General features: G+C 42.3%; 5 protein-coding genes and 1 long non-coding RNA gene across 12 annotated transcripts in view; 2 read left to right on the forward strand and 4 right to left on the reverse strand.

Annotated features, from left to right (window-relative positions):
• The window catches only part of SYF2 (SYF2 pre-mRNA splicing factor), a 6,338-nt gene extending 5,965 nt beyond the window's left edge, over nt 1-373 (reverse strand). Inside the window, exons 1-2 of the mRNA XM_049878298.1 lie at nt 277-373; nt 1-99 (exon numbers count right to left, since the gene is read on the reverse strand). The exon at nt 1-99 is cut by the window's left edge and continues 12 nt beyond it. Of these exons, the coding sequence (XP_049734255.1) occupies nt 1-99; nt 277-303 (126 nt within the window). The 5' untranslated portion in view covers nt 304-373. The remainder of the gene's footprint in view (nt 100-276) is intronic.
• Nucleotides 374-32,611: 32,238 nt separating this feature from the next.
• RSRP1 (arginine and serine rich protein 1) lies at nt 32,612-38,370 on the reverse strand. 3 transcript variants are annotated; one of them, XM_049878299.1, is made up of 5 exons: nt 38,165-38,370; nt 37,263-37,847; nt 35,316-35,452; nt 33,646-33,732; nt 32,612-33,073 (listed from the first exon to the last, which is right to left on the reverse strand). In XM_049878299.1, exons 2-5 carry the CDS (start codon nt 37,783-37,785, stop codon nt 32,954-32,956), a joined length of 867 nt encoding a protein of 288 aa, XP_049734256.1. In that variant the 5' UTR covers nt 37,786-37,847; nt 38,165-38,370; the 3' UTR covers nt 32,612-32,953. The 3 variants fall into 3 exon arrangements, with proteins under 3 accessions (XP_049734256.1, XP_049734257.1, XP_049734258.1); XM_049878300.1 differs by lacking the exon at nt 33,646-33,732 and having other exon boundaries at nt 38,165-38,368; XM_049878301.1 differs by having other exon boundaries at nt 32,979-34,715; nt 38,165-38,368.
• A 29,907-nt stretch (nt 38,371-68,277) lies between these two features.
• Nucleotides 68,278-88,028, forward strand: TMEM50A (transmembrane protein 50A). Of its 2 annotated transcripts, XM_049878304.1 has the most exons (8): nt 68,279-68,368; nt 69,741-69,878; nt 71,740-71,844; nt 74,678-74,790; nt 76,333-76,400; nt 78,215-78,307; nt 80,930-80,990; nt 86,912-88,028. In XM_049878304.1, the coding sequence occupies exons 3-8, from the start codon at nt 71,752-71,754 to the stop codon at nt 86,955-86,957; spliced, it is 474 nt and encodes a 157-aa protein (XP_049734261.1). In that variant the 5' UTR covers nt 68,279-68,368; nt 69,741-69,878; nt 71,740-71,751; the 3' UTR covers nt 86,958-88,028. The 2 variants fall into 2 exon arrangements, with proteins under 2 accessions (XP_049734262.1, XP_049734261.1); XM_049878305.1 differs by lacking the exon at nt 69,741-69,878 and having other exon boundaries at nt 68,278-68,368.
• Nucleotides 88,029-88,710: 682 nt separating this feature from the next.
• RHCE (Rh blood group CcEe antigens) lies at nt 88,711-137,651 on the reverse strand. 2 transcript variants are annotated; one of them, XM_049878303.1, is made up of 10 exons: nt 137,507-137,651; nt 128,248-128,434; nt 123,795-123,945; nt 120,021-120,168; nt 116,337-116,503; nt 114,520-114,657; nt 113,192-113,307; nt 98,889-98,968; nt 93,569-93,642; nt 88,711-88,965 (listed from the first exon to the last, which is right to left on the reverse strand). In XM_049878303.1, the coding sequence occupies exons 1-10, from the start codon at nt 137,649-137,651 to the stop codon at nt 88,939-88,941; spliced, it is 1,233 nt and encodes a 410-aa protein (XP_049734260.1). In that variant the 3' UTR covers nt 88,711-88,938. The 2 variants fall into 2 exon arrangements, 1 of the variants encoding a protein (XP_049734260.1); XR_007516565.1 differs by lacking the exons at nt 88,711-88,965; nt 113,192-113,307.
• A 21,440-nt stretch (nt 137,652-159,091) lies between these two features.
• Nucleotides 159,092-224,248, forward strand: MACO1 (macoilin 1). Of its 3 annotated transcripts, XM_049878306.1 has the most exons (11): nt 159,092-159,223; nt 176,052-176,193; nt 177,686-177,812; nt 182,510-182,633; nt 184,223-184,401; nt 185,602-186,100; nt 211,543-211,701; nt 213,348-213,530; nt 215,751-215,871; nt 218,308-218,482; nt 223,234-224,248. In XM_049878306.1, the coding sequence occupies exons 1-11, from the start codon at nt 159,144-159,146 to the stop codon at nt 223,434-223,436; spliced, it is 1,992 nt and encodes a 663-aa protein (XP_049734263.1). In that variant the 5' UTR covers nt 159,092-159,143; the 3' UTR covers nt 223,437-224,248. The 3 variants fall into 3 exon arrangements, with proteins under 3 accessions (XP_049734263.1, XP_049734265.1, XP_049734264.1); XM_049878307.1 differs by lacking the exons at nt 159,092-159,223; nt 176,052-176,193; nt 177,686-177,812 and adding an exon at nt 177,963-178,663; XM_049878308.1 differs by lacking the exons at nt 176,052-176,193; nt 177,686-177,812; nt 182,510-182,633; nt 184,223-184,401; nt 185,602-186,100.
• On the reverse strand, nt 207,408-209,686 carry LOC126072735 (uncharacterized). The gene is made up of 3 exons (XR_007516566.1): nt 209,429-209,686; nt 208,595-209,015; nt 207,408-208,339 (listed from the first exon to the last, which is right to left on the reverse strand). It is a non-coding gene; the product is annotated as an uncharacterized LOC126072735 (long non-coding RNA).
• Nucleotides 224,249-243,793: the final 19,545 nt, after the last annotated feature.

Below are 243,793 nucleotides of genomic sequence, written 5' to 3' on the forward strand. Positions count from 1 at the left end.
CAACTCCCGGAATTTGCGCAGTCGCTGTTCGCGCTTCTGGGCCGCCAGCTCCTCCGTAGCCGTGAGGGGCTGCTCCTCCTCCGCGAGGTCCACCGGCACCTGCGGCGAGAAGGACAGGCTTCAGGCGGGGCAGACTCCACTAATTCCGGTTCGGCCCAGACCGATTCCCGGTCGCTCCCGACAAGCCGCGGAAGACCCTGTAACTCCGATCCCCCGCCCCTGCCTCCCTGTATTCCTCCTCCACAAACACCTCCGGGCAGAGCTGATAGCACCCACCGCCTCAAATTGAGTCGCAGCCGCCATCACAACCTTCCACTTCGCACTTCCGCAACACCAAACAGCATTTCCGTCAGCCTTCCGAACGCACCGCCTATAAACGTTATTAAGCTGCGATGAAGCCCCGCCTCTTCCGGGCGACCTCAATAATTAGGACCAATCGCTGCCCCTTTTAACAATGAGCGGGTTTTGATTGGCCTGGGTGCTGCGCCGCCGCAGAAAGCCTCAGGGGCAGGGCAAGGCAGGGAGGGGCGAGTGGCTGAGGGAAGTGTCAGAAACGGCTCGGAGAATGGCAGCTTCAAAGGACTTTCCAAAAGGAGCCGTGGTAGAAAGTAACCGAATCTACTTGTTCATTATAAGTGGAAAGTACCTTCCATTCGCGTTCAGCTTTATGTCACATCCCAAGAGGCAGGTCTCCTCTGACTACCTTGTGTCACGTAGGCCTTTGTTGCGGTTGTTAGGTGCCTTCCAGTCGATTACACCTCATAGCGACGCCCTGTACAACAGAACGAACCACTGCCTGACCCTCAGCCACCCGCATAATCTTTGATATGTTTGAGCCCAGTTTTGCAGCCACTGTGTCAAACCACCTCATTAAGGGTCTTCCTCTTTTTTCGCTGACCCGCTACCAGGATGTCCTTCTCCAGGGCCTGGTGCCCAAAATACAAAGTCTCATCATCTCGCTTCTAAGGAAAAATCTGGCTGTACTTCTTCCAGAACAGATTTGTTCGTTCTTCTGGCAGTCCATGGTATATTCCATATTCTGCGCCAACACCAAAATTCAAAGGCTTCAATGCTTCTGCCTTCCTTATTCATTGTGCAACTTTCATATGCATATGAGGCAGCTGAAAATATCATAGTTTGGGTCAGGCTCATCTTAGTCCTCAAGGTGACATCTTTGCTTTTCAAAACTTTAAAGAGGTCTTTTGCAGCAGACTTTGCCCAGTGGAATACATCCTTTGATTTCTCAACTCCTGCTTCTATGGGTGTTGATTGTGGATCCAAGTAAAATGAAACCCTTGACAACTTCAATCTTTTCTGTTTATCATGATGCTTCTTATAGGTCCAAATGTGAGGATTTTTTTTTTCCTTTATGTTGAGATGTAATCCATACTGAAGGCTGTGGTCTTTGATCATCATCAGTAAGTGCTTTAAGTCCTTTTGGGAACAAGCAAGGTTGTGTCATCTGCATATGCAAGAGCCTTCCTCCAGTCCTGATACCAGGTTTTTTTTTCATATTGTCCAGCTTCTTGGATTATTTGCTCAGCATACAGGTTGAATAAGTATGATGAAAGGATACAACTCTGATGCACACCTTTCCTGATTTTAAACCACGCAGTATCCTCTTATTCTCTTCAAACAACTGCCTCTTAGCCTATGTACAGGTTCCTCATAAGCACAATTAAGTGTTATAGAATTCCCATTCTTCACAATATTACCCATAATTTGTTATGATCCACACAGTCAAATGCCTTTGCATAGTCAATTAAACACAGATAAACATCTTTCTGGTATTCTCTGCTTTCAGCCAGGATCCATCTGACATCACCAATGATATCTCTCATTCTATGTCCTCTTCTGAAACCAGCTTGAAATTCTGGCAGTTCCCTGTCAATGTACTGCAACCATTTTTAATCATCTTCAGCAAAATATTACTTGCATGTGATATTAATAATATTGCCCAATAATTTCCACATTTTGTTAGATCACCTTTCTGTGGAATAGGCACAGATATGGATCTCTTCCAGTCAGTTGACCAAGTGGCTGTTTTCCAAATTTCTTGGCACCTCCATCACTGCATTTGTTTATTGAAACATCTCAGTTGGTATACTGTCAACTCCTGGAGCCTTGTTTTTCTCCAATGCCTTCAGTGTAGCTTGGATTTCTTCCTTTGGTACCATTTGTCATAGATTGAATTGTGTCCCCAAAAAATATGTGTATCAATTTGGCTAGGCCATGTTCACAATTGTGTCATCTGAAGTGATTCTCTTATGTGTTGTAAATCCTATCTCTATGATGTTAATGAGATGGATCGGCAGCAGTTATGTTGATGAGATCTGTAAGATTAGATTGTGTCTGGAGCCAATCTCTTTTGATATAGAAAGAGAAGCCTCAGAGAGACACGGGGACCTCATACCACCAAGAAAGCAGCTCCAGGAGCAGAGCATGTCCTTTGGACCTGTGGTTCCTGCATGGAGAAGCTCCTAGTCCAAGGGAAGACTGATGACAAGGACCTTCCTCCAGATCTGACAGAGAAAGCCTTCTCCTGGGCCCGACTCCCTGAATTTGAGCTTCTAGCCTACCAGAGTGTGAGAAAATAAACTTCTGTTTGTTAAAGCCACCCACTTGTGGTATTTCTGTTATAGCAGCACTAGATGACTAAGATGCCATTCATTCTTGATCATATGCTACCTCCTGAGATGGTTGAATGTTGACCAATTGTTTTTGATACAGTGACTGTGCATATTCCTTCCAGCTTCTGATGCTTCATGCATTGTTCAATATTTTGCCCATAGAATCTTTCAATATTATAACTTGAGGCTTGAATTTTTCTCCAGTTCTTTAATCTTGAGAAATGCTGAGCGTGTTCTTCCCTTTTGATTTTCTAATTCCAGGTCTTTGCACATTTCATTATAATGCTTTACTTTGTCTTCTCAAGCAGCCCTTTGAAATCCTTGGTTCAACTCTTTTACTTCATCCTTTCTTCCATTTGCTTTAGCTACTGCTACTCCATGTTCAAAAGCAAGTTTCAGAGTCTCTTCTGACATCCATTTTGGTATTTTCTTTCTTTCCTGTCTTTTTAATGACCATTTGCTTTCTTCATGTATGATTTCCTTGATGTCATCCCACAATTCATCTGGTCTTCAGTCATTAGTATTCGATGTGTCAAATCCATTCTCAAGATGGTCTCTAAACTCAAGTGGGATATGCACAAGGTCATACTTTGGCTCTCATGGACTTTTTAAATTTTTTCTTCAGCTTTAACTCGAACTTGCATATGAGTAATTGATGGTCTGCTCGGCAGTTGGTCCCCGGCCTTGTTCTGACTGATAATATTGAGTTTCTCCATCATCTTTTTCCACAGGTGTAGTCGATTTGATTCCTGTGTATTCCATCTGGCAAGGTGTATGTGTATAGTTGCCATCTGTGTTGTTGAAGAAAGATATTTCTGACACCAACCATCCCTCCCATGGCACTCTCTACTTCTCTGCTAGGTTTGATAATTCATTGCAATGGCCACACAGAACCCACAGACAATACTCATGATTATGGGGTTTATTAGGGAAATAACAGGTTACAAGTCAGGTTCAGGAATACTCAGGATACAGTACTTTAATCAGGACAGCCTCTTCTCAGCCATGCCTACAGGCTCACCTTTCTCTAGCCCCTTGGCCTCTGCCCTACTTGGGCAAGTGTTAAACAAAACTCTTTTAAATCTACCAGGAAGTGCTCTGAGGCACCCCACTCTGCCAGTAAGCCTCAGCCTGAAGGCCCAGCTCTAAGTCCAGGGGTTGGTAAACCTAGCTCCACCAAGTGCCCTGAGGCACCCCATTCCGTCAGCAAGCCTCCTGTCCAAATGTGCTCAGCTTTCTCACTCCATGGGCCAGGAACCCACTGCGCTGTCTCTTGCTTCTGCTGCCGCCATTTCTCTTCATCTTCAGTGGTACAGCTCGCTCTCTGTCTCCTGGATCTAAGAGATTCTGAGAAGAGGGATCTTGGGTCCCAAGGATGCACTCCTCTCCTGGCTCTTCTTTCTTGGTGGTGGTGAGATCCTTCCTTCCCGATTCTGAGACAGTTCATTTAAGCCTAGCAGGATGGGGAAACAGACTAATGCCCTCGTTAGGGTTCCATATACCTTATTTGCATAGTCCCACTCAATTACTGTGTGTGAGTTACAAAGACTATGGCTAGAAGGGCCATATTAAGTAATTCATCACCCCGAAGGCTACAAGATTTAATATTATAAAAACTTAGCATCACAAAACTCTATCTCAAGTTAGTCTATAAATGTAATGTCAGTGCCATATGAATTTATTGGTTACTGTTTTTTGAAATTGCGATTTTTTTAATTTTTATTGTGCTTTAAGTGAAAGTTTACGAATCAAGTCAGTCTCTCACACAAAAATATATATGCGCCTTGGTATGTACTCCTAGTTGCTCTCCCCCTAATGAAACAGCACACTCCTTCTCTCCACCCTCTATTTTTGTGTCCGTTCAGCTGATCCCCTCTGCCCTCTCATCTCCCATCCAGACAGGAGCTGCCCACATAGTCTCATATGTCTACTTGATCCAAGAAGCTCACTCACCTGTAATATTTTCTTTCCCATAGTCCAGTCCAATCCCTGTCTGAAGAGTTGGCTTTGGGAATGGTTCCAGTTTTGGGCTAACAGAAAGTCTGGGGACCGTGACCTCCAGGGTCCCTCTAGTCTCAGTCAGATCATTAAGTCCGGTCTTTTTATGAGAATTTGGGGTCTGCATCCCACTGTTCTCCTGCTCCTTCAGGGGTACTCTCTATTGTGTTCCCTGTCAGGCCAGTCATTGGTTATAGCCGGGCACCATCTAGTTCTTCTGGTCTCAGGCTGATGTAGTCTCTGGTTTATGTGGCCCTTTCTGTCTCTTGGGCTCATAATTACCTTGTGTCTTTGGTATTCTTCATTCTCCTTTGCTCCAGGTGGGTTGAGACCAATTGATACATGTTAGATGGCTGCTAGCTAGCATTTAAGACCCCAGGCGCCACTCTCCAAAGTGGGATGCAGAATGTTTTCTTAAAAGATTTTATTATGCCAATTGAACTAGGTGTCCCCTGAAACCATGGCCCACAAAGCCCCACTGCTGCTATGCTGGCCTTCGAAGAGTTCATTCAGGAAACTGCTTTTGGTTTAGTCCAGTTGTGCTGACCTCTCCTGTATTGTGTGTTGTCTTTCCCTTCACCTAAAATAGTTCTTGTCCACTGTCTAATTAGGATATACTCCTCTCCCTTCCTCCCTCCCCATTCTCATAACCATCAAAGAATATTTCCTTCTCTGTTTAAACTATTTCTCAAGGTCTTATAATAGTGGTCTCATACAATATTTGTCCTTTTTGAAATTGCCAAAATAATTTTAAAGTTCATATGCCACTGTAAGACAGGGAAAAATCCAAAAATATAACAACACACTGTGTTGGTGAGATTGTGAAGAAACACAAATTTATATATTGCCAGAGGGACTGCAAATTAGTACAACCCCTAGAAAGGGCAATTAGCAATATCTGTAAAAATTACAAATGCGTTTACTTTCATCCAGCTGTCCCACTTCTGGGAATCTACCCTACAGGTGCACTTGCTAAATATGAAATGAGTTATCTACAAGGTTGTTCATTTCAGCTTTTGTGTATGTGCATGTGTGTGTGTAAGAGCAAAAAATTGGAAACAACCCAAATGGGTGTCAATAGAAAACTGCTTAAATAAAGTATAGTTCATTCATGGGAACACTATGAAGCTATAAAAAGGAATGGTGCAGCTTTCTGTGTACTGATTTGGAAAGACCTCCAAAACATACTAATGCAAGGTGCAGAACTGTGTACATAAACCAAAAAAAAAAAAAAAAACAAGCCTCCTTCCCTTCAAGTTGATTCTAACTGATTGTGATCCCATGTATTACAGGGAAGATCTGCTCCATGGGGTTTTCTTGGTTGTAATCTCTACAGGAGCACATCACCAGGCATTTTCTTCCAAAACATGGTGGGGTGGGTTTGAACCACCAACCTTTAGGCTAGCGACCTATTGCAAACAACTTGCATCACCCAGGGACCTTGGTTTTGTGTATATAGTATGCTACATTTAAAGAAGGTGACGGAGGAGGGGAAGTGTTACCAAGAATATAATTTTGTTTTGCATAAAGAATCCTGGAGGGACAGACAAGAAGCTAAATTAAGTGGGAACTCTCTAAGGGGTGTTTACTCTTTGCGTGTGTGTGCATGTGTGCGTGTGCACTGCAATGGGTTACTCTTTATATACAGCCTTTCTGGCCTTGGGTTTATAATTCTGCCAAAAATGATTGGTTGGGCTACAGCCTGTCCTGTGATTGGTCTATTTTACACACCTTGCAGGGATTGTTCAATTCACTATGCAGATAGGGTACATGAGACTACCCAGTGGGATGAGTGACCTGCAGGGATTCATTGGTCTATGGTCCTGTTGGGAGAGCCATGCCTTGAAATTGATAAGGAGATTGCTTTTAAAAGCAGTCAACTCATCCTCAGAGAGAGGCAATGGGAGAAAGAAGGAACCTCCTAAAAGAGTGGTAATACGGGTCAAGAGCTGTAACACTGAATACTGCATGAGACTGCACCAGCCAGCAGCAGCACTATGAGTAGCAGGAACCATGGGACTGACTTGTAGGCCCATTGACAGAAAGAGAGAGAAAGCTGAGTGCACTTGGGTAGGAGGCTTGCTGGCACAGCAGGGTGCCTCTAGCCACTTGTAGGTGGAGCCAAAAGGACTGTACACTTGCTCAAGTGGCACAGAGGTCCGGCAAAGCCCAGAGGGACCCACTGGCAGAGCCAACAGCAACAGCAGAAAGCTACTACTTAGGAGGGCAGCAACCAAGCGGGCTGCTACACTGGCCATGAGTTGGGCAAGTTAGCAGCAGAGAGGCTGGCAGCAGGGAGAGAAGGGCATGTGCACAGCCAAGAGAAGAGTCTGCCTGTGGTGATGGCCAAAAAGAAGCTGAGAGACATCCTGATTGGAAGCCATCCTGATTAACAAATTTGATCCTATCTCCTGAGTTGTACCCTCTTACTTCCAAGATGATCCTGATCCGAGTTGTAGCCTGTGATTTCCATAATAAACCACAAAACTGTGAGCGTGATCTGTGAGTTCTGTGTGGCCATTGCAAGGAATTATCAAACCCAACAGAGAAGTAGAGAGTTCATGGGGGGCAGGGGGGCAACTAGTGTCAGAAATGGTGAAAAAGTTGGAGGTATGTCTGACTTCCACCTCATAGGAGCCAGCTTTGTGTTGATCCTGATTCTTACCTCTCAGGAGTTTAGGTGAATACCAACACTAGATTACAGTGTGTGTGTAGTATTTAGTCTCAGATAAAAAAGTGACATAGAACAATAAAATCTATTAAGAAAACATTCTACATCCCACTTTGGTGAGTGGCATCTAGGATCTTAAATGCTAGCAAGCAGCCATCTAAGATGCATCAATTGGTCTCAACCCACCTGGAGCAAAGGAGAATGAAGAACACCAAAGACACAAGGTAATTATGAGCCCAAGAGACAGAAAGGCCACATAAACCACAGACTACATCAGCCTGAGACCAGAAGAGCTAGATGGTGCTGGCTACAACTGATAACTACCCTGAGAGGGAACACAACAGAGTATCCCTGATGGAGCAGAGATCAGTGGGATGCAGGCCTCAAATTCTCATAAAAAGACCAGACTTAATGGTTTGACTGAGACTAGAAGGACCCCAGAAGTCATGGTCCCCAGACTTTCTGTTAGCCCAAGACTGGAACCATTCCCAAAGCCAACTCTTCAGACAGGGATGGACTGGACTATGGGATAGAAAATGATACTGGTGAGGAGTAAGCTTCTTGGCTCAAGTAGACATGTGAGACTATGTGGGCAGCTCCTGTCTGAAGGGGAGATGGGAAGGCAGAGGGGGTCAGAAGTTGGCTGAATGGACATGGGAATACAGGGTGGAGAGAAGGTGTGTGCTGTCTCATTAGGGGAAGAGCAACTAGGAGTATATAGCAAGGTGTATATAAATTTTTGTATGAGAGACTGACTTGATTTGTAAACTTTCACTTAAAGCTCAATAAAAACCGAAAAAAGAAAAAAAAAGTGGCATAGAAAGGAAAGGTAACATTTTCTGTGGTAAAAATTGCTTAACAAACCTGATTTTATAAGATAATGTATTAAGAACATTTAGAGGAATATCCATCTTGTTTTCCTGGCAGTATGGAGATTTGTGTGATTCCTCAAAGCTATTTCAAACTGTATAATTTATTGTAGCATAATAAGTCACTCCAAAACTTGGTAGCCTAACACAACAACGATCATTTTATTATAATTTCTCACAGTTTTTGGGATTGACTGTGCTCAACAAGGCAATTCTCACTTGGAGTCTCATGCAGTTACAGTCAGATGGTGGTTGGGACTGGAGTCATTGAAAGACTTCCTCACTCAAATGTCTGGTAGTTGATGTTGCTTGTCATCCAAAACACTTACATGTGGCCCCTCCATTTGGCCTTCCTCAAGGCATGATGTCTGGATTTCAAGAACAAGCATCACAAATGTGGTGTAGTGAATGACTTTGTGTGGCCCTTCTAGTCACGATCTTGTGGCTCCCACAAGAGGATTATGTGGAACTATGCAAATAAGGTGCTTGTGGCCCACCAAGGGGATTGGAACACCTGCTAATAATGCAAATAAGGTGCACGGAACCCTTGCAAGTGGGTGGGACTTTGCAAATAAGGTGCTTGGAACCCTGGTAGGGGATTGGTCAGTTATGCCATTCTGCTAGGCTTAAAGGGAGCCTATTCCAGATGCAGAGGGGGACCTCACTACCATCAAGAAGAGTTGGGAGTGAAGCATGTCATTTGGATCCAGGTTCCCTGTGCTGAGAACCTCCTAGACCCAAGAGACAGCATGAGACATTGGGAAGTGAAGGCAGAGTCCAGTGGCAGAGAAACGCCAGCAGCAGAATCAGGAGACTGGCGTGAGATGGCTCGGTTGGCTTCCTGGTCCACTGAGCAAGGTGGCCACGGTGGGTGTGCTGACCCACAGAGCAAGAGAACTGCGGGCCTTTGGGCAGAAGGCTTCCTGACAGAGTGCAGAGCCTCCAGATACTTATCAAAAGAGCTAAAGAGCTTTGTAGCACTTGCCCAAGCAGAGCAGAGGCCAGGCTGAGAGCCGAGGCCCAAGAAAGGAGGCCTGTCATGAGGGAGCCAAAATGATCCCGTCCTTAGGGGGCCAAGAGGAGACCTGCATGGCTGAGAAGGGCCTGTTTGCTTGCACAGCCTAGAGGAGCTGAGAGAGCTGTCCTGCAATGAAGAAGGGAGACTTTGTCTACATGCTTCCTGATCCTGATCCCGAGTTGTAGCCTGTTGATTCTGATCGTGAGTTGTACCATAAACCACTTAACTATAAGTATGGTCTGTGAGTTCTGTGTGGTCATTAGAACAAATTACCCAATCCACCAGAGAAGTAGAGAGTGCTGTGGGAGGGACGGCTGCTGCCAGAATTGGTAAAAAGGTTGGAGAGTGGGGGTGTGTCTGACCTTCACCTTATGGGAATCGTCCTTGGGCTGATGCTGCTGATCTTGACTCTCCTTCCCTCTCCTGGAGTTAGATGAGGAGGTCTGACGCCACGCCATTTTTATACCAAGACAACCAGGTGAAATTTGTATCACCTTTTACACCTCAGAAGTCACTATGTCCTCCATAGTCAGAGATTCAAGTCAATGATGTTTCAAGTCGATGAGAGAAGTGTCAACGTCACATGGGGGTTTAAGAACACCTTGGAAAATTCAATTGGCCATACAATTTTTTCTGTTTTCTATATTAATAAATATAATGTGAACAAAGAGCTCTTTTAAGACTTCGTAAATTTTAAAAGTTCTTGCCTAGTCCTGCAAAAAGAATTGTGCTAGGTGTTTTCTGTTTGCTCTTGTAGAACAACTCTCCACCAGTCTCTACCCTATTCTGTGCCCTCAAGGACTGGCGTGTATGGATGTGTCAAGAAGCTCACTTGCCCTCTCCCTAGCTTCTCACTGGGTTCTGCCAGTGGGTGGCACCTACAGATCTGAAGTCCAAAAGAGATGAGGTCAGGATATTTATTACCTGGCTGGATAACAGGCTGGCTGCTTTTCTTTAGTCACAGTTTCTGTCTGAAAGCCTTCTCCTATCAATACACTCTGGGTTCCCACAGCTGCTCCCTCCCCTTGCCTCTTTAAATCTAGGGGTGGCAGTGGTTTCCCACTCGTGCTTCACTATCTTTTGTTGGTTTCTCTTAACCCAGTCCACACCTTAAATAGATCCTTTATTAAAATCTCCCTAAGTATATAGGACCCAGATTGATACAAGAATCTTTAAAACCTATAATTTTGATCAGTGGTCTCCCTGAAAGTAATTTTGTAATGGAAATTTTTGTATTCCTGAAGAATACACTTGTAGGATTTCTCTATCAATCATATTACAGAAAAAAAATAAATCCCTATGGCTCTGCTAGATTTGCTACAAAGAAATTTGTCCCATTTAAAATAACTATATTAAATAAGCAATTCCACACGTAATTACATTTTTGTAAGTGTTGCAAAGGAGGAAAATAACTATGAAGAGCTATCTTCCTTCTTTCCAAGGATGGGGAAATTGATTTTTTGGGGGGTGGTGGAAAGTAGGGCTTCCCTGAAAAGGGACATTTAAGAAGATCTGAAGCTGTAGGGGGATAAATCTGACTCCAACTGGGAAAAGCCAACAATTACTCAGCATTTCCTATGGGCCAGGCACTTGTCACAAATACTGTTGTTGTTAGGTGCCAGCAAGTCAGTTTCGACTCATAGCAACCCTACGTACAACAGAACGAACAACTGCCCAGTCCTGCGCCATCCTCAAAACCGTTGCTATGTTTGAGCACATTGTTGCAGCCATTGTGTCAATCCATCTCCTTAAGGGTCTTCCTCTTTTTCTCTGACCCTCTACTTTACCGAGCATGATGCCCTTCTCCAGGGACTGATCCCTCCTGATAACATGTCCAAAGTATGTAAGACGAGAAGTCTCATTATCCTTGCTTCTAAGGAGCATTCTGGCTGTACTTCTTCCAAGACAGATTTGTCCATTCTTCTGGCAGTCCATGATGTATTCAATATTCTTTGCCAACACAATAATTCAAAGTCATCAATTCTTTGGTCTCCCTTATTCATTGTACGGCTTTCGAATGCATATGACACAATTGAAAACACCATGGCTTGGGTCAGGCGTACCTTAGTCTTCAAGGTGACATCTTCACTTTTTAACACTTTAAAGAGGTCTTTTGTAGCAGATTTGCCCAGTGCAATGCTGTTTGATTTGACTGCTGCTTCCATAGGTGTTGATTGCAGATCCAAGTGAAATGAAACCTTTTACAACTTCAATCTTTTCTCCATTTATCATGAGGTTGCTAATTGGTCCTGTTTTGAGGATTTCTGTTTTATGTTGAGGGGTAATCCATACTGAAGGCTGTGGTCTTTGATCTCATCAGTAAGTGCTTCAAGTCCTCTTCACTTTCAGCAGGCAAGGTTATATCATCTCCATAACTAAGGTTATTAATGACTCTTCCACCAATCCTGATGCCCCATTCTTTTTCATATAATCTAGTTTATACTTTACATATATTAATATGTCACAAATACTTTACATATACTAATTTGTCCTCAAATCATCATATGACATAGGCATTACTTTATTATTCCTTTTTCATGAGTGATGAGCCAAAGAATAAACCAAAACCAAACCCCTTGCTGTTGAGTCCATTCCGATTTACAGTGACCTGATGTGTTATAGATTAGAACTGCTCCATAGGGTTTTCTTGGCTATAAACCACAGTGGCGTTGAGTGGGTTCCAACCTCTAACCCTTAGGCTAGTAGTCAAGCACAAAGTGCAAACTGTTTGTGCTACTCAAGGGCCTAGGAGCCAGAGGATAGATGGATTATATAACCTGAGAATGACTATACAAATCATTGTTCAATAAACAAACGAATAAATGGACAATGATGTTTCATGAATTGTGAAAAGCCAAAGCCTCAAATTAATCCAAGACATCTTTGTGTATCATGTAAATGCTTGAGATCCCTGATGCCCCAAGTCAATCTGTTTCTTCATTCACTCACTCAACAGCATGAAATTAATTCATACTCTGCATCTGGTATGGTTCCCGGCCCTGAGAATCAATTACAAGTTAAGATACAAACAGACTCTGTTCTTAGGGCGTTTACATTGTGCCAAGCAGTGGGGAGAGAGGCTTGGGGGAAGAGTCAATCGACTACTACGCAGAGAATTAAAATAGGATGATGTGGTGTCAACTGTGGGCCTAATTTGGATCGGGTAATGAGGAATCTGAATTACAAGATTGGTTACTTGATGTGCTTTGTGATGCTTTCACACACATTTGGTGGTTTCCTCCCTTATCACTCTTCCTCGTATTTCCCTCTAAGATCCCAATCCCCTAGCTTTTCTATTGTGTTAACCACCACCCCCCCAGGCCCCCCCATCCCCCCGGGTCCCCCTACCCCCCCAGGCCCTCCACCCCCCCACCCCCCATTTGGCCACTCTGTGCAGCTGTGCCTAGGCCTGTAGCCAATCGGATACAGCCTAGGGCTGCGCCGGGCAGGGGTTGGTGCCTCAGCTCTTGTGGGCTCTAGAAAGGGTCAGGGTTTCCCTCAACCTGTGGCTACCTGGCAAGCAGAACTGAGCCAGAGAGTCGGAAAAGTTACTTGTTGCCATAAGCCTGGAAAATAAAGCTCTACTGTGTGATTGCTGCTGAGACGGTAGGTCACAGGGCCTTGCCCAAGGGTAGGAGTTGTTGTTGTTAGATGCCCTCATGTTGGGTTCTGACTCATAGCGACCTTATGTACAACAGAACTAAACACTGCCCAGTCCTGTGCCAACCTCACAATCATTGCTACGTTTGAGCCCTTTGTTGCAGCCACTGTCCGTCCATCTCGTTGAGGGTCTTCCTCTTTTTCGGTAACCCTCTACTTTACCAAGCATGATGTCCTTCTCCAGGGACTGGTCCCTGATAACATGTCCAAAGCATGTGAGACGAAGTTTCGCCATCCTTGCCTCTGAGGAACAAATCTGTCTCGGAAAAAAGTACAGCTAGAGGGGCGGAGCCAAGATGGCGGACTAGGCAGACACTACCTCGGATCCCTCTTACAACAAAGACACGGAAAAACAAGTGAATCGATCACATACATAACAATCTACGAACCCTGAACAACAAACACAGATTTAGAGACAGAGAACGAACTAATACGGGGAAGCAGCGATTGTTTCCAGAGCCTGGAGCCAGCGTACCAGTCAGGTACGGCACAAGCACAGAGAGCTGCTCCACCCCCCTGAACTAACCCCGGGAGGGGGACCAGCCGGTTCCACGGGCGGTGTGGGACGCAGCCGGCTGGAGAAGTCCCCGGGAGGCAGTGACTGGTCTTGGAGCAGAAAGAGCAGCGTCCAAGGCAGGGAACCGTCCCGCAGGGATTTGGACTGGACGCAGGTATGGCATAAACACGGAGAGTTGCTCCACCCCCCTGAACTAACCCCGGGAAGGGGACCAGCCGGGTCGCGCGGGTGGCGTGGGACGCAGCCGGTAGGAGAAGTCCCCGGGAGGCAGCGACTGGTATTGGAGCGGGGAGAACAGCGTCCCAGCCGGGACACTCGGTCACGGCACAAGCACGGGGAGCTGCTCCACCCATCTGAACTAACCCCGGGAGGAGGCCCAACCGGTTCTCGGAGGCGGCACGGCCACGCGACTGGAGGGACGAGAAGTCCCCGGGAGGCAGCGACTGATTTTGGAGTCGAGAGTGCATCATCCCAGTAGGGGAGCCTTGACGCTGGGCGTGGGGCTGGAAGCTGAGGATCTGACCGTGACTCCAGCGGGCCAGACCCCCCGGGGGCAACCTCCACACAGCCAGCACACATAGGCGACGCGCCCCGCGGAAATCTCAGATATAATAGTCATTCCAAGCAAGACAAGCAACTCTGGCTATATTCTGAGGTGCTACTCTCCTATCTCTCTGTTCCCTCCCCCACCCTCCCCAGGCGGCTTCATTAACATCTGAATAGCCTGAGCCAGAGGGAGAACTCTGATAGGGATCTGACTGCATTTTTTTTTAGCGGATTTTCTGGAAAAACTAGTTTCCCAGTGATGGCTCGGAGACAGCAGTCCATATCAAACCACATAAAGAAGCAGACCATGACAGCTTCTACAACCCCCCAAACAAAAGAATCAAAATCTTTCCCAAATGAAGATACAATCCTGGAATTATCAGATACAGAATATAAAAAACTAATTTACAGAATGCTTAATGATATCACAAATGAAATTAGGATAACTGCAGAAAAAGCCAAGGAACACACCGATAAAACTGTTGAAGAACTCAAAAAGATTATTCAAGAACATAGTGGAAAAATTAATAAGTTGCAAGAATCCATAGAGAGACAGCATGTAGAAATCCAAAAGATTAACAATAAAATAACAGAATTAGACAACGCACTAGGAAGTCAGAGGAGCAGACTCGAGCAATTAGAATGCAGACTGGGACATCTGGAGGACCAGGGAATCAACACCAACATAGCTGAAAAAAAATCAGAGAAAAGAATTAAAAAAAATGAAGAAACCCTAAGAATTATGTGGGACTCTATAAAGAAGGATAACCTGCGGGTGATTGGAGTCCCAGAACAGGGAGGGGGGACAGAAAACACAGAGAAAATAGTTGAAGAACTCCTGACAGAAAACTTCCCTGACATCATGAAAGACGAAAGGATATCTATCCAAGATGCTCATCGAACCCCATTTAAGATTGATCCAAAAAGAAAAACACCAAGACATATTATCATCAAACTCACCAAAACCAAAGATAAACAGAAAATTTTAAAAGCAGCCACGGAGAAAAGAAAGGTTTCCTTCAAGGGAGAATCAATAAGAATAAGTTCAGACTACTCAGCAGAAACCATGCAGGCAAGAAGGGAATGAGATGACATATACAGAACACTGAAGGAGAAAAACTGCCAGCCAAGGATCATATATCCAGCAAAACTCTCTCTGAAATATGAAGGCGAAATTAAGATATTTACAGACAAACACAAGTTTAGAGAATTTGCAAAAACCAAACCAAAGCTACAAGAAATACTAAAGGATATTGTTTGGTCAGAGAACCAATAATATCAGATATCAGCACAACACAAGGTCACAAAACAGAACGTCCTGATATCAACTCAAATAGGGAAATCACAAAAACAAACAAATTAAGATTAATTAAAAAAAAAAAATACACATAACAGGGAATCATGGAAGTCAATAGGTAAAAGATCACAATACTCAAAAAGAGGGACTAAATACAGGAGGCATTGAACTGCCATATGGAGAGTGATACAAGGCGATATAGAACAATACAAGTTAGGTTTTTACTTAGAAAAATAGGGGTAAATAATAAGGTAACCACAAAAAGGTATAACAACTCTATAACTCAAGATAAAAACCAAGAAAAATGTAACGACTCAACTAACATAAAGTCAAACACTATGAAAATGAGGATCTCACAATTTACTAAGAAAAACGCCTCAGCACAAAAAAGTATGTGGAAAAATGAAATTGTCAACAACACACATAAAAAGGCATCAAAATGACAGCACTAAAAACTTATTTATCTATAATTACCCTGAATGTAAACGGACAAAATGCACCAATAAAGAGACAGAGAGTCACAGACTGGATAAAGAAACACGATCCATCTATATGCTGCCTACAAGAGACACACCTTAGACTTCGAGACACAAACAAACTAAAACTCAAAGGATGGAAAAAAGTATATCAAGCAAACAATAAGCAAAAAAGAAGAGGAGTAGCAATATTAATTTCTGACAAAATAGACTTCAGACTTAAATCCACCACAAAGGATAAAGAAGGACACTATATAATGATAAAAGGGACAATTGATCAGGAAGACATAACCATATTAAATATTTATGCACCCAATGACAGGGCTGCAAGATACATAAATCAAATTTTAACAGAATTGAAAAGCGAGATAGATACCTCCACAATTATAGTAGGAGACTTCAACACACCACTTTCGGAGAAGGACAGAACATCCAGTAAGAAGCTCAATAGAGACACGGAAGACCTACTTACAACAATCAACCAACTTGACCTCACTGACTTATACAGAACTCTCCACCCAACTGCTGCAAAGTATACTTTTTTTTCTAGCGCACATGGAACATTCTCGAGAATAGACCACATATTAGGTCATAAAACAAACCTTTGCAGAGTCCAAAACATCGAAATATTGCAAAGCATCTTCTCAGACCACAAGGCAATAAAACTAGAGATCAATAACAGAAAAACTAGGGAAAAGAAATCAAATACTTGGAAACTGAACAATACCCTCCTGAAAAAAGACTGGGTTATAGAAGACATCAAGGAGGGAATAAGGAAATTCATAGAATGCGACGAGAATGAAAATACTTCCTATCAAAACCTCTGGGACACAGCAAAAGCAGTGCTCAGAGGCCAATTTATATCGATAAATGCACACATACAAAAAGAAGAAAGAGCCAAAATCAGAGAACTGTCCCTACAACTTGAACAAATAGAAAGTGAGCAACAAAAGAATCCATCAGGCACCAGAAGAAAACAAATAATAAAAATTAGAGCTGAACTAAATGAATTAGAGAACAGAAAAACAATTGAAAGAATTAACAAAGCCAAAAGCTGGTTCTTTGAAAAAATGAACAAAATTGATAAACCATTGGCTAGACTGACTAAAGAAATACAGGAAAGGAAACAAATAACCCGAATAAGAAACGAGAAGGACCACATCACAACAGAACCAAATCAAATTAAAAGAATCATTTCAGATTACTACAAAAAATTGTACTCTAACAAATTTGAAAACCTAGAAGAAATGGATGAATTCCTGGAAAAACACTACCTACCTAAACTAACACATTCAGAAGTAGAACAACTAAATAGACGCATAACAAAAAAAGAGATTGAAACGGTAATCAAAAAACTCCCAACAAAAAAAAGTCCTGGCCCGGACGGCTTCACTGCAGAGTTCTATCAAACTTTCAGAGAAGAGTTAACACCACTACTACTAAAGGTATTCCAAAGCATAGAAAAGGACGGAATACTACCCAACTCATTCTATGAAGCCACCATCTCCCTGATACCAAAACCAGGTAAAGACATTACAAAAAAAGAAAATTATAGACCTATATCCCTCATGAACATTGATGCAAAAATCCTCAACAAAATTCTAGCCAATAGAATCCAACAACACATCAAAAAAATAATTCACCCTGATCAAGTGGGATTTATACCAGGTATGCAAGCCTGGTTTAATATCAGAAAAACCATTAATGTAATCCACCATATAAATAAAACAAAAGACAAAAACCACATGATCTTATCAATTGATGCAGAAAAGGCATTTGACAAAGTCCAACACCCATTCATGATAAAAACTCTTACCAAAATAGGAATTGAAGGAAAATTCCTCAACATAATAAAGGGCATCTATGCAAAGCCAACAGCCAATATCACTCTAAATGGAGAGAACCTGAAAGCATTTCCCTTGAGAACGGGAACCAGACAAGGATGCCCTTTATCACCGCTCTTATTCAACATCGTGTTGGAAGTCTTAGCCAGGGCAATTAGGCTAGACAAAGAAATAAAAGGTATCCGGATTGGCAAGGAAGAAGTAAAGTTATCACTATTTGCAGATGACATGATTATATACACAGAAAACCCTAAGGAATCCTCCAGAAAACTACTGAAACTAATAGAAGAGTTTGGCAGAGTCTCAGGTTATAAAATAAACATACAAAAATCACTTGGATTCCTCTACATCAACAAAAAGAACACCGAAGAGGAAATAACCAAATCAATACCATTCACAGTAGCCCCCAAGAAGATAAGATACTTAGGAATAAATCTTACCAAGGATGTAAAAGACCTATACAAAGAAAACTACAAAGCTCTACTACAAGAAATTCAAAAGGACATACTTAAGTGGAAAAACATACCCTGCTCATGGATAGGAAGACTTAACATAGTAAAAATGTCTATTCTACCAAAAGCCATCTATACATTTAACGCACTTCCGATCCAAATTCCAATGTCATATTTTAAGGGGATAGAGAAACAAATCACCAATTTCATATGGAAGGGAAAGAAGCCCCGGATAAGCAAAGCACTACTGAAAAAGAAGAAGAAAGTGGGAGGCCTCACCTTACCTGACTTCAGAACCTATTATACAGCCACAGTAGTCAAAACAGCCTGGTATTGGTACAACAACAGACACATAGACCAATGGAACAGAATTGAGAACCCAGACATAGATCCATCCACGTATGAGCAGCTGATATTTGACAAAGGACGAGTGTCAATTAACTGGGGAAAAGATAGCCTTTTTAACAAATGGTGCTGGCATAAGTGGATATCCATTTGCAAAAGAATGAAACAGGACCCATACCTCACACCATGCACAAAAACTAACTCCAAGTGGATCAAAGACCTAAACATAAAGACTAAAACGATAAAGATCATGGAAGAAAAAATTGGGACAACCCTAGGAGCCCTAATACAAGGCATAAACAGAATACAAAACATTACCAAAAATGATGAAGAGAAACCCGATAACTGGGAGCTCCTAAAAATCAAACACCTATGCTCATCTAAAGACTTCTCCAAAAGAGTAAAAAGACCACCTACAGATTGGGAAAGAATTTTCAGCTATGACATCTCCGACTAGCGCCTGATCTCTAAAATGTACATGATTCTGTCAAAACTCAACCACAAAAAGACAAACAACCCAATCAAGAAGTGGGCAAAGGATATGAACACACATTTCACTAAAGAAGATATTCAGGCAGCCAACAGATACATGAGAAAATGCTCTCGATCATTAGCCATTAGAGAAATGCAAATTAAAACTACCATGAGATTCCATCTCACACCAGCAAGGCTGGCATTAATCCAAAAAACACAAAATAATAAATGTTGGAGAGGCTGCGGAGAGATTGGAACTCTTTTACACTGCTGGTGGGATTGTAAAATGGTACAACCACTTTGGAAATCTATCTGGCGTTATCTTAAACAGTTAGAAATAGAACTACCATACAACCCAGAAATCCCACTCCTCGGAATATACCCTAGAGATACAAGAGCCTTCATACAAACAGATATATGCACACCCATGTTTATTGCAGCTCTGTTTACAATAGCAAAAAGTTGGAAGCAACCAAGGTGTCCATCAACGGATGAATGGGTAAATAAATTGTGGTATATTCACACAATGGAATACTACGCATCGATAAAGAACAGTGACGAATCTCTGAAACATTTCATAACATGGAGGAACCTGGAAGGCATTATGCTGAGCGAAATTAGTCAGAGGCAAAAGGACAAATATTGTATAAGACCACTATTATAAGATCTTGAGAAATAGTAAACCTGAGAAGAACACATACTTTTGTGGTTACGAGGGGGGGAGGGAGGGAGGGTGGGCAAGGGTTTTTTATTGATTACTCAGCAGATAAGAACTGCTTTAGGTGAAGGGAAAGACAACACTCAATATATGGAAGGTCAGCTCAATTGGACTGGACCAAAAGCAGTTTCCGGGATAAAATGAATGCTTCAAAGGTCAGCGGAGCAAGCGCGGGGGTCTGGGGAACATGGTTTGCGGGGACTTCTAAGTCAATTGGCAAAATAATTCTATTATGAAATCATTCTGCATCCCACTTTGAAATGTGGCGTCTGGGGTCTTAAATGCTAACAAGCGGCCATCTAAGATGCATCAATTGGTCTCAACCCACCTGGAGCAAAGGAAAATGAAGAACACCAAGGCCACACGACAACTAAGAGCCCAAGAGACAGAAAGGGCCACATGAACCAGAGACCTACATCATCCTGAGACCAGAAGAACTAGTTGGTGCCCGGCCACAATCGATGACTGCCCTGACAGGGAGCACAGCAGAGGACCCCTGAGGGTGCAGGAGATCAGTGGGATACAGACCCCAAAGTCTCATAAAAAGACCATACTTAATGGTCTGACTGAGACTGGAGGAATCCCGGCGGCCATGCTCCCCAGACCTTCTGTTGACACAGGACAGGAACCATCCCCGAAGGCAACTCATCAGAAATGAAACAGACTGGTCAGCGGGTGGGAGAGAGACGCTGATGAAGAGTGAGCTAATTATATCAGGTGGACACTTGAGATTGTGTTGGCAACTCTTGTCTGGAGGGGGGATGGGAGGATAGAGAGAGAGGGAAGCCGGCAAAATTGTCACGAAAGGAGAGACTGAAAGGGCTGACTCAAGAGGGGGAGAGCAAGTGGGAGTAGGGAGTGAGATGTATGTAAACTTATATGTGACAGACTGATTGGATTTGTAAACGTTCACTTGAAGCTTAATAAAAGTTATTAAAAAAAAAAAAAAAAAGAACAAGGGGTCTGGAATCAGACAGGCAAGATCCTGGCCTCAGAAATGACTAGCTGGGGAAAGTTACCTTTTTGGAACTTAGTTTCCTAACCTATAAAATAGAGGATAAAGCACCTAATTTGAGGGATATTGTGAGTATTGGGATTTTCACTTGTAGTACAATGGTGAAAGCTCAATAGGGTCTGCTGCTGTAATTTAGGTTGTTGATTTCAGTATTATCATATTGTACAGAAGAGGCAGCTTAATGAGGACACGTTTCAAGGCCTCTGTTCTCAGTCAACCCCGACTCCTATCTCTAGAACCTCAGTGTGGCTCCTGCACACAGCTCACTAGCTATGTGTTCTTGGACAGGGTATATAACTTCTCTAGTCCTCGGTTTCCTTACCTGTCAAGTGGGAATAAATATAGTTCCTATTCATAGGGTTGTTGTGAGGATTAAATGGGTAAATATATGAAAAGCACTTAGAGGAGGGCCTAGCACATAAGTGCTGTATTCAAGCATTTAACTTAAAAAGCAGGCACTGCTTCCCCAGAGGCCGGCCATAGTGAAATGCTTCAATACATTTCTACCCGTACCTGCCACGCATGCCTTTGGTGTGCAGATCATAGAAGGATGGCTGTAACTGGCCAAAGTTAAAGGGTTTTGTCCACTAATAATTGATACATGCTCCTTTTTTTGTTCATAACCAGCAACAAGCACCACCTTCGTTTTACAATTATGTTTTGCCCAAACAGGAAGGTGATGTCAACCCTGCATCTTCCTGGTGCTATTCTGCATGATGACATCCCAAGTTGTCTAACAGTACAAGGAGATGTGAGGATATTTAAGGGGTGGGGTAATTTGTCATCAGACCATTCTTTCCCCATCTGAACTTACTATAAGTACAGTATTATGGTCCAGGATCCAAGGATATATTTAGAGTCTGGGATCTGTGTTGGGGTTATTCCATTTGGTTTATAAATAGCTTTTATATAATGGCATGTTGATTTAACACTTAAATAATAACTGTCGCTCTTCTTAACTATTTTCTTAATAAGATGAAACAGACGGTGATAGTGTGTGGGTCATGTCTTGTTTCATTTTGTAACCCATAGCAGTGCCTAGCATATGATGGATGCTCAATGAATGTTTGTTGAGTGAATAATCATCTTGAAAACTGAATAAAATCTTATCCATTGCAATAAAAAAAAAAAAAAAGTGCAGCTAGAATGCTCCTTAAAGGCAAGGGTAGAGGTAGGGGACATTTACAGATAAGTCACGCCAAGATGTAGGGGTAATGCCTGGATGCTGGGGCAGGGAGGCGCAGACACTGTGGGGTCAGAGGTGGAGGACCCAGGCTCAGCATGTAGCTGAACCGGCACCATCTGAAGTCTGCTCCCATCACCACAGGTGCCTGTGAACAGCATGGAGAAAGAGCAGCCCTTCACTGCATCCGAGGAGCTGGCTGCCCGGAAATGCAAATGGACTGCACAAATCCCAGGAGCTGCACCTGACTCGAGTGAGTAGTCCCAGAGGCCAACTCAGACCTGCTACCTGGCTGGGCCTGTGTGTGTTCATAGACAAGGCAGCTACACCAGCCAACCTTCCAGACCGTAGGACTGGATTATCCTCTGAAAGATCTAGCCCGGTGATAACCTTGTAATCATTTTGAAAACTTCTTCAGAAATACACATGGTCAGGCCTCACTCCTATAGTGTTTGATGTGATCTGTTTCTGGACCCAGACATGTCGTCGTTGTTAGGTGCTGTCAAGTTGTTCCGACTCATAGCGACCGTATGCACAGCAGAAGGAAATGCTGCCAGGTCCTATGCCATCCTCACAATTGTTTCTATGCTTGAGCCCACTGTTGCAGCCACTGTGTCAATCCATCTCGTTGAGGTTCTTCCTCTTTTTTGGTGACCCTCTACTTTACCAAGCACGATGTCCTTTTCCAGGGGCTGATCCCTCCTGATAACATGTCCAAAGTATGTGAGACACGGACTCGCTACCCTTGCTTCTAAGGAGCATTCTGGTTGTACCGAGACATAGTTACTTTTAAAGCAACTCCTACACCCTCCACAGCCAAGCCCAAATATTTCTATCAAATCTTTCTTTTTGTGGAGTAGACTACAAATCAGAGATGAAAAGGAAATTTGTCTAAAAACTCAGTGAGCTGGTCACTCATTCATTCATCCCAAAACAGCCCGATAGCTTCTCATGTGCCACAACCAACTAAATAGTGTAGATACAGTGGTAAATAGGTAAAGGTTCTGTTTTGAGTACAGAAGGCAGGTCCACAGCCAATGATTACTCCATGATTTGGCAAATGCCACGTTGGAGGGAGCAACAAAGTGCCTCCAAAGTGCAGAGAAGAAAAAGACCGTCTTTAGTGGAGACCAGGAATGCTTCGTGTATGAGATGACAATTAAGTCACTTGACAGATGAGTAGGGTATTATCAGACAAATAAGGCAGTTGGGGGAAACAGAGGGAACAAGCGCAAAGGATGAATCCTCACTAGGATAAGAGTCCATCCAGGAAGCAGCTGGGTGCAACTGGAGACAGGAATATGTTAGGGGCAAGTGCTTTAGAGTTCTATTTGCCAAGAAAAAAATCAGTCAAAAATTGAACACTAATTCACTTGAGATACTGCACAAAGAATGCATATGTGAAAAAAGCAATGATAGAGCATCACCCTTTTGCAGTCTCTAACGAATCACTGATTTAGGTAGTAATTACCAATGGCTGCTAATATCACAAAGAGAGACAGGAGATTTTGTGTCTCCTGAGTACACCAACACCAGCTTCATGTGAAGTAATCTTGCTAAAAAAAAAAAAATTAAACCTGAATTGGATAACGCCACTAGATCTAACAACTTATTTATAGGAAATAGAGTGGTCAAAGGAACATGTTAAAGGACATCATAGGGATATAATTAGCAAAATCCACTTTGGGAAACTATAGGACAATCAACTCAGCGTTTTTCAGTCCCCAAACCCAAAAACCCATTGCCATCAAGTCAATTCCAACTTATAGCAGCACTATTTTTTTTATAGGACAGAGCAGAACTGCCCCATAGGGTTTTCAAGGAGCGCCTGGTGGATTTGAACTGCTGACTTTTTGGTTAGCAGCTGTAGCTCTTAACCACTATACAACCAGGGCTTCCCTTTTCAGTCCCCACATCCCCCTAAAAAGGCAAGGGGAAAAAATAGATGAAGAGACGACCTAGAGATTAAATAAGCCTTAAGAGATGAACTAACTGCAGTGTATGGAACTTGTTTGGATCTCAGGTCAAACTATAAAAATAATAAACACTTAGGGGACCATCAGAGCCCTGCTGGTGCAGCGGTTAAGAGCTACAGCTGCTAACCAAAAGGTTCACAATTTGAATCCACCAGCCCCTCCTCATAAACCCTAAGGGGCAGTTCTACTCTTCCTATAGGGTCTCTGAGTTGGGATTGACTCGATGGCAACAGGTTTGGATTTTTTGGTATGGGACCATTAAGAAAATGTGAACACTGACAGTGTATTTAACATTAAGGAGTTAATTGTTTTGGGGATGTGATGATGGTACTGTGGTTATGTTTAAAAAGATTTCAAAATATTTATAGGTAGAAAAAAAACTGGAAATCAGGGGATTTGTGTTCTTGGCTGAACTCTGCCATCATCCCTACGACCTCAAACTTTTCTGAACCTTTCATAGACAGTGGGGGAATCGCGTTGGAGTTCTTCTCATGCCCCCTTCATGATATATACGGTAAGTGCACACCACCCATCTACTTGCTCAGTGTTTTTCCTTATATCAGTATTTAAATTTATTTAATATTATCACAGATGGGAACTGTTAAATTTTATCTTTTTTTTTTTTAAATCTGTAGGTTCTCCTTCCCCTTGATCTTTTCGTTTTGCAATGTTTTTTAGTTGTATGTGTGTGTTCGTTGGGGGAGAAAAACAAAAAACAGGTTGTTCTATAGTTTCCCAAAGTCTGGATTTTGCTGACTGCATTCTGGTAGTGTTTTTAAGCCCTCCTCACATTTTTGTTTTTAAAGGGAATCTAAAGAGGTATTAAAATAGATATTTTAAAAATTACTGTTAAAACCCATTAGTCCCTGAGATCTTTCCTCAACCTAATCAAGATTAAAAGGGAAATGAAAATGCCATCACTGCCTCACTGTGTGTGACTCACTGTCATTCAGTGCCATCTGAAATCATCTCAAGAACCTCTGTATAGCTAAACTCACACTTTTTGAAATCCTGTTTAATTCAATCTTAAGACACTTGCTTAAAATTGTACAGCTATATAATAGTCAAGTCAGTACTGCTCCTCAGCTCACTTCTCCCAATCGGTGCTCTCTCCACCCCCCACCCCTCCCTAGCATAGGATCCTCCAGTGGCTCCCCCTCCTGTCAGGATAAAATCAAAACCTCTCTTTTGAATGACCTCCCAGACACCAAAACAGGTAATTATTTGGATATTTTTCCATGCCTACACTGACAAACTTATGTGTCCTGGTGGTAGAATGAAGCTTGGAAATTAAATCACCAGGAAGCAGTGGAGAAGGTCAAAAGATTTAAATTACCTGCAAACTGGGAAGCTCAAAAGCTAGTCTGCAATACGAATTGCAGGAAGAAGAAAAGAAAAAGTAAGTGTAATTCTGCCATCTTCACAAGCCGTGGACTCAAATATTATATTGTCTTTTGAGGCAGGCTGCCTGGCTTTGCCCACCTGTCATCTTAGCCAAATAAACTTCTGGCGTCTCTTTCCTCATCTACACCTAAGAGTTGTAAGAATAAAATATGTAAAACATTTAGAACAGTTAGACATTGTTATTGCTACATAAGCAATGGCTAGATACATAGGTGAAAGGCTAAGCTACAGTAACAAAAACTCCAACAATAAAACCCATTAATCTCTCAGTTTCCAGGTGAGCAGCCCAAGTCAGAGGGGCAGCTCTGCTCCACACAGGTATTCATCCCATTGTTGTGCTGCCTTTTCCCTGGGCCTTGTTCTTGTCCGCATGGGCAAAGGTGGGTAGTTTTAAGTTCCAGCAGCAGGAAGGACAATGGGTGTAGTAGAGGCACAGCCTGAGTCTTAAGGTCTGGGCCTGGAAGCAGCACTCAGCACTTCTATTTTGTTAAGAACTTAAGTCACCTGGCCTGACTCAAATGCAAAGGAAGTTGGGGAAATTGGTGGCCACGAGCCCAGCAAGGAAGGGAGAATGGCATTAAAAAAAATTTTTTTTATTATGCTCTAAGTGAAAATTTAAAGTCAGCCTCTCATACAAAAATTTATATACACCTTGCTATATACTTTTTTTTTTTTTTTTAAATATACTCCTAGGAAACCCTGGTGGCATAGTGGTTAAGTGCCATGGCTGCTAACCAAGAGGTCGGCAGTTTGAATCCGCCAGGTGCTCCTTGGAAAGTCTATGGGGCGGTTCTACTCTGTCCTATAGGGTCACTATTAGTCGGAATCAACTCGACGGTAGTGGATTATATACTCCTAGTTGTTCTCCCCCTAATGAGACAGCACGCTTATTCTCTCCACTCTTTTCGTGTTCGTTGGGCTAGCCTCTGACCCCCTCTGCCCTCTCATCTCCCACCTAGACAGGAGATGCCAACATAGTCTCATGTGTCTACTTGGGCCAAGGAGCCTACTCCTCACCAGTATCATTTTCTATCCCATAGTCCACAGTCCAATCCCTGTCTGAAGAGTTGGCTTTGGGAATGGTTCCTGTCTTGGGCTAACAGAAGGTCTGGGGACCATGACCTCCAAGGTCCTTCTAGTGGGAGGAAGGATTTTGATGAACACCTAATATATCTACCACAGCTATTTGTATTACTTCTTATAGATCACAGCCAATTCCACAATTTGCTTTGAAAGTCGATCAACCTTCATCATGTGTAATAAGCAGTAATAGCACTGATTGCCATCTCTAAGTCTTTCTTGATTTAAAAGGAACCAAGGAATTATGAGGTAACAGAGCTAATGTTTTCCCCCTTTTTAGGAAATGTGCAGCAAAAGCGGAAGACTCTGAGAGAATAAAATTGCTGGAGATCAGTGCAGAAGATTCAGAAAAATGGGAGAGGAAAAAGGGAAGGAAAAACCCTGACCTGGGATTTTCAGGTAAAACTGGCGTTTATTGAATGGGCCTACCAGTATTGCCTTCAGTGTTTCTTGTTTTAAGAAATGATATGCCCTTTGTACTTCCTTCATGGAATATTCTCTAAGAATCTAAATCCAGGAAATAAACGAGTACAAAAGTAATAACGCTGCTTTCAATCAGCTGGTAAATTAAAGCCTGGATTATCACCTCTTCAAGCCATGACTCTTATTAGCTTAGTGTCTTGTGCATCATTACTTAATACTAGGTCTAAAAACGCCTCAACATCTAAACAGTTTGTGGTACTGATTTTTAGATTATGCTGCCCAGTTATGCCAGCATCATTGGTTAACCAGGCAGCTCAAACCTGACATGGAAACGTATGAGAAACTGAGATAAAAACAGTTAAGTCAATGTGATTTATCATCATACTCCTTGTATGTTGAGAAGGGCTTTAGGAGTGCTTATTCTGCAGCTTTACTTCCTGGCCCCATCACTTACAAGCTGTGTCACAAAATTTCTTTGCCTCAGTTTTCTCATTTGTATACAGGGAATAATAGTATTTAAATACCGTATACGGCTACTTTAAGAACTAAATGAATTAATTCACACAATGCACTTAAACAGTGCTTGGCACACAGTAGCACTATATATATGTTAGCTGCTGTTATTACTGTTACTACTGTGTCCCTTAGCAATGGAGGATTTATACTTTCATCATGTATAATGAGCAATGCCAAACTGCAGTTTCTCTAATTATCTAAGACAATTTACGATAATATCTAAGATAGTATGCATAAAATAATGGTTTATAGATAATAAGAGTGGAAAGAGCTATAAATCATGTAGACTAGAGAGTGGTTCTCATTCAGGCTCTGCCACCGTATGAACTTGGTGGGTAAATTAACTGTCTATGAGCTAATTTAACTGCAGGGCATTGGACTAGATGATTTCTTAAGTGTCTTCCAAATCTGAATTCTATTAATTTGAAATCAAACTGTAATCCCAAGCGTTTCCATTTTTACTAAACACTGTCCAGGTCTAAAGGCATAGGATCTTTATAATGTTACTCACCAACTTACCCTTTCTAAGCCAAGAAGAGTTCTACCTAAAATCCAAGTCGTCTTCATGGAACACATGTGCCTTCCACAGAGGAAATTAACAGGATGGTCACAGACCACAAAAGCAGCCTGAAGTTTCAGCACTGATTTCATGCCTAATGACAAAGTTCATTTTTATCGACTCTTAAAGTGTAACATACAGATAGAAATTAAGAACACCTGAAGTACTGATTTGAAGCCCTGGTGGTGCAGCAGTTAAAATGCTCAGCTAATCAAAAGGTCAGTGGCTTAAACCCTCCAGCCGCTCAGAGAGAAAGATGTGGCAGTCTGCTACCATGAAGACTTACGGCCTCGGAAACTCTATGGGGCAGTTACGCTCTGTCCTGTAGGGTTGCTAAGAATCAAATGAGAGTAGTTTGAAGAATGGTCCCATTCACCATTTTTTTTTTATTTAGGCAGAGATAACATAAATGAAAATTCTGTCTCAAAGTAGTGTAATATATTAAATTTACTGCCATTGAGTCGACTCATAGCAACCCTATAGGACAAAGTAGAACTGCCACCAAGAGTTTTCCAAGGCTGTAATCTTTATACAGTTTATGGAAGCAGACTGCCACATCCTTCTCCTGCAGAACAGCTGGTGGCCTCAAACCCCCACCCACTCAGCAACTGAGTGCTTAACCACTGTGCTGCAAGTAATGTATTTACTGCCCTCATATTTCAATATGAATCTGGGTTATTTCCCAATCTTCAGTCCAGATCATCTGACAATACTAACTTATAAATTAAAATGAAAGTCAACAAGGCTCATTAAACATGTTTCTTTACAGAATGTTTTTCTATTGTTTTCAATCTTTACTAAAACCAAAAATGAAGGCAGCTTTCATTTCTGTATTTCTCTCCGTAACAGGATTGAAAAATGAGACAAATCTAGCCATAGATGACAATGCAGATATCGACTACGTTAATGAAAGGCATGCCACATCCCGCAGGCGACGGACAGATCCTATGGGAAAGAGTAACAGCTGTCTAATCTCCTGCAGGAACTGTTCTGACGTGCAGGGAGAATTTGGGTAGTGAAGTGCCAGTGACAAATTATAACAATAAACCTGGACTCTCTATGTCTTTCTAATATGTACAAACAAACCCACTGACATCGAGTTGATTCTGACTCATAGTGACCTTATAGGACAGAGCAGAACTGCCTCATTTTGTTTCCAAGGAGCACCTGGTGGATTCTAACTGCCAGCCTCTTGGTTAGCAGCTGTAGCACTTAACCACTACGGCACCAGGGTTTCCTCTAATATGAAGTGTTCTAAGTTTCTAAAAATGTCTATTTTCATGTTCATATATTTTTTTGCACTTGTTTTAAATAAATCTGCCTTGAATTTGTTTAAAGCATGTGTGTATTTAATGTATGAAGCCTGCTAAGCTTAAATACTAGCTAGACATATGTTGACTCATCACTGTCCTGAAATTTGTCATGTATTTCACCTGACCTGTTGAACTTGGGAGCTAAATTAATAATTTTTCTTACAAGCTATGTAGTGAATAGAAGGTGGCAGTAGCTACCTCTCCCCAGAAGTCATAATTACAGATGCTTGCTTGTCCCATACCCCAAGTACATTTACCTGCTGACTAGTAAGGCAAGAATGTGAGGTAGGACACTGACGCTCTTAGGGCATTTTATGAAAATGTCAAATTTCAAAAAGCAAATACCCCTTGGAAGAAAGTCGCATTAATTTGGTCAAAGTATTACTAAAATATATACAAAATTTCGAAATTAAAAAGGCTTAACTGGTTCAAAAGACTTATGGACCAAAACTACCACAGCCTCCACCAGACTGAGCCCAGCACAACTAGATGGTGCCCAGCTACCACCACTGACTGCTCTGACAGGGATCATGATATAGGGTTCCGGACAGACCTGAAGAAAAATGTAGAATGAGATTCTAACTCACAAAAAGATCAGACTTACTGGCTTGAAAGAGGCTGGAGAAACCCTGAGAGTATGGCCCTCAGACACCCTTTTAACTCAGTACTAAAGTCACTCCTGAGGTTCACCCTTCAGCCAAAGATTAAGACAGGCCCATAAAACGAGATTAAAGGGCACACCAGACCGGGGCACGGACGAGGAGGTAGGAGGGGACAAGAATGCCGGTTATGGGGAACCCAAGCTAGAAAAGTGGAGAGTGTTGACATGTTGTGGGGTTGGCAGCCAATGCCAAAAAACAAAGTATATTTAGTTTAATGAGAAACCAATTCACTCTGTAAATGTTCAACTAAAGAATTAAAAAAAAAAAAAAAAAAAAAGCGTAACTGGAATTCAAACCTTATTTCAGCCAACAGGTATTACCCAAATCCATTGCCATGGAGTTAATTTCAACTCATAGTGACCCTATAGGACAGAGTACAACCACCCCATGGTTTCCAAGTTAAAACCTGGTGGCAAACTGCAGATCTTCTGGTTAGCAGCCGTAGCTTTTAATCGCTGCACCACCAGGGTTTCCAAAAGGTGTTTAAAAAAAAAAAAGGTGTTAGGAACCTTTTATTTCAACTGTTTAAAAAATTGGAGCATATGGTTTGAATACTAATTACGGAAAACACAGGACAGAAAACCTGAAGTCAGGACCATCATACAAAAGTGAAAGAGATTATTTATACAGGGGCACTATCCGTGTGACTAAGACTGGGAACAAGTTGGGTACGTTTGTATAATACTCTGTATATACCCACCCGGAAGGGAAACCCTGGTGACGTAGTGGTTAAGTGGTATGGGTGCTAACAAAAAGGTCCAAGTTCGAATCCACCTGGCGCTTCCTGGAAACCCTGTGGGGCAGTTCTACTCTGTCCTATAGGGTCACTGTGAGTCAGAATTGACTCGACAGCAATGGGTTTTTTAATACAAGGAAGCTCTAATTTAGTTTTTTTTTTTTAGTAACTAGAGATGGTAATTTCAGTTCTACTAACAGAGACACTGATCCCTAGGTAACAGGTCTGAGGTCACGTACTAACCCAAAGGTTGGAAGATGGGCCTGCTGATCTGCTTCCCAGAGGTCACGACCATGAAACCCTATGGAGTGCAGATCTACTGACACACGTGGGGGTTGCTCTAAGCTGGATTCAAAGTGACAGCAACTAGTTCTGGTTTTTAGGGTGAAATTTTCCTTCAGAGCAGCTGTCTGAAAGAACTTCCTGTAATGTTAAGTAATAACTTCCATTTCAGAAGTAATAACTTCCATTTCAGATTAACTTTTTAAATATACAAACTTCTATCGAAGAACTTAGGGCTTCTCCTTGTGGACAGCCTGTTATCTATTCATTCTATTCTTTGGGTATTTGTCTTTTTCTGAGTATTTTTTGTTGACCCTCTAATATTCTGCCTATCATATTAACTTCTCATCCGTTGACTGGAAATGTCATCATTTCTCAATTTGCTAAAATGGTGGCACAGGGGGAAGTAAAACTGGTAATTAAAAAGGTACTTAACACTTAGAATGTTTTCCTGATTATGCAAAGGCATTTAAATGTGTGGATCATAACAAATTATGGATAACATTGTAAAAAATGGGAATTCCAGGCCACTTTAATTATGCTCCTGCAGAAGCTACACATAGACCAACAGGCAGTTATTCAAACAGAGCAAGTGACTACTACTGCATGGTTTAAAGTCAAAGAAGGTGTGGGTCAGGGTTGTGTATTTTCACCATACTTATTCAGTCTGTATACTGAGCAAATAATCCAAGAAGCCAGACTCTACGAAGAACGGGACATCAGAACTCACTAACAGCCTGCAACATGCAGATGACACAATTTTGCTTGCTGAAAGCGAAGACTTGAAGCACTTACTGACAAAGATCAAAGAGCACAGCACAGCCTTCAGTATGAGTTATGTCTCAACATAAAAGAAAAAAATCCTCACAACTGAACCAATAATCAACATCATGATAAACAGAATATATTGACATTGCCAAGGATTCTGTTTTACTTGGATCCACAATTAACTCCCATAGAAGCAGGAAGTCAAGAACTCAAATCTGCCACAAAATACCTCTTTTAAGTGTTAAAAAAGTGAAGATGTCACTTGGAGGACTAAGGTATACCTGACTCAAGCCACTGTACTTTCGACAGCTTCATATACATGCAAAAGTCAGACAATGAATAAGAAGACCAAAGGAGAATTGATGCCTCTGAATTATGGTGTTGGAGAATACTGAATATACCATGGACTGCCAGAAGTCTTGGAAAAAGTACAGTCAAAACTCTCCTTAGAATCAAGAATGGTGACTTTATCTCACGTACTTTGGACATGTTGTCAGGAGGAACCAGTCCTTGGAGAAGGACATCATGCTTGGTAAAGCAGAGGGTTGGTGAAAAAGAGAAAGCGCCTCAACGAGATGGACTGACACAGTGGCTGCAACAATAGGCTCAAACACAGCAACAATTGTGAGGACGGCACAGGACGGGGCAGTGTTTCATTCTGTCGTACATACGGTGGCTGTGTACCTAACACAACAGCACCTAACAACCACAAACAACATACTTAAAAAAAAAGGAAAATCCCAAAATGGCAAACTGAATCTCATGCGTATTTTTATCCTAACAGCATTTTTTAACCTAAAATTTCAATTTGATAACTAAGAGCTTTTAAAAAGCAAAGCATTAAGAATAAAGAAATACAATTAAATCTCGGATTCTATAGCTTATTTAGGTATTTCCATTTCAACTTCTGTCTGTCTTAGTTTGCTGCCCTGAAGTTCTTATTAGCGCTTCAGGTAACACTACTCCAGTTGTCCGTAAATTTTAGCTCAAGCTTTTCAAATTTTAATAAGTATACAACTGAGAACTTTTTAAAAATTCAGATTCTGACTCAGGTCTGGAGTGGGGACTTGAGTTTCGGCATTTCCAACAAGCTTCCACTTACAGCCAGCAAAGCCCCTACCGGTCCATGGACCGCACTTGGGACTCAAGTAATATGCACATAATAAAGTGACACTAAAATAATTTAAAAATGGCATTTATTAACAAATATACATAACACAAACACAGTTCAATTGCCATGTTTGTCTTACAAATTTCAATTCTACTTAATCAATTATACAAAATATGTACTAGTATATACAAGACTCCCACCTGTTTGTAACCTCTGGTCCATTTGTGCTATCTCACATCTGCAAGACAAACCTAAATTGTTAATATTTAAAAATTTAAAGTACTTAAATCTTACCATGTTGGGTTTTTTATTTGCAACAGTTAGCATCAAATGGCTCAAAGAGATGGGTTAATGCTTGAAACTTTCAATAAAGTGCAGTTTCAGACACCTTCAGCCATTAGTTTTCTTCTTTAGATAGGCAACCACAGTTCATACGGACTTTTTTTCTTATCTACTTTTGGAGATCCTGAAGAAGTCTCTTCACCAGTGGCTTTAGCTGTTTTCTCAAGTGCTGACTTTGCTACAGAATTCTGTAAGAGAACAAGTTCTTAAATCAAATTCCCAAACACATATGATTTCACAAACTTAGTAATTCCACCTACAGTTAAGACTTATCAACCAAATGCAAAGTGTGGAACTCATTCACGACCTGATTCAAACAATCCACAATATCCTAAGAAAACTATTAGGGAAAACTGGACATGCAAAACGTATCTCATGAGAGGCGTCATTAACAGTTCTGACGTTTTGTTTTTTAAACCCTTATCTGATTCTGAGATATTCTGATTTAGGGATATTCTCAGTTCTGCTTTTAAAATATTTCAATTAAAAAAAGTATACAGGGAATAGATAAAAGAATGGCAAAATACTGAAAACAATGTGGATGTGTTAAGATATGGGACCCCATTATACTGGTCACCTGTGGAAGTAGCACAAAAATATAAATCTATCAACTCTATTTAGAGAGGCTTAAAAGACCCCCAACAAAGACAAAACAATAAGCCTTCCAACAGAAGAGCCTACATTGTACTAGTTATGTTCTAAATCTGAATTCTGAATGTCCAAAGCTTAGATTGTTGTTGTTGTTGTTGATAGTACTTACTAAATTAGAGCTAAAAGCTATGCTTCTTTGCTGGAAAGATTTTTCACTGGGACTTTTAGTTCCATCTTTGGTTAGCTTTTCCGATAGCTAGACAGGTAAGAGAGTATATTTTTTAAAAGCATGCCCTTGGTTTGAGTGCTGTGTAACAAGTAGTATACAAATTCAGGTGCTTACACAAGTCAAGCTGGCTTTAACCATATAATTATCAGCCTAAACAACAGACTACTGTTGAGGTTTTCCCTCAAAATTTCTTTAATGAAAACCTTGATTAAGGCATCATTTGCCATAATACAGATAATTTTATCCCCCTACTCCAAATTCAAATAACTTTTAAGAGTAAAGTCATACCAGAAAACACCTAGTTTCTAATTTATTTCTTCAATTAACTATGACACTTGTCTGTTTAGGCACCTAACCACCTGAATAAGCAATTCAACTAAGACCCTATTTGTCTACTAATAACAAACCCACATCGCGGTCCCAACTGTAGACTCATCTAGATAGCACATCTAGAACACATCACCTGTGTTCAACGTTAACTGATTCTTCCACGTTTTTTTATTCAGACACTTGAGAGTTAAAGGATGTATTCAATACAAAAAAAAACTAATCAGTCCCTAAGTTCAACATAAATCAGCAACAAATATGAACATCAACTGATAACTCCCTTAAACCTCTGAGATTATGAATTTTATGCTTTAGATTTCACATAAAGAAAGTGTCATTTGCCAGTGCATATCCTGCCCATTTCTGGAGAATTACAACAAACTTATCTGCAAGTGAAGCGGGTCTCTTCTTCAGTAATCTTTCAAAACATCTGGAATATATTGCATATATTATGAAAGGGACATCTATAACACAGATGCGCCATCGTTACAAAGTGTACTGTCCATTAGTTTTAAAGCTTTTAGTGCCTGACCCAAATTCTAGCATGCACATCATCTAACTAACCAAAAGCTAAGCTTTCATGTGTGAACATATTTAAAGTTATTTAAACCTGATGCTTTAGCCCATGTACCAATTACCAACAGATTTTCTTCATCAATGTCTGGAGACCACATTCAAGATTTCTATAAGACAGAAATAAAGCAGGTAAACTATACTGTATGTCGAGTACAGAACTGTGGGAACATAACGCTGCAAATGAAAGCTACAGATAAATTATATGTAAAGCCTAGAGTTTAGGAAAATCTGGTAACTATATAGCTATCATCTATGAACCAGTTACAACACATAAGCAGTGTATGATAATGACTAGTATTGTGTCAAGCCAAAATAAAGTTCATTATTTTTCGATTTCCATGGGTGAAAACCTATCTAGTACATTCAGGTCTATTGTTTTTGACACATTTAGGTAGCTTGTCCACAACGCACTGCTGAAAACCAGGACTTTTTGCACCTAATAGGGGTTTCCTACAACACACACTTTCCAGGACAGTCCTAGGCAATCTGGGATGGTTGGTCACCAAAATATAAAGTTCATAATTTCCATTTTGACAGATAACAGCATTTCTAGTATTTTCAGATCTGCTATTTTGAAATTAGCAAATTACATTTGTTAATCTTTCTGAGAAATATACTGTAAAGTAAATCAAATAAAAATGGGTCATCACATCTTCTTGTTAGTAATTCTTCCGAATATTTCCTCTGGATAAAGATGGAACACTTACCTCGAACTTCACAGCTGTTCCACGGTTTGCCTCTTTAGCTACAGGCACAGTTCTCAGACTAGGTGGCAAGTCAAGGTTGGCTGTTCCTAAAGCTTTCGCTGCATTGGCTTTTGCGATTTCTAACAGCTCCACTCGATCTACAAAAATAAAAACAAGATTCACTAGTACCCAAAATGACTGAGAATCACAAACTAAGCATAAGTTTTATGTAGAATATAAACACTCTCTGTCACTTTTTATTTTTTACATAAAGAGTAACTATTCATGAAAAAAGAGCCCTGGTGGCACAGTTGCTAACCAAAAGATTGGCAGCTCAAATTCACCAGCCACTCCTTCAAAACCCTATACAGCAGTTCTACTCTGTCCTATAGGGTCACTATGAGTCTGAATTGGCTTGACGGCAATGGGTTTTGATTTTTGAAAACAAACGCCTGCCCCTTTTGCTGAGAAAAATATAACAAACACCCTTAAATAACGTCAACAATTAGTTTTCCTTACCAAAGAACTAAACTTCATACTGTTTTTGCCTTCGCTTCGTATTTATATTTCTCAGTTTCAGTTTCGTGGTAATACTTATTTCAGAACAGTTCTAGATTTACAGAAAAGTTGTAAATTTAGAGTTCTCATATCCAATTTGGGAAACCGTGGGGACATACTGGTTAAGTGCTATGGCTGCTAACCAAGGGTCAGCAGTTCAAATCCGCCAGGCGCTCCTTGGAAACTCTATGGGGCAGTTCTACTCTGTCCTGTAGGGTCGCTATGAGTCAGAATCCACTTGAAGGCACTGGGTTTGGTTTTATATCCAATTTGACCTCAGGCTGCTAACCAGAAGTTCGCCAGTTCAAATTCACCAGCTGCTCCATGGAAACCCTACAGGGCAGTTCTCTGGCCTACAGGGTGGCTGAGTCAGGAATCAACCTCAATGGCAACAGGTTTGGTTCGATTTTTTTAATACCTACTGTACATTAACATATTACATTAGTATTACGGTTCTAATTAATAAGCCGATAATGATAAATTAACTAAAGCCCATACTTCCTTCAGATTTCCTTTGTTTTTCAACGTCTTTTTTCTGTTCCAGACTCCCATCCAGAATACCACTAATTATCTGATTTTCAATTACAGTATAATCCAGCTTTTATTTACTGATATAGTAGTAACTTACAAATTTTCTTTTTACCCTCCGGATTTTGGCCAGTATCAGTAACAAAATGTATACGAAAAAACACAGGAAAAAGATAAAATTGAGTTCAAAGCGGTGATAATGTTCTTACCACTCAGAACAATCTATACCATACTACCTTCAAAGCGCCAGATGTAGTTTGACCTGAAAAGCTAAGGAGGATCACGCCTGGATAGTACTTGGATGGTAGACTGCCTCGGAATACCGGGTGCTGTAGGATTGGTTAAAGAGCTGGACTGCCAACTGAGGTTGGCGGTTCAACATCACCAGCATCTCCAAAGGAGGAAAACTTGGTAATCTGCTTTCCTAGAGATGTAAAGCCTTAAAAACCCTATGAGATCACTATGAGACCAATAGACTTGATAGCAGTGGGTATTAATAGAAACTGCTTAGTCAGGCCAGGTCATTAATTAACATTAACAAGGCTCCCAAGTAAACGGGTTTTCCTACACCGAGAGCCATTTATTTAACACCCATCATGACCGCGATGAGTCACAACTGACTGGACAGCAGTGGGTTTTTTTTTTTTTAAACACACCTTTAATTCAGATGAAAAACATCACCATCCATTTAAAAATAGATTAATAGTATTTTAGTGCTGATCAGCTCAACAGCCACCCCGGCCAAAAATACACGGATTTCCTGCTAAGCTAATACACTGAACTTACAAAGCAACTTCAGTTCTGTCCTACACATACACCGTCACGACGCGAAAAAACGTGAAAAAGGAAAACCGTGCGCCCCTCTTAACGATAAATACCCACCTTTCTCAGTTAAGCGAAAGGGGGTTCTGCTCCGCGACCTCGTCCTGGATCTCTCCCTCCAACTTCTGTGTTCTCCCGGGTACACGGTGCGGCCAAAGCCATAGTACCGTCGGCCCCGCGCGAGGTCACCGGTCTTTCTATAGTAGGACCTCCCCCGAGAGCGGGACCTGCTGCGGGATCGGTGGCGCGAAGGAGGGCGGTAATGCCTCCTAGAAGACACGTAGCGCCGTTCTCGGTACCGGCGGCTGCGGGACCGCGAACGGCTCCGCGAATACGACCGCGAGTAGCGCCTGCAATTCCGCTGGTGGCGCCTCCGGGAGCGAGACCGTGACCTGCCCCTTCTCCGGAGCAGGCTTCGACTGCGAGACGACGACCGACTCGAGACGCTAACGCCGGACCGAGCACTTCTCGAAGAGGAGCGACTACTGGACCGCGAGGACGACCGGCGGCTGGAAGGGCCCGTGGGGGGGGACTCCTTGTCCTGCGGCGAGCCCGGCCACATGTCGTTCACATAGTTAGACATCTCTGCCTGCGGCTTTAACCACTTCTCCGAGAAGGAACACTTCCCGAAAACTCAAGTTGTTGCTTAAACAGAAACAAACAAACAAAAAAAGGTGAAGTCCGGCGGCGGATCCCCGCGCCGCGTTAGGGCTCCCTCCCGGAAGCGACCCGCCCGCGCCCTCGGGCCGCCCAGCTACGGCGCAGGCGCGGCCAGGCCCTGCGCAAACAAGCGAGCCTTCCTTCACACCCCGATGAGGGTGTGACTCCGCCAAACTGCCCCCAGGTTCTTGCCTTCCCGCCCGCCACCCGTTCCACTTTTTGCGCCACGCAGGGCCCAGGACCTTTCCTGCCGCCCACACCTGGGATAACTCCGGGGCCGACCTCACCACCTGAAAACTTACCACAGGCCGTCGATGCCCCACTCAAGACGGATAGATGGTCACAACGAACGCTTCCCTGTCGAAGTTTAGGACGAAAAGAGGCTTCTCCAACCTACTCTAGAAGCTCAAACTCAGAAGCTCCACTTCCGACGTCCTGTCGCGAACGCAGAAGACACCACACAGGCGCGGTCGAAAGTACTAGAAACTAGCGCTCGGCGCATGCGCAGAGACGTTTAGGCGGCGGGCGTGGCTCTCTTCTGGTCCAACCACTGCCCTTCCTCCTCTCTCCCCGCGCCCTTCCTTCCTCGCGTAGTGCTACCAGGCTGCGCATGCGCGGCTGAGCCCCCAGGGGAGAGTGGTGCGATACTGCTACACTTGATTGTTCCGTACTTTGTGGCTGTTTCGTTTTCTTGATTGAAACTAGGAGGAAGTGACGTGGCCCTGCGCTGCGCGACCCCGGGCTCCTAACCTACGGCACGGGCGGGGTCGGGCGGAAGGGCCAGCCGTGGAGTGGGGGAAGGGAGAGGAAGAGTCGCAGTCTAGGGCGCGGACCCGGGACTGTGTGACTCTCAGATAGTTGCCTCCATCCCCCGGGACATTACAGACAGACACTGTGTTTCAGTGGACCCTTCCTGGACGCTTTTGTCCTGCGTCCGTGCCCGGCCCGCAGCCGGTGAAGGCGACTGCACCGCTCCCCCAAGTTCACAGGATTTCTGAAAATGCAATACTAAGTTTTAAATTGCTTCCATGTTTTGACCAATAATGGTAACGAAGGGTGGAGACAATGCAAAACAGATAGGAAAGTGAGCAAATGGGTGACACCGTTCTTCCTCGTTAACTTAGTAAGAATCTTCAAGTGAACGTTTAATGCTGCTTTTTGTTATCACCTTTGGTTGTGGAGCAGACTATCGTAATCCTTAAGGTTTTTCATTGGAATTGGGTCGCATGGCGTTTCTTCCAGGGTGCCACTGAGTGGACTCAAACCTCCAACCTTTGGTTAGTAGCCAATTACTTTAACCGTTTGCACCACCCAAACCAAAAGCGAACACATTGCTGTGGAGGGGCTTCCGACTCATAGCGGCGCTATAAAACCAAACAACCGGTTGTCATTGAATCCATTCCAACTCACAGCGAACCTATAGGAACTCCTAGTAACTGCTTTGTTCACTACTACCACCATCCGTTGCCATCAAGTCGACTCCCAATTGATGGCAACGCCATGTGTGTCAGAGTAGAGTTGTTAGTTATAAATTAACATTAAATACTCTCCACTAGAACTGCCATCTTCAATGAGATGGATTGGTAACAATGGACTCAGACATACCAACAATAATGAAGATGGCACATGATTGGGCAACATTTCATTCGGTTATGCATAAAGTCACCATGACTCAGAACCACCTTGACAGCAATTAATGAGAAGAAATGCCAGCCACTGTTAAAAAGGGTTTCCCCAACCTGAGCCTTTAACACCCATAAAACCAGTTGCCACTGAGTCAGTTCTGACTCATGGCAACCCCGGTGTGTCAGAGTAGTTTTCATGGCTGTCACCTTTTGGAAGTAGATCAACAGGCCTTTCTTCCAAGGCACCTCTGGGTGGTCTTGAACCGCCAACCTTGCAGCAAGTGGTCTAGCACTTAACAGTTTACGGACTCTTTAACACCCATAGTTAATCTCTGATTAGTCAGAATGATGTCTGAGATATCTGTTCCTAGGAAAGAGAGTGCTTTTTTGTGGTTATTAGGTACCATGGAGTCAGTTCTGATTCATAGCAACAGAATCCTATGGACAGTAGAATGAAACATTGCCCAGTCCAGTGCCATTCTAACAATCATTATGCTTGAGCCCATTGTCGGGGCCACTGTGTCAGTCCATCTCATTTAGGGTCTCCCTTTTTTTCGTTGACCCTCTACCAAGCATGATGTCTTTCTCCAAGGACTGGTCCCTCCTGATGACATGTCCAATGTACATAAGATGAAGTCTCACCATCCTTTCTTCTAAGGAGCATTCTGGCTGTACTTCTTCCAGGACAGATTTGTTTGTTCTTCTGGTAGTCCATGGTATATTCAATATTCTCCAACACCACAGTTCAAAGACATCAATTCTTCTGTCTTCTTCATTCACTGTCTACCTTTCACATGTATATGACATGATTGAAAATACCATGGCTTGAGTCAAGTACACCTTAGTCCTTAAAGTGGTATCTTTGCTTTTTAACATTTTAAAGAGATCTTTGCAGCAAATTTGCCCAAGCAATGTGTTGATTCCTTGACTCCTGCTTCCATGGACATTGATTGTGGATCCAAGTGAAATGGAACCCTTGACAACTTCGATCTTTTCTCCATTTATCCTGAGGTTGCTAACTGGTCCAGTGGTGAGAATTTTGTTTTCTTTATGTTGAGGGGTAACCCATACCAAAGGCTGTGGTCTTTCAGCTTCATCAGTAAATGGTTCAAGTTCTCTTCACTTTCAGCAAGCAAGGTTGTGTCATCTGCATATAAAAAAAAATATATATAGCAGGTTGTTAATGAGTCTTCCTCCAATCCTGATGCCCCGTTCTTCTTCATATAGTCCAGCTTCTCGGATTATTTGCTCAGCATACAGATTGAATAGGTATGGTGAAAGAATATAACCCTGGCACACACCCTCCTGACTTTAAATCACACAGTATCCCCTTGTTTGAACAACTGCCTCTTGATCTATGTACAGGTTCCTCATGAGCACAATTAAGTGTTCTAGAATTCCCGTTCTTCGTAATCGTATCCATAATTTGTTATGATCCACACAGCACACAGTCAAATGTCTTTGCATAGTCATTAAAACACAGATAAATATCTTCCTGGCATTCTCTGCTTTCAGCCATAATCCATTTGACATCGCTTGTTCCTTGTTGCCTTCTGAATCCAGCTTGAATTCCTAGGAGTTCCCTGTCAATGTACTGTTGCAACCACTTTTGAATGATCTTCAGCAAAATTTTACTTGTATGTGATATTAATGATATTGTTCGATAATATGCACATTCTGTTGGATCACCTTTCTTTGGAATGTGCGCTTCCAGCGCTGCATCTGTGTGTTGAAACATCTCAATTGGTATTCCATCAATTCCTGGAGCCTCGTTTTTCACCAGTGCCTTCAATACAGCCTGGATTTCTTCCTTCAGTACCGTGGGTTCTTGATCATATGCTTCCTCCTGAAATGGGTGAATGACAACCATTTTTTTTGGTACAATGACTGTGTAGTCCTATTTTCTTTTGATGCTTCCTGTGTCGTTCGATATTTCGACCATAGAATCCTTCAATATTGCAACTCAATGCTTGAATTTTTCATCAGTTCTTTCAGCTTGAGAAATGCTGAGCATATTCTTCCCTTTTGGTTTTCTATCTCCAGGTCTTTGCACATTTCATTATAATACTTAGTCTTCTTTTTTTTTTTTTTCTTTAATTGTACTTTAGATGAAGGTTTACAGAACTAGTGTTCTCATCAAACTGTTAGTACACACATTGTTCTGTGACATTAGTTAATAACCCCATGACATGCCAATGCTCTCCCTTCTCAACCCTGGGTTCCCTATTATCAGCTTTCCTGTTCCCTCCTGCCTTCCAGTCCCTTCCCAGGGCTGGTGCACTCCTTTAGTCCTGTTTTGTTCCACGGGCCTATTCAATCTTTGGCTGAAGGGTGAACCTCAGGAGTGACCTCATTACTGAGCTGAAAGGGTGTCCAGGGGACATACTCTCAGGGTGTCTGCAGTCTCTGTCAGGCCAGCAAGTCTGGTCTTTCTTTTTGAGTTACAATTTTGTTCTACGTTTTTCTCCAGCTCATCTGGGACCGTCTATTGTGATCCCTGTTAGAACAGTCAGTGGTGGTAGCCAGGCACCACCTAGTTGTGCTGGACTCAGTCTGGTGAAGGTTGTGGTAGTTGTGGTCCATTAGTCCTTTGGACTAATCTTTCCCTTGTTTCTTTAGTTTTCTTCACTCTTCCTTGCTCCTGAAGGAGTGAGACCGGTGAAGTATCCTAGATGGCTGCTCACAGGCTTTTAAGACCCCAGACGCTATTCACCAAAGTAGAATGTAGAACATAAAAAAAAACTGTGTTATGCCAATTGAGCTAGATGTTCCCCAAGATCATGGTCCCCACAGCCAAAAATTCGGTCCCTCAGGGAGTTTGGATGTGTCTACAGAGCTACCATGACCTTGCCTTGTACAGGTTGTGCTGGCTTCCCCAGTATTGTGTACTGTCTTATCCTTCACCAAAGTTACCACTTACCTATAGTCTATTAAGTGTTTTTCCCTCCCCACCATTCCCCTCCCTTGTAACCATCAAAGATTGTTTCTTTTTGTATGTAAACCTTTTCATGGGTTTTTATAGTAGTGGTCTCATACGATATTTGTCCTTTTGTCATCGACTGATTTCATTCAGCATAACGTCCTCCAGATTCATCCATGTTACGAGATGCTTCACAGTATTCATCGTTGTTCTTTATCTTTGTGTAATACTCCATTGTATGTATGTACCACAGTTGGTTTATCCATTCATCTATTGAAGGGCATCTAGGTTGTTTCCATCATTTTGCTATTGTGATCAATGCTGCAGTGAACATGGGTGTGCATATGTCTATTTGTGTGATGGCTCTTTTTTCTCTAGGATATATTCCTAGGAGTCAGATTGCTAGATCATTTGGTATTTCTATTTCTAGCTTTCTAAGAAAGTGCCATATCATCTTCCAAAATGGTTGGATCATTTTGCATTCCCATCAGCAGTGCATGAGAGTTTCTATCTCCCCATAGCTTCTCCAACATTTGTTATTTCCTGTTTTATTGATTTGTGCCAGTAATGCCGGGGTGAGATGGTATCTCATTGTGGTTTTGATTTGTATTTCTCTAATGGCTAGAGATGGTGAGCACTTCTCATGTGTCTGTTGCCTGCTTGAATGTCTTCTTTGGTGAAGTATCTATTCATTTCCTTTGCCGATTTTTTAATTGGATTATTTGTCTTTTTGTTGTAGAGGGTTTGGGTTTTCCTGTAGATTTTAGAGATCAGACCTTTATCTGATTTGTAATAGCCAAATTTTTTTTCCCAGTCTGTAGGTTCTCTTTTTACTCTTTTGGTCAAGTCTTTTGATGAGCATAATAAGTGTTTAATTTTTAAAATATCTCAGTTATCTAGTTTATCCTCTGGAGCTTGTGTGTTGTTGCTTGTGGTTTGTAGTACTTTGTTCTTGAGGGACCCTTTAAAATCTTATCTTCAACTCTTTTACTTCATAGTTTCTTCCTTTCTCTTTAGCTACTCAGCATTTAAGAACAAGTTTCAGAGTCTTTTCTGACATCCATTTTGGTCTTTTCTTTCTTTCCTGTCTTTTTAATGACCCCTTGCCTTCTTCATGTATGAAGCCCTTGATGTCATTACACAACTCATCTCATCTTCGGTCATTAATATTCAGTGTGTCAAATCTATTCTTAAGATGGTCTCTAAATTCAGGTGGGATATACTCAAGGTCGTACTTTGGCTCTCCTGGACTTGTTTTAATTTTCTTCAGCTTCAACTTAAACTTGGATGTGAGCAACTAATGGTCCACAGTTGGCCCCTGGCCTTGTTCTGACTGATATTGAGATTTTCCATCGTCTCTTTCCACACGAATACTATGTAGTACTTGAGTTACAGTCTGTAAGACTAGGGTGCAAGGAATGTTGAATTCCTTTATTTCTCTAACAAAATAAAATCTCTAAAACAACAAAAAGATGAACAACCCAGTTAAAAAAAATGGGCAAATGACTTGGACAGTTCACCTCAAAGAGGATACTCACATGGCCTGTAAGTACACGAAAAGATCAACATCATTATCCATTTAAAAAAAAAAAAAAGGTGCAAATCAAAATCACAGTAAGACATCATCCCTATTAGAAAGTCAATGATCAAAAAAAGGAAAAAAAGTATTGGCAAGGTTCTGGAGAAACTGGAACCCTCATACATTGCTGGTAAGAATGTAAAGTGGCACAGCCACTGTGGAAAACAGCATGGTGTTTCCTCAGAAACTTGAACACAGAATTATCATATGACCTAGCAATCCCAATACTAGGTATATACCCAGAATAAGTGAAGGCAGGAACACAAACAGAAACCTGTATGCCAATGTTCATTGTAGCACTTTTCACAATAGCCCAAAGATGGAAACAACCAAAATGTCGATCAAGAGATGAATGGATAAACAAAATGTGGTATGCAGTCATCCCTCAGTATCCATGGGGGATTGGTACTATGACCCCGCTATGCATACCACAATCTGTGCATGCTTGAGTCCCGTATATAAAATGGTGTAGTATTTGCATATAACCTACGCAATCCTCCTGTACACTTTAAATTATCTCTAGATTACTTATAATACCTAATACAATGTAAATTCTTTGTAAATAGTTGTATTATTTAGGGAATAATGACAAGATGCAAGGCAAACAATGAGTGCTGGAGAGAGGCTGGGATCTGTGAAATGGTGGGAGGCTACAGCTGGGTATGCCTACACATCATTTCATTTCTGTGGATTCTGCATAGTACTCAGCACATGGGAAATTCGAGTTTTGCTTTTTGGAAAATTTTTTTTCACCAAATATTTTAGATCTGTGGTTGGTTGAATCCGTGGATGCAGAACCCATGGATACAGTGGGCCAGGTGTCCTATACATGTGTGATAGTTAAAGCTCTGTGTCAACTTGGCTAGGCCATGATTCTTAGTGACGTTACATAATCATCCTCTATTTTGTGATCTGATGTGAGCAGCTAATCAGTTGAAAGGAGGATTTCTTTGGTGGTGTAGCCTGCCTGCATCCAATATATATGGATGTTCTAGCAAAGAATTCTCTTGATTCTGCATTCATCTCATCATCCTCTGACCTCCAGTTCCTGGGACAAGAGATGCCTTCAGTTTGCTGCCTGACTGGTAGATTTTGGGTTCGCCAGCTCCTGCAACCCCATGAGCCAGTAACCTGCCTTCTGATCTGCAGATTTTGAATTTACCCATTCCCACAACCGGTGAGCCAGCCGCCTGTTCCTGACTCCCAGATTTGGGACTTGCCAGCCTTCACAATTTCATGAGCCATTTCCTTGAAATAAATCTCTCTCCCTATATATTTATATATACACTTCACTGGCTTTGCACCTGTAGAGAGCCCAGCCTAGGACAACATGCAATGTAATATTATGCAGTCATAAAGAGAAATGAAGTTCCGATACATGCCAAAACATGGATGAATCTTAAAAACATCATGCTGAGTGAAATAAAGTAGTAGTAAAAGGACAGATATTGCAGCTCTCACATTTGAAATAAGCAAATATATAGAAACCAAAGATTATTAATGGTTACCAGGGGTGGGAGGGGGGAAGAAAAGGGGAATTTTTCTGGGTGGGAGGGAGCACTGAGTTCCCATTAATGGTTGTGGAATGCTTTCGATGAAGATAGCAATAATGGTGGTACAACATGAAAAATATAATTAATGTAATCGAGTTTTAAGTGTGGGAGTTGAGTTGGAGGATGTTTTGATGTGCATGTTTTTACCACAATAAAAAAAAGATATGTATGTATGTGTGTATGTGTGTGTGTGTATATACACACATGTATAAAATCTCTGAGCATCTATTCACCCACCTGATGGGAAATCCAATTTCAGTCATCATCAGAGCATCTTGCACTGAATTGATATGTAGGAATGACATTTTTACAATAGGACATCTTCCCATCCAAGCATATTATACTTTTCTCTGTTTACCTAGGGATTTTTTCTTTATGTCCACTGCTGTGGTTGGCAGACTAATAGTTCCCTGAAGATATCCATGCCCTAATCCCCGAAATTTGTGAATACATTTCATGGGAAAAGGAATTTTACAGACGTGATTAAGGCTAAGGACCTTGAGATGAGATTATTATGGTTTACCCAGTTGCTGCTGCTTAAATTTCAGGGGTTATGTGCAAGGACCAGAGACAGAGGCCTCTAGTAGGTAAGCCTGGCAGTCAGAAAGGAAATGGAGACCTCAGTCCTACAACCTCATTTTAATTTAACAAATTACACCTGCATAGACCGTACTCCCAAGTAAGGTCACATTCTGATGTTCTGGATGGACAAGAATTTCTTTTGGGGTGGGGGGACACTATTCAACCCAGTACACAAGCATGTACAGCTTTTCATGAATATGAGCCCATTCTAAACAAATGGATATGAAGCTTGCTTTTATAATCAACATCCTTTAAGATAAATCATACAGGCATAACATTTCTATTTAATAAATTATAGCTGTATGATAATCCACAGTCTAGATGTATCAGAATTTAATATTTTATTTAATCTTTTATTATTTGTTCATGGGCATTTATGTGGTTTCCAGTTTTTTCATCACTAAAAATTATGCCTCAAATGCATAGAGACCAATGTTTACTGGTGGTTACTAATGGTAGGAGGGACAAAGAATAGGGAAGTCGTTTAGGAATCAGTGAGTTTTTGTTTATGGTGATGTGAAATTTGTCAGTGATTATGGGTGATGCTTACATGACATGATTAATGTAATTGATATTACTAAATCATACACCTGAAAAATGTTGAATGGGCAAATATTGTGTTGTATACATATTTTCACAATAAAAAAACTGCCTCAATAAACATCCTTGTACATATATCCTTATGCACTGGTACTTTTATAGCTATACAATGATGCTAGTGAACCTCTAAAACTGAGGCACTTGGCATAATAAAATGGCTGACATGGGGTCTGAATCAAAACTCCATTTTGTTACAAGCTCCTGCTTCTGTATTCCTGAGAATGTAACTTTGGCTTCTTCCCATTCATATGCATATGACCTTGGGCCTCTCACTGGGTGGGCCCAGAAGACCCTGATCCCCTATCAATCCTCTTGTTTAACCAGCCTGGCTCTTGTCCCAAGTCACTCTTAGGAAAATAAGGGTAGGGGCCAGGAATGCAGTTTAGCATCTCTTAGTAAGTAAGAACATTTCAAGATCTACTGTCCATGTTAGGATAATATCCATACGCCAACAAGAAGACCAGTTAATACAATTACTATTCAAATTTACACACCAACCATTAATCTCAAAAAGAAGAATTGAAGATTTTTACCAACTTCTGCAGTCTGAAATTGATCGAACACGCACTCGAGATGCATTGATAATTACTGGTGATTGGAATTCAAAAGTTGGAAACAGAGCAATCAGGAGATGGAAAAAATGGCCTTAGGGACAGAAACTGATGATGCAGATCACATGATGGAATTTTGAAAGACCAATGACTTTTTCATTGCAAATACCTATCTTCAACAACATAAATGATGACTACACACATGGACTGGGCTGGATGGAATACACAGGAATCAAACGCCTACATTTGTGCAAAGAGAAGATGGAAAAGCTCAATACTATCAGTTAGAACAAGGTCAGGGGCCAACTGTGGAACAGACCATCAATTGCTCATATGCAAGTTCAAGTTGAAGCTGAAGGAAATTAAAATAAGCCCATGAGAGCCAAAGTATGAACTTGAATATATCCCACCTGAATTTAGAGACCCTCTCAAGAATAGATTTGATGACTGAACATTAATGACCAAAGATCAGATGAGTTGTGGAATGACATCAAGGACATCATAAATGAAGAAAGCAAGAAGTCATTAAAAAGACAGAAAAGAAAACACCAAAATGGATGTCAGAAGAGACTCTGAAACTTGCTCTTGAACATGAAGTGACTTAAACAGATGAAAGTAACGATGAAGTAAAACAGCTGAACAAAAGATTTCAAAAGGCCACTCAAGAAGACAAAGTATTATAATGAAATGTGCAAAGATCTGGAGTTAGGAAACTAAATGGGAAGAACACACTCAGCTTTTCTCAAACTGAGGAAAAAATTCAAGCCTCGAGTGGCAATTTTTAAGGATTCTAGGGTCAAAATATTGAATGATGCAGAAAGCATCAAAAGAAGATGGAAGGAATACACAGTCACTGTACCAAAAAGAATTGGTCGACATTCAACTATTTCAGGAGGTAGCGTATGATCAAGAACCAATGATACTGAAGAAGTCCAAGCTGCACTAGTGGAAGGCACTGCCGAAAAACAAGACTCCAGGAATTGATGGAATACCAACTGAGATGTTTCAACAAACAGATGCAGCACTGGAAGTGCTCACTTGTCTATGCCAAGATATTTGGAAGACAGTTACCTGGCCAGCTGACTGAAGGAGATCCATGTTTGTGCCCATTCCAAAGAAAGGTGATTCAACAGAATGCGCATATTATCGAACAATGTCATTAATAATACATACAAGTAAAATTTTGCTGAAGATCATTCACAAGTGGTTGCAGAACTGCCAGGAATTCAAGCTGGATTCAGAAGAGGAGGGTGAACAAGGAATATCGTTGCTAATGTCAGATGGATCTTGGCTGAAAGCAGAGAACACCAGGAAGATGTTTACCTGTGTTTTATTGACTATGCAAAGTCATTTGACTGTGTGGATCGTAACAAATTATGGATAACATTGCAAAGAATGGGAATTCCAGAACACTTAATTATGTTCATGAGGAACCTGTACACAGACCAAGAAGCAGTCATTTCAACAGAACAAGGGGATACCATGTGGTTTAAAGTCAGGAAATGTGAGCGTCAGGGTTGTATCCTTTCACCATACTTATTCAATCTCTATGGTGAACGAACAATTTGAGAAGCAGGACTATATGAAGAATGTGACATCAGGATTGGAGGAAGACTCATTAACAACCTGCGATATGCAGATGACACAACCTTGCTTGTTGAAGGTGAAGAGAACTTGAAGCACTGATGACGATCAAAGACCATAGCCTTCAGTTATGGACTACATCTCAACATAAAGGAAACAAAAATCCTCACAGCTGAATCTATAAGAAACATCATGAGAAAAGATTGAAGTTGTCAAGGATTTCATTTTACTTGGATGCACAATCAACGCCCATGGAAGCAGCAGTCAAGAAATCAAACAATGGATCACATTCAGCAATCTGCTTCAAAAGACCTCTTCAAAGTATTGAAAAGCATTATGGTATTTTTGATCGCTTCATTCATGTGAAAAATGGACAACAGTAAGGAAGACTGGAGAAGAATTGATGTCTTTTAATTATGGTGTTGGTGAAGAATATTGAATATACCATGGACCAGCAGAAATAAGTCTGTTTTGGAAGTACAGCCAGAGTGCTCCTTGGAAGTGAGTATTGCGAGACTTCATCTCACATACTTTGGACATGCTATCAGGAGGAACCAGTCCTCGGAGAAGGACATCATGCTTGGGAAGGTAGAGAAAGGGTGAGCGAAAAAGTGGAAGAACCTCAACGAGATGGGATTGACACAGCTGGTTGCAAAAATGGGCTCAAACATAGCTCTACCCTAAAAGTTATATATTCTAAAATGTCTTCCAATAATTTTAATTTTTAGGCTTTACATTTAGATCTTTACTTCACCAGGAATATGAGCTTCCCCCCCACTTGTGTCAGTATCAATTATTTTTTCCATTATATTGAAACACCTTGTCTGTCATAGGTTAAAGTTCCATATGTACTTGTCTGTTTTGTGCCATTTATCGAGTCTTGTGCCATCAGTGCTTTCTTTACAATCACTTTGTGGTAATGTAAGTAATTTATAAAGGAGTTTGCACTAGAAATATGGGGTGTAAACATGAAACAACTTTAATTTTTCCTGGAGCTACTCTCAACATCCTCTATGTTGAATTTGTTTTTTTCTAAAGAGTGGGTCCTTTAATCACATCTTAACCATTTGCTACAACTTTCTAGTCACCCTTGGTTATAAGAATAGACTCACTTTGGTTTTTAAAACTCCATCTTATTTTAAACTTCAATCTCAAACCCAATTCAGAGCTCATTCTTCCTCAATGCAAACTAGACCGGTCTATGGCTCCGGGGACTTATGGTAGAGTGGATTATGGTGTTCATTCTTTATATACAGACCCCTTCAGTCTCTCTTTGAAAGTCTACCCACTCCTCCCTTCAGATTCTATATTCTCCTGGAGCTACCCCTTGCTCGTATGACTGGCTTCTTGGTGGTAGGATGGTTGATGGGCTTCACTGTAATTAATCCTCATTATCTGGTATGGTGATCTTTGCTGATGGTCTGCCCTAGACAGTGTACGGTGTTCTTTGTTATGTTAATGAGGCAATATCAGTGTAGGGTGTGTGTTAAGCCAATCCCCCCTTTTTTTTTAATAGTTTTTATTGTGCTTTAAGTGAAAGTTTACAAATCAAGTCAGTCTCTCACACAAAAACCCATATACACCTTGCTACACACTCCCAATTACTCTCCCCCTAATGAGACAGCCTGCTCTCTCCCTCCACTCTCTCTTTTCGTGTCCATTTCGCCAGCTTCTAACCCCCTCCGCCCTCTCATCTCTCCTCCAGGCAGGAGATGCCAACATAGTCTCAAGTGTTCACCTGATCCAAGAAGCTCACTCCTCACCAGCATCCCTCTCCAACCCATTGTCCAGTCCAATCCATGTCTGAAGAGTTGGCTTCAGGAATGGTTCCCGTCCTGGGGCAACAGAAGGTCTGGAGGCCATGACCACCGGGGTCCTTCTAGTCTCAGTCAGACCATTAAGTCTGGTCTTATGAGAATTTGGGGTCTGCATCCCACTGCTCTCCTGCTCCCTCAGGGGTTCTCTGTTGTGTTCCCTGTCAGGGCTGTCATCAGTTGTAGCCGGGCACCATCTAGTTCTTCTGGTCTCAAGGCCAATCACTTTTGAGGTACAAAAGGAATAGATTAGGCACTGAGAAGGAAGCAAGGACAAACTAGAAAGGTAATGCCATGTGAAGCTCACCAAGGAACAGATGCTGAAAGAGACTAAGATCTTCCCCCAGAGCCTACAGAGGGAGAGCCTTCCCCTACAGCCCATGTCCTGAAATAGGCCTTCTAGCCTCCTAATATATGAGAAAATAAATTTCTGTTCGTTAAAGCCACCCACTTGGCAGTATTTCTGTTATAGCAGCACTAACAAAGTAAGACAACCTCCCTCGACCCCATTCTAGCCCCTCATTCATCTTTCAAACTCAGTTAACAAGCACTTTCTCAATAGAGCTTTCCTTATCCCTCAGACCAGGTCCTTTCCCATATTATATGTTATCCTAGTTTCCTGTGCCTCATATTTTTAGCACCACAAATATTTAATGTTTTATTTTGTATTGTGTTTTTTTCCACCAGAATATAAATTACATGAGGACAGGAGCTTGTTCTTCTTAGATTCCCCAGTGTCTTAGTCATCTAGTGCTTCTATAACAGAAATACCACAAGTGGATGGCTTTAACAAAGAGAAGTTCATTTTCTCACAGTCCAGTAAGCCAGAAGTCTGAATACAGGGCGCCAGCTCCAGGGGAAGGTTTTCTCTCTCTCGGCTCTGGGGGAAGGTCCTTCTTGTTAGTTGTCCCTTGGTCTGGGAGCATCTCAGCACAGGAACCTCAGGTCCAAAGGACGAGCTCTGCTCCAGGTGCTGCTTTCTTGAAGGTATGAGGTCCCCAACTCTCTGCTTACTTCCCTTTCCTTTTATCTCTTGAGAGAGAAAAGGTGGTAGAGGCCACACCCTAGGGAAACTCCCATTATATTGGATCAGGGATGTGACCTGGTAAGGGTGTTATAATCCCACCATAATCCTCTTTAATATAAAATTACAATCACAAAATGGAGGATAGCCACCGAATACTGGGAATCATGGCCTACCCAAGTTAAACACTTTTGGGAGACATAATTCAATCCATTATACCCAGCATTCCAGACAGCACTGCATATAGTAGGTACTCAGTTGGTTTTACTGAATGAACAAATCAAACAATCTGAACTAGGTCTTAAAGGACAGATAAAAGGAAAAAGGAAGAGAAAATTTTAGAGAGGAAGAAAGGTCTTGGCAACACCTTGGAAATAGAAATGCCCATTTTATAATATTGATAAATACCAAGGAACATGATTGCTGGATATATGAACTTACAGTTTTTAACTGAAAATTCTTTAAACTTGATTTTATCAAAATAAGAACTTCAGTACATCCTAGTATAGTCTTTCTGATCAAGTAATCAGAATCAACAAAGATTTTATTTTAGTGCCTTTATTTCTGTTGATGATGATATTATTGAAAACAGAAAGGATGCAAAACTGACAACAAACTTTGAATCTGTTCATATACACATTTGCAGAAAAGGAAAACCAGAAGTAAATGGTAGCTTCTTTAATTAAGGATCTGGTATCTATTCATTTATTCATTCAACAAGCATTTTCTCAATATCTCCTATTTTACCAGCTACAGGAAAGACTAAACATGATTCTTCTCCGAAGTACAGCACAGGCATCTGGATGTTACACTGTTTTACACGCGTTCAACTGCAGGACACAGTGTAGGGCACTGTTTACATACTCTTCTGAATGCTAATGCCACAGCCCTGTGCACTGATTACAAACACAGGCCAGGATTCTATTTTTCTTGCTACATGTCACACTTTGCCAAAGAGAATATGGAACATAAACAAGCAGTTTTCTGATGCAGTTCTAACTACTACATAAGTTGTCAAAATGAACTCCACTGCTTAAGAAAGGCACAACCACAGTTATAATCACTGCGTATAACTGTATATAGGTTGTTACTGTGGGGAATAATAGTTTGTCCAAAGTATTTCCTTTGAAAATTTTGACAGACCAAGGTTCTTTGTTTACATAATAAAAAAAATAACCAACAGCTATCAGATTACCCTGGTCTCACTTATATAAATGTCTTTAGTGTTGTCTTGTGCTGTTGAGTCAGATATAGTTGCACATATATAATTTATGAATTTATTTTTCCTGGGCTCTTAAATTATGAGCACTATTTGAATGAAAGAGAAGCAATCTATGATTCTTTAAAACTTTCACAGACCTCTAGAAAAAATTTTAAACACAGAAGAAAATATTTTTTGATGGTTCTGAGGGTGGGGAGGGAGAGAGAAGGGTATTCACCGATTAGATAGTGGACTGTAACTATTTTAGGTGAAAGGAAAGACAACACACAATACAGGAGAGGCCAGCACAACTGGACAAAACCAAAAGCAAACAAGTTTCCTGAATACAACCAAATGCTTCCAAGGCTAGAGTAGCAGGGATAGGGGTTTGGGGACCATGGTTTCAAAGGACATCTAGGTCAACTGGCATAACAAAATGTATTAAGAAAACCTTCTGCATCCCACTTTGGTAAGAGGCATCTGGGGTCTTAAATGCTAGCAAGTGGCCATCTAGGATGCATCAATTGGTCTCAACCCACCTGGAGCAAACGAGAATGAAGAACACAGAAGACATGTGGTAAAGATGAGCCCAAGAGACAGAAAGGGCCACATAAACCAGGGACCCCAACAGCCTGAGACCAGAACTAGATGGTCCCTGGCTACCACTGGTCACTGCCGCAACAGGGAAAACAACAAAAAATTCCTGATGGAGCAGGAGAACAGTGGGGTGCAGATCTTAAATCCTCGTAAAAAGACCAGGCTTAACGGTCTGATGGAGACTAGAGGGATCCTGGAGGTCATGGTCCCTGGGCCCTTTGTTAGCCCAAGGTTGGAACTATTCCTGAAGCCAACTCTCCAGACAGGAATTGGACTAGACTATAAATAGATGATACTGGTAAGGAATGAGCTTCTTGGCTCAAGTAGACACATGAGACTATGCAGGCAACTCCTGTCTGGAGGCGAGATGAGAAGAGGGGGACAGGAGCTGGCTGAATGAACACAGGGATTACAGGGAGGAGAGGAGGAACGTGCTGTCTCATTGAGGGAGAGCAGCTAGGAGCAAATAGCAAGGTGTGTGTAACTTTTTGTATGAGAGACTGACTTGGTTTGTAAACTTTCACTTAAAGCACAATAAATAAAAAAAAAACTTTCACAGAATTTTTTTTTCATATAATGTACAACAAAATAAATTGACGCAACTCCCAAACATGTGTGTACGCATGTGTGTATACCCTCCTCGGTGCCCTTCAAATTCTAAGGTGATGCCACTCATAGTGACTGAAATCTTTCTTAGTCATTAACAGACAACAGGTATGTAAAGATACTTTTAAATTGTGATTATGGTCCTTATGCATAAATTCACTCAGTGTTGTTCTGCTTTTCAGGTTTGCTGCTATCTTAAAGACTGCTTTGAAAGAATGTGATTCTTTATGGCCCACATTACCAATTCTGTGTTAATTAATTCTAATACCTCTATTGATGCTTAGTGTATTCCAGGAATTGCCCTAGATTCTGAGGATACATATGTGAGCAAACCATAGGCCCCGTTCTGAAGGAGCGCACAGTCTGACTGAAAAAAAAAACAAACCAAACCCAGTGCCGTGGAGTCAATTCCGACTCATAGCGACCCTATAGGACAAAGTAGAACTGCCCCATAGTTTCCAAGGAGCACCTGGTGGATTCAAACTGCCGACCCTTTGGTTAGCAGCCGTAGCACTCAACCACTATGCCACCAGGGTTTCCTATAGTCTGACTAGAACATTAGAAATTTAGAAAACTGCTACCTTCAAAGATCTCTTGGAGTTCATGAATCCCAGACTGTGAATTGTATTACCTAATAATCCAACTTGCTCATTTAAAAAAATTTATTCATTAATTCACTTATTTAACCAACATTTATTGAGTGCTCACTTTGAGCCTGGGATGCAGAAATAAATTGTATGAAGTCCCTGCCCTCCTGAAGCTTGTATTCCAACAGAGAAGACAGGTAATACAGAATGTAATGTCAGGTAGTAATAAGTACTTTGAGTTAAAATAAAGGTAAGGGGAAAGAATGTCAACTTGTAAAGGAGGCTGGTATGCAAGTTAGGGTGTGAGAGAAGGACTCTCTGAAGAGGTAACATCTGAAGAGCCTTGAATGAAGTTAAGTGACAGAGTGAGCCATAAGGCTATGCTGGGGATGAATGTTTCAGGTAGAGGGAACAAATGCAAAGGCCCCAGTGCAAAGGCCTTAGAGTCAGCAAGGGAGCCACTATGACAGAGTAAGCCAGGGGAAGTGGTTTATGGATGAGGTGGCCCAGAGCTAGAACGTGAAGGATTTTATTCTACAAGAGGAGAAGCCACCGAAGCCTTTGAGAATGGAAATAACATAACCCATGTTTTAAAAGGCTCCTGGCTGTTATGTGGAGAAAAGGTGGAGGAAGGGGGGCCAAGACTGAAGCAGGGAGACAACTGCTGCTGTTAAAGTGAGAAATAATGCTGGCTTGCACTAAAGTGCTAGTGTGGAGGTGTTGAGATGTGCATGTGGGTGGTTTTTTTAAAAAAGTGAGGCCCAGCAGGTGTCCAGATGGATTGGATATTCCATGTGAAACAAAGAAGTGTCAACGGTGACTCTATAACTGTGCTAATACTTTCCCAAGCAATGTGATTTCTCACAACAGCCTTATCAGAGAGGCACTACTATTAACCCCAGCTTACATAAGGCACTGAGGTTTAAAGAGGTTAAAGCAACATCAACACCAGTCAATATTGTACCTGGTACTAGGTTTTTTTTACTAGGTACCAGGGAAACATTGGTGGCATAGTGGTTAAGTGCTATGGCTGCTCACCAAGAGGTTGCCAGTCCAAATCCACCAGGCGCTCCTTGGAAACTCTATGGGGCAGCTCTACTCTGTCCTGTAGTGGTGGGGCAGCTCTACTCTGTCCTATAGTGTTGGGGCAGCTCTACTCTGTCCTATAGTGTTGCTTTGACTTGGAGTTAACTCGAAGGCAATGGGTTTGGGTTTTTTTGTTTGTGCCAGAGCCAGGCCTCAAACTCAGGTCCATCTGATCTCAAGTCCGTGCTTGATGTCCTCTATACCACTCTCCAATCTTTTTCTTTCACTGAGATGGAGCAACAACCAACTTCAGATTTGGGGATAATCTTTGACTCCTTTTTTTTTTTTTTTTTTTGCTTTCCTTTTTATATCTTAAGTAGTCACTCAGCCATCCATCTTATTTCTTTGTAGATTTCTCATTCCTTCAGATTTATGTCAACACCATTTCCACTTTAACCTTTCCCAGGGTCCAAGCTCTATTACCTTAGACTTGGATTACTGAAAGTTTCTCACCATGTTCTTCCTATTCGTTCTCTTCATTTCTATCTTCTGAATCTAAAAGCCTCATTTGTGTTTTCTTCCCTCCCCGCTCCCCACCTAAAACTTTAGCTATAGCAATTCTTTAAAGGGCCCTGCTTACACAGTGGTTAAGCGCTTGGCTGCTAACCAAAAGGTTCACGACTCGAACCCACCAGCCACTCCTCAGGAGAAAAATGTCGAAGTCTGCTTCCGTAAAGATCTGCAGCCTTGGAAGCCCAATGGGGGCAGTTCTACTCTGTCCTATAGGGTCACCACGAGTTGGAATCAACTCAAAGGCAATTGGCTTGGGCTTGGTGGTGCAAACAGTTAAGCACTCGGCTGCTAAGTGAAAGATTGGTGGTTTGAACATATCCAGTTACTTCATGTGAGAAAGACCTGGTGATCTGCTCCCACAAAAATTACAGCCAAAAAAACCCCCTATGGGGTAGTTCTACTCTGTCACATGGGGTCACAGAGTTGGAATCTACTCGATGGCATCCAACAACAGCAATGCATCGCATCTATTATGTCATTGATGAGTGCTCCCTAGCATTTAAAGCCCTCCATAATAGGATCTGGAGGCCTGGTGGTGTGGTGGTTAAGAGCTCAGGCTGCTTAACCAAAAGGTCAGCAGTTTGAATCCACCAGCTGCTCCTTGGAAACCCTATGGGGCAGCTCTACTGTGTCCTACAGGGTCACTATGAATTGGAATCGACTCGACAGCAACAGGTAACAGGCGTAATAGGATCCAACTCTCCACTTACACAACTTCATTTCTTACCACTACCTAGACTGCCCTCTTCAGTTTAGCCAAGCCAGTTTCATCTCTGCCTCCTTCATTGTCCTCCTCCCACCCCACATAACTCATATTATGCTCACTTCCCCCATCTTTGCCTTTACTTCTACCTCCTTTTAGGATGAAACAATAATAATCATAGTAATACATGGCAGCAACTACCACTTCCTGAGCACTATGTAGAAAAACACTGTGGTATGATATTTACATTACTTAAACCTCACATAAACCTCATATTAAAAAGGTATTATTATGCCACCTGATTAGTAGTTTTTAATCATGAATGCCATATGATTAGTAATTTTTAATCATGAAATGTTGTTACATACATACAAAAAACACCTACAATGTACTTAACCAGCTCCTCAAAACTGCCCAGGTCGTCAAAACAAGGAAAGTCTGAGAAACTGTCACAGCCAAGCGGAGCCTAAGGAGACATAACAACTAACGTGGTATCCTATATGGAATCCTGGAACAGAAAAAGGACAATTGGAAAAAACTAAGAAAATTTGAATAGATTTTAGCTAATAAGAATGTATCAGTATTAGCATGTTAATTTTAACAAATGGATCACACTAATGCAAAGATGTTAATAGGGAAAACTATGTGTGTAGAGGGGAGGGGTTTCTCAATTTTTCTGTAAATCTAAGAGAAAAAAAGAAAAGAAAAACCAACAATGTACCCATCTTCCACATTAAATGTAAAGACTTTTGCCATTTTTGCTTCAGTTTTTTTCTGTCTCCTAGGTTTGGAATTAGGTGACTTGCTCAACTTACACTACAAGTTGATATTTGAACCCAGGTTTGACTGGCTCCAAAGCCCATGTTCTTAACCTCTACGCTTAAATTGGTTTCCGTTAGTGTCCTTGGAACCCCTTTCTCTTTACATAGACGTCAAGGTTTCACCTCCTCCAGAAGGCCCTTCCTTGTATGATTCTATCCTGCTTTTGATCCTAATAATACTAGCTCATGTTCATTCATTCAACAAATATTGCACATTTCCTAGATGGCACAGTGGTTAGGAGTTTGGCTATTAACCGAAAAGTTGGCAGTTCGAATTCACCAGCTGCCCCTTGGAAACCCTACATGGCAGTTCTACTCTGTCCTGTGGGGTCGCTATGAATCACGATAGACTCGACAGCAGATGGATGTTTTATTTCATAGGTTCCAGGAACTGTGCTTGTAACTATGCCTCATGTAATTCTCACCATAATCCTGTGAGGCAGGTACTGCTATTAACCCGAGGAAACTGCGGCTTATTAAAAAATACAAAAACAAATTCACTGCCATCGAGTGGATTCTGGCTCACTGTGACCCTATAGGACAGTAGAACTGCACCAAGGGGTTTCCAAGGCTGTAATCTTCACAAAAGCAGACTGCCTCAGCTTTCTCCCACAGAGCAACGGGGCAGGTGGGTTCAAAGGGCTGACCTTTCAGTTAGCAGCTGAGTACTTTAACCACTGCACCACCAGGACTCAGAGAGGATAAAGCACTTTTTCAATGTTATACACCTATTAGGTGCCTGAGCCAGGCACCCAACTCAGGTGTGGCTGGCTCTAAAGTCACTGCTTTTAATAACCTCCTTTGTTTACTGGAGAGAGAGTATTAAATTTCTTGACTTGTGTTTAACATGAGATGACTGCTGGGGGCTAAGGGCAGGTTAATGTCCCATAACCTCAGGATCTTTTGTCGCACTGTCCCATCCTCTAATTGTCTATACCTCTATTTTGTATTTCCCAGGCCACTGATTATTTCTTCTGCTTCTTTTCTCTCTCCCAGAAGACTGGAGCTCCTTATATGCACAGAACGCTTTACATCTGTACCCTGACACCTAAACAGCTGGAAGGAAGCTGCATGTTCTCTTCCAAAGTTTCATCCTTCTCATTTTAGTGCCTCCTTTCTGAAGCTCTTCTTTCCCTGGTTACTTCAGCACTGAACTCTCTTAGTTCTCTTTCTGTGATCACACATCTTATTTTCGTTATTCCTCCTTCCACTTCCTGAAATGTAGGCAGTTCTCAAGACTCTGTCTGGAACCCTCTTCTTTTTCCTTATTTTCTCATCTCCTTCAACGCCTTCTGTGCAAACATCTCAAATCTTTTATCTTTAGCCCTGATCTCTTCTCTGAGATCTAGGCCTAGGGCTCTGGCCGTCAGACAAATTCAACTTGTGCAAAGCTAACTTCAACATCTACTCTCACCAAACCTGTTCCTCCCTGTATGTTCAGTGCAATGTCATCCCATTCTCTCAGTCAGGTTATCATGGCTATCATGGATTGAATTGTGTCCCTCAAAAATATGTGTCAACTTGGGTAGGCCATGATTCCCAATATTTTGTGGTTATCCTCCATTTTGTGATCTGATGTAATTATCCTCCATTTTGTGATGTGTTGTAAATACTAGCATCTACGCTTGTAGTTACATTAATGAAGCAGTGTCATGGATTGAATTATGTCCCCCCAAAAATGTGTGTATTAACTTGGTTAGGCCATGATTCCCAATACTATGTGGTTGTCCTCCATTTTGTGATTGTAATTTTATATTGAGAAGTTTAGGGTGGGATTGTAACTCCACCCTTACTTAGGTCACCTCCCCGATCCAAGGTAGTTTCCCTGAAGTGTGGCCTGTACCACCTTTTATCTCTCAAGAGAAGGAAGGGAAGGGAAGCAAGTAGAGAGTTGGGGACCTCATACCACCAAGAATGCAGCACCAGGAACAGAGTGTGTCCTTTGGACACAGGGTTCCTGTGCCTGAGAAGCTCCTCAACCAGGGGAAGACTAAGGACAAGGACCTTCCTCTAGAGTCAACAGAGAGAGAAAGCCTTTCCAGGGAGCCGACACCCTGAATATGGACTTGTAACCTACTAGACCGTGAGAAAATAAATTTCTCTTTGTTAAAGCCATCCAGTTGTGGTATTTCTGTTATAGCAGCACTAGATAACTAAGGCAGGATTAAAAAAGGTCATGTTAATTAATATTAGGTTATGTTTGTTAAGTCACCACCCTTCACACCCTTGCTTGAGTCACACCTTTTATCTTAACCCACTAAAACCCACTGCCGTCAAGTCGATTCCGACTCATAGCGACCCTATAGGACAGAGTAGAACTGCCCCATAGAGTTTCCAAGGAGCGCCTGACAGATTTGAACTGCTGACCTTTTGGTTAGTAACCATAGCACTTAACCACTACACCACCAGGGTTTCCCCTTTTATCTTACAAGAGATAAAAAGAAAGAGAAGAGAGCAGAGAGAGAGACTCGATACTACCAAGAAAGAAGAGCCAGGAGCAAAGCATGTCCTTTGGACCTGGGGTTCCTGCACTGAGAAGCTCCTAGATCCAGGGGAAGACTGAAGCCAAGACACACAGAGATCTCCAAGGGGTTCAGGGCCCACAGATGTTGAAAGGAGACAATGACCTTCCCCAAGAGCCAACAGAAAAAGAAAGCCTTCCCTAGAGCTGGTACCTGTATTCAGACTTCTAGTCTCAACTGTGAGAGAATAAATTTGTTTGTTAAAGCCACCCACTTGTGGTATCTCTGTAATAGCAGCACTAAATGACTATGACATCACTTCATTCCTGTACCTTTACCAAAGTCCCTTGGCGGGGGGCGGGGAGGGGGTCTTCCTATTGCTAGTCAAATCCTACTTCCACCATAACTAATGCCAAAGTAATCTTAAAGGCAGCTCAGATCAGTTCACTCTCCTGTGCAAATAAGACTTTAATGGGATTCCCACTGTCTATCACCTCAAACTGGACATTCAAAATGCCCTTTTTGAGCTGCTCTCAACTGACCTTTCAGGTCAAATTAATCTGTTTCATTTTCTCTTATCTACACATCCCCAATTCTGTATCTTTTTCTAATGCTGTTTTTCTCTAGAAAGCCTTTCCTCATTTCTGACTATTAAGACCAACTCAGCCTACGAGGCTCTTCCTTGTGCCCTCAGCCAAAAGTAATAATTCAGTGGTTCTTTTTAACCAAGAATATCTGGTACTGGAGGGAAAAAAGCCCAAAGAAAGAGAATTCACTTACAACAGGGGCCAAATTTTCATAGTTAAAAAGGATAAAAGGAATGAATGTAGGGAGAGCCAACCCTGGAGAAAGCCACCCCTCCCCCAAACACCATAATACACAGTAATCATATATATGTGTTATTACTTTAACATGAAAATCAAGGATATTTGAAATTTATACAGTTGTATTATTTACATTTCGGTTATATAATAGCTATTACTTAAACAAAACGACAGGACTAGTTTACATAACCATTAGTAATAATAGGATGTATTAAACAAATACATATGAAAGATATCCCATTGCCCTTGAGTCAATAGGGACTGAGAGAGACCCTACAGGACACAGCAAAACTGCCCCACAGAGTTTCCAAGGAGTGGCTGGTAGATTCCAACTGCCGACCTTTTGGTTAGCAGCTGAGCTCTTAACCACTGCACCACCAGGGCTCCATGAAAGATAAGCAATATTTCATGTCTTTATGTCCTCTCATATACCAATTAATTTTAACTTTTTAAAACTTTATTGCATAGTGCAAAAATGGTGTGGAGGGCGTCAGACCTCCTTGTCTAACTTCACAAGGTAGAGGAGAGAGAATCAAGATCAACTTCAGCCCAAGGCTGATTCCTATGAGGTGGAGGTCAGACATACTTCCTCTCTTCAAACTTTTTAACCAGTTCTAACACCAGCTGTCCCTCCCACAGCACTCTCTACTTCTCTTCTGTGTTTGATAATTCATTGCAACGGCCACACAGAACTTACAGACTATACTTCAGGGTTTCTTAGATTATAATTCAGGACCAGGAAGGGCTCAGAATACAGTTCTTTGGTCAGGACAGTTTCTTCTCAGCCATGTTTGCAAGCAGGCTTCTCTTTGGCCCTTGGCCCGGCCTCTGCCCTGCTCGCACAAGTGTTACAAAGCTCTTCAGCTCCACCAGTATATACCTGGAGGCACCCCACTCCGCCAGGAAGCCTCCTGTTCAAAGGCACTCAACTCTCTCGCTCCACTCCGTGGGTCTGCATGCCCACTGCAGCCACCTCACTCCATGGGCTGGGAAAACTGACTTATCCCCTCGTTAGGGTTCCATATACCTTATTTGCATGGTTCCACCTCTCCCATAAGGGTTCCATGCACTTTATTTGCATTGTCAGCAAGCTGTCCAATCCCCTTGGTGGGCCACAAGCACCTTATAGGTGTAGTCCCACCCAATCATTTTGTGGGAGTCACAAAGGCCATATTAAGTAAGCCACTGCACTAAATATTTAAATTGTGTAGGCTATATTACTGTATATTCTTAAGGCACAAAAATATAAGACTTTTTAAAAAGAAAATGTAAATACGATAGGACTAATTAAACAATTATCTATATTTAATAAAAAATAACAATGGTATGTTTCTTTCTGTTCCATGATATAATAGGACGCTTTATTTCTTCTGTTTCCTTTTCCAATAATACTGCCTGCAACCTTTCGGACATCCTTCTTTTCTTTTATGCAGTAGTAAAACTGAATACAGTCAAAAGGAAAAGTGTCTTTGATTTGTAGCTGTGCTCTTATCAAGCCCACATTATACTGATTCCTGGTGTCAGTCCAATGTGATGACATCAAGCTAAATATCCTCTCAACAAAAACACTTGAACATGGAATACTTAGGATTTTGCTTACTAGCAACAGCAGGTTTTAGACTTGTAGGAATTAAGCTTCTGGCTCTCCAAAAATGTCCATCCATTTTTTAACCGACAGGCTTGTTTTGGTAGACCAGCTGTTTGTCAAGAAGGTCCTTTGCACCTATAAATTCATCATACAGGCTATCCATGTCTAAAATGTCTATCATTTTTAAACAGTCTAAAGCGCACTGGATGTCATTATAAGTTAAACCTTTCTTTCTCAAGAAAAATGGTTTTACAGCACAGAGGTTATCTGAACTCGTGAAATCAAAATTGGATTCCAAAAAAGTTATGGCTCTAGTGAAGAAATTAAGAAAGTCCTGTTTAACTTGACTGCCCTTTTCTGGTGACATTTTTTGAGTTCGAAAGCAGTCTTCTTTCCAACAAATGAGTCTTTTTTTTGCTGCATGAGTTTTTGTTGCAACCTACACATAATCTCAAACAACTCAGGTACAGTCAGTTTATCCTTTTTCTAGGCTTCTTATGGCCTCTTCAAACATCGTCAAGCAGCTTTGGAGAAAGAACATATAAATTTCTGTTATACTGTGATTCTTTTCTCCATTCTCATCCTCAATGTATTTCCAAATGAGAGAAAGGCATTTTTTTTTTCCCACACTTTGAAAATACGACTTCATGGTAAGGCCAACATTTTAACATTTTTCTACGGCTGGCAACAATGATAGCCATCTTGTAGGAACATGTCTAAGGAGTCTATCACCTTCCATCTCTAAAAAAAATTAAAAATCTCATTGAGTGCTTCTGCTTCTTTTGAGGAAACTGAAAAGTAACCAAAAACTTTCATTATGAAAGCTTCAATATCACAGGAAAGAAAATCCCACTGGTTTTCAGCAGCCTCTTGTAGACGGTGTGCAAGACATTTGGCAGGTAAGATCTTGTCATTTTCTTTGGTCAGAAGGCTACAGACTGAATGGAATTAGCCAAAATTCACATTTTCCCTATCTGTTGAATATGAATAAAGACGAGCAAGGTCTAGTTTGTATTTGGACAGGGTATCAGCAATCTTTTTGTTTTGTTTTCCGGGGTTTCTTTAAAAGCTTCATAGAAATCAAGAAGACGATCTGAAACTCCTCCATCTTTTAAATCAAGGCACGTTAAGAGCTGGGGCAACACTTTCTTGTTGCTGTGATTCAACGCATCACTTGATTCACTATAGAAAACATGGTCATTGGTAAGACCTGACAGAATCAGCTCTACACTGTAAGGAGCCAACATATCTGTTATCAAATCTCCCCCTTTGTTTGCCCACAGGACATTTCAGTTGCAATCTCTGAATCAGGAAATGTAACTTGAGTTTCACAGAGCAGTCAAGGCAGCGGTATGATAATGCATGCTCATTTGTGCAGTATGCCCAAGCTAATTCAGCTGCTATTATTTTCGACTGAATATTGATGTCTTTTGGGGAGACAACCACACTTTGAATTGATTTAAAAGTACTTGCTTGTCTCATCCCAGACCTGTGAGATTCAGTCTCCATATGTGCTTTTACATCGCGTTCTCACCGTGTCCAACCCCAAACTCTTTTCTGCATATTGGGCATTATGCTCTGTTTGGGTTATTTACCTCCCTAATCTAGTTGTGTATGCGTCCTTCCATCAGTCATTAAAGTAACATGGCCATTTAGCCTTCTTTTTCGATATTGCCTGGATCTGCTGGTGTTGATTTTGTTTTCATCCTCATTTTCATTATTTCAGTTCTTAGTAAACATGGTCATGATCTTCACAAAGTTAAAATTTAAACTAACATTGTCTCCAGACAAAGTGCAACAGTTAATCAGACTAACACAATTACAGCACTTCGGCATTTAAATTAGTCTGAGAGAATGCAACAATGGATAATCCATTACTGTGAACCACAAACCAGGGCTGCCAACACTAGGTGTCAAGAGAAGCCGGTGATTATAACCATTTGACACTAAAAATTGTTGTCGTGGCTTCTATTTTTCAGGCCATCATATAATATAGTTTTATATTTTTCCCCCAACTTTCCACACTCATTGCTGAAAATCAGGACTTTCTGCACCCAGGATGGTTTGCTGGGATGTAGGACTTTCTGGGACAGTCCCAGGCAATCGGGGATGGCTGGTTTAACAAAAAATAAATGTTCATAACTCTTCCATTTTCATAGATGACAGTCTATCTAGTATTTTCGGATCTGCTATTTTTGGCATTAACAGATTATATTAGATCGTCTTTCTGAGACATATAGTCTATCAAAAACCAAACCCACTGCTGTCAAGTTGATTCTGACTCACAGCAACCCTATAGGACACCGCAGAACTGCCCCATAGGGTTTCCAAAGCTGTAAATCTTTTAAGGACAGACTGCCACATCTTTCTCCTGCAGAGAGGCTGGTGGCTTTGAATCATCGATCACTGAGTCAGCAAGGGAGCACTTAACCACTTTGCTACCAGGGCTCCTGCAGTATAGTCTAAGGTAAGTCAAAGAAAAACAGCTAATCAGATCTTTCCAGCAGTAGCTTTTCTGAAGATTTCCTTTGGATAAACCTGAACACTTACCTCAAACTTCATAGCATTATTTGGTACAGCAGTTCCAGTTTGTTTCTTTAGCTATAGGCACAGTTCTGAGACTAGCTGGCAAGTCAAGGTTGGCTGTTCCTAAAGATTTAGTTGCCCTGCCTTTTGCTATTTTTAACAGCTCCACTCTATCTACAAAGAACAAAAACAAATACTTGTTAATTCAATAGCATACCCCCAAAAGACTAAGAATGACAAATTAAGCATTTGCTTTATTATAACAGCAATCTAAAAATGTTTTAACCCAACTATGTAATGGCCAGTAAAAGTAAAAAGGGTGGAGGGCACAGAATGCAAAGAGAAAGGAAGTGATAAAAGGGTAATACTGTTTCTCCCACACTAGTTAGTTAACCTGTTAGAAGCCTAAAAACGAGGTTCCTTAAATGCTATTCAGAGTTGGAAAACTAATGTTAGTCACAAATTAACATTAAAAAGACTCCATTGGGAGCCGCCTGCTCCAGATTCCCCCACCCCGAGCCAGTTAACGGTCACAAAAACCCCCAAAACCCATTGCCATCAAGTCGATTCCAACTCACAGTGACCTTATAAGACAGAGTAGAACTGCCCCATAGGTTTCCAAGGAGTGCCGCCCGCCGCAAAGCCAATACTGAGACAGGAAGAGGTAAGCAGTAAAAAGCAGTAAGAGGGCTTTATTGAATACTGGTATTCAAGAGACAGAGGGGGTTAAATTTCTCCCAAATTCTGTCTAATTCTAAAGAGCTAGTGGGAGAATTTCATAGGGGAAAGGTCAGGGTTACCTAATGTTTTGATCACGCAGTCCACAGATGGTCTTATACGTCACAAAACAACTACAAGAAACTCTTTATTAAACTAAAGGTATGCCTGTCAGAAATCTGGGCTCTAATCAGTATATTTGTAACAGGCTGAAAAAACTCACATAAGAATCTCTCGGCTAGTGGAACTGTTCTGCCAAGTCCATTCTGGGTGAGATAGGGAGCAAGAAAGAAAGGTGTAGATTAAAAATGTCAGGCATCTTTTCTAGCTGTTGTCTTATGGGCTGAAGGCCATTTCTCAAGAGAACAAAAAAGAGAAGAGAGACCAAGGCCACAGGAGCTGAGAGAGCTCCGCACTCCTTTGGAAGAGACGGGTGCGGCTGATGCAATAAAAAAATGTTTTTAGAGATTACTTAGAGGATCATTATGGCGTTAGTTATGTCAAGTTCTCAATCGCCCATTGTGAATAGGAGAAAACATGTTGTAAGGTATTAGGGTGTTTGTCAAGAGTGGAACAGAACGGGCTGCTCAGTCATATCTTGAACAGAACCTGTGCCATTTTCTAAAGGCTAAAAATTAAAAAAAGATTAATCACAGCTTATACAGTTATACTAAAACAAATAAGGAAATATATTCTTTTTAATATTAAAACACTGGAGAAAAACTATTTTCTCTACCTCAACCTGGTGGATTCGAACTACCTATCTTCGTTAGCAGCCGAAAAACCTTAACCACTATGCCACCAGGGTTCCAAACTTTAACCCTGAGGGGTAAAAATGATGTCCGTTTAAAAATAAACTGTAGGCTGTATTGTATAGTTTTATCTAATAATCAGCTAATGTCCCCCCCAAAACACTCCATAGATTTCATGCACCAAAGAGAAATAAAAAAAAAACTACACAAACTTTTGCTCTAAAGCCTAGTCATATATTGTCCCCATACATGTGAAAGAAGGGAAAAGAGAGAAGTTAACTGTGCGCCACTCTTAAAAGTAAGTGACCCACTATGGGTTCTGCTCCGCCACCTCGTCCTGGATCTCTCCCTCCAACTTTTGTGTTCTTTCAGGTACACCGTGCGGCCAAAGCGAAGGATCGTTGCCCCCTCGTAGGCCCTTCTACAGTGGGACTTCCCCCAAGAACCGGACCTGCTGCAGGATTGGTATCGGACCCGCAGTGCCGCTCTCGGTACCGGCGGCTTCAGGATCGCGACCCACTTGGCGAACAGGACCGCAAGCAGCGCCTGTGCTTCCGCTGCTGGCGCCTCCTGGAAGACGCTGACCTGCTCCTTCTCTGGGGCGGCTCCGACTGCGGGACGACGACTGCCTAAGTCACTCTGGAACAGGACGCAGAGCTGCTGGGAGAGGGGGTGAGCCTGGCCGCGCCGTTCACGTAGCTAAGACGTCGTTGCTTCCTGTCTTTACCTTCCTTCTCTTTTAAAAGGGTCACTTCCCGAAAACCCAGGCCATCCCCTAACAGTGATTCTCAACTGGGGACGATTTTGCCCCCGAGGGGATATTCGCCAATGTCTGGAGACATCTGTGGTGCTCACAACTTGGGTGGGTGCTACCGACGGAGGCCAGCCTGGGGCGCTACTGAACACTCTATAGTATACAGGACACCTCCAGCAACACAGTTATCCGGCCGAAAATGTCAACAGCGCGGAAACGGAGAAAAGCTGCCTTAAAACAAACGAAAAACCGGTCAAGTCCCAGAAGTGGGCCACCATGCCGGGACTAGGTCCCCACGATCCCCCCAAACCGAGGCGCGAATTCCCCGCCTCCCTAAAGTGACCCCGCCCTTCCCTGGGAGGCGGGGCTACGGCGCGGGCGGGGCCAGGCAGTGAGACAATAAACAAAACTTGAAAACCCACCCGAGGCCGCAATCCCGCCCCCGCCTTTGGAGCCACTCAGGGCCCGGCACTTCTCCTGTCACCGCACCTGAGATAACTGCGGGACCTACCCCGCCACCAAGAAACTTCCCACAGGCTGTCGACGCTTCACTCAAGACGTATAGAAAAGCCGCAGGCCTTTCGAAGCTTAGAACAAACTACAACTTCTCAAACCCCCTCTTGGAAGAGTGTACTCAAAACCACCACTTCAGCCACCTGGAAGCGGTGGGAAGTACCTGAAGCTAGCGCCCGGAGCATGCGCACCACGGTGGCGCGGTGGGCGTGGCTCATTTCTTCCTTCCCGCCTCCATGACGTCACCTCACGCAGAGCCACGAGGATGCGCATGAGCGACTGAGCCCCGGAGGCGGTGCTGCCACATCCGGGTGTTCGGCGGCCTGTGGTTGTTTTGTTTTCTTGGCTGAAATCAGAAGAAAGCGAGGCGGCCCGGTGTGGCGCAACGGCAGGCTGCGGACTTACTTCACAGGCGAGGTCGCGCGTAAGTGCCAGGCTGGGAGTGAGGGAATGAGGAGGAACAGCCTCCGTCTAGTGCTCAGATCCGGGGCTGTGAGTGGCAGATGCAGGCAGGGTCCTTGCCTCCACCCTCTGGGACGCTGCAGATTAGGGTTTTGCCTGTCGGATCGCTATGAGTCGAAATCGACTCGACGGCAACGGGTTTTGATTTCAGTGAGCCCTTCCTGGACACTCCTTTCGTCCTGTGTCTGTGTCCGGCCCGCAGTCGGAGGGGGCGACAGCGCCCAGACCCCGCCTGCCCGCCGGACTGGTGGGGGAGATGGAGATGGGAGATCACAGCATCCCTGAAAATCGTTTCACCCTCCTGCTCTAGAGATGGGAAACCGGGGCCCCGGAAAGGGAGTGTAACCTGGCTGGTCCACACAGCGGGGAAAGTGGCCGAGCTGGAACTAGTTCCCAGACCTTGCAAGTCTCAGTCCACTCTCTAGACCTAAAATTCCCATAGTCTTGGAAGGCGGAGTTTGGGCAAGAGTTGTGTCAGTAATCATGCAAAGCTAAGTAGACTCGGGACGGCGTCACTGGGGAGAACCGAAAGTAAAACATACTGGACTGCTGTTTCTCCCAGGGCAGGAAACAACGAATGACTTTTCAAAATTGAGCCTGTCTTACAATTGTCCCAAAGATTAGCTCTGGTTATAATCACAGTTGTTGTTGTTGTTTTAAATAATATGATACTGTGTTTTGAGTGAAGGTTTACACAGCAGTTAGGTTCCCATTCAGCAGTTTCTACACACATCGTTCACTGACATTGGTCACATTTTTCACAATGCATGAACATTCTCATTATTTCTGTTCTGATTGTTTCATTTCTATTAATCTAGTTTCCCTGCCTCCTTACATTCTCATTTTTGTTTTAAAAGTAATTGTAGACTCTTTGGTCTCATATAGATGATTTGTTTTGGCAAAGTGAAAGTCATTATCATTTATGGAAAGAAAACGATAAACAACAAGAGATTCTCAAAAGGAGAACTTCTTATCCTTCCTCAAATGACCCGTGTCCATTTTTATGTCACTGGGGAGGCATGCCGTGGCTCAGGTCAGTTGTCAGATGCTGTCTTCATGTCACCACTGCCTCTGGCTACCACCACACTGCTCATGCTCTGCTACTGAAGCTCACTGGGCCTTGCCTTGCTGGCAGAGAGACCCTACATAGGATCTCCCAAGCCTCTGCCACCAGCTCCCCCAGTGCTAACTTAGGGCTTTGGGGCTGTCTTGCCACCACACTACCTGGGCCCGCGTTGTCCAGGCGGGGAGGCATACAGTCCCTGCACAAGGCACACTGAGGCTTCCTTGCCCTGCACAAGCAAATGTTACAGCTCCTTTGGTTCTGCTCTCAGGCTTGCTGCCCAGAGGCATCCGGCTCCTTGCTGCAGTAGAAAGACTCCTACGCAGGATCCTCTGAGGCAACACCTGCGTGGGGCAAACTCAGACCTCTGCCTGCACAAACAAGTGTTGCAGCTTATTTAGCTCTGCCGGTAAGCCCCTGCCCAAAGGTGTTCAGCTCTTGCTCCACATCCCAGCAAGTCTACTGCAGCTGCCTTGCTTCTTGGTCTGGCAAGCCCACCATCACTATCTTGCACTGTATTTAGTGTTACAGCTCTCTCTTCTGGATATAGGACGTTCTCAGTGCAGGGACCCCAGGTCGTTGGTCCAAAGAACACACTCCTCTCCAGACTCTTTTTGATGGTAGTGAGGTCCCCCTGCAACTGTGGGGTTGGCAGTTATCTAAAGAAACCCTTGTCAGTTTCAAGGTATGACCCTCACACCAGAACCCTGAATTGAGCAATCCCCTCAGTGGACTTCAAGTCATTCAATTTGCAAAGTATACTGACCAATCCCTTGCAAGATTGTGGCCCGGCCAAATAAAAGCAATTCACTGCAGTAGAAAGGCTATATATATATAAGCAATTCGCTGCACTGCACACTGTCTTGGTTTTCATTCTTCAGCCAGAATGTTGAATTTTAATAATGTATAATCACAGTTTTTAATATTTACTGTAAAAAAGGGAGGTTATCATTGGATTCGTTTACTTTTTGTAGGATTTAGTGTTTCTGTTGTTATTAAGTGCCATGGAGTTGGTTTCGACTCAGGACCCTACGTACAGCAGAACGAAACACTGCCTGGTCCTGGCGCCATCCTCACAATCGTTATGTTTCTGGACAACCGTAATAGCTTCATGGATGGATTCAGCCTTTTTCTAGGAGTTTGGGTGTTAACTTGATTATTAGCCAGTTATATGCACTCCGTGCTTTTTCGTACTCTGAAATAGAGATAAAGTCGATGTGCCTTAGGAATGTTTTATGTAATTCATTAAGACAGTTTAGTCGGCAGCTCGAATCCACCAGCTACTCTTTGGAAACCCTATGGGGCAGTTCTCCTCTGTCCTTTAGTGTCGCTATGAGTCGAAATTGACTCTACAGCGATGGTTTTTTTTTTTGTTTTTTTGATAAGGTTAATAACCTCATGCTGTGCTTTCTTTTGATTTGGAAGCCATCTGTTAGCATTGTAGTCAGAGAAGTTAAAATGGGTGTTCTTTATATAGAGGAGCCCCGGTGGTGCAGTGGTTAAGCGCTCGGCTGCTAACCGAAGGTCGGCTGTTCGAACCCACCAGCCGCTGTGCCGAAGAAAGATGTGTTGTATAAGATGACTCTAGAAAGACAGGCTTGGAAGAGAAAAAAATGGTGGGATGAAAGGAAGTGATGTGGGCAGAGGTAAAACCTGCAGTGCAGTGTTTAATTTCTTAATCTGAGTGTGAATAAATGTGTATTGTAATAAGATGTGTGCATCGTTAAGAGAAAAAAACTTTCATCTGGATCCGTGCTTTAACTCAGAGCCAAAGTTTAACACTTGTCTCTGCACTATCTTAGTGCCCCTGAACTGTAATATCAAAATTATATAACTTAATTTGGAGTCAGAAGGATACAAAAGAACTCTTGCGGCTTAGTGAGGATTTATGCTAGGTTGTTAAAAGACTTACTTAAACTAATTTAATAACCTACTTGGAAATAATACGTGACATCTAGCAGGAGGAGGTCAACCAGTAGTTAAAAAAAATTTAGTATTTGGGTCCCCCACCTTTGTTCATTTTACTTGAATATACAAAACCATCTTTTATATTTAAAAAAAAAAAGAAAGGATTCCAAGTTTTGTTTTCCGAAGTTATAATGTAGAAATTTATCAAAAGCTAAATCAAATATTCAGAAGATGTAGAGCCAAAATACAGCATTTCTAATTGTGTAATAACTTCTATTAAGTTATTCCAGAACTATGCTAATTATTTTCTAGGAACATAGTTTTGAAGCAACTAAATAAAAATACTTTATTTTTTATTTAAGTGACCTGAGAAAATGTCTGGATTTCTAGAAGGCCTGCGATGCTCAGAATGCATCGACTGGGGGGAAAAGCGCAATACTATTGCTTCCATTGCTGCTGGCGTCCTAGTAAGTGTCATGGGTAATTGGGGCTTTTGTTATTTTGGTGTGTTTATGTGTTTTGAATTCTGCGTGTTGTTTTTATACTTGCATTTTTTTTTTATTAACTTTTATTGAGCTTCAAGTGAACGTTTACAAATCCAATCAGTCTGTCACATATAAGTTTACATACATCTTACTCCGTACTCCCACTTGCTCTCCCCCTAATGAGTCAGCCCTTCCAGTCTCTCCTTTCGTGACAATTTTGCCAGCTTCCCTCTCTCTCTATCCTCCCATCCTCCCTCCAGACAAGAGATGCCAACACAATCTCAAGTGTCCACCTGATATAATTAGCTCACTCTTCATCAGCATCTCTCTCCTGCCCACCGACCAGTCCCTTTCATGTCTGATGAGTTGTCTTCGGGGATGGTTCCTGTCCTGTGCCAACAGAAGGTCTGGGGACCATGGCTGCCGGGATTCCTCTAGTCTCAGTCAGACCATTAAGTATGGTCTTTTTATGAGAATATGGGGTCTGCATCCCTCCTGCTCCCTCAGGGGTTCTCTGTTGTGCTCCCTGTCAGGGCAGTCATCGATTGTGGCCGGGCACCAACTAGTTCTTCTGGTCTCAGGATGATGTAGGTCTCTGGTTCATGTGGCCCTTTCTGTCTCTTGGGCTCTTAGTTGTCGTGTGACCTTGGTGTTCTTCATTTTCCTTTGCTGCAGATGGGTTGAGACCAATTGATGCATCTTAGATGGCCACTTGTTAGCATTTAAGACCCCAGTCTGCGTGTTGTTTTTAAATATGTACTGTTTATCTTTGGCCAATGAATTTCTTTTATAAATGTTGATATTGTTTTGTTTGTTTATGAGGGAGTTGATTTATTCCATTTTGAAAGCTAAAATTAGGTTTTGAAATTTGAGTAATTGGTTGATTTTTTTTAGCTGCATGATAAAAGTGGAATAATAAGACATTATATTTTATGTATTTATTCATTATAGGGATTATAAGTCCTCCTATTTTTTTTTTTTTTAATGAGTTTAGTAATTTGCCAGGAAATGTTTAAGAAACAATCAGGTTCAAATCAGTCAAGAAATATGATTGCATTTCTCAATAATCCAGGGTTAACTTTCTCCTCAATCTTATAAAAAAGTAGCAGGAAATGCACTAAAATATATTGCTTCGAAGTAACTTACAGTCTAAAATTCTTATTTATACTGCATATTTCTTAAGGTATCTAATAATTGTGTTTTATAGTTTTATGGTGTCATGTGCTCAAAAGAGTAAATTTGAAATAAAAGAATGACTAAAAATCTAAGTTTAAATATCTCCTCTTCACCTAATCCCTAACATTTATGAAAGTAGTTATCCTATACTCTTTCTAAAATGATGGCAAAATTTAAGACTACTGTAGAAAGTCTGATCTCCCAAATATCAAATAAAGCTTAAAATTTTAGCACATAAAGAAAATACATTGAATACATTGAGCTGAGGGTAAAAAAAAAAGATAAAGCAGTACTTAAGCTAGCCAGTAAAAATGTTGTAGTAGAGTATGGATCTATCTATAACCTGATAAAAATAATTTGATCAGGATGAAATAGTTATTTTTAAGTAATTGCCAGGAGATGGTGAAGCCCCAGAGCTGAGTCAGGGTTGAGAGTGAGGGAAAGGTCTACTTTCAAAACCTCCTAAGCCCACTTGTCAGAGTTTGGTTAATACCCTTTTATTATAGCTTCTGCTCAGATGATAAAAGATTCTGTGCAGTTTTAATTGTATTTTTCATTGTGTATTTGCCCTTCATAATATCCAGAACTAAATTCAATTCATATAAATTATAATTTGACACTTAAATTAGGGGGCCATGGTGGCTCAGTGGTTAAGAACTTGCTGCTAACCAAAAGGTGGACAGTTCAAGCCCACCAGCTGCTCCTCAGGAGAGAGATGTGGCAGTCTGCTTCAGATTACAGCCTTCGAAACTCCGTAGGGCAGTTCTATTCTGTTTTGTTCTGTAGGGTCCCTATGAATCGGAATCGACTCCATGGTAATGGGTTTTTTTTTAACTTAAACTTAGCATTAAGAAAAAGTCTGTTGCCATCAAGTTGATTCCAACTCACAGCGACTCTCTAGGACAGAGTGGAACTGCCCAATAGAGTTTCCAAGGAGTTCCTGGTGGATTCAAACTGCCAGCTTTTTGGTTGGTAGCTGTAGCACTTAACCACTATGCCACCAGAATTTCTAAAAATTTAGCATTACACCTGACCTATCTGTAGGCTGCACTGCGATTCTTAGAGCTAAAAAGAGCTAGGGACACCCAAATGAAAAGCATACCTGCAGAGCTGCTACTTATTTCACAGCACAAAGAGAATAGCTAAAATTCTTGACGCCTCCATCAGATGCAACATATGTATCGACAATATTTGTACCCAATATTAAGTATTTTTTTCTTCATTTTTGATAACATTTTCCTGGAGGCTTATATCAGCAATAGACCATGCCTCTGTCAGTTGGAACCTGAGTCATTTTTATTCCTTTCTCTTCTTGCCAAAAGATACTGTAACTTGTTTCTGGTTCAAAAATTAGATCATGGACTATTATGATAATATAAAAGAATGATTGAAATGGATTTTGAAAATAAGCACGTGTTAGTAGGTATTAATCATTATCAGATTTAAGGGTATCTAGTATGCAACTGCAACCAAATATTAAGCTCTGTGCAAATTATGTACAAGATATTATGCTAGGATCCCCAGAAAATTTGAAATTAATCAGAAGGGACTGCTATACTTAGACATTGCTCTCTTTAACCAGTAAGATCTGAAATGATTGTAATTTCTCATTGGTTTTACCACTTGCGGTTTTTTTTAGTTTTTTACAGGCTGGTGGATTATCATAGATGCAGCTGTTATTTATCCCTCTATGGAAGAGTTCAACCACTCATACCATGCCTGTGGTGTGATAGCAACCATAGCCTTCCTAATGTAAGTGTCATTGTTACGGCCACTGCTACATAGATTGTCACAAAACTCTAATGTTTTACGTACACAGTAAAACCTGTGAAAACCAGAACCTGTGTAAGGGAAAAATCTGTCAGAGAAGGGAAATTCAATATTTTCCACTAATGGAGAGTGATAGAAAATTGGTAAGACTGCACCCTAGCAAAGGCAGAACACTTGAGAGACTCAGAAAACCAAGGCAGTCCTATAGAGTTCTGGCTCTCACAGGTTTCACTGTAGTTGAATAGACTTAAATTTTAAAAATGTTATTAAGATAGCATATTGGCCATGCTTAGAGTCAGAGAGTAGAGAAGGGCTTGTAAAGAAATGCCACAGTCCCGTTTTCACTTCCTCTCCTCTCCCACTTCTGCCTCCCACCTGCTCTCAACTCTCCTTCTGTCTCTGTGCTGCCAGTGTTGATTACATTTAGGTCAGAAACTATGTACTTTGTCTAAAGGTTTACTTATTTATCCAATAATTATTTATTAAGCTTTTATATTCCAGGCACTTTTCTAGGTATAGAAGATACAGTAATGAATAAAACAGGGGAAAAATCCAGGCCTTCATGGATTTAATGAATGAGATTAGATCCTTTCATGGATCTAATAAATGAGACAGACAGCAACTAAAGAGAAATAAATTAAACTATAGTGTGTTAGATAATAAGAGATACAGAGAAAAAAGTAAAGCAGAGAAGGGAGATAGATATCAGCAGGGGGGTATGGAAATGTCAAGGAAGGCCTCACTAAGAAGTCTTAAAAAAATTAAGCTGGCCATGAGGATATATAAGGGAAGGTCATTCCGGGCAGACAGGACAGCAAGTGCGAAGTCTCGATGGCAAGGAGGCCAGTATGGCTGGAGTGGGGTGGTCAAGGGAAAAAGTAGTTGATAAGGTCAGAGAGTGAGCGGAGAGGCGGGTATGGAGTAGTCTTGTAAAGCATTGTCAGGACTTTGCTTTCATTGTGAGTGAAATAGGAGCTGTTGGAGAGTTTTGAGCAGAGGAGTGACATGATCTGCCTTACGTTTTATTTTAGCAGGATCACTTCTGGTGAACAAAAGTAAAAAAGGAAAGAAAACTCACTGCAAAGCCAAATAACCTGTTACGATACCAGTTTCCATGCCGTGACCCACACTACTCAAAGGAAAATTTTCAAATGTAGTTTTGCTCCTTGCGCTCTTGACAGCTTCTCAAATCCATACTACATTTTAGTTTGCTTCACATTTGACATTTTTCTTACTGAGTACTGTTTGTTTTTCCTGGAGTTTCCCTTTAGTACTTATAGATAATTTTCTAACAAGTTCCCAGGCGATGCTGATTCTGCTGCTCTGGGGACCACAGCCACTGCTTGAGAGAATATTTGGTTGAAGGGACTTGTTTAAGGTCATATGAACCCATAACTCAAGACCCATGAGGCATAACTTTAAATTTGAGGAATTCTAGCTTATCGTATCTGGTAATTTCATGTCGTGGATAGTTTCTACTTGGAGTCAGAGACCCTGATTCTTGGTTTTATTTTATTCATACAGGATTAATGCAGTATCAAATGGACAAGTCCGAGGTGATAGTTACAGTGAAGGTTGTCTGGGTCAAACAGGTAAATAGGTGCAAACAACATTTTGTGATACATATCTACATCCTTAAATTGAGAATTATACATGGAAGGGCCACTTGTCTAACTCCTTCAGATCAGGGATAGGATGGAGTTGTATCTAGAGCAGAGGTTATAGTTTCCAGGGCGTAGGAGAAAAATCGCCTCTGGTCAAAGTAGCCTGTATAGTATAGAATTCATAGTCTGGAGTATATAACCCTATGTAATAATATATAGATATAAATGTATAAAGTATGTAGTAGAGAATAGTATATAATAGAGAGGAAATGTGCAAAATAGAATTTTTAATACTTTATACCATATAAATTATTTTCTTCGCTTTTGTTGCCAACCATATTTGGTTAATTAGCATATCATAAATTCACAGATAATGAGATTTCCCTGTATTTCGGAGGATTTTTATAATTGTCATTGCTCAGGAATCTGTAGAAGACATTTGCTGAGTATCAGAAAATTTGCTTATCTTTGAAATAGTTTAGAATCGTAGAATTTTAGTGCTTGGGGTTCTTCTAGACCCTTTCTTCTCTACTTGGGAACTCTTATCTTCTGGAATCCATAGCTGTGTACCTGAGATACGCAAAACACAGGGTACATGTGGCACAGCTTTCTAAAGAGCTGAGCTTAAGGATTTGAGGGGGCATCTATACAAAAATGAATATACAAAAATAAACCTGGATGTAGACAAATTTCAACTCTTTTTTTTTTTTTTTTTTAATGAAAGAGGAAAAACGGCTATAGGCAGCTTTGATCTATGCCCTCAGACTCTCCTCTGGTTCACTCTCCCGTCAGAGAAACTTAAGTAGAAGAGATACAGAAACGCTGATCTACCATGACCTTGTAAACTCTGAAAGAATAGATAAAAGTTAGCAGTTAGCGTTAATAACAGTAAGCCAGTAATAGCTAGAGCCAGGACTGAATAGAGAGTTTTTACATCTTGAAATAAAATTTTTGTTAGCTAATCAGGCACAGTTTTGGAGACTCAGAGCTAATTGTATTTGTTTTAATATCACATCTTATGAGCAATGGCGTATTATTTCTGAATTAGTGTTTTATGTTTGGGACATGAAATAAAATTAACATATAATATATAATTTCTGATTTCATATTCGCTGTGCTTTATGGAGCTAGACAGCATTTTTACTGAAACGTATTTGGGCTAATTAAATAAAGAAGCTCACTTATCTCAGAATTTATTTTAGCAAGTGTAATGACTCCATTTATTTGATAGCAAATCTTCATAAATATCATTGAAATGTGATTTAAAAATTGATTGTTCTCCTTTGTTCACATAACTTTAATGCAACTTTCCTAAGTGCTAGCTACAGTCAGTGTGAATTTACTTTGCTGTCTGATTTCCCTGAAACTGAAATATGGTACCTTTTAGATTTATCACTGAATATGATTTTTTTAAGTGTATTTATTTAATTGTTTGAAAGTATTTCTGGAGAACTTTAAAATTTAAAACACAGATTCTAAAAATATATGGAGAACGAGCTTCTAAATATGGTAAAACATATTTTGTGAGATGTTTTATAGGAAGGTTGAATAAAGCTTTTTTAATATAGGTAATTGGAGAAAGTAAATACGTACTTAGAATATACAGACCAACCAATCAACAGGTTAAAAAGGTCAATGAAAGGCTGATGAAAGAGACTCAGCGTATCTTCTTTCACCTCCTTTAATGACAACTGTATGTTCTTTTTTTTTCCTGTTTGGGTTTTTGTTTTCTTTTTGAAAAGTTTGATTGTATGCACTGGCCATATGAGAAACAACTCTGGTAAAATGGTATTTCTTTCAAGGTGCTCGCATTTGGCTATTTATTGGTTTCATGTTGGCCTTTGGATCTCTGATTGCATCTATGTGGATTCTCTTTGGAGGTTATGTTGTTAAAGGTAAGGGAAAACAAAAGTTTACATTTTACCTCAATGGAATACTGAAATTTTGCATTAAAATTGGTTATTTTAGAATAAAGCTTTTTTCATATAAATGGGCTATCTACTAACAATGCATTTTTAGTTTCCCTTTTCTTCTGTATTTTTTGTTCTAACCTAGAGTGGGGAAGTGATGGGACACAGCTCCAAACCTTGTTCCTCTTTGATGTCCAAACACCTCAAGCAGAATATATATATATTTTTAAGTACATTTGTTTGTTTGAAAGCACTCTTGGAGAGCTTTAAACTTTGAAACACAATTTCTAAAAATATATGAGGAACGAGCATCTAAATATGGTAAAACATATTTTGTGAGATGTGTTATAGGAAGGTTGAGTAAAGGTTTTTTCAGTATAGGTAGGTGGGGAAGTAAATATGCACTTAGGGTATACAGACCAACCAACCAACAGGAAAAAGGCCAGCATCTGCTCCGAGGAAGGATAGTATATCCTCTAGCTATTGGGCAGATTTTGACTTACTGAATGATGTCCTTGCAAAGTTAATGTCCTAAAATTGAAATTTACTCACTTAAGCCTCCCTGGCTATATGTTATGATCTCTTTATAGATGGAAATGTAAATCAGTACTTAATGTCCATCTGATATATAAGGTCACTTTGAGGCCGGCTCAAGAGAGGGCTTACTCTTAGATCCCTGGCTGAAATTTCACCTCGAGGAACCTCAGAAAAATATCAGACCCATTTAATGTTCATGGCAAAAACTGACTATGCCTATCCTAATAAAAATATAATATTAATAATTTACAAAAACTAGATCAGCATAAACCTAGCTCATGTTTTAACACCACTTCTTAGAATAAAATGCAGTTCTCTGGATTAAAATCATGGGTTTCCTGATTTTTTATTAAAATCCTTTAAATTTTATGAACAGGAATGACGGGCATTTTTAATTTTTGTATTTTTTTCTTTTGTTGATACAATTTATTAAAACCATGTTACCAAAAACTTTAATTTAAAAAAAAAAAAAAAACAGGAAAAAGAAACTGTAATAACCTCACCACTCTTAAATGTTTGGTGTGTTTCCTTTTGGTCTCTTTTTTTATGATTGTTAAATCACAGGATCATTAGGTATCATAGAGAAAATACAATTTGGAACCCTGTGTTTTGCGTTTAACGTGGCATCGTAGTAGTTTCCTTGCCACTGCAGGGTCTTTATCACATTTTAAAACAGGAAATTCTTTTGTGTGTGATCATATAAATTGCATAATACTCCTTCGTTGTAGAAAACAATACAAAAGAGCTCCAAGAAGAAAATAAAACTGCTGATGATTCTTCTTTCTCAGATATACCACCATTAATACAGACATTTTGTAGGACTGTCTTCGTCTCGTAGAATTTTAGGTTATTTTCTTAAAGGCTTCTGAAGCCAACTAGCACGAGGCTATGCTCCAAATATCATTAGCAGCAGATCTGTAACTTTGCCAGGTTTGCCTGTCCTTCTAGTGGCAGTAGTCATTTTATGGGAAATAGTAGTGAAGGCCTATCCAAACCAGATGAATTTAGGATTAACCTGTCCTGAGAAAAGGTTGACAGTTTATCTATTCATCAGGCCTCAGTTTGTCACTTAGTAAGTAATCATTGACAGCTCCGATAGTAGAAATTTATGAGAATCTCTATCCGGGATAAAATGTTCCTCCAGCAGTCTTCCTCCATCTTACTTACTGGCTACTCCATCCTTCCAGGTGCTCAGGCCAAAAACCTTGGGTGGTTAAGGTCTGTCAAAGATGACGTCTCTCTTTTTCTCACGTCCAGTCAATCAGCAAATCATATTGACTCAGCTGTCAAAGTACATCCTGAATCCATTTTTGCCATCTGCATTGCTACCACCGTGGTTCAATCCATCACTATCTCTTTCCTGATTTCCTGAAATAGCCTCCTAACTGGTTTCTCTCCTTGCCCCCTTTAGTGTCCTCACCCTCAGTATAGCAACTAGAGTGATCCTGTTAAAATATGTCAGCTTATGTCACTTTTCTGCTCAAAACCCTCCAGTGGCTTCTTACATCACTCAGGGTGAAAATCAGAGTTCTTTCGGTGACCTACCAGGTTCTGTAGGATCTCCCCCCACAACCCACCCCCCACTTTCTGCTTTTCTCTCCTTTGCCCACGTGGCTATTCCTCTGCTACACCAGGCACGCTCCCACTGCATGGCTTTTGTACTCGCTGTTCCCGCTGCTTGAAAGTCCCTCTCCCCAGATAGCTGCACGGCTCCTGCCCTCACTTCCTTCACATCCTTCCTCTTGTTACCTTCTCAGGAGGTCTTCCTGGCCACCTGGGTAAATGTCATCATCCAATACCTTCCCTGCTTTATTTTTTCTCCTTATTTGTTTATTCTGTTTATGGTCTAGCTCTGTGAGGACAAAAAAAAAAAATTGTCTGATTTGTTTACTCCTGTGTCCTTAGCACCATAAACAGTGTCTGGCACGTAGTGTACACTCAGTAAATGTTTGTTAAATGAATGAAGGGAGTTGTCCTTTATTAATGGAGGAGGCAACTGATTTGCAGTACACCTTGAAACTTAAGTGACTCACAATCATAAACCTCTGAATATTACAATTATTTTTACAGAAAAACCCACAGTTTACCCTGGAATTGCCGTATTTTTCCAGAATGCCTTCATCTTTTTTGGGTAAGTTTGTTTTGAATTCTTCATCCTGTCTTTGTGTTTTCATCTTAGTTTTTTAATAGATAATTTCTTATATGTCATTTACTGTATTTGATTGCTTAATTTACTTCTGTCTAATGCCCCTCGTCCATGTTATTGTTAGAAAATATGAAGAATGAGGATGACAGGATATTTTTAAAATGTCATTTGTTACCAGCCTTGGGAACATACGTTAATTTTTAAAATTGCCACCACTCCGCATTTAATGAAGAGCTGTGATTCATGTAGATTTAGTTATATAACACTGATAATGTTCATTTTAAACCTAGGTCACTAATAGTTGCTTTTGATGAAAGCCTGCTTAAAGCCATTTCTTCTTAAAAATGTAGTTTCTGGGTACATTTCATAGTTCTTTCTATTCTTAGTGTCATTAGAATTTGTAGGTGAGATTTGAGGTATGGAGAAAAAAGCCCTAAATTCTTTGATCCTTACAGTTACAAATTAAAAGATTGTTACCATGAACATCTGCCTCCTTTGTCATGAGACCAGAACTGAATGGTGCCCAGCTACTGTTACTGAACATTTTGATCAAAGATTATGTAGAATCCTAATCAAAAGGGGGAAAATGTAGAACAGAATTTCACATTCTTATGGATTCCACAGAGTCCATGGAGGCTGAATGAACGCCTGAATGAACCATTACCCCAAGATAATCTTTAAGTCCTAAACCAAAAATATCCCCTAAAGTCTTCTGGAAACCAAACAGTAGCTTAGGTTAACTAGCCAAGAACGTCTGCCTTGACAATTATGTTCTTTTAAGATCTATCCACATGGGATCAAACTGACAACAGAAACTCGAAAGATAAGATAGGAACCTTAGGCAGCAGTGAGTTTATATTATTGGGGAAGGAATAACTCAGAAAAGGAGTGTGAGGATGGTTGCACAACTCAAAAGATTGTAATCAGTGTCACTGAACTGTACATGTAGAAATTGTTGAATTGGTATACATTCTGCTGTGTATATTCTCAACAGTAACAACAAAGACAAAATAGATTATGCAAAAAAGAAAAAAAAGATTCTGAAAACCTCAATACTTTCATCAGTAATCTTTTCTAACGTTCATTCTTTCCTGGAAACTTATCCTGCTCTTTCCCCTACACTTAGCCCCAACCCACACCAAAACTTCTCTTTACCCTCTGCATCAAGATTTCTTTTTAAAAAAATAATATTTTATTATGTTTTCAGTGAAAAACATCAGGAGTTCTTAACCTGGATTCCATAAGTAGGATTCTGAAGATAGGGAACCAGTAGACATTTCCATATGCCAAACATTGGTGTTTCTGATTGTTTGCGGGAAGAGAAGTCTGTGGCTTTCATCAGATTTTCAAAGAAATCCTGAATCCTAAAAAGCTTTGTTAGTTGCCATTAAGTCAGTTCCGACTCATGGTGACCCCATGTGTGAAGTGGAACTGCTCCATAGGGTTTTCGAGATAGTGATCTTTCGGACATAGGTCACCAAGCTCAACTTATGAGGCGTCTCTGGGTGGATTGGAAGCACTTAATCTTTCATGCCACCCAGGGACTCCTCAAAAGAGATTATCTGCTGTGTACTGTAGATGTCTCCTCCCTCATCACTCCTCATCACCTCTAAGAAGGAAAAAAAAACCATCCGGATATGAACCACTCTTTGAAATGCTAACTGTGCTATTCAGTACCAGTCAGCAGTGGGTATGCACACCTATTCAATTCCACCACTAGGCATTTTTGCAATTTTATAAAATCAGTGTGGAAATAAGAAAAATGTGAACTTGGATGTGGCAAGATCATAACCACTTTGGGTCATAGTCTGTGTCCGGAAACTGGTGTGAAACTCCAAAGAGTTTAAAAATATATGTGTGTGTGTGTGTGTGTGTATGTATGTAAACCCCAAAACCAAACTCATTGCTGTCTAGTCGATTCTGACTCATAGCGACCCTATAGGACAGAGTAGAACTGCCTCACAGGGTTTCCAAGGAGCGGCTGGTGGGTTCCAAATGCTAACCTTTTGGTTAGCAGCCAAACATTTAACCATTGTGCCGCCAGGGCTCCATATATATATATATATATGTGTCTGTGTGTATATACATATTTTTAAGCCATTGTGTTTTATGCAATTGAGCAATTCCTATGTGCTAGGTACCATTCTTAGTGCTTTACATGTACAGTCTCATGTTATCCCCGTAATAACTCTCTGAAAGTGGTTCTATTATCCCCGTTTTATAGATGAGAAAACAAGCGCAGAGAAGTTAGATAGCTTGCTTGAGATCATGTGGCTAAAATTCAGACTGAGGCTGTCTGACTGTAAAATTCAGCCTCTAACTACTATTGTGATGAAATTTGAAAGTTTGGATGAATTCAATTGACATTTGTTCTTTTTGCTAAGGCTTCGACCAGTTGATTAGTATTAGTTCTGGTTCCCTCCTCACTTTTTTAAAGAATGTAAATTGTAGTTAAAAATACAAAATGAGTAAACTCCACCCCCAAGTTAATGAAATAAAATTTTACCATTGTAAAGGAAAGTTGGAGAAACATAAGCTATCTCCCAAAGTCCCTTTAAAAATCATTTTCTACCCAGAAAGTCCTTGTTTCCATTTTTAAGAAGTAAAAAGATTGTATTTCATTTTTACAGAAAAAAAAAAAGTTATCTTTTAGGGATCAGTAATGTTTTTTTGTTTTTTTACCATTTCATAACATTCTAAAATGTATTGCTCCAGCTGTTTAAAGCTTGAGTAAGCTTGACATTCTGTAGGGTATATAGCATGTGTTTTATGAGAGAGAGAGAGCAAAATGCTTGAGCAACATTGATACTTGGGGTTTCTTTTCCTTTCAAGTTGCAGTGCTGAGACTTAAGCATCTTTTAAGAAGGACCAAGCATCCTCAGCTGACCGCTCCAGTCTGCACAGGGTTGGAGACGCGCTGCGGAATCAGTCACCATAGCGTCAGCCAAAGGAAGATAGGGTCCAAGGCTCAGAGGCAGGGGTGAGAGAAGCTTCAACGGTAGGCAGGGCATTTACTGAGAACAAACTTGGCCCTCATCCAGTGAGGGGCAAAGGGCAGCCTTCTTTATTTTAATCTTTGTCTACCCCAGCAAGGATGAAGAATAAAGTAAGCTCCACCTTGAAATGCTGCTTTTGGCAAAGAAGTCATATAGCAGACCAGAACAGAGGATTGGGAAAGGAAAACTGATGTAAAAACTTTCTTCCAATGGAGGAGAAACACTTAAATTCATACAGTAGTTATCCCATTTCATAAAACATTGGAAACTGATCACTGACTTGTCATTGTCTCAAAATAGTGACAACAAATACTTTTATACACATCAAGTTTGCTTTATTTCTTATTTACTGCTGTACCTATGAAGTCTAAAAACCAGCTCAGTTTTGTGAATATTCTACAAGCAAATTGAAATTCAATTCAGATAATTGACATTTTTATCGAAATAGTTGCAGCAGATTGCCTGCCATTCTGATTTATAACAGAACAGTCCTCAGCAGCGGCTTAGAAATTACAATTTCAGAAATTAGAAACAGATGTCAGTTCCAAAGGTAACCATTTGACAACGTAGGAGGGATGGGCTCTTACCCGAGAAACTCTTCAGATTACAGTTCACATCTCTTGGCTAGTATTCTGAAATTACCCTGTCTCTTTTAAGCTGTCTGGAGAGGAGAGACCCTAATAACCCATTTTGGTTTTTCTTTTTATGGCAGTGGGTCTGATATTAACCATAAGAGCAGAAATTGAATCACCTTTTGGAGGTTTATTAAATTTTTTATAAAGAGAAATTAATATACTTTCAAAAGGCATAGATGACGTCCTGGTTGCTTTTTTTTTTTTTCCCCCATTGAAAATCACTTAAGTATTTACCGTTATAAAGGCCTTATGAAACAGTGCAAAACTGATTAACAGCTTTGGATTTGACCTTGAGTATACACTTTGTTTATACACTGGTAATTGGAAAACAGAAAAGAAGACAAAATTAGTACCAGCCTATGCAATTGAAATGTCTAATCTGTCATCAATTTATCCCTCATACTCACCTGCCTCCCCCCACCCAATTCCTGCTGAATCTGCCTCTGAATTGTCTTAAACCTGCTCTCTTTTGTCCGTTCCGTTGTGTTTTGGTTGTCATCACCGGTTGTCTAGACAGTTCACATTCCTCGCTGGTTCCTCCCTGTGCCTCTGGTCTCATCCTCCCTCTGATTCATTTTTCCTGCTGCCAGTTTTCCTCCTAAAACATACTCTTATCCTGTCATTTCCCTCTGAAAATTTTTCAGAACTCTGGACTGACTACAGGAGAGATCAAAACTGGCAGCTGTCAGGCTAAATTCTGCCCACACTTATTTTTTATTCAGCCTATATGGTGTTGTTTGTTTGTTTTATTGAGCCCACATTTAAAAATCAGGAGATTCGACATAAAAATCTGTATTTTTAGCTTTTCTTGACAAACGGGAAGATCCGACAGTCCTGGGTGCCCTGTGTGGCAACAGTCAGCCGGCTCTGAGTAGTCATTCCTTTCAGGTGGGGGATGCACCTTCCCTGGTGCCGCTGTGCTCACTGCCTGGGACGAGTACCAGCTGCCCTCTTCACAGAGCATACAGGCTGGCACCTGCCCTCGTGACTCTTTGAAGGCACCCCTGGTCAATTGGCTTCCCAAGTCTTGGCCACCTCCATTCTCTATTTTCTTCGTCTCTTTTAAACACTATAATCTAGCCGTGTTGGATTCTTCCTGGTACTTTTTATGCTTGTAACTGCCCTCTTTTCCCTCTTAGATGAAGCCTTGATGACAGCTGCTGACCATCCCCACCTAACTCCTAGATTGCGGCAAGCTCTGTGAGAACATATTCCTGACGTGCCAATCTCCTGGTTTCTCCTGAGGCCCCCGAGTCTTTTATGCCTTTTTGCCTTTTGATACACTATCACCTCTCCCTGAAACTTCTTCCTTCATCACCCCATTAGCTCTTGTTCCTACCAACCTCCCATTCAGACTCCTGCTTATCCATCAAAGCCCATCTCAAACATCACTACCTTTTTAGATCCTTTTCTAACACATCCAGGCAGAATTAATTCTAAGTTTCTATGCTTTTTTATGGGAGAAAGGTGTGGCAGTCTGCTTCCATAAAAACTTGCAGCCTTGGAAGCCCTATGGGGCAGTTCTACGCTGTCTTGTAGGATTGCAATCATTTGGAATCCACCTGAAGGCAATGCTCTTTTAACATTTGGTATAAATACCTTGTTCTTTCCCCCTAATATTTACCACATTGTATCATCAAGAATGTGAGGAACTGGAGGACAGGGACTACATCTTACTTACTTTTATAGCCCTAGCATCTAGCACTTAGCACATCAGGATGTGCAAAAATGGGCTCTTGAGTGAATTTGATCAAATCAGACATATCATACCAAACCCACTGCCACCGAGTCAATTCCAACTCATAGCGACCCTATAGGACAGAGTAGGACTGCCCCATAGAGTTTCCAAGGCTGTAAATCTTTATGAAAGTAGACTGCCACATCTTTCTCTGGCGGAACAGCTGGTGGGTTCGAACCTCAACCTTTCAGTTAGCAGCTGAGCGCTTTATGCACTGTGCCATCAGGGTTCCTTAGACATATAATAAGAAAATAGTTATGCATAAATACTGGTTAACTTTTGGAAAGTGACATGTGTCTCCAGTACTCAGACATTAATAGCTGTTGTGGGGCAGCTGATGGTCAATGTCACGGTTGAGCCTAACAGAAGCATTGATTACCTTTGTATGATCCGTTTCTGTTTTGATATACACTCCATGATTTTTTTTCCTACAGCACGTCAATTATTCGTTGTTGCTAGTTTCCCACCTTTCTCTGAATCTCATAACTCTTTTCCTAAACTCAGGTAATGATATGCTATTTCTTGTTTTATTCACAGAGGACTGGTTTTTAAGTTCGGCCGCACTGAAGACTTATGGCAGTGAAAACCTGTCCTACAGCACAGCAGCCCTGCCTGGGTTTTTTACGCTCACTCCCCGTCTTTTGTAATGGCATTTTCTAAACTTATTTCTGAGTGTAGTCTTGGTTTAAAGTTGTGTAATACAAAAATCATGAGAACTTCCAATTTGAACAACAGAATAATCTATTGTGATTTGTACTTGATTAACTTATAAAATGTTAAAGGAAAATACTTCACAGGGGAAATTTTTTATCAGATTTCATCATGGTATAATTTGTAAAAATAAAATCATGGCTATATCATTACGAGTATTTGTCACACCTGAGGTCCAAAACTGAAGTTAAAATTATCTAAAGATTTAATGTACTTATTTAAATGTGGCATCTTCAGTGTTAACGTTAAATGAAATGTAAACATTTTCTTGTTCTTAAAAACTGTTCATTGGCCAGAATTGTTTTTCACTATACTTTGTTTGGCTTACACAGTTTTACCAAGAATTCTATAAACATTTCAGTGTAAATAGCTGTTGAGGGCTTCCTAAGCAGTGAAATGAACATGTCAGAAGAGAGAAGCCCCACGATCCTGCCGCCAGACTCGTCATGTCCCTTCCGTGGGGATCTCCTCCACTGTGCCGCTCATTCTAGGGGATAAGGGGTATAAGTCAGCCTGGACACTTGGTCCTGGTGGAACGCTGACAGTCGTTTCACATCCACCGTTGAAGGAAGAAAAAAAGGGTAAGGACTTGATGCTCCAGTCCCTTACCCAGGTGAATTTTTTGTTGTTGTTGACGGTGGTGGTCTGATAATGGAATTGGCTGCCATGTTGTTTCATTTTATCTGTTTAGGAGACTGAACCACTAAGCTCATGCTACACCTGCCAGGTCAATTATAGTTACAAACAGTATTGGTAATTCTCATACTTTTTCCTTAAGAAGAGCTTTGTTATCGTCCCAGGCGTCCCACCTTAGCAAAACGGAATTTATTTTTTAATAAGCTAGCTAACTGTCAGATAAATGTTCTTCAGAACTACAGCTTGAATGTTTTCTCTCATAAAACTTGTTACAATTAGCTCTTCATTAAACATAAAATATCTCTTACGTGATTTAAATGTGTGATATTCTTTTCCACGTCAGCCATAACTAACTGCCAATATATATGTTTTGAATAATGCCTGGTCCTCAAAGCCCTACTCAAAAAAAAAAAAAAAAAAAAACTATATTGCTGTCATCTCACAGCAAATCAGTCATGGTGAATTTTTAAATCTGTGAGTGTGAGAATTGGAGGGGATATTAGAGGTTGAAGTCTACCCTCTCTTTTTACAGATGAGAGAATCCAGACCTTGGAAATCTAAATAATTTCCTCAAGGTCATACTAGTTTTTCAATGCTGAGGCAGTCTGTCTCCTACGAGGGACCACATCTTTCTCGCAGTGCAATTGAGAATGCGCTCAGAGAATGCAGACTACCTTGTAGAACTCCCGGAGTAAAAGTGTAATGTCTGCAAGGACTATATGTAAGTAGCTTCTTAATTTTTTTTTTTTTTATTAACTTTTATTAAGCTTCAAGTGAACGTTTACAAATCCAATCAGTCTGTCACATATAAGTTTACATACATCTTACTCCATAGGCTTCTTAATTTTTATCTATTTTGTATTATCTGTTCTGCTGATGTAGGCAAGAGTTAACTGCATAGCACTCTATTAAGCATGAGAAAGGATCTAAAGAATTATAAATAAAATTTAACAGAAACCTTAATTCTGTGTCTGTATCCAAGAAAATATTTATAGCATCATCTTTAAGGAAACTTATCATATTTGAAACTATTATTAAATGACCGGTTAAACAAGTTTTTAGTCTTTTACTTTTAATATCAAATTTATCTCTGACCTTATTTCATTGAATATAATGCGATCTTGCTGTAATGAGTGTTGTGCACAAAAGTGGAGAACAGCCAAAGAGAGTTGTCTTATTTTTTTTGCACAGGACTTGTTTTCCTTGGGTGCTTTGGCTTAAAATCCAGCAGCCAAGTGGGGAAACTGTAAAAGCAAAGCAAACATTTTTATTACAGATGAACCTTCATACTCTTAAATTTTGTATACATATTGATTCTGACTTGATCTTCTCAAACTTACGGTGACCTAAATGTCATCTTGTCACACAGACCTTAGAAGTTTGTTCATAAAATCCTAGTTGGAAGAGACCTACAATAGTTCATTTCATACAGTCCTTTGCATGGATCATTGCTAAATAGTCATCTAGCTTCTGTTTGAAGCCTCCAGCGATGGGGAACTTAACTACCATATGAAGTGGCTCATTCCATTTTACAGATAGTTCAAACTGTTAGAGATGTATACTGCGCTGCCGTTGGGCCTCATTAAATTCTTTGGAGAAACAGAAAAACATTCTTCCTCTTCTACGTGACAGTCTTTCAGGTGTTTGAAGAGAGTTCTTAGGTGTCCGTTCAGTCTATCTTTTCAGACTGAACCACATCATAGCCTGCTGCACAACATCACTGCATGGTTGAATAACCTGGGACCATAAAATTCTAGGACTGGAAATCAGGGCAGCTAACACTTATAGTGTATTTTCTGTGGACCAGTCAGTGTGCTAGCATTTCACACACATTACCTCCTTTAAATCCTGACAATAACCCAGTGAGTGAGTTACTATTATTATCCCCATTTCAGAAATGGGGAGACTGAGGCTCTGTGAGGTCACAGAGCTAGAAGTGGTAGAATTCAGATCTGATTCCAGAATACACTCTCTTAGAACATGGGATTTGATCTCATTTTACAGATGAAGAAACTGAATCCCAGAAAAATAGAGTGACCTGCCTGGGGTTTCAACTCAGATCTGCCTCCCACAGCAATGCTCTTTTCACTGGGCCTCCCTGAGACTGGAGGAGGCATCTGGCAGGTTCCAATCTGTTTTCCTACTTTGCTGTAAAAGCTGCCACTCATTTTGGTTGAACAAGCACTTGGGCATTTACTGTGTGTCTAGAATATACATTTTAGTTCAGAAGCAGGGGTGATACCAGGGTGACAAGGCCAGTTTTTAAGAACGTTGTCTACATGACACAGCAAGAGGAACCCTTAACACATTTTGTTGTGGTTTTGTGCCAAAACAGTGGTGGTGTTTATGTTTTTTGGAAAAAAAAAAACTGCAAATTCTTGTTCAGAAGCTAACAAATGATCTTTAGCATATTGCAGTCGTTTCAGAATGCATCCTACACGCTTAATCCCATCCTTCTACTAAAAACACTCTATTGCATCATTCCCCCACCGCAGCCTTTGGGAGCTTCCAATGGCCTGTAGGAGGAAATTCGAGTGGCTCCAGCCTGGTTTTCAGCCTTCTCTTCACAAAGTCTGCTAAGCCAAGCTGCTTTATGCTTCTGTTCTTGCTCACAGCCTCCCTCTTGCTTGGGATGCTTTTCACTTAGTTGAATCCAACATACCTTTAAGTTCCATTTTCCCAGCCCTATGCACGATCTCTCCGTCCTCTGGACTCTTCTAGCAGCTACTGCCAGCATATGTCATTCAACCCCTAGTTTCTTCGTCTGCACTGTACACAATGCCTAGCTCAGGGGCTTGCCCACAGGAGACTAGCAATAAAAACTCTTCACTTGGTTTCACAAAGGCTAATTGTAGGATTAATTTTCAAAAAAGTAGATGCCAGTGGGTCCTTGTGCTTTGGAAAACATAAAATAAATCTGTGGCTTATTAAATTGAAATAAAGAAGGAAGCAATTTAATTATTCTTTTAGTGAAAGCTCATGACACATGAAAAAAATTGTGTTGTAAACTGAATTTTTGTAAATCAGTATCTGGGGTTAGGATCATTGTAAACTACAGAGAGATAGGGGATCAGTATACTCAGTGCCTTGAGACCTAGAATTCAGTTTTATTTAGATTTGTCTTTCTAGCACTTAGCACAGTGCCTGACACATATTAGGCAACACATTTAGTGGAATGAATTAGTGAGTGAATGAGTGAATTTTAATAGAACCATCCAAGGATGAGATGAGTGCCCTTGCAGAGTGGTGAAGGCTCCATCCCAGGAAGTGCCAGGCATAGTCTGAGCAACCAAGGAAGGAATGGTTGAGCCCGCCTCCATGTCTTTTCCAACCCTTGCAGTCTGAGTCTATGATATGCAATCGGGATTCAATAAAGTTTAAAAGGTATTTTTGAATAGTTTACATTAAAAAAAAAATCACCCCTGTATTTAATCAGCTTTGCAAGTTTGAATTCTTGCCTCTTTAATGGATTTTTGGCCTTTCAAATGCAAGCTGTAAGTGCTATACTGCTGAGTAAATGGTTCTACTCAGCTGCAAGAAAATAAATTAGAAGATTGGGGGGTGGGGGGAACAACTATTCTCCAGTAGCTGCCACAACACATACACACACACTTGCTGTGTCTTTGGAGCCAAGGTGACATCAACCCCAATTCCCCCTGTCCCATTTGACTAGCTCTGTAATTTTGGACAATTTACTTAATCTCTATAGGCCTCAGTTTCCTCATCTATAAGATGGGGAGACTTATTCTCGTGCAGGGTTTTTGTGACAATAAAATCAGATAATGTTGAAATGCGTCAAGCACAAAACCAGAAACAGCAGGTCTGCAATAAACGATAGCTATTACGCTCACCCATACTCCTTTGTGGCTGGCTAAGCCGCTAGGAATAAACTTCTACATGGATGTAGTACTTTGCATTTTACAGAGTGTTGTTATAGACATTATTACTTCATTTGATCTTCAAAGCAACCCAGTAAAGTAGAATAAAGATTACTATTATTTTACCAATGAGAAAAGTCAGTGGACTTGCCTAAATGGTACATGGCAGAAAGGTAACTAGAATCCATGTCTTCTCATCCCAGGTGCACACTTATCACCTGTTGCTGCAGTGTTAGGCAGGGCTCTTCAGATTTCCTTCATGTGTTCAGCAAAGATTTATTGCACCTCAAATTTTTGAGCTGTGTGTCTGTCCTGTTTGTGGGATCCCTGGTTGATTAACATGATGCCTGATAGTAATTGCTGAATAAATACTTGTGGAATGAATGAATCTGGTTTTCAAGAGTCCTTTCAGTAGATCACCCTGCTTCAGCTTAAGGAGCAACAACACTTGCTGTTGTAGGGGACTGGGAGGGACTGGCTGTTGGGAGAAGCCAAGAGCTAATAACGGCTTTAGAGAGAAGCTGGTGCAAGATGGGGCAGGTTACATGCAACAACATGGATGAATCTCAGAATAATTATGCCAAGTTAAAGGAGCCAGACCAAAAAAAGTACATACAGTAGGGTTCCATTTACATATAGATTCTAGAAAATGCAAACTCATCTATAGTGACAGAAAGTAGTTTTGTGTTTGCCTGGGGGTGGGATGGGTGGGGAGGAGGCAGGGAGGGGTTCCAAAGGGGCCTGAGGAAACACTTGATGGTGATGAATATGCTCATTATCTTGATTGTGCTGTTGTTTTCACAGGCGTGTACATAAATCAAAACATCAAATTGTACACTTCAAATACGTGCAATTTATTGTATGTCAATTCTACCCCAAGCTGAAAGAAGAGAAAGAGAATGAGGACGAAGAGAATAAAAAAGAGAAGAGTAGAAGTGGAAGAAGAAGAAATGAGAAGTAGGAGGAAGAGGAGGAGGAAGAGATGACAACAGTGGCAGCAATGGCAGCAGTGGCACTCTGCTTTGTCACTAGATATGCCCAGGCCCATAGCAAGACTGGTTCTCTGTACTTTAGTAATCAGTCTCTTGGCATGGTGGGTGGAGAAAGGGTTGGCCTGGGACTCAGAAGACCTGGTTTCTGGTCTTGACTCGGCCACTGACAGCGGTGTAATGCTGGGCCTGAGCCTAACCTCTCTTGTCCCCACCTTCCCATTCATAACTTGGCAATATCCATCCCTGCTTGCCCAGCCTATCTGATTACCTAAGGTCACATACATCACAGGGTTTGTAAACTGTCAATGTAGGTCAAAGGGGGAGGTCAGTGGGCTGGCAGAGAACAATCGCTGACCTTTCTAGTCCCATCATGATGACAAACATTACAGTGTAATACAGAGTCCCTCAGCAGCAGCTAGGTTGTTGGAGCTCATTTTCCCTTTGCTAAATAACCCAAGACTCCTATACCACAAGTTTTCTCGTGTCCATTAGTCACAACTCATCAAGATCAGTGTTTGAGATTCAGCTGTGAGACGGACTCACTGTGAGATGTTGCACAAGTCATTCTCCACTCTGAGCATCTGTCAAATGAATGGTTGGACTTGATGGCCCCTGTGGTTCCTTCTGACTCCTACATTGCCTTTGTTTCTAACCATTTGCCCACTTCAGTGACTCCATATGGGGAACGGGAAGTGTGGTCAGTGACACTTTTCTCATTTCTGACTGCAATAACCTCAAGGTATCAGGGAAATATGGTCATCTTTAACCACCTCCCTATCATCTGGCCAACACACAGACACAGACACAGACACAGACACACACACAGCTTCATGAATTTGCTCCTTCCCCAATGCTCTTCGTTTTTGTTTTAATCTCATAAACACCAAGTTCACATAGATAACCAGATACCTTTTGAAGTTCATGTACTCCAAATCTATGATGTTAATAGGTTAAAAAAAAAAAAAAAAAAAACTTACCTTCCAGAAAGTTTGGTCATGATAATATTTATTCCTGTCAGGTGCTTTCCATATTTTGAGCCTCAGAAGACTACCTGTTTAAATTTATAATTAAATGTTAAACATTTGGAGTACATTTGTTTTCTCAGGATTAATCAAAATATCATATGTCAACTATGGTATCTCAGTAGAAATTCTTTATCTTCCACGACCAGGAGACAAATTGAAGCCCTGTCTTTCCTTGACTAGCTTAATTCTATAGACACCTTCTAAAAGGAACTAGCAAGAGCAATGATCCCTAAAGGATTTAGATGACACGGAGCAGTGTAGGATAGCCATGTATCTGACATCTGTCCCAGTAGGGAGTAGAAGAGCTCTGTAGGGACTGCCGCATTTAAAAGCAAGAGCTACCATGGAGAGCGACTTAAAATAGCTGCCCCCAAACCCTGATGGCATAGTGGTTAAGAGCTAGGGCTGCTAAACAAAAGATCCAGCAGTTCAAATCCACCAGGCGCTCCTTGGAAACCCTATGGGGCAGTTCTACTCTGTCCTTTAGGGTTGCTATGACTCAGAATTGAATCTTGGCAACGGGTTTAAGGGCGCAATGGTTAAGAGCTTGGCTACTAGCCAAAAGACGGGCAGTTCAAATCCACCAGCTGCTCCTTGGAAACCTTATGAGGCAGTTCTACTCTGTCCTATAGGATCTCTATGAGTCGGAATCAACTCTTTGGCAGTGATTTTTGGTTTTAAGCACAAGTGGGGAGCCCTGGTGGCGAAGTGGTTAAGGGTTCAGCTGTTAACTAAAAAGTCATGCTTCAAATCCACCCAGTGGCTCTGAGGGAAAAAAGACCTGGTAATCTGCTCTCATAAAGATTACAGCCTAGGAAATCCTATGCAGAAGTTCTACTCTATCGTATAGGGTCACTATGAGCAAACGGTTAAGTGCTCAACTACTAGCCAAAGGTTGCAGTTTGAACCCACTCATAGGAGCCTGGGAAGACAAGCCTGGTGATCTGCTTCCGAAAGGTCAGAGCCTTGAAAACCCTATGGAGCAGTTCTACTGTGCACGCATGGGGTCTCCATGAGTCAGAATCAACTTGACAGCAACTAACAACAACGACAAGGTCAGATAGAGGTCCCTGGGTGGCACAAACAGTTTGTGCTCGACTACTAACCAAAAGGTTGTCTGCAGGAATCCACCCAGTGGCTTGGTGAAAGAAAAGGCCTGGCGATCTGCTTCGGTAAAATTTGTTGTTGTTGTTCGCTGCCATGAGCCTAGGCCTATGTGTTACAGAGTAGAGCTGCTCTGTAGGATTTTTTTGGCTGTAATCTTTATGGAAGTGGTTCACCAGGCCCTTCTTCCACAGAGCCACCAGGTGGGTTCAAACTGCCAACCTTTAGGTTAGCAGTTGGCTGAAAACTGCGCCACTCAGGCTTCTTCTATAAGATTACAGACATTGAAAACCCTGTGGAGCAACACATGGGGCCACCATGAGTCAGAATGGACTCAAAGGCAATAGGTTTTTTTTTCGGTTCATAGGTCAAATAAATATACCACACTGTCCCCACTGGTTCCAATAAACTCCCAGCAACTTCAGCTCAAGATTCCACTTGTATGACTAGGAAAGTAGTTTGTAACAGCTTGCTTTTCTACCTGTCCTTCTTTTTACCCATCCAGCCTCTGCCTAGGTAGTTTCACCCTATGGATCCCTCTATTTTTCTCAAAGTCAGCTGAATTTCCCGATACATTCTGTAAGAGTGTACTTTTCACATGAAGCGGCGAATTGCTCTTGTTGGATTTTTCTGTGTGTTTTTAATGATGATAAGTTCCAATGTATTAAATAGTACATTAACAAGAGTAGGAGCGTGCTTAGTGAAATTCTTATTTTCCTGTTGCAGCGAACACCTTTAACTGATAGTAGCATGTAGGGTGCAGCCAGCACTCCTCATTTAGCTAAAATTACTCAGAAATGATCACTATCTCCCATGTGTATTTTCTAGATAGCTGAGGCTTACTCATCACTGACGAAAATCTAAAATGCGTTGCTTTCTTGTCTTATGAGACAACACTGAACATATTTAGACTCTTTTTTTTTTCAAACATGCAGAACTGTTGCTAGGAGCATCCTTTTACGAAATGTGCTGTATAACGTGGAGAAGGTACATGGTTGAGGGAGTTGGGTTATTCACTGAACAGTCCGAGCTTTTCGCGTTCTTGTGTCTGGTTTTACGAATTTCTTTTCTGCTGGTAGGCCCTCCTCTAATCTGTTATTTCTAATCTGCCTGAACTGGTAAACTCAATAACCATGCTTGCTAGGATTATTTCTTAAATAAGTATAGACAGGCTCCAAACAAGGGGGTTTCTTACAAGCAAAATGCTCAGCTTTAGGGGGTCAATTGGATGCTGTTGCGGGAAAGCTCATTTGTCTTAACTGGTAAAGGAATAATATGAGTTTCTGTTCCTCTTCCTCCTCCTCTTCTTCTTCTCTCCAGTGAAGCCTAAAAAAAGCCCCCTCAGTGCCTTACAAGGAAGAGTTGGAGTCCGTATCACCTTATAAATACCTGTGCTAATGGTGAGTGGGTGAGTGGGAAACCCTGGTGGCATAGTGGTTAAGTGCTACTGCTACTAACCAAAAGGTCGGCAGTTCAAATCCACCAGGCGCTCCTTGGAAACTCTACCAGGCAGTTCTACTCTGTCCTATAGGGTCACTATGAGTTGGAATTGACTCGACGGCAGTGGCTGGGCAATGGTGAGTGGTATGAGCCCCAGGAGTACAGTTGCCAGATAAAATACAGGATGCCCAGGTAACTGTAATTTTAAAAAAAAGGTGTATTTTCAATTGCTAAATCTGGCAACCCTACCTAGGTGGGTGGGTACTGCCGCTGTGAACAGACTGTAAATTTATGGAGGGAGGTGTTTTTCAGATCTGTATTTAATTAATTACCTCAGACTGTCAGAAAACTGAAACCAACTAGTACATTAAAGCAATTCTAGCCAACTTCACTCTAAAATTACCAAGGTAACTCCAAAAAGTAGCTTTATACATTTTTTAGAACTGGAAGGAAGGCAAAAGATTTGTTTCCAAAATCCTTTCATTTTACAGAGAAACCAGTGGAGCCCCAGAGAGAGGCAGGTGACATGCCCAATGTCACACAGCTCATTAATGTCTACTATGCTATTTTGTTTCTTATTTGATGTCCACCCCCTGCTGAGGGACACACTATGTGGATGTCTAACCAATAAAAGATGGTTGTAGAATAAAAGTGAACAGTTCTGGACAGAATGCATATTTTTGCCTGGCATATAAATGTCAAAAAAAAAGAATACAAACCAAGCCCATTGCCGTTGAGTGAATTCTGATCCATAGTGACCCTATACGACAGAGTACAACTGCCCCATAGCGTTTCCGAGGAGCAGCTGGTGGATTCAAACTGCCCCATAGCGTTTCCGAGGAGCAGCTGGTGGATTCAAACTGCTGACCTTTTGGTTAGCAGCTGTAGCTAGCCATAGCTGTTAACCACTGCACCACCGGGACTCTGGCATATAGGCTGGCAAATTAGTAACCCCCAGAGATTCTTTGCTGTTCTGTCACATTGCAGGCACAAAAACATACTTCACTTCTTTGTTAAAGATTCCCAGGGGCTTCCCATCTGTCACAGTGATCTGGCTCCCTTTTACCACTCTGCCCTCATCCCCTGTCACTCTCCCCCTCACTCTATCCACATCATCCATGCTGACCTTACTGTTCCCCAAACATGCAACGCATGCTCCTGCTGTAGGGCCTTTGCAATTGCTGTTCCCTTTCCATGGAACCTCTTCCCCCCAAATAAATACATGACATGCCTCCCTCCTCTTCATTCAGGGCTTTGCTTAAAGGTCTACTTATCGGCTAGGCCTTCCCTGAAGACCCATCTAAAAGAGTACCCCCCCATACACACACAGAGACTATGTTCCCCTACCTTGCTTTATATTTCTTCCTAGCACCTATTGCTGTCTGACCTAATATACATTTATTTGCTGATTTTTTGTTAATACCCCTCACTAGAATGTCAGCTCCATGAGGTCAGGGAATTTGCTTTGTTCACTGCTGTATCCCCAGTGCCCAGAACAGTGCCTGGCTCATAGTAGATACTGAATAAATATTTGTTGAATAAAATAATATTATGGATGTCCTCAGGAGTCCCTGAGTGATACAAACGGTTAACACACTTGGCTGCTAACCAAAAGTTTGGAGGTTCATGTCTACCCAGAAGCTCCTTGGAAGAAAGGCCTAGCAATCTACTTCTGAAAATCAACCATTGAAAATAGCTATGGAGCACAGTTCTACTCTGACACACATGGGGTCACCATGAGTCAGAACTGACTCAATAGCAGCTGGTTTCTGGTTTTATGGGTGTCCTCAGGAAATAAAAGGTAGGCTTTTTTGGCATAAGGGTTTCCTTGATTTTCTATACAAAATTGAGTAAAATCACCAGCCTTGGGCTCAAGAGGCTGCAATGTCACCACTTGTCTCCTCATCCCTACTTATAACCTCAAGAAAGTTCCTTACGAACACAACAGAGAGTCCCTGATGGAACAGGAAAAAGGTTGGGTGCAGAACTCAAATTCTAGTAAAAAGGCCAGACTTAATGGTCTGACTGAGACTGCAGGAACCCCAGAAGACATGGCCCTCTGTTAACCCAGAACTAAAACCATTCCCAAAGCCAAGTCTTCAGACAAAGAATAGACTGACTAAAACCAAAACCAAACCAAACCCACTGCCGTCGAGTCGATTCCGACTCATAGACTATAGGACATAAAATGATACTCGTGAAGAGTGTGCGTCTTAGTTCAAATAGATAAAAAAAACACAAGACTAAATGGGCAGCTCCTGCCCGGAGGCAAGATGAGAAGACAGAAAGGGACAGGAGCTGGGTGAATGGACATGGGAAATCTGGGGTGGAAGGAGGAGTGTGCTGTCACATTATAGGGAGAGCAACTAGGATCACATAACAATGTGTGTATGAATTTTTGGATGCGAAACTAATTTGAGCCGTAAACTTTCACCCAAAGCACAATAAAAAAAAAAAAGAAAGTCCCTTCCCTTCCCTGGACTTCGGAGTCCATATCTGAAGCAGATGACCTCTGAGGGCCTTTCCAATTCTGAACTTACGTGAGTCTATAATTTTTTTTTTTTTTTCAGTCAGAGGCTTGAGCCCTTGGCCTCATTTGGTTGCACCTGAGGGCGTCTGTTCTCAGGGCAGGGGATGGGCATGCACGCTTCCAGCCACAGGGCAGGTGCACTCTGGGCCAGGACCTGTGCCCTGGCCCACAGTGCAAGAAGGGGTGACTCACACTGACCTGTCAGGAAACCAGTTGCCAGACTCATAACCATGACGAAGCTGAGCACTCCTATGTCAAACAGAATCTTGTAGCACATCCTAGAAATGACAAAGCAGAGGTGGTCACACTCGAGCGCCAGGCTGCAGAGGCCATCTCGGACACAAAGGACTGTTTGGATAATCGTTGGTAGTGACACCGTCAGGAAGGGCTTTCAGGAGAACACGTATACCTTCCCCAGCTAGCTCACGCCCCTGTCATTTGCCCAAAAAACCACGCAGACCTGTAGGACAGAAAGGGGATTCCAGGATCTTCTTTGGCTTATTTTAATCTTCAAGCCCTATGGAAAATGAACTAGACCAGGAGTCAGAAAACTCAAGTTCATATCCCAGCTCAGTCACTTCCTAACTGTGTAAACCTGGACAAGTCACTTACCCTCTCAGAGCCCACAGTTTCCTCATTAGGGAGTTAAGGCTGATGGCCAGGGAAAAGCCTGGCTACCTGACCCATCTCCCCCGTCTTCACCCACATGCCCCTTAAACATTCTTCCCCTTTCACTCTCCTTCAAGCCAATGACAGGGCTTTGTTTTAAACATAAGACTATTAGGAGGGCCCTGGGGTGTTGAGTATGGTTTTCTTAGGGCCCAGCATACACCTGCCCCTTCATTCTAGCCCCACGAATAGCTGTATAGAATGAGCTAGTTTTTAAGAATTCCCAAGCCCTGAGCTCTACCATCTCGTGTCACACAATCCTTACAACAGCCCTGTGAGCTATTAGTGTTCCTATTGCATAGACGGGAAAGCCAAGGTTGGAGAGGTGAACCAAGTATTCCAAGGTCACGTAGCTTGGAGTGGGTAGAGCTTGGGATTCAAATTAGGCCTGTCTGACTACGAAGTACAGCTGGATGTTTCCTAAATTTCAGCATTTGAAGTCCATAATGGCATTCCAGGAATACTATTTTTCTACTTAATATTTTCCTTTAGATTTTTTTAAATATAAGTAAATGGATCTACAAGGGAATTTTGTGTCACTAGTATAAATAGAAGAGAAGTGGAAAGCAACTGTAAAAAGAGATATAATGAAAACAAAACTTTACTAAATTCTTCCCCAATGTGGCAGCCCAAAGGTCTCCTCTGCTACTGTCAAAAGGGATACCAGCAGGAGTCAGAAAGGGGCAGGTAGTCCCTGGCTGGTGCAAAGAGTTAACAGGTTTGGCTGCTAACTGGAAGGTTGGAAGTTCAAGTCCACCCAGGTGTTGTGTTGTTCGGCACCTGTCGAATCAGTTCTGACTCATAATGACCATGTATGTACAACAGAATGAAACACAGCATGGTCCTGTGCCTTCCTCCTGATAGTTGTTATGCTTGAGCCCATTGTTGCGGTTACTGTGTCAATCTATCTCATTGAGGGCCTTCCTCTTTTTCACTGACCCTCTACTTTACCAAGCATGATGTCCAAAGTATTTGAGTTGAAGTCTCACCATCCTTGCTTCTAAGGAGCATTCTGACTGTACTTCGTCCAAGAAAGATTCTTTCTTTTGGCAGTCCATGGTATATTCAATATTCTTCGCCAATACCATAATTCAAAGACATCAATTCTTCTTCCTTATTCATTGTCCAGCTTTCGCACGCATATGAGGCATTGAAAAAACCATGGCTTGGGTCAGGCACACCTTAGTCCTTAAAGTGACTTCTTTGCTTTTTAACACTTTAAAGAGATCTTTTGTAATAGATTTGCCCATTGCAATGCATCTTTTGATTTCCTGACTGCTGCTTCCGTGGGTGTTGATTGTACATCCAAGTAAAATGAAGTCTTTGACAACTTCAGTCTTTTTTCTGTTTATTATGATGTCGCTTATTGGCCCAGTTGTGAGGATTTTTATTTTCTTTATACTGAGGTGTAATCCATACTGAAGGCTGTGGTCTTAGATCATCATCAGTAAGTGCTTCAAGTCCCCTTCACTTTCGGCAAGCAAGGTTGTGTTATCTGCATGATGCAGATTGTTAATGAGTCTTCCTCCAACCCTATGCCACATTCTTCTTCATATAGTCCAGATGCTTGGATTATTTGCTCAGCATACAGATTGAATAAGTATGGTGAAAGGATATAACCCTGATGCACACCTCTCCTGACTTTAAACCATGAAGTATCCGCTTGTTCTGTTCAAACCACTGCCTCTTGACCTAGGTACAGGTTCCTCATGAGCACGATTAAGTGCTCTGGGAGTCTTATTCTTAGCAGTATTATTCATAATTTGTTATGATCCACACAGTCGAATGCCTTTGCGTAGTCAATAAAACACAGATAAATACCTTTCTGGGTTCTCTGTTTTCAGCCAGGATCCATCTGACATGAGCAATGATACCCCTGGTTCTACATCCTCTTCTGAATCCAGCTTGAATTTCTGGCAGTTCCCTGTTGATGTACTTGCAACAACTTTTTTTTTTTTAATTAACTTTTATTGAGTTTCAAGTGAACATTTACAATTCAAGTCAGTCTGTCACATATAAGTTTACATACATCTTACTCCGTACTCCCACTTGCTCTCCCCCTAATGAGTCAGCCCTTCCAGTCTCTCCTTTCGTGACAATTTTGCCAGCTTCCCACTCTCTCTATCCTCCCATCCCCTCTCCAGACAGGAGATGCCAACACAATCTCAAGTGTCCACCTGATATAATTAGCTCACTCTTCATCAGCATCTCTCTCCCACCCACTGTCCAGTCCCTTTCATGTCTGATGAGTTGTCTTCGGGGATGGTTCCCGTCCTGTGCCAACAGAAGGTCTGGGGACCATGGTCCCCAGGATTCCTCTAGTCTCAGTCAGACCATTAAGTATGGTCTTTTTATGACAATTTAGGGTCTGCATCCCACTGATCTCCTGCACCCTCAGGGGTTCTCTGTTGTGCTCCCTGTCAGGGCAGTCATCGATTGTGGCCGGGCACCAACTAGTTCTTCTGGTCTCAGGATGATGTAGGTCTCTGGTTCATGTGGCCCTTTCTGTCTCTTGGGCTCTTAGTTCTCGTGTGACCTTGGTGTTCTTCATTCTCCTTTGATCCAGGTGGGTTGAGACCAATTGATGCATCTTAGATGGCTGCTTGTTAGCATTTAAGACCCCAGACGCCACATTTCAAAGTGGGATGCAGAATGTTTTCATGATAGAATTATTTTGCCAATTGACTTAGAAGTCCCCTTAAACCATGGTCCCCAAACCCCCGCCCTTGCTCCGCCAACCTTTGAAGCATTCATTTTATCCCGAAACTTCTTTGCTTTTGGTCCAGTCCAACTGAGCTGACCTTCCATGTATTGAGTGTTGTCCTTGCCTTCACCTAAAGCAGTTCTTATCTACTAATTAATCAATAAAAAACCCTCTCCCTCCCTCCTTCCCTCCCCCCATCGTAACCACAAAAGTATGTGTTCTTCTCAGTTTATACTGTTTCTCAAGATCTTATAATACTGGTCTTATACAATATTTGTCCTTTTGCCTCTGACTAATTTCGCTCAGCATAATGCCTTCCAGGTTCCTCCATGTTATGAAATGTTTGACAGATTCGTCACTGTTCTTTATCGATGCGTAGTATTCCATTGTGTGAATATACCACAATTTATTTACCCATTCATCTGTTGATGGATACCTTGGTTGCTTCCAGCTTTTTGCTATTGTAAACAGAGCTGCAATAAACATGGGTGTGCATATATCTGTTTGTGTGAAGGCTCTTGTTTCTCTAGGGTATATTCCGAGGAGTGGGATTTCTGGTTGTATGTATGTTCTATTTCTAACTGTTTAAGATAACGCCAGATAGATTTCCAAAGTGGTTGTACCATTTTACATTCCCACCAGCAGTGTATAAGAGTTCCAATCTCTCTACAGCCTCTCCAACATTTATTATTTTGTGTTTTTTTGGATTAATGCCAGCCTTGTTGGCGTGAGATGGAATCTCATCATAGTTTTAATTTGCATTTCTCTAATGGCTAATGATTGAGAGCATTTTCTCATGTATCTGTTAGCTGCCTGAATATCTTCTTTAGTGAAGTGTGTGTTCATATCCTTTGCCCACTTCTTGATTGGGTTCTTTGTCTTTTTGTGGTTGAGTTTTGACAGAATCATGTAGATTTTAGAGATCAGGCACTGGTCGGAGATGCCATAGCTGAAAATTCTTTCCCAGTCTGTAGGTGGTCTTTTTACTCTTTTGGTGAAGTCTTTAGATGAGCATAGGTGTTTGATTTTTAGGAGCTCCCAGTTATCGGGTTTCTCTTCGTCATTTTTGGTAATGTTTTGTATTCTGTTTATGCCTTGTATTAGGGCTCCTAGGGTTGTCCCTATTTTTTCTTCCATGATCTTTATCGTTTTAGTCTTTATGTTTAGGTCTTTGATCCACTTGGAGTTAGTTTTTGTGCATGGTGTGAGGTATGGGTCCTGTTTCATTTTTTTGCAAATGGATATCCAGTTATGCCAGCACCATTTGTTAAAAAGACTATCTTCTCCCCAATTAACTGACACTGGTCCTTTGTCAAATATCAGCTGCTCATACGTGGATGGATTTATATCTGGGTTCTCAATTCTGTTCCATTGGTCTATGTGTCTGTTGTTGTACCAGTACCAGGCTGTTTTGACTACTGTGGCTGTATAATAGCTTCTGAAATCAGGTAGAGTGAGGCCTCCCACTTTCTTCTTCTTTTTCAGTAATGCTTTGCTTATCCGGGGGTTCTTTCCCTTCCATATGAAATTGGTGATTTGTTTCTCTATCACCTTAAAAAATGACATTGGAATTTGGATTGGAAGTGCGTTATATGTATAGATGGCTTTTGGTAGAATAGACATTTTTACTATGTTAAGTCTTCCTATCCATGAGCAAGGTATGTTTTTCCACTTAAGTATGTCCTTTTGAATTTCTTGTAGTAGAGCTTTGTAGTTTTCTTTGTATAGGTCTTTTACATCCTTGGTAAGATTTATTCCTAAGTATTTTATCTTCTTGGGGGCTACTGTGAATGGTATTGATTTGGTTATTTCCTCTTCGATGTTCTTTTTGTTGATGTAGAGGAATCCAAGTGATTTTTGTATGTTTATTTTATAACCTGAGACTCTGCCAAACTCTTCTATTAGTTTCAGTAGTTTTCTGCAGGATTCCTTGGGGTTTTCTGTGTATAAGATCATGTCATCTGCAAATAGAGATAATTTTAATTCTTCCTTGCCAATCCGGATGCCTTTTATTTCTTTGTCTAGCCTAATTGCCCTGGCTAGGACTTCTAGCACGATGTTGAATAAGAGCGGTGATAAAGGGCATCCTTGTCTGGTTCCTGTTCTCAAGGGAAATGCTTTCAGGTTCTCTCCATTTAGAGTGATATTGGCTGTTGGCTTTGCATAGATGCCCTTTATTATGTTGAGGAATTTTCCTTCAATTCCTATTTTGGTGAGAGTTTTTATCATAAATGGGTGTTGGACTTTGTCAAATGCCTTTTCTGCATCAATTGATAAGATCATGTGGTTTTTGTCTTTTGTTTTATTTATGTGGTGGATTACATTAATGGTTTTTCTGATATTAAACCAGTTTTGCATACCTGGTATAAATCCCACTTGATCGTGGTGAATTATTTTTTTGATATGTTGTTGAATTCTATTGGCTAGAATTTTGTTGAGGATTTTTGCATCTATGTTCATGAGGGATATAGGTCTGTAATTTTCTTTTTTTGTGATGTCTTTACCTGGTTTTGGTATCAGGGAGATGGTGGCTTCATAGAATGAGTTGGGTAGTATTCCGTCCTTTTCTATGCTTTGAAATACCTTCAGTAGTAGTGGTGTTAACTCTTCTCTGAAAGTTTGATAGAACTCTGCAGTGAAGCCATTTGGGCCAGGGCTGTTTTTTGTTGGGAGTTTTTTGATTACCTTTTCAATCTCTTTTTTGGTTATGGGTCTATTTAGTTGTTCTTCTTCTGAATGTGTTAGTTTAGGGAAGTAGTGTTTTTCCAGGAATTCATCCATTTCTTCTAGGTTTGCAAATTTGTTAGAGTACAATTTTTCATAATAATCTGATATGATTCTTTTAATTTCAGTTGGTTCTGTTGTGATGTGGTCCTTCTCGTTTCTTATGCGGGTTATTTGTTTCCTTTCCTGTATTTCTTTAGTCAGTCTGGGCAATGGTTTATCAATTTTGTTAATTTTTTCAAAGAGCCAGCTTTTGGCTTTGTTAATTCTTTCAATTGTTTTTCTGTTCTCTAATTCATTTAGTTCAGCTCTAATTTTTATTATTTGTTTTCTTCTGGTGCCTGATGGGTTCTTTTGTTGCTCACTTTCTATTTATTCAAGTTGTAGGGACAGTTCTCTGCTTTTGGCTCTTTCTTCTTTTTGTATGTGTGCATTTATTGATATAAATTGGCCTCTGAGCACTGCTTTTGCTGTGTCCCAGAGGTTTTGATAGGAAGTATTTTCATTCTCGTTGCATTCTATGAATTTCCTTATTCCCTCCTTGATGTCTTCTATAACCCAGTCTTTTTTCAGGAGGGTATTGTTCAGTTTCCAAGTATTTGATTTCTTTTCCCTAGTTTTTCTGTTATTGATTTCTAGTTTTATTGCCTTGTGGTCTGAGAAGATGCTTTGTAATATTTCGATGTTTTGGACTCTGCAAAGGTTTGTTTTATGACCTAATATGTGGTCTATTCTAGAGAATGTTCCATGTGCGCTAGAAAAAAAAGTATACTTTGCAGCAGTTGGGTGGAGAGTTCTGTATAAGTCAATGAGGTCAAGTTGGTTGATTGTTGTAATTAGGTCTTCCATGTCTCTGTTGAGCTTCTTACTGGATGTCCTGTCCTTCTCCGAAAGTGGTGTGTTGAAGTCTCCTACTATAATTGTGGAGGTGTCTATCTCACTTTTCAGTTCTGTTAAAATTTGATTTATGTATCTTGCAGCCCTGTCATTGGGTGCATAAATATTTAATATGGTTATGTCTTCCTGATCAATTGTCCCTTTTATCATTATGTAGTGTCCTTCTTTATCCTTTGTGGTGGATTTAAGTCTAAAGTCTATTCTGTCAGAAATTAATATTGCTACTCCTCTTCTTTTTTGCTTATTGTTTGCTTGATATATTTTTTTCCATCCTTTGAGTTTTAGTTTGTTTGTGTCTCAAAGTCTAAGGTGTGTCTCTTGTAGGCAGCATATAGACGGATCGTGTTTCTTTATCCAGTCCGAGACTCTCTGTCTCTTTATTGGTGCATTTAGTCCATTTACATTCAGCGTAATTATAGATAAATAAGGGTTTAGTGTTGTCATTTTGATGCCTTTTTATGTGTGTTGTTGACATTTTCATTTTTCCACTTACTTTTTTGTGCTGAGACGTTTTTCTTAGTAAATTGTGAGATCCTCATTTTCGTAGTGTTTGACTTTATGTTTGTTGAGTCGTTACGTTTTTCTTGGCTTTTATCTTGAGTTATGGAGTTGTTACATCTCTTTGTGGTTACCTTATTATTTACCCCTATTTTTCTAAGTAAAAACCTAACTTGTATTGTTCTATATTGCCTTGTATCACTCTCCATCTGGCAGTTCTATGCCTCCTGTGTTTAGTCCCTCTTTTTGATTATTGTGATCTTTTACATATTGACTTCCGTGATTCCCTGTTATGAGTATTTTTTTTTTAATTAATCTTAATTTGTTTTTGTGATTTCCCTATTTGAGTTCATATCAGGATGTTCTGTTTTGTGACCTTGTGTTGTGCTGGTATCTGATGTTATTGGTTTTCTGACCAAACAATATCCTTTAGTATTTCTTGTAGCTTTGGTTTGGTTTTTGCAAATTCTCTAAACTTGTGTTTATCTGTAAATATCTTAATTTCGCCTTCATATTTCAGAGAGAGTTTTGCTGGATATATGATCCTTGGCTGGCAGTTTTTCTCCTTCAGTGCTCTGTATATGTCATCCCATTCCCTTCTTGCCTCCATGGTTTCTGCTGAGTAGTCTGAACTTATTCTTATTGATTCTCCCTTGAAGGAAACCTTTCTTTTCTCCCTGGCTGCTTTTAAAATTTTCTGTTTATCTTTGGTTTTGGCGAGTTTGATGATAATATGTCTTGGTGTTTTTCTTTTTGGACCAATCTTAAATGGGGTTCGATGAGCATCTTGGGTAGATATCCTTTCGTCTTTCATGATGTCAGGGAAGTTTTGTGTCAGGAGTTCTTCAACTATTTTCTCTGTGTTTTCTGTCCTCCCTCCCTGTTCTGGGACTCCAATCACACGCAAGTTATTCTTCTTGATAGAGTCCCACATGATTCTTAGGGTTTCTTCATTTTTTTAATTCTTTTCTCTGATTTTTTTTCAGCTATGTTGGTGTTAATTCCCTGGTCCTCCAGATGTCCCAGTCTGCATTCTAATTGCTCGAGTCTGCTCCTCTGACTTCCTATTGCGTTGTCTAATTCTGTAATTTTATTGTTAATCTTTTGGATTTCTACATGCTGTCTCTCTATGGATTCTTGCAACTTATTAATTTTTCCACTATGTTCTTGAATAATCTTTTTGAGTTCTTCTACTGTTTTATCAGTGTGTTCCTTGGCTTTTTCTGCAGTTTGCCTTATTTTGTTTGTGATGTCTTGAAGCATTCTGTAAATTAGTTTTTTATATTCTGTATCTGATAATTCCAGGATTGTATCTTCATTTGGGAAAGATTTTGATTCTTTTGTTTGGGGGGTTGTAGAAGCTGTCATGGTCTGCTTCTTTATGTGGTTTGATATGGACTGCTGTCTCCGAGCCATCACTGGGAAACTAGTTTTTCCAGAAAATCCGCTGACTGGGACGCTGGCTCCGGGCTCTGAAAACAATTGCTGCTTCCCCGTATTTGTTCGTTTTCCATCTCTAAATCTGTGTTTGTTGTTCAGGGTTCGTAGATTGTTATGTATGTGATCGATTCACTTGTTTTTCTGAGTCTTTGTTGCAAGAGGGATCCGAGGTAGCGTCTACCTAGTCCGCCATCTTGGCCCCACCTCCTTGCAACAACTTTTGAATGATCTTCAGCAAAATTTTACTTGTGTGTGATGTTAACGATATTTTTCGATAACTTCCTCATTCTGTTGGATCACCTTTCTTTGGAATGGGCATAAACATGAATCTCTTCCAGTCACTTGGAAACCCTGGTGGCACAGTGGTTAACAGCTACGGCTGCTAACCAAAAGTTCAGCAGTTCAAACCTATCAGGTGCTCTTTGGAAACCCTGTGGGGCAGTTCTACTCTGTCCTGTAGGGTTGCTATGGGTCAGAATTGACTTGAGCGCAATGGGTTTAGTTTTTCTTTTTTTTTTTTTTCTTCCGCTCAGTTGGCCAGGTTGCTGTCTTCCAAATTTCTTGGCACAGATGAGTGAGCACTTCCAGCACTGCATCCATTTGTTGAAACATCTCAATTGTTATTTTGTCAATTCCTGGAGCTTTGTTTTTCACCATGCCTTCAGTGTAGCTTGGACCTCTTCCTTCAGTACCATCAGTTCCTGATCATATGCTACCTCCTGAAATGGTTGAACATAAACCAATTCTTTTTGGTACAATGACTCTGCGTATTCCTTCCATCTTTTTTTGATGTTTCTGGTGTCGTTTAATATTTTTCCTGTAGAATCTTTCGATATTACAATTTGAAGCTTGAGTTGTTTTCTTCAGTTCTTTTAGCTTGGGAAATGATGAGCATGTTCTTCTCTTTTGGTTTTCCACCTCCAGGTCTTTGCACATTTCATTATAAAACTTTACTTTGTCTTCTTAAGCTGCCCTTTGAAATCTTCTCTTCAGTTCTGTTGCTTTATTAACTTCTTCCTTTCGCTTTAGCTACTCTACTTTCAAGAGCAAGTTTCAGAGTGTCTTCTGACATCCACTTTGGTCTTTTCTTTCTTTGCTGTCTTTTTAATGGCCTCTTGCTTTCTTCATGTATGATGTCCTTGATGTCATTCCACAACTAGTCTGGTCTTCGGTCATTAGTGTTCAATGTGTTAAATCTATTCCTGAGATGGTCTCTAAATTCAGGTGGGATATACTCTAGGTTGTTCTTTGGCTCTCTTGGACTTGTTCTAATTTTCTTCAGTTTCAACTTGAACTTGCATATGAGCAATTGATGGTCTGTTCCACAGTTGGCCCCTGGCCTTGTTCTGACTGATGATAGGGAGCTTTTCCATTATCTCTTTCCACAGATGTAGTTGATTTGATTCCTGTGTATTCCATCCGGTTGGTCCATGTGTGTAGTCATTTATATTGTTAAATAAAAGGTATTTGCAATGTAGAAAAAGTTGGTTTTGCAAATTTCTGTCATGCAATTTCCAGCATTGTTTCTATCGCCAAAGCTATATTTTCCAACTACCAATCCTTCTTCTCCGTTTCCAACTTCTGCATTCCAATCACCAGTAATTATCAATGTATTTTGATTGCATGTTTCATCAATTTTAGACTACAGGAGCTGATAAAAATCTTCAATTTCTTCATCTTTGGCCCTAGTGGTTGGTAGGTAAATTTGGATAATAGTCATATTAACTGGTCTTCATTGTAGATTTATGGATATTTTCCTATCACTGACAGCATTATACTTCTGGAATATGAAATGTTCTTTTTGACGATGACTGCAACACTGTTCCTCTTCCATTTGTCATTCCCTGCATTGTAGGCCATATGAATGTCTGATTCAAAATGGCCAGTATCAATCCATTTCAGCTCACTAATGCCTAGGATATAGTTGCTTATACATTCCAGTTCATTTTTGACCATTTTCAATTTTCCTAGATTCATACTTGGTGCATTCCACATTCCAATTATTAATGGATGATCGTAGCTGTTTCTTCCCATTTTGAGTCATGCCACATCATCAAATGAAGGTCCCGAAAGCTTGATTCCATCCATGTCATTAAGGTCAACTCTACTCTGAGGAGGCAGCTCTTCCCCAGTCATATTTTGAGTGCCTTCCAACCTGAGGGGCTCATCTTCTGGCATTATATCAGACAGTGTTCCACTGCTATTCATAAGGTTTTCAGTGGCTAACTTTTTTCAGAAGTAAATCACCAGGTCCTAGTCTGTCTTAGTCTGGTAGCTCAGCTGAAACCTGTCCACCACAGGTGACCCTGCTGGCGTTTGAAAACCGGTGGCATAGCTTCCAGCATCACAGCAACACACAAGCCCCCACAGTATGACAAACTGACAGAGATGCTTCCAAAGAAAGGTCTGGTAATCTACTTCTGAAAAATCAGTCATTGAAAACCCTTTGGAACACAGTTCTACTCTGACACAGATGGGGTCCATTTGAGTCGAGGTCAACTCGCCAAGGACTGGTTAGAAAGGTACAGAGACTCCATACCAAGTAGAAACTTTCTCCCTGATGTAATAAAGGATTCAGAATTGGAAAAGAAGTAACACCTGCTGTATTTGTGAAACAGTCTTAGGTACACTCATCTAAATAGGAAACGAGCATATATTGTTTGTGGAATGAATGAAAATTTCACTGACCTGCCCTAATATTAAGTGTTCTGACTGCAAGGTTAGTCCTCTCTCCATTCTTTCCAGTATGTCCAGATGCTTCTTGTATGAAAGCATAAGCATCAACATAAAGAAAGGGGTCATGTATTGGGCTTAATGTCCTGAGGCCTTTATATCACTAAGTCCTCACAGCAGCCCTGGACATAGATCTTATTCTCCCATTTTACACATAGAAAACCAAAGACTTAAAAAGAGAGTTTGAGTAACATGCGTAAGTGTTATCTCGATCTGTCTGTCCCTGAAACCTGTGCCCTCTCCTTCCACCAGACCAAAGGACAAGAGAGGCCACCGCTATCACTCTGCCAGGGGTGGATTCACCAGTAAGCACGGTATGCACTGGCTTGTGTTGAGCAAGGTATGCACGGGCTTAATTGTATTCACTTGCTAATATGTGATGAGCAATTTCGTATGGGTTTCACCACATCTTTGATGTGGTGGGGGACAGGTGAAATTGTGCACTGCAGGTTGATGGGAAGGCCCAATTGGGCCCGTGCAGACCTCGCTTATTGGGGAATCAGGCCCTGCTGACTCTGCCTTTGTCTTTGCCAGGTCCTTGCCGAGGAGAGAGGACAACTACTTCTTGGCCCTCAGCTAATTCATCCTGATGAGAGATGACTTGCAGAGGTGTGCTGGAGCCAGCTCACACAACAACTCTGCGTTTAGTGATGTTATGTTGGTAGCTTGAAATTGGCCACAGTGGGGGTATTTTTACCATGGACATGGGCAAATACTACAGATCAGGACTTTGTTTTTCTGGAGAGCTGTTTGTTCATCATTTACCAACAAACCACCGGCTGACAGCCTTTTTTTTTTTTTTTTCTGCTATAAGTCCCAAACCTACTGCTGTCGAGTCAATTCCTACTTATAGTGACACTATAGGACAGAGTAGAACTGCCCCATAAGGTTTCCAAGGCTGTAAATCTTTATGGAAGCAGACTGCCACATCTTTCTCCCAGTGCTATAGGTCAGTGATTCTCAAAGTTGAGATAGCATGAGAATCACCTGGAGGGCTTGTTAAAACACAGACTGCTGGACCCTAGACCTAGATTTCTGATTGAGTAGGTCTCAAGTGGGGTCCAGGGACTTGCATTTCTAACAAACTCCCAAGTGATGTCGACGCTGTTGAGAATCACTGCTCTAGGAGAACCACAGAATTTGGGATCTAGTCAGGTAGCTGGTTCAGAGGTTACATGCTGGCAGCCCACAAGCAGAATTTGTTCCATACAGTATTTCTAAAAAAAGTTTGAATTTTTTGGCAATGCTTAGAGATTAGGAGAGAACATGCATGACTTTAGATTTCTGGATTCTCTTGAAACATCATTAGACCTGGCCACCCTGAGCCTGGGTCCCAGCACTGCAATGGCAGCCTGGAGCTGAGGAGCAACTGCCCGTGCTTTCCCAGCCTCTTCTCACTGGCCTCATTTTTTTACCTTTCCTACCTGGCCCCTGCAAGCATCTGAGTTGGGAACCCTTGCTAGATCAAGCCCTTGTTTCAGAGGTGTGGACTCAAAGCCCAGGGAAAGGAAAGGATTTGCCCAGAGTCGGCCAGCTCTTACAACAGTGGCCGATACATCACTAGGGCCCAATACTGAGGGGCCTTGCCGCCCCACCCCCAAACAGGTTTCTCTTTGCCCACCTCAAGCAGTCAAGAAGGGATGTTTCACCCACCCAGACATGATTCCTACAACTTGGTCATCTCTAATGTTGGAGCTGGAAGGGACTCAAGAGTCAAAAAAAGGACCCCAGCTGTCCATGATTTCTCTGAGATGCCTCCAAACACTGTGAGCTCCTCATCACCCACTTCAGGTGCTCCCAACCTTTACAGACAGGTTCCAGCCAAGTGATCTTGGGCAGGTGATTCCCCTAAGTATCATCTCTTAGGGAATGACAATGATATTTACCTTACATGATGGTTGTGAGGATTACATGAGCTGATATGTGTAATGTTCTCAGCACATGCCTTGCACTTAGCAGTCAATGAAAGCTAGTGACCCAGTAACATTATTGTAACTATGTCAGTTCATCTAGAGAAATCTCTCCCTGTATTGTGCCCAAGTCACACTTTCATCTTATTTGGGCTACAACCAGAAGGTACTCACACAGCCTTCAGGAAATAATGGCCAGGATCCTGGTATGGCAAGCTGATCGTTGCCATCCATTGTCTGAGGGTCACAGGACCTAGCTCTGGTCTAGAAGCCCACATTCTCATCCTCTCTCTGCCACTGCTTCACGGTGAGACCTCAGTCAAGCCCTTTCTCTCCCTGGGTCTTGGTGTAAAATGATAGGATTGGTCTGTGCTTAACATTTTCCTGATGCTAAGAGCATCTTCCTCATAACCACATGGTGCCTGCCATCAATTAGAGGCTCAATAAAACATTAATGAATGACTCCTCCCATAGAAGGGGTACTATCGCTAACTTCACTTACAAACGGGAAACAGAGGCTCAGACAGGTTAATTAGCTTGCCCCGCTAGTAAGTGGAGAACCAGGTTTCAAGACCAGTCCGACACTCCACAGCACACTCTTAACCATGACTCAAACCTCCATCAGTTGAAAAATTGACTCAACTATCTCAGGCCTGATTGACCCCCTCTGTCTGCATTTTGGGGGCCTCAGGACTGCCTGTCTTTGCCCTCACCTAAGCTTGCCCCTTTGGAAGGAAGTGGCCTGAGGAGGTGATGACTCTATACATGGTAGGAACTGGCAAGAATTTCTGAATTAATAGGCCAATAATTATTTGTTGAGGGCCTACTGGGTGTGTGGCCCTGAATGCATGCACCCCAGGTAAGGGCTCTGGCACATTTCTTCCTGAGTTGGATGGGGTATTAAGGGGGTGAGTCAAGTGACTCACAGAGAATTCGTGGTCGAGGAGAGCTGATACACCTTCACAATAATGTAGGCGAATTCTCCAAGAAGACCCGGCAGGCCGAAGGTGTAGTGAACCATCAGCATACGGTGAAAACGCATCTGGGGACAAACAGCATCATAAGTAGGTCTGCAGATGAGCTGATAATCCTTACCCACCATTTTTACAGATCCTTGGCATCCAGGGCCACCAAAGGGGGATGGGCACTAAGGCTCACCTAAAGAAGCACTTCTCAGTCTTAAATGTGCACTCACATCACCTGAGATCTTGTTAAAAGGCAGAGTTGGATTTAGTGGGTCTTGGGTGTGGTCTGAGAATCTGCATTCCTAACAAGGTCCCAGGTTAGGCCAATATTGCTAGTTCACAGATCATACTTTGAGTAGCAAGGGTCTAGCCCAGACAGTTTTAACATTTTGGACTGATAATCCTTTGTTGTAATGTCCTGTGCATTGTAGGATGTTCAGCAGCATCCCTGGACTCTACCTGTAAATGCCACTAGCATATTCCCTGCCTCCCACCCCCAAGATGTGTCAAGCCAAAATATCTCCAGACATTGCCAAACTACCCCTGGCTGAGACCCACTGGTCTAGCCCATCCTTAAGTGCCATCCCAAAGGCAACATGACTGGTTGGAATAAAAGTCAGAAGAATCTGACCACAATTCCAGACTCCCAGTTCAGTGTTCCTTCCGCCTTACCACTTAGCCTCCAGATGGCTGTAGGCCAACAGGTGTCAATACAAACACAAATTTGATCCTGCTGGTTCCCTCTTAGAAACCTCATTGTCTTCAGAATAAAAATCCAGACCTGTCAGCTGGCCCAAGAGATATAATCCAACCATCCCGTCTCTTGAGGCTCTGGCTCTGCCATGCTACCCCAGAACCCTATGCGTAAGCCATAAGAACTTCTTTCTGTTTCCCATGGGGCCCCATGCCCTTCTCGCTGATGAGTCTTTGTCCATGCTGTTCCTTCCCCCTGGAGTATATTTTCCCACTTCTTTACCTGGCTAATACTACTTACTTGCCAACACTCAGCCAAGACATCCTCTGCTGTGGGGGGCATTTCCTGCTCCAAGCTAGTTTAGATGTGCTCCTGTAGCAGTTACCCCACTGTGTTGTGTTTATTTCCCTCACTAAACCATAGCTTAGAAAGCAGAATAAGTGTTAAAACACATGTGATGGATGGGATGGAGGGATGGAGAAGGTGCCAATGCCCGCCCGATGTAGCCCATAGCACCACATGACAGCCCATCATGGTCCCAGGGGTCTTGCTGGTCTAAACCAAAGCAGAGGATGTGAGTTGCCCAGTTCCTTACCGGCAGGCACTTGGCTCCCCCGATGGAGATCAGCCCAGCCAGAAGGCCCAGCACCATGGCAGGCCAAGGAGAAGAGATCAGATGACACGAGGCACCCATAGCCACGCCTCCCGCCAGCACAGCATTGTGGATATGAGCCTGCAAAGAAATAGCTTGTGGGTGAAGGAAGTGAGGCATAGAGTGGATAACATCTTGCCCAAAGTACACAGCAAGCTGATAGCAAGGCAGAGCTGTAATGTCCTCCTTGCTTCACTGATCCTGAGACCATCCTCTCCTCTTGGTTGGGACTTGTGACCTTCATCAATGGGCTTATCTCACACCCCCGTCCCTCAGGTTCGGGGAGAATTTACCGGACTGGGAAGCATTAGGAATCAGCTTGAAAGTGCAGGTGACTCAGCATCCTTGCACCCCTCACACCTATTAGTGATGTGTCCTTGGGCGCTTAAACTCTCAATGCCTCAATTTTCCCACCAGAAAAATGACGTTGTGATTGTACCTACTCGATAGGGCTATTGTAAGGATTAAATGAATTACCACATGTATGGCTCCTAGCACAGCGCCTGGCACTGAGGATCAAAAAATGCCCAGTAATCATAAACCATTATTCTTTTTCATTATTATTATTGGCTGCTGGGTGCCTACACCACTCCATATGACTGGACCCAGTTCCAATAGCTTCACCTTGTTCCTGGATCACATCTCTGTCATGTTCTTCATTCTCCTAGAACTGGGCCTTGCCTTGCTTTTATCCTGCCCCCACCCCCAATTCTAACCATGTGTTACAACTTTGGGCTCTGGGACCAGCTGTAGGGAAGAGGGGGACCCTCAGTGAGATGGACTGACACAATTGCTGCAACAATGGTTGCTCAAACATAGCAACAGTTGTGAGAATGGTGCAGGACTGGACATTTTGTTCTTTGTAAGGCCACCATGAATTAGAGCCAGCTTGACAGCAGCAAACAACAACAACCAGCTGCTGAACTTCCCTGGTCTGATGCCTTCACCTGCCTCCCTGGATGTCCCCACCTTGCCTGCTCTTAGGTTCACTGTTACCAAGGAGGTCACCTGTGGGGATGCCAACCTCCCCTCAGGGCTAGGCGTATGCTGTTAACCTGTCATCTGCGGCCACATTCTGTCCACGCCAGGCCCCCTGTCGGTCTAGACTTTTCCCTGCCACCTCTGGCCGGCTGACCCCATTCCCAAATTACCATGGGAACTTGTTTTGCCTTCAGCTCTCACTTTTCACTCTTCTCTTCCCACCCATCTCACACACAGTCCCCCAGCTATCTTAATAACAGCAGCTAATGTTTGCCTAGCACTCACTTTAAATTGAGCACTTGGCATGCATTTTCTCTTAATTCCCACTTTACAGATGAGGCAGTTGAGGCTCAAAAAGTTTAAGCTGCTTGACTCAGGTCATGTGGCTAGTGTAACAGATTACTTCTGACTGAATCTGATAATTCTATTGTTGAAATTTCTTGGGTGAATGGAGGAGACGAATTCTATTCTTGTTTTTTAGTAACTGGAAACCACAGGGTTCGGACTTGGATCTGTTTGCTCTCAAAGCTCATAACTTAATCACTCCCCAGAGAGCCTTTGATCACGTCAGAGTCTCCCAAGTTCCAGTGCCCATTTTGATAGCCCAAAGCTCTTGACCTGATGCTCCATGATACTGTGGGCACTGCAGATGCTGGGCAAGCACTTTCCCAACCCATGGGGCTCTCATTGAGGACAGGCGGGGGTCGGGGGGGTGTAGAGGATGAGTATCCGTGTCAGGCCTGGAGGGCCCAAGACTGCCTTCCCTCCCCTTTCCTCACCATGTTGATCTTCCCTTGGGGGTGAGCTGACGCCGACACCGAGATGGCTGTGACAGTACTGACTGCAAGAGCATAGTAGGTGTTGAACACAGCGTTCTTCCTTTCATCTGGACTGTACAGCAGAGTGGAGTTGAACCTTGGCCAGAAAATCCATAGGAAGAGAGTGCCTGGGGGTCAGAGAGGGTCACTGAGGGTCACTGGCCAGAATCAACACTCCTGCTCTGAAGTTCTGAGTCTCTGGGGGCTTCAGACGCTGAGCCTCTGGGGCAGGCTAACTCATCACTTTCTAGCTATGTGACTTTGGGCAAGTTGCATCTCCTCTCTGAATTCTCCAGGTGGTAGGAAGTAGCTGGCATTTTTTACAGGCAAGGAAATTAAGTCTCAGGGAGCTGAAATCAGCAAATCTTAGGCCTCCTGACATTGGTCTGTGATGGCCAAATGCTTATTTAAAATAATCAATGGACTGCTTTAATTTGGCCTTGTGGCCTGATATTCACTCACCTGCTATCAAGCTCACTGCTTGATTTTCTCTAAGCCTCTCCTAGGCATTAGTGAGCTGAAATGGACTGGTATTGGCCATTTTGAATCGGACAATCATATAGTCTACTATGCTGGGAATGACAACTCAAAGAGGAATGGTGTTGCATTCATCGTCAAAAAGAACGTTTAAAGATCTATCCTGAAGTACAACGCTGTCTGTGATAGGATAATATCCATATGACTACAAGGAAGACCAGTTAATATGACTATTATTCAAATTTATGCACCAACCACCAGGGCCAAAGATGAAGAAATAGAAGATTTTTATCAGCTGCTGCAGACTGAAATTGATCGAACATGTAGTCAAGATGCATTGATAATTACTGGCGATTGGAATGTGAAAGTTGGAAACAAAGAAGAAGGATCAGAACTTGGAAAATATGGCCTTGGTGATAGAAACAATGCCAGAGATCGAATGATAGAATTTTGCAAGACCAACGACTTCTTCATTGCAAATACCTTCTTTCACCAACATAAACGGCAACTGTATACACGGACCTCGCCAGATGGAACACACAGAAATCAAATTGACTACATCTGTGGAAAGAGACGATGGAAAAGCTCAATATCATCAGTCAGAACAAGGCCAGGGACCGACTGTGGAATAGACCATCAATTGCTCATATGCAAGTTCAAGCTGAAACTGAAGAAAATCAGAGCAAGTCCACGAGAGCCAAAATATGACCTTGAATATATCCCACCTGAATTTAGAGACCATCTGAAGAATAGATTTGATGCATTGAACACTAGTGACCGAAGACCAGACGAGTTGTGGAATGACATCAAGGACATCATCCATGAAGAAAGCAAGAGGTCACTGAAAAGACAGGAAAGAAAGAAAAGACCAAGGTGGATGTCAGAGGAGACTCTGAAATTTGCTCTTGAGCGTCGAGAAGCTAAAGCAAAGGGAAGAATTGATGAAGTAAAAGAACTGAACAGAAGATTTCAAAGGGCCTCTCAAGAAGACAAAGTATTATAATGACATGTGCAAAGAGCTAGAGATGGAAAACCAAAAGGGAAGAACACGCTCGCTGTTTCTCAAGCTGAAAGAACTGAAGAAAAAATTGAAGCCTCAAGTTGCAATAGTGAAGGATTCCATGGGGAAAATATTAAATGATGCAGGAAGCATCAAAAGAAGATGGAAGGAATACAGAGTCATTATACCAAAAAGAATTAGTCGATATTCAAGCATTTCAAGAGGTGGCATATGATCAGGCACCGATGGTCCTGAAGGAAGAAGTCCAAGCTGCTCTGAAGGCATTGGTGAAAAACAAGGCTCCAGGAATTGATGGAATATCAATTGAGATGTTTCAACAAACAGATGCGGCGCCAGAGGTGCCGACTCGTCTATGCCAAGAAATATGCAAGACGGCTTCCTGGCCAACTGACTGGAAGAGATCCATATTTATGCCTATTCCCAAGAAAGGTGATCCAACCCAATGTGGAAATTATAGAACAATATCATTAATATCACATGCAAGCAAAATTCTGCTGAAGATCATTCAGAAACAGCTGCAGCAGTGTATCGACAGGGAACTGCCAGAAATTCAGGCCAGTTTCAGAAGAGGATGTGGAACCAGGGATATCACTGCTGATGTCAGATGGACCATGGCTGAAAGCAGAGAATACCAGAAGGATGTTTACCTGTGTTTTATTGACTATGCAAAGGCATTCAACTGTGTGGATCATAACAAACTATGGATAACACTGTGAAGAATGGGAATTCCAGAACACTTAATTGTGCTCGTGAGGAACCGTTACATAGATCAAGAGGCAGTTATTTGGACAGAACAAGGGGACACTGATTGGTTTAAAGTCAGGAAAGGTGTGCGGCAGGGTTGTATTCTTTCACCATACCTATTTAATCTGTATGCTGAACAAATAATACAAGAAGCTGGACTATATGAAGAACAGGGCAACAGGATTGGAGGAAGACTCATTAACAACCTGCGTTACACAGATGACACAACCTTGCTTGCTGAAAGTGAAGAGGACTTGAAGTACTTACTAATAAAGATCAAAGACCACAGCCTTCAGTATGGATTACACCTCAACATAAAGAAAACAAAAATCCTCACAACTGGACCAATGAACATCATCATGATAAATGAGAAAAGATTGAAGTTGTCAAGGATTTCATTTTACCTGGATCTACAAACAACAGCCATGGAAGCAGCAGTCAAGAAATCAAAAGACACATTGCATTGGGCAAATCTGCTGCAAAGGACCTCTTCAAAGTGTTGAAGAGCAAAGATGGTCACCCTGAAGACTAAGGAGCGCCTGATCCAAGCCATGGTATTTTCAGTCACATCATATGCATGTGAAAGCTGGACAATGAATAAGGAAGACTGAAGAAGAGTTGACGCTTTTAAATTGTGGTGTTGGCGAAGAATATTGAATATACATACCATGGACTGCCAAAAGAACGAACAAATCTGTATTGGAAGAAGTGCGGCCAGAATGCTCCTTAGAGGCAAAGATGGCGAGACTGCGTCTTACATACTTTGGACATGTTGTCAAGAGGGATCAGTCCCTGGAGAATGACATCATGCTTGGCAGAGTACAGGGTCAGCAGAAAAGAGGAAGACAGACCCTCAACGAGGTGGATTGACACGGTGGCTGCAACAATGAGCTCAAGCATAACGATTGTAAGGATGGCGCAGGACCGGGCAGCATTTCGTTCTGTTGTGCATGGGGTCGCTATGAGTTGGAACTGACTCGACGGCACCTAACAACAACAACTCCTAGCAGTTTAAGTTCATCATTTTCGCAGCAGTTTTTCAAAATGCAACATTACACCTATTCTCTTCCTTCTCCCACCCCCGTTCCTCTATCCACTCTGGGACCTGCTTTCTTTACTTGTTCAATCCCCTCATTTTAGTTGAGGGCAAAAGGATTGGATAAACTTATTTAAACTCAAACATAACCAGTTTCTCCTCTCGACTGAATATTAATAAAGTGAGGACCCTAGAAGGAAATGCTTAACTAAAGGCATGATTTCAACCAACACTACTCTCGGAAGTGTATGGGGGCTTTCAGACACCCAGGGCAGATGAGTAAAGAAGAGATTTTTTTCAGCAGAGCCTTTTTGGGGCCTCTCAGTTCAGCCCAGGTATAAGACCACCCACCCTACCTTGTCCTTACCCAACATGGCGAACAAACTGGAGCTCTTTGCCAACCTTTCTTCCATCTGCTCTTTGGAGGGCGTAGACATTGACAGGCACCAGGTCACAGCCAGCCCGAAATAGGCTGCAAACACGTGGATGTACATCATGCTCGTGCACTCCTCCAGCTGCAAGAAACCCAACAGGGGCAATGTGGGTCAGCCACCTCTGCCCACGGGCAAACCCCTCGTGTTCCTCAGAGAAAGCTCTTCGTGTCACGCAGAGGGTGGGGCCTGAGAGCTTAATCAGCTCAGCAGGCGTCCTCCCTTCGGAAGAGTTCCATGGAGAGCCCTGGATTTACTCCCAGGGAGGTCACCGGCTGGCATTTATCAAACCATTTGGCGTCGAGTTGATTACAACTCATGGTGACACCACGTGTCAGAATAGAACTTCGCTCCGTAGGGTTTTCAATAGCTGTGATTTTTTGGAAGTAGATCACCAGGCCTTTTTCTTGAGGTGCCTCTGGGTGGGTTCAAACTGCCAACCTTTTGGTTGGTAGCTGACTGCTTAACTATTTGCACCTTCCAGGGACTCTGACTTTTATCAGGAGCTCCTAAATGTTTGTGACAGGGGTCCACTTCGTAGGGGCAAAAAGCCACATGGACATGCACAGCACTCTTTCTTACTTTTCAGTGGAATTCCAACTATTTGAACGGGGGCACAAGGGATATAAACTTTGCAACACGAAGCAGCCAGAATTCCTTGTAATACGGAACTAAGCCCTCAGCGAATTTCAAATATATGCTAATTTTGCTTTATGAATATCAAATGTAGTAATTCTTAATAACGCACTAAGTGAGCTACTGGTAAAGTAGCCTGTGACTTCAAAGATTCCCAGAATTGGCAGGATTTCTACCACCTCTCCCCATTGACACCACCTTGGTTTATCCACCATCACCACTACCCCAAATTATTGCACAAGCCTCCTAACTGGCCTCTCTGTTTCCACCCTTGCCCCCTACCAATTAGTCTCCATGCACCAGCCAGGGTGATCCTATTAAAATGTAAGTCAGACCACCAAAGTCTCAGAGAAGAAACTAGTTTACGGGGCTGATAGCCTACACGAGCCACAACCTCATTTGCCTTGAGACCAGAATAACTAGATGGTGCCCGGCTACCACTACTGACCATTCTGATCAGGGCCACAATAGTTGGACCATGATAGAATGGGGAAAGTACAGACTTACTGGACCAGTTGACACTGGAGGACTCCCTGAGACTACTATCCTGAGATACTTCTTAAACATTGAATCAAAACTGTAAAACAATTTAGCAAAATAATTTGGCACACAAAATAAAGAATATCACCCGTGAGTATGGTTCTCCATTAAAGAAACATCTGTATGAGACCAAAAGGTCCACAGTTACTCTGAGGCAAAGATGAGAAGATAAGGGGGCAAGGAAACTAGGGTAATGGGAACAGAACAACCAGAATGGAATTAAAGAGAATGTAGACTCATGGTGGAAAATCTAAAAAAAAAAAAAAATGATGTAAGTCAGAACAAGTCACTTCTCCGCTCAGAATCCTCCAGTGGCTCCTATCTCACTCCAAGTAAAAGTCAGCCTTCTTGCTATGACCTGCAGGACCTGTGTGATCTGCTCTCCCCTAACCTCCATGATTCACCTCCTACTCCCTTTGCTCCACTCCAGACACACTGTCCTCCTCTGTCTTTCTCAAACCTACCAGGTATACTTCCACCTCAAGGCCTCTGCACTGGCTATCCTGCTGCCTGGACCGCTCTTCCCCCCGGCAGCACTGTAACAAGGGGAGGGTGGAGGTAGCAGTCCACCCTGGATGCAGGCAATAAGGGGGTTGTCTGTAGGTTCCCATACAACGTCTCCACTGGGATGCCTGATACACATCTATCTCTAACCCTGACCTTAACCGTAACCCTACCACATTCAAATCTGAATTCTGGATTTTTCCTCCCAGATCTACTCTATGCCGGTGCTCCCCATCTTGGTAAACGGCACAGTCATCCACCCATTTCCTCAGGAGCCAAACCTTGGAGTCATCTTTGACGCCTCTTTTTTTCATAGCCCATGTGCAATCCATCAGCAATTCCTGTCAGTTCTGCCTTCAAAATGCAGCCAGAATCCAGCCACTGCCCACTACCTTCATGGCTGCCAAGCCTGGATGATTGCAGCAGTCTCCTCTCCGGTCTCCACCTGCTTTCACCCTTGTGCGCTTTAGTCTATTCTGAACCCAGCAGCCGGAGAGACTCTCTTAAAACGGATCATGGCTCTCTTCTGCTCAAAGCTCCCCAGTGCTCCTCAGATTTCTCAGAGTAAAATCTGAAGTCCTTATTATGGCACATCACGGGACACCAAAGAGGGCTTACATTTTTTAAAAACATTTATCATCTTGTTTAAGGTTCCTGCATAATGTAAACAGTTTGCACTCAACAACTAACCGAAAGGTTGGTACTGCGAACCCACCCAGCAGCATTGCTGAAGAAAGCCGTGGTAATCTGCTTCTGCGAAGACTGTTGTTGAATCTGTAGAGATTGTACAGCCAAGAAAACCCTAGAGAGAGCAGTTCTACTCTGTTAACACGTGGGGTTGCCATGAGTTAGAACTGATGAGAAAACTGGTTTTTATGTTGTTGTTGTTGGTATCATCTTGTTTAATTAATTCAGTTTTTCCAAAACCCCTATAAAGCAGTAATGTTATCTTCGTATTACGGATGAAGACACTAAAAGATGAAAACACAGATCAAGATAAAAAAAAAATTTATAGATCAAGATACTAAAGGTTAAATTGCCCAAATTCACATGTGGTTTATGGTAGAACTGGGATGCAAATCCCAGTCTTTGACTCCAAGTCCAGTGTTCTTTCTCCTAAACCATGCTGGGGCTCTGGGCTCTGACCTGGGTTCTTCTACCACCTTGCTGTGTGATTTGGGCAATCCCTTTCCCTCTCTGGGGATCAGCTTTCTCCCCTGTGAGATGAGGATGTCAACCATGTGATCACTCAGTGTCAGGGCCAGGGAAGGGGAGCTGGGAAGGTCATTTGGCCTAGTCTCACCTTCATAGGGAATCCTTGTATAGTAGGAAGGATTAATGTACTTGGCTGCTAACTGAAAGGTTGGCAGTTTGAGTCCACCCAGTAGCATCTTGGAAGAAAGGCCTGGAGATCCACATGCAAAAAATTAGCCACTGAAAACCCTATGGAGTCACTGAACAATTTGTGTTGATATTGTTGAATGGGAACCTAAACTGATGTATAAACCTTCACTGAAAACACAGTAACATATTAGGAAAAAAAAAGAAAACCATATGGTGCACAGTTCTATTCTGACACACATAGGGTCTCCATAAATTGGAATCTACTTGACAGTGGCTGGTTACTGGTTTTCACTCTCACAAGTGGCTCTAAACTTAAGACTTGACAATTTCTCCTAATGAGATCACACGTACAGTTACTGACGCACTGACTAGCTTGAAAGAAGACAGTGGTCAGACAACTAGGTAGCTCTGATGCCTTTAGGGCCATGGGAGTTAATTATCTTTTTATACATTTCATAATTATCTTGTGAATAGCACAATTCTATATTATCGTGTCTTGAATGTTAAGAGCATCATTTTGCTGTGTTTAAACATTTTGCATAGACTACATTTTATAACCTCATTTGGGACTGTTTTAATTTTTTTTACAATCCCAGAAGCTGCCCAAAATGGAGGTGGTGGCCCCCTCCTCTCCCCCTCCTCACCCTTCCTCCTAAGGTCCCCCCCTCCATGGCGCCATGACTTACACTGAAGACTTTTTTGCTGGTCATATTCACGACACTGAAGGCCGTCACCTCCACCAGTGCCATCATCATCAGCTGCACCAAGTTGGTCTTCCCCAGGACAGCACTTGCTGAGATCAGCACAGACATGGCACTCATGGTGGCCACCTGAATACTGGTGGAGAGAGAGAGACAAGGTGACGAAGAAGGAAGGATGTCTTCTCATTCGTTCATTCAACAAACATTTGTTGAATCCCTACTCTGTGCATGGCACTGCTCCAGGCACTGGGGACACATTAGGAGATTTCCACCCACGTGGGGGCTGATACTGCAGTCTGGAGTTTCTTTCGTTCCCTTCCCCATCAGGGTGGCAGCTACACTCTGAGTAATTGATCTGAACACATTCACACTGAAGATTCACTGAGCTTCTCATACAAGGTGTCAGGGTGAGTTAAGGAAGGTGATCGTTCACGCAGAGCCCGCTCTGAGATCTAGCAATGGGGACTCTGCCACGGATTCTTCTCTTTTGCTGTCATCACTCACAGGTGCTCAATAGAGGGCGCTCTTCACCTGCTGGCCTACCCACCATTTAGTCCCTGCCAGCCTCATCTGTGGCCATTGTGTCTCCTCTCCCTATCCACGGTGGTGAAAGGAGGCTGAGCTTTTTCCGTGTGAGTAGCTATTTATATAACCTCCCTGAACCTGTTTCTCCATCTGTAAAATAAGTATGACCATAATACTTATAATAGTACTTATCTCATGGCGGTGGTGTGGAAATTAGAAGAAACATTGGTACATGTATATCTAGCATCATGACTGGCACAAAGAACTAACTCATGAACTATTTATGAATAAACACTGGTATTACTACTACTATTACCTAAATACTTCCTGGGTGGTTCAAATAGTTAAGCACTTAGCTCCTAACTGAAAGGTTGGCAGTTTGAACCCACTCAGAGACATCTCAGAAGAAAGGCCTGGCGATCTGCTTCTGAAAGGTCACAACTATGAAAACCCTATGTATTGCAATTCTACTCTACAACACATGGGGTCATCATAAGTTGGAATTAACTCGATGACAACTGGGACTGGTATTACTGAGTCCTTCCTTCCCTGACAAATGAGCATATTCAGCCTAGGGGATCAGGAGGAGAAAACAATTTCGTCTTCAAGGTGCTTATGATCCAGCTGGAGAGACAAGGCTGACACGCCACAAACCTGTCAGCTAAGGGTATCCATGAATGATAGCAGCTTGCTAGGGGGGTTCGCTGGAGGGAGAGAGTGATGTGGACTGGACTCATGGTCGGGGGGCTTCCTGGGGGAGGTGGCACAGAATCGGACAATCCATGGTGATTAAACCAACCCACTCTCCCCTGGGGCACCTTCCTCTGAGGCCCCCTACTCCCCCTGGGAAAATGAGGATTCTTCAACCACCACTACAACAATGGGGATTTATTGAGCATCATGTATAACAGGCTTGTACCTACATCGCTTATTTAAATGTTAACCCTCTAAGGGACCCTCTGTAAAACAGTGCCAGGGGTTCCTTTCAGTACCCCTGTTTTACAGAAGAGCGCATTGAGACTAGAAGGGATTGCTTTCTTGGCAATGGCCACACAGCTAGTTGATGGCAAACAGGAAGCTCAAGCCCAGTTGACCTGGATCCAGAGCTGAAGACTCCCCAGTGTTTGCTACCGAAGCAAATGTCCTGCTCAGAGCTCAGGGACTTCAGAGGGAAGGACAGAGGAGGGCGAAGGACAGCTGAAGGGGTCTTACAAGGACCAGGAATTATTTAGAGCAAGGGGCCACTCAATGCTTCATCATGGCTCGAAGTGTTATGCCTGTCCAGTGAGCACTCATTTACTTGAAAAGGTACCATTGGAAAGGGCGTGTGCCAGTGGTGGCATTTGAGACCTCAGGGGCCAGGAGGGGAGATGTTGAGACAGTGAACCACGGTGGTTAGGAGTGCAGTCTCAGGGCCAGACTGCCTGGGCTAGAATCCTGACTCAGCTGCTTCTTGGTTGCGTGTCCTTGGGCAAATTACTTAGCCACTCTGTGCCTCGATGTCCTTGTCTACAAGGAGGAGACAACATCTATGGAGCTGTTGTGAGGGTGAAATGAGTTAGTCTACATAAAGAACAATAAGAAGGTTGGTTACTGCTATTATCTTCTGAAGGGAGCCCTCTTGGACCTTTCAAAATACAGCGTTTAAAAAAAAAAATCACACCATTGAGTGGTTCCTTTTATTTTCCTTTTTGTTCCAAGAACCATTTACTAAGTCATTAAAAACAAAGGAGGACAAAGATGAATAAGACAGGGCTCTGCCCTGAAGGAACTGACTGTCCCTGACTCAAGGCAGAACCAATTCAGTGCCAAGTCAGGCGGCACAAGAGTGGTGTGGCCCTGTCCCCGGAGGCAGGCCTGGACACCGCCCATCAACCCCACCCTGGCAGGAACCCAGTCAGGAAGGAGCCCATTGTTCAGTCTATGAAGCCAGTCCCAGAGGGAGTCACAGCCGGGAGGATCCCAGTGATCAGAGACAGGGTCAGGGGAGCTGACTTGGGCTTGAAAGGCCCTTTTTTGGTCGTGTTGAATTAAGAGCAAACAGGTGGGGACTTCAGGAGGGGACAGTCAGATGGGAAGCAGCTTGAGACACCCTTGCCTGTTAAGACTACTGGAGTCTCTGGGTATTGCGAATGGTGAAATGCTCAACTGCTAACCAAAAGGTTGACAGTTTGAACCCATGCAGAGGTGCCTCAGAAGAAAGGCCTGATGATCTAGTTCTGGAAGGTCACAGCCACTGAAAACCCTAGGGAGCGGAGTTCCACTCTGACACACGTGGGGTCCCCATGAGTCTGAAGTGACTCAACAAGTCCTTTGGTTTGGTTTATTGAGACGACTAAGTCTTCTGGTTCTTCAGCAGGAGGTTGAAGGCTTATGTGACCTTCCTTCTGAGCCAGGGTGGCAGGAACGCCCAGCTAGGCTATCACCATGGTCAGAATTCCCCCAGAGCTGATGCTCTTTGTCACTTCCTCGGGGTTACTCAAGTTATCCCGTCCCCCTGGGTATAGCCCTGAAATCTTTAGAAAGAAAAAGTGTGGAGCGTTTATTTTCAGGGACTTAGGGAAACTGGCTAGAATGTGTTTAGCATCACAACCCTGGAGTGGGCAGGGAAGGCTGCAGGGTAGGTAAAAGCTCAGAAGCCATTTCCAACACTTAGCTGGGTGACCCTAGGTAAGTGCCTTACTGTCTCTGAGCCTCCGTTTCTTACCTGTTTACCAGGTTATGCCCCTACCTGGGTATATGTTTGTAAAGTGCCTGGCTCATGGAGAGACGTTCAGCAGCAGGGCCCAGAGGTTGGCAGGGTCTCAGAGGAGAGCGTGGGGTGACCTTGAGAAGGGACAGGGTCCCTAAAATGCCAAAGATGGGATTTACTATCATCTGAGCAGATTCAGAGATTCAGAGTTGGATAAAACCAAGAAAACAATTTTTAAGGAAAAATTTTACTGAGCTTTGCAACCCTGGTGGTGTAGTGGTTAAGAGCTATAGCTGCTAACCAAAAGGTCGGCAGTTCGAATCTACCAGGCGCTCCTTGGAAACTCTATGGGGCAGTTCTACTCTGTCCTATTGGGTCGCTATGAGTCAGAATTGACTCGATGGCAATGGGTGTGGTTTTGGTTTTTTCTTTTAAGTGCTGGTGCCTTTTAAAAAAAGTGCAACTTGATGGATTTTTATACATATCCCTCCAGAAGCCCTGGTGCCATAGTGGTTAAGAGTTTGGCTGCTAACCCAAAGGTCAGCAGTTTGAATCCACTGGGTGCTCCTTGGAAACTCTATGGGGCAGTTCCACTCTGTCCTATAGGGTCACTATGAGTCGGAACGGACTCCAAGGCAATGGGTTTGTGTTTGGTGTAACCACTGCTAGGTTAAGATAGAGAATATTTACTGTATCCCATAAGGTTCCTTTGCGTACCTTTCTCGTCAATAACTACCCCCTTCCCCAGGTGACCACTATTCTGACTTCTAGCACCAGGAGTTAGTATAAATGCATATAAATGGATCAGAGTGAATTTAAAGAAAGTAAAGGAATGGATATTTCTTCTTTTCAAGAGACTCTCTCTCTGGGTGTGACATTTCTATTTCTTTTTATCTAATCTTGCTCTCTTGATTTTTCCATGAACCTGTATTGATTGTGTAACTTTACGAAATCATAATCGATAAAAAAGAAAGGAAGAATTCAGGGAGAGCTGTAGGTTGGGCCCCCAGTGAGGCCACAGAAGTAGGGTTGCCAGATAAAATACAGGATGCCCAGTCAAATTTGAATTTCAGATTAACAACAAATACTTTTTTAGTATAAGTAAGTCCCAAATAATGTATGGCATTGGTGCTAGAAGGAGAGGGGGACATCCCAACTCTTCTAGAACCCACCCTCTCAGGCCTCACATCCTCAAGAACCCAAAAGCTGCCATCTGGTTACCTGGACAGTTCGATGACTATCTCACCGTTGTAATCATCCTTCAGGAAGCCGTTCAGCAGGACTGCCCATTGCACCCCAACAGCCAGAATGAAGAGGTCGAAGGCTATACTGCTCCAGCTGTGTTTGGGAAAAGACGAGGCAAGGAAGCCCAAGCCAAGGGCCGCCATGATGGTAACATCCTGGAAGACTGCACAGGGAGAAGTCGAGAAGGAGGAGGAGGAGGAGGAAACAGACAGGATGGAAGGTTATGTGAAATTAGAGTTTTTACATGTCCTTGGTCAAGTGACTTCACCTCTTTGAGCCTCAGTTTCCTCATCTGAATAATGAAGGTGATAATATACGCATACCTGCAAGGTTGAGGAAACCTTGGTGTAGTGGTTAAGAGCTATGGCTGCTAACCGAAAGGTCTGCAGTTCGAATCCACTAGCGCTCCTTGGAAACTCTATGGGACAGTTCTCTTCTGTCCTGTAGGGTCACTATGAGTCGGAATGGACTCGATGGCAATGGGTTTGGTTTTTTTGGTTTCACAGGGTTGAGGTAAAGATGAAACGAGCTAATGCTGGTTAATGAATTAAGGCAAGGTCTGGCCCACAGTGAGTGCTCAGTAAATGTAGCAATTGTTCTTATTTTTAAATGTAGTGACGTCATCTAGGGTAAAAGAGCCCTGGTGGCGTAATGATTAAGTGCTCGAATATTAACCGAAGGTTGGTGGTAAGAACCCACCCAGAGGCTCCAGGGTAGAAAGACCTGGCAACATGCTCTCATACAGATTAAAAAAACAAAAAACAAACCCACTGCCCTTAGGTTGCTTCTGACTCAAGATTACGGCCTGGAAAACCCTATGGGGCAGTTCTATTTTGTCACATGGGGTCACTATGAGTCAGAATTGACTAGACAGCACCTGACAAAGAATTGGGACCAGTGCTTGGCACATAACTGACACTTAGTAAAAGTAAGTATGGTTGTTATTATTGATCAGGTTCAACTCCCCAATCATAAAAAATCATACACATGAGAAAATAAAACCAGAGAAGCCAAGTGACTTGGCACAGGCCACACAGGGAGGAGGGAGCAGAGGCAGGCCCATAGCCTCTACGGGCAAGAACCAAAGTATCTTCATAGAAAATGGCTCTCTCCCTTTGCCACTTGCTGTGAGGGACCAGGTGGGCCAGTAGAAAGCACAGGGCCCTTTGGGTGGCCCTTACATTTCCTGGCTTCAGAATCTGAGCAGGGGCTGCTGCGGCAGGTGAGTGGAAGCACGGTAAGAGGCTTACCTTGTGCAGGGAGGGCCCAGCAAGGAAAAGGGTGGAGGTTTTGACTGAATTAATTCCAGTTTTAAAAAATGGGGTTGAGAACTAGACAGGCCTGGATTTAAATCAGGGTTCTGACACTTTCTATATGTGTGGTCTTGATCTAGTTATTCAACCTCTGTGAGCTTTTTAGTAACAGCCTACATTTGTTAAGTGTTTACCATGTGCCAGCACGGTTTTAATGGTTTTATACAGACTATCTCATTTAGCTCTCACAACAACCCTTTGAGGTGGTGCTGTTAGTATCACCATTTTACAGGCATGAAAACCAAGGTGCAGAGAAGTTAAGTAACCTGCCCAGGCTAGTAAAACCGTGATTTAAACCTAGACAGTCTGTTCTGGAGGCTGTGCCTTTACCCACCATGCTATCTGCCCCTCTTAGTTTTCTTGTCTGTTAAATAGGAAAAATAATTCTCTTAGAGGCTTGCCAGAATCAAATGGTGTAATGCATGTAATTGCTCAGAATAGTAAATAAACACCAGCTATTTTCGCACATGTATAAATGCCTGGGGAAAGGTCTTTAAGTCTTCTTTTTTTTTCCCTTCAGTGGATATTGTCCCTGGGTTTGGGAGGTTTTTTATTTTCTTTATATTTTCAATGCTTACATTTTCTATAATCAGCATGCAGAAAAGCATGTTAAAAAAGAAAAAATCATGGGCTTTAGTTCAGACAGTTATTTTTTATATGAAAATTTGGTAGATATTTATTTTATGTATTCATATAAGAGTTAAATTTTTGTTAGAATGCATCTCTTTTTTTTTTTCTTCGTTGTGGTAAATATGTAGGCAACAAAATATTTGCCGTTTCAACCATCTTCACGGGTACAGTTCAGTGATATTATATATGTTTATCATCTTTAACCATCATCATTAACCATTCCCAAATTTTTCCATCACCCTTACCAGAAGCTCAGTGTCCCCTGAGCGCCGGCAGACAGTTCTGTTTTGATCCCAGCTCTATCATTTCCCATTAGGTTGAACCATATTAAATTGCCAACACTTGACCGTTTTGACATATAACAATGGCAATTCCTATGTTTCATCCTCATAGCTGTGTGGCCTTGTAGGTTGCTTACTTTTCCCATTGGCTAAATAAGGACAATTATACCCACTTCGAAGGGTGTGTGAGAGCTGAAGGAAATAATAGTTTGTTCACATGCTTGGTACAGTGCCTGGCACCTGGAGAACGCTCAGTAAATGGTAGCTATTCATCATCATTGCCATGATGGCAATCACAGCAGCGAGAACTCACTTGCCACTGGCCTCCAGTCCTGGTTCTGATAAAGATGAGGAAGCTCTCTTTACTGGAATTCTCCAAAGTCTCAGAAACCTCCTTAGATCTCAGAGTCCATTTCAATTTACTTTCATTAAAAAATAGGCATCCCTAAAGCCTGGCACACAGGGTTTGGGTGGGTGTTGATGTTACCAAATCAATCTGACAGTTGCTCTAGGATGTAGAAGGCCCCTGAGACCTCTATGAGCCTAGGGATTTAAGGAGTGGGCTTAAGGAGATCAACTACTTGCACCCTCTCCACTTACATGGAGAAGGGAAGAAGGGGGGTACAGAGAATGTTTTGGTCTCCTGCTTGCATTCTTTTAAGAATGGGGTTGGGGATAGGTGGACAGGGCACATTTGTATAAGGGTTTCTCTTGGGATGGCTCAAATTCCTTCAGGAGTGAAGCAGGAAACTATGTATGTGAAGGGTCAATGTCTATTTGGGAGTGATGAGGCCTGTGGCTAATTGCAGACTGCACCCCCCACCAAGTGCTTTAGATATTCATATTCAATCTTTTATTAAACACTGTGCTGTTGAATAAAATATGTCTGCCATTTTGTAGCCACACTATCCACATAGGGTCTAGACTTACTGAAGAGTTCATGTATAGGGAGGCCCCTTGATGGTACCCTTCACTTCCCTCCAATTTTACTGAAGGGAATCAGAGAGAACCAGTGACTTCCTTAAGGCCACACAGCATGTCAGTGGCAGAGCCAAGCTCTGAACTCCTGGTACAGGGCTTTACTGACAGGCCGGGCTGTCTCTCACTCTTGTTCTCTCTGAGGGACCTTAGGCAAGTCCTTAGCCCTCTCTGGGCCTCAGTTTCCCCATCCGTAACACCTGGGAGTTGCACTTGATACTCTAAGGCCCTTATAGCCCTGGCATATTCTGCAGAGGGAATTAGTGAGAAGGCAGGGAGAGGAGGGCACCAGGATAGGGCAGAAGTGGGCCCTGAGGATCCAGAAGTCAGAGAATCAAGGGCAAAGGCTTCATCAGGCACAGCGGCCACCCTGCTTCCAGGTACAAGAGCTTGAGGCCTCCATCCTGGAGGTTCTAACTGTCCCCAAGGGAAGAGCCATGCTTCGGCCAGCAGGATGAAATTAGAGCATCAGTTAACTAGAAGCTGTTGACAGAGCCCACTACTCACAAACTGGTTAAAAAATAACATTCGATTTCAGGACCTTTTGCCTCACCCCTGTATCCTCTTCCTCTCATTTCTTCTCTCAGTCTTCTGGCGTTCTAGGCCCACAGCCACCCCTCCGCATCTCACCACCTGGCCCCTACTTCAGGGCTGGTTCCCAGATCAGGGTGTCCCATTAGTGTCAGCCTCCACCTCTTGGAGTCTGCTCTGCACCCCACGTCTGATAAGCTAGTGGGCTATAAGGTGTTTGGGATGATAAGGAATGGGTGTGCTACTGAGAGTTTTACTGTCTAAGGCCTTCAAGAGAAGTTTGTGAAGGCCCATGACTTGGAGACAAAAAGTCTAACCTTAGAGTCCACCAGTATGAAATGAGGCAATAATTAACCACCATTGTAATGGCAGTCCTTCCCATATGTTACTTTCTGCATCCCAGGCACTGTGCTAAGCGCCTTACAGCGTTAACCAACAACAACCTCATATGGTAAAAAAAAAACTCTCGTGCCATTGAGTTGATTGCAGCTCATAGCAACCCTATAGGACAGAATAGAGCTGCCCCATAGGGTTTCCAAGGAGCGCCTGGTGGATTCGAACTGCCGACCGTCTGGCTAGCAGGCGAACTCTTAACCACTATGCCACCAGGGTTTCCTCTCATACTATTTATTATTCTCACTTTACACAAGGGAGAGGGAGGCACAGGGAGGTGCCATAATTAGCCCAGGTCACACAGCTAGTTTATGGTGGTGGGAAGATTTGAACCCTGACCTTATGGGTTTAACCACTACAGCATCCTACTGCTCCATATAGCACATACAGTCTAATGGTTAAGAGTGGGGGCATCTGAGGTAGATGGTCAGGGTTCAGAGTCTGGCTCCACCTCTGTGTCCCAAATTCCTAATTGGTAGAATGGGAAGAAGCAATGGCACGTGCTTGGAGGATGGCTGTGAGTACTGAGCTCACTAGGCCAGTGTCAGGGCACAGTGAGTGTTAGTAACTATTATCCCGTGCCTGCCCTTATTAGCTGTGTGAACTTAGGCAGGACCATTCCCTCTCTGGGCCGTCTACTTGTAAACAGTCCATTTGTATAATTTTAGTGCCAGCCTTCTGAGTCCATCCACATGGACAGCTGCCTCCTCCAGCCTGGATGCCATGTGATTATGGCTCTGTGCTCCCACTCACCACTGCCCTTCTCTCTGGCCTGCAGATACCTCAACACCAACAGCTTCTGGTTCTCAGGCTCTGGGCTTGACCTTCTCACCAGGGACTAATAAGAATTCTGCAGCCCCAGGCTGGAGTCATGTATTGAGCCCCACTCTGCCTCACTGTCTCCACAGCTTCCAACTCTTACCCTCCACTCACACAGCAGCCTGGGAAGAGAATAAGAGACTTTCCAAAGAGACCCCCTCAAGGTTGAAATGTGGAAGGTGCCAGGGTTGGGGGCATTTACATGTCACTGGGAAAGCCCCTCTTGCCTTTAATTGCCCTTCTCCCTGCCTCTGAGGAGTAGAGGGGCACTGGGTGGTATCTACAGCAATAGATAACTGAAACACCCTGTTTCCCCTAAGCATTTCACAGGCATCTCAACCTCAAGCCCAGAATGAATATATGTATCATTGTTCACTTACCCTCCCCCCTCAACCTGCCCGTTCTCTTGTGTCTCCCATCTCAGCAATAGCCACAGGGCCCAGGTGGTTCCCCAATTTAGCAGTCCTAGGGCAGGTTCTGTGTGGTAAATTTTTACAGTAATGGCCCCCAGTGAATCATGCCTTCTGGTATAGACCCCTTCCCACCTGGGTTTGGCCTTGTGATTTTCTTTGGGACATTAGTTAACATGGTATAAGCAGAGGCTTGACAAGACCCTGCACATTGGGCCTTGCCTTCTCTTAATGCTGGGGACTTTTCTGATGCCATGTGAAGAAGTCTGGGCTAGCCTGATGGAATCCCATGGGCTAGCTGCCAACCAGCACCAACTGCCAAACATGTGAATGAGGCATCTAAGACCATTCCATCCCCAATGAATCTCCAGCTGCAGATGTATGAGGGGCCTAGGTGAAACCAACAGAAGAACCGCCTAGCCGAGCCCAGCCCAAGTTACTGAACCACAGAATCGTGATCATAAGCAAATTAAATGGTTGCTGTTTTAAGCCACTAAGTTTTGGGGTGGCTCGTTATGCAGCAATAGATAACTGAAACACCCGGCTTCCACTAAGCATTTCACAGGTGCCTCAACCTCAAGCCCAGAATGAATGTATATATCATTGTTCACTTACCCCCCCCACCAACCTGCCCCTTCTCTTGTGTCTCCCATTTCAGCAATAGCCACCTCACCAAATCACACATCTGAAGCTGTCCTCAATTTCTCCTTCTTTTTCACCAAGTACAGCTAATTTGAGCTCCTAAATATTTCTTGAACTGCCTTCTTGCTTCTCCTCCACTGCCCCTGCCTGTTTGGCCTGATTGCAGGTCAGCCAGACCAGTGGTCATCAGAGAGGGAACACATCTCAGAAGATGCTTATGACAATCCACAGGGGGTTCTGGAAGAAAGTATGAGCCCAAGTCTAGTTTTATTTATTTTCACCTAAAATAAATAAATAAGAAATTAGAGCTAAATAGTAATAAAGGCTATTATTCCTTATCAGGATTTATATGTTAATTCTTTTAAATCATTTCAATCATTTATGAAATAAGTACTATTATCATCTCACGGAGGTTGAAACTGGGACAGAGAGAAGTAGAGTAATTTGCCCAAGGTCTCACTGCTAATAAGAGAAAGAAGCAACATTTGAATCAGACAGTCTAGCCCGCAGTCCTAAAACTTTAGCTGCATCAGAACCACCTGCAGGGTTTGTTAAAACACAGGTTGCTGGGCCCCATTCTCAGAGTTTCTGAATCAGTGGGTCTGGACTGGGGCCCGAGAATCTGTATTCTCTACTAAATTCCCAGGAGATTCTGAGGCTGTTCATAGCGGACCACACTTTGAGAATCACTGATCTAGGCTATTCTGCTTATAAAGGTGTTTGGTGAAGTTTGCAACTCTGCAAGTGTCAATATTCAGACTGACCCTGGAGCCTTCTCCCACTTGCTCAAGTTACCAGACAGCCTCGAGTCTCCTAGCTTTGGAAAGTGTCCTGAGGGAGTGCAGGGCCACCAGGAAGTGGCTGACAGGTGCTTCTCCATATTCATCATATTGCAACTAATGGCAGTTAATTTTTTCAACTCATTAATATAGAAAATTTCAAACACACACAAAAGCAGAGAGAATAGCATGGTGAAATCTCATAGCCTTCTCCCAGCTCTGACGACCATAACCTGGGGCCAATCTTGTTTTTATTATCCTTCACCCCTTTTTTCTGGGATTTTCTGGCATAAAGCAAATCCCAGACATCATGCCACTTCAGATCGCTCTCTAACAGATAGGTCCTTTAGGACCCCACACAAAATTAATAACAATTCTTGTATATCATATAATACTCACTCTACGTTTAGATTTACCTGATAGTCTTAAAAATCCCTTTTTAGAAATGGCTGGTTTGAGTAATTTATTGGATTAGATAAGGTGGACTGACAGATTAAGTTACCTAGTTTTAATTAAACTCACCTTCACAAAATGGACCGATGACTTAACTCCTGCCAAACACACACACACACACACACACACACACACACACACACACAGAGTCCTGACAACAATGGCTTTTGCTGTGCTCTCCCTCTGGAGGGCTTTCTTTTTTCACCTGGTTAAGTCAGGTTTTTTTTAACTCCTACTAAGCCTTCAAGGCCCAGTTGGGCAGTCATCTCCCTCCAGAAGCCTCCCCTGATCCCACCATCTCCCCCCGCCCTCCCCTCCCCTCCCTGGTTGTGAGCACTCCTGTGTATTTCCATACAAAGAGTCTGAGGGCATTTTACACTTAGAGCAGCGAACAGTAGGGGTGAAGAGCACAAGACCTGGAGCCAGTCGACAGGGTTGGAATAGTGACTTCTACCCTTACTGGTTATACTGCCTTGAACAGGTGAGTCGGCCCCACGGTAAAGCCTAATGGTTAAGTCCTTGGAAACTAAAGCAGGTTGCCTAAATTTAAATCTGCTGTGCTATTGTTAGCTGAGTGACTGTGGGCAGATTATTTCACTTCCGTGTGCCTAGTTTCCTCATCTGAAAAACAGAGATCATAACACTACCTAGCTCATGGGGTTGTTGTGAGGATTCAATGCAAAGCATTTAGAACAGTGTCTGGTACATAGTAGACCAGTCACCATGGAATTGACTCCTGCTCATGGCAACCCCATGTGTGTCAGAATAGAACTGTGCTCCGTAACATTTTAAGTGGCTGATTTATTAGATCACCAGGCCTTTCTTCTGAGGTACCTCCGGGTGGGCTTGAACAGCCAACCTTTCGGTTAGCAGCTGAGCGTATTAACTGTTTGCCCCACCCAGGGACTCTGGTATGTAGTAAGTGCTCAGTAAATGTCAGCTCTACTCAGTCCATGTCTGACTCCTGCACTGAATGTTAATACATGGTTGAATGAATGAAGGCACTGAATTATATTGTATTGGATTGAAAAGACTTAAACTGAAATGAATTAAAACTGTGCCCAGGGCTTGCTTGTCTAGCACTGAGGGCCCCTTTCTGGTCCAGTCCATTAAGTGGGATAGGGGATTCCCACCCTGAGTCATCTTGTTCTACTTTCCCCAGTCGTGGGTCCTGGAGTGCCTTCTGTTTGCTTTCATTTAAATAGTCAGTTAACGTCACTTAGGAACAAGCAAGCACTCAATGGGTTCAAGCTTCAGCTTTGTCTCAGGAATGTTGCTCAAGGAGGTCTGTCCACTTTGGTAAACAATCAGTCAGCCCACTGAGATGCTTGAAAGTCATCTCAGCTTAAAAAAAAAAGGCAAAGCCATACCACTGTGGACATCTGTCTTGTTTACAGTTGTTCTCATCACAGTCTGAAGAATATTTTTAGCTTCATATAAAAGAACAACCATTCTACACCCCCCTCCCTTAAGGCATACCTTATGGCTTCTCCGGAGTTGGAGACAGAATGCGGGCTTCCCAGCCCCTAAGTGAGAAGAAGACTGAGGTGGGAGGCGAGAAGGAGAGGTAGGAGGCGAGAAGGAGAGGTAGGAGGGCAAGACTAAAGAGGGCAGTACAAAAATGAGCAAGAGAGACTGAAAACAAAAAACCCTCACGACGATAGCATGAAAACTCTTGCTGCTAAGGAGAGAGAAGTAGGGGAGAAGCAGGGAAGCAAAAATTATCAAGACAATTTGACAGATGGAATTCTACAACCTAGAAAAGGAGGCCTCTCACTCTGCCCTGACAAATCAAGGGAGGCTTTACGGAAGAGGTGATGCCTGGGCTGCTTCTAAAAAAAGAGCCTACATGGTTGGCTAAATCTTTGCACAATCTATGGAAGAGGATGAGAGAATGCCTTTTCTTGGAGACTTTGTGGAAAGTCATGTCCCCAGGGGACCACAGACCTCCCCTGTCCCTGCCCTTGCTATTTGCCTTCATGACCACTTCCCCTCTGGACCCTCACCTTGATACATATCCATGAGCTGCTGTTTCTCTGAGACAACATCGTAGGTGGTAAAAAAGAAGAAGATGAGAATGAAAGCCATCTCCACCACTAAGGCGCACAGGGGCAGGCAGGTCCGGACAGACACCGGGTACTTAGAGGACATCCTGTGTCTGTATCTGTGTGGGGGCTCCACCAGCACCAGACATCAGTTCTGTCCCCCCACACCCACTTGAGGGAGTAGTGATAAGGGAGACACCCGCTGAAGGCCTTATCTCAGGCTGCAAGGCTGCTCCTGCTGGCCTGTCCATGGCGTTAACACAAGAGCTGAAGGACTATGACAGGGAAGGGGGAGGAAAGGCATTTATTTCAATGTTCATTCATTCATTTAATTGTTCATTCATTCAACAAGTTGTTGTTACATTTCTACTGTAGACCAGGCACTGTGCTCAGTTTAAAAGAGGCCACACTATATATAAAACTTGGACAACTTAACAACAAAAAGACAACCCAATCATAAAATGGGCAAAGAACTTGAATAGACAACTCGCCAAAGAGGACATTGAAATGGACACTAAACCTGTGAAATGATGCTCAGCGTCATTAGCCATCAGAGAGATGTAAATCAAAACCACAACGAGATACCATTACACTCCCACTAGGATAGCTAAGATAAAAAAAAAAAACAGAAAACAACAAATGTTGACAAGGATATGGAGAAATTGGAACCCTTACCCACTGCTCGTGGGAATGCAAAATGGTCGTTGTGAAAAACTGTGGTAGTTCCTCAAAAAACTAAAAATAGAACTATCATACCAAAAACCAAACCAAACCCATTGCTGCTGAGTCAGTTTCAACTCATAGCTACCCAATATGACCCAGCAAATCTACTCCTAGGTATACACCCAAAAGACTTGAAAACAGACTCAAACAGAGAGACTTCTATACCAATGTTCACTGCAGCTCTATTCGCAACAGCCAAAAGGTAGAAACAACCTAAATACCCATGAACGGATGAGTGGATAAACAAAATGTGGTACATATATACAATGGAATACTACTCAGTCGGTAAAAGAAATGAAGTCTTGATACATGCTACAATATGGATGGTGCTGGAAGACAGTATGCTGAATGAAATAAGTCAATCACTAAAGGATAAATATTGTATGACCTCACTTATGTAAAAAGACAAGAAAAGACAAATGTATAGAGAACAAAGATTATTAGTGATTACCAGGGAAAAAAGGAGGGGGAAAGGTGGGGTGTTGACGGTGATAGAAGGGTAGAGTTGCACAGTTGATTAACGTAATTGCTGTCAATAAGTTGTACACCTGTAAAAAGTTGAACTGGCAAAAGTTGTGTGATAGATATATTTACAACAATGACAAAAAATAAAGAAAGCAATAGTAACTGCTGAGGATGGTTATGTAAGCAAAAACCTCGTGGGATTTGGTTCCTTGGTTTGGAGGTTTAAGGTCATGGTTTCATGGGGCATCCCAGTTAATTGGCTTAATAACTTCTTCAGTGCCTCTGTTCTACCTCCTAGTTCGATTCGCAGTGCTCGGGGTCTTAAAAGTTTGCAAACAACCATCCATGGCAAAACAATAGGTCTCTATTCACCTCGAGCAACAGAGGAAGAAGGAGAGCCAAGAATAGGAGGAGGATATGGAACGTGTGCCTAATTGCCTCGATGAACAACTGCCTCCTTTGCCATGACACCAGAAGCACTGGATGGTGGCTGACTACCATTACCGAACATTTTGATCAAAGATTCCATAGAAGAGTCCTGATCAAAAGGGGGAGAATACAAACTCGAATTTCAAATTCTCATGGACTCCAGACTTCCTAGAGCCATGAAGGTTGAATGAACCCTGAAACTATTGACCTGATATAATCTTTAAACCTTAAACCAAAAATATCTCCTGAAGTATTCTTGAAACGCAACAATAGTTTAGCTTGACTAGTAAAAAATGTCTGCTGCCTTGAAAAAAAAAAAAATTGAGCATTACGCTATTTTAAGAGTTATCTATACGGGATCAAAGTGACAACAGCAACTCGAAAGATTAGATAGGAACTTTAGGGGGCAGTGAATTTAAGTTAACAGGTGAGGAACAATTCAGAAAAGGAGGGTGAGAATGATTACACGACTCAAAAGAGTGTAATAATGTCACCGAACGGTACATGTACAAACTGTTGAATCAGTGTATATTTTGTTGTGTATATTCTCAAGAACAACAACAACAAAAGAAATAAAATTACATGGAAAAAGACACACACACATACAAACGCCAGCACACAACCACAATAATCCTTCTTTACTCATTACTTCAGTTTATCCTCACCATATCCTTGCAAAAAAGGCAGAGAAGGGGTTGGCACTTTTATTTTAAAAAAGGGAAACTGATGCTCAGAGGGGGCTTTGGATTGGCAAAGCTTCTCTTTAAAACCTTACCACATGGCAGACAGGACACCCGGTGAGTCTTTAACAAGAATGAATAAAGGAATGAAAGTCAGAACAGTACTAAGCCCTGGGGAGGATATAGACAGAACCTATGGAGAATGGGCTCCTCAGAGTTACATAGTTGAAATCATTTATTTGAGTTATTTATATCTGGATTTAAATCTACTTGTTTCTAAGCATGTTAAGAGTAGACAAGGGAAGAGAAAGGAGGCTTGGGTTCAGCTCTCATGAAAACCTGGAGAAAGTCCTGTCCAGCCCTAGGCTAAAGTTGCCCCCACCTCTGGTCACCTCCCCACAGAGCAGCCCAGGACTCTTCCTGGGCAGGAGCACTACAGTGCATCTGAGGGAGGCCACCAGCCTGAGTAGTCCATCTCACAGTGGTGGACAGTTTTCTGGAATGGGATTTAGAGAATCTGGGATCTAGTTTTGACCCTGAAAGTAACTCTGCTTATGCCAACATCCATGTGCCTAGCAGAAGGTCTGATAGGTGAAAAGCATCCAGTGAATGTTTACAGAATGAAGGAAAGGAGGAAGGAAGGATGGGAACGAAGGAGGAGGGAAGGAAGGAAGAAAGGAAAAGAAGGAGGGAGAGAGGGAGACAGAGATGGAAAGAGGGAAGAAAGAAGGGAGGAGGAAGGAACTTAAGTTTCCTGGCTTTCTAGACTGGTCTCGGCCATTGGCCACTGAATATAGACTGAACGCGTGGGGGGCCCCCAGAGAATCAAACTAGGCTGGAAGCTACAAGGAGGCAGATCTCAGCCCAACATAAGTGGATGCTTTACTGACCATTACAGGCATCCAACAATGAAATAGGCCACTCATGAGGCAGTGAGCATCCTGTCATTGGAGGAATGCAAGCAGAGGCCGGAGAGTTACTCATAAGAGAGGTCTTGGAAGTGATTCATGTGTGGATCATAGGAATTTTTAATCACCAGTAGAATCTTGTCATTTTGTTTTTAAATGACGAAACTAAGACTCAGAGAGGTCATACTCAAGGTCATACACTCAGGTGGCATCAGCTTTATTTACAGAAGGAAAATTCAAGAATAGCTCGTGTCCGATAGCAGGGTACTGGTTAAGTAAACTACAGAACATGCAATTGCCACTGATGTTATGGTTCTGAAGACATGGGAGGAAAAGACAGAGGAAATGCATTTCAGGTTTATCAAAAGTGGCACAGAGGATATACTATTTGGTGAAAAAATAAAATTAGAGACCAGTATGTATAGTATGTTCCCATTTTTAGAAAATAACAATAACAGTATGCATAGCATGCATAGAAAAAAAATTGGCTGCAAACTGCTAACACCGGTTACTGTTGGTTTAAAACTTTTCCAGAGCTAACATTTATTAAGTGCTTTCCATTGTTTTTTTTTTTTTTTTCCATTGTTAGTTAGGCACTGTTCTAAGCACTTTACATGTATTAATTCAGCTAATGACCCTGTGAGGCGGCTACTAATTAGCCTTATATTATGGATAGAAAACAGAGGCACAAAAAGATTAAGTAACTTGCCCAAGGTCATAGGACTAGTAAGTAGTAGAGCTGGTATTATAATAAACCGGAGCAGTCTGACTTTAGCACTTGGGTGTTTAACCACTTTACACTATTCCAGGTTACTTCTGAGGCTTCTTCCAACTCCAAAAGTCTCAGTATGTAAGATTCTAAGCCCTCTGCTACCCCAACAGCAAACAAAGGAGGGAGAGCCCTGATGCTCAGAGGTCCAACCAAAACCAAACCAAACCCATTGCAGTGAGTTGAGTCAATTCCAACTCATAGCAACCCTATAGGACAGGGTAGAACTGCCCCATAGGGTTTCCAAGGAGCGCCTGGTAGATTCGAATTGCCAACCTTTTGGTTAACAGCCGAACTCTTAACCACTATGCCAGCTGGGTTTCCCCAGAAGGCAAAGGTCTTCATTCCCCTCGAGGTCCCCTGTGCTTTTGATTTCTGGTCTCCCGGCAATCGGCATTTCTCGTAACTGTGTTTCCTTAAAGAGGGACTCGCCTGTGTGGGGGTATGGATGAATGTGACTCCTGCTGCCCTAGGCTCAACATTGTTGTTGTTAGGTGCCGGCAAGTCAGTTCCATAGCCACCCTATGGACAACAGAATGAAACACTGCCTGGTCCTGCGCCATCCCCACAACCATTGCTATGTTCAAGCCCATTGTTGCAGCCACTTGTCAATCCATCTCGTTGAGGGTCTTCCTCTTTTTCGCTGACCCTCTACTTTACCAGCATGATGTCCTTCCAGGAACTGGTCCTCCTGATAACATGTCCAAAGCATGTGAGACGCAGTCTTGCCATCCTTGCTTCCATGAAGGTCTGTAAATCAGGCAGCCAACTCCCCCGGGGGTGTCAGATGTCAGCCAGATGAACACTAAAGATTTTCAGCAATGACCAGCCCCCTCCCCTGACAGTCCTGTTTACCAGCTAGCAAACTCAGTGTGGGTGGCAGCTGGCTCCATGGCACACCAAGCCCTGTGATTCCTGATCCTGCCTCAGTAAGGAAGCAGGAAAGACTGGCTGCTTGATGTGAGGGCTGAGCTCCTTGTGGAACACAGAGCCTTTCAATCTTGAAGGGAGGTGCCCCTTCAGTTGACCTCTCCCAACAGATTATCAAAAGGGAAGTCTTCTCTTTCCCCCTTTGATTCTTACAAAAGGCCCCTATTTTCTTTTTCTTTTTTTAAATTTTATTTATTTGGTTGTTGTTGAGAGTACACACAGCAAAACATGTACCAACTCAACAGTTTCTCCATGTACAATTCGGTGACATTGATTACATTCTTTGAGTTGTGCAACCATTCTCACCCTCCTTTCTGAGTTGTTCCTCCTCCTTTAACGTAAACTCGTTGTCTCCTAAATTTCCTATCTAATTTTTCATGTGCTGTTGTCTCTTTGATCCGTATAGATAGTTTTTAAAAGACCATAATTCTCAAGACAGACATTTTTTTTTTTTTTTTTACTTTTTTAAGCTAACTATCCCCCACATGTCTGTCAGTTTGTCACACTGTGGGGGCTTGTGTTTTGCTGTGATGCTGGAAGATATGTGACTGGTATTTCAGATACCAGCAGGGTCACCCATGGAGGACAGGTTTCAGCTGAGCTTCCAGGCTAAGACAGACTAGGAAGAAGGACCCGGAACTCTACTTCTGAAAAGATTTAGCCAGTAAAAACCTTATGAATAGCAGCGGAACATTGTTTGATATAGTGCTGGAAGATGAGCCCCTCAGGTTGGAAGGCACTCAAAAGATGACTAGGAAAGAGCTACCTACTCAAAGTAGCTTTGACCTCAATGACGTGGATGGAGTCAAGCTTTCGGGACCTTCATTCGTTGATGTGGCACAACTCAAAATGAGAAGAAACAGCTGCAAACAGCCATTAATAATCAGAACATGTATGATGTATAAATCTAGGAAAATTGGAAGTCATCAAAAATGAACTGGAACTCAGAAACATTGATATCCTAGGCATTAGTGAGCTGAAATGGACTGGTATTGGCCATTTTGAATTGGACAATCATATGGTCTACTATCCCAGGAATGACAACTTGAAGAGAAATGGCATTGCATTCATCGTCAAAAAGAACATTTCAAGATCGATCCCGAAGTACAACACTGTCAGTGATAGGATAATATCCATATGCCTACAGGAAGACCAGTTAATACGACTATTATTCAAATTTATGCACCAACCGCTAAGGACAAAGATGAAGAAATTGAAGATTTTTACCAACTTCTGCAGCCTGAAATTGATTGGACATGCAACTAGGATGCATCGATAATTACCGGAGATTGGAATGTGAAAGTTGGAAACAAAGAAGAAGGATTGGTAGTTGGAAAATATGGCCTTGGTGATAGAAACGATGCCAGAGATCACATGATAGAATTTTGCAAGACCAACAACTTCTTCATTGCAAATACCTTTTTCACCAACATAAATGGCGACTATACACACAGACCTCGCCAGATGGAATGCAGAGGAATCAAATTGACTACACCATGTGGGAAGAGACAATGGAAAAGCTCAATATCATCAGTCAGAACAAGGCCAGGGGCTGATTGCAGAACACACCATCAGTTGCAGATATGCAAGTTCAAGTTGAAACTGAAGAAAATTAGAAGAAGTCCAAGGGAGCCAAAGTACAATCTTGAGTATATTCCACCTGAATTTAGAGACCATCTCGAGAATTGATTTGACACATTGAACACTAATGACCAAAGATCAGATAAGTTGTGGAATGACATCAAGGACATCATACATAAAGAAACCAAGACGTCATTAAAAAGACGGGAAAGAAAGAAAAGACCAAAATGGATGTCAGAAGACACTCTGAGGCCTGCTCTTGAACGTAGAGTAGCTAAAGCAAAAAGAAGAAATTATAAAGTTAGAGAACTGAACAGAAGATTTCAAAGGGCAGCTCAAGAAGACAAAGTAAAGTATTACAATGACGTGTGCAAAGACCTGGAGATGGAAAACCAAAAGGGAAGAACACACTTGGCGTTTCTCAAACTGAAAGAACTGAAGAAAAAATTCAAGCCTTGAGTTGCAATAGTGAAGGATTCCATGGGGAAAATATTAAACGACGCAGGAAGCATCAAAAGAAGTTGGAAGGAATACACAGAGTCACTATACCGAAAAGAATTAGTCGATATTCAACCACTTCAAGAGGTGGCATATGCTCAGGAATCGACGGTACTGAAGGAAGAAGTCCAAGATGCTCTGAAGGCATTGGCGAAAAACAAGGCTCCAGGAATTGATGGAATATCAATTAGGAGATGTTTCAACAAACAGATTCAATGCTGGAAACGCTTACTCATCTATGCCAGGAAATTTGGAATATAACTACCTGAACAACCAACTAGATGAGATCCATATATGTGCACATTCCAAAGAAAAGTGATCCAACAGGATGTGGAAATTATCAAACAATATCATTAATATTATATGCAAGTAAAATTTTGCTGAAGATAATTAAAAAATGGTTTCAGTGGTACCATCAACAGGGAACTGCCAGAAATACAAGCCAGATTCAGAAGAGGTTGCAGAACCAGGGATATCATTGCTGATGTCAGATGGATCCTGGCTGAAAGCAGGCGATACCAGAAAGATGTTTATCTGTGTTTTATTGACTATGCAAAAGCATTCGACTGTGTGGACCATAACAAATTATGGACAACATTACGAACAATGGGAATTGCAGAACATTTAATTGTGCTCATGAGGAACCTGCACCTAGATAAAGAGGCAGTCATTCAAACAGAACAAGGGGATACTGTGTGTTTTAAAGTCAGGAAAGGTGTGTGTCAAGGTTGGATCCTTTCACCATACCTATTCAATCTGTATGCTGAGCAAATAATCTGAGAAGCTGGACTATATGAAGAAGAATGGGGCATCAAGACTGCAGGAAGGCTCATTAACAATCTTGCTTCCTGAAAGTGAAGAGGACTTGAAGCACTTACTGATGAAGATCAAAGACTACAGCCTTCAGTATGGGTTCCGCCTCAACATAAAGAAAACAAAAATCCTCACAACTGGACCAATAAGCAAAATCATGATAAATGGAGAAAAGATTGAAGTTGTCAAGGATTTCATTTTACTTGGATCCACAATCAACACCCATGGAAGCAGCAGTCTGGAAATCAAAAGACGCATTGCATTGGGCAAATCTGCTGCAAAAGACCTCCTTAAAGTGTTGAAAAGTAAAGATGTCACCTTCAAGACTAAGGTGTGCCTGACCCAAGCCAAGGTGTTTTCAATCATCTCCTATGCATGTGAAAGCTGGGTGATAAATAAGGAAGACTGAAGAAGAATTGACGTCTTTGAATTGTGGTGTTGGAGAAGAATATTGGATATGCCATGGACTGCCAAAAGAACAAACAAATCTGTCTTGGAAGAAGTACAACCAGAAAGTTCCTTAGAAGCAAGGATGACGAGACTATGTCTTACATACTTTGGACATGTTGTCAGGAAGGATCAGTCCCTGGAGAAGGATACCGTGCTTGGTAAAGTAGACGGTCAGCAAAAAAGAGAAGACCCTCAATGAAACAGATTGAGACAGTGGCTGCAACAATGGGCTTAATCATAACCCTGATCGTGAGGATGGTGCAGGACCACCAGTGTTTCATTCTGTTGTACATAGGGTCACTATGAGTTGGAACCAACTTGATGGCAACAACAACAACAAGCTAACTGTTGTTTGGATTTAAGAAGACTTCAGGGGATATTTTTGGTTTAAGGTTTAAAGATTATCTCAGGGCAATAGTTTCAGGAGTTCGTCTAGCCTCCATGGCTTCAGAAGGTCTGGAGTCCATAAGAATTGGAAATTCTGTTCTGAGTTCTCCCCCTTTTGATGAGAATTTTTCTATCAAAATGTTCAGTAACGGTAACCGGACACCATCCAGTTCTTCTGGTATCATGGCAAAGGAGGCAGTTGTTTATGGAGGCAATTAGCCACACATTCCATATCCTCCTGTTCCTGACTTTCCTTCTTCCTCTGTTGTTCCAAGCAAATAGAGACCAATTATTGTGCCTTGGATGGTTGCTCACAAGCTTTTAAGACTTAGGCACTATGCATTGAACTAGGAGGTAGGATAGAGGCATTACATGTGATATTAGGCCAATTAACTGGGATGTCCCATGAAACCATGACCCTAAACCTCCAAACCAAGGAATCAAGTCCCATGAGGTATTTGGTTGTACGTAATCAACCTCAGCAGCTTTTTTTTTTTGGTCGTTGTTATAAATGTATCTATGACACAATTTTTTAGAATTGTGCTTTATGTGAAAGTTCACAGAGCAAATTAGTTTCTCATTAAACAATTAATATACATACTGTTTTGTGACTTTGGTTGCCAACCCTTCGACCTGTCATCACTCTCGTTTTCTTGACCTTGGGTTCCCCATTTCCATTCGCCCAGCTTTCCGGTCCCCTTCTGCCTTCTCATCCTTGTCCCCGGGCTGATGTGCCCATTTAATCTGGTATGCACGGTTGAGCTAAGCATCATACATGTTTTGCTAATTCAGCTTTTTACAGGTGTACAACTTATTGACAACAATTACATTAATCAGCTATGCAACCCTACCCTTAATCAGTGTGATATTTCCATCACAGCTAACACCCCCTTTTCCACCTCCCTCTCAGGTTATTTGTCTTATTGCTGTTAAGGTAGGTGAAGGCCCCAATTTTCCGACTACAAGTCTGGATAGTCTCTCTTCACATCCTCAAGGCAGGTCTCCTGGTACAAAAAGCACAAGGGATCTAGGGTAGATATGTAATTAAAGAAATCCGGTAAAATGCTAATTGTTGAATTGAGGTAGGAGGTGTATAGTTCTTCACTGTACAATGCTTTCAATTTTTTGTATACCTTTGAAATTTTTCATAATAAATGTTGGAAAAAAAGCACAGGGCACCTGGAGACAAGGGACTTTACGTACTTGCTATTCCCTTTGCCTAAAACACTCTTACTACCAGGTGTCTGCATGCTCCCAACCTCCCTCCTCAGGTCTTTGCTCAACTGTCCCCTTCTCAAGGAAGTTTTCCCTGACTTCTTGTTGTGTGCCATCGCATCAATTTCGACTCATAACCACCCTACAGGACACAGCAGAACTGCCCCACCGGGTTTCCTAGGCTGTAATCTTTACAGGAATAGACTACCAGGTCTTTTCTCCCACAGGCCCATTGGTTGGTTTGAACAATTGACCTTTCAGTTATCAGCTCAGAGTCTAACTGTTGCACCACCGGGCCTCCTTCTGGCCCCTTCTCACGAAAGTTTTCCCTGACTGCCCTGTTTAAAAGGGTAGCACCGCACCAGCCCTTTCTCTCTTTTAGTTTTTTTCATAGTACTTATCAGCATCCGACACCGCACATATTTTTACTAATGTAGTTGTGTATTGTCTATCTTCCTCTACAAGAACCTAGGAGGGAGTAAAGGAGATAGTGCCCATAAAGTATTACATGAATAGAAAATGCTCCATAAATGTTAGTGAACTTGAGAGCAGGGAATTTCGAATGTTTTGGTCACTCTTGTATGCTCAATGCCTAGTGATCAATCCATAATAGGTGCTTAATAAATGTTTGTTAAATGTTACCAGCTGCCATTACTGGAATGCCAAGCATTGGACCAAGCATTTTGCATACTCTATTTCATTTAATCTTACCCTTAAGCCTGTGAGTGCAGCCATCATTTTACACATGGGGAAACTGTGGCACGGAGAGGTGATAAACCAAACCAAACCCACTGCCATTGTCAAGTTGATTCCAACCCATAGCAACCTTACAGGAGAGAGTAGAACTGCCCCATAGGGTTTCCAAGGCTATACATCTTTACAGAAGCAGACCGCCACATCTTTCTCCTATGGAGCAGCTGGTGGGTTCGAACCACCAACCTTTTGGTTAGCAGCTGAGCACTTTAACCACTGTGCCAACAGGGCTCCTAGAGAGGTGATGTGAGTGCCCAAAGTCACACAGCTAGTAAATGGCATAGCTGGGACCCAAAGCAGATCTATCTGACACTACAGCTTATACTGTTAAATACTTTGCAATTCTGCCTCCCAAGTTACTACACCACCTACAGTCTTAATTTCTTTATGAGTCAAATAATATGACCTGCTTTCCTCACAGGGTTATTACAAATGTGAAAATACTTAAGCATACTTTTAACCTGTGTTACAGAAAAGGTAGGCAAGTGGTGTCATGTCTGTGGCATCCTAATCTGGGCTCTAGGTTTCCTCCAGGTACAGTGAATCAAGTCAGAGAGACCACAGCTTTTACAGGTGATTACGCTTTTTCTGTAAACAGGACCCTATGAGAACACTTGCCACGCCCTTCTCTCCTGTGTCAAGCATATTAAAGCTCAGTCTCAGGCAGTGACCAACAAGGTAGGTCTAACCACCAGTTGCCATCAAGTCAATTCCAACTCATGATGACCCCAAGTTGGTTTGAGTAGATCTGTGCTCAAAAGGGTTTTTATGGCTGATTTTTGGAAGTAGGTCACCAGGCCTTTCTTCTGAGGCACCTCCGGATGGACTCAAACCTACAACCTTTCATTAGCAGCTGGGCACATTAACCATTTGTATCACCCAGGAACTCCAAGGAGGTAGGTAGTCCTCCATTCTCTCCCTAGAAGCTTGACCACACCAAGGGTGCGATCCCGTTCTAGGCATGCCTGGTTAAAACGCGGCTAAGCCAATCACGCATAAATGTTTACTGTAGAAAACTTTGAAAAGGCAGGGATACATAAAGTTTCTATAAAATGCTCATGATTTCAACATCTCCCAAACTAGTACTTTTTTTTTTTTGGACATGTAGTTGTTTCTGATTATTCATAGCAGTTTTGGTCTATTAAGTCAGTAAGAACACTGAATTAGTGAATACTGACCCATTACTCCTAAGGGAAATACAGAATTGGGTTTCTGCCAGCCTTTGGTCACAACATTTGGTCATGACATCTTCATCGACCATTAACAATTATAAGTTTGTTTTATGTGTGTTTCCATTTAAGGATCTTTCTTTAATATACAGTCAAATCTGCAAAAGCTGGAACTGGTGTAAGGTGGAAATCTGTCAGAGAAGAAAAACGCAAATATTTTCCACTAAAAGAAGCAATAGAAAAGTGGTAAGACTGCACCCTGTCAAAGGCAAAAAAACTTTTGAGACTCAGAAAAACAAGGCAGTCCCACTGAGTTTCAGATCTCACAGGTTTCACTGTATATTGTCAATTCATTAATTGAACTCCTGGTCTACAGAACTATAACTCTTGTCTGAACAAAGCTTATCTAACATGTATTTTCTCCGTAACGCAAATCACAGCCTTCTTGCACTTAGGAACACTAGACAAGCACTTCAGTGCTATGCTTAGGGGCCATCTTAACACAGCAAAATCACCAGCGAAAAGCATAAAAAATGTAAAATCATGGCACTAAATAGACTGTGTAAAGGACACTGTTTATAGTATAAGAGCTGAAACAAGAAGGCACCGTTTTCATCTGGTAATGTTCATGATGAGATTCATTTTTCAGAAGTACATAAAAGATGATTGTAAACTCTAAGAAAGTTTATACTCACTGGACTAAAAGTAATTGGCTCTGCTATTTTTATATAACCTCAGCTCTCCTAATCTATAGACAAGTACAACAGAATTTCCATTGCCTTTAAAAAGGAATTTCTGATCTTAGAAAACTACTCTTTACATTAATATTTAGTGACAGGTAGCTGTAAAATATGAAATCCAGCCTCAGCTTGAAACATGACCAGAGAATGACTCTGATATTTTGCTGCCCTCCGTATGTCCACAAATGACACTGAAAGTGTCATGAGTACCGATTTTGGGGTAACCTATAAATTTTTAGCAAGTAGTCAAATTCACTTACTTTGTCCATTCAAATTCTGATTATTAATGGTTACTTACAGCTGTTTCTTCTCATTTCACATCATGCCACATCAGCAAATGAAGGTCCTGAAAGCATTACTCCATCCACGTCATTAAGGCTGACTCTACTTTGAGGAGGTAGCTCTTCCCCAGTTGTATTTTGATTGCCTTCCAACCTGAGGGCCTCATCTTCTGGCACTATATCAGACAATGTTCCATTGCTATTCATAAGGCTTTCACTGACAATTTTTTTTTCAGAAATAGATCACCAGGTCCTTCTTCCTAGTTGGCCTTAGTCTGGAAGCTCTGCTGAAACCTGTCCACCATGGGTGATCCTCCTGGTATTTGAAATACCGGTGGCACAGCTTCCAGCATCACAGCAACACAAAAGCCAACCACAGTACAACAAACTGATAGATGAGTGACAGCCGAAAACATCCATTAATAACAGGAACATGGAGTGTATGAAATATAAATCTAGGAATGTTGAAAGTCATCAAAAATGAAATGAACACATAAAGATAGATATCCTAGGCATTAGTGAGCTGAAATGGTGTGGTATTGGCCATTTTGAATAGAACAATCATATTGTTTACTACGCTGGGAATGACAAATTGAAGAGGAATGGTATCACATTCATCATCAAAAAGAACATTTCAAGATCTAGCCTGAAGTACTGTGCTGTCATTGATAGGATAATATCCACACACCTACAAGAAAGATCAGTAATAAAACCGTTATTCAAATTTACACACCAACCACTAATGCCAACAATGAAGAAATTGAAGAATTTTACCATCTTTTGCAGTAGGAAATCAATCAAACATGCAATCAACATGCATTGATAATTACTGGTAATCAGAATGCGGAAGTTGGAAGCAAAGAAAAAGGATCAGTAGTTGGAAAATGTGGCCTTGGTGATAGAAACGAGGCTGGAGATCACATGATAGAATTTTGCAAGACCAACGACTTATTCTTTGCAAATAATTCTTTTCAACAGAAAGAGTGACTGACTATACATGTGAACTTCACATATGGAATACACGAGAATCAAGTTGACTACATCTGTGGAAATTGATGATGGAGAAGCTCAATATCGTGTCAGAACAAGGCCAGGGGTGGACTGTAGAACAGACCATTAATTGCCCATATGCAAGTTCAAATTGAAGCTGAAGAAAATTAAAACAAGTCCATGAGAGCCAAAATAGGACCTTGAATATATCCCATCTGAATTTAGAGACCATCTTAAGAACAGATTTCACACACTAAACATTTGATAAGCTGTGGGATGACATCAAGGACATCATATGTGAAGAAAGCAAAAGGTCATTAAAAAGACAGGAAAGAAAGAAAAGACCAAAATGCATGTCAGAAGACACTCTGAAACTTGCTCTTGAATGTAGAGCAGCTAAAGCAAGTGGAAAAAATGAGGAAGTAAAAGAGCTGAACAGAAGATTTCAAAGAGTGGCTTGAGAAGACAAAGTAAAGTATTACAATGACATGTGCAAAGACCTGGAATTAGAAAACCAAAAGGGACGAATATGCTTGACATTTCTCAGGCTGAAAGAACTGAAGATAAAAATTCAAGCCTCAAGTTTTTTTGTTTTTTTTTTTTAAGGAGAAAATATTCCATGATGCAGGCAGCATCAAAAGAAGATGGAAGGAATATACAGAGTCACTGTACCAAAAATAATTGGTTGACATTCAGCCATTTCAGGTGGTAGTATATGATGAAGAACTGATGGTACTGAAGGAAGAAGTACACTGAAGGCACTGGCAAAAAACAAGGCTCCAGAAACGGACGGAATACCAATTGAGTTGTTTCAATAAATGGATGCAATGCTGGAAGCACTCACTCATCTACGCCAAGAAATTTGGAAGACAGCTACCTTGCCAACTGACCGGAAGAGATCCATATTTGTGCCCATTCCAAAGAAAACTGACCCAACAGAATGTAGAAATTATAAAACAGTATCATTAATATCACACACAAGTAAAATTTTTGCTGAAAATAATTCAGAAATGGTTGCCGTAGTTCATCAACAAGGAACTGCCAGAAATTCAAGCCAGATTCAAAAGAAGACACGGAATGAGGGATATCATTGCTGCTGTTGGATGAATCTTGGCTTAAAGCAGTGAATACCAGAAAGATGTTTACCTATTTTTTTTTTAATTTTACTGTGTTTTAATGAAAGTTTAAAGAGCAAATTAGTTTTTCATTCTAAAATTTCATACGCAAATTGTTTTGTGACATCAGTTGCAACCCTACAATGTGTCAGCACTCTCCTCCTTTCCCTTTCCACTCTGGGTTCTCAGTGTCCATTCATCCAGTTTTCCTGTCCTTTCTTACCTTCTCATATTTGTTTTTGGGCAGATGTTGCCCACTTGGTCTCATATACTTGAATGAACGAAGAAGCACATTCCCGCATGTGTTATGGTTTGTTTTATAGGTCTCTCTAATCTTTGGCTGAAGGATGGACTTCAGGAGTGGCTTCAGCTCTGAGTTAGCAGGGTGTCCAGAGGCTATAGCCTCGAAGATTGTTTACCTGTGTTATTTGACTATGCAAAGGCATTCGACTGTGTGGATCACAACAAGTTATGGATAACATTGCGAAGAATGGGAATTCCAGAACACTTAATTGTGCTGATGAGGAACCTGAACATAGACCAAGAGGCGGTCATTCTAACAGAGCAATTAGATACTGCGTGGTTTAAAATCAGGAAAAGCATGTGTCAGAGTTGTATCCTTTCACCATACTTACTCAATCTGTATGCTGAGCAAATAATCTGAGAAGCTGAACTATATGAAGAAGAACACAGCACTGGGATTAGAGGAAGACTCATTAACAGCCTGTGATATGCAGATGACACAACCTTGCTTGCTGAAAGTGAAAAGAACTTGAAGCATTTACTAATGATCAAAGACTACAGCCTTCAGCATGGATTACACCTTAACATAAAGAAAACAAAAATCCTCACAACTGGACCAATAAGCAACATCATGATAAATGGAGAAAAGACTGAATTTGTCAAGGATTTCAATTTACTTGGATCCACAATCAATGCCCATGGAAGCAACAGTCAAGAAATCAAACAACGTACTGCATTGGGCAAATCTGCTGCAAAAGACCTCTTTAAAGTGTCAAAAAGAAATCACTTTGAGTACTAAGGTATGCCTGACCCAAGCCATGGTATCTTCAATCGCCTCATATACATGTGAAAACTGGACAATGAATAAGGAAGGCTGAAGAAGAATTGATGCTTTTGAATTATGGTGTTGGCAAAGAATATGGACTGCCAGAAGAATGAACAAGTCTTGGAAGAAGTACAGTCAGAATGCTCATCAGAAGCGAGAATGGAAAGACTTCGTCTCACATACTTTGGACATGTTATCAGGCGGAACCAGTCCTTGGAAAAGGACTTCATGCTTGGTAAAGTAGTTGGTCAGCAAAAAAGAAGATCCTCAATGAGATGGATTGATGCAGCGACTATAACAATGGGCAAAAGCATAACAACAATTGTGAGGATGGCACAGGACAAGGCAATGTTTCAATCCACTACACATAGAGGGTTGACTGGATGGCACCTAACGACAATAGGCAAATTTGCAAACACAGAATCTGTGAATAATAAGGATTAATTGCATATCCTTTCAGATTTTTTCTATTCATGTGGGTTTATGTCTTAATTTTTTCCCTACTAAAATGACATGTACTGTTTGATAACTTGCTTTTCTCATGAGCAGTATATCATGAAAGTTTCCAAACCTGGAAAATCTTTCTATAATTTTTCTTGCATAGTGGCTAAGAGCCCAGCCTCTGGCACCAAACTGCCTCAGTTTGAATCCTAGCTGTGTTGCTTACTAACTGTGTGACTTTAGGCAAGTGACTTAGGCCCTCTGTGCCACAGCTTTCTCATGGGTAATATGGATCCAATAATCATCTTACCTCGTAAGGTTATTGTGCAGATTAAATAAAAACGTCTATTGTACTTAGAGTAGTACCATGTAATAAGTGCCATATATAATCATTATCTATGATACACTTGCTTCCATGGTAAGGATGTATAACAATTTGTTTGACCAACCCCCTCTGTGGGATAAATGGGCTGTTTCCCAGTAGTCTCGGCTCTAAACACAACCGCGAACATCTTCCATTAACAGAGTTCTCTGAGGAAAGAAAAACATGTAGAAGAGGTGGCCATCTCAATGTCTGGACTTAGTGATGCCTGTGGGACATGGACAAAACCCAGGCAAGCTGGACCAGCCCTACCTGGTTGGCTTGGGGGATTGAAGTTGGTGGAGGAAGTGGGAATGCAATTTCATTATTTGTGAAACAAAGTGTAATGATCTCTCTCTAGGGCTGTTCTGGGCTCAGCTGAAGCTTGAGTGCAAATCCTAACCCCTTGCACTTCAGGAAGTTCCAGGAGGAGAGGAGAGACAGACCTGAATTCCTGTCTGGGCTTTGGTCTTTTCAATGAGAGCAAATTGTTTCCCTTCTCTGTCTTTCTCACCAGTAAAATGGCTACTGCTGATCTCCACTGCTTCCTGATTGGTGGTAGAGGAGTGGGGAGCTAGAGGGGTACACCCTGACTGGAGGCCTGGCTCATGTTAGCCCAGTTCTGCGCTCTTAGAATCCCTAAGGGCCAGAGGGGAAAAGCTGGCTCTTGGCTGGGGCCAAAGGGGCTTGGGCTAGGGTAGGGGAGGAAAAAAGAGAGTTCAGTTAGGATAAGAGGAGCGAGAGAGAAGGGAATGGAGGTCCGTTTGCCCTCCTCTGGTTTGTCCTTAGGCTCTTGGCAAGGAGACCATTCCTGTCATCCCACCCCAGCCAACCACCAAATCAACAACCCCAACCACCAATAGCCATCTATAGGCAGCATAGCATTTGCCTATAACCTCAGAGCTTGATCTTGCTAAGCTTGTGCCTATTGCTAAATTGCTCTACCATATCAATTATGTGACCTTGTTTTCTGAGTCTCAGTTTTTAGGGACTAACATGACCTGCTTCTAAACATAGGGCTAGTTGTGTCTCCTAAAGAGCCCTGGTAGATCAATAGTTAAGTGTTTGGCTGCTAACTGAAAGGTTGGTGGTTCATATCCACCAGCCACACTGTGGGAGAAAAGACCTGGCAATCTGCTCCTTTAAAGATTGTTGTTATTAGGTGCCTTTGAGTGATTCCGACTCATAGCAACCCTATGTACAATAGAACAAAACATTGTCTGGTCCTGTGCCACCCTCACAATCATTGCTATGTTTGAGCCCATTGTTGCAGCCACTGTGCCAATGCATCTCATTGAGGGTCGTCTTCTTTTTTACTGACCCTCTATTATACCAAGCATGATGTCCTTCTCCAGGGACTGGTCCCTCCTGATAACATGTCCAAAGTATGTGAGACGAAGTCTCGCCATCCTTGCTTCTAATGGGCATTCTGGCTATACTTCTTCCAAGACAGATTTGTTCGTTCTTTTGATGTTCCATGGTATATTCAATATTCTTTTCCAATACCATAATTCAAAGGCATCAATTCTTCTTCAGCAGGGTCACCCTTGGTGGACAGATTTCAGCTGAGCTTCCAGACTAAAACAGACTAGGAAGAAGTTCCTGGCAGCCTACTTCTGAAAAATTGGCTAGTGAAAATCTATAAAGATTATAACCTAGGAAACCCAATGGGACAGTTCTACTCTGTCCTGTAGGGTCATGTGGAGTCAGAATTGACTCGAGGGCACACAACAACAGCCGAAGTGTCTCTAAAGGGGATTTTGGCACAGGATGGGCAGGTAATTCAACCAACAGCATCAGAGTTGGCATCCGAATTGGGACTGGGACCCAGGACTCCAGATCTCCAGACTTCTTCTTAGGCCATCGCTCTGAGATTCTCTCTGCCCTTTCTCTGTTCCCATGTGGCCCTAGAGCCCAACAGTAACTCTCAGCCACATGCTCCCATAATCCTCTGCACTTCCCTTGTCAGGAACTATTTGATGGCAGTCTAGACAGTGAGCTCCAGAAAGCTGGCATATGTCTCCAGTGTCTCTCTCATCTTTTCCCTGGATACTCACCCATGGATTCCACAATGTGCCATGGCACTGTGCTAGACAACAGGGATACAGCGGGAGTGGAAAAGACCACAGATACAGTTGATTGTCTTAGTTTCATGCTCAGGCAATCTTGACCCTTATGGTCAGGAGGATGAGGCCTATTCAGGTCTGTGGCTTCAAGCCTCCAACCATAGTGAATCAGGTCCCACCTGTATCCTCTCCATGAACCAATCTGCCTCAGTAGCTGAAGTCTTTCTCTGTTGCCTCCCAGCACGGCATTCCATTCATATCAGCAACAGGCAGGCCTTGGTGAAACTTTGAGCTCTCAGAGTTTGTAATCCTTGGTCTCTCAGTGCCACTTTATCAACATGCTGGAGTAGAAGTGAGGGATGAACAGCTATACTGTTAACAGCAGTTGCCATTTATTAAGTGTCTACTGCATGGTTGGCTCTGAAAGTTCATTGTCCTTCAAACTTTAAAACAAACCTGAGTAGAAACAGGCTCTGATCAATTCAGTAACTTGCCCAAGCTAGTAAGTGGCCAAGCTGGAATTTCAACCTTGGTCTGAAAAAGCATGTACTCCTGTCATTTTTCTAAACTGTATCTCTATAGGGTATGGATCCAATCCCCAAGAAGCTTTTTGGCTAGGTGAACGGACAAACCTCACCCAAGAAACCACAAATAAGCAGTGGCACTGATGGAGATACTCTGTGTGGGTGCAAAGGCAGGAAAGTGAGAAGATAAATTTGAAGTGGGTTTAAGGACAGTGAAAAGTAAGGCTTGCTTGCCTAGAAAAGGAGGCTGGGCACTGATTGTGACGAGCTCTGGATGCCATGATAGAGAACAGCACTGGGTGCTCTTTGAAGTTTTGTGAGCAGGAGAAAGTAACAGAGAACATCTATTGATATACAGATATAGCATTTGCTATAAACTACAAGTTCCTCCTTAGGGTGGGCATTGATTATGGGTGTGATCACAGGGCAGGGAGAGGTCCACCCATCCCAGGATGGCAAGATGGCATCCATTTCCCGAGAAGTTTTAAAATGTGCTCCTGGAAGATCCCTAACTATCCCATTGTTGGTGAATGGTTAAGCTGGTACAGTCACTTGACAGGACATTCTGTAACCATCAGAAATATTCATGTGCATAAAGCAGATAAAATGCTTGTTAAATAAAGAGCAGGACACAAAATTGAACCTCTAGTATGATCACTATTCCTTTTAATAAGAATAACAATTATAAATTCATTAATGGGGAAACTGGAAAGAAAGGAAATGCAATAAAATGCTAACAGGGGTTGTGTTAAGATCATGAGACCCATGGGTGCTTTGTTTTTTCCCACTCCAGTTGTTATTAGGTGCTTACTTTTCTACATTTTCCTAGTTTTTTGTAATGACATACATTCTTCTTTCTTAAAAAATAAAAACTGCTGTCTTTTTTTAATTTTGCGATACCTACATTACGGGGGGTGGGGGGTATGAGAAGCAAAAGAGAAAGTAGATGCAAAGCGTACAGCACCGTGCAGGGCACAAAATCGGCGCTCAATACGTCCCGCCCCAGCCCTCCGCTCCGGGGCGGACACGCGCCCCAGGCCTACGCTCGGCGCCAGCACCCTCGGCAGCCGTCCAGCCCGCCACGCAGAGCCCTCCGTCCCGCCGGCCCCGTGGAGCGCACCGCCACACTGCCCCTAGCTGCCTCGAGCAACGTCGCGCACACCCACAGCCCCGCCCCCGTGACGCGGCCCCAGGGGGCGGGACCTCTGCGGTCCCGCCCCCGCCTCCGGCGATTGGCCGTCGCGCTGTCACCATGTCGCGGGAAGCAGGCTGGGGGTGTGTGTGTGTTGTGTGTGTGTGTGTGTGTGTTGTTTGCTCTGTGTGTGTGTGTGTGTGTCTGCGTGTGTGTGTGTGTGTGTGTGTGTGTGTGTAGGGTTTGCTTTGTCATTCGTACCCCCATCGCACGCTGCTGCGGCCGGCTTGGCCAAGCGTTCCAGGATCCGCCGAAAGGGCCCCCGCCGCTGCTCCCGGGATGCTCCAGGTTGGGGAGGATGCTGCAAGCGCCTTACATAATGACGCGACTGACTGAAGCACATGTTAGCGCAGGAACACCACATGCCGCACACCCAGGCCTCCCGATTTCATATGCCGCTAGATGAGAGCGTACAATGCAATATAGCACGGTATGCTTTGGTATGAGTTATAATGAAACGCAATCCAATAATAATAAAATGTACCTTCTCAACGAGGCATAATATAGGATGTTATATTTATAGGGCCTATTTATAAGCCTCTATTTAAATCTTTTTTGATAGGTCCAGCGGCGGACCCAGACATTATAAGGATTGGTGCATTCTTCTGTCCTTCAAAGAGGCGGGCTCTAGAGTCCGTTTTGCCTCAGCCGGCCTTGGGACTGGCCGGGCGTGTAGAGGCGGCGCCTCTGATTGGCCCCCAGGGCCGTCCGTCGGAGCCGAGAAGGCGGGGCAGGCGGCTGGCTGGTGTTGGGGCGGGCGGGCCCCGGAATTGTCATTTCTTTGTTTCCGAAGGCGGAGGTGGCTCTAAAACCCCCTCCTCGTCCCACCCCTTCCCCCCCGGGCGCTGGTTCCATGTCTGTGTGACCGGCCCCAGGGGTAGAGTCCAGGCCCGAAGTGGGGCGGGCCGGCGGCGGCGGCGGCGGCGGCGGCGGCGGCGGCGGCGGCGGCGGCGGCTGGGGTGAGAGACGGCGGCGGCGGCGGCGGCGGCGGCGGCGGCGGCGGCGGCGGCGGCGGCGGCGGCGCGGGCACCCGGCCCCCCAGCGGGAGGATGAAGCGGCGGAACGCCGACTGCAGTAAGCTCCGCCGCCCCCTAAAGCGGAACCGGATCACCGAGGGCATCTACGGCAGGTGAGCGGCGGCGCTCCCGCCTCCGCCGGACATGGGCGCCGCGGCCCCCGACCGGCTCCAGAGGAGCCCGGCCCCGTTATGTAACCCCGACTAGGCCGCACGCCCGCGCCGGGGGCTCTCCGGAGGAGCGCTGCCCCGGGGGCCACTCGCCGGCCCGCCAGGGGGCCGCCCCGGGGCCGCGGGGCGTGGCGAGGGCCGGCCGGCCGGGCTGGGAGGGCGCGGCGGCCGCGGGGTGAGGGAGCCGCCGCGCCGCCGTTGGGAGGGCCCGGGCCCGCCGGGGGGAGGGGCGGCGAGCCCCCTCCCCGCCCGACGCCCCGAGTCTGCGCCGCCGGGCCCGAGGGCAGCTCCCGGGACCCGGCTGGCCGCCGCCGGCCCCTGAGCCCAGCTCTCGCCTGGGAGTTTGGCGGCCGGAGCGCGGAGGCGCGTGGAGCGTGTGCACTGGGGGAAAGGCTGATTCCACTCTTCTGGCTCCCGAGCCAAAGTTAGGAGCAGACAGTGGCCCCTCGTCCTCGTGGGCTGCCGGCAAGCTGAGCTGGTGGCCACGTTGTCTCCTCTTTCGCCTTCTACTTCCCTTATGGGATCTCAAACTTGGCACTGTGGGCTGAAGCCAGTACCCCCAAATCATGCCCTGTGGCCGGGCTCCAGACTCGGAGAGGGGCTGATGAGCATTTTCTCAGCAAATATTTTGATAATTCCAAGCAGATCGTTTTCTTCAAACCTTTTACTAGGGATTTTCTGCAAACTTCGTTCCCCCAATCCCCTCTCCCTCACTCCCCAAAAAGAAAAGTAGTGTCCCTTTAAATAGAAATTAAATTCAGTACTCTGACGGGGAGAAAGACAACAGGTTCATGGAGCAACTTAGTGGCAATGAAAGCTTCCCCAAGTAGAATTTGTGTATGACTGTTATTTCTGGTTATTCTCACAATGTTAATTCTAAATGGTACTTGCCTTGATAAATTATTTCAGCGGAGAAGTAATTAGTTGGCAAAGGAGAATTCTCAGTGTGCAGAGAGAGGCTTAATTGAGTCCTCATGGTGTTTTACAATTTAGCTCTTCTAGCTGTGGGACTTAGAGAAGTATGTGAGGTGACTGACGACACCCAAGTTGTCTTAGCATAACTGTACACTTACGCACATGCCATTGTTTACACATGGAATGAGTGCTTTTCCTAAGCAACTGGGGTAAGCATTTGAGGTTGTTTTCCTTCTTTCAAGTTGAAAAGAATTGAGAACTCAAAAAGTTCTTGGATATCTCCTTACGTAATGAGCCATAGATCATAGGAATAATTAATTCATTCAACAAATGTGTATACTATGTGCCATGCACTGTTCTAGCCACTAAGGATACAGCAGTGAGTGAAACAGGTCAAAATCCATGCTGAATCGACCAAACCTGACCATTTTAACTAAAACTATAAAAAGAAAAACAATTCTTCCAACAGATTTAATGGGTAGGGGAAAGTCTATTCAATTCAAGTTACACACACTATAACTTTTAAATAAAAGAAGGCTTTTTTTTTTTTTTAATAACCATACCTGGTTGTTGAAAAAGATTTGAATGACTTCATGTTGATAGTGACACAAGAATTAAAAAAAGTATATTAAACAGAGTGGGTAGACTATGGAGGACTGTGGCATTTGAATGGCTGCTATTTACGGTAACATGAGGTACCTCCATTTATAGCAAGAAGATTGAGAGTCCCATATTATTCACATGTTTTCTGCTGTTTTGCAGCTTTTCTTTGGATTTGAACAATTACGTCCCGTTTAGTACGTGCCCCACAGTAGGCACTCAGTCAGTGTGAATCAGTGTAAAGAAGTGAAATAGTTGTCTATGAAGAGATGTTATTTTACCAGCGCTCTTTTGGAATTTGAATTTTCTTACCCTAAGAGTTTAATATCAAATACCGTATGCAGGTTACTCTGTTTCATCTGTAAAAAATAAAAAATCAACATACTTCAGCTCTCAAATATGTTTACCCTCCTCTGTTTGGCGTTCTTTAAGTTAAAAGACCTGCATGTATTTCTACCTGTCTTTCCTCGTTGTAGCATCATACATCAAATGAGGGTCTCAATTTACTATCTGTTCGTTTCTATTATGGAGTGTTGGACTGAAGGACGAGATCATAATTGGGAGTTTTTCCCCAAGTAGAGTTAAGTTAAAAATAAGTTTACAAAACTCTAAACAGAGTTCTGTTTTTAGGAAGAACTTTAGGAGATTTCCAGTTATTTCTAAAACAGAACAAATGGGCTGGATATAAGTTATGACGTTTGAGGATTCATGAATACCAGATTTCTGTTGATCATGGAATTTAGGTTTGTCCTGAATTGTTTTTCACACATCTATTGCCCATTTTGTTTCTCAACATCTGACCAGTTTTGGTCTCATTAAACAAAGAGCTTTGTTTTTTCCTGAGACTATGCTGACAGTTTTGATAACCAATGTCTACTGTTGTCTAAGCTTTCATGGACTTATTATTTTCATGTTTTCAGTCTGTCCAACTTTCCAAGCTCTGGCATAGGAAGGAGGCAGCTGTGGTAGAGTAAAGAGAGCACTGGACTGAGGGCATTAGGAGACCTAGGTTTGGACTCCGAACCCCAGCTCTTTGGACTGGCAGAACATCCCGCAGTTTGGAACCCCCACTGTCTCATCTGTCCAGTGTGTTTTGTGGACTAAAGGAGATAATGTAGCTTGTGAAAACTGTTTGTAAATTCTGACTGCCATACAAATATTGTTTACCATGGTGTTATCACAATTTAACGTGCTTGTTTTAGTGTTTAAGGAAAGACTATAAAATTTGGTGCAACTATAAATAAAAGTTAGTAGTCAAAACTAGGGGTCAGTTGCTGCTTGGTCTTGCTCAGAAAAATCCTGTTGCTGAGATGCTTTCAGTCATAAGCTCCAATCCAGCTCTTGTTACCAAGTGAGCATCAAATAATAATCATTTATTTTCAGTATCATGGCTGTGTTAGAATTTTGTTTCGGGGCAACATAGAAAGAAAATAAATTTTAGACATTATATTATTGTTATGTACATTTTATATATCCCATCATTTGAAAATTAAAACATGCTATATTTGGAAACCCTGGTGGCGTAGTGGTTAAGTGCTACCGCTGCTAACCAAAAGGTCAGCAGTTCGAATCTGCCAGGCACTCCTTGCAGACTCTACAGGGCAGTTCTTCTCTGTCCTATAGAGTCGTTATGAGTTGGAATCGACTAGATGGAAGTAGGTTTTTTTTTTTTTTAATAGAAGTATTATCCCAGTCAAGATAATAATCAGGAATAAGAGAAAGGAAACAAAAATGGTGATCATTTTCTTTTCTGTTAAAACCAAAACCAAATCCATTGCCGTTAAGTCCATTCCAGCTCATAGTGACTCTATAAGACAGAGTAGAACTGCCCCATAGGGTTTCCAAGGAATGGCTGGTGAGTTCGAGCTGCTGACGTTTTGGTTGACAGCTGAGCCCTTAACCACTGCGCCACCAGGGCTTTGGTGACCCAGTGTACAGGCTGAAATTCAGTGTCACTTAAAAAACATATGAGCTAGCGCAGAGTCTGACACAGAATAGGCATTCACTGCTTAAGAAATATTGAATGAGTTAATTAGTAAACAATGATTATAAACTAATCCATTCCATTCATTAAGAACCCGCTGTGTACAAAACACTGTTCAGGGAATTATGGAGGATCTAGGATGAGACATGGCTCCTGTCTCAAGGCGTTCACAGTCTTGTAGGCCATAGTAGTATCATCTTAAATTTATACAGTGGTTTAGAGGTTCCAAAGAACTTTGAGATCTGTTCAAGTACAAATATTTCTGTTGAACTAAATTTTAGCTGACTGTTTTATTGGTTCACCTGAAACAGCAATGGCTTTATTTTGCTCTGCGCAGGTTTATGAGGAAGCATGCGGTTGCCACTAAATGAGGGAGTATTGGCTACTTCAAATGAGATAGATGTGAAAGTACTTGGAAGGCATGAAAATAAGTTATTAATAAGTGACAGCGAAATGAAAACTTCTGCTTAATTCTTACATTTTAGAGATCCGCAGGTTGTATGGCAGTAGTTCTCTCCCTGTGTCTGCCTTCACACACAGGCACCAGGCACTCCCAACAGTCATATCTCATTACATGCAGTGATTCTCCAGGTGAAGGCGAGTTGGAGTGCTGTGTGGCGTTAAAAAGCCTTAAGGGGCTTCTGAGTGTACTCCCACCCTGTGTACTCACCACCCCCTTGTCCCCTGAGAGTTACTGACTTTATGAGAGGAAGATGAGGAGATAAGCTGTGGCAAGTAGAACATGTAGGCAGAAAGATTTATCTTTAGAGTCTATTCCACGACTCTGCAGTTAGAATTGTTACTTAAAATAGTAAGTATAATAAGAATTTTTAGTAAGGTATATGTTTTGAACCTCAGGAAATACCTTCGTTACTGGTGGTTGAAGAAAGCACCCCTTCACTTGTGAATTTATGAAGACTTCTGTCTTCCTGTGCCAGGTTCTGCTTGTAGCATGTTGCCTGAAGCTTACGCAGTGCAACACTGTGCCTGACTACCACATTTTTAAAGCTTAATGCCTTAAAATTAGGACTTAAGGACTGCCCTGCTCCGTATGATGCTTTTCCCCATCTTTATACCAGTTTTCTGGCCTTTAGCTTTTTGAAAGTGACTTTTTTTAAATGATCAAATTTTGAGCCCTTCTCAGCTTCCTGATTTCCTTTTTCAGACCTTTGTCCATAATCTGGTCTCCCGAAATTTCACCTTACTGCCTTTTCTGCCACCTTAGTGATGTTTCCTAACTCTAGTTTTAGACTCCTTTGGACTATGCTTACTAAAGCTGTGGAGGCTGGCATGACCCTTGGCTGCTTTGCTTGTACACATGTTCTGCAACTGAAACCCTAGATACCAGTGTCGCAACCTCACAGCCTCAAAAGCGTTTTAGTAATCTTGCTTGGCTTTACTTCGACAATGCTGGAGTCGATATAAAAGTGTAAGTTCTACATTGTTTAGGGAGATGTTGGGGAAGAAGAGGAGTATCATGGAGAAGTTGAGATGTTTTCACTAACTTGTCCAATGAGGCTAAATCCTTATTATTAAAGAACCTGCCACAATGGAGTATTTGCATTTAATTTTTGCTAGTTGTGTACTACCTTAAAAAAAAAAAAAAAGAAGTACTTTCCTCGAACTTTCGTTTATGAGTCTTCTATTCCAAGCAGTCTTGGCAGTTTAGTTTTGTTAGATGTTTTGAAAATCCGTTTAAATTGCTGCTGCTGGGTTGAGGGGGAAAAAGGGGAAATGATCCATTTCAGATTATTTGCTTAAGAGCTTCCTGTTTTATCAGTGATATTCTTCTTTTTTTTTTTGCATTGATTCCTTATGGCCTTTCTTGAACTTCACTAGATTTGGAGGTGAATTTTAATAGTAGGCTTAATAACTAACTTATTATTTTCACTTTCATGCTAGCAATATGCCTATATATCATGGACACAGTCTGTGTTGCATAATGTACTTATATTTCCAAAGTCTTTTTTTGGCCATTTCTCTCAGATCTCTCTGTTGCTGTTAACCCTTGGGATTTTGTATGTGTGTGTGTGTGTGTGTGTGTGTGTTGTTCTGTCATTTTCCAGGCTACTATCCAGGTGACTATTTTAAGGGGATAAAAGGATATATCATACACCTTGTGGATTCTGGAGGGTCATATAGAAGTTTCACAAACCTGGTTAAGATCACGAAGTAAAATACTGTAATTGGGTTACTTTCTTCATAAAATTTCGTGTGGTCTTCAAATATACCAATTGCTTTATTTTCTGTGCTTACTAGCTTCAGGCATAATGGTTTTATTTGGATCATTTTCAAGAATTAGGTCTAGAAGAGCAATAAGCTGTCAGTTCAGCAAGCTACGTGAGTAAAATGACACATACCTCCCAAAGAGACACATATCCTCTGCTGGACTTTTGTTTCCATCCTGGGTTTCTTCACGTACCTAAGGAGTGACTGTTTCCTCCAGGTCTCTCCCTCACCTTCAGGCGCGTGCATCGTAGCTATGGAGACTTAAAAAAAAGTAATCAGCTGTTAGAGAATGTTCTTTGAGGCTTTATATCTTTTATTTGACATTTAATTTAACTGACATCAAGTTGGCTCCAGCTCATCAGACTGCCAAGGTACCTATTATCCCCAGCCTTTGAAGCCCCTTCATAGCACTGGCCTTTATTCCTTTGTATTTTTTTCTCTGCTGCACTTAAGACCACTGCTCACTTTGAGTCATGGGATTGTGACATCAAAAGTAATTTATCCTCATCCCATCTCTTCTGGTGCCTTTTATTTTTTAGATGTTTTATATTTGATGGATTGAAATGGTACAACTAGTCCATTTTAGTGTATCTGTAAGATACACTGATGCATTTGAGCTGTTTGGGATCCATTTTTTGCCTAGCACAAGGGAAGTGACTAGAAATAACCTTGCTCTGTTTTTAAATTATATTATTACTTTGTTCATCTTCAAAACACTTTTGGAAACCAAATAAATGGCTCGGTACTAAAGTCAGTATTTTGCCCATCTTGTAGTGAGGACCCTTGAGTTCTACAAAGAAGGAGTGCCATGTTCACGGCCAAGGCAAAAATTCCTGTCTCAGGTGGGAGAAATACGAAGGCTCAAGTCTTCTTTCTCAGATGTGTCACGAATTGTTTTCTTGTCTTTTTCTAGGCTCTACCTCACGTTTCATTTTGCTTTTGACTTAAAGAAAAATGAGCTCTGTCTTTTTATTTTTTAATTGCATATTTGTCTATTAAGTGACCATTCTAGGAGTGAATATAGCGTTGGAAAGCAGTCTTGAGTTGTTCCACCTTTTATGCTATAGTTATTTCTGTAAAGAACATTTGACTTAAATTTTTTTTTTCTGCAGAGCTTTGGAGTGTTTGTGAATTAAGTTTATGAATTTGTAGTTTACCATTTAAGATGCTGAGGGTTTTATTCTTTCATAAAGTATGCCTGCTCATTTTTTAAGAGGTTTGATTCTTTTGGAAAATTAAAATAGTATATAACTTGAATATGTATTTAAGAAGCTATATGAAGAGTAAAATAATATCTATTGAGCACCTGACGTGAGGTGAGAAAGTTCAGGGTGATGGATAAGTGTATGGACCTTGAAGCTATATGGATTTGGGTTCAAATCATGTCTCTGACGCTTACTAGTTATGTGATCTTAAGCAAGTCATTTACCTACTTTAAGCCCAGTGGGGATAATAATATTATCTACTTTATAGAGTAAGGATAATTGAGATAAGTCACATAGAATACTTAGCATAGTGCATGACATAGATTAATTGCCCAAAAAATTGTTTCCTGTTAATTGTTTTTGTTATTATGTTTTTATTTTCATTCTCTTGTTTAGTCCCAGTAGGGGTATTAGCTTCATTTTTAGGTGAGGAAATCGAGGTTGCCGGAAGTTTAGTCGCTTGATGGGGAGCCATATCTGTCCATCTGCAAAGCCCGTCCTGTTTTCATTTCATTGTGTTGTGCCACTCCATCCTTCTAAATGGCGTTTATGTGTAATAACTCATCTGATTCTCTCAAGTTCTCCACTCTGTATAGGGCAAGTGCCATCATCTTCACTTTCCGGATGAAGCAACAGGTACTAGGAGTGTTTTCTCCAAGGCCGTTGACCTCTTTTCCTTCTCAAAATGGGTCTCTCTCCTGTATTTAAAAGAAAAAAAAATCCATGTAGACATGACAACTTAATGCAAAATATGATCCTGGATCCTGAACCAGGATTTTCTTTTTTTGGCTATAAAGGATATTTGTGAGATAGTGAAATGTAAATAAGGTCTAGATTAGATATAGTGTATATATAAAAAAAAAGTTAATTTCCTGGTTTTAATGATTATAGGGTGTTTGTATAAGAGAATGTCATTGTTTTCAGGAAATTTAGGCGTAAAGGGGCATTACGTTTGCAACTTTCAAATGGTTCAGAGAAGTTAAATGTGTGTACATACGCAGGGAGGATGATAACACAAACCTGAGAAGAGGTTTTAGCATTTGTGGAATATGGGCAAAAGGTGTAAGGGACTTCCATGTACTATTTTTGCAGCTTTTCTGTCAGTCTGAAATTATTTCAAAATAATTTCAAAGTAAAAGTTTAAAAAAATCGAAGCAACACATGCTCGTTATAAACAATTTAAAACAATATGACAACGTATAAGAATAACGTGAAAGCCGTTAGTAGTCCTGCCCTGGGATGATCGCTGTCATATAAAAGATAAATATAGTTCCTTCTTTTTTTCTATATAAGCAAATGTGCATTTTTTCTCTTCTTAACAAAAATAAGATTCTGTTTTATGTAAAAGTTTCTTGGCTTTGCCTCTCCACTTACTCTTCTATCTATTTCTTTACATACAAATTTATCTTATTCTTTTTAGCAGCAACACTGTTCCATTAGGATTCACATTGTTCTCTGTGGTCTCCTGACTCCAGTTCCGGGCTCTTTCAACTGTGCCCTGTAACCTTTTAGTTCTCTGTTCCTCAGGTTTCTTTCCTATAAAATGTCAATAACTGCCCTGCCTACTTCACAATTTTGAGGATAAAATGAGATAATAAAAAAGCATTTGGAAAATTTACAACCGTTGATAGGAATGTAAAATGTGATTAAAAAGAAAAACGAACCCATTGCTGTCAAGTCGATTTCTGATTCAAAGGGACCCTATAGGACAGAGTAGAACTGCCCTTAGGGTTTCCAAGGAGTGGCTGGTGGATTTGAACTTCCGACCTTTTGGTTAGCAGCCAAGTGCTTAACCGCTGTGCCACCAGGGCTCCCTATGGTGTGATTAGGTAGATGATTTTTATTATTAGTGGTATGAAGTATAATACACTGATTCACATATGAAATGAATTTCTAATGCAGCATTAACCCAATTTTTTAAGGACCCGTGGGCTGTTTATTCTCTCCTGTTTTGCTACTTCAGTCCTGCCTCATCCCAAGCTCCACAGACTCCATGTTGTCAAAAGTATTTTTTGGAGGAGAAATTCTAAAACTCCAAACTCTCCAGTTGTACTAGGTTACAGCACCTGTCCTTGATATCTCTGTGGTCTGTGTAGGCCTTTATAAAAAATACTGTACCACATAATTCTTAACAGCTTTCTTCAGGGGTCCTCATTCTAGGTTTTTTCTTTTGTTTTTAATCTGGCATATTTCACACTGTTAGATTTGTCATTACAGTGGCTGTGTGTGTGTGTGTGCGCGCGCGCGTGTGTAATTCACTCTAGAAGGGTTCTCATCGCAGTCTACAGGAGGCCTAGAATAGAAAAGAAATACAGAACAGCTGGAGTCCTCTTAGCCAGCTCCCTTTTCTGGGTTTTATGCAAGGATGATGTGGGTGCAGAAAGTGGCAGTGGTTCTAGTCCGTTTACCTTGAGGTTCATGCCCAACTTTCTGTAGTCCAGCATTTCTCAGATATTTTTGTCTCTGGACCTCTTTACATTAAAAAAATATAAACCAAAGAGCTTTGGTTTATATGGGCTGTATCTATCAGTATTTACTGTATTAGAAATTACAACTAAAATTTTTTTTTTAACTTTTGAGTCATTTAAAAATAATAAATTAATTGCATAGAAATCTATTTACTATTTTTTAACAAAAGACATGTGCTTCCCAAGGTTAAAAAAAAAAAAAAAAAACGTAGTGAGCAGAAGTATGGTTAACTGTTTTTGCAGATCTCTTTAATGTGTGGCTCTAGTAGAAGACACTTTAGGAACCACTGCTGTAGTGAGCCAGTGGCAGGTAGGCCGAATGGACTGGTAGTCTGGCACCGGAGCAAGGCTGATTAAATTAGTTTCTTCAAAGTGAAGAACAGTTAGGAAGAACAGATTGGGAGCAGGTGCACAGTAGTCCTTCAGGCAGAAGGGGTGATTGTTACTTCCGTTAGTGTGCTGTGTTCAGACGCCCGTTCAGGTGCTTGTGTGTCATCTCTCCCCCTACCGTCATTGTAAGTGTGTGATCTTGTCGGTCCTAAACACGCCTGTGCATTGCAAGTCATTCCTTCAAGGTGCTGTGTCGGGCGCTGAGGATAACGCAGGGAACAAAACTGGCAGCTCCTTTGTTCTTTTGGACTCTGCGTCTTCATTACGTAAAAGGTTATTTTATGATAATTGTAATTAAATGTTCTCGTAGTACAGGATGCCAGTGGAGTATATATATATAATGAGGGGCCCAGCCTTTAGTTTGGAGTCAAGGAGGCCCTTTTTGAGGATGCTCATGCTGTATGCTGAAGGCAATGCTGCTTTTAGTTTAAATTGTAGTAAGGTAGAGATCTTGTCTGTGAATTAGAACTTTAGAAAAATGGAAGAACTAACCTTGAACAGTTGGAATGTTGCCAGTCGAGGGGAGGAATGCCAGTAGTTTGGAGATAAGTACTGACTATCTGATTAGAGCATTACCTTCTTTCTGAGACATTGTGAAATTCAGTGGAAGTTCCATGACAATGAGAAGTCCCTGCTGTAGATCAGTGGTTCTCAAAATTCCGTGTACACACAAATGGCCTAGGGATCTGGTTAAAATGTTGTTGTTGTTAGGTGCCATCGAGTGGGTACCAACTCACAGTGACCCTGTGCTCAACAGAATGAAACACTGCCCGGACCTGTGCCATCCTTACAGTTGTTGTTATATGCTTGAGCTCATTGTCGTAGCCACTGTCAGTCCATCTTGTTGAGGGTCTTCCTCTTTTCTGCTGACCCTGTTAAAATGTAGGCTTAGATTAATGTAGACTTAGATTAAACAGGTCTGGGATGGGCCCAGAAATTCTGCTTTTCTAAAAAGCTCATACATGATGCTGATGCTGCTGGTCCATGGCCCACACTTTGAGTAGCAAGACTATATAGATCACAAATGGCCATTGTGAGACTTTAGCAGGAATACAACCTAAACAAGAGTCTGGATGAGTATTCTAGAGGTTATGCCCAATTAAAAAAAACTGTTGCCATTGAGTGAATTCTGACTCATAGCAACCCTATAGGACACAGTAGAACTGCCTCCTAGGGATTCCAAGGCCGTAATCTTTACAGAAGCAGACCGCCACATCTTTCTTCTGCGGGACAGCTGGTGGGTTCAAGTGGCTGACCTTTTGGTTAACAGCCAAGCACTTAACCACTGCACCATCAGGGCTCCCTGATGCTCACTAGGGAGAGGTATTTGATAACAGAAGACAAAGCAATTTGGTCCAGGAGGTATCGTGCTACTTAAAAAACCAAACCAAACCTGAGGCCGCCAAGTTGATTTTGGCTCATAGTGACCCTATAGGACAGAGTAGAACTACCTCACAGGGTTACCAAGGAGCAGCTGGTGGATTTGAACAACTTACCTTTTGGTTAGCAGCCAAGCTCTTAACCACTGGGCCACCAGGGCTCTCTCATGCTGCATACCAAATGCTAAAGGCGATTCACAGTTGGCTTTACAGAGAGGACTGGAAAGCTAAGGGTTGAGATGGATGGCCACTAGCGTAACCAGTGAAATATTCCAGAGTTATTTCTGTGGTAAGGACCAAGTGAACTAAATGGCCATTAGTCTGCCTAGGGAAAAGGTCAGATACTGAGGATTGATGGCCACCGTATAGTAATTATGTGGGCTCCAGAAAATGATCTAGGCGACAAGCAGCTAGAGATACCGGGAAGGAGGTGCACTTTATTTGGAAACAGAAGAACGTTCAATATTACTTCTCATTAATCATAGATGATTAATCCATAGATGGAGAGTATTGCTAAATGGATTCAGATAAAAAGTGGTTCTAAATGGCTAGGGTGGGAGTAGAATGGAAAAAAAAATCTTATAGTTAACATCGACTTTGAAAGATAGTTAATAATGACTTGAAAGAATCACCACCATTAAGACTGATAATTACAGATATCTTTTCTTTATTTCATTGGCACCCAAAATAGAAGCCTGTAGTACTATCAAAGGCCTCTGTCCGCCCTTGTTTCAATATATTATGGAAAATAATCTTTTTGTTGCAGTTATGCTTCAAGATTTCGTTGAAGATATATTAAAGTTATCAGCAAATTTTTTTGGATCAGAGAATTAAAGTAGCATCAGATTCATTATAAGTCATATAATGAACTGTGTGTATAAAATATTTTGCTAATTATGTTTTTTTCATGGTTTAAAAGAAATATTTTGAAATGTTACAATGGGTAAAAACCCTAATTAATATTCTCCCCCTTTCGAATGGCATCTCTTTGGACCTAGCAAAGCCTCTTGACCTTCAGAGGATGGAAGGAGAGGAGTTAGTTAAGGTTTCCACACTGAGAAAGAGTGTTCATTTTAGATCGCTTGTCTTCTAACCTTTGTACAGGTACTTATAGGAGGATGATAGGTACACTTGACAGAGAGGGCTTAGTGAATACGGAATCAGGCAGCTGTCTTAAACTTTATTAAACCCCGTAAGACCGAAATGACTCAATGAAATGTAAAGACTAGTCCTAGAGTAAAATCGCTCTTATTAATTAGACACTGTCTTTTGGTTTTAGCATCTAAAAAACAGACCCACCTAAAAAGGGAGCCTGAGGAAAGCTGAGAGTAGGGCGTATGTTTGTGAACGACCAAGTTTCCTTAGATATCTGTACTTCTGAACTGTGACTCAGTAAGAACTGGTTGTTAAAGAACGTCAAAGGTGTGAAAGCCGTTGCTTGAAAAAAAGTGGAATATACAAAAAGGAACCTCACGTGAAGTTACTGAACTGAAACTGAATAGTCCACTATAACAAAGATGGTTACTTTTATATTGCCCTTGGTTTAAATGATTTGAGTTATTAAAAAGTATTCAGCATGCTGCCATTCTTTGGATAATGAAGGTAAATAATGAAACAGGAATGTTGCTGGCGGCTAGACAGGGATCTTGCCACGCCTCGGGGGCATCCTGGGCAGCCGGCTCCACCTGGGAGACAGTAACGACTAGACACAACTGAGGCACCCACCACACTCTCAGCCTGCTCTCTTCCAGACAGCCCCACGGGAAGAAGTGTTAGCCGGGAAAATAAATACATTTTCATGCTATTTTATAAATACCTTAGAAACGTGACCGAAAACCCAGAAACATAATTCTAGAAACAAGAAAAAAAAAAAAAACTTTTAGTTTTAAAGCCAAGCAGCTTGGAAGTCTAGTGTCAGACTAGATCTGTGCTCCTAAATGCCTGCATGACTCAGTTGTTCCTTCTCATAAAATGTACATTGCTTTCCTACTGGGTCAGTGACGGATTTAACACCCTTCAGTGGGAATGAGAGCCCTGTCCTAATCTGGCCAAAAGAACTGTATGGGAGTAAAACCACAGGTGGGATCTAGGATTTAAGACTGTTCTTCTGGTTTGCCTTGGGTTCCGTGATTCTGTAATGTTTAAGCTCAAAGAAGTTCTTCTAAGAATTAGTATTAGAAATTGACCCTAGTTGACAGTTTACATATTGTGATGAATAAATGTATCATTAGGGGTCATATGTGTCCATTCTTGGTATCTTTTTCATTACAACTTTAAAGGATGCAAAAAGAATCTTCCATGTTAAATCCTGCTTTTGTTTTTCCCCCCATGCATATGTCTTTTTGTACCTTCTTTTAATATGTTTCAATTATATATTAAAACTCTTGATTTTGGTGTTGTTGGTATATATTCAGATAGTTAATTTGATCACATCAGTATTGGAGTATTTGTGTTGCAAAACATCATGCAAAGCTTTGGCCCATGTCCAAGTGAATTCAGTGTTTCCAATCACGTTATCTTAGAAAACTGTTTTTTTAAATACCTAAATATAACCCGCTTTAAAATTGACGGGGTTACAAATTGCTGTTGAGTTTGTTCTGATTCGTGGCAACCCTACATGTGTCAGAGTAGAACTGTGCTCCATAGGAAGTTTTTTTTTAAGTAATATTTTTGTGTGTTTTCAGTGACGGTTTACTCAGCAGTTTAGATTCCCGTTCAGTAATTTCTATACAAGCTGTTCAGTGACACTGGTTACATTCTTCACACAATGCATGAACATTCTCAATATTTCTGTTCTGATTGTTCCATTTCCATTAATCTAGTTTCCCTGTTCCCTTATGTTCTCATCTTTGTTTTAAAGTAATTGTTGACTATTTGGGTCGATCTCGCTGTCTTAGAAATGCCTGTTGTCTGCCTCCTCTACTTGATTGTGCACATAGATGATTTTTTTTTAGGGAGCACAGTACTTATGGGTGATGCTCATTTTTTGAGCCAATTTATTATTTAGCTGCAAGGTGACTTCAGGGATTAGTTTCGGTTCAGGGTCTGAAGAGTATCTCAGGGCACTAGTCCTGGGGAGTCCTCCAATCTCAACCAGTCCAGGACTAGTGCCCTGAGATACTAGGAATTTGAGGTTCTCTTCCACATTTTTCCCCATCTGTCAGGCACCATCTATCAGGGTCCTGATTAGAATGGTCAGTAATGGTAGCCTGGCACCATCTAGTTTTTCTGGTCTAAGGGTAGTTTGTCCTGTAGACAGGTTTCTCCTTTGAGTCTTTGGTTTCCTTCTTTCTCTTTTGCTCTGGCACAAGTAGGGACCAATAGTTGTATCTTAGATGGCCACTTGGAAGCTTTAAAACCCCAGATACTACTCACCAAGCTAGGATGTAGAATGTAATGTAATTTTATGACACATATTATGCCAGTTGCCAGAGATGTCCCACGAGACCATGGTTGTAATCCTTCAAACCCAGAAATCCAATCCTGTGAGGTGTTTGGTTATGTCTAAGAAGTATCCGTAACTGTGCCGCCTGTGTGCTTTATTATACATACGAATATATATGTGTATAGCCACATAGGTGCATGTGCATGCAGTTATATATACACACATATATACATAGCTCTGGTGGCATAGTGGTTAAGAGCGTGGCTGCTAACCAAAAGGTCAGCAGTTCAAATCCACCAGCCATTCCTTGGAAACACTATGAGACAGTTCTACTCTGTCCTGTAGGGTCGCTGTGAGTCGGAATCAGCTTGATAGCAACAGGTTTGATTTTCTTTTGGTGTACAGACGTATGCCTACATATGTACATATGTACCCACACATACATTTTTTGTTTTTTTTTTTTTTGCTGTTGTTTCAAAATTATATGTGCCGTAGCAATTACCAATAGGTCCTTTTATCTTGTGTACTTTTTAGTGACATTGTTTATCATCATCAAGCTGTGTATACATCACCCTTGTTCGGTGTTACCTTTCCTATCACCAAAAATAACAAGTGTCTACTGTCTAGTGAGTGTCCGTAGGCTTTTTAATGACTGACTTTTCAGCAGTAGATTGCCAGTCCTTTCTTCTGAGGCATCTCTTTGGGTAGACTTAAACCTCCAAGTTTTTAGTTAGCAGCCAAGCACATTAACCTTTTACACCACTCAGGGACTCCTCAACAGGGTGGTTGTTGTTGGGTGCCCTTGAGTTGAGACCACTTGTGACAGAGTAGGACTGCCCCATAGGGTTTTCTTGGCTGTAACTTATATGGAAGTAAATCTCCAGGTCTTTCTCCCATGGAGTTTCTGGGTAGGTTTGAACAGCCAACCTTTCAGTTAGCGCTAAGTGTTTAACCATTGCACCACCTGGGGTCCTTTGACAGGGCTAAACCCATTGCCGTCGAATCTATTCCAACTCATAGTTACCCTGTAAGACAGAGTAGAACTGCCCCATAGGGTTTCCAAGGCTATAATCTTTATGGAAGCAGACTGCCACATCTTTCTCTTGCAGAGCAACTGGTGGATTTGAACCACCAGCCTTTGTTTAGCAGCCTGAGTGCTTTAACTACTGTGCCACCAGGGCTCCTCTTGACAGAGTTGGCGACATAGAATTAAACCCATTGCCATCGAGCCGATTCCGACTCATAGTGACCCTATACGACAGAATAGAACTGCCTCACAGTTTCCAGGGAGCTCCTGGTGGATTCAAACTGCCGACCTTTTGGTTAGCAGCCGTAGCACTTAACCGCTATGCCACCACGGTTTCCATTAGGGCTTATTAATAGGTAGAATCTAAAGGCTTATCCATTATGCAACTGATAAACTTTTAGATTTAAAAAAAAAAAATGATAATTTTTCTCTGTCTTATTTTGAGCTGCTGCAGCAGTTAGATGTGTGTCCCAACTAGCTTGTCAAAGTATTTCTGTTTACTGTAAGTGCAGTAGGGACTGGGAATACACGTTTACATCTCAGCTAGAGCAAGGCCTGAATGCTTGAGAATTTTTTTCTCTAATGTAAATTTTTATGACCTCACAGTAGTGATTGGCATCTGCTCTTTAAATTACTTTCTGTGTATTTTGAGAAGTCATTTGGGTTTTGTTTGCTTAGTGCAGATGAATACTGTATAGAGAGGCAAGAGGCGAAAGGGGAAAAAAGCCCAAATTCTTCAAGCATGTAGGGATGTGCATCAAGAATTTCAAACACTGTGCAAACAGTTGCAGAGGGGTGGGGAAACAGCAAATTTGAAGCCTTTCAACCGTGACATTTTCTTCTAATGAAGAACAGCTTGAAAGCTGTAATTTTGAGAGTGTTGCAGTATTTTGAAGTCAGACACTTAGCACATTTTTAAATAGTGAAGAGGTTTAATATTCCCCCCCGCCCCATGTCAAATGGAATTAAGCATCTTTGGTCATCCTCGTATCTTGATAGCTGTGGGGCTCAGAATGAATACCAAAGCTTTTAAAATTTAGGTGGGCCATCGCAGTGCCTCTTACTACCCTTTATCTCCATTATTTTCATGATATTTGAAGTAATTTTTTGTCTCTTTTAAGCAGAAACATTGTGTTGTCTTCTAGTTCTTCACAAATGACCCTGAATTCTTTATTTTTATATTTTGCAGTACATTTTTATACCTGAAATTCCTGGTAGTGTGGGCACTTGTCCTCCTGGCCGATTTTGTCCTGGAGTTCAGATTTGAATACCTGTGGCCATTCTGGCTTTTCATCAGAAGCGTCTATGATTCCTTCAGATATCAGGGACTGGTATGTTTACTAATACATGTTTTCCAAGAACAAGGGGTTGAATTACCCTTCTAAGAAAATCTTCATTAGCTAACAGTGAAACTGTTTAAAGTAGATTTTATTAGCAATACTTAGTTGACTGTATTGGGTCTGTGGACGGAAAGTGGCCTCTAAGGTTGTCTTGTCTAAACTCACTGATCAAATCCTTTCACTTTGCCTCCTCTCGTTTCCAGTTAGAAGTGGGGGTGGCGTGGGGAGGAGGATGTCAGGAGGGAGACAAAATAGATGAGGAGGCAATAATTACTTACTCCAGTCTTACTCAGAAATATTTCTGGAGCCCCTATTACTGTGCTGGCGAGTAGGTTACGGTTAGAACAGTGGCCCTCAAACTTTTTGGTCTCAGGACCCCTTTACATTCTTAAAAATTACTGAGAGCTGCAAGGAGCTTTTGTTTATGGGGGTTATTACATCATTATGTTTACTATATTTGAAATTAAAACAAAATTTTAAAATATTAATTCACTTAAAAATAGCAGTAACAAACTCATTACATGTTAATATAAGTGACATTTTAAAAATGAAAAATAACAGTGATTTTCAAAACAAAAGAAGAATTAGAAGAGTGGTTACCTTTTTGGGAATCTCTTTAATGTCTGGCTTAATAGAAGACAGCAGGATTCTCGTATATACTTCTGAGTTCAGTCTGTTGCATTATAACATGTCTTGCAGCTTCTGGAAAACTGCTGAACTCAGAGTTCTGAATTAGAGTGAAAAAGGCAGATAATGTGTTAGTATTATTATGAAAATAATTTTGACCTCGAAGACCCCCTGAAAGGGTCTCAAGAGTCCTCCAGGGATCCTCATGCTGTATTTTGAGAAGTACTGGGTTAGAACAAGGGTACAGGCCTGAGCTTGTTCCCTTGGTTGACCTTTTAGCTCTGTTGTGTTCCATAGCCACATCCTAAACCTACAACCCTTCTACCCAAGCCTGGAGCAAATCCATGCCCTGAAAAGATGGTTTTGAGCCCATGTCCTATTTTCAGTATATAGTAGGGCCTAGGGGAAGGCTGTGTTATGAAATTATTAACATCGTCCTAGCTCTTACTAATATTTTGGTTTGTCTGTGCTCCAGCAGACCTATCCTTCCAGAATGAGGCTCTTTAGGAATGGTTTGTGAGGAGAGAGGAACCTTTTTTGTGTTAAAATTCAAGTCCTTTCAGATAATCCACCTGTGGAGTCCAAATGAACTCCCTGTGGACCAACCTTCATTTGTTCTGGTCCACTTCTTTGTGATTTGAGGACCGTAAATAGTTTTACTTTTTGATGTTAAATTAACACTATTTTAATATGTATTTATGTTGATTTTAAAAGTTTAAAATTTCCCCTTGTTAACTGGCTCTGTAGTTATTGCACAGTGGTTTCAGAGATTATGCCCAACATGATTTTAACAGCCTCTGCTTGAAAGTAACAAATTCTAAGACTGTTTTTCATCTTGTTTTGTTTTTCTCTTTAGGCCTTCTCAGTATTTTTTGTCTGTGTAGCATTCACGTCAAATATAATATGTCTGCTGTTTATCCCCATACAATGGCTTTTTTTTGCTGCTAGCACATACGTATGGGTTCAGTACGTATGGCACACAGGTAAGTTGTGGTGGTATCTTAGATGGGTAGAAATCTTAGATCCAAGTTTTAAAAATGTGATTTCTTTGGATAACTTATTTAGAGTTGAGTTTACATGAACATTTTAAAGTTGCCTTTCCCTAATAGATGGCAATATACCTTTTTAAAAAAATGTCTTTTGTCTTTCTTTCATTATCTGAATCAAAGGCTGGTCCTTATGGTGACTTTGCCATACTGAGCCAAAATCTTCCTGCTTACACTTTTTTTTTTTTTAATAATTTTTATTGTGCTTTACAAATAAGTCAGTCTCTCACACAAAAACCCATATACACCTTGCTACACACTCCCAAATACTCTCCCCCTAAGGAGACAGCCTGCTCTCTCCCTCCACTCTCTCTTTTCGTGTCCTTTTCGCCAGCTTCTAACCCCCTCCACCCTCTCATCTCCCCTCCAAGCAGGAGATGCCAGCATAGTCTCAAGTGTCCACCTGATCCAAGAAGCTCACTCCTCACCAGCATCCCTCTCCAACCCATTGTCCAGTCCAATCCATGTCTGAAGAGTTGGCTTCAGGAATGGTTCCTGTCCTGGGCCAACAGACGCTCTGGGCCCCATGACCACCAGGGTCCTTCTAGCCTCAGTCAGACCATTAAGTCTGGTTGTATGAGAATTTGGGGTCTGCATCCCACTGCTCTCCTGCTTCCTCAGGGGTTCTCTGTTGTGTTCCCTGTCAGGGCAGTCATCGGTCATAGCTGGGCACCATCTAGTTCTTCTGGTCTCAGGATGATGCAGTCACTGGTTCATGTGGCCCTTTCTGTCTCTTGGGCTCATAATCACCTTGTATCCTGGGTGTTCTTCATTCTCCTTTGATCCAGGTGGGTTGAGACCAATTAATGCATCTTAGATGGCCGCTTGCTAGCTTTTAAGACCTCCGACGCCACTCTTCAAAGTGGGATGCAGAATGTTTTGTTAATAGATTTTATTATGCCAATTGACTTAGATGTCCCCTGAAACCATGGTCCCCGGACCCCTGCCCCTGCTACGCTGGCCTTCAAAGCATTCAGTTTATTCGGGAAACTGCTTTTGGTTTAGTCCAATTGTGCTGATCTCCCCTGTATTGTGTGCTGTCTTTCCCTTCACCTAAAGTAGTTCTTATCTACTATCTAATTAGTGAATGCCCCTCTCCCACCTCCCCTCCCCCCTCTCGTAATCACAAAAGAATGTTTTCTTCTCAGTTTAAACTATTTCTCAAATTCTTTTAATAGTGGTCTTAGACAATATTTGTCCTTTTGCAACTGACTCATTTCATTCAGCATAATGCCTTCCAGGTTCCTCCATGTTATGAAATGTTTCACAGATTCCTCACTGTTCTTTATCAATGCGTAGTATTCCATTGTGTGAATATACTATAATTTATCCATTCATCCATTGATGGGCACCTTGGCTGCTTCCATGTTTTTGCTATTGTAAACAGCTGCTTACACTTTTGAGCCAACACCTACCAAAAAATATGTCTTAACTATTTGGGGGCTTGCTGGTCTGTTAGAGGATCTAAAGAGGCTTTCCCCAGAAAAATATATGGGAATGCACAAAACTTTTCTTTAACATTTAAGGGGCTACAGACCATACCCTCAAGGCCAAACAATGCGCTCCTGCATTGGAACATACTAAATGAGCGTAGTTTCTCTTCCATGTTAGCCATATTAACATTTCTTTAGATATTTAAAGATACTGTTATAACCTCTTCTGTAGGAAAAACATCTCTAGTTCATCAGCTTTTTCTTGTATGATATTTTAAGTATTTTTTCTTTACCATCCTGGTCTCCCTAGTTCCTTAGTGGTTCTCTTAACCAAATTGTACTATTGCAGTTATGTTCTGACTAGAGCAGAGCTCCACAGTCACCTCCATTCTTAGAGCTGTACCTCTGTTAAGATCAGATGAGATGTCTTGACAGCTCCAGCCCACTGTGAAAGCTAGAGTATGGTATGCACTGGATGTGAGGATTGGCTCACAGGGCGTCACATTTATCTGCAAAGATGCATGAAACTTGATTCTTAGGCTCAGGTGAAACCTGTAGGATTTTGACCACTGAGGGAGCGCCAAATACTAAAAGCTCTCTGGAGCAACATTTCATCCTCTTATCAAAGCTGCTAAGAGGATAAATGTTGGTCTGTGTAGAAGAGACATGGAGCTCTATTTAAAGTATCCAGCATAAGCATGGTGTTCTCCATATTTAGCATTTTCTTGTATCTGATTTGATTTATAAGCTAGCATGAAGGGTCTTTGTTCTGCTTTATTTTAATTAAAGTGTTTTGTTTTGTTTTTTTTATATCAGTTTTGTATTTCCTTGTCCTGGACCTCAGTTTTGAGTGAGTTGCCTTTTACAGTGCACTTTGGTGGAGTGAGATCCTTCTGTCACCCTCTCTATGCCTCAGTTTCTTCTCTGTCATAGAAGGTGGAGCAGTCTAGGTAATGTCTAAGGGAGTCCTTCAGCGTCAATCTGCTGTGACTCTGATGAACTCTGGTGATTCCCTAACTTACTTAATAATGTCTTAGTAGTTGAGAAGAAACTACTTATATAACTATTAATGGAACCTGTTGAGAATTAGTTCAGTGAGTGGTCCGTCAGGGCAGCAGTGATCCTAATGTCATAAATGACACTGGCCTTTCTTTAGCCCTAGGCCCAGAAATGCATGTTAGAACAGACAAGTTGTGAAATGTTTTAATTTGGGATGACTGGTGCTTAAAAAAAGCAAACAGACAAGCAAAAAACATTGTGTTCTTATTGAACCAGACAAATATGAGTACAATTTATATAACTTGAGGCTAATTTTTCTTCTAGTTGTTGAAATTTAAAATTCTTTCATAAGAATATAGGGAATGCTTGACAAAATTTTATATGACTACAAAAGAATGATGAAATCATTATAAACATTTTTCCCGTCCTGTTAAGAGGGGAAATAACCAGTACACAAAACTTTGTGTACAACCTGATTTTTATACTTTTTCAGAAATGCTTTCAATGTGTTTTTTTTTTTAATAGCTGTAAAATTACAGGTATTCTGTAATTTGTTCTTACAGCGTGCTTATTATATTTATAATAACTTTAGAACTTGATACAGGGATAGGGAATGAAAATTTTTGAAAATGCATTTTAAAATTATTTTGAAAATGCATTATCCTATGAGTTGCTGTTTTTACACTGTGGGAAAAAATTTTTTTTGGTATGTTAAATCCATAAGAATGGTTAAAGCCATTAGCTGCTTTCACAGAGTTTCCAATGTCATCTTACCTCACAGACATGGCCTAAGGGAACTTAGGTTCTAGTCAAAAGCAGACTCAGGACAACCTTTGTGCACTTGGACCCAATTTGCTTAAACTCTGGGTCTTTCTCACTTTTCTCTTCAATAAAATGAGGAAGTAAGACTAAATGATCTTTCTACTTCTAAGATTCTATGATGTTTCTGTAGTTTTATCCCAAAGTTCCTTAGCAAGAAGCCATTTAGTTCTTCAGGTCACTGTTTTTCCCTCTGTCTTCTCTCTTTTGTAACTTGCTTGTCTTACATAGTCTCAGAAGAACTTTCTAGACTTACTGCACGTCATGCCTGTGTAGTCCATATTCATAAAATACCCCATTATTAATCATGTTCTGACATAGGTGGACCTATCCTGCGGATTTTTTTATTGTTGTGAATATATGTATAGCACAACATTTTCCAATTCTGCGTTTTTCAGGTATACAATTTAGTGATATCAAGTACATTAATTGTATCCTACAGGTATTGTTTCTAAAAGGCCAATGAAAAGTATCCCATTATTTGCATCCTATTTATTTTGTTACTAGTTGTTTTCTTCCTCCCTTGAAAATTGTTTTTAATTGCAAAAGGAATATGAGCTCGTGCTTAAGGGAAAAAAAATGTTTTTGAACAACACTTAAATGTCAGAAAAATTTCTTTGTGCTGCAACTCATCCTTAAAAAATGATTTTTGTATAACATTCCATGTCTTTACAGATCTTCCTCATTCTTGTGAAAAGCAGCATTGTATTTCACTGTATAGATTTATCATAATTAAATATTTTCTTGTTGATGGACATTCAATTCCGAATGTTTACTATTATAAATAATACTACAGTGAATACTCTTATACCTTTATCCCCAGGGCTCTTTTGTATTTCTATAGTGTAGATTCCTAGAAGTGGAATTTCTGGGTCGAAGGTACAAGTATTTTACATTTATACTTCCAAATTGCCCTCTAGAAAGATTGCCCCAGTTTACATTATTGCCACATATGAAAATGAACTTTTCCCCATATTGACCGTTACCAGTCTTTAGAATTTTTGCCTGATAGGTTTAAAAATGGAATTTTATTTTGTGTTTCCCTGATTAACAATGAAATTGACCATTTTCTCATGTGATTTTTAGCCACCTGTATTTCTTCCTTGATGATATGCAGATGTTTCTCATCAAGGCTACGCACCCTTTGTTTTATATATATTGAGAATATGTTCTGCCAGAATGTTTGTCTTTTAACTTTGTCTATGCTTCTATGGCATCTTTTGTCATATAAAAACTTTAGTTTGGATCAGATTGCTTTTTATTAATTCATTTAGTTGAAAGTCTTGATGAAAGTTACTGTAGTTGAATAGGTCTCCCAGACAATCCATCTGTTACATTAGCTGATGTATCATCAATGCATGTTTCTCTGCTGCTTTCCCACAGAAAGGGGAGTGTGCCTGCCTACAGTGTCCCTCTGGATACTCTTTGTTTATATCGAAGCAGCAATTAGATTTAAAGATCTCAAAAATTTTCACGTAGACCTCTGTCGTCCATTCGCTGCTCACTGGTGAGTGTTATGTGTATTCCTATTCTGTAATCCATTTCAGGGTTTAAATGTAAAGTGGTAAATTCAACTATAAATTTTTTCTGAGAGGTTTTACCTGAGCCCAGAAAGCAGCATACCGTGGCGATAAAAAGCCTACTCCCCTTTTCAGCCAGATGAGTGTATGAGTCCCAGCTCTGTCTGTCCCCTGATAGCTGTGTTGCTTTGGGCATATCACCCTCTCAGAGCCTCAGTTTTCATACCTGTCTGTTGAGTTTGTACCTGTCTGTTGGGGACCTGTTCCATTTGGCCATGGAAGAGAGGTGATATATGTAAAGTGTTTAACTTACTGCCAAGTCCATAATAAGGGCCTGATAGATACTAAAAAAAAGAGCTGTTTTTGTTATAATCTGATACTGATTCAAAAAAGTCTTGATGAAATATAAAGCTATTTCATGAAGCTTAAATGAACTTAGAATTTTCTTGGCCTAAAAAGTATGAGAATATTACTAATAATTTTTAAAGGAATATTATTTTTCTTTGTGAAATATAAATGAGTATTACAATATTATTATTCATTTAACCTTAACCACAAAACATTTTCTAAAATAAGCTTGATTTTTGTTTGTCTGTTGTGGAAATCACCACCTAATATATGTTTTTCTTTTAAATACACCGCTTTTTGCTAACATTTGTGGTAGAAACCAAAACAGTCAATCAACTAAGAATATACTGTTTTCAGTATTTTTAAAGTCTTTTCACAAATAAGTGAATTAAATAAACCTGGTCAGTAAAACTTACCACTTTAAATTTGTAGTGAGGCCACATTTAGACTAATTATAATTGATAAATTTTAAAGCTAATGAAGCTTAGTACGGGTTTTGACAGTGTTTACAGAAATTTTGAAGAGACATTAGATAGGCTGATGAAAACCCAGATGAGTTGAATGAAAATAGTTCAACTCACTATCCCAGAGATTAGAGTTGTAAGTATGCTGATTTAATTTGGTAGTACAAACCAAACGTTGGCACTGATAATTATCAGATCCTTTTTAAAATGATTCTTGAATTTATGTATGATGGAGTGTTTATGAACTAATTTTCCCAGAATAGCTGGTGACAGCAAGAAGATTAAGTTAATGTAGTCACCTGAATTTGACCCTGCCTTCTAGTATTAAGAACCAAATATTTGTAGCCACCCATAAAATCTGTACCCTCTTAATTATTAAAAGCATATAAATGCCTAAGTTCTAATGTACAAGGCAATTCCATATTTTTAAGAAATATTTCTTCGAGACATTAGCCACTGTACCTACCAGTCAGTATGGTGACTCCTTGAGTTAGCTTGAGGAACACCAAAGTCTGATGGGAAGTCTGCTGCTTTCTTATGGTCTAGGAGGCCCACTATTCCCTGGGAGTTTGTTCTTTGTACCCTTAGCCTCTCATTTCCATAGCAGCATTGTATTCATTTATGGGCTCACTGAATGTTATCTCCAGCTACCATCATCAGCTAGAATTTATTTTTTAATTGTAGTGATAGGTGTCGTTGTGTGCTTGATGCATATGTTGTTGGTTTTTAACATAAAACTACTAGCTGGATTGTCTTCTTTCTAGTATTGGGTACCCTGTGGTGACTTTGGGCTTTGGCTTCAAAAGTTATGTAAGCTACAAAATGCGGTTAAGGAAGCAAAAGGAAGTGCAAAAAGAGAACGAATTTTACATGCAGCTTCTTCAGCAAGCCCTCCCTCCAGAACAGCAGATGTTACAGAAGCAAGAAAAAGAAGCTGAGGAAGGTAGGTCTTTACTCTAAAGCTGTGGGCTCGATAGGCCAGTCATTATCTTGTCTGTCAGAAGAATCTTCTTTTTTGGAAAAGTTCCTGGGGCTTTGGAAGATTAATAAGGATTTTCCTGATCCCTGGAATTCCTTCTCAGGGCCATTGCTTTAGTTGGTCATACTTCATGGAGTGTGGGTGATGTTTCCTTCCTAATGTCCGAAGACCATGTGCTTATAAATATGTTTATTGTATCTTATTTTTTAACACTGTTATGAATATTTAAAAATACTTATTCTCAGCAGAAAGATAATATATAACTATGTGATTTTGTAATTGAAGCAAGCAAAAAACCAAAGTATAAGCAAGACAGACATGTGGACATGTAGAATTGAGTTTTCTCAGTCAAAATTTTTCTGAATAGAGCAAGGATGACGAGGTCCTATTCTAAATGGTTCTTTTAATGCAATCTGGATTTTAAATGGACCCCTTTCTAATGGGGCTTCTTTCATATGCTTTTAATCAATAGAAATGGATGAATTGACAGTGATACCAATTTTCTTTGGTTTGAATGTCGGAAGTTTAAGGGCATGTTTTTAGTTGATCCAAAATCTTATTTTCTGGTGTGGTGCAAAAATATCTTCTCAAGTAGACTTTAACAAATTGAACGTGTAGGCTTGATACAGAAAATTCTTTACAACTAACCTGGCAAATGATAGATATACATTTTATTACTTCAGCACTAGGGTCAAGGAAATGGATAAATGTCCTGTACCCTAACATCACACTTCTTATTTTGTTTCATTTAACCCCTTTTCAGTAAATTTGCTACTAGCAGTTTGTTTAATCCTGGCTTTTTTAAAGTATGGTCTCTTAGAAGGATACTTGTGCCCTCTCATGCAATGATAAGTTTGATTTGACTGATACATAAAGTATGGCTTAATTAAAAAATCCTGATCTTATTTTGAAGGCCAAAACTTAATGGATGGCATTTATAAATGATGGTGATTTCCAAATGTGCAGCTCCTCAGATTTATTCGGATTTGCCCTTTGAAGTTAGCATACTGTGCTGTGGTTAGTGCTTCTAATAAGTTTGCAAATTATAGTGAGTTTCTAAGCATAGATACTACAGTTTGCTAAATCAATCTCTTTTATGTTTTTAAAAAACTAAATATTCCGGTGTGGGTTTTTTTGTTTGTTGGTTTGTTTTTGGTATTGTAGCAGCCAAAGGATTACCTGATATGGATTCTTCCATCCTTATACACCACAATGGAGGTATCCCAGCCAACAAAAAACTCTCCACAACTTTGCCAGAGATAGAATACAGAGAAAAAGGGAAAGAAAAGGACAAGGAAGCCAAAAGACACAACCTTGGAATAAATAACAACAATATTCTACAACCTGTAGACTCTAAAATACAAGAGATTGAGTATATGGAGAACCATATCAATAGTAAAAGATTAAATAACGATCTTGTGGGAAGTACAGAAAATCTTTTGAAAGAGGACTCATGCACTGCTTCCTCAAAAAATTACAAAAATGCCAGTGGAGTTGTGAACTCCTCGCCTAGAAGTCACAGTGCAACAAATGGGAGCATTCCTTCGTCTAGTAAAAATGAGAAGAAGCAGAAATGCACCAGCAAGAGCCCAAGTACACACAAGGACTTAATGGAAAATTGTATTCCTAATAACCAGCTAAGCAAACCAGATGCACTGGTAAGGTAAGTGTGTGTGCTGTGTCCTTGCCAACGCTTTTCAGTAAACTTGACATATGTCTTGAAAAGCCAACACCCCATACGGGCCTGTAGGAATTGTTCGTGATCAGATACTGTGATTCTTAACCCTGCCAGATTGGACACTCTGGTGTTGGTTAACTCCATGGCCTTGCCCTATGGCATCAACTTCAGTGAGTTTCCCCTCAGGCTTTTTGGTGTTTTGAGTAAGAGGTGACAGTGATTACTTACCACATTTGGCAAGTGTACATGTGACTTGATTCTCCTGGTGGTATTGAGAGGCACTTCTTCAGTCCTGTCCTTTTCTGTTTGCATATCCAAATTCAAAGTTCTCTTGGCACAGTGCAAAAAGAAGAGTTTGTGCCCTGTTCATGCAAACCTCTTTATTTGTAAAACAGATACAGAAGGGGGGAGGGGTGCTATCCTTAAGGCCTTGTTGCTTGTTGGGTTTTTTGTTTTGTTTTTTTGCTTAGAATGTGAATTATCCTCATATCTCTGGGAAAGTTGGGATTTGAAAAGTAGCCTCTTTCTAAAAATTGCATAGGCAAATACAATGTCAAATGATTATTAGACATAATCAGAAATGCTCCTTGTCTCATCTTTAGTTAAAAGAATAATGGTGTATTAGCTTGGCTGGCTCAGACTTAATTTTGCTGTCTTTTATCTGATGTTTTTTTTTATGTTAGGTAAACACAAGTATGTTCATTTTACCTCAGGTCTTTCATTTTGGAAGGTGAGATCTCAACTGGAACTTTTCTTTTTAGCTCAAGAGGACAGTTGTAACTTACTCCCTCCAATAAGTTATCTCAGATTGCTCTTCCTTTGGCTTGCTTAAGGGTAGACGGTTTATTCTAGGAGGAAGGGTTTACAGTTTTATAGATTGTATGAACCAGATTATTAGTTTGTTTAATTTTCTTATTAGCAGCTAGATTAAGGGAAATATATTTGGGTTCTATTGCTAAAGGTTCCACAGGTTTCACAGCCCCCAGGGCAGTTTTGGAAGCGTGTCATGCTGTGGCCGATGCCAGTCTGGCATTCACATCTGCTTATTATGGCATTCTGCCCATCAGGACCTGCAGAAGAAACATTCAGCAGAAAACCCTCTCCCAGATGCCCATGGAGAAAGACCAATTGAGCTGGCCTTCTATTTCAAAAAGAACATCCTAGAAATCCACTAAGACGTGCTATAAGTGAAAATCTATCTGCAACAATCTTTTTAACATCCCTTTTAACACAATTTTAATAACAGCACTGAAGCCAAAAGAGGTTTTCTCTGTTGGTTGTTGCGGAGAAAGCAGCCCAAGCTCAGTCTTGTGACACCATCTTGCTTGGCTCATTTGTGCTGCTGAGTGGAAGATTGACTCTACTACTTGATCGTCCTGTAGTAGAGAAGTTCAAGGACCCAGACAGCCAGTTGACATGTAAACTGGGGGAAATGACTTGGATCCAGTGTCCCTATGCCTGCTCCTGGGGTCATTAATGTGTACTCTGATTTTCCTAAACAACTAAGTAAAAACCCGTGGCCATCGAGTCTGTTTTGACTCAGTGACCCTATAAGGCAGAATAGAACTGCCCCATAGGGTTTCCAAAAAGCAGTTGGTGGATTCAAACTGCTGACCTTTGATTAACAGCTGAGCTCTTAACCACTGTCCCACCAGGGCTTTGCCAACTGAATAAATAGAAAATATTTTTAAATGGTTTTATAAACTTCTGTAGGATTATTTTGAACTTTTAATGTAATACTATAAAAAATAAGATGACAACCAAAATATCCAACAGTGGGGGAGAAATTTAAATATTTATTTTATCTCCATCCATTTGATGTTCTCCTAATATTACAGAATCATATTTTAGAGCCATATTAAACAGTATGGGAAAGTGCCCATGACATAATGTTTTATGAAGAATGCAAAAAGCAATTTTATTTAAAAAAAAAAAAATTTTTTTTTCTGTTATACACAGAAAAAGAATTTGAAGGAAAAGGAACCAAAACGTTAACAGTAGTTCATTGCCCTATGATACTATTGTAGCATTTATTTTTTCTTTGTACTTTCATGCATTTTTAGATTTTTCTGTGATGCATAACAATGGAAGAATTTTAAAAGAAGGGTATCTGTCCGAGTGCATTATCCAGCTTGGTTGTAGGAAGCCTTATCTCACTTCCTCTCGCCCTCCTTGGCTATCTCTTCTGTTTCCTCTTGTTTGACTTCATGTAAGTTTTGATCAATGTTAAGACTAATCTAAACCTAACATCTCTGAATCAGTAGCTAGAGACTGGGTTTGTTATCTTCAGAGGGAGAGGGCTGGACTCAGTGGTCTCCAAGGCTCTTTGAATGTAAGCATACATGGGTTAACAGTATGTGCACGTGTCCTTCGCTTCTACAGGCACACCCAGGGTCTTGCACAGTTCCGTGCTGGCAGTAACTTCCACAGGGATGTTTTAGGGATAAGATTGATCTACCCTTTTTAAATACAGATATTTAAAAAAATTTGAAAACTATTAGCATGTTGTTGGATCCCGTGGAGTTGTTTTTGACTCAGAGCGACCCCATGTGACAGAGTAGGACTGCCCCACGGGGTTTCCTAGGCAATTATCTTTACAGAAGCAGGTTGCCAGATCCTTCTCCCCCAGAACCACAGTGTGAGTTCGAACCACCAACTTTTTGGTTAGCAGCCCTGTTAGTGACAAACTAATTGTGACACCCTCTACAGCAGTATTTGTCTCAATACCAAGGTTAAAAACTGCTGTATTTGAGGAACTAGTTTAGTGACTTTCAGGGGTAAAAATTCATTATTACTCCACTTTCAGGGAGAATCATATAGATTGATGTGGCTGTCAAAGTAAGGTTTGATGACCATTCCCTATGAAGGGACAAGCAGTCCCTCAGGTCTTTCTGAAGCTCTCCAAGTTATGTGGGATGTTCTCTAGTGTGCTGTATACAAAGGATTGGCGAACGATGGCCTTCTGGCCAAATCTGGCCCACTGCCTGTGTTTGTAAATAAATTTTTGTTGCAATATAGCTAGTTCATTCATTTACGTATTGTCTGTGGCTGCCTTCACACTGCCGTGGCAGAGTTGAGTAGTTGCAACAGACCATGTAGCCCCCGGAGCTGAAAACACTTGCTGTCTGGTGTCTGGCGTTTACAGAAAAACATGTGCTGACTCCTGTTGTGTAGCAATTGTTTTGAGAATTTTTTTTCCCACTAGACTGTGAGCTCCATAGGACAGAAGCTGAGTCTCTTCATTCTTCTATCTCAGTATAAAAATAAAGTGCTTAGTGAATGTTGAATAAATGAATGAACTTGGGGCAAGGGAGCAGGTTCTGGTCTGCTAGGAGAATGTGGGCAGAAGGTGCTGGATATATCACTAAAGGAAAGGAATATGGGGGAAGGTAGGGAATTTGGGAACAAGTCTTGCCTGTAGGGCTCTTCCCAAGAAAAGTATGGGAACTTGCCAAAGCCAGTCCAAAGTCTTCTTTTTTTTGGTTTGAGAAATGGCTGTCTTACAAAATGACCCTGTTTCTGCCAGCTTGATTTCTGAATTCTTTACCCAACATATTTAAAAACAGACTTATGTTGGTAGCCAAGAATATTTTTAATTCTGGTGTGGGAAAAAAGCAAGACAGAAACAGAAAAAGCAATGAGGAAAATCAATTATTTTATCTAAGTGCCGGATTAAAAGGAATCATGTAAATTAGCATAGTTTGTTTAAATTTTTTCTTCAGTGGTCAATTTAAAAATATTTTAATTATAAAAAAATTATAGAAAATTTAGAGAAAAGGGAAAAGTTGTCCCTTAGCCCTACCACCTTGACAGACACAAACACAGTTAAAATTTTGTTGTTTTTACCTCATTTGATAATTTTACATAGCTGTGGCTGTAGTGTTTTGTGTCCTGCGTTTTTTCCCTTAAATTGTATCAAAACCATTTTCCCAAGTTAGCCTAACCCTCCTTTTCAGTTGGTGTGGAATATTCCATGGCAGGGCTATGCGATCATTCAGATATGGGTGAGACACCTGAGCTGCTTCCCTGAAGTTTCAAGGCCTGCACTACAGGCAGAGGAATCAACAGTTTTGTTTGCATTTGACACAAAGCTCCCTCTCAGGTACAGTCCAAGCCTGTGGGATTTCTTGTTGATGATTGTTACTTGTTTCAGTTTCCTGGTTAAGGGAGGGAATTTAAGACTTCGAGCTAACAAAATGTGAAGTGATCCATACTCTGTAGAAATGTTGAAGCAGAAGTCTTCTTCTGGGTTTATTTCCATTCCTCTGTATTCCTTGTACCCAAGACAGAAGGTTCATCTTTTAAGTGCTTATTCTTAATATGATATCAACTCCTCAGAGTTGTTGAATAGTGTCTGGCAGTGCCAAGAGTCATAAAGCAGCTTGCCACAGCTTACCTACTAGAGGAGCATTTAACGGAGTCGAATTTAGAGTGATTATTTTTTGGAGGGAACTGGAAGAGATTTTAGAGACATCTACACCAGCTTCCCCGCCCCATCATTTTATCAGTGAAATAGAGGGTCCTTAGAAAATTAAGTGACTGATCCAGGTGACCTAACTAGAGTGGCAGTACTAGAACTAGAATGGAGGTTTCTAGACTTCTACCCGTTGTTAAACCATGCTACCTTTTAAAAAGTTGAATGTTGTTGTTAATTGCTTTTGAGTCAATTCCGACTCATAACGACCCCATGTGTAACTTGCTTTATTTCCCTGTTTCATAATTTGTTTTTTTGTTTGTAAATACAGCTAATATTGGCTGTAGAATTGACATCAGAGCTTGATTTTATGTTCTCCTGGCTAAAAACTATACAAGAAATGCTTAGAATTTCAGAATTCGTTAATTTTTTTAATCATCTTTCTGCTTGAGAGATGCTGTTTGTTTAAAAAAAAAAAAAAAAATTCTTCCTCATGCCAAAGATAAAAGGGCATACTTATCTTTGAACAGAAGAGGGCCAGCCACTTAAACCCTTACAGGATCTCTGAAAATTCAGCCTCTGGTTAGGGCTAGTTTAGGAATTATTCATGCCCAGATAGCCTGGAGCCACCCAGCCTGGGATTTGCCCTTTGTTTCTGGGATAGGCTGAGCTTGCTAGTAGCCGACCTGAGAGCTTTGAACTGGTAGACTTAAGATGGGGAATGAATCAGCCAGCTAACCCTGCAGAAAGGCCGTCATTGACTGTTTCTCCTTCTGCTTGGAAGGCCTGTGGCTCCTGGGGCGGGCATTGCGCGATAGTAAGTACCTAGAAATCTTGAGGCCACAGAAAGGGAGAAAGCCATTTCTTAAGGGGAAAATAGAAATTTGAGGAATGTTGGAATATGTCGAATACTCTTTTCTTTCTCTCTCAATTCATTTGGTTATTTTACCAATTGCTGTTGAGTTGATTCTGACTCATGTGTGTCAGAGTAGATCAGTGCTCCTTACGGTTTTTAGTGGCTGATTTTTTGGAAGTAGATTGAGAGGACTTTGTTCCCAGGCACTTCTGGGTGGACTTGAACCTCCAACCTTTGGTTAGCAATGGCGTGTGTGCAGTGTGATGGCCTTTTTCTCGCCATGGTCTTGTAACTCCTGCCCAGGTGATTGGGCAGGACTGTGTAAATAAGGTAATTGTGGCCCGCCAAGGGGATTAGTCAATTTTGCCATCCCGCTAGGCTTAAAAGAGAGCCAGTTCCAGAGCAGAGGGAGGATCTCAACACCACCACGGAAGAAGAACCAAGAACAGAGCATGTCCTTTGGATCCAGGATCCCTGCGCTAAGAAGCTCCTGGGACCAGGAGACAGAGAGAGCTCTAACACTGAAGATGGCAAGAAGCGGTGACAGAGAAATGGCAGCAGGAAAGACGGGCAGGAGACGGCGTGTTGGGCCTTCCAGCCCACTTAGCGAAAAGCTGAATGCCTTTGGGCAGGAGGTTTGCTGGCAGAGTAGGGTACCTCCAGGCACTTGGTGCAGCTAGGTTTGCACACCCACAAAGCTAGAGCTGAACACTTTCAGCTGAGGCTTACTGGCAGAGTAGGGTGCCTAAGGGCGCTTATCAGCAGGGCTAAAAGAGCTTTGTAAGACTTGGTCAAGTAGGGCAGAGGCTAAGAGAGAGGCCATAGAGAGAGGCATGCCTGTGGGCACAGCTGAAAAGAGACAGTTTTAATGGAAGAACTGTATCCTGAGCGTTCCTGAACCTGAAATGTAACCTGTTAGTTACTTCCCTAATAAATCCCATAATCATGAGTACTGTGTATGACTTCTCTGTGGCCATAGCAATGAATTATCGAACCCAGCAGAAAAGTAGAGTGCCATGGGTGGGATGGTTGGTGTCAGAATTGTTAAAAATGGCAGAGAGAGGAGGCATGTCTGTCCTCCACCTCAGAGGAATCAGCCTTGGACTGTTGATCTTGATTCTCCTTCCTCCTTGTGAAGTTAGAGGAGGTCAGATGCCCCTGTCATGTCATTCTTACAGTATGTTAATCATTCGTACCATCCAGGACTCCTTGGTTATTTTAGGCACACCAAAACGTTGTTCCTTATAACTTGGTTTGCTCATACGATTCTGTTTATTTGGAGCTTGAGAACGTGGGGGAGGGGATGAAAATTTTTTTCCAGGAATCTCTAAGCAGGTGGTGGCTTTGCCTCAAGAGGAGGGGGAAAGGTAGGGATAGAGAAGCACTGTTAGAAATTTTAACTCATTGGCTTACACTGAGGAGTGTTAACTTACACTTACACACAGGAAGTAACTTATTGTATCAGCTTCTTAGAAAACTGTTTTTGGAGCATACAGATTGATAAACAATATAGTTTACAAATAGGCTATAAAATGTTCTAGTCCATCAGTGACTATGTTCATTAGCATTTGTTTTAGTTGACTGTGATAATGAGTATTTGTGACTTATCACTTTCTAGTTTAAGCTGGTGGGTGAGCAAAATATCATTGTTCTTCCTTTCACTTACAAGTACATATAAACTTTGTATTTATGTTTTATGATATTAAATTTATCTTAAAAAGGATGAAAATAGCAGAAGCTAAAAACAGCCAGTTTTCATCTTTGACTGGACTTTGCTGGTGGCACAGGTTGCCCAAATGTGGTGGTGTGACTAGTTCACTACTTCTGAATTTAATCTTACCTTCCAGATACACCTGGTATTTAAGAAAATATAATTGCTGTATAACCTCTAAGGAGCCCTGGCGGCACAGTGGTTAAAGCACTCGGCTGCTAACTGAAAGGTTGGTGGTTCATACCCACTAGCTGCTCCACGGGAGAAAGATATGGCAGCCTGCTTCCCTTCTGTGAGGATTACAGCCTTGGAAAACCTCTGGGGCAGTTCTGATCTGCCCCATCGCGTTGCTATGAGTTGGATTCGACTTGATGGCAACGGGTTTTCCTGTTAGTTTGGTTTAACTTCTGACTTACACGTTGTTGTTAGGTGCCCTCTAGACAGTTCTGACTCATAACGGCCCTGTGTACAACAGAAGGAAACACTGCCTGGTCCTGGACCATCCTCACAATTGTTGCTATGTTTGAGCCCATTTTTGGAACTACTGGGTCAGTTCATCTCATTGAGGGTCTTCCTCTTTTTTGCTGACCCTCTACTTTACCAAGCATGATGTCCTTCTCCAAGGGCTGTTCCCTCCTGATATTATGTCCAAAATACGTAAGACAAAGTGTCTCCATTGTCGCTTCTAAGGGACATTCTGGGTGTACTTATCCCAAGACAATTTGTTCATTCTTCTGACGGCCCATGGTATATTTAGTATTCTTCGCCAATGCCATAATTCAAATGCATCAATTCTTGTCCAGCTTCCACACACACATGAGGCAGTTGAAAATACCATGGCTTGTGTCAGATGCACCTTAATCCTCAAAGTGACATCTTTAGCTTTTAACACTTGAAAGAGGTCTTTTGCAGCAGATTTGCCTGATGCAATGCATCGTTTAACTTCTTGACTGCTGCTTCCATGGGTGTTGACTGTGGATCCAAGTAAAATGAAATCCTTGACAACTTCAGTATTTTCTCTTTTTATCATGATGTTGCTTATTGGTCCAGGTGTGAGGATTTTTGTTTTATGTTGAGGTGTAGTGCTGTTATAACTACAGTTATGATCCACACAGTCAAATGCCTTTGCATAGTCAATAAAACACAGGTAAACATCCTTCTAGTATTCTCTGCTTTCAGCCAAGATCCATCTGACCCCAGCAGTAATATCCCTCTTTCCATGTCCTTTTCTGAATCCAGCTTGAATTTCTGGAAGTCCTCTGTCCATGTATTGCTGCAACCATTTTTTAAATTATCCTCAGCAAAATTTTACTTGTGGTTGATATTAATGGTATTGTTTGATAATTTCTGCCTTCTGTTGGGTCACCTTTCTTTGGAATGGTCACAAATATGGATCTCTTCCAGTTGGTTGGCCAGGTAGCTGTCTTCCAAATTTCTTGGTATAGACAAGTGAGGGCTTCCAGCTTTGCAGCCATTTGTTGAAACATCTCAAGTGGTATTCCATCATTTTCTGGAGTTCTTCCTTCAGTACCATCGGTTCTTGATCATATGCTTGCTACCTCCTGAAGTGGTTGAACATTGATCAATTCTTTTTGGTACAGTGACTCTTTGTATTCCTTTCATCTTCTTTTGATGCTTCATGCATCATTTCATATTTTGCCCACAGAATCCTTCAATACTATAACTTGAAGAGTGCAGCTTTAGAAATGCCGTGTGTGTTCTTCCCTTTTGGTTTTTTATCTCCAGGTCTTTATACATTTCATTATAATATTTTACTTTGTCTTCTTGAGCCTCCCTTTGAAATCTTCTGTTCAGATCTTTTACTTCATCATTTGTTCAATTTGCTATAGCTACTCTGTGTTCAAGAGCAAGTTTCAGAATCTCTCCTGACAACGATTTTGGTCTTTTCTTTTCTTTCCTGTCTGTTTAATGACCTTTTGCTTTCTTCATGTATGATGTCCTTGATGTCATCCCACATCTCATCTGGTTTTTTGTCCTTAGTGTTCAGTGCATCATATCTGTGCTTGAGATGGTCTCTAAATTCAGGTGAGATATGCTCAAGGTTGTTCTTTGGCTCATGTGAACATGCTCTAATTTTCTTTAGCTTCAACTTGAACTTGCAAATGATAGTCTGTTCTGTAGTCGGCTCCTAGCCTTGCTCTTAGTGATGATACTGAGCTTCTCCATCGTCTCTTTCCACAGATGTAGTCGATTTGATTTCTGTGCATTCCATCTGGCGAGGTCTATGTGTATAGTTGCCGTTAATGTTCTTGAAAAAAGGTATTTCCAATGAATAGGTTGTTGGTCTTGCAAAATTCTATTATGAGATCTCCGAAGTTGTTTCCCTCACCAAGGCCACATTTTCCAACTACAGATCCTTCTTTTTTGTTTCCAACTTTCTCATTCCAATCACCAGGAATTATCAGTGCGTCCTGATTGTATGTTTGATCCATTTCAGACTGCAGAGGTTGGTAAAATCTTCAGTTTCTTCATCTTTGGCCTTAGTGGTTGATGCTTAAATTTGAATAATAGTTATGTTAACTGGTTTTTCTTGTCGGTGCATGAATATTGTCCTGTCACTGACAGTGTTGTACTTCAGGATAGATCTTGAAATGTTCTTTTTGACAATGGATGTGACACTGTTACTCTTCAATCTGTCATCCCTGGCATAGCAGACCATATGATTATCCGATTCAGAATGGCCAGCACCAGTCAATTTCAACGTACTATTGCCTAGGATATCTATCTTCAAGTGTTCCATTTCATTTTTGACAACTTCTGATTTTCCCGGATTCATACTTCATATATTTCACCTTCTTATATAAGGCGCCTTACCGTAGTTGTGCTACTTGAGAAAAAACCAAAAGGCGACAGTTTATAATACATTCTGTTTTTCATTACCCCACTTTTTAATGTGTATAAACACAATTAAAAATAATATGTGTTCATTGAACAGAAAGAGCCATATTTTTTTTTAATTTATTTAATGTGCTTTAGGTGAAAGTTTATAAATCAAATCAGTCTCTCATACAAAAAGTTATACACACCTTTCTGTGTACTCCAACTGCCCTCCCCTTAATGACACAGCACAATGCTCCTCTCTACCCTGTATCCCCTATGTCCATTCAGCCAGCTCCTGTCTCCTTCTTTCTCATCTTGCGACCAGACAGTAGTTGCCCACACAGTCTCATGTGTCTTCTTGTGCCACAAAGTTCAGTTCCTCACCAGCATCAATGTCTATCTTGTAACAGACCGAACCCACTGCCGTCGAGTCGATTCCGACTCATAGCAACCCTATAGGACAAAGTAGATCTATCTTATGATCCAGGCCAATTCCTGTCTGTAGTGTTGGTTTTGGGAATGGTTCCAATCTTGGGCTATAAAAGGGTCTGGGGACCATGACTGTCATGGTCCCTCCTGTCTCAGTTAGACCATTAAGCCTGGTCCTTTCACGAGAATTTGAGATCTACGTTCCGCTGTTCTCCTGCTCCCTCAGGGATTCTCTGTTGTATTCCCTGTCAGGGCAGTGGTCGGTGTAGCCAGACACCATCTAGTTCTTCTAGTCTCAGGCTGGTGGAGACTCTGGTTTATATGGCCCAGAAAGAGCCATATTTTTAGATGTTGATTTTAATAATCAGTGGATTCACTGTGATTTGGTATGAATAACTATGAAACAACAAAGTAAGAGAGAGTCCGGGATCCCCCTCTTTTGTCATCTTAGAGAAGCACTTTAAAGTAACAAGGGAAATTATAGGCTAATGTTGCTTACTGGAAGAGCAAAACGACCCTCATCTTCTCTTACGACTATCTGTCTTTCCTTTCCATTGTGGGGAGCTTGCTTGGGTACTAGCCTGGGTCAGGACTCCTAGCTCTGGAGTCAAGGAAGAAACGACAACTGGTGCCAGTTGTGAGTTGGCAGCAAAAGTGGGGAAGAAGATTCAGAGCGTTGATCCCAAGGTTGTGGACACAGAGCAAGGATAGGATCCAAAGCTAAGGCCTGATTATTGGGAAGAAGCAAGACAGAGCAGTCAATTCCGGAAGTATAATCTATGAGCATCCCCTGAGATAAGTATCCCAGGAGGAGGTGGCCTTTTATGGACCTCTAAAGGGTCCTGAGTGGGAAATCACAACCGTTTACGTGGGAAAGATAAAGAATTGTCTTGAAAGGTAGAAGTCCATCTTAAAAGAAGGTAAAGGAAATTACTCAAGATTTATTGTTAAAGCGGGGAAAGTAGCAAAAGAGATTATATAGTATGAACCTATGGAAAAAAATTGGATATATTTTGTATGTGCATGGAAAAAATTTTTAAATAGTACATATGAAATGGTCAATAATAGTTGATTATAGGTGACATTTATATTCTGCATTGTGTATTTTTGTATAGTTTGAGTCTTTACATCAGGCTTGTACCCATGTAAGCTCGGTGAGGGCAGGCACCATCTTTTCTTTTATCCACCACGATATACAGTGCATGACACAGAGTAGATAATAAATAATTGCTTAATATTACCTTTGTGTAGGGAAAATATTAGAGAGGAGGAAAGGAAGGTGGGGCCCAGTAATTTTGTCATAGTGTAACTCGCAGGCCTTTGAAGTTAGGAAAACTAAAGACTAAGTTAGACTGGGCCAAGGACCAGACGTCCAATGTCAAAACATTTGTTGTTTTTGAGGAGGTTTTTTCTGATTTTATTTCTAAAAAATAGAAAGGCTTTTTACTCCAAGACCCCTGTCCTTGGTATTTCCCAGAAGTTTTTAAATCATTGTGTCAGTACTTTTTCAAAGGCTGTATAGGAGGTTCAAGAATTTCTGGAAGTTACAAGGGACGAGGGGAAAAAAAATCCTCTGAGGGGCTGCTGTTGAAAAGCCATTTGCTCTGGCAGTGGCTTAGTTGTACTTCAGGGCCAAGGAATCCAGCACAAGCCACATCTCAGCCAGGATCATAGAAGTCTCAGTTTACCTTGTCTCATTCATCTCTCTTGGTGGGTCTTGCCCCCTACCTCCAACCCAGATCATTCTCTTTGTCTTTGTGGTGGCTGGAGAGAGCTTAGATCCAACATTTCTGTTCCACTTTTCTGTCAAAGAAATCCCCCAGGTTAGAAAATATGTTTGGCTGCTTATACATCACCTCTGGTACTAGAGAGAGAGTGATTCATTTGCTTGTCCTCTTGTATTTGAATGCATTTTGTTTGTGTGTCAAAAATAGTTTGCGGAAGAAAACCTGACCTTGGGAGACAGCGATTTGGGCCTCGGGGACTTTACTGTGGCTGCTTTCCTTGCCTGTGCAGCCTGCACACTCACCACGGTGCTAACAAACTGCTGCTGCAGAACGACTCGCTTGACCCTCAATGGCTGAAAAACAGGGCTTTCTGCTTTTCCCCAGTGCATAGCATTATTTGTAACAATACTCTTTCTAGCTGAAGTACAATTGTAGTAAAAATGTACAAAATTAATTAGCGTGAGGACCCATGAAAATTGGACACTTAGAGTTTCTAACTAGACTAGATTAAATATGTACTCCTGGATGCAGCTGCTACTAAATTTTTTGGAAATCATGTGCGCAAAAAAAACAAGCAGTAGAGCCAAATGTCTATCTGGTAAATTTACTGTGTTTGTTTTCTGCCTCTGTGGAAACATAGTCTTGATTTGTATTTGTCTCGCACTGTCTCTGGGCAGATAAATGTTGTCAGTCACTAAAACCCACTGCCGTATTTTTATTTTCTGCTATGCCCATAATATTTTAGGTACCTAGAAGTCTTAACTTGGGTAACCGTGTTTATATTAATTCACAGTATAGTTTGAGTTGATTTTAACCATTGCAGGGATTTAAAACTACCAATATTCTGGGATGTAAGTGCTGTAGTAGAAGCATGACTTTATCCTTGAACAGGTCTGTTTTGTGACTTGAAATCCATGCTCCATTGTCAAAAGAGGCATAACACTTTAAGCAAGCAACTTAACTAATGTTTCCATATTCAGGTGGTCAAACCAGAAGGTGATCATCTATGTTGTGTGGATAAATTATGAAATAATGCATGAATTATCCAGGGGTCCACATTGAAAAACATTTTTTGCTGATTATTAAGTATCTTCTAAGAAAACAGGGGTTCCTAGTAAGAAGATTTGAAAGTTTCCTCCCTAGAATGGAGGAAGAAGTACTGTATAACTTTAAAGGCTTTGTGTTAAATTCTGAGTCAGTACCTCTGCTAGCATGTAATGAATTGAGATTTCTGACTAAGGGGATTAGGGGTGAATTCCCTGAAGGGGAGATACCCCTAAGAAAAAGGAACCATATTCTTTAAATGTTACTCACGCTGTCATTTAGAAACTGATGCTTTGGTACTTTGCTGGCCAGTGTGGATGTATTTCAATCTTTGTAAATCTCTTGGGGGCCTTAGACATTTTTTTGTAGCCAGCAGGGACTCTCAAGATGAAAACAAGCTTTGGCTTCTCATTTATTGGAAGAGTGGCAACTCTCCTCTATGGTAGGGTACATTTCACCTTTCTTGTTAGAGTGGTGTAACGTATTCAAAACAGAAACCCAAAATAATGAAAAGACCATTGCCCCTGCTGACTTCCCCTCGCTCTAGAGCAGGTGTTACAAGTGCAGACAGGCATGGGACAGGGCACATGAGTGAGTGGGGCAGGCCAGGGTTGTCATCATTGGTACTCGGTACTCAGTACTGCATCTGACCCCCGGTAGTGTGGAGCACGAGAAAGCACATGCCCTTCCCTTCCACTTTTTGCCATGGGGGAATTGTAGGCCTGGTGTTGCCAAATCTTCTCGTATTTTGAAGACATACTGAAAATAGACAGCTTCGTGTGAAATCTCCACATTTAAAAGAGAAGAAAACTTTTTTTTTTATATCCTGTGGAGGGAGGGTCAAACAAAACATGTTTATGGGCCAAATTGGCTCACCAGTTTGTAACCTCTGGTCCTGACTTTTCCTGTTATGCTTGTATTTTGTTCCCTCTCCACCCCTCACTCCACCCATCAAAACTTGACTCTCCTATAGGAAGGACTTCTCTACTAGGAAATACCTGGTATATCCCATAAATTAATCCTCCAGGTATTAATGGAACTTACTTGCTTCCTCCTCTCCTCTGTTTCCTGCAGTTCTGGAAAATACACACATCTTGACAGTGCTCCCTGGAGTCAAAGACACTCCTTTACTGTTGAATCCCCACACCTTACAGTGAGGCTTTCAGGAAGACCACCTAGGAGGAGAACGGGACAGCTTTGTGATGCGAAGGGTGGTTTGGGGGCCTTCCTTTGTTCCCCAAACCATAAAGTGCAGAACCCTGCTTAGGCTACCTGTGCTAGGACTGGTGACTTCTTTCATGCCAAGGTGTTTTTCTGCTGTGTTCTTGAAGCATAAAATACACCAACACTCGGAACATGGACACTGGTTAATCACAGACATCACAGGCCAGCTGGTTAAGACTTTGACTTTCAGCATCATGCCTTGTAACTGTTGGTGGTACAGTTTATGAACCTAAACATGACTAGTGTTGGAACAATGCCTGCTCTCCTAAGGCCAGTGTTGTAACCTAGTGATCTTTCCAAAGGGAGCCAGAACAGGACAATAAGTTGTAGGTCTAGAATTTAGATTTAGAAAAGCTGTTGTTCTGATAGGAGGTGATGACTGGGAAGCAGTTGATGTAGATTGAGGATTTAGGAACTCTCTATTTCAGAAAAATAAATTCCCCTTTTTTGCAGTGACCTAAAGAGTAAAAGATTTGGATTTTCCCTAAGGCTTTCAGATTATCCTGAAACTGGACAGTGACATGGGCAAATGTAAGAGTAACAGTGAACACCAGCAGCTAAAGAAAGCAGATTAATAGTCTCTTCTCTTCAAATAACTTTTCTCCCAATTATAAAACCATAATTAAAAATAAGTTATACATGTTCATGATACCAGATTTTAGAGATAAAAACAGCTAGCCACTATTTTGGTTTACATCCTCTCAGCGTCTTTTCTCTTGCATACGTACATACTCTACACAAAACTGAGCTCATTACTATGTGTGTTGTTCTGTAACTTGTCTTTTTCACTGGACCTATCATGAGCTTTCTCTTATGTCATTGAATATTCTTCCTCAGTGACATTATAATAGTTGCATGACAGACACATAAATATACTGAAATTTATTTAGCTGATCTTCTGTTGACTATTTTAACGTTTCTGGTTTCTTTTTTTCCTTATTTTAATAACGTTGCAACAAGCGCGCTTATGTGTGAGTCTGTGTGTGTATTTCCAGTTCCTCAGAATAAACATCTGGGAGTACGATTGCTACCTCAACAGATGTGAACATTTTAAAGGCTTGGTACAGACTGTTAGATCCAACCACATTCCTTTAAGGACCTTGTTTAAAATACCAGCTCTTGGCACTCATAGCTTTGCTCTTGAAGGGCTATAAGAAGTCAATTCCAAACACAAAAAATAGTTTAAAGAGAAGAAAATCTTTGATGGTTATGAGAGTGGGAAGGAGGGAGAGGGGTATTCACTAATTAGATAGTAGTCAAGAACTATTTTAGATGAAGGGAAAGACAACACACAATACAGGAGAGGTCAGCACAACTGGACTAAACCAAAAGCAAAGAAGCTTTCTGAATACACTGAATGCTTCGAAGGCCAGAGTAGCAGGGGCAGGGGGTTGGGGACCATGGTTTCAGGGAACACCTAGGTCAATGGGCATAATAAAACCTATTAAGAAAACATTCTGCATCCCATTTTGTTGAGTGGTGTTTGGGGTCTTAAATGCCAGCAAGTGGCCATCTAAGATGCATCAGTTTGTCTCAACCCACCTGCAGCAAAGGAGAATGAAGAACACCAAAGACACAAGGTAATTATGAGCCCAAGAGACAGACAGGGCTACATAAATCAGAGACTACATCAGCCTGAGACCAGAAGAACTAGATGGTGCCCGGCTACAACAAATGACTGCCCTGACAGGGAACACAACAGAGAACCCCTGAGGGAGCAGGAGAGCAGTGAGATGCAGAGCTCAGATTCTCGTAAAAAGACCAGACTTAATGGTCTGACTGAGACAAGAAGGACCCTGGAGGTCATGGTCCCCAGACCTTCTATTAGTCCAAAACAAGAACTATTCCCAAAGCCAACTCTTCAGACAGGGATTAGACTGCACTATAAGATAGAAAATGATACTGGTGAGAAGTGAGCTTCTCGGCTCAAGTAGACACATGAGACTATGTGGGCAGCTCCTGTTTGGAGGTGAGATGAGAAGGCAGAGGGGGACAGAAGCTAGTTGAATGGACACAGGAATACAGGGTGGAGAGAAGAAGTGTGCTGTCTCAATTAGGGGGAGAGGAACTAGGAATATATAGCAAGGCGTATATAAATGTTTGTGTAAGAGACTGACTTGATTTGTAAATTTTCACTTAAAGCACAATAAAAAAAAAAAGAAGTCAATTTCATATTTCCCTATATGGCCGGTTGTGTGAAAGACTTCAGAATTCCCTTTCTGGTTCTCTGTGCATTCTTTAATGAAAATTAATGTGTTTGCCTTTTGTGTTTGACAGATTATGGAGCAGAGACATCAGGTACTTTGTAACATGGTTTCATCTAGTAATCCTGTCATTGGGCTATTTAAATATATTTGGACACTTGTGCCTTATAAGCAACTGTAGTAGCCACAGTGAGACCTGAGGTAGCCTCACTCTGGTTATTTCCAATGCTGTGGCTTAGAGAATATACTGGAGCAGCTTAAATTCCGGCTAGGCCTCACTTAAGATGAGATGGATCCACTGTGTGTACTTGGAATGCATTTTTATATGAATGACCCATGCTGCCCGTCCTGTCAGTGTGGATGACCTGAAAAGGGGAAGCGGAGGGGGCTGCTGCAGAGGGTCATCGGTATTTCTTCTGGGGACAGAGCTTTGATTTATGAGCTCAGCTTTCCGCAGACAGCTGTGTGGTCCCCAAACAAGTCTTGTATGATTAATGTATACCAGGGGATCTCCTAATGGAATTAGGTACTTACCAGGATGAAGCAGTTGCTCTTCATTCATTCTTTTCACATGTACTCGCCTTCTTGATAAGCAAATGCTCATTTGCCCCTGTCTCCTAGAGCCACTATATAAACTAAAAATCTGTCAGCCTACTCTCGATGAATGGTTTCCAGAGCCTTATATGTCATAACACTGACCCTGTTCTATTCTAAGCACTGAGGAGATGGACACAGAATTAGAGACATGGACTGTAAGGATTAGAAGAAACCTCAGAAATATCGTCTTGACTTCTGATTTTATAGCACAGTCAGTTGCGGGCTTCAAAAATCTAACACTCTTGTTAGAAGTAAAAATAAATATACAGAAAAATAAACATCACAAGGCAGTGGTTGGTGCCAAATGAGAAGCAACAACAGTACTTTCAGAAGGAGAAGGAACTTTGGTCTCCGATGATCAGTGTCTCTTGCTGGAGAGTTTAGTTTGTTTTGTTTTGTTGTTTTGTTAACTCATACTTGAAGAAAAGGTGAAATTGAAAATTGAAGGCCATTCCTACCATGGGAAATAAGGTGGGTCATGTTAGCTGGTGTGAAGGGTTTGGTAGAAACCCTTCTGTACATCCTTTGCTGTATAATTTGAAGATGACCCTCTAAAGCCCCTTTCCTTACAGAGCAAGCAGTGTTATAAGTTCTGTATTATAGAGCCTTGGGAATGTCTGTCAGGTGGTAGCTCTTTAGAACTGAGATAACCAGAAAAGCAGAGACTCTTCACGGGGCTCAGCCAGCACCCCACAAAGATACACATTTAGGTTGTTTTCTGGAGTGGGTATGGGGTGTGACATGTAGAGTATTTGGGGAGCCGATGGCCACCATTCATCTGTCAGCGGAGGCTTGTATGTCACTGTGATATTGAACAGGATTCAGCGGACCTTCCAGACTAAGGCAGACTAGGAGGGAAGAACTGGCAATCCACTGCTGAAAATCAGCCAATGAGAACCCTGTGGACCACTGCATAACTCAAAGAATGTAATCAGTGTCATGGATTATATATGTGGAAATTGTTGAATTGGTATATATTCTGTGTATATTCTCAACAACAACAAAAATAAACTATATGTATATATAAATCCTGTAGATCACTATGGCCCAATCCACAACCGATCATGGGGATGGCGTATTTCCTTCCATTGTACATGGGGTCATTATGAGTCGGGGGCCAACTTGACAGTAGCTATCCCACAGCCGTCATCTCTAGGTTCAGCCTTGTCTGTGATAAGATCTGCCTCTTTTTTGCAGGACTTGCTTCCCAGGGGAATTTACTGCCCCAGTGCCTTAAACTCTTTGATCTATCTCTGTCAGGCCTCATACTAAACCTCGAAGTTATTGGCAGTATCTATTGGAGACTTTTAAACTTTCAATAAAGTCATAGTGCTGTGAGCTATAATAATTCTAGTAATTCACAGAAGGTGAGAATTACAAATATTTAGGCCTTTTCAGATACTTAAAAACAATACCTGTTTCAGCTAAAAGCTGATACTCGAATACCTTACTTTGCCTTACATTTAAAGCTCCTTTTCCCACTTAGCCTGCCTGCTAACATTTGGTCAGCTAAATTACCCCTTATTAAAATATTAATACTTTCCTTTTTAAAATTAGTTTTCAGTCATTTACATTGTGATTGTCCTTAGTCGTGATTAGGGAAAAGATCAGATAGAGGTCATTCGGTGGTAGAATTCTCACCTCCCATGCAGGAGACCTGGTTTGATTCCAGGCCAGCGCACGTCATGCACAGCCACTACCCGTCTGTCAGTGGTGGCTGGCACCTTGCTATGTTGCTGAACAGTTTTCAGTGGAGCTTCCAGACTGATGGACTAGGAAGAAAGGTCTGGCTATCTGAGTCTGAAAATCAGCCAGTGAAAACCCTATGGATCACAATGGTCTGATCTGCAGCTGATCGTGGGGATGGTGCAGGACCGGGCAGCGCTGCATTCTGCTGTGCATGGGGTTGCCGTGAGTTGGGGCCGACTTGACAGCAGCTGGCAATGACGACAACAAAATGTAGTTAACAGTGGGTGGATAAGAGGGATCCTCAGCTTGTCAATTGTGCTTTGAAGTCAGCCTGGGCCGTTTGACGGGGAGACCTGAGAAGCACTGCTGTAGCTGGGTTCCAGCTGTTACTTGGGAGTTGGGTAATCTGCTGGAATTCAGAGGTTAGCTTCACAGCTCTTTCCTTGGAAATCTTTCTTAATTATGAATAAAGGGGTTAGGAGAAGTTTCTGGACTTAATATCTAATATTTTGAGTTCATCAGAACTCTGCCTTATATAACTGGACAAAAACAGACATGTTTATTGAACTGTAGCTTTGCAGTGGGCCTTGTCTGTCCAAAGTGCTGACACTATTGGGCAGGCTTTTGTAAGGGGTGAAAACTGGTTTCACCAGAGTTGGGCAAGCAGGAAGTACATTTATTCCCTGGCTAAGCCTCACAGAAGTTTGGTTCAAATCTATCTGGCTTTTTTTTTTTTTTAAGATGGGATTATAGCTCTTCTCAGGGAGCATTCTCTTTTATCCCTTAACCTTCCATAGGGTGGGGAGGAGAGTGGGATGTAGCCGTAATAACAGCAATCTGAGCTTGTGGATAAATTTTTTTCCTCCTTGCTTTCGACCCCTATTTCCTGAAATTAGTTGCAACTGTTACTTGTGCCTCATTTCCTGCCTGACCACTTGCTTGTAATTCAGGTTGCACGTATTGACATTTTAATAAAATCCTGTGAATACATTTGAAGATTTTGCATTAACCTAACACCATTTAATCAGAACTTCTCGGTGCTTCACGTTAACAAATTATATCTCTGCGTTTTACCTAGAAAGTATTGACTTTCAACACAAAAGGTTTAAGTATACCATTGAAAAAAGTAGCAGTTATATGTTGAATAAACACCATAACACTTGACTGGCTTGATTCAGTCCAATTTACTAATTCGCATAATTCTTTTAAAACTCATGACATACGTTTTCTATTGAGCAAATGCAAAATTTGAGATCTTAGAAAACAGGATTTTATAGTACATGCGTCTAGTGGAATATCACGCAGCAATTAAATTGTTTATGAGGAACGTCTTATGGCACGGGGAAGTGTTTACATGTAGACTGTAGATGGTACTCTCTCACCAGTATTAAATATTTTTACATGTGTGGAGAAGGAGAGAAAGAAAAAAGACGTGTGGCAAAGAAGTACACCAGGTGAATAGTGATTCTGTCTGGATGAAAGGATTATGAGTTATTTTTATTCTTTGTAATTTTCTGTGGCATCCCACTTTTTATACTGACTGGGTATCACTTTTGTAATAAAAAATAAATCCAGCGAGGAATTGTAAATCATTTTACTGCCTACCTCAGTAAAGATTTAAAACATAAAGTGAACATTCAAGGTTAAATTAATGCTTTCCATAGAGAGACAGTGAAAAATCGCCCATCGTGAATTCAAAAAATGGGCGAGAATTTACCATTTAGCACACGTGCAGGGTTCAGTGTGAAACTAGGGGATGCTGGTGTTAACTCACAGGTTTGCTGAAGCTGTTTGGGAAAGCAGTAATTCTGGTATTTACAGAATTAATGGTAGCAGTCAGGGAAAATCCTGAAGCATTTTAGTTCTATGTCTTGTGTGATTATTTTATTTTTAAATAAACCTTTTTTTTTAATTGTGGTGGAACACATACTAAAGTGTACAAGTCTTAAGTGTACAATTTATGAATTTCTGTGAAGTGACCATATCCCTGTAGCCACTTCATTTTACTTTTGTTGTATGTGCTGCTATTTATCCTTTACAGAATTTTCATGGAATTTCTACATAAAAATATATTGTTGTTTAGTGCCCCTTGGTCTTTAGAGGTGACACCTGCCTTAGATATATTGCACTTTTTGCCCTCCTAAGTGTGTTAGCACTTTGGATTTTGAGATTTTTTTGAGGAACTCTAAAATTTCACTCAGAATAAATCCTGTGATTCTTAGTTTATGCTAAGAGAATTTTGCTTTTATAGATTTAAAAATGGGGGAAAAAAAAAGTACTAACTGCAAAATTATTGACATCTGGCCTCTGCAGATTTAATTTTTCTTTGTTTCCAGCTGCAGCATCTTTTGCCCCAGTAGGCTGCTGGCGTGAACTTTTTTCCTGTGGATCTGCATGCGATACGGTTTAGTTTGCCCGTCTGAAGAAGCATATCAGCGGCCGTTTGTCAAATGTATCAGACCCAGAAACCCTAAACCACGCTGGGAGAGACTTTAGAGATCGTTGGTCTCAGATGGGGAAACTGAGGCCCGGGAAAGTACAGGCTGTACGCGTCTTGGAGTTGGCACCAGAGCTGAGTCTAGAACCCTGACTCTAAACCTCTTCTCTAAACCATACTGAGTCCCTATTCTCAGCTAAAAACTCACTTTTCCTACTAAAAGTGTGATCTGAAGGCTGTGAAATCGACTTCTCAAGAAAGAAATTACCTAACGTGTTTTCCAGCCAAAATTCTTCATGGGGATAACCTGACAGCATTGACCTGTTTCAGCATAGATCTCTTGGGTTACTCGGGTGAATGAGGGGCGGTGTGGTGATGGCGTAAGTGCCGGTCTGTAATTATTGAGAGCAGTTCCGAGAGCACCTCCAACTGGAAGAACCCTGGCAATGGGGAAAGTGTGGTGTGGTGTTGACTTGTGACCCTTCCCTGGGGAGCGAGCTATGTCAGGGACCCGGCAGCGCTGCTAGAACACAAGGTCTGTAGTCTGTGTGCCCAGGTGCGGGTCAGGGGAACTGGCCGCTACACTTGGGAGATGGCCATTAGTGTTTCATGATTTTTGTTTATTGAGATTTTTCCCCCTTAAGTTGGCTAAAGGTAGGTAGATAAACCTGATTTTTGGTGTTCTAAGGGAGGCCAAGCGACATATATCGAGTATGTGTTGGATACTACGCTGTTGTGTGCTGTCAAGTCGAATCCAACTCACAGAGACCCTGCGGGACAGACTAGAACTGCCCCACAGGGTTTCCAGAGCTGTAATCTTCACGGAAGCAGACTGCCGCATCTTTCTTGTGTGGAATGGCTCGTGGGTTGGAATCACTGACCTTTCCATTCGCAGCTGTAATCTGTACAGAAGCAGACTGCCACGTCTTTCTTGTGTGGAATGGCTCGTGGGTTGGAATCACTGACCTTTCCATCGGCAGCTGTAATCTGTACGGAAGCAGACTGCCGCGTCTTTCTTGTGTGGAATGGCTCGTGGGTTGGAATCACTGACCTTTCCATTCGCAGCTGTAATCTGTACGGAAGCAGACTGCCACGTCTTTCTTGTGTGGAATGGCTCGTGGGTTGGAATCACTGACCTTTCCATTCGCAGCTGTAATCTGTACGGAAGCAGACTGCCGCATCTTTCTTGTGTGGAATGGCTCGTGGGTTGGAATCACTGACCTTTCCATTCGCAGCTGTAATCTGTACGGAAGCAGACTGCCACGTCTTTCTTGTGTGGAATGGCTCGTGGGTTGGAATCACTGACCTTTCCATCGGCAGCTGTAATCTGTACGGAAGCAGACTGCCGCGTCTTTCTTGTGTGGAATGGCTCGTGGGTTGGAATCACTGACCTTTCCATTCGCAGCTGTAATCTGTACGGAAGCAGACTGCCACGTCTTTCTTGTGTGGAATGGCTCGTGGGTTGGAATCACTGACCTTTCCATTGGCAGCTGTAATCTGTACGGAAGCAGACTGCCGCATCTTGTGTGGAATGGCTCGTGGGTTGGAATCACTGACCTTTCCATTCGCAGCTGTAATCTGTACGGAAGCAGACTGCCGCGTCTTTCTTGTGTGCAGTGGCTCGTGGGTTGGAATCACTGACCTTTCCATTCGCAGCTGTAATCTGTACGGAAGCAGACTGCCGCGTCTTTCTTGTGTGGAATGGCTCGTGGGTTGGAATCACTGACCTTTCCATTCGCAGCTGTAATCTGTACGGAAGCAGACTGCCGCATCTTGTGTGGAATGGCTCGTGGGTTGGAATCACTGACCTTTCCATTTGCAGCTGTAATCTTCACGGAAGCAGACTGCCGCGTCTTGTGTGGAATGGCTCGTGGGTTGGAATCACTGACCTTTCCATTTGCAGCTGTAATCTGTACGGAAGCAGACTGCCGCGTCTTTCTTGTGTGGAATGGCTCGTGGGTTGGAATCACTGACCTTTGCATTCGCAGCTGTAATCTGTACAGAAGCAGACTGCCGCGTCTTTCTTGTGTGGAATGGCTCGTGGGTTGGAATCACTGACCTTTCCATTGGCAGCTGTAATCTGTACGGAAGCAGACTGCCGCATCTTGTGTGGAATGGCTCGTGGGTTGGAATCACTGACCTTTGCATTCGCAGCTGTAATCTGTACAGAAGCAGACTGCCGCGTCTTTCTTGTGTGGAATGGCTCGTGGGTTGGAATCACTGACCTTTCCATTCGCAGCTGTAATCTGTACGGAAGCAGACTGCCGCGTCTTGTGTGGAATGGCTCGTGGGTTGGAATCACTGACCTTTCCATTCGCAGTTGTAATCTGTACGGAAGCAGACTGCCACGTCTTTCTTGTGTGGAATGGCTCGTGGGTTGGAATCACTGACCTTTCCATTCGCAGCTGAGTGCTTAACCACTGCACTACCAGGGCTCCTTGAGGCCTTAGGAATTTAAAAAACCAGTTGCTGCCGAGTCGGCAGCTACTCATGGCCGCCCCCTGGGCGTCAGAGCAGTACTGTGCTCCACAGGGTTTTCAGTGGCTGACGTTTTGGAAGTAGATCACCAGTCTTTTCTTCTGAGAGGCCCTAGCCCCCCCCCCAGAAAAAAACTCCAACCTTTCGGTTAGCAGCTGAGTGTGTGAACTGTTTGCACCACCCAGGGACTCCCGTGGAGATTTAGTGCTTAATAAAACATGTTTGTGAGGACTTACACTGTGGAGCTGACAGTTCCAAAGAGCGATCCTCCCCTCCTAGAAACCTTAGTTCTTTTGCTATACTGCATTAGTGACATGCACAGGTCTCATCAGACCAAGCAAACTGACTCTTACCTACCTACCTGGGAGTTCGCACCCTGATGGGAAAGCATCTTCTAAGCCTCACATGGCAGCCATCCTGGGCCTGACCTTCAGTGCCACCCCCTGCAGTCCTGTCTACCAGACTCATCCTATCCTTTCTCCCTTTGCCCTCAGTACAAGTCCCCCTCTGAGGCCAGACTGATCTCTCTGTCCCCAAATATCAATGGCTGTTCCTGCCTTTAAGCTTTTGAGCATGTTTTCCCCCTCGTTTAGAATGCTTCCCCCTCCCCTTCCTCTTCAAATACTGTGCAACCTTCAGGGCCCAACTCAGTTCCCATCTTCTCTGCAAAGCCTCTGCCAGTCACCTTAGACCATGTTGTTCTCTCCCCTGAACTCATGTAGCACTCCCACCTGTACTGTGGTACGTACAGTTCAGCCTCGTGGTGAAGGGGTGGACTGTGGAGCTAGACTGCCTGTGTGACACTGGCTGTAACTTTTCCAGACCCAGATTCCTCCTCTGTAAAATAGAGATGATAACCGTGCTTAGCCCATAGTTGAGCAGATTAAATGAGTTAATACAGTTAGAGCCTAGAGAACAGTGCCTGGCCCCTCAGTTCTTATTAAATGTTATAGTACTCCTGCTTGTCTTCCTTGTGGTAGTGTTTCATCATTTTAAATATCTATTTTTTGGCCCCTTGTGAAATTGTAAAGTCCTCCCATGAAGAAAGGGACTTGATTTTACACTTTTTATTGACCCTTTTCAGTACTACCTGTGCATATAATAGGTTCCAAATATACATTGCTAAAATGAAATCTCTTACTGCCCAGAAGAAAATAGATGGAACAGAAGGCATTGAAAAGAAAAGACGAGCTTCCGTTCACAGATGGAGTTTTCTTATCATTCTTAGAGCATGTAATTTGCTCCTTTGGTTGTTGTTGTTGAAATCTAACGAGTCTCCCACAGTCACCAGAAGTGTGAGCAAGCACTTAGCAAGGATGCTTACAGTCTCAGGAGGTTGTCTCAGGCCCCGTTTTCTTCTTGGCCAATAGGGGGAGGAGATCTCAGGCAGTAGATTCTGGAAAATTCACCAGTAGGAAGGGGACCTTCGCCTTCAACCATATTCCCTCTGCCTTCACCTCCATTATTAGTAATTCGGATACTCACAAACACCATGTCCACCTATCAGTGTTCAAACATTTGCGGGAAATCAGAAGTCACCCCCTAGTGGTAAGAGGTTGGGACCCAGGTGAATAAAAAAAAAAAAATTAAATTAAAAAAAAAAAGGTGAATGGGCTCAATAAAAAGTTAATTGCAGATGGGATTCCTGGTGATGGCAGGAGCTGCCAGAGGGGTCTCTGCCAGCCATCCAGCAGCCGGGACCTCAGCCAGAGTCTCCCACAGATCCCTGTGGGTGACCTCTCCGTGACGAAAACGCTGCGTTTCTCCTTCTCCTAGGCTGGAACAAGACATTAAAAAGTTAAAGGCTGACCTGCAGGCCAGCAGGCAAGTGGAACAGGAGCTCCGCAGTCAGATTAGCTCCCTCTCGAGCACCGAGCGCGGGATCCGCTCAGAAATGGGCCAGCTCCGGCAGGAGAACGAGCTGCTGCAGAACAAGTACGTGTTCCTTTCAGGCTGTGGGCCATTTGCTGAGTGCCTCACTGTTTCTCTTGTTTCCAGGGATTGGAGCACAAGATGCAGTGTGACAAAGGGCTTCTTTACCTAGTAGAACGGTTTTTAAGATGTTTAAAATATTTAATTTAGTACTCCATTAGAAATATGTATAAAACCTGTTGCTGTTGAATCGATTCCAACTCATAGCGATCCTATAGGACAGAGTAGTACTGCCCCATAGGTTTCCAGGGAGTAGCTGGTGGATTTGAACTGCTGACCTTTTGGTTAGCAGCCAAGCTCTTAACCACTGTGCCACCAGGGCTCCTGACAAACATATATGTACAAATGTATATAAAATCTACAAAAACTTACTTTCATTACAACAAAAGCAGTTTATTATTTTGTCTTCTCTCATTTAATAACTTCTGTTTAAAATAAGTTATTGAGCTTTCGTAATAGTATAAGTAAAATTGACAAGAAGTAGTTCTGTCAAAATTTGAAAATCTTGCACCTTCGAGTGAAGGTTTCCAGAGGACTAAACTGTATTTACTTTGATTTCCAGAACTAAAAAATGATTTTGAGCTTTGATAGATTTTATTTGAAAAGGCAGGCTAAAAGCCAGCTCTTCTGTATGAATTCTTTTAAGCTTTCCATTAACTATTCTGGAATGACTTCTTGACTCAATGTGGGTCTGTCCTTTTTTTGTTTGTTTAAGCAGTGTGTCTGTGGCAGTGATGACTGTTACAGGCTCTGGGCTTTCTGGGTTTTCCGTGTTGAAAGAAAAGTCGTTCAGCATGTAACTCAAAGCTAGAATGTTACAGACAAATAATCTTGCCATTGCTTCTTACCAACTCTGGTGATGGCTCTAGCATTGGTACACAGAGAACGTCCCAATGATAAGCTCACATCACGTGGATGTGTAAAACTGGGAATGGTGGTAGGCAGGGAAGGCAATATGGCTGCAGTTTTTATCTGAAGTGAAGCATACTGTGATCTAACTAAGAGAGCTATTTTGGGATGCTCTGAGAAAACGTCTCACAGCTGGAAAGCAGAGGCTGCAGTGGGCACCAGCATAACTGTATTCAGGATACCCTCCTGCCCCTTGTTGCCAGTGTCTGTAGGACTGGACCCATTAGTAGGTTCTTGGTAGGAGTGAAATTCCTTCTGTGCACTACCTAATGTGTTCTGGGGCACTAGAAGTAGTTTGTGTTTTATCCTATTTTGTGGGCTGCTCTCTGTAGATCACTTACCTTAACAGGGTAGGGGCCAGGTCTGATTCTGTACCTGGTAAGTCAGCTTGTTTATTGGTGTGTAAACCTGTTGCCTTCAAATCAATTCCAACTCATGACGACCCTACAGAACAGAGTAGAACCACCCCGTAGGGTTTTCAAGGAGTGGCTGGTGGATTCCAACAGCTGACCTTTTGGTTAGCAGCAGAGTTCTTAACCACCAGCGCTCCATTATTGGTATTTAGGAGTTGTTAAACAACAATGACAACGTGTTTTCCCTGAGCACTGTGGGAATTGACATTTATGGTATGTTGTTCAAACCTATTTACCTGACCTTAAAATGATAAAAGCCATGTTTCTCCAGGACATACAGGGGCATTTCTAATGGTAAAACTCTATATAACGATCATTTCCTTATAGGCTACATAATGCTGTGCAGATGAAGCAAAAAGACAAGCAGAATATCAGCCAACTGGAGAAAAAGCTAAAAGCTGAGCAGGAAGCGCGAAGCTTCGTAGAAAAGCAGTTAATGGAGGAGAAAAAGAGGAAGAAGTTAGAAGAAGCCACTGCCGCCCGGGCTGTCGCACTGGCTGCTGCGTCTAGGTACGCTTGTCTCACCCTCCACGGGTGGCCTTCCTTGTCCTAAGTAAGACACAGCGAGTTGGATACCTTGGGCAGGATTGGAAATACAGCGATCATACACGGATGGATTGTTTTTAAGCGCTGCTTTGTTAGCTGGCTTCAACTCCATCTGTGCAGCCTTGCGCTCTCTCACAGCAACTTCATCCCTCAGCGACCTCATCTATGACGCGGGCCTAGCGAATCGCCTTGCCTTCCAGATTCGGGAGCCAAAGCGCTGCTGATGGAAGCGTTCCAGTCACTTTCTCTAAGACCGATGATGACTTAAATGCCTTAAGAGAATTTGATTTAGGAAAAGATTGGTTTCATCTGAAGTGTTTTCCCCCTTTATACAACTACAGTTACTCTCTACTTTAGGTATATGTTTCTGCAGTCTGACTTAAAGCAGTAGAAAGGTAAAATCTTGGTTGCCTAAGTACTGTACTTACTGACTGCTCATGTCTTTGTTGGGTATCAGCAGACTGTCAAATGAGCTGGTAAACAGAAGTGTCTATTAGAAAACATTAAATTTGTGGAGTGACGAAAACGTGGGGACCGCTTCCTAAACCATTGAAGAGCAGTCCTGTATAGCAAGTATTCCAAAAATGAATCTGCAGATGCCATCTGAATTCCAGTAAGGAGAGAAGATAGTTAAAATAAGCCTTTTTATTTTGGGGGGTCTCTACTTCACTTTATCGCTTTTTCTTTGGGTTTTGGGACAAGTGAAGTCCATTTGTATGGTGGGGGTCAGTTATGGGCTTGCAGATGCACAATGAGGATAAATTACTATTATTTATTTCATTTTTCATTTCCATCCTAATTTGTATCTGTGCGGTATAATTCCTCTGTAATTCTTCCTTGAGTTTTGCTTTGTTGTATTAAACAAGTAATTTCCGTGCCAACCTTTGGCATGCTGACAGCCTTCTTTTTGATTCTGGCACTTGGAGAATAATTGGTGAATCATCAGTTCACGTTTTAGGAAACAACAGCAAAAGAAAACTCTTTGTCCTTGTGTGATTCCGCCTTGGCCTCAGAAGACTGTGCCTCAGGTGGCGGGCCTCACTTGCCCTATCAGCAGCTACACAATCCCAAGACGTTGACAGTCCCACCTAGGATGTGGGCTTCTTTGTTTGTTTGTTTTCAAGGATTTGTAGTTTTAAGCTTTTCTGAAACACATTCACAGGAAATTTTCCTGGACAGTCATCTGGTTTGTCCTGGGCTGTCTTTAATTCACGTACCACCTGCCCTTTTTAAAAACCCGCTAAGGAGGAATAGTAGGTCCTTAACCATATTGTTTAGTGTCTCATATGCCTGAGAGTCAGTAAATTTGGGTCAGCGTCTACCCTAAGTCTCTTTGGCTTCCAGGTAAGCTTATTTGGTTTGATCTTATCCTTGGATGCTTCTTGCTTGCCATCACTAATGGTAGAGGCTGTCTTCATTGTTGAGGAAATCTCAGGCATTAAGCCTCTCCCTGGACCTCCCATTTTGGTAGGCAGAGAACACCTACTTTCTACATTGGATTTTCTGAAACCTTAGTAGTTAAATAGCTCCGGACTGGCCACTGCTATCCCCTTTTTCAGCTGTCGTTAGTACAGTCCTGAGAAGCAGCCTAATGCTGCTCTTTTTTCTTCTTTTTCTTTGTGCTACAGGCTCATGGCAACTTAGTGACCAAGGAAAGCTGACATTCCCAATGCATAGCCTCTAAAAAGTGAAAAAAAAAAAAAAAAAATTTAGCTCACTGCCCCCTGCTGGAGACAGCATATGTTTGGACGAGCATATGTTCTTGCTCAGCTTTGTGTGGTTTGTCTTAAGTTACCTGGCCTGGTGGAAACCTTGCTGGCTTGGGATGCTGGCAAACCTCGGCCAATCTATAAGCTAGGTGACCCTGTACTAGTATTACATCTGTCTCACCTTAGTTTTCTTATCTGGAAAATGGGATAGTACACCTTACCCCATAAAAAAAAAATACAAAGATTGAATAAGGCAGTATAAGCAAAATACCTAGCTTGGTGCCTGGCTTGTGTTAAGACACCTAATAAATAATTATTATAGATCATTGTTGAATTTATCAAAGAACAGAGAATGAACAGACTGGGTTAAAAGCTAAAACCAAACCGTGGAGCATAAGAGAAATGTGACCCCTGCAATGTGAGTAAGCCTATAGTCCTTTAAATCCCTTTATTTCCTTCTGATTTTTTCCAAAAGGGGGGAGTGCACCGAGACCTTGCGGAATCGGATCAGAGAACTAGAAGCAGAGGGCAAGAAGCTAACAATGGACATGAAGGTGAAAGAAGACCAGATCAGAGAACTAGAACTGAAAGTTCAGGTACTGTGGTGAAGGGAGGGTGGGCAAAAGACTTTCCTCTCATTTGAATTCCTCTTTTATACTAGATTGGTGCTCTGTGTTGCAGTGTGGAGATGGTGCCTTTTGGTCCAAGCCAAATCCCATCACACCTGAAAAGCTCTGTGACAAAAAGATTTAAAGCACTAATCTTGCCCAGCTTATTTCAAGTCACATTTAACATACCCCAGTTCTAATACAAACCAGCAATGTTGACGGTGCTTTGACGTGTTTCATACCAGGATCTGGCTTACTGTGAATTCCTTCCATTTTTTCAGGTTAGGTAGGCCAGATGAGTGTCCTTCAGAACTTATGCATCTCTTCTTAGCCCTAACCTACTCAATCCACGGCCAAGGAACTGCCCCTCGTGGATGGCTCTGCGCCTTGCAGATTGTGGTTCTGAGCAGTGCTCGAAGAAGAAAGGTGCCGCTGCTGTGGATATAGCTAGTCTTTTGGGCTTGTTTACCTTAGCCAGGTACTTGGCATTGGCTCTTCAAAGGGACATTTAAAACCAATGTCATATATTATGAAGTATAGTAATATTGAACCATGTGGTACTGGTAAGGAAATTACTGGTAGGTCAGTGCAGTAGAGGAAGTGACTTGGAAACAAAGCCTAAAGCATGTAGTAAAGACAGCATCAGAAATAGATGGCAGAGTGAGGCTTCGTCGGTGAGAGGCTGTGGAAAAGCCGGGTAACTGGAAGGAAGAAACTAAAATTAGAAGCTCATTTCATGCCACACACAAAAAGAAATTCCAGATGAAGAGTTGAATACAGGAATAAAAACAAAACAAAACGTAAAAAAAAAAAAACACCAGGTGGAAATATAGTAGAATTTGATCTTGAAGCAAGAAAAGACTTTCTAGACACAAAGCAATGGAAGAAATCCCAAAGGGAAAAAAATAAATGAAAAGTAAAGTTGATTGGGGAGGATACAGATGGTGCAAAAAATATAATAAATTAAGGAATTAATATTTTCAGTATATAAATAGCTCGCAAAAAATTGCTAAGAAAAACTTACATATACAGAAAAACAGGCAAAGGACAGGAACAAATAACCCACAGAAGAAATACAGGTGACTAATAACATAAGAACATGTCCTCATCAGGCATCGAAGACATGCAGATTAAAATTAGGTATCATTTTTCTCTTTTGAAATTAGCAAAGATGTTCTTAAATGATAATATTAATCTTGGTGAACAATGAAATAGGCCTTATACATTGCTGGTGGAAGTGTAACTTTCTGGAAAAGGTCATGTACTTTTTAAAGATTTTTGATGGACAAGCTGTTCCCCCCCCCAAAAAAATTTCCCCTTTTAAGAATCTAGCTTACAGTAAATATTTAAAAATCTGATCAATGATCGATGTACAAAGATGAAGATGTTCATTATAGTGGTATATATAAATGCAAAATCGGAAACAGTCTTAACAATGGAGATTCTTTCATCATGGTATACGTATTACCGTGAATATTATGCAGCATTAAAAATTGTATTTTGAAAAAATACTTGAGGTGATAGAAATTTTCTAAAAGCTATATACAAAATTGTACATACGGTGTTACGCTAAAAGACACACATACATAGTAAAAAGACTAAAAAAATATATCAAATTTTTCACAGTGTTATTTGGGTTTTGGGATCATGGGTGATTTTTTTTTTTCCTGCGAACTCTTCTGAATTTCTAAATTCTCTGTAATGTTTGGATTTCTGTCTTAAAATTTTTTTTTCAAATATCCGTGTACATATTTACTGGCTACCAGTTGTTTTAAGTGTGCTTATTCTGCATATGCCCAGTCAAAATTACGAACATTTTTGCAGTTTTAATGTAGGTTGAGCGTAGAGTTTTGACAAATTTGACTACAGCATTACAGCAACATTTATAGCTAACCAGCAAGGAAAAAGTTCTTTGTGGCACTAAATTAGGCTTGCAAGGAAGTATTTTATATGAAGCCAGAGTCCATTGTTATGTAGACTTACGCCCAGTACAGAGTCAAATAACTTTCTACTGAAATTTTTTGCATGTGAATATCACCATACATTTTTAGGTCTAAATCCACAAAATGCCAGGCTGCTGTGTTCTGGTGGCCAAGTCACTGCCTTCAAGTCATTTCTGACTCATAGGGACCCTGTAGGACCGAGAACTGCCCCGTAGGGTTCCAAGGCTATAATCTTTATAAAGGCATACCGCCACATCTTCTCCCGTGGAGCAGCTGGTGAGTTCAAACCACCAACCTTTTGGTTGGCAGTCGAACACTTTAACCACTGCACCACTGGGGCTCCTCAAGTCAATAATAAAAAATAAAAACTTTTTTTTTTTTTTCCCAATAATAGTGGGATTTAATTTCTGATCTCAGGCTAATGCATAGACACCAATGCCAAGACTATCTCATCACATTGCTGTGTTGATGTTATTGATAGGAGCTTCGGAAGTATAAGGAAAATGAGAAGGACACTGAGGTGTTAATGTCAGCCCTCTCAGCCATGCAAGATAAAACACAGCACCTGGAGAACAGCCTGAGCGCAGAGACCAGAATCAAGCTGGACCTCTTCTCTGCACTCGGCGACGCAAAGCGGCAGCTCGAGATTGCCCAAGGTAAGAGAAGAGCAGGCCTGGGTGAGATGGCATGACCAAGAATGGACAGGGAGGCAGAGAGCAAACCTTCCCTTAGAGCTCTGAACCAAAGGGCATTCCTGTTTTCTCTTCAAGTGGTTTGGTAAGTGCCCAGCACTGAAATCTAGGATTCATCACCCTATTTCATTCTGCAAATGTATTTTGAGATGAGAACATGTCAAGTACAGGGCATATAGAGAAGAGTAGGAGCTTCTGTGCTCAAGGAGCTTACAGTGTTGTTAAGGAAATACAGAACTGCGGAGTCATCAAACCGTGCTGTTGTATCAGTATGTACAGGGGCTGTGAGAACAGAGAGGCAGGGGCTAGACCAGTCTGGGGAGTTAGAGAGGTCTGTTTCCCAGGGGAGCTAATATCTGAGCTGGGTCTTGAATGATAAGAAGGAGTTAGTCCAATGAAGAAGCAGTGTGGTGGGAGCTTAGGGGCAGAGAGGCATCTAAATAAAAGAAGCAGCCTGGGCAAGGGCAGGAAGGTTAGGTGGGGCCTGATGCGTTCAGAGCTGCAGCTAGCCCTGCTTGGCAAAATGGTGGGCGAACAGGCTGGAGAGCAGGCCATTCAGTCAGTAGGTATTTACTAGCACTGTAAGAGTCCCTCAGGGTACAGCCCTAGTAGGGACAGACAGTGAACAAGTAAATATATGATATGCCAGATGGTAATAGGTACAATGAAGAAAATAAAGCAGTGATGAGGCATGTGTTTGTGTGTAGGGCCACTGCTTTGATAGGGTAAGATCCCTTGAATACGTAGCATTTGAGCAGAGACCCAAAAGAGGAGAATGAGTGAATATCTGAGGAAAATCCCTCAGGCAGAGGGAGTAGGAATAGGCAAGGTGGCCAGTGAGAGCATGCTTGGTGGCTAGCAGTAGTGTGCATAGTGGCCAGGGGGGTTGTGTGAGGTGGACAGTGGGGCTGTAGCCTGCATGTGAGCAAGGGCCACAGGAATCAGAAATAGCAGGAGCCGGATTCTCTAGGGCCTTGTAGCCTATGGAGATAACTTTGGACTTTACTCTGAGTGACATGGGGAGATTTGGAAAGATTCTGAACCAGAGGTGTGACATGCTCTGATGAAAAGAAATTTGGGATTTGTCCAAAAAATGATTAGTAGCCCCATTGATTAGCCACCAAGAGATTACTGGGAAAAAAGAAAAAATTCAAGCCAAGTTGATTTGGAGAAAAGAAAAGAATACTTCAATTCAGCAGGTACTCACAGAGCATTTACACTTACTCTGGGCAAAGCATTGTTTTAGGAGCTAAGGGAGACAAAGATGATACAAGAGGTAGTCTAGCAGGGGATTTACAAAAGTAGTGATGTGCAAACTGTGTGATCTTAGGGGCCCCTTTACACTTGTAAAATTATTGAGGCCCCCCAAATTTTTTTTAATACCTGTCAATATTTACCTATTAGAGATTAAAACTTAAGTATCAGGCATTGTTTTACATTTAGCAGAGCTCCATCTCTGCTTCTGCATTCAGTCTGTTGAATATCACACATCATGTCGTTTCTGGAAAACTCCACTTACACTCAGGAAAGAACGAGAGTAAAGAAGGCAGGTAGCATCTCAGTATTGTTATGAAAACAGTTTTGACCTGGTGGGCCCTATGACTGCACTTTGACTACTGCTGCACTGGGGTAAGCCATGTAGAAGGGCCTGCTTGAAAGGCCAGAGGAGCGATCGGGGATGGCTTCGTGAAGAAAGGGGCAGGGGGTGGGCTTTGAAGGATAAATTCTGAGAGCAGAGAATGGCAGGGAAGAGCATTGTTACCTGAGGGAAGAGTAAGCAAAGAAGGAAAGTGCTGGGAGTGTCCAGGTTTGCAGTGGCCTCATCTGGAAGATGCCAGAGAGTGGGAGATGAGGGGACTGTGAATGAAGCCATACAGTGTATTCCCAAGATTTTCAGGAGGAATGGGGCGATGTGTTCTGACGGTTATTTTGGAAATGTCTTTCCAATAGCAGTAGCAGGGTGAAAGATGGATTTGAAAGGTGAGATTGAGTAGAGGCAGAAGCCAGTTAGGAAGCTCTTACTGTCCTTTATCTGAGAGGTGGTGAGTACGGGTTAAGAGGACGGTCCAGCCAGGTGAGTAAAGGAGAGAAGGGATGCCTGAGAGATCTGTGAAGATAGAGTTACTGGAACCAGGAGGGAGGGCAGAATGGGTTTAAGGGGCGAGAAGAGAGAATGAGTTTGGTTTTAGATGTTTTGATTTGGAGGTGCTTCCCAGACCCCTAGGTGAGAGATGTTCATCAGTCAGCAGAACTGGGGGCCTAAAACCTAGAGAGAGGTCAGAACCTGGGGTGGGGGATTTGGAAGCTATGAGGCCTTAGTGAAGCGTAGGAGTGGCTGGTGGCCCAGGTGATGCAGCAGGAAGAGAAAAGGGGCTGAGAATCAAGCTCCTTTGATGGGAGAGTCTGTGGATGCAGGGAGAGGTATTTAAGAAGGCTCCTGGGAAAACCCAAACCAAAAACCCTGTATCCTGCATTAAAGCGGAACTTCTTACCTTGTACCAGCTTTTTTGCCTGCCTGGCTCAGCACCCTGAGGAGTAACCACCCTCTCTGCCTCGTTCCTGTTTACTTAGGTTTACAGGCTTGAAACAGATTCCCCCCAGCCCCTCCCCAGACTGAAGTACCACCTGTTCTCAATGTAGTCGGGGGGAGCTTGGCTTCCCAGCACAGACTTTATGCTGCCGCCAGCCCAGGAATCCTCATAAAGTAATAAAGAAGCAAACAGAGCTCTGAGAATGTTTGTATGTTACTGATGAAAATAAATCAAACTTAAATATGCATGGAAAACGATCCAGTGGCTCTAACAGCAGATGCCCTTAGGTATTTTATTCATCTGAGCCTTATTTTGCTCAAAGAGAAGGAGGGTATTTGATGCTGACTTAAAGCTGAGGGGACATGAAGGAAGCGAGAGAGAGCAGTTCCTTTCTGCTGCTCTTTGCTGCTGCCTTCCCCATTGCTTCCCTCCACTGGCATGCTCAGAATATTCTAGTAAGAAACTGAACTTTGTAATTCAAATCAAACCCCTGTTGCTTTTCTCCTTTTACTTTCTACATCATTTGATTCATCCTGGTTCCAAAATGACTTTCATCTCTACTACATACTTTTTAAAAAATGTCACCAAGCTCTCTTACACTGCAAATACGTTACTGTCACCTGTAGGACCCAGGAGCAGTCTCAAATGAGTGTAACTCAAGTGCAATTCCCCCCCACCTTTTTTTTAAGCATTTAAGAAATACTCATAAGTGTTTCTTTCCCTCGGTAGACCAGGGAGCTTCATAGCATGATGAAAATTGCTTGCTCTTTGGAACAAAGTGGTCCTGGATTCAAATCCTGCCTCTATACCTTAAGTGAATGGCTTTGGGCAAGATGTATAATTTTCAGAGCCTCAGCCTTTTCATCTTTAAAATGGAGATAATAATATCTGCCTCATTCAATGAACAAATATTTATTGAGTTGAGCAGGGCACTGGGCTGGGCACTAGGGATATAGCAACTGAAAAAACAAAAAATAGACACAGTCTTTGCCCTGGACACAAATCATCACCCAAATAAATACATAAGAGATGGAAGAGCACTAATAGTGCAAACTCTGGAGCCATGATGATGGGTTTGAATTCTGGTTCTGCTGCTAGCTGTATACCTTGACAAGTCACCCAGCCTCTCATAGGACTGTTGTGTGAAATAAACATGAAGCACTTAGAATAGTGCCTGACACACATGGAGCCCTATGTGAGTGCTAGCTTTTGTAGTTATTGTCACTATTACAAAAAATAAGTAACAGGAAGGGAAGTTTAGGGTGTGTTTAAAGTCTAGGAAGAAAGGAGAATCTAGAATGGAGGACCAGGAAAAGATTTGCTGAGGAAGTAGAAACAGAAACCTCAAGAGAACAGGAAAGAGCGGGGGAAGCACAGAAGGGGAAGGGGGCCCAAGGCAGGCGGGAGCTGGTTGGATCAAGAAACTGAAGTGAGGGAAGGTGTGCTGTGAAGCTGAATAGGATAATGTTAAAATGTCTTTCCAAGTGCAGACTGGGTGGCCCATCCGAGGGGCACTGTGCCAAGAGACTCCCTCCGTGAGGGCAAGGGCGAGTGGTCTGGGTCATGGAGAATCCCCTCAGGGCAGCAGACATAGAGGTCCTTCTGTTTTCCATGAGAGAACCTCTTGTGTTACTGATACTGAGACCTTGATTGGACCGTATTCCTTGGACTAACAAACACTCAGAGGTAGTCCATCCTCCCAGGAAAAAAAAATTCCAGTTCAAGAGGTGGAGCCACAATTCAAAATCAGCACCACTGTGAGACTGTCGTAGGTGACTGCCATGTTTAAACATGGCTCATGGGCTCTTTACTATAGTTACACCTACATGAACAAAATCACTTTTTACCTCTAAACCAGGGGTCAATCAACTACAGAGCTCACAGGCCAAATCGAGCCTGCCACCTGTTCTTGTACCGCTTAGGAACTGAAAATGTAAGAATGGTTTTTACATTTTTCCATGGTTGGAAAACACAAAACTCAACAACAAAGACAGTTTGTGAATGTGACCCGCAAAGCCTAAAATATTTACTCTCTGGCCCTTTACCAGAAAAGTTTGCCTGTCCTCACAAACATCAGGCTGGAGCTGTTCACGTTGACCCGGATCCACTCAGGGATTGTCCCAAGAGGGCATTGTGTTGGGTGAGCTCTCCCTCCTCACTAACAATGGGTCTTTGATCTTCTAGGACAAATCCTTCAGAAAGACCAGGAAATCAAGGACCTAAAACAGAAGATAGCTGAAGTCATGGCCGTCATGCCCAGCATAACGTACAGTGCCGCCACCAGCCCCCTGAGCCCTGTTTCCCCCCATTATTCTTCCAAATTTGTGGAGACCAGCCCCTCTGGACTTGATCCCAATGCCTCTGTTTACCAGCCCCTGAAGAAATGAAGGCCAGCTGTGTGTTTTGCCCAACCATTTGGTTACCAGAAAGCATCGCAAAGGAACGTCTCTGGCAGTCAAGATAAAAAAAAAGTTTATATTGTATTTTGTGGGGACTGTACATGTTGTCATTTTTAAAATGGGGGGGAAGATACCATCCAAGTCTGATTAGAACTGCCCATCAGTTTTTCTTGTAAATTTTTAGAAGACCTCACAGAACTTTGCAGTTTATTTTTCTCGGTCAACACATTAAAACCATTCTTGGATTTCAAGTGGCCAATTTTGCCTTTTATGTATTCTTACATGGTTTCCTCTTGAAGAAAAAAAAAAAAGTCAGGGTTTTTGCATCTCAACCCTTAATTTTTGTTTTGTTCTTAAGCAAGTAAAACCTGCACATTGGATTCACATAGGATAATGAAAACTTTGAGTTTTTAGAGTGAAAGGGTTAAATAATCTAACACAGCTTTGATTTTATAGCTGCATCAAAGAAGAGGATTATTGATATTATAGAAAACAAAAATTGATTACCCCTCCAAGGACTAGTTCAAGGATCATCATTTCAGCTGAGAGGAGAGACTTAGTGATGAGACTAGCTGTGATAATATAACAGGGGTTGTGTTTTGAAGTATTTCTATTCCCATCGGTGTGGTTAGTCCTAGGAAATTGCTGGCAGCAGTCTTGTTCACAGTGCCTTGGGAACAGATGTTTCAAGAGGAAACTTGATAATTTTAAACTATTTTCCCCCTTTACTATCATCTATCTCCTGTCTATATCAAGCTCACTGCGAATCCTGCCGTAAAGCTGGTGGACAACAGAGAAGATACAACGAATACGTTACCACCAAGGTTGTATCTTCTCTGTTGTTTTAATAGAAAGCACCTCAGTGTTCTGTAATTGCCTGGAGTAAAGCACTTTGGGAAGGGAAACTGGGCAGTCTGTGTATGGGAGACTGTAATGGTGGCTACCAAAGCTGCAGTTCTTGGTGGGGTCCCCCCCCCGCCCCCCGCCAGTTTATTTAACTCTGTTTTCCACTTTTCATCATCTTGTGTTTGACTGTTGAAAAGAAGCTGACTTTCTCAGCTCTTGTGCCAAGGAGAGTTTTTTTTTTTTTTTTTTAAATCCAAATTGCATAAAGATTTCAGTTTCAAATGTATATTCTACATTGGTAGAAAAATGTTTGCACTGGCAACTTTTGGAAGTGTTTAAGAATAGGGTGGGGTGAGGGGAGGGCCTGGGAGAGGGAGGGGCAAATCAAAATTATATGTGGAAACTAGGAAAATTAAGAAACTAAATAGATTGGTTTTGCTTCCTTGTCACGGATTCTGGAAGGACACAGTTCTTCTAAAATTTCCTGTTAATTGGCATGTACGTCTCATTTAAAGCAAATTAAGTAGGACAAGCAAGTCAGTAAAATAGGAGTATTAAAAAGAATCATCATTTTATTCACTGATCTTATTTTGGGATTTAAAAAAAAAAAAAAAAACTTCTAGCTTTGGCCAGGTGTGCATGTTGCTGCCATTTTGCATTTTTGAATCATCTTGTGTAATTGTCACCATGAAAGTGTTACTCAGAATTGTCACAGATTTTTTTTCATCTTTGTGGAAAAACATGGAAAATTGTCACTGACTTTGTGTTGAGGTTCCCCCCATTTTGCTGCCTTTTGGGACACTTTTCTTTACGTGGATTTGGCTGCATTCTTTTTTTTTTTTTCCTCCTGTGGGGTTCAAAAGAATAAACATTTTCTTGAAGATAAAACTAGTTTTCTGCCTTTTTAACTTTTCAGGAGGGCACAGCCAGGTAGATTGTTCCAAGTGGGGCTTAGATGCTCACTGTCTTGTTCTCTCGTCATCTCAGCACGCCTTCAGATGGTGGTGCCCCACACAGCTTCAGCCACTTGGCAGAGAGCAGACACCGGACTCCGGAGGAATCCATCTTAAGTTGGTTTTATTTCTGTTCTTAAGATATGTTCATCTCTCTGTGTCTCTCTCTCATCTGATTGGTGCCAAGGCTGACTTGTTTTCTGGTACAACCCTATCTGCTATAGATCCTGAACCGAACTTCAAAGTAACTACTTTTCTTGTCCACTCTTGGTTTTAGAGGCTTCTTCTGTTTTCATCTGAGAAGCCAGCTGCCTCTCTTGTCCCATGTTTTCCTCTCTTGGCCATTGTTAACAATTGGTCTTGGCTCCAGTTTTGGAAAATTCTGCCCTTTGCACCCCACCCTCTGTCCCTATTGCTGGATAGCCTTTCTGGATCTTGGCCATTAATTCTCTTGCTAGACACACCACACTTAATGCCATGAGCAGATTTCCCCAGGGGAAACGCCTTGGCTTTTGCCTTCGGCTTCCCTGAAAGAACGTGTCTGCCTAAAGCATTCTTATTGGCACATTCTTTTCCACTAAGGAAATCTCCAGTTGTTGTCTTTGTTATTTTAGGCTCATCATAAAGTGGCTCTTAGTACATTATAATTTATTACATGCCATAAAGCAGCGTTTGCCATTCTAGATGGTTAAATATTTACAGATTGCGTGGGCTGAGTGTGTTTTGACTGGCTGAATAACCTCTCTTTATTGACATCTCCCAACTTTATATAAGGAAATAGCTGTCGTACGTCCATTCTGCCTGTGCTAATCTTTCCAAGAGATCCTATAAAATGAGAGAGAATAGTCCTTTTTCCTCCCACCCCATTTCCGCATGCTCACCCAGCTGTGTTAATTCAGGCAATGTGAAGCCTCCTGAGAGGGCTGAACATTTCTAATAGCTGCCCTCAGATTGCTTCTGCAAAACTCACACTGCACCAGAGGGAGCTAAAGAGTAAATGGGAAACCCATCCCAAGGCCAATTCAGTGATGTCAAGCTAGTAAGTAAACTGTTTTCAGGTGGGCCACAGTAGCTAGACCTGTTGCCAGTTAGGTTAGAAGGCCTCTGGGACCTATAAACACATCGTTTTATATGACTCTTAACGAAGTTTATTGCTGAGCTGGCTTCGTCACAGGCCTAGAAGCACTGGCCAAGGGCCTCCCCACCTCTATAATCGCCCAAGTCTATTCTGGGCCATGCAGAGCATAGGCAAGACCTCTGGATGGGCTGAGGGGACATGGGAATCTGGTCCCAGCTTTGCCACCTCTGTCTCTGTGACCTCCCTTAACCTCTCTGGGGCTCCATTTCCTTACTTTTAAGAAGTATTCATTCTTGCTCTCTTGCCTGCTTAAAGGTGTTGCTACGGAGACTGTGTGCCACGCTGCCCACATGGAATTCCAGAACAGCAGCAAGGAGTCGCTTTGAGGGTAGGGACCTGGCTAAGGATTCCTGTTCTGGCGCTAGCTTCACCCAGCAACATGCCTCCTACTCAAAAATGTGGTCCGCAGCTATGGGCTAGTAGCCCCATTGTCCCCTAGGAGCTCGTCAGCTGCCATTGAATCAGCCCCTGACTCGTGGAGACACCATGCACAATGGAATGAAACACTGCCTGGTCTCATGCCTTCCTCAGGATTGGTTGTGGATTAGACTGTTGTGAGCCATAGGGTTGATTTCGGCAGATTTTTGGAAGCAGATTGCCAGGCCTTTCTTTTTAGTTTGTCCCAGTGTGGAACCTCTGCTGAAACCTGTTCGGCATCATAGCAACATGCAAACTACGGATGATAGACAAGAGGTGACACTTCACGCACAGCCAGGGCCTCGGCATGGAAAGTGAGAATTCTACCGCTGAACCACCAGCATACCCCTCAGGGGCTTGTTGGAAACAAAGACTCTCGGGCTCTTCCGCAGACCCACTGAGTCTGAATCTGCACTCTAAAGAGCTCTCCAGGTGACTCACTGACACGTTCATGGTTTTAGAGCCCCTGTCCTGAGCTGACTCCGCTAACATGAAAACTAGCAAAGACTGTCATAACTCAACGTGAACACTGTCACCCTCTCCTAGTCCAGAAAAAGACTACAAACGAGGCATTGAAAACACAGAATCAAGAGTTTAATTAAGAGGCGAGCTGGAAATGAAGATCTCTAAACCTTTATATGGAGCGCTGGTAGCCCGGTGGTTAAGAGCTACAGCTGCTAACCAAAAGGTCGGCAGTTTGAATCCACCAGCTGCTCCTTGGAAACCCTAGGGTAGTTCTGCCTTTTCCTATAGGTTGCTATGAGTCAGAATCGACTAGATGGCAACAAGTTTTTTTTTTTTTTTTTAAACCTTATGTAAGTTTAGTCCTGGGTGGCACAAACACTTAAGTGCTCAACTACTAACCAAAAGGTTGGTGGTTTGAACACACAGAGATGCCTGGGAAGAAAGGCCTGGCAATCTGCTTCCGAAAGGTCACAGCCTTGAAAACCATATGGAGTGCAGTTCCAGTCTGCACATATGAGTCACTACAAGTTGGAAAAAACTATGGCAACTAACAACAACAAAACTCATATATTTTACTTACTTCGTTTATGTCTCCCCCCATTAGAATGTAGACTCCATGAGGGCATGGATTTTTCTGTTTACTGTTGTAACCCTAGAACCTAGAACAATGACTGACTGCCACATAGTAGGTGCTCAATAAATGCTTAATGAATGAATAAGGTTAAGGAATAGATAAGACATGTAATCTGAAATATGTCTTAACTGAACCAGAGCATTGCTGTAACAGTCCTATTAGAATAACAGTATGAACAACTTCCTAGAAGGGGAAGGGAAAATTTTGAGGTGGCATATTTACCGTGATATCTCCCATCTGCCTGTTTCTGGTTTCCGCTGAAACCTTGTTTTTCTTGTCAGATCTTCTTTACAAACTCCTGCTTGATTTGACCAGGTGCAGAGATTTCCTAAACAGCTGGATGCACTGAGAACAGTCTCTTCTCTGCCTGGGAAACCTCACTGCAGGGAACTGCTGGAGGCCTATCCATTCTTCACTCAGTTAGAGCCTTAGACTGCATTTCCCCGAGAGCCTGCACCGCTGCGTCTTGAGTCAGTGTGGGGCTTTTTCATCCTGACAATCATCTAATTATAAAACATTTCCTCCAGGAAGGTGGCTGGTTAAATGCATGTCCCCAAAGACCTCCTTCCAGCGGATCGCACTGCTGTTCTTTACCCCTTCCTTCCTTGGACTTCAGCTTTGACTTTTTCTGCTTTATTCCTATCTCAATTTTTGCTTTTAGTTCCTCTGTCTTCTGCCTGAGGTTCAAGTCTTACATCCCCCTCAGAATGTGCTTTCTAGGGCTGTGGAATCACTCTGCCATTTTAACTCTGGTCTCTGTCCTAAGAAGCCCCTTCACACAACGTGGTGTGGGCTTGTAAACCCTGTCGGAGAAGCCTGGATCCGTTTGGTCTGGGACACGTCTGTTCTGCCTTTATACCCCAGTTCTGCAGCCTCCAGACACTGCAGGGTTCAAAGGGCGGTGGGATTCAGTGTGGGGGCAGGGACCTTTCTGTGGTGTATTTGGCGAAGTTGTCCTGGCACCAGCGTGTCCCACGTAGTCACTTTCTTGCCATTCCCCTCCCTTTCTGCTCAGCTGCTGGGTCTTGGGGACAGTGTTTTACTCTCAGGGACCTATGCTGTTCTGACACACTTATCCAGTACTAGCACTTATTAGAAGAATGGCTGTCACACTGGAGCGCTCATCAAAACCACCTGGAGGGTTTATTAAAGCGCAGATTTCTGGGCCCCATTCTCTGTGTTTCTGATTCAATAGGTCTGGGGGAGGGCCTAAAAAATTGCATTTCTAACAAGTTCCCAAGTGAGGCTGATACTGCCAGTTGTGGGAGCCCACTTTGAGAACCACTGACTTGAGAGAGGGAGGGCAGACCCTGGGGCCCAGCCCTTGCCTGAAGCCATCCCCTCCAGCTGCCACCAGAGGGCATATTCGGCCTTAGGGAGAGTTTTTGTTTATCTGCCAGTCCAGCTGGACACCAGAGGTTCTTCCCTAAAGACTTGAACCTAATTACAATGATTGTTGTGTATTAGGAAGAAGAAACGTAGATGTAAGAATTCAAGTGGGTTTCCGACGTCTGACTCTGGCAGTCTCATGGGCCAACCTTTTGAAGATGTTCAGTGTCCCGGCTCTCGAGAAACGGAGCTAACCATTCCCACTGGACTAGACTTGTGGGCCCCTCACTCAGCACAGCGAAGTGGGGACTTCCTTCAGAACGACCTAGGGTCTTTCTGTATTCAGAACCCAAGGGCTAATTAAGATTGTTGCTGTTGTAGGTGCCGTCCATTTGATTTCAACCCCATGTGACAGAGTAGAGCTGCCCTATAGGATTTTCTAGGTTGTAATCTTTATGGGAGCAGATCGTCAGGTCTTTCTCCTGTGGAATTGCTGGGTGGGTTCGAACCACCAACCCTTCGGTTAGCAGCTGAGCATTCAACCATTGCACCACTGAGGCTCCTTCAGTTAAGACTACAGGTGATTTTAATTTTCTTCTTTATACTTTACTGTATATTCCAAATTTCCTAAAATAAACATTACTTTTATAATTAAAAAAAAACAGTTGTTTTAAAACAAAAGGAAAATACCCAAGCTTTGGCTGAGCTTGAGGTAAGGTGAGAAACCCCCAGCTGGCACTTGCTCCCCAAGATTCTTTGCTCTTTGGTCCTGCTGAGGTATCTGGCTGGGCCAGGGGCAGCGTGGGATCACAGTCGGCGGTCTGTTGAGGAAAGCAAGGCTGGGACCAAGGAACAGACAGTTATTGGTGAGGATTTGTGACTACAGTCTGTCGTCTTCTCTGTAGTTCATCTGTCGCAAGTGCGTGGGGTCTGATGTGTTTGGATTCAGCCAGCCCCAGCCCAAGCACAGCACAAAGTCACACGGTGCTGCTGTGCTCACACGCCCAGAGACTTCCAGAGGGTCGAGCGCATGGGAGCAGGCCAACAATATGAAAACTTAGAGACTTTCTGGCCCAGAGGCTCCTATTTAGTGGCCTGTACACATTTATGTTTGCCCTGAATAGAATTTAATAAATCTGAGCTAACATTTAAAAATTCGGAGATTTCAGATGAAAATAATCCAGATTCTTTGTGTTTTCTGTTGAAAACATGCTATCTTGTGGCTGGCACCCCTAACTCCGCCCTGCAGCAGGAGTAGCTTCCACTCCGTGGGCAGGAAGGGGCTTGGAAGGAGAGGGCAGTGGGTCGCAACCCTGGCTGCTCACCAGAGTCACCTGGGGAGCTTTTAAAAATGCCCATGCCCAGGCCCCACCCCCCAGAGAGCCTGATTGAATTGGGCTGGGGAGGAACCTGAGCACTGTATTTTTTTTAATTCTCAGAAGTTTCTAATGTGCGACCAATGCTGAGATAATGGGAACTAGAGGGTAATAAGAGGACACTTCGGTCCTGGCTGGGCCTGGGGCCTGAGAGGATGTATGTGGTCAGGGCTAGGCTGGGGCCAGGACTTGGCATGTTTTTAAACCAGTTGCCATCGAGCGGATTCTGACCCACGGCCACCCCGTGTGTGTCAACAGAACTGTGCTCCATCGGCTTTTCAAGGCTGATTTCTCAGAACTAGAACACCAGATCTCTCTTCTGAGACGCTTCTGGGTAGATTCAAACTTCGACCTTTCAGTTAGTAGTAGCCAAGCACGTTAACCTTTTGCACCACCCAGGAACTTCAGAATGTTTTTAGCTGGCCCCACATTGGGAAGTGAGTAAGGCTGTTCTCAGCTCTCTCCTTCCTTCAGGCCCCTTGGCCTCCCTCTAGGCCCTTGTCCTGGATTTCCCTTGTCAACCATTTTTAGCACACTGATCTTTCCCAGTTTAAATTATTAGCCCTCCTTTTTCCCGGAAGAGATTCTGTTAGCATCACCTCAATTTGTTATTATTGTATGTTCTTCTCTTATCTGAGGATTTTAATATTGTGACCCGTGGAAACTGACAGCGGCCGATATCAGCCCAAAGGGAATGAAGTGGGAGGGGATGGGACACGCACGCTCGAGGATGTCTGGAAGCCTGAAAAGCCAGCTGGGGACAGACAGGAGCCAGCCAGCTTGGGAGGTCTCTGAGACAGGAGCTGCTCAGCAGAGCCTGGGCCCTAGCCCTGGGATGAATGGGTCCATGTCCTAACCTCTCCCAAGTCGGTCTTGGGAGATTGGGGTAGATGTGTATTACTGTTCCCATTTTCCACTCCCTCTCTGCTGAGAGAATGATACACCCACCTTGCCTCTCCTCCGTATGGATGGAGTGCACTTGCTCTCCTCAGAAGTGGAATGGGCCGGGTGACTTAAACTGACCAGTGGAATGTGAGCAGATATCACGTGCACCAGATCTGAGCAGAAGCTTTAAATGCACCTGAGTGGTTCAGGTTAGCCTCTTGCTTCTCTCTGCCAGGAGAGCAGTATTTCCCAGATATGGGTCCCACCTTCAGACATGTAGTTGAGGGTTGAGCAGAGCCACAGCCAACCCTCAGATCTGTGAGCAAAACAAAACATGTTATCAGTGTAAGCTGCTGAGATTTGGGGGCTGTTTCTTACCACAGCAAAAGCTGACTAATACAGAGTCCAAGGTGGAGTCACATGCCCTCCCCTTGGCTGGGCTCTGGGAAGGAGAGCAGGAGTCTGGGGCCCCCATAGCTTCACAGTCAGAGACAAGGCCACACGCAGAAACACGTCATTACCCAAAACAAACAAAGGTATGTTGGGCTGAGGGGGGCAAGAAACCACAAATGCCCACCATATCAGTAGTTTTTGTAGCCAAAGCTCAAGGCAATGAGTCCCAGCCTTTCCTCCACCAAGGCCCCTTTCAACTTCCTCTCCTATGAGCTCCATGTCTGAAGGATTTTTGCCAACAAACAGAACTAAGTACATGTATTAATTCATTACAACCAATACCGTATTAGTCCAGGGCATAACTGCTAATAGAACTTCTGATCGACAACCACGGCCAGTGGAGCTGAAAAGTGAGAGAGTTCAACCTTTCAAGTCACCTGTGCAGCCTCATCCTGGCTTCTTGAAATATCAAAAATAGTTTTGGGGATGCTGTTACCACCTTCCTGAGCCGCTATACATCTGGGCACCCTGGTGGGAACTGACAACTTAATATGCTCCCACTCCCGAGAGTGTGCCATTCCTGTAGCAACACTGGAAGCTGAAAATGTCCTCAGGACCCAAAAGAACAGGCCCAGTGGGGGCATTTCAGGCACAGCAGCCAGTCGATGCAGCGACCAGGCACGTGGCCTTCTGAGGGAAAGACCGTGGGGGGCGGCAGAAGCTGTTCTGCAGACCAGTTGGTCCCCAGAGCCACCACCACCAAAAGAAAAACCTCCCTGAGCACTTCCCTTCTGCCAGACCCCATGTCCACATAGGACCATTTACTCCAACAATGTCGGTGGTTAGCAGAGTTATCCTGGCCTCTGATGAGGAAACAGAAGGAGATGTCTACCAGCTTCCCAGGCCCACATCGCTGTCCAACCTGGGATTCCTCTTGTCATTTCACAGTTGGGAAAAATATGGTCTAGAGACAGGGGCTTTGTGCTCAGGGCCTGGGCAGTTTGGCAGTGGGAAAGTGATTCAGCCCAATAAGAACACCGTTCCCGTTTGAGGAGGGGTCTACAATGGGCCAGGTGCCTTCCTGTGGGTGGCCACATCTCTGTGCAAGTGAGGAAACTGAGGCCATGCCAAAGGGCTCACAGACAAGAAGAGGGGCTGGAACCCAAAACAGGTCTCCTTGATTCAGAGCTTTTAACTTGCCTCGGGAGAGTGATTGAAAAAAAAAACCATTGCCGTTGAGTGGATTCCAACTCATAGTGACCCTACAGGGCAGAGGAGAACTGCCCCGTAGAGTTTCCAAGGAGCACCTGGTGGATTCAAACTGCCAACCTTTTGGTTAGCAGCTGTAGCATTTAGCCACTATGCCACCAGGTGGGGATTTATCTACAAGTCCTCGGCTTTGGGGAAAAGAAATGAGTGGACAGATGTAGCCATCTCCCGAGCATCCAGACCGCCTTCTTTCACCTGGGGACGCTGCCTTTCTTTTAGGGGATTCACCTCCCTCGCCTTCTCAACCTGTACATTGGTTGGAATTGACCCCACTCACTTCCAGGGGACGGACTCCATCCACCAATACCCTCCTTCAGACCACCCTGATTGGTTGAGGGATGGCATACAACAGTCAGGACCAATGAGATGCAAGAAGACATTAACTGGGCCTTCTGCGAAACGGTAGCTTCTTCTCTGTGAAAGCTACTAGGAAGCTCCTCTCTGGCTTAGACCGCCTGATGGACGAATATTAAGTTGAATACTTTTGGAGACATGCTAAGAGAGTCTGGGGCTATTGGGGGCGGGGGGCGGGGGGGCGGGGAGGGGGGGGAAGCGGCTCTCAAGGGTTATAAACGAGACACTGAGGATTGATCCCAGGCTTCTTTAGTCCCTGGCCAGAGTGAAGAGCAAAGTCAGGCCGGCGCTCCTGCCCTATGTGTGCTCACCTACCGCAGGGCCCGACATGGACCAGGGATTTCATAAATACCTAGCGTCTAACTGCAGTAAACTTCTGAATAAATGAACAACAGATGAATGATGCTTGCTCTCAGGGCCCCATCCCTAATGAGCAACTGAACTGGACTTGCTACCTCTCCTTCAGTTGTTCCCTCTTCCAAATGTCTCTAAGCCTCAGTTTCCTCATCTGTAAAAAGACCGTAATAATAGTATCTACCTCCTAGAACTATTGTGGAAACTAATGATTTAATATGTGCCTGGCACGTAGTAGGCCCATAACACATGCCAATTATTATTTCTCTCTTGTAGTTACAGTTTCCTCAGCTGTGAAGTGGAAATTCATTTATTCATTCAACAACCTGCTTATCTTAGTCACCTAGTGCTGCTATGACAGAAATACCACAAGTGGATGACTTTAACAAAGAGAAATGTATTTATTCAAAGTAAGGTAGGCTAAAAGTGCAGATTCAGGGCATCAGCTCCAGGGGAAGTCTTTCTCTCTGTGTCGGCCTTCTCATCGATCTTCCCCCGGACTAGGAGCTTCTCTGCACAGGGAATCCGGGTCCAAAGGACTTGCTCTGCTCCTGGCACTGCTTTCTTGGTGGTATGAGGTCCCCAACTCTCTGCTTGCTTCCCTTTCCTTTCCTCTCTTGTAAAAGGTGGTGCAGACCCCAGGGGAACTCCTTTTACATTGGATCAGGGATGTGACCCGTGTAAGGGTGTTACAACCCACCCTAATCCTCTTTAACATAAAATTACAATCACAAAATGGAGGACAACCACACAATACTGGGAATCATGACCTAACCAAGTTGACATTTATTTTGGGGGGACACGATTCAATCCATGACATTGCTGATCATCCATGTGCCAGGCATTGTGGTTAAGGTGAGGGGCAATTACAGAGATAAACCACCATTTATGCCCAAAGAACTCACCGTCTGGTGTGGCAAGCAGGCAATCAAAATTTAAAACCCATGGGAGGAGATCCACAGTATATGCAAAGTCTACTGTGTTGGAGTGGGTGACCCAAGAGTGGGGGACAGCTACCTCCAGAAAACAAAACCAAAACCAAAACCATTGCCATCAAGCCGGCTCTGACTCATAGCGACCCTATAGGACAGAGTAGAACTGCCCCATAGAATTTCCAAGGAGTGCCTAGTGGATTCAAACTGCCGGCCTTTTGGTTAGCAGCTGTAGCACTTACATAGATTTGAATTGAGGTGGAGGATGGGAGCTGACTCCAGGTCCCCTGTTCTTTCCAGTATATTGAGTTGGCATGAAGACATATGGCGTGAGATCCAGTTGTTGACCCGAGCCAGACAAAAAAAGGAAGACAAATCACCAGATAGCCCAAGGTTTAGAGTAGTAGATAAATAAAACTTAAGGATCCTGGAAGAAGAAACCAAATTATATCTCAGGCATTTTCTCCTGAAAATAATATCTTAATTTTTAAAATCAGGTGAAATAATGTATAGATATAACCCTTTAAAGAATTTTATCTTTTTGAAAACTTTATTTAAATAGAGGTCAATCGGATATGAGCGGTCACATTACACCGCCACCTGGTGGCAGCATACTAAAGCAACAGATTTTATTTTGTGATGAATAAATGAGGCAAGCTCAGTTTTGTGATGTAACCAAAGATATCAAAGCCACTCCCTCCTTTCCCCTTCTCTCCTTTGCTAAAACTTCCAAGTCTGAAGCTCCATAGTTGAAGCTCCCAAGTTCCCAGCCTTGTGTTTGAGCCACACCTGCTCCCGTTTCCCAGCAGATAAGCCAACCTTCTCCGCTTCCCTATCCTCTGCCCTTCGCCAGCTTTAGGGAGCCTTGGACCCCTCCTGCCCCCCCCCCCAGCTCTACATTGGTACTAACACCTCACCAAACCCTCGGCCTAGCACCGAAGGAAAAAGTAGGTGTAGTGAGAGAATCCAGCCCAAAAGTATACATGGGTTCAAATCCTGACTTCACCACTTACTGTCTGGGGGTTCCTGGATCTCTCTGAAGGCTCTTTGAGCTTCAGTTTCCCCATTCGAAAAATAGGATAGAGTTTGTATTCAAACCCAGGTTACTTGTTCTTTCTACTGTCCGTCTCTACAAGAGCTGGAGCAGATAGCTACCAAGACCTGGTGGGGAGGGGTGGGATGGAGAGGAGCATGGGAGGCAGAATGCCCCTCCACTGCACTTCCTTCTTCTCGATGCCTCTCTCAGAAATGGTTAAGGTCACCTCCTGCCTGGAGCTCCCTTATAGTCTCCATCCCAGAGCCCCTTCCCCCAGCATCCTAATCTAGCCAGAGTCCTCTTCCAAACTTCCTCAGAGCCCGGCCCCCAACACCCTGGGGCATCTTATAACTCGCTTAGCACTGAAGGGGCAAGGAATGAACAAAGGTCCATTGCCCCCTCCTTGGGGCATTTCATTGTAAAATTCTACCCCACGAAAGGCAATGCTCAACCTCCTCAAATGCCTCACAAAAGATAGTGTTCTAGGTCCGTGGAAAAGGGAGGCATTTGGGAGCTGGCCTTCTCCAACCTCAGCACCACTAGAGCCCTGTCCTGAAGCTTAGGAAACCAGCCTTCCGGCTGATGCTCAAGCTGCCTGGGTCTTGTTTGGTGGACAAGTCACTTACTCTTTCTTGAGCCTTGAATTCCCCACCTGTAAAGAAATCTCGCTAGTATGGCCCAGCTCTGACAACATGGCTGCTAGGGTTGCTGAAGGGAGGGCAGTGTTAAGGGGTCCTCTTCCCTTCCTTCCCTTCCCTCCCTTCTTGGGGAACCTCAGGGTCCTGCTAGGAGGAGGCAGCGCTGCTGTCCCTGGGGGAGCGGTTCCTGGGGATAACCAGGAATGCTCCTCCACCCTCGCTGTGGGCAGCCAGCCACAAGTGCTGTATTAATTATTACCAACTCCCCCTGGGAAGCAAATTCAAAGTGAGGTCACCATGGTAACCCAGACAGTTGCAATGTGACCAAATTTTTTAATTGTTCAAAATGTTCCAGGCAAATTACCTCTCAGTGGAAGAGAAAAGAATGGAGCCTCCATCCCACACCTCGGTGGTCTTAGGAAGAAGAACTCAGCAGCTCCCTTGAGGATTGAAACCTTTCTACAAAGAGGAGATGAGCGGGGGCAGGGAAGGGAGACTGGAGCCCCTGCCTCAAGGGACCAGACCTGGTGCCTGAGACCGTAATGGCATTCAGCATCCTGAATGATCCCTCACGAGGCCTGCCTGGGCAGCTGGAGGTCCTGGGTTCTAGTCCCAGCTCCAAAACCATCTTGCTCTGCGGCTGTGGGTTGGTCTCTTGCCCTCTCTGGACCTCCAGAAAAGCCTTAGTCAGTAGCATTTCTCAAAAGATAAGACAGATGAGCCGGTGGGTTATTAACCTCATTTTTATGGGAGGGGAGGAAACCCTGGTGGCGTAGTGGTTAAGAGCTACAGCTGCTAACCAAAAGGTTGGCAGTTCAAATCCACCAGGCGCTTCTTGGAGTTCTACTCTGTCCTATAGGGTCGTTGTGAGTTGGTAATCGACTCGATGGCAGTGAGTTTGTTTGAGTTATGGGAGGGGGAAAGGAGCCTGGTGGCACAGTGGTTAAGCACTTGGCTGCTAACTAAAAGGCCAGTGGTTAGAACCCACCAGCTGCTCTGTGGAAGAAAGAAGTGGTAGTCTGCTTCTGTAAACATTTGCAGTCTTAGAAACCCTATGGGGCAGTTCTGCCCTGTCCTACAGGGTTGCTATGAGCCAGAACCAACTCGATGGCAGTTGGTTTTTTGGTTTGGGATGAGAGAGGAGGTGGGTGAGGCTAATCAGGCCTCCAAGGCAGAGGGACCTGAATTCAAATCCCACTCCTGCCACCCAGCAGCCATGTGATCTTGGGCCAGTGACTTGACCCCTCTGAGCCTTGGCTTCCTTACCTGTAAGAGGGGGACTAATAGTAGTCCCACCCCTCAGGGTGGTTGTGAAGTTTAAATAAGATCACCCATGGAAAGCACTCAGTTCAGCACCTCGCACGCAGCAGGTGCCCTTGTCATCGTCATTGCTGTCATTTGGTAAGCGTCCCATGTGCAGTTCAGAGCTGAGCACACTGGGCATGATCATCACTGAGCCCTTACCGTGGTCCTCCCATGAGATGAGTGCTATGCATTAACCCCATTTCACAGATGTGGAAAGTAAGGTTAGGGAGGCGAGGCGAATCATCCAGGTGCCCAGACACTCGTGGGATTGGACCTAGATTCAGATCCAGGTATGTCTGCCCCCAGAACTCAAGGTCCTAATTGTTTTTCGCACACCTGGGGATGAAAGAAGACGTGGGTTGAGTGCCCCACATGGTGTGATAAACAGTGTTCATTAAACAGTGGGCACCCACAGGCACACCCAGGTTTCATGTCATAGCAACTGATCCCTGATCCCTGTCTTCTGGGGCTTGGGAGCCTGGATCTGGTGGGTTCAAGTCTTCCATGGCTCAGGCAGTGAGGAGAGAATTAGAGGCAGCGACCCCAGTGGGTCCCCTCCTCAGGGCACTGCCCAAGGGCTGCCAGGATCCTCTGCATCACACTGGCCCTGCCCCCCCCTCCGCCCTCGCCCGTCTCTGGGGCCCTGGCTGCCCTCGCACTGCAGGGACACAGACGGCCAGGAGCTACTCTCATCCTGCTGTAGGTACTCCCTGGCCCTGCACAGCCCACTCGTGCCCCTCCTGCTGGGTCAGCACCCCACCCCTGCCTCACTCCCCAGGAACCCCCTGGCAGGACTGGCTTTCCCAGGACAGAATGAGGTCAGGCCTTTGAGTGATAGATGAATTTAATAACCAGCTGCTCCTGCCACCAGTCCACTCACCCTCAGTGTCCCAGGCCCATCCAGGGGCCAGAGCCAGTCTGACCAGTCAGGGGAGTGCAATCAGAGGGGTGGAGACCCTCTCCCAGCCAGCTCAGGGCTCTGCTGAGGAGTCCAGAGCAGCTCCAAGTCCAGATCTGGAAATATGGACACCCTAGTTTTAGCCCTTCTGCTCGATGGTGGTATGACCTTGGGTGAATTGCTGCTCCTCCCTGGGCCTCAGTTTCTCCATCTGTAAAATGGAGTGGATAATCCCCGATCCCTGCCTTCTGGGGTTGCTGTAGGGACTGAGCCAGTAGCAGATGTGACCTCACTTTGTAAACCCTCATGCACACAAGAGGCGTGTCTCAGTTTCCTAGAGCTGCTGTAATACAAATACTACAAACCGGCGGCTTTCCAGACCAGAAATTTACCTTCTCACAGTTCAGGAGGCTAGAAATCTGAATTCAGGGCACCGGCCCTAGGGGAAGGCTTCTCTCTGTTGGCTCTGTAGGAAGATCCTTGTTGCTTTCAGCTTCTGTAGCCCTGGCACTCCTTGGTTTCTTCACGGGGCATCGATCCCCCCTCCAACTCCCATCTCCACGTGTATGCCTTTTTATCTCTGTGTCTATGCAGCTGCTTATAACTTGGAAGCATTTAGGCTTAGGACACACCCTACACTGATATAGCCTCATTAACATAATAAATAAAACCCTATTTCCAAATAAGATTACATCCACATGTATAGGGGTTAAGATTCCAATTCCTGTTTTGGGGGGACATAATTCAATCCATAACAAGAGATGTTCCTGGTTATTAATAACCTTGGCTGCTCTCTGGGCTGGGCTTCCCGGAAGCAGACCCTGAGACAAGGACGAGAGAGCAAGTAGTTCACTTGGGAGGTAATCCCAAGAAGCACCGGGGGGAAGTAAGGCAAGAAAGGAAGAAACCAAATTAGGGTGCGTTAATGAGCAGTGACAGCCAGGGACAACTGAGTCTCGAAACTGCTGCGCCTTCTGGGAGATGGAGCAAAATGTGCCTCAGATTTGTCCGAATCAAAGGGTGAGAAAACTGGGGTACTGATCCACTAAGTCCCATCCACTGTTGGCTAAGGACTGCTCCCAAAGACATCAGCTTCCTGGAAGGAGCAGAGTGTGCTCCACAGCCAGAGAACGCCCTCAGGCAGAGAGTTGCGGGCACTTACAGCAAGAGGTAGCCATGTGCACAGGAAAGGTGACACTGAGGGGACACAGGCATGACTCCACACACATGATCTTATTTATTGTTATCTTCCCACCAGCGCTGAGAGGGAGGTAGTATTTATTACTGTACCCATTGCCATCGAGTCCGTTCTAAATCATACTGACCCTATAGGACAGAATAGAACTGCCCCCATAGTGTCTCCAAAACTGTAATCTTGATGGAAACAGATTGCCACATCTTCCTCCTGTGGAGCGGCTTGGTGGTTCCAAATGGCAACCTTTTGATTAGCAGCCAAGTGCTTTAAGCACTGCACCACGAGGGTTCTCTGAGGTAGTATTAGTAGTCCCTTTTTGCAGATGAGGAATGGCTTGCCCAAGGTCACACAACTTGGAAGGAAGGGGTAGGGCAAGGACTAGAAATGGCTACAGTGTCTGGTCTTTCTACTGCCTTCAGAAAGGCAGGACTTCTCTGCATGCGGGTTGCCACCAGTGGTGTGCTGATGAATGTTTAACAATGGGTGGGGGTGAAAGCCTTGACTTATAAAAAGAAAACTCACAGGGACACTATAGGACGGATTAGAACTGCCCCACAGAGTTTCCAAGGAGCGCCTGGTGGATTCGAACTGCCAGCATTTCAGTTATCAGCTGTAGCTCTTAACCACTATGCCTCCAGGTTGCCGATTGCCGTGATGTAAATATTCCCACCATAGCCAATTTCAAGCTATTGAAGTGACATCACCGAACAGAGTTGAGAAAAGATGCTAAAAATTGGCTCTTATGAGCTGGTATGAGCTGGCTCCAGAACACCACTGGTTGGAATATTTTGGGCCTCGTTTCCTACCCGTCCCACAGTACCAGGTAGACTGAAAATCTCTTTAGGGTGCAAAGGCACCACACTTACTCCAGCTCCCACCCCTTTGCTCATGCTCTTCCTCCCCTCTGTAATGCGCTTTTCGTCCTCTCCATGTGTTCAAATCTTATTCACCCTTTAAGAGGTTGCTCTGGTCCTACTTCCTCCAGGCTGAACTAGTTAGGATAAGTTAACACTAGCTGCTATAATAAACAATCCTACAATCTCAGTGACTTAATACAACGCACATTTATTTTTCACTCATCCTGCAGTCCGCCGCAAGTGGCAGAGGTGTTCTGCTCCATGCAGCCACGGGAACTTAGGTTCCTACCATCTCGTGAATCAGCCTTTCCCTCCCAAGTTCACCGCAGAAGGGGGAGAGAGCATAGAACATCCTGCAGGAGTTTTTTGGGGGGAGGCCTGGAACTGATGCTCATTATTTCTGCCTACTTTGGTTGGCCAGACCCAGTCACAAGCCCCTCCTAAGTACAACGAGGTTGGAAATGTGATTTTCTTCTATTTCCCTGACTACCATAGCCCAACCCAACTTCTTTCTTTTGTAGGTTTTTCTAGAACATATTGCCTACTGTTTTCTTTGGTGTTTGACTCAGTTGCCCAGCATGATTACTGGGTTGTCTTTTCTGCCTCCACAGACTCAGGGAGGCTTGGCTGTCAAAGGGAACCTAGGGACAGGTTTCCCAATGCTTGTTTCAGGTGTAAATCACCTGTGGATGCAGGGTTTCCAGACCAGATACAGGGAATTGGTCTTTTTAATCACCTTGCCAGGTAACTCAGATGCACAGCCAACATTGGGAATCAACAATCTTGTCCAAATGTCCCATTTCATGGAAGTGGAGACTAAGACCCAGAGAGGGGGAGGGTTGTGCCCCAAGCCATGGAGTAAGTTAAAGCTGGATCCGAGACTTGAACCCAGGACTCCCAACTCTTAATCCTGGGTTCTGTCTGCCATACTTGGTGTGTCTTACCTAACACATCTGACTCTAAACCCCAGCATAAGACACAGGTAGATGCTGAGTCAAGTCACAGGTAATCCAGATGAAATTTGAGGCCAAAAGATAATGGGTTCAGCATGAGCTCTAGAGGTAGGCAGACCTGTGTTCAAACCTTACCTCTTCCACCTACTTGTTGTGGGATCTTATGTAGGCAAGACTCTTTTTTAAAAATAAAATAGTAATTTTTTGTTATCGTTGTTGAAAATATACACCGCAGAACATACACCAATTCAACGATTTCTACATGTACAATTCAGTGACAATGATGACACTCTTCAAGTTGTGCAACCATTCTCACCCTCAGTTTCCTAATTGTTCCTCCCCATTAATGTAAACTTACTGCCCCCTAAGTTTCCTATCTAATCTTTCAAGTTGTTTTTGTCAATTTGATTCCATATAGTTCTTTAAAAAGCACAATGCTTGCTTTAGTTATCTAGTGCTGCTATAACAGAAATTCCACAAGTAGAAGTCTTTAACAAACAGAAATTTATTTTCTCACAGTTTAGGAGGCTAGAAGTCTGAATTCAGGGTGCTGGCTTTCTCCCTCTGTCGGCTCTGGGGGAAGGTCCTTGTCTCTTCAGCTTCTACTGCATGGTTCCTTGGAGAGCTCCATGTGTCTTACCCCATCTCTCTGCCAGCTGGTTTAATCTGTTATAAATCTCAAGAGAGATTGACTCAAGATACACCCTACGCTAATCCTGCCTCATTAACATAACAAAGACAACGCATTACTAAATGGGATTATAACCACAGGAATAGAAGTTAGGATTTCTAACACATATTTGGGGCGCAATAATTCGATTCATAACATTCCACACTTTGGCCCTCAAAAATTTATGTTCTTGTAATATATTCTAGACAAATAAGAGAAATGCACACCCATGTTCATTGCAGCTTTATTCACAATAGCAAAACGATGGAAACAACCTAAGTGCCCATCAACAGATGAATGGATAAACACGCTAAGGTACATACACACAATGGCATATTATGCAATGATAAAGAACAATGATGAATCTGCGGAACATCTCACAATGTGAATGAATCTGAATCTGGAGGGCATTATGCTAAGTGAAATCAGTCACAAAAGGACAAGTACTGTATGAGACCACTATTATAAAAATTCACGGTAGGGCTTACACACAGAAAGAAACAATCTTTGAGGGTTGTGAAGGAGGGGAGGGGAGGGAAAAACACTAACTAGATGATAGATAAGTAGTAATTTTGGTGAAGAGTAAGACAGTACACAATACTGGGAAAGTCAGCACAATTTGACCAAGGCAAGGTCATGGGAGCCTCATAGATGCATCCAAACTCCCTGAGGGACCAAATTACTAGGCTGAGGGCAGGGGACCACGGTCTCGGGGAACATCTAGCTCAACTGGCATAACATAGTTTATAAAGAAAATGTTCTACGTCCTGCTTTGATGAGTAGTGTCTGGGGTCTTAAAAGCTTGTAAACAGCCACCCCATCTGGAGCAAGGGAGAATGAAGAAAACAAAGACACAAGGGAGAGAGATTAGTACAAAGGACTAATGGACAATAACTACCACAGCCTCCACCAGACTAAGTCTAGCACAACTAGATGGTGCCTGGCTACCACCAACAACTGCTCTGACAGGGATCACAATAGAGGGTCTCAGACAGAGTTGGAGGAAAATGTAGAAGAAAATTCAAAACTTACAAAAAGATACTAGACTTACTGGTCTGACAGAGACTGGAGAAACCCTGAGAGGATAGCCCTGGGTGCCCTCTTAACTCAGTACTGAAGTCGCTCTTGAGGTTCAACCTTCAGCCAAAGATTAGACAGGCCCATAAAACAAACAATAACACATGTAGCTCAACCATGTATGAGACTAAATGGGCACACCAGCCCAGGGGCAAGGACAAGAATGCAGGAGGGGACAGGAAAGCTGTACGAATGGAAATGCGGAACCGAAGGCAAAGAAGGGGAGGGTGTTGACACGTGCCTGGTTGGCAACAAATCTCAAAAAACAGTATGTGTATTAATTGTTTGATGACAAACTAATTTGCTCTGTAACCCTTCATCTAAAGCACAATAAAAAAAAAAAAATTCATGTCCTTGCTACATGCAAAACA

This window comes from Elephas maximus, chromosome 3 (genome assembly GCF_024166365.1).
Source record: "Elephas maximus indicus isolate mEleMax1 chromosome 3, mEleMax1 primary haplotype, whole genome shotgun sequence".
Classification (NCBI taxonomy): domain Eukaryota; kingdom Metazoa; phylum Chordata; class Mammalia; order Proboscidea; family Elephantidae; genus Elephas; species Elephas maximus.

Coding starts and splice junctions, on each gene's coding strand:
- RSRP1 (XM_049878299.1), bottom strand. CDS start 37,785: ATGTCTAACTATGTGAACGACATGTGGCCGGGCTCGCCGCAGGACAAG. Junction 33,733..35,315: donor GAACAGCTGTGAAGTTCGAG/GTAAGTGTTCCA, acceptor TTACCTGTCTAG/CTATCGGAAAAGCTAACCAA. Junction 33,074..33,645: donor TAGCTTTTAGCTCTAATTTA/GTAAGTACTATC, acceptor GTTCTCTTACAG/AATTCTGTAGCAAAGTCAGC.
- TMEM50A (XM_049878305.1), top strand. CDS start 71,752: ATGTCTGGATTTCTAGAAGGCCTGCGATGCTCAGAATGCATCGACTGG. Junction 74,791..76,332: donor GCAACCATAGCCTTCCTAAT/GTAAGTGTCATT, acceptor TTATTCATACAG/GATTAATGCAGTATCAAATG. Junction 80,991..86,911: donor AATGCCTTCATCTTTTTTGG/GTAAGTTTGTTT, acceptor TTTTATTCACAG/AGGACTGGTTTTTAAGTTCG.
- RHCE (XM_049878303.1), bottom strand. CDS start 137,651: ATGTCCTCTAAGTACCCGGTGTCTGTCCGGACCTGCCTGCCCCTGTGC. Junction 123,946..128,247: donor ATAGTCATCGAACTGTCCAG/GTAACCAGATGG, acceptor TCTCTCCACCAG/TATTCAGGTGGCCACCATGA. Junction 120,169..123,794: donor CCAGCAAAAAAGTCTTCAGT/GTAAGTCATGGC, acceptor GGTTTCTTGCAG/CTGGAGGAGTGCACGAGCAT.
- MACO1 (XM_049878306.1), top strand. CDS start 159,144: ATGAAGCGGCGGAACGCCGACTGCAGTAAGCTCCGCCGCCCCCTAAAG. Junction 176,194..177,685: donor CCTTCAGATATCAGGGACTG/GTATGTTTACTA, acceptor TTTTCTCTTTAG/GCCTTCTCAGTATTTTTTGT. Junction 211,702..213,347: donor AACGAGCTGCTGCAGAACAA/GTACGTGTTCCT, acceptor ATTTCCTTATAG/GCTACATAATGCTGTGCAGA.